Raw genomic sequence first — 288358 nt, forward strand, 5'->3', positions numbered from 1 at the left:
GAGATAGGAGCTGCGTTTCAAAGATGGCCACCGAGTGAAATGACTTGTGTTAAAGGAACTTTACCTCAAAGGGACAAATCTGCAGAGTCTTCACGCCCATTCGAACTTAGACTTTTTTTGAATGCTACTTCCAAAAGACGTAAAATGCTTGGTTTTGATAATTCACCCTCTGTCTGAAGTTTGATTGACAGGTGATCTTACTAGCTGAATCTGCCATTTTGTCCAACAATCAAACCAGACAGAGTTCATAGATTAACGTCGGTGGACTTGAACTGTTATTCCGTGGTTGAAACAACATACCTTCTGATGTTCATTCATGTTTATTTCGTGCTATAATTAGTAGGATGAGATTGTTTACATACCTTTTGCGAAGGGTCAGTTATGCTCCTGAATTATAACTTGACGATAAAATATGTAATTAGCCTATGTGCCAAGTAGTTTTTGCTTGCGGGTGGTTGGGGGATTCTGTCCAAAATGTTACAAAATATTGTCAACACAACCTAAGGGTTTTAGTATTTATTATTAATATGACAAGTATTATATATCGATTTAAATGTCAACATTTTGTGACAATGACTTGGCGATTCACAAAATGCACTTCCAAACACAGAGATAAAGTGCAGTTTAGCCTTATGGTGTCCAGTAGTGTGGATGGATTAAATTCATTTTGTTCAATAAACTAAAGAATATGTGGAAGACTGAATCAATGCATGGTTTACAATATTAATATTCTGAAATGGGACAACTATAAAGGCCTTAATAATGAATAGGCTCATAATTCAAAAGTATTACAGTAAAAGCTGAAATAAAGCTTTATTTTAAATGTTATTTTTTATCTGGGTTGTTTTTTTTCCCCGTGAAATATAGTGTTCAACTGCAGGGCTGAGTCTACAGGAGCTTCAGAAGTATATTAATCCTAATTTTGGGCAATATATTGTTTTATAACTTAAACCTATGAAACATATTTCTGCAAAAAGTGACTGTCAAATTGGTTTGGTGTTTTGTGTAATTATATTCATACATTTTAAGCTTAGGCTTACATGGCCACAGACTTTTTAAGGACTCTGTATATCCTTGACTTGTCATTCAGTATTTGCATTTTGCGACTGTAAATCCGTTGTTGGTGAGTGGATGTGTCTGCACATGTCTGCCTGCAGCAGCAGCTGCTGAGGGCCTGCAGTCAACACTGCTTATTTATTACTCAGAGACACAATCCTTTAACCAGCTTGACATCCTTGCGGCAGACCAGACCGGCCAATCACAGAACCGCGTGATATAAGACCAGTGCGTAGATTCACTTTCATGTTTTCACTGTAATGCTTGTAACCCTTTTTAACAAGAAGAAAAGAAAATTGATTATAACAGAGATGATGACCGCTTCACCCACATATGAAAAGAATTTACAAAGGGTCAATTATTTCAAGTAAAGCGTTTCACTAATCTATTTTTGGAAACTTGCTTTTTAGGGTTACGTTTCACACTGCAATGTTCATTTTATGTATTTATAAATGACTGAGTTATATAAATTAACTGCATAATGTTCATATTTTGTGGAACTGCTTATGTTGATCACTGTAAAAAGTACAATTTACAGTATTTGGTGACAACATTTCAGGGATTACAGGATGGCTTCTGGATTGTGTCTTTTACCATTCATAACTGTATATCTTTAATATAATAATATACCAAACTACTTAAATCTGCATAAACTCTAAAATTAGTATATTTCAGATGCAAAAGATTTTTACTGTATTTCACAGTAGTTACAAATATGAAATATATTTACCTTGGCAATAACTTATATTGTAAAATATTGATTTGTTTAAAAAAAGTATTAAAATATATATTACTATACATATACATTTAAATATATATTATACATTTACATACAAGAAAAAAACAAGTACAGTAAAATATGGTGAGAACATAAAGGATTACATGAATTTTAGTTCAGAAATGTGTTATCAGTTCTTCGAATCTTCAAGGAGCCAGTTTTCACTGTAAATTAGTAAAAAAAAAAAAGGCTAAACTTTAAACTAAATAAATATGTATTGTATATTGTAATAAGTATTTTAATGCATTAATTATGCCTTGTAATGCACCTTATAATGCATTGTATGATCTCATGAATAATTGTAACCACAGTTATAATACATAATAGCCTTCATTGAACACACTCCTAGAAAGTATAATGCATTAAAACACATGACAAACAACCAATTTCAGATTTACAAGGAATCTAAATATAATGTCATATATCATTCTCCTATGCTGTTTGTTTTAAACACAGTGCAGGCTTCCAGGTTCTAAGTCAGAACGCCGGCTCATTATTGGCCGACGCTGTTCACGTGAGCAGCACGACGTATGCATGGCGTTCTGACGTAGAACCCGGAAGTGCTGCACTGTCTATACAACGTAAACAGCATAAGAGACTTGCAGGGTAGAGAAGAAATTGTTGAATAATTATAATTTTTTTGTTTTTGTGCACAAAAAGTATTCTCGTCGCTTCATAACATTAAGGTTGAACCAGTGTAGTCACGTTGACTATTTTAACGATGTCTTTACTACTTTTCTGGACCTTGAATGTGGTAGCCTAAAACATTGCTTTCTATGGAGGATAAATTTAAAAAAACCTGTTGGATTTCATCAAAAACATCTTAATACTTGTTCCGACGATGAACGAAGGTCGTTTGGAACGACATGAGGGTGAGTAATTAATTTCTTTTTGGGGTTAAGGTTTACGTTGCAATGTTCATGAATCTTTGTTTTACATTAGTACTGAGTAATAGCCTACTAATGAACTGCGAAGCCTACTTATTTTGTGGAAATTCTTGTTAATTGTAGCGTGTAGCGCGGGCACTCTAATATAACCTATGATTATGAGACTATAGCCTATAATCAGCCTGCATAATAAGTGTGTCACTGTCACTCATCCACTAGAGTTTTTTTTTCCCCATCCCAGGGTTTTCCAGTGCGCGCAGTTCATGTAGTTTACTCATTTCACGCCGCTTTACTCTCCTCCCGTTTCCTCCTCCCGTCCAGTGAGTGTGAGCCTGCAGACCTGAGCGCATCCCTACCGAAACAACACCACCGCGGCACTTCACGCGCTGTTTTTCTTTTAATGTGCAGAACGAGGTTTAAATGCCACATCGGAATATCGAATTGTGATTAGAATCTCCCTCGCGAGTGTTTATGCAAATGGACTAACAGCGTACGTGCGACTCCAATCGCACACTGGCTTGAACCGCGCGGTGTGAGGTGGGTGTTTATTTATGCTATATATATATGTTATGTGTACAAATCAACATCTGTATGCTTTTTCATTTTTCACAGAAAACAAATTAATTAGAAAACAAAGGGTTTCCCCAACCTGGATAGGTAAATTGTTCCTGTGTTATTGGATGGATGAGGACAAAGAAGAGCTTCTAATGTTTAATACATTGTCCATCGTTATTTATTTATCTTTATATTCGTCATTATAGTGTATATATGATCTATGGACTAAATTATATTAACACTCTTGTTTTTTTTTGTTTGTTTTTTTTTAAACTCTCTTTCCCTTTCTCTCTCTCCATCTCTCCATATGTCTTCTATTTTCCCCACGGCTTTGTCTATTTGCCCTCATGTTCTCCACGCATGTATTCTTCAGAGCATCCAGTGATTATTTTCACTAACACCATATGTTCCCACAGTATTTACTGTGATTTTTTTTTTACAATTTCATGACCTATATTTCTAGGTTAAGGGGTTAAAATGAGGTAAACAAGCATGCATGTTAATTAAAATTAACTATTAACTAAACATTATGACTGAGAGGATGAGGAAAACTATATTTTACCAAAGCAAACAAGGCGTTTTTGTGGGGAAAAATAGCACTCGGATGCTGGATTCTGAAGGATGTGATTTGAAGTCAGATGATGTGTGTGTTGATGACACCATGTGCCAGAGTGTGAGTTTGCATCTCATCATGCTTTTCCGTGCCGATGTTAATGAGATTCATCACATAAATCTTGTTTCTCACAATTTTTCTCTGTTTTTAGCCACACCATCTGAACATCAACTCAACACTGGCCACCTTTGCAACCTCAGTTGTCTCTATGGAAACAGAGTACCATCAGGCGTCATTGGGCTCTCTGGTTTGTACCCAAGACGAGGAGGCAATGAGCTGCCAGGTCCCGGGCCCTGTTACATATCAGCCGGGGACCACCGGAGCGGGATCGGACTCCTTCCCATGTCTGCGCCCCCTCTCTCTCCCCCAGCAGTCCAACGAGGAGGCACGATGCTCTGGAGAGGTCATCGTTATGGTCAAGGACAAAACAGAGAGTGGTAATTCATCATTTCATCAATAATATGTCATTTTGGGAGGGTTTTGTGAAGGAGGGGGGATAAGAATAATTGATATGAAAGCATCTGCCTTGTCTCCAGGAAGAACACATTAGGGACTTTCAGGTCCTGCTATGCCAATCAGACTACAGTGATTTGCATACAGCAATCAGTATAATGACTTTAAAAATGGCGTGTAATTAAACAGGCGAACAACTGAGATGAAATGAGTGTTTTCTGAGCTCAAAAACTGCAGGTACAAAAAGACCAAAATAAAGAGGGAAAATGAGAACTACAAAGATTTTTAAAAAAATTCCAATTGAAATAAACATTTGTTTTCTAATCATATATATTCTTTCTACGATACCATTAAAAACAATGACATGTTGTCAGTTATGTCAAGTACTTAAACTGAATGTCTGTACATATAAAGCCAAATCAGTGTTATTTTAGTATTATATACTGTAGCATTTAATCATATTTTTAATTAGCTTTTATTTTAATAATTTTCAGTCTTCATTTCAGTTTTACTAATCACTATCGATACTTCACTAATTGATAATGAATTGTGATTGGATGGTAATTTTGTTCTATGACAAATTGATTGGGCTGTTCTTGCGTGACAGAGCACTACTACTACTACTACTACTTGGTCTATAATCACCCAGTTCTAACAAAATTTTAGTAAAGATGAAATACGGGACAAAACATGATTTTTCATGTCGGGACACTAAAAATAGAGCTGAAATACGGGACTGTCCCTGGGAAAAACGGGACGTCTGGTCACCCTACTTCTAAGCAAAGAACGAAAAAGAACTTGCGCCGTGAGTATATTGGGTCCTTGAATCACGTTCAGTCTCCTGTACGTTACGTGTGTACGAGTGTGAGCAGCAAGTTGCTGGCTGCAGTTCACTTAACAGCCACCGGTGTCGCTAATAACAAGGCTTTCTGAATTCTACACATAGCCCCTTTAAAGGGTTAGTTCACCCAAAAATTAAAATTATCCCATGATTTACTCACCCTTAAGCCATCCTAGGTGTATATGACTATCTTCTTTCAGACGAACACAATCAGTGTTATATTAAATAATGTCCTGGCTCTTCCAAGCTTTATAATGGTAGTGAATGGGACGTTGTATTTTGAAGCCCAAAAAAGCACATCCATCCATCATAAAAGTACTTCCCACGGCTCCAGGGGGTTAATAAAGGCCTTCTGCGATGAGTGATGAGTGAGTGAAGCGATGGGTTTTTGTAAGAAAAATATCCATATTTAAAACTTTATAAACTAAAATAACTAGTTTCCGGCAGACAGCAAGTCGACTTGCACCAAAAGAGTAACTTCTGAAGCGATGTATGACGTAGGATGTAGGAGTGTCGCAAGCTTAGACGCCTCTCGTGGTTCAAACAAATAGGGCTGGGAGACAAACTCAGTCTCCTCTTTTCTTATAATGAAATCCTCTGACATTTTTCTTTAAAAAATCTTGTTTTAGACTTCTAATTCGTGACCGTTTTGTTTTGCTCTCTCCTCTGCGCTTCGGCGTTCATCAATACATCATGCGTCATGTCAGGGGATACTCTTTCGCCGTAACTCGACTTGCGTACAGCCGTTTGCCAGAAGCTAGTTTTATAGTTTATAAAGTTTTAAATATGGATATTTTTCTTACCTAAACCCTTCGATTTACTTCAGAAGGCCTTTATTAACCCCCTGGAGCCGTATGGATTATATTTATGATGGATGGATGGATGGATGGATGGAAAGAAATACAACGCCCCATTTACTACCATTATAAAGCATGGAAGAGCCAGGACATTTATATTATATTATATATATTTCTGTTTAGCTTTTTAATTTCAATTTTGGTAAATAGGACTTCAACTTCAACTTATTTTATTTCAGTTAGTTGCTAAGGCAGTTGCTAAGAAGTTTTTAAAGTTTACATTTTTCATATATGTATATATATATTTTTTTTAATGAACAAAAATGATTTTTAATACTCTTTGTTAACAATAAGAACACTGAACCAGATCAATTTCAAAAACAAAAGTAGCTGTAAATTCAAGATATAACATCCCTGTTTCAGGTCTAGGAGATGTTGGGGTGTGTTTTCTTCACATTCAGTGTTTTTAGAGCTGACTAGTTGTTTCTTTTTAAATCGAAAACCACTTAATTAGCTACGCATTCACAAAAGCTCAATTCTAAGACAGCTAATAGATATATCTGACAGCTACAGGTCACTACAGTCACTGCAGAGGCACTAAAACCATAAATAGACAGGCCTAGAATAGAATATTATACATGTTACATAACCTATCAAAAAGAGCAATTACACTACAGGCATACTTTCTGTCCCCACTCCCCACATTTTAAATCTGGGGCATTTTTATTTATTTTTTTATTTTTAATCATATGTGCTCTAAACCCTGGTTTCTGATCCTGGTTATACAAGAGAAATATATGATGCATAATTTTAGGATTTAATAAGCAAATAGCTTTTTAAAAGCAAAAATAAAAAGTGAAAATGATTAATTCAGAGCACACTTCCCAGCAGCTCTGTTAGAGGAATAGTTTGCTGCGCTGTAAATCCGATCATTGTAAATAATGCACAATCTCTTCTGAGTGCCATTTCTTTGTTGACAGAATGATCAAGGCCGAGAGCTGGCAGTGGTCAAGCACAACTCATCTCCACTGTTTTGATGTTTATTGTGGCCTGGTGATGCTCTGAGGAGTTCATTTGAGGTTAAGACCAACATGGCAAATTTTTTATTTCCCTTCTTTTAACAGTCGCTGAGCCTATCGTAAATACACTTAATTAAATTAAAGTTGTGCATCCTAATTAAAATTGCCAACGGGGCTTCCTGGCAGGAGGGGCTGAAAGGCATGACAGACATTAGTGAATTAATTGCATTGGTGGCCATTTAATTAAAGTTGTTTTCAAGAGCACGGCATCCTGGGTTTCTATCATCATCACATTTGGAGGAAAACATGGGGAGGCAAACAATAATGACAACAGACAGTTACAAAAAAGAGAATGATGGTCTCTCTTAGTGATTGTTTGAATGAATGTGCACATTATATAAAATGATTGTCCTATTATACACTACCAATCAAAAGTTTGGAGTCAATAAGTTTTTTATTAGTGCTCTATAATTATTAATAATGGTTCTTATTATTAACAATGTTAAAAAACAGTGTTTGTTGTTTAATATTTTTGTGGAATCCATGCTACATTTTGTTTCAGGATTCTTTGTTGAATAGAATGTTCAAAAGAACAGCATTTATTTGAAATAGAAATCACTTTTGTTCATTTTAATGCATACTTGCTGAATATTAGTATTACTTCGAATGGTAGTAGATCATGGTTTCCACAAAAAATATTAAGCAGCACAACTGTTTTCAACATTGATAATAATCTGGAATGTTTCTTAAGCAGCAAATCAGCATATTAGAATGATTTTTGAAGGATCATGTGACACTGAAGACTGGAGTAATGATGCTGAAAATTCAGCTTTGCATCACAGGAATAAATTACATTTCATATTACATTTAAACAGAAAATAGTTATTTTAAATTGTAATAATATTTCACAATATTGCTGTTTTTACTGTATTTTTAATCAAATAAATGCAGCGTTGGTGAGCAGAAGAGACACATTTTATTTTTTTAATTTATTTTTTGTCCAGTAGTGTATGTATTCTCTAAAATGGATAGATTAGTTCCTTTGTATCATCATGGGATCAAGTAACAAAATTGCCAGTTTTAGTATTTTTGTTTTCTTACATCCTCTCTTTGTTTTGGCAGTTGATGGGATTTGTTCTTCCCCAAACGATGCCTTTGCATCCAAACCAATTCTCTCCTCTCCTCCTCGCCGGCATCATTCTCTTCCTCATTCGCACCATCCACATGTGGGCCGCACCCGGATGGGCAGCCGCTCCAGCTCCATCGCCTACACAGCGTTCTCCCCGCGGCCCTCTATTTCACGCCATTCTAGTATCGCCACCAACCCCCCTATGGACCGCTCCAAACCCAAAGACTACCTCATCCTCGCTGTCATCGCTTGCTTCTGCCCTGTCTGGCCAATCAACATTGTGGGATTTGTTTACTCCATCATGGTATGTAGAACTGGGGCCTTTTGGTTCATTCTGCAGGATGTCATTTGTGTCCCTCATATACTTAATTTTAACAATGAATAACTGTTAATTTTTTTTAACAAATATTTATTTTTAAATATTTTTAAATAAATATTTTTTAATATTAACATTTTACTAAAAATGTATTTTATTTTATTATTTTATTTCAGGTCTTTCCCCAGCCATATGTTTCCAAAGTCTCCTTATTTATTAGCAAATATACATATTTTAGTAATGATAAAAAAATACAGTATATGGAGCTGCTAGCATTTTGTCTTTATTCATTTTTAGGTTTCAGTTAATTGTTTTATTACAAAGTAGCTGTGTATCAACCCTGTTACCATCATATTTTCCATTTTAAAGTTTGAACTATCCCATAAATAAATTTAAAATATAGATTATGGCGTCAGCATGATTTCAAGTCACTATATTTCATTTTTCAGTATGGAGAAATCTTAAAAATGTCAACCCTGTTACCATGATTTTGTATAGTAAACAACTGACAATTGGAGTATTGTTGATGTATTATTATTGTTATTGGATATTTACTGAAATATAATTTCGTAAAACTTGATCGCAAGACTTGTAATGTCAAACCAGTTACCGTCAACCCTGTTACTTTTCTGGAGGAATAATTATATTCTAATATATATTCAGTTTTAATAATTTTGCTTGAGATGGTATTGACATTTAAACACATTATATGTCCAATAGAAATCTAATCTTACAAGACTTTATCTAAAAATGACTTTATCAGAAAGGTAAAGGCTCCCGCTTCATTACATGATCCCTTTTCTCTATGTAATAATATCAAATGGAGATGCAAAATTATTATTTTTCCCTCAGTATACCAGACTGAATTTTTCATTGCGTGTTTGTTGAATATGTAAGATGATTCAGACTTTAATGGAACCTCAGATCTCACTGTCATGTTCTCTTAGTCCCGGAACAGTCTGGAGCAGGGGAACGTAGACGGAGCGAGACGCTTGGGTCGCGTGGCGAAGCTGCTTTCTGTGGTCTCACTGGTGGGAGGAGCGCTCATCATTGTAGCATGCGCCGTGAATCTGTCAAGTAAGCGATCTCTAACCTCTTCACTCATGCCTCGTGGGACTGTATCCACTTCATAGTCACGCACACTCACTCAACACAAAATATGCTCCTCAATGCTGGAAATACATGCATTCCATCTCAGAACGGATTATCTGAATCGTAACTCTATTCATAGGACATATAAGTAGGTAAAAAACCAGAGAATCCTTTGTGGCTAGAGATTTTTTCTTGTTGTTCTTTTGAAGTGTTTAAATGCTTCTGCTTTTTCCCAGTGGGCAGTTAGCTTTATGCTTTAATGTTGGGAAAATTTCTACAAAGCTGTAGGTGATTAGAAGACCTTTACAGTTAACACTGATTATTTGAAATCACTTGAATAATGAATGATATTAGGTAGACAAGGTAGATGTAAAGAAGTCACTGTTGCAAACACTGATGCAAACAAACAGAATCCAATCGAATCTCTCCCTCATATTTAACGTCAGTGAAACGGCACTCGACACAACCCATTTACTTCCACTATGTGATGTATTTCAAAGTGAACAGGATATTCAGTTAAAAAATAGGACAGGACTGGAGTCAATACAATGAGAATTGATTGGATTATGAAAAGTGAGTGTTACATAGAAAAGACAAGTGACGTCAATGAAAAGTAACAGAAAGAAAGCTCAGGCGATTTTTTTAAAATTATATTTTAGTTTTGTTTATATATATATATATATATATATATATATATTCAGTGCTCAGCGTAAATGAGTACACCCCCTTTGAAAAGTAACATTTTAAACAATATCTCAATGAACACAAAAACAATTTCCAAAATGTTGACAAGACTAAGTTTAATATAACATCTGTTTAACTTATAACATGAAAGTAAGGTTAATTTATATTATTAACCTTACTTTCATGTTATAAGTTAGTTTAGAGAACTACATTTTCAGTTTTACTCAAATTAGGGTTATGCAAAAATGAGTACACCCCACAACAAAAACTACTGCATCTAGTAGTTTGTATGGCCTCCATGATTTTTAATGACAGCACCAAGTCTTCTAGGCATGGAATCAACAAGTTGGCGACATTTTGCAACATCTATCTTTGTCCGTTCTTCAAGAATGACCTCTTTTAGAGACTGGATGCTGGATGGAGAGTGATGCTCAACTTGTCTCTTCGGAATTCCCCATAGGTGTTCGATTGGGTTCAGATGAGGAGCCACTGAATCACTTTCACCCTGTTCTTCTTCAGAAATCCAACAGTGGCCTTAGATGATCATTGTCATGTTGGAAAAGTGCACGACGACCAAGGGCACGGAGTGATGGTAGCATCTTCTCTTTCAGTATAGAGCAGTACATCTGTGAATTCATGATGCCATCAATGAAATGCAGCTCCCCGACACCAGCAGCCCCACATAAGGACACTGCCACCACCATGTTTCACTGTAGGCACCATGCATTTTTCTTTGTATTCCTCACCTTTGCGATGTCATACAGTTTTGAAGCCATCAGTTCCAAAAACATTTATCTTGGTCTCATCACTCCAGAGTACAGAGTCCCAGTAGTCTTAATCTTTGTCAGCATGAGCCCTGGCAAACTCTAGGTGGGCTTTTTTGTGCCTGGGCTTTAGGAAAGGCTTCTTTCGTGGACGGCACCCATGCATGCCATTCCTCTGCCGCATTGTGTCACCCCAGTCACCCCAGTTTGGCTTTCTACTTCTTTAGATATCGGCATGCAAGTTTACTGCAGTTTTTCTTCAACCCTTCTCATCAGAAGATGCTCCTGTCAAGGTGTTAACTTCCGTGGACGACCTGGACGTCTGGTTGCAGAGATGGTTGCAGTTCCATCTTTTTAAATTTTTGTACTACTTTTGCTACAGTATTCTGACTGATAAGTAAAGCTTTGCTGATCTTCTTGTAGCCTTCACCTTTCTGGTGTAAAGAAATTATTTTCCTTCTCAGGTCTTGTGACATTTCTCTTCCATGTGGTGCCATTGCTGACAGCATGAAATGGGAAGGGGTTTTAACACCTTTTTATAGTCATCTGTCTGCTGGACACCTGTGTAATGAAAAATTAGACTCACCTGTGGTTGAATTCTTGTTAAATTAGACATTTGTAGTCTAAAATTTAGCTTTGCTCCAGAGACTTTCAGTGGGGTGTACTCATTTTTGCATCACCCTTATTTGAGTAAAAATGAAAATTTTATTCTCCAAGTTATATTATTAACCTTACTTTCATGTTATAAGTTAAACAGATCTTTTAACTTATCAACATTTTGGAAATAGTATTTGTGTTCATTGAGATATTGTTTAAAATGTTACTTTTCAAAGGGGGTGTACTTATTTACGCTGAGCACTGTATGTATATATATATATATATTTAACATAAAAGTTGTTCTTCTGAACTTTATATTCATCAAAGCATCCAGACAAAAATATATTTCCACAAAAATATGAAGCACAACTTGATAATATTAAGTGGAGCTGGAGTCTAGACAAAAAGCTCTGACAGAAAAGATAACATAATCATTAGAGTGCAGTGTGTTTTGTGTTGTTTTTTTTATATTAACATTAATAACATGATTTATTTGTGATTTTCAGTTAATATAAAATCCTGAGTGCGGTGAGCGTGCCTGGAATTCAGCTTCGCATCAGACCACTGACCCGAACACCACGGCCCATTTGTCTCGCCCCACTGCTGCTGTGACGGCAATCGCTTCTCAGAGAGCAATCGATTATCAAATGCCTTTGCTCTCTGAAAGAACCCTTGGTAATCTGCACCAACATGCCACCCTTCAAACAGACGGAGCGGGATACTTTCACTGAAGTCTCACAGTTAACTGAGATTAGTTCCTTGGCACTTACTCAGAAGTTGTCGGAGCACTTCATGGGTAACAGCTCTCTCACCTAAACTTGAACAAATACTGCTCACATTCTGTAAAGTCTGGCTGTACCACTCACACGCTGTCGTAGAGGAGAATTGCTGGTAAAGCAAAAGTATTTTTCCTTCTCCAGAAGCAGAAAACAAGCCAAATCAATATACAGACGTGGGTTTGTCTGATTATTCCCTTTCAGTATCCAATGAGAGTCACAAGCCAATTGCTCTGAAGATTTTAATGTGGCTCACTTGTGATGAAGTGGACGTCGTCAGTCGTGAGAAAGCTCACGTATAACTGGAGTCGTGATCACATCCTTATATCAGAGACACACTTGATTCACTATGTCGGCAACATTTGTTCTGTTTTCAAAACCTCATTTATGAGAAGATCACCTGTGAGTAAAGAGGAGAGATATCTTAGTAAAAAGAGTTATCTTTATTATATTAATGTCATTTTGTACTGTAAATGAGAACTTTTAAAAAGGTGAGGAAAAATGTTTGATTTATTTTCTGACATCATACATTTAAATCATGATACATTTTAATTATTGTTTAATATTTCATTTCACTTTATCAAATGACAATCAAACCTTTTTTTTTGTCATTTCACCAAGAAACTTTGACTGTTCTTGAACATGACTTGTGTGTAGTCATGCATAGACAAAATGTAGCTAATAATAATGTTTTGGAAAAACCGAAATTATAATTTCCAACATCCTCACCCCCTTTTGATAAAGCAATATGCAAGCACTCACAGGCAGGATAGATTTTCATCACATGGTAAAAGTGTTTCTGGAAATAATAATCTTTATTAAAACACACCAATGTCTGCTGCAAACCTTTGTATTGAACTGTGTTGTTGGGTTATTTACAAACACTGTGTAATCTGAAATATCTGTAGCTAAATGTAGCCGAATCACAACCGAAACTTGCAATATTGTATTAATTAGACGTTGTGTTAATGAACTTTCCTGTAGATCCAAATGGGACATTTGGCTGGTAATACTGAGCTCATGGGTTCTGGAAGCGATTATACTGCTGTAGGTGTTTGAGTTGTACTGTATATAAAAAGGAATGTAAGATGATGAGATTTTGACAAGTTGGGTTTGTAACAATGGCGGTCAATGTCATCATTCTCATGGTTGCGAATGAATGGATGTAGCTCGTGCATTCCCTCTGTTTAGATGCAATGGTATTGCATATGCTGTACTATAGAATTTGTGAAGTGTGAATAATTATATTTATGGTAGGTCCTGTAGGTTCAATCCATGTATTTATTTATATCTTTTTTTTTAAAAATATTTTTATTACAGCCTTTTATTTTTCCTAATAACCTTTTGGCAAATGGAAATACATTCTTGTTTTAGTCTGTCCTGATAGAAAGATGAAGAGCTGAAATGTATGAAATATTTAGCTTTTACAAACATTGTGCACTTATTTTTGCATGCACCTCTTCTTTCTCAAATATTTTGATAGTCTTGTAAGCAGCACTATTTCCCTCTATGTATACTCCTTAGGGAAACAGAATAAAGCATTAAAAAGATGTGAAACAGCTGTGAATTCTCGCCGGTGTCTGACTACGGGAGTGTTCTTTGTCCTCAAATGTTAGTGGGACTAAGTGAGTTTGAATCTTCTGTTGCCAGGGATACCATCTGCCTCTCTTCAGGTGTGCGAGATATGAGAATTAGACTGGACATATTGAAGACAGCATGGAGAAAACAGTGTAAAAATGGAGTTATATATAGGTCTGTCCATTTTTTGTGTGTGTGTGCCGTTACTTGGTCACAGAGACTGGAGAAGATAGATAGACAGATAGATAGATAGATAGATAGATAGATAGACATACTGACAGACAGACAGACAGATACATACACTATATTGCCAAAAGTTTTGGGACGCTTGCCTTTACGTGCACATGAACTTTAATGACATCCCATTCTTAATCCGTAGGGTTTAATACGGAGTTGGCCCACCCTTTGCAGCTATAACAGCCTCAACTCTCCTGGGAAAGCTTTCCACAAGGTTTAGGAGTGTGTTTATGGGAATTTTTGACCATTCTTCTAGAAGCGCATTTGTGAGGTCAGGCAGTGATGTTGGACGAGAAGGCCTGGATCGAAGTCTCCGCTCTAATTCATCCCAAAGGTGTTCTATCGGGTTGAGGTCAGGACTCTGTGCAGGCCAGTCAAGTTCCTCCACACCAAACTCGCTCATCCATGTCTTTATGGACCTTGCTTTGTGCACTGTCATGTTGGAACAGGAAGGGGCCATCCCCAAACTGTTCCCACAAAGTTGAGGGAGCATGAAGTTGTCCAAAATGTCTTGGTATGCTGAAGCATTAAGAGTTCCTTTCACTGGAACTAAAGGGCAAAGCCCAACCCCTGAAAAACAACCCCACACCATAATCCCCCCTCCACCAAACTTTACACTTGGCACAATGCAGTCAGGCAAGTACCGTTCTCCTGGCAACCGCCAAACCCAGACTCGTCCATCGGATTGCCAGACAGAGAAGTGTAATTCGTCACTCCAGAGAACACGTCTCCACTGCTTTAGAGTCCAGTGGCGGTCTGCTTTACACCACTGCATCCGACGCTTTGCATTGCACTTGGTGATGTAAGGCTTGGATGCAGCTGCTCGGCCATGGAAACCCATTCCATGAAGCTCTCTACGCACTGTTCTTGAGCTAATCTGAAGGCCACACGAAGTTTGGAGGTCTGTAGCTATTGACTCTGCAGAAAGTTGGCGACTTCTGTGCACTGTGAGCCTCAGCATGCACTAAACCCGCTCTGTGATTTTACGTGGCCTACCACTTCGTGGCTGAGTTGCTGTTGTTCCCAATTGCTTCCACTTTGTTATGATACCACTAACAGTTGACCGTGGAATATTTAGTAGTGAGGAAATTTCACGAATGGACTTATTGCACAGGTGGCAACCTATCACGGTACCACGCTTGAATTCACTGAGCTCCTGAGAGTGACCCATTCTTTCACAAATGTTTATAGAAGCAGTCTGCATGCCTAGGTGCTTGATTTTATACACCTGTGGCCATGGAAGTGATTGGAACACCTGAATTCAATGATTTGGAGGGGTGTCCCAATACTTTTGACAATATAGTGTAGATAGATAGATAGATAGATAGACAGATAGACATACAGACAGACAGATAGATAGACATACAGACAGATAGATGATAGACATACAGACAGATAGACAGACAGACAGACAGATAGATAGATAGATAGATAGACAGACAGACAGATAGAAAGATAGACAGACAGATAGATGATAGACAGATAGATAGATAGATAGATAGATAGATAGATAGACATACAGACAGATAGACAGATGATAGACATACAGATAGATAGACATACAGATAGACAGACAGACAGATAGACAGATACATAGACAGATAGATAGATATACAGACAGACAGACAGATAGATAGATAGATAGAGAGATAGATAGATAGATGGATGGATGGATAGAAATACACAGATACATACATAGAATTAAAAAAAATAGAATAAAAGAACCAACAGAAGGTCAGAATAAGAGAGTGTGGGAGAAATAAAAGATGGCTGCCATTATCCAGTAAAGCAAACACTGAAGGGGTGGAATGAGAACGTCTCGAGGGAGGAGGAGTAGTAGGCAGCCAGGAGGGAATACAAATTTAATGAGGAACTGCATTCTACCCTTTAAATCTGCTGTGACAATCACAAATATCTAACGCTGCTTGAATGATCTTTACACTGAACTGGAGGATTACCGAGCGCAGGAATGAGATCAGTGTGTGAACTGCAGTTTCACTTCATCCACCAAGATCACAGCTGCGTTTGTGCTAAACACTCTGCGTGTGGACTCCCGTCATTCAATATTTATTAAAGTGGAAATCCTGGCAGACTCATGGGGGAAAAAAGCTTTCTTCTAGCTTTTTCCTTCCTCTCTTACAGAATCCTGGATTAGCTGGATTTCAAAGATGGATGTTGCATTACTAAGCACTGTGCAGCTTTATTCACAAATGAATACTGCCGCAAGAGTGTGGAGGATTTCTGACAATGAAACCCAAGCTGGACGACAGTCTTTCAACACCCAAATCTCAAATAAACCCACAACGGTATACCCAGAGCAATATGAGGCCCATGTTGTACTTTTGGAGGGTGAGGTGTGTGTGTGTGTGTGTGTGCTTGAGTGAGTGATAAACAGCTGCATCAGCCTGCAGTGTCATTAGTGCAGATTATTGCAGCTGAGTGCAGATGCAGCACTAAAACCCAAACATCATCCCCCGCACAGCAGCACCATGACCTTGCCAGAACCAGCCAACAGTAAAGAAACAAACTTTCACACTGTCCTCATTAGGCAGAATCATCAGATATAATGAGACATCTGTTTTCGAAACTGACACTGACAGGCGTATCTGTCAGAGATGAGAGAGGTATTTCAACCCTGCAGAAAGTCGTCAGTGCTCTCAAATAGACTCATTTAGTACAAGAGTAATCAAAAGCATTAATTTTGCAACTAATTTGATGTTTTTAAAATATAAGTAATATACACCACAGTTCAAAAGTTTGGGGTCAGTGATGTTTTTTTTTTTTTTTTTTTAATTTATACTTAAATTAAATAATACATTTATTCAGCAAGGAAGCATTAAATTGATCAAAAGTGACAGTAAAGACATTTATAATGCAGAATTCAAATAAATGTTGTTCTTTTGTGCTTTCTATTCTTCAAAGAATCCTGGAAAATGTTTCAGTTTTCACAAAAATAGCAGCAAATGTTTTCAACATTCAGCAGCAAATTAGCATATAATAATGATTTTTGAAGGATCATGTGACACTGAAGAGTAATGGCGTAATTATGCTGAAAATTCAGCTTTCTATCACAGGAATAAATTACATTTTAAAATATTTTAAAATAGAAAACATTTATTTTTAATTGTACTTATATCTCAAACTTTAACGGTATTGTAAATAAAATGGAAGTGTTCCTTATTTAGTTGCATATGATTATTTTGAACGTTTTTAAACACTACGGATTACATTACAGATTTTTATTTTAGAGACATTAAACGTGTATCAACAGCATATTTATAGAAGTATATTCGTAAAAAAACTGCAAGATATTTGTTCACATACGTTACAGAATCAGGGCGCCATCTGTCTTCACCCGACGACGGCGTGTTCCGGATATGACGCAGGACGCGCCGTATTTAAACTTGTTTTCAGTATCACGGAAGTGAAACAAAACCGTTTCCACAGATTGATGTTGTTATACTGCTATACTTAAATAGTCATTCTTGTGCGTAAGTAAATACTTTGTTTTATTCCGATTGGTTTTTTTAATATATAAATCAGATTGTTTTTTATTAAATCAAGCAGAACTTTCGCTATTATTCGCTGTAACTGCTTTTACAGTTATAGTATATAGGAGGTCTACGAGTCCTCTTCATTTTGATTTTATTATGGTTAGTTTTACACGTATGAAAAAACTCTTTTATGTCCAGACATCACTCCAGACATGGCAGCGAAGGGGGCAAAGGAGACTCTCGTGAATAAACTAGGTTTTAAAAGCAGCAGCTCAAAGTCAATGGAGATGGAGATAGAGAAACTGAAGAGAGAGAATCAGCAGCTGAAGAAAAGTCTAGAGGACATAAAGAAGGCTGGAAAACATCAACACAATCATTCAGACTCTGACAAAGCCAAACTTCTGGAGGTGAATTTATTCCTTTATACCTGAAATCAGATGGAACTCTGTTTAAAATGACAAAAAGAAAACCAAGATGTCTATAGATGTCATATTTACAGAGCTGTGTATATGTAGAGAGAGAGATGTAATGTTCTCTACATTTTCTCATTATTATTTCATGAAGTGAAAGATTATCACTACTAACATATTTTCACGTTTTGAAACTCCATTGTGTCACAGAGGATTCTGGCCCTGGAGACGCTGAGGGAGAGAAACTCCCAGCAGCTGCTGGGGAAGGAGCAGGAGATCTGCGGCCTCAAACAGCAGCTGCGCGCCGCTCACAGGGAGGTGGTGTCTTCACTGCAGAGCCAGCTCGAGCAGAAACAACAGGAGGCCGAACAGAGAGAGAAACAGTTCCAGGCTCTCTCAAAGGAGACCGAAGACCTGAAAAACAAGTATTGTGCAGTTTCTGAGAGGTGTGACACACTTGAGAAACAAAAGGTAGGGGATTTGACTTTAGACCCTTCGTATGGCATTAGGGCTTTCTTTAATTTAAGTTTTATTTTAAGCGTACTGTTAAGAATTTTGAGCTTGAAATGCACAGTTTCTACTTTCTGTCATGAACTACTGTCATGACTATGGTTAAATAAGATGAATAAATAAATGTATATGGGTCGACGACATAACGGGTCATTTTTTTGTCCAAAGGCCTTAATAATAATAAAAAAACAAAGATATGACATTCAAAGTATGTAAGGTAGTACAACTAGATCTGTTCTATTGAATCCAAAAGGTTTTAATTATATTTTGCTACATATAAAGTTATTTTAAAGAAATTGAAGTGTCAAAAGGTCATTCGGTTTAACTGTCCAAAGGCCAATACAGCCATTTCATTTGTGATTAAACTATCTTAAATCTATATATTTTTTATTCTGGCGTGATTTTATAACATCATATATCAACATAGTGTGAAATGGTATTAAAATTATGTGTAGGAGTTGTTGCTTTGTTATGAGAAAGAATGTCCGGAAAAATTAATTTCATTGATGTCATTTGGAGTAACCAATATAAAGGGACCGTTTTGGATCAAGCCATGGGCACGCTCAAACCGGTGCGCGGCGTTTTGCTACGGTTTCCTGGTTGAGCAACATGTTTCCTGGAAACGGTTTGCAACGGGGTTTGAGATACGTTTTCTCTTGTTTGGTGGGTGTGTCAAAAATCTCAGCCCAATCAGCAGCAACATAAACCACGCGGTATTAAAGAGACAGCTCGCACAATGGGTCCAAGTAAAGTCGTTTACAAATGTGTCCGCTGCAGCTCGGTATATGCAACAATTTAAGATATTAGAAGACATGTTTGTCGTAAGAGTTTTATAGTAAAAATATAGCATATCAATTCTTTGAAAAGAACACAAAGAATGGCCTTCTCAGCTGCCATAGTTGCAACTCTTGCGTCATCAGAACAGGGAGTTCAACGCACCACCGTTTCCGTTTAAAAAACGTTTCGCAACGTTTTGTCGGGGCTGACCTCTGTGTTCAATATCATGTGACAGGATGTGACATCATTCAGACACCTGCAAAGAACCACATGGTCGTGAAGCAAAGTAACTAATTCTCTCTTACCTATATGAAAAATTCATGTTTTCACTTGCTCATATGCATGTCCCGAAACATCAGGTCATTCGGTACAACTGCTATAAAACATGGAAAATGTTGTAATATTTTAAAAACTTGTACTAAATATAAAATGTTTGATTTTCATTTTGCTAGCTAGCTAGATATCAGCCTGTTAGCATTCTTTGAAAATATCATTCGGTATAACCAAAAGTGTCATTTGGTTAAACCGAATGACTTTTTTAGGGACAAATTTTGTCCATCTTGTAAAAAATGACAAAAGCAGTGTTAATTGATTATAAAAAAAAAAAAACAGATAATCTCATTGTTAACACTTAATAAAACTTCAAAATTAATTCTCCATTATGTTTTTTTACACTTTTAAAAACCTTATTCGTCAATGACCCATATATATTTATAATGTATAATATTAATATACATACATACACTGCTGGGTAGATTAGTTACAAAATTGTAGTCAGTTACTGATTCCAAATTACATGACAAATTATTAGTTATTGTAAAAAATTAGTTAATGTAATCTAGATTACTAATTTTAGGGATTACTTTTTAGATTACTTTTAACCTAACTCGTTTATCACATTGACTTGAAAAGGATAATTTTGTACCATATCAATGTAAAAATGCAAAGAGAAAGATAGACAGGGTTTCTTATAATGAGGTTTGTGATGAAACTGCAGGGGGTTTTAAATTTAATGGAAAGCTATTAATTAATTAAATCATAAAAATTAAAATAAAAAACAAAATAAAATATTTACTATTTTTTACCTGCATGTCATGTGACCATTAACTGACATCAGAGAACCATGAACTTTGTTTTATTATTATTTATTTTTATTATTGACCTAACTTATTAATTTAAAATTTATTAGGGTAAAGATGTTCACCTGACAAAATCTTATTTAACCATAGTCATGAGTGATGACAGTAGTTTCCTGTCATTTAGCGTCAAGGCATTTCCAGGCAAATGAGTGCATGATGAGGTTCATACACTAGATGGCAGCATTTCATCAAACACAACTATTTTCTTACCCTGAGAAGTCGACCTAACTAGTGCTGAAGGAGTGACGTTAGTAGACCACAACTAATTCTTTTATTTATGATGACATAATAAAAAATATAATTATATATTATATATTTGAATCTAAATTGTTTTATTGAGCCGATATCATTGGTCAACTCAATCACACAGACTTCTGTTCTGTCAAGAAGAGTTCAGACTTCATTGATTCAGTTCAGAGTTCAGGAAAATCATGTGCTACCAACACTATTCTAAGGTTAATGTTCAGGTTAGGGGTTTGTATTTGTGAAGGAAATCAGCACAATGTAACCTTCACAAATTATGCTAGCATTTCATCTTTTTAAGAGATCGTCAGCCTGTTGACAAGTTAAAGTTCCTGTTCTAATCAGTTTGACAGGTCTCAGCAGGTTATTGGTCAAAAATGTGCTCGGTTTGCACTATACAAGATTGGTGTTGTAGCTTGTAGGGGTGTAAATCTTACAATTCATCACCATACCAACTGATATTGATTCTCTTAGCCAGCGCTACGATATTTGCTGATGCCTCAAAGCATGCTGTGATAACATTCAATATATCGATACTACAGTATTATGTGCCTATTTTCCCACAACCAGTTACTTTTTTTATTAACTCACAAATGCAAGCAAAATATAACATGAACATTTAATGGAACACTATGAAAATTTCAAATCCTGTATCTCAACTGGAACATCCACAACAAAAAATGTCTTTTAAATAATATAGAAAAGTAATCAAAAGTTGCACATGACATTATCAACGTTTGATGACAGCTCTGTGCCAGTTTGACCTCGTTTATACTTGGACATCTTTTTGCACATTGCATCTATGCATCATTTTGTTTGTTAATCATTTAATGGATGCAATGATCCATATGGATGTGTCAATGTTTAGGGCTTGTTCACACACAAAGAGTTTTTGCTTTGAAAAACACGCAACACAAGCAGTGAAATGGGGAAAAAACGCATGGTCTTGAGGTGCATTTTTTAAAAAGTTGAACTGATTTAAACTTGAGCGCCGCGTTTTTAGAATGCCGTGTGATGCGTGAAAAGCTGCAAAAGATGCAAGACGCTGAGAGCAACGGTTATGAAAGGCCAAAAGGTTCAAAAACGTGAATTTTAACACATTAACAATATGTAAAATACATGTATTTAACGCGTATGCGTGAAATGCGCGTTAAATACATGTATTTTATGTGTTGTTGATGGGTTAAAATTCACGTGTTTTTGAACCGTTTAGCCTTCCATATAAACGGTCATACACATCCATCTAGCAAGTGTAACATAGAAAAACAATGAGCGTATTGGAATGAAAAAATGCATTTGGTGTGAACGGCCCCTTAAAGATCAGGGCTAGTATCCCATAAACTGGTTATCACTGAAGTAATTTGTCTAAGATGTGAAAGGTTTCATCTTCTTTTATAATATGAGATGCATTTAGCTTCTTTGCACTTTCATTTTTAATCATCATAACACATTTGTCTAGTGTTTATTTTAAGACATTTTTGTGTCATTGGTCTCCCGACAGGTTCCATCTGGTGAGCTTGCGTCAGTGCAGGAGCAGTTGCGAGATGTGAGTTCGCAACCTAAGAGTTCAGATAATAGCTTCCTGGTGCTGTCTGCTAGACTCATGTGTTGTTGTTGTTGTTCCTCTCTCTGTTTTTGAGTACAGGCTCTGGAGAAGAACCATAACTGGCTTGTTTATGACCAGCAGCGTGAGGCCTATGTTCAGGGCGTCTTAGCCAGGACCAAGGAGTTAGAGACGCAGTTAAATGAAGCAAATCAAGCACTCCAACAACAGCTCAAAGAAGCCAGTTCAGATGGTAAATACTCTTTAAAGACACTCAAAGTGGCCTGAATAAAATATCACCATTCATTGTCTCTTCTTGCCCCACAGGCCAGTCTGGGCAGGAGGCTCAGCGTGAGCTGGAGGCCGAACGGGCCCGGGTCAGCCGGATCCAGGCAGAACTTGAGGATCTGAGAGGGAGGTATGAGGAGAAGAGCAGGGAAGCAGCTCAGGCCCGAGAGCAGCTTCTGGAGGAGAGGAAAAGAGACCGGGAGGCTCTGCAGGAGGAGAGGAGGTGTTCATCAGAGCGAACTGCTCGACTGCAGGGTGAGCTGGAGGATGAGAGGAAGAGGGTGGCTGAACTACTGATGCAGGTACGTATGCAGATTTTTCTGCACTATTAATTAATAATACGTAAAATATACTTATTTTATTTATTAATCGACAGTTTTTAGAAAAATTACTTAAACTTTTTGACTTATTTGACTTAATAAACTTAATGACTACCACAGTTTGCTATGGGAGAGTACTAAACCAGAAGAACATCATTTATCTGAAATATAAAGCTTTTGTAACATTAGAAATGTCTTTACTGTCACTTTTGATTAATTTAATGCATCCTTGCTAAATAAAAGTATTAATTTCTTTCAAAAAAATAAAAATTACTGACCCTAAACTTTTGAACAGTAGTGTATAATGTTACAAAAGCTTTCTATTTCAGATAAATGTTGTTCTTTTGAACTTTGTATCCATCATGAATCCTGAAAAAAGGAAAATGTACACAACTGTTTTCAATATTAATAATAAATGTTTCTTGAGAAGCAAATCATCATATTTGAATGATTTCTGAAGGATCATGTGACACTGAAGACTGGAGTAATGATGCTGAAAATTCAGCTTTGATCACAGGAATAAATTACATTTTACAATATATTCAAATAGAAAACGGTTAATTGTAAAAGTATTTCACAACATTACTGTTTTTACTGTATTCTGTATCAAATAATCGCAGTCTTGGTGAGCAGAAGAGGCTTCTTTTAAAAAATTAAAAAATCTTACCAATCTGAAACTTTTGAATGGTAGTCTATAGCCAAATGAATCGATATTGAATTGAATTAAATCGAAATCGGAATTGAATCAAATCGCAAGCTTGTGAATCAAAATAGAAGTGTGAAATTTGTGTCACTGCCCAGCTCCAGGCGGCATTTCCCAGAAGCATTGTGAGCCTAATTTGTTTATAGAGGCTATTGGTTCAAGTGGTTTCTACTGTCTATTTTGGCTTACAGTGCTTTTGGGAAATACATCCTTGTATTGGTATCTACTCATTTCTTTTGACAGTGTAGGGGAATTTACAGTTAAAGACCCAAAGACCAGATGTGATGAATAAAGACCCAGAGTCAGAGTTTAAAAAAATAAATTGAAGAAAATTTTACTGAAAAATAGCAGAAGCCAGCTTCAAGACTCACAAGGAGTTCGTAGGCCATTCTGCGCACATTCATGTTTCCACAACAATTATACTCTAACAGAGTCTACTAACTACGTCATTACTTCAGGTTGAATGATTCTGATTGATTAAAGGATTAGTTCACTTTCAAATGAAAATTACCCCAAGCTTTACTCCCCCTCAAGCCATCCTAGGTGTATATGACTTTCTGACGAACACAATCAGAGATATATTAATAAATATCCTTACGCATCCGAGCTTTATAATGTCAGTGAGCAGGATCAATGAGTATGAGCTGAAGAAAGTGTCTCCATCCACATCCATCCATTATAAACATACTCCACACGGCACCGGAAGGTTAATAAAGGCTTTCTGAAGCGAAGCGATGCATTTAACAAGTTATGAAGTAAAATATCTAGCTTCCGCCAGACCACCTTCCGTATTCAACTTATGAAGGAAGTGTAAAACTCTTGCAGTTCAAAAAGCTTACACTACGTCCTATGCCTTCCCTAATCAACTTACGGAAAAAGTTTAACTGATGTGACACCAGTTTACACTTTCTTCGTAACTTGAATACGCCAGGATATATAATATATATATTGAAGCAGCAGTGGATTCCAGAATCCACCCCCCGTTAACAGACATACTATTTTCTAGATAAAAATAGCAAATTTTTTCTTTTTTGAAAGGTGAACCTATTACAGAAATCCCTGATGAATCGGCAGGAGGAGCAGAAAAGAATTGCTATACTGGAACAACAGGTATTCAGATCACCCTTCAACACTAGCTTTCATTGATGAATGAAATTCCTGGGTCAGTAACATAATACTTTTTATTTTATTGTATTTAATTTTTTGTCTTGCTCATGTTTGACATGTAAAATGACATTGAAAAATGCTGAAAAGTACAATCCCCCTAAACAAACACACCCCTCCCTTCATTGCTCCGCCCCCAATATGCACTTACACGCAATACAAGAGTCTCTTTATCATATCTGAAGCGATGCAAAATAATGCTTTGTGAAAAATAAAGCAAAAATGATGAAACGACAACCTCACCGTCAGTTTTCAGGCCTCTCCAGCTCTGGAAAGCTTTTCTAATATTAACGCGGATCCTAAAGCTCTTTACCCTTCTTTTTCCAGTGATATTCCTCTCTGACCTTTTCTCTTTTGTAATGTCTCTCAGCCATTACACTTTCTACAGTCTTTCTTCAAATCTCCCTCTTGCTCACTCTCTCTCCTCCCCCATCATGAGTGGACACACCCCCTACTGCTGATTGGCTACAAGTGTGTTGTTTTGTTCGTACCAATCCACTTTCAAAAATCGCTTACTGCACCTTTAATGGTTACACCACATGACATATTTTTAAACCATATGAAGCCAATATGAATTTCTAAGACATGCATTTTAAACTAGACGTTTTTTTATACCCTTATTTGTCATTGACCATCCTACAGATCCATTTGTCAGCCAAAGAATCTGAAAATGAAAAACTAGACCGTCAAAGTTTACAGCACCAACTGCACAAAGTTTTGAAAGAGCTGCGGAAGGCCAGAGACCAGATTACACGCCTGGAGTCTTCCGTAAGTTTTTCCTTGATGCGTCCCGACATGATCATTGATATTTTTATCATATTATTGTGTAATAATGTGCCTGTATTGACCTTGTGCCTCAGAAACAGCAGAGAGAGTCTCGTTTCTCTGAGCCCAGCTCATGTAACAGGATGGATTTTGAAAGATTGACTATTCAAGATCGAACCACGTCTCCATCTAAAGTTCATAACATACTAGATGAGAGTGTCCTGGAGTGTCCGAACTGTGGCGCTTCGTACCCCACCAGCCAGCACAGAGAGCTGCTCGCCCACCTCGACTACTGCTTCAGCTAAACCTGCTTCACATCACATGCTTCTTTCCACTGTGTATATAAACGTCATTATTTAGAGTGATTTTGTCTTGGTTGATTGTAGTCACCATTCCAAAGAAATGTTTCAGCATTTTATATGAGCTTTTTTTTTTTTTTTTTTTTAAGAACAGTCATTCTTGAATTTGAAAAGTTTGAAGGGACTTTTCTTTTATTCATAAAAGTATTTGTTTATATGGGGCATATTTAAAATATTTTAATTTATGAATTCAAATATATGTTATTTTCTTAGTTCGCTTTTGGTGACCAGGTTGCTCTTTGACATGCAGTTTGCATACATGCAATAAGTAATAATCAATATTCAACATTTAAATCAGTGTTGTACCTAAAAAAAAAAAAAAAAAAAATACCATTTTTCACACAGTCCTTCACTGAATTGTTTACTTGAATAAAAGGAAAAAGACAAAAAAACAGTTTGGCTTGTTTCCTAGTTTTCCCTTGTATCCTCGTGGTACCTCTGAAGTGTTACTTGTCTAGGAACGATTCCAATCCATCAGTCCTGACTTTGCAAACCAAATCTGTCTTAAATTAGACTGCATGTGTAAATCCTGCATTAAACTATTTAAAGATGGGATTAGGTGAAGGCACAGTAGCCGAAGGAGAACAAGTTTATTAATGGTTCGCTTCCAGGAAGTGCCATGTACAATTTCACTGCCAGGTAAGCAATAAGTATAATTGGCAACAAGAAATACAAATTATAGAATCCTTCTGAAAAGAAAAAAAAAAAGCATATGCTTCAGACATTGTCTATATGTAATCTAGATTAAATCAATAGATCCCTGGCTGTCTGTGAAGACACAGGACATACAAAATATATATAGGCTAAATACACAGGGCTTGACATTGGCTAATGGTTTTCCAAAGTTACTAGCCGCTCAGCATTTTCACTGGCCACAAGTTTGTTTTGGGGAAATTACCTTTTATTAAGGGTTTGACAATATCTTATGAGACAATATATAATACTGGGTTCACAAGATGAGACTATTTTAAAACTATTTTTAAGAAATCTTCATTGACAAAATATATGACTGGAAAAAGTCTTTTATTCGTCACTAAATACAGAATAATGTATGTGTGTTTTGAAATGTTTTAACTATCTTAGCTGTCACTATTATTTTGGTAATCAAGTAATCAGTCGATTACTTTGACAATTAATCGAGTAATCAAAATAAAAATAGAATTTTTTACTGAACAACACTGATACATATTATGTATCATTAACTTATATAGCCTACATTATGTATTATAACAAATGCCGGCAGAGCGAGTTGGTGACTGTGGTTGTTACACTTTACAGCACAATCAAATGCTTGATTGTGCATGTGTGGAACACGTCCGCCGTGCGGACCCCAGCATACACTTTCAGTAGTATAAAGACAAGTAATCCGCGTCCGTGTACGGAGTATTACTGGAGTAATAACCGAGGATTAAAGCCCAAAGTAGACTTACAGTAATTAGTTTATCCACAAGGTGGCAACTGTGCCCTGGGGGCTTCGATTCACAAGGTAGTCAAAGAAAAACTGCATAAACAGAACAGACCGGAATGCTACAGAAAACAGACGATGGAGGCCTACATAGACGAGAGATTGTGCGGAGGTTAGAAAGTTCCCTCATTTGTACAACTCTAGCATGAAAGAATACAAATATATTTACTTGGTTTGTAACTCGTGGCGAGAGATTGCTCAAAACTGCGCATGCGTCGAACTCTTGCGTATGCCTACAAGTCAAATGAAGTATACTTTGCAAGGCTGTGCGTTTGACTGTGCGTGTACACTATCGTACGCGTAAAAAAGCGAAGTATACCTAGGGCTTGAGGGTAAATACATTTTTATTTTGAAATTGCGATGAACAACAGTTTGCATATTTATATACCACTTCTGACCACACACACACATACACACACACACACACACACATATATATATATGTGTGTGTGTGTGTGTGTGTGTGTGTGTTGCAATTTTCTAGGCCGATATGGCTAGGAACTATACTCTCATTCCGGCGTAATAATCAAGGAAATTTGCTGCCGTACCATGGGTGCAGCAGGCGCAATAATATTACGCAGCGCCTGTGACCCCCTGTTTGCACAGGGAGTGTGCCTTGCAACCATGGAGACATTTGTGAGAGACACTGCGTAATATAATTGCGCCTGCTGCAGCCATGGTAAGACAGCAAATTTCCTTGATTATTACGCCGGAATGAGAGTATAGTTCCTAGCCATATTGGCCTAGAAAATCGCAACTTTTCATTTTCCGTTGGTCTTAGTACACTATGTAACTACAGAAGAGTCAAGTTTTAAATAGGAAAAATATCAAAACTCTTTGGTCATTTTTGAGCGAGATGCTAACGGTCTAATCAGATTCAATGAACTATGCTAAGCTATGCTAAAAGTGGTACCGCCAGACCCGGAGATCGGCTGAATGGATTCGAAAATGGTAAAACTCAACTGTTTAACTCTAGGGGAGTTGGAAAATGAGCCTATTTTCAAAAAAAGTGGAGTGTTCCTTTAATCTTTCTTTAATCATATACATTAATGTTCTTATTATGCATTTCTTCATACTGGCTTATAATATGTGTGCTGACACCTGCTGCTCTGTATCATGGTTCAAGTTGCACAACATTTTGCAAGTAAAAGGCATTGATTTTCCACAGTGCTGTTTGTATTGTTGGTTCATGAGTTCAAGACAACCTTTGATAAAACTTTGGTGATAGCGAGTTTACTAGATCGATCACTGAAATCAATAATTAATTCATACTTGGTTTTTTTCAAAGTTTATTTGAAAAAAAGAAAGAAAGAAAAAAAAACCTTACACCATGCACTTAATTGTGCATTAAAAATGATTATTACACATTTTCACTTTTGCTTTGTGCAAAATTATTATGCATTCTCTTTTATTAAGTAATATGCTTATTTTTGGTATTTACATATCAGCTAGAAATATAAAACTTGACAGATTACATCCTCAGAAGCTCTTTCGTGCAGTGGTCATTTAGGCAGCGTCACAGAAACCTGCACAATTAAAAAAGAAAAACACATCAGATCTTTTGCATACTGAACAATGTCTGATCATGAGTGCATGTACGTGATAATAACACATCTTACCAGTGTGTGCGACACGTCTGTATTTGCCCAGGAAGCAGATCTCCTGTTTCTTCTCTGTCACAATCTTCTGGTCTTCAGGCCTGAGGCCTTCAGGGTGTCTGGAGAATATGAAGGAATAACCGTCCAAGCAGGTTCCGTTCTCATCAAGCTCTCTGCAGGAGTAGTGGATGGCATAGTTTTCATAGTCGGTGTCAATGATCCAGTGGTCATCATCTGCGGAACGGTCACAAACAGGTCATGAGCAGATGATCTAACATGTGATTTGCACATGATAAATTGACACTCACATCCAGTCTGGAGATATGCAGCAGCTCCCCAGTATTTCATCTTGAACCTGGCGGGGTCTTCGGTATCTTCAAACGTGCCAAACATGTTGGCGCACACCTCCCAGTTGCTGAAGAGTGAAACGGCATGCAAGAATTGAATCGTTTTTATTGCGCAAGTGCACGACATTAACATAAAATCCCATTTAAACTCACTTGAGAATGATGACTCTGCCAACAGCGGTGGCTGTCATGGTTCCATCTTCCTCCACTTTGAAATGGGCAACAATATTATCAAGAAGGAAAAGACCAACGGGGTCTTTCTTGGCCACGGCATACCATGTTCCTTGATACTGCAAGGTCAGTGGAAAAGTATGAGGAACAGAAGCTCAAAAACAACATGTGGTTGAAGCAAAACACTGGTTGACTTACCCTCGTCCTGTCAAATTCCTGTTTGACGGTGATGTTGCTCACCAGACAGTCCTGCGCCCAGCATGTGGCCAGGACACAGAGAACTATGCAGAACCTGAGCATGGTGCCTCTGTGCTCGAGCTGTGAAAAATCAGTAGAACAGTTAGAAAAACACCAACAAATGCACCGCTTAGTCGTCCGTCAAACAAATCCTAATGTGCGTACCTTGATCACGGTATCTGAAATTACTATTGGACTGCTGCAGCTGCATTTATATAGGGTCAAGATTCTGGGACCCTATATTCATAGTCCCACCCAACCACCCAAAATTCAGTCTCCACCATCCCTGTCATTGGACAAAAGTTTTTACATAACAGCCGTGTTTCAGATCTCCATGTGAAGCGCGGCAGCGTTGACCTCTGCTCCCCTGAATGTGTTTTTCTTCAGGTTGCAGCTGGATTGTGTAAGAGCATGAGCTGAAGCTAAAATAAACATATGGAATTCTTCAGCACATGCATTTCTAAATGATGCCGGTGATTGTGTTCCCTGAAGTCTGTTCAGTAGGGAACATTTCTGATTTCATTAAAGTTTACAGGTTTGTAAAAAAAACCAAATGACTTATATTTGCCAACTTTGAGTATATATATATATATATATATATATAGTGTAGATAGCAAAATAAAGTAAACTGTGACATATTATACCCAAAAATTCTTCATACAGTGGACTACCAGTAAAATTGATAAAAATTTGGGACCAAAAATTATTCAGACACTTTGACCTGACCATGTTTTGCTTAAGTGTTATCTGACTGAATTAAGATAATTTTTTTTCTGACATAGTTTAACTCTGAGATCTTGTCATATTTTATTACCATTTTCTTAAACTATAGTGAATAAACTGAATTAATGAATGAAATGTTCAAGGTGTCTGAATACATTTTGGTTTGACTGTGTATATATATATATATATATATATATATATTCTCTGTTCGAGGCAGGGTTTTGATTCTTTTGAAAGAGACAAAATGAATAAAAATGAACGATATTTTTTTCTTTCTTTTTTTTGCCTTTAAAAGTAACCAAACGGCTTATATTTGCCAACTTATATACAGCATATAGTAGTGGCCAGAAGTGATGTCCGGAAGGGGATATTTGTATTTAATGACCCTACAAGTTTGATTAAAACATCATCATGTTTTAATTTTTTAAATATGTGAGAACAAAAAAACATGTTTTACTTTACTATGCAAAAAAAAAAAAAAGCATTTGTTATTAATATTTTATGGGTTCTCTCTTGTTTCTGCATGTGTTCATGATGTCTTGACAGCCTGACTAAAATTATGTCACAATTTGACATGTTTTATTGTAAAACAACTGACTCCAAGCAAAACTATGCAATATGCTTACAAAATCTTTAACAATTCTTTTAATAATATCTGAATAAAAGGTAAATATGTCAATATATTCACTTACCGGCCACTTTATTAGGTATACTTTATTAGGTATTCATTAACACAAATATCTAATCGAGCAATCACATGTCAGCAACTAAACATGCAGACATGGTCAAGACGATCTGCTGAAGTTCAAACTGAGCGTCAGAATGGGGAAGAAAGGTTGATTTAAGTGACTTTGAACGTGGCACGGTTGTTGGTGCCAGACGGGCTGGTCTGAGTATTTCAGAAACTGCTGATCTACTGGGATTGGCAGTTCTGTGGGTGAAAATGCTTTGTTGATGCCAGAGGTCAGAGGAGAATGGCCAGACTGGTTCAGCTGATAGAAAGGCAACAGTTACTCAAATAACCACTCGTTACAACCGAGGTCTGCAGAAGAGCATCTCTGAACTCACAACATGTCGAACCTTGAAGCAGATGATCTACAGCAGCAGAAGACACACCGGTGACACTCCTGTCAGCTGAGAACAGCAAACTGAGGCTACAATTCACATGGGTTCACCAAAACTGGACAATAGAAGACTGAGTCTCGATTGCTTCATTCAGATGGTAGAGTCAGAATTTGGCATAAACAACATAAAAGCATGGATCTATCCTGCCTTGTATCAATGGTTCAAGCTGCTGGTGCTGTAATGGTGTGGAGGATATTTTCTTGGCACACTTTGTGTCCTTTAGTTCCAATTGAGAATCATTTAAATGTCACAGCCAACCTGAGTATTGTTGCTGACCATGTCCATCCCTTTATGACCACAGTGTTTCCATCTTCTGATCGCTACTTCCAGCAGGACAACCCGCTGTCAAATCATTCTCAAACCGGTGGTGACCTCCAGTCACCAGATCTCATTCCAATAGAACACTTTTGTGATTGTCAGAGATTGTCATCATGGATGTGCAGCCAACAAATCTGCAGCAACTGCGTGATAATATCATGTCAATATGGACCAAAATCTCTGAGGAATGTTTCCAGCATCTTGTTGAATCTATGACATATAGAATTAAAGCAGTTCTGAAGGCAAAATGGGGTCCAAGAAGGTGTACCTAATAAAGTGGCTGGTGAGTGTGTGTGAGTGTGTATATATAGTTCGAGGCTCGGTTTTGAGTCTTTTGAAAATGACAAAATAAATAAAAATGAAATCATTTTTCTTCTCCTTGTTGATAACAGAGAACTAAGCATGCTGTAGAGTATTTCATGACACTTTTTAGTTTCATTGACATAAGTTACGTAGCTGGGTTTGCAATGACCTACAAACCTTGACAAAAAAAAAAGAAAAAAAAAAGGAAGCTTATGTAACTTGTTACAACACCCCTTTTTTTGGATGGCACATACGGCAGCAAAACATTTGTAAAGGTGACGTACAATACCGTTTAAAGGTTTAAGGTCAGCATAGTTTAAATTATTAAAAGTTACAGTAAAGACGTTCATAATGCTTCTGCAGCACAACTGTTTTCACCATTAAGTAATGTTTAAGCAGCAAATCAGCATATTAGGATGATTTCTGTTGGATCATGTGACACTGAAGACTGGAGTAATGATGCTGAAAATTCAGCTTTGATCACAGGAATAAATTACATTTTATATTACATTAAAATAGAAAGGAGTTATTTTAAATTGTAATAATATTTCACAATATTACTATTTTACTGTAGTTTTGATCAAATAAATGCAGACTTAGTGAGTAAATGAGACTATACCGACCACAAACTTCTGAACATTAAAATCTACTAAACATTACTTCATATTACACATGCGCACTGGAATACTGGATTCTGATTGGTCGATTTGTGACTTTCAGATCTGTCTTATGACACACAATCGTGAACACAATAAAATTATTTAAATCAATTGAACATTTCATTTATTTATTTTAGTAAGCATCCATGTAAAAAAGCAGGAGACTTGCTGACTGTACGTTATCTGTTACTTCTATAATGGAAACTAATAACAGAGATATTGTGATAGCATCATATAGATTAATATAAATATTATGGGCAGTTTGAAAACAAATGCTGTTTAATCGTCCAGAGCTTTATTTGCAAAGTTACTAATACAAGTTAAGTAAACCAGATCTGATATCAAGCTAACTAAGACTAATCTCAGCTCATTAGATCTTGCTTTTGTAGGCTGATGATGTGCAGCAGACGATCCTTGGTACACACATGCTGATCCTTTATGGATGTTTGTTTGGGAATAAGGGGGTAAATATAAGACAATGTGTTCCAGCTCAAAGGTGATGCTGATGGACTGCTGACGTTGTCTTGCATATATAAGGGTCAACAAGTCAAGTCTTTACTGTTAGCCTGAGGCCTGATATCTCAAACAAGCTTTCTCCAAGTCCTTCACCGTGCTCCACTGGTCTACTCCAAGCCACTCAATAAATACATGAATGCACTCGTTTGTTTTCCTTTGCAGGTGTATCAGACACTACATACACAGTCGGCTATTTAAAACATTGCCTGTGACATTTTGTCCATCAACATCCAATTAAATTAATTATGAGTGTGTTAAATTTAGCATTGCTGTGTCTGTCGGCTCCTCGCTGTGAACTTAAACGTGCCAAGCCAAGCTCTCTCCCTTCAAGAGAGGATATCCTGATAATCACTTTTACTTAATCCTGGATTTACAAAGCCTGGTACATATGATGCAAGGCTTTTTCTTTTTTACAAACTGAATGCCTGCTGCCTGACACTTCCCTGATATAAAAGAAAAGCTCAGGTGTAATCATATCGGAGGAAACAGACCCTGGGTGTGCAGCATCATTCCTGGGTGCAGAAAGTGCAAAAATACTAATAATAGCCTGATTCTGAGAATTTCTCTTCTTACATGGAGAGCTTGAGAACTATAGATTTAAGAAGGACAATGCTTACAAGACATTTGCATTTGGGTGGTTGACATATTAAACTTTTTTGAATTCAATATCATGATTTTAATGAATTTTAGTGAATATATAAAATATATAAAAGGTAATATATAAAAGCTTAATTTTCAGCAGGAAATCATTAATTCAGTATCCGGTGTCAATACAAAGTACAAAGAAAGTGTAAATCGCCAGTTTACACTTTCTTCGTAACTTGAATACGGAAGGCGGTCTGGCGGAAGCTAGATATTTTAGTTCATGACTTGTTAAATATGGATTTTTTTTACACAAATGCATCACTTCACTTCAGAAGGCCTTTATTAACCTCCCAGAGCTGTGTGGAGTACATGTTTATGATGGATGGATGTGGATGGAGACACTTTCTTCAGCTCATACTCATGACCCCTGTTCACTGCCATTATAAAGCTCGGATGCATCAGGATATTTATTAAAATATCTACCTTTGTGTTCATCAGAAAGAAGAAAGTCATTTAAACCTTGGATAACTTGAGGGTGAGTAAAGCTTGGGGTAATTTTCATTTGAAAGTGAACTAATCCTTTAACTCAATTTTTTTATTTCAATGAACTCAAAATTTTAAGGCAACCAGGTAACTTACTTTTTAAAGTTAAACCAACAGCTGTTTTTTACAGTGTAGTGCTGAAATTACTTGAAATTTCAAATCAACTACCCATTTACCCATTTGGTGAAACATTTTTCCACAAGCTTTTTATTTTAGCACTAATGTGAAGATCTAATGTGAAAACTTCTAGCCCAATGAACACACACACGCTGGGGATGGTAGTGTATTAGATCAGAAACAGCATCAGTCTAATCGACAGACCGATGTGACAAATATTATGTCATGTGCCGACACTTTCTCTGCGGGAGAAAACAGGGCCGTTTGGCTCTGACTGGATTGTCTAACATAAAATGATCAGGGTGGGGATTTGCAGGTTAAGAAAGCTTAGGGGTTTAATGTCATGACGTCACTTTAATTAGCGGCCACTTTGATCCCTTCAGCCTGTAAGCCACTATTCTCTGGCAGCCTGTCGGAGGAGACCAGCACTGATCTCTGCACTGGAGGATGCACCTGTCTGAAGGAGGCCACTGAGAAGCTTCACTTTTCATCTTGACATCCCACAAGTAATGAATCTGTGAGCGGACAAGGAGAGAAGCGCACTTCAAAATGGCAGACAAGGATAGTGTGGAAAAGTACTTGGAGAATAACCCACAGTTCGCCAAAGAGTATTTTGACAAGAATATACGATGCGAGGCCATCGCCGCCGCTTTTGCCGAGAAACTTGACATCAAAGATCCGGCCTCGTTCAAGGATGTCAGCCAAATCCAGGAGGCCAACATCATCTTTGACATGATCACAGAAATGCATTCGCAGCCTATTATGGAAAAGGCCATGCACAAGGTCCTGCAGAGGATATGTATGCTGGTGAACGCCGACCGCTGCAGCTATTTCATATGCCGAGCTAGAAATGGCATCCCTGAGCTCGCTACATCTCTTTTCGATGTCACCCCTACCTCGAAATACGAGGCCAACCTGGTCAACCCTCAGTCTGAAATTGTGTTCCCTACTGACATGGGCATAGTTGGTCAAATAGCAACCACCAAAAAACCAGTTAATATTCCTGATGTCAAACAGGTGAGTAAAAGTAGTAAAGGTGTCTTTCATAGCTCCACCTAGTTATTCTTTTTTAAACCTTTATTACATTCTGCAAATAACAAACAAATGTGTTCAACACAAACATAATAAATCCAAGCAGCATACTTTGAAAGATAAAAAAGTATATATTTTAAAATACAATTACAACAAAATTATAACAAATTAAATTAAATTAAATTCAAATTAAATAAATTAAAATTAAAGGGTTCCCAGCTAATACACTGTAAACCCGAATAAGTTTACAAAACTCAAAATTTTTTGAGTTTTGTAAACTTATTCGGGTAAAATTAGTAATAAAACTCAAAACAATGAAACAGTTCACTTTACTTCAAATATATCAGTTCTGTGAACTTGAAAGTAAAAGAAAGTTCTAAATACTCATAAAAGTTAATTTGACTGAACTAATTTGTTTAATTTTGTCCTACTCAAATCAAGTAATTATTTTGAGTGTAAGGTTTTATGGGAACATTCTCAGAACTTTGGCTAAAGTTCTGACAAAATTTCTCTCACAGTTATGAAACTCTGTTCTGAAACGTTAATAGAATGTTCGTTCAATGTTATCTGGTATTTAATAATGTTTTTAAAAAGTTAGCACAAAATCATTATCTATACATCATTCGTGGAAGTTTGTTTTTTTAATGTTTTAGTTGGATGTTCATCTAAGGTTTTTTTTATGAGTTTCAGAACGTTTAGAGAACATTAAAAAGTAATGTTCCCATTATGTTTGCAAAATGATAAAACGGAACGTTCCCTTAACGTCTGAATAACGGAGAAAAAACGTTTTTAGTACATTTAAAAAACTGGACATTTTGAACGTTCAGAGAACATTCAGAAATAACATTTTCATAACTTAATGAGAACATCATTGCAAAACATTTTGTTGGCTGGGTTAATATATATTGCTGGTAATTCAGAGAGTTTTAAGGCATTCTTTTTTCAGTTACTTTAAGGATTGCAAATTTTAAAATATTTTTTAAATGCCACAAATCATGTAGCAAGAGTTTTTTGTGTGTAAAAACTTGCCTATTAGCAAACTGTTATTAGACAAAAATTCAACCTTTTTCTTTTGCATAAAACATATAGTTATTCTTTATGTTCAGCCACTGTAATTTCCACTGTAAAATCCTAGTGTTTTTTAAATAGCATTTAGCAATGTGTTAAATTTAATTGTGTTCAAAATTGAAGAAAACATATTTTTTAAAAAGCAGTGTTTTTATATTTCTAATAGATGATGATTTATGCAGATAATCCACACTAAACATGTTATTAATGTGGTAACTTCTAAATAAACTGGTTTTATTGTAGTCAAAAATATTATTATACTATTAATATGACTAAATCATCCAGACTACATTAGGATACAGCAGTGAAAGTCATTTTTAGTTCAGGGAGAAAGAGCTTCTCAAGCCACAAATTGGGTTTTCGCTATTTATAGATCTCTAATATGCTTTACACACACAATCGTTTATAAAAAGACACAGTAGGTTGTAGGCAAAACAGCTTCTTAGGCTTCTTAGGAGAGTCTGTTACCTGAACGTCGACCATTAGTTTGACAAAGGATTAAACTTTTTCTGTCCCCTGCTCATTGAGATCAGTCAACCTCCTGCAGAAAAGCAGCTTATTTTCTGTATTCCTGGTAGCATGCTGTATGTTGATATTATTTAGCAACAAATGACTGTCCACATGAAAGTCAGATTTTTTTTTTTTTTTTTTTGTCAAATCAGCACTTATTTACTTATATTTAAGATTCATAATTTATAAAAGGAAAATGTGAAAGTGAACATTACTCTTTATATGCTTTCTAAATAAGTGTGCAGAAAAAAGGTGTTGAATGAAATGTAACACAAAGATTTTCAGTTCCATTTGTAAAGTATTTATATATTAAATCTTTGAGAAAATGTCAAATACTAAAGCTGTTCTTATACTAAATTAAATTGCTTAAACTGAAAATAAAAAAAATCAATAAACTCTACTTCACTAAGGAACATGATACACATTTGACATCATCCAGCATACCCATAAGGTCTTAAAAGTATTATGTGAATAGTATGGTAAAAATTAACATAATTAAAGATACTTTCATATGCTATATATACTAGCATGGTGTTTAATCACGGCACACTGGTGTAACCTAAGCTTAAGTGTCTGAGACAGGGTTAAACGTATTAACCTTCATTACATAATACAGAAGTGTAAATTGAGGCAGAATTAGTCTCAGTGACAAGAGAAAAAATCCAAATGCCTTATTAAAAGAGGTAATTGTAATTAATGACTGTCGCCCTTATTATGGCTGTGTAAAAATTAAGTTGTTACTGTAGTTATTCAAAATGTCTGTATTCAGCAATGCATCAACAACTGGTTTAAAAATAGACTTATGCTATGTATAAGTATAATGTTAATTATTCAAAATACCTTTACTTTATTTTGTTATATAAGCTTTTAAAATGTTACCAAATGATATGAAACAGCTTTATAATGATATTCAATTCTGTGGAAATAAACATTTAATTAACTCTAAATACGAGTCTTCACATGAATGTACTGTCTAAAATGGCGGAGGGATTAATGTAGTCTACATTTTGTAGTAAGTAGTTTTTAACCGATCTATAGGCTATTTAAAACCAATTTGTCATGAAACAGCTGTATTGAACATTAACGAATACAACACTTCCCTGTATTTGTATCTTAGAATCCCAGGTTCAGTGACTTTGTGGACAAGCAGACAGGATACACGACTAAAAACATGCTGGCTGCCCCCCTCATGAGCGGCAAAGACGTACTTGGTGTGGTTATGGCAATAAACAAAGTAGGAGGAAATGAATTCGCCAAAGCAGACGAAGACGTGAGTATGAGTAGCTAAAGTTACTTGAAATATGACATTAATGTGATTTTTTTCTCTCCAAACATCCACAATGAGTATACAGATGTAAAGCAGAAATCATTAAATGTGATACTGACCTCACAATTTGTGCTGAATCGGCATGACCAGATAGTTCGCTATGTTTTCAGGAGCGTCACATTTACCGTTGCTCGGCAAAATTTCGCGGGCGACGCTCTTCCGGTTTGACTGAATGAGCTTTAAAATTTCCTTCATGGTCTATTTTCAAATGTATGAATAATGTAACGCTTGGTGTGACATGGTATTGGCCATAACAAGATTTTTTTCTGATCAAATCCTCACGCCTCTTTCCAGGTTTGTTTTCACAGGGATGTTTTAAAATGTAATTATCTCTCATTTTCGCTTCTCATCCCTATTAGCAGTATTACTGAAACGTTTCTAAAGCGATATGTATTGACCTTTTTGACAGAAATCACTTTGAAATATTATCACTCAATGTTCCAGTTAATAAACATGTTTAAGGCAACTTGTGTTACATAATATACAGCTATATATTACTGCAGTGATATTTAACACATCCATAATATTGCTGCAGAAATAATCTAGCTTATTCATGGTCTGCTGTAGTAATTTGTTAATGCTTTTACACTTTTAAATTTCTTTTTAATGTTCAATGGTTGAAGACTGAGGAGAATAATTTCATTGTACTCTCATTGTACTGAGTTTTTGAAAATGCTTATTATTGAGTTCATAGAGCAAACCTTTCGCTAATTGTTTATCGTTGAATGGATATTAAGTTACTACCATAATTCACACAAAGGGTCATGGGGCATAGGAAAAACGCAGATGCAGATTTCTCAATGCAGATTTCACTTGTATTCAAGTTGGTCGCGCACTGACCAACAGAAAGTTTTTGAAGCAGTTTGAAAGTGACTAATGTGTGAGCATTGCTTCATATCTCTATGCTAACTGACAATGGGCATCCAATTGACCTTTTTCCTCTGAAATAATGCTAACGTGACCATACCAAAAAAGTCACCATGAAGTGTCCATAGTCCTTTCTTCCATATTGTGATCTGAGTGAAACGTACATCTGAGTGAAACGACTTCTCAAACAAGAAAAAATGTAGGGCGGGAGTTGATTTTGTCCATCAATAATTGATTGGATGGCTGTGGTTTGCTATTGCTGTGATGTCATGTGAGTGACAGGTTGTCCCGTCCTCGCGCCATTAAACACATCATCAGAGAAGAGATGTCGCTGCAAGAGATTAATTTATGAACAATAATGATGTGCACAGATAAATCATTTATAACAAACACTGCAATATTCCATAAAAAAAGTGTTATGGAATATTGCAGTTTTCAACTTTGATTTCATGGTGACTAAGTAAATGTGTTTTTTTTTTTTCAGCTCTTCACCAAGTACATCACTTTCGCCACAGTCATCGCCCTACAGCATTACACTGCATACATGTATAATGTGGAGTCTAGAAGAAGCCAGGTAATACTATGGACCACAACACCTAATGATGTTTGACTGTGATTTAAAACTTGATTCTGACTGTAAAGCGCCGCCACAGGTTCTTCTATGGTCTGCGAGCAAAGTGTTTGAAGAGTTGACAGACATTGAGCGACAGTTTCACAAGGCCCTGTACACCGTCAGGACCTACCTCCAGTGTGAGAGGTACTCTGTCGGCCTCCTGGACATGACCAAAGAAAAGGTTTGTGACGTCCCATGAACATCCTCCATTTGGTCATTGATGAGTGGTTCATAAAACGCTCGACTTTGCTTTGATTGTTTAGGAGTTCTACGACGAGTGGCCGATTAAATTGGGAGATGTGGAGCCGTACAAAGGCCCAAAGACACCTGATGGCAGGGTAACAAATTTATTTCTCTTCAGTAAACAAGTCAGTATTGCTGTCTAGGATTATTAATATAACTTTTTGTTTCTTCTAACAGGAAATCATCTTCTACAAGATCATTGATTATCTGCTAGAAAACAAAGAAGAGATCAAAGTCATACCGTAAGCATCTTTTTTATAGATAAAAAGAACATTATTTACTCATACGTCATGTATTCTGCCACACACACACTACATGGGCAAACTATTTGGACACCATTTTCTAACTGGCTTGGCTAATTGAGTAATATCTGTGAGAACAAATCTTGTACAGAATTGTGTACAAGGCCTGAACCCAATGAACACCTTTGGGATGTACATAAGCATTTAACCCAGAGAGTTTAAAAACACAGGTGACAATGAGAGTGCTTATGAGCAGTGTTGGGTGTAATGCATTACTAGGTGATTAATTACTGTAATTTAATTACTTTTCCCTTGAAAAAGAAAAGTAAGGGATTACTCTTAATTTTTCTGTAATTTAATTAGTTACTTCTGATGTAACTGCATTAAATACTGTACACTCTATAAATGCTGGGTTAAAAACAACCCAAGTTGGGTTGAAAATGGACAAACCAAGAAATTGGGTTGTTTTAACCTAGCGGTTGGGTTAAATGTTTGCCCAACCTGCTGGGTAGTTTTATTTTTTAAAAATTACTGTATTGCTTGCTTAAAATGAACCCAAAATATTATGGAAATTAACATTTATTAATATGTCTAATAAATGAACATTTATTAATAAGTTTAATGAATAATAATTAAACAATATACATGTATTAAATTGCTTATTAATAAATGTTCACCCTTTGATTATTATTGTTGCCTCTAGTAATTATGTGTCTGATTTTAATTTCCAACCTATTTTGGGTTTATTTTAAGCCAGACATATAGTAATTTTTAAACAATAGTTGGGTTAAACAAAACTGCCCAGTGTGTTGGACAAACATTTAACCCAACCGCTGGGTTTGTCTATTTTCAACCCAACTAGGGTTGTTTTTAACCCAGCATTTTTAGAGTGTATAGACTACAGAGCAATTCTATATAAAACAATAGTGGATTTAACATCAAAATGTATCGTCTTATGTTAATATGTATGATTTTAAAGTGACCTTCTCTCTTTCAAGAATAATTGCCTGTTGTTAATATTGTTGTTGCTGCTTCTGTTGTTATTAACAAAATGCTGTCTTTATTGTGATATGAAGATGAAATTAAGCAAAAACAGAAGTAAATCATTAAATATTGGTTCTGCATATCAGTTATTGGATAGGCATTGGTTATAAAAAACAAAATCGGTTGATATCTAATGAACTTAAACACCAAAAAGTGCGGCCCAGACAAGCGTGGTCTAGACAAAACTATTCGGAAGGACCAACTCACTATTAATGCCAATAGTTTTGAAGTGAAATACTCTACAGGCACATATGGGTGAAGTGTTTGAGTGTCTACATACTTTTGCCTATAACATACTAGCTTGCCAGTCTCTCTAATTTGAATGTTACTGCTTCCAGGACCCCTCCTGTTGACCACTGGGCACTTGTTAGCGGCCTCCCCACCTACGTGGCTGAAAATGGCTTTGTAAGTTCAAAGCATTTTCTTCAACAAAATCCATAACTATGCAGTTGATAATGTTTGATAATGTTAAGACTAGTGTGGCAAACCAGCTCAGGGTTGGTTTGATTTTTCACCATTGTGCCCTTGAGCAAGCGCTTAGACTAAAGTTGTTTGATAACCAGGTTAAATAACCACTTAACCCAAGTTAAATGAGATACTTAATGGGTTAAACAACTATTTGCCATCTTCTTGCATATGTTAATGGGAGAAATCTTGTGTTATTTCTCTTTCTGTAGATTTGTAACATGATGAATGTTGCTGCTGATGATTACTTCACATTCCAGGTACTGTAAGCCATCCTGGGATAAATCCCACTCAGAGCTCATATTATTCCTAATCCACACCTGAAATAGACACAAACCTGTTACCTTCGAAACAGATTTAAACTGAGCTTTATTTTGGTCATAATTCTGATTAGTTTATTTTCAAGGTGACTGTAAATATTTTTCCAATCATCATACTGTTAACAAACCTGTTTTAATTTGCCTTTTTTTTTGCAACTTTTCAGAAAGAAGCTGTGGACGAGTCGGGTTTCGTCATCAAAAATGTCCTGTCCCTTCCCATTGTGAACAAGAAAGAGGAGATTGTGGGTATTGCCACTTTCTTCAATCGAAAAGACGGAAAGCCGTTTGACGAGCAGGATGAACAAATTACTGAAGTGAGTCAGATGCTCACCATCCTTCTGGCTCCATGAATCTTGTGCAGCAACACTAACGTCTGTTTTTTGGACTTCGTTTCAGGCCCTAACACAGTTTTTAGGATGGTCTGTACTGAATTGTGACACATATGACAAACTGAACCGGATGGAGTGGAAAAAAGAAATTGCACAGGAAATGGTCATGTATCAGACCAAAGCCACTCCAGCTGAAGTCCAACAGATTCTGGTGAGTGAGGCATCATTCTGTAGGAAACTGCAGTCTGTTTTATAGTGTTGACTAAACATTTTTTGTCTTGTCAGAACACCAAGGAGAAGTTTGACCAAAACCCTGAGGACTGCGATCAGAAAGAAATGTACAAACTCTTGGTATGATTTTTCCCCCTCTAAACCAATATATTCATAGTGAACAGACTGATCTGATATGTTCAATGATATGATTGATTTTTAATATATCTACCTGTATTTTAACACACAGAGAGCCAACATTCCAGAAGCCAAAGACGTCGATCTGCTAGAATTTAGTTTTAGTGACTTTCCTCTCTCTGAGGTTGACCTTATCAAGTGTGGCATTCGCTGTTTCTTTGAACTCGGAGTGGTGGAAAAGTTTAAAGTACCAGCAGAGGTGAGACTGGACTTTACAAGCATTTCTACATTTACAAGCATTTCCACATTAACACAGAAGACTTTGAGCTCGCAAAAATTCTTCAGACACTTTAGATTAATATGTCAATGGCGTCATACCCGCGTTACCCTCGGTTTCCGGTTTTATTTTGTAGAATCCATGAAAACACCAAAGACACTTTAACATTTACATGTTTTAATAGACAAGGGAACAACTGTTTTGATATATTTATAGACAGAAAACTAATTATTGTTATATAGCTCAACACATTTAGTCTTTTTGTTTAAATCTAATTTTCTTGATTTTTTGCGAGTACCATGCTTTACCATGCCTCAGAGAAAAACACTATTTTGTCAAGTAGCTAACATAGCATAATCAGATGCAGCTTTATTTTTAGTAACAGTAATACAGAATTTTCTCCATCATACAATATGTTTTAAAATTAATTGCATGCCATTTATCAACACAAGCCATCCAGCATTTAATATGATATTCTAAAATCGATCTATCTTACTGCAGTGTGCAATAAGTGTCTCACAGCAGCCGCCGAGCAAACGCTCAGAGTAACGTTATAACATTTTCAACACACTCAAATGTATCTAATATGATAAACAGAGCTGCATTACCTCATACTCATGACTGGAAAAGCGGAAGCGGTGCCGGCGACTGTGGCATAATAAAAGTTCCACTGCTTGCAGCGTGTGTTGCACAATCGCTCCGGCGGCCTCGTTCAGCTCCCACAACACTCGGTCCTGCTCTGCTTCATACTACAGTAACGTTAATAATCGCATCCATGAACATGATTTTTTCCCGAGTCCTATCCCAATTCTTTTCCACCGGCTGTGAGGTGAAGACCACGTCCCAAGATTCCACGCTCAAACTTCAAGCGTCATCAAGCTACGCCTTTGTTTTGAATAGGCCTCTAGCGACCTCTAGTGGACAGAAAAGCTTACATATTGCACCTTTAACTACGACTTTTGCCTCAAACTCCTAATTGCTGCGTATTAATAGTAAGGTAATTGTTAAGTTTCAGGTATTGGGTAGGATTAAGGGATGTAGAATATGGCCATACAGAATAAGACATTAATATATGCTTTATAAGTACTAATAAACAGCCGGTATCTTAGTAATATGCATGCTAATAAGCAACAAGTTAATAGCAAGAAGTGGACTCTAAACTAAAGTGTTACCAAAGTTTGTGTTCTTTCAATTCAGCTAAGAGGTCATGCCATGACTTACTTATCATTATTCTTTTGGTCACATGTCTTCACATGATACAAATTCTCACCAAACAAAATAAGCATTTCCAGTTTCCAGCATTCACATGCGTGTGAATGGCAGTGAATGGATTGAAAAGAGTAGTGTAAAGCTGATTTTCCAAGTAGCACTCATCTTATTACTAGAGCTTATGTTTATTTGGCAGGTGATTAACAATAACCAGATCTACAAAGAAAGCTCAGCAGATTTCCACAGAAATCAAATGCCCACCATTCACAAAGTTTTACATATTCTCCAGCCATTCCAAAAATATGGACCTGGCTACAACTCAATACATAAATGAATAAAACAGTTGGTGAAATCAATAGAATGTCATCTTTCTTCACTTTTGGGATGAAACTTAAATGCCATCTACACTTTCACCAGGTCCTGACTAGATGGATGTACACCGTACGAAAGGGCTACAGAGATATCACCTACCATAACTGGAGGCATGGGTTTAATGTGGGCCAGACCATGTTCTGTCTTCTGCAAGTGAGTGTTTTTAGTCCACACATCATGTTATTTACCATTAAAGAGTTCAAAATATTGAATAATGTTTGCTTGCCTAACAGACCGGAAAACTGAGAAGGTACTACACAGACCTTGATGCCTTTGCGATGGTAGCGGCTGCATTCTGTCACGATATTGACCACAGGGGTACCAACAATCTCTACCAGACAAAGTAATTTAGTATATATATTACTACTAATATTTTCCAATAAACCAAGAAAGACATTTTGCTCACAATCCATTTCCAATGTAGGAGCGGATCGCCTCTGGCGAAGCTTCATGGATCCTCCATCTTGGAAAGGCACCATCTTGAATACAGCAAGACACTGATGGCAGAAGAGGTTTGTTAGGACACAAAGCGCAAGTGCTCCAGAGTTTAAAGCAATAACCAGGCCAACGTTATTTTTTTTTGCTCTTTTTCAGAATGTTAATATTTTCCAAAGTCTGCAGAAACGCCAGTTTGAGAATGTCCAGCACTTGCATGATGTCTGCATCATTGCGACTGACCTGGCCTTGTATTTCAAGTAAGCGTTCAAGAGCATCTCTTCACCTCAAGTGGAGTCAATTTATGAAAATATCACACTGATGATGGTCTTGTTTTCTTTCCCAAAACAGAAAAAGGACCATGTTCCAGAAGATTGTTGATGCCACCGAACCAATGGCTGATGAGAAGGAAGCGATCGCCTATGTGGCCAACAACCCCATTAGGAAGGAAATCATTATGTAAGCATCACTTCTCAGTAGAACCCTGCTACTTAAAGAAAATACTGAATTGAGCATTTGAAGATGTGTTGTTTGATTCTAAACAGGGCAATGATGATGACCGGTTGCGACTTGTCTGCCATTACCAAACCATGGGAAGTCCAGAGCAAAGTATGTGCAGCTGTGGTTATTCATGGTCAGGATTATCCAGTCCATGGGTTATTGTGAACTAATGGTGCTTTTTTCTGAAGGTGGCTCTCATGGTGGCAGCTGAATTCTGGGAGCAGGGAGATCTGGAAAGGACTGTGCTAGATCAACAACCCATTGTGAGTTTGTGGAGATCAATTTCATCTAGTTCTGCTTTTGGTTTTAGAAAGGTTGCATTGTAAGAAAACTAGTGCCTGAATGAGAATATATATCTTTTGAATCTCTTCTCAGCCCATGATGGACAGAAACAAGTCGGATGAACTTCCGAAGATGCAGTGTGGTTTCATTGACTTTGTGTGCTCGTTTGTGTACAAGGTAAATCTATCAAACTGTCAAGCTGGAATCAATTTGGTTTTTGCACAGACATCCGTGTAAGCAGAAATTGGGGCGACTGTCCATAATGCCCTTTTCTGGAATGTCAGCACAACATTGCTAAAATGTTCTGACAGGGAATGATGGATTGGCAATTACTGGTGGGCTTGCGAATGCTTGCAATAACAGGCCTCTTTTCTCATACAGGAATTTTCAAGGTTCCACAAAGAGATCACTCCCATGTTTGATGGCCTGAACAACAACAGGGTCCACTGGAAGGAACTGGCTGATATTTACCAAGCAAAAGTAGACGCTTTGGAGAACGAACGGAAGCGACTAGAAGAGGAGCAGGCTAAAAAAGGTACCGTTGTTGTCCTTTTTGGCACTTTTATAGACAAGGATAGTGGATAAAGGAAAGGAAATGATGAAGGAACTGGATATGAAAATGGCAAGAATTGCCTGCTAGGGTAAAGCTAGCTGTGTGTGTGACTTTTATACCACGCATGCTTTTTCAAAGCCTGAAAGTCTATCTATCACAGCCTCGTTTTAATCTGCATAAACTATTTGTCTAACCTGACTATGTTGAAAGCATGTGTATATGGGATATCTTATGCTAATCCTCATAGCCTTGGGGACCAAACGTACATGACATAACCTGTTACATCAACTACAGGAATTTTCTCTTACACTGTTTTTTTGCTTTTCTTCACTCATGCAGCTGGTGAGGATGGAGGCGGAGAGGGAGGAAAATCCAAAACCTGCACCATATTTTAAACATCATCCACCAGAAATTCAGAGCCACAGAGAAGTCTGGGCCAGCTGGCAAACATGTAGAGGGAGGTGAAATGTGCTCCTAGGATCACTACATTTTCACCAGCTTCCTCCATTTTCTGTCTCATTTCCTCGGATGTACCTTCTCCAAGTGAACACGTAGGCATTCACCAGAAATGGAAGAACTGAACCTGTCAGATTGTCTTTCTGATGGGGTGCCAGCCTAGAGCACCAGCTAATTTTCACCATATAGACAATTTCATGCTTGTTCCTAATCGTTGATTTCACCTTGACTGTACCTTTTCACATATAAAACTACGTTGGAGGAAGTAATGCATATGCAACTACTACATTTGCCACACAATGGTGGCCGAAACACAACTCTATACAAATGTTCGATGTGCTATAGTTCAAAGAGCTGACTTTGAGTATGGCTTTTGAGTCCATAACAGTTCTGGCATTATGAATTAGAGCAATAAGTATTAATAACTTTTTTTTGACAGTAACTAATTTATCAAAATAGCATAATTCTGAAATGATTCCTGAATCATGTTGTGTTTAGCGTCTCTGTAAAATGATTTCCCATTTAAAGGTGAAGTGTGTATTTTCTGTGCGACCAAATGGGAACTGCAAAAATACTGACTGTTTTTAACAAGTTTCCTGAACACACCCCCAATCTGTAATTGGTTAAACAAACAGATAGCCCCACCCCCAAACAAACTCCATTGATGTTGCTGTTGCTAGGCTGTTTATTGTTTTGATGCCGCCTTTTTGGGTTAAATTAACTTACAAATGGCTAGCTTATAGCTTTCTCTGTATATTTAACAGGGCAGAAATTATTTTAAACATCCCATAAAACTATACACTTCACCTTTAAACTACTGAAAAACATTTTAATAAGTATCAGTTGCTTTGTTTAGAGTTGAAGGACCAACTCATTTGAATAAGCTTTTAGAAAATGGCTGATGGCTTATTAGCAAAAGCTTTGTAAAAAGCACAAAGATCTCATGCTACAAGTCTTTTACACTGACGCTGAGTTGCTCAAAGTGGCGATGGCACTGCTAATGCTAAACATCTCTTGATTTGCAGCGTTAAGCACTTTGCGTTTGCTTGTCGCAGTTGTGTTTGGATGGATACGATACAGGACGTTTGAATACTTGAAAGATGCAAACACTTTTCTACTTTTTTGTTCTTTAAGGAAGATGAAGCTGAGAAGGTGAAACGGCTAATTCTGTGTCATTGGATTATGTATTTGGGAACGTTTCAGCTGTGGAGAAACATTTATAACCAGAACTTTGATGTCTGTTCTTTAATCATTTAATGATACCTATAAGCATTGCACATAGTTTTTAACCATAATGTATTATCGAAAGTATAACATTGAGTGTATTACATAGAATATCAATTGATAACATAGAGATTTTTGTTTATACCAAACATATTCTAAGTTGTATTCTGTGGAGACACGAGGCACAAGATGTCAGGGAATATTTAAAGAAACTACATCATATGCTGTAACAAGGCAAGAGGGAACGGCCAGTTCTTGAACCTATAAGGGGATTTGAAGTGAGTTTGATGGGGGAGCAGCTCCTGAGATTCACTCAGTTTTAATCTTTAAATACCATGCTTATTTAAAGCAGACTGCTGAAGCCTCTAGATATCTCCTCTGGCAGAAGGCACTAACCCAATTCGTAAGGTCAAAGTCTCCTTTTTCTGATCTTTTGAGAATTTGATGACAGCGGTAACATTTGTGAACAAACTGTTTATTTCAGGTAGCTGCACGCTGATATCAAAAACAGGTCATTATGCTCTGCTTTAGGAAAAGTACTAGGCCCCGATTTGACCAACCAAACAAATGTATATAGCCTTTATAAAATGACCACTGAAGAGATGTAGTAAATGTACTAACAAAAAAATTCTTAAGCAACATCCGCTTGTTAGAAAAATCAGTTAAGGCCTTTAATCCAATAACAGGGGCCACGGCGGTCTAAATAACTTCACTGGAACTACTGACTGCACTTAAATGTCAAACCCTCTAAATCCAGATCAGACAGAAGAGGCCAAAAGTGAGTAAATCTCATCTCAGGTTTATGGTTTGTACACTTTGTTAGGCTTGTGTATAAAATCTTTTGGAGTGAGCATGGAACTGATAACCGATCCTCTTATTTACTGAATACTACTGCACATATAAGATACTGTAAATTATGAACAAATAAACACATTATTCAGAGCTTCTGGAGTTTCGAGTAGTCTTTGACCTCATCTAGTTAGTCTGAGGTCTCTGTGAACGCACAGTTCTGTCAGGTTGCTTAGAGGGCATGTCAGGAAGCTCTCATGACTTTTTTATCATGCAGTGGATTACCTAATAAAGCTGGATCATCCCCAGGTAAAGAGGCTCAGGTAATTGGCTGACAGCCGAGACAAACGACTTTTCTCTCTCAATGGACCTTTCAATATCGAGCAAAACGCTTCATATTCAACTTTTATAACTACACCTCATTTGTCATTTTGTGGAAATACAGAAATGCACCAGAAGTGCAATCACATGGGCATCTGTCTATATGTAGGAGTAATAGACACAGACCAGATTGAACAAAAGGTTTTCTGACCCCACCTGACTGATTCTTCACATTGATTGGCTGGCCGCCACCGTCGGGAAATCTGAGGCCCTGGACAGTGTGATAGTCTACTGTGACCATGTGAGTTGGACGTGAGAGGTATCAAATAGAAAGTCTTTCTATTTCAGAAATCCAATAGTTGGTGCTAATGCGCTGGTGATTCCCAGGAAAAAGTGACAGTGAAAACAGCACATCAGTCATTCTGTCAACATTTAATGATTCAGATGATACAAACACTTCATAGTGTCTGATTGTAAACTCAATAAATAGTTAAGTTGCTATGGATTCCTACAATGTTTTTATTGACATTGCTGCAAAAGTAAAATCTTTTACTGTACTTAGTGGAAATCCAAATATCTCTCAATGATAAATATCTGAGAGGTAAACATTATAGGCCTCATGTAAAAGTATTGTTATGTAAATTGTTGCATTGTGTGCATATATATTCTAGTAATATTTTATGAATAGATTCTTCATATGCAATTATTTCTACTTGAATGAGGACCAGTAAAAATTATATATAAAAAACAATTATTATAACAATCACCAAACTGTAATCAAACCATACTTCTCCAAAAAAAAAAAAAAAAAGTGTATATAAAAAGAAAACCGTAGGAAGGAGATTCTTTTGGATCCTCCTTTCCTAGACTCAGAGAAACATGTCTTCAAAATACTCATCGAATTCTTCCTCCCTGAAAGAGAATCAGACACATCAGGTTTGTCAGTGCACTATTTCAGAAAGATTTACAGACACATTCACCATATTTGTGTTTCTATATACTCCACATTGTAGTAAAATACATCATAATGATGATACACTCACCGGGATTTCTCCTCCACAGTGGGAGCTGGACCTCTCCAGTGGTCTGATTCTGAAGGACCTTCTTCTTCTTCATCCTCACTCTCTGCATCTGAAACATACACCACGTTAGACACATATCAGGATTTTTGGCTGATGAAAGCATTGTAGTAAAAGAACTTCCAAGTATGGGGAGAGTTACATGCCTAAGTATAATATTTAAAGTAATAGTTCACCCAAAAAATGAAAATGATCCTATAATTTACTCACCCTCAAGCCATCCTAGGTGTATATATGACTTTCTTCTTTTGGCACACAATCTGAGTTATATTCAAAAATATTTTTACAATGGGAGTGAATGGTAACTGAAATTTTGAAGCCCCAAAAGCACATCCATCCATTATAAAAGTAATCCATACAGCTCCAGTAGGGTTGATAAAAGCCTTCTGAAGCGAAACGATGCGTTTTTGTAAGAAACAAATCCATATTTGTAACTTTATAAACTAGAATCAATGGCTTCTGTACGGCGGAAGAGTGAACTTTGACCTGATGCATGACGTATTGAAGTCTAAAACAAGAATTTTTAAAGACAAATGTCAGAGGAGCTTGAGTTTGTTGCACAGCCCTATTCGTTTAAACCATGAGTGGCGTCTCCTCTCACCTAAGCTTACGCTACTCCTACATCCTACGTCATACACCAGAACTCAACTCTCTCGTGAACGCGCGGACAGACGTTATCGGAAGTTAGTGATTATAGTCTATAAAGATATATGGATATTTTTTCTTACAAAAACGCATCGCTTCGCTCCAGAAGGCCTTTATTAACCCCCTGGAGCCGTATGGATTACTTTATGATGGATGGATGTGCTTTTTTTGGGCTTCAAAATCTCAGTTACTATTCACTCCCATTATAAAGCTTGGAAGAGCCAGAATATTTTTTAATATAACTCTGATTGACTGAAAGAAGATTGGCTTGAGGGTGAGTAAATTATGGGATAATTTCATTTTCATAATTTCATTATGGGATAAATTCATTTTTGGGTGAACTATCCCTTTAAGGTCAGGGATTTAAATGATCCCATCCAACATCTTCTGTAATGGGATTTATGTGAATATAGGAGTTGTTTTAGATGTCTGAACATGTTTATTAGGGTATACAGAGCACATTCTCTGCCTGAGGGTACTAGATGAGGGCCATTCGTCATTATTGAGGGAAAGAGGGGGAAAAGGTGTGTGCATACCTTTATCTGACCCCTGAGACTCCTCTGAACTTGAAGATGAGTATTCTGTACAGATAAAAATGTTTTTTTTTTTAATAAACAGCTTTTGTCAATATAAAACCTAGAATTTAAACCAAGTGTTAAGTTGGGGGCAACAAAAATTAGTTGGCAAATGTGCTTAATCTGCCTTAGGAAAGATACTCTTTTGTCTCAAAATACTTTAAATCATTATCCATGACATGTTCTCTTTTAAAGACTTTAACTAGACTACAAAACACCACCACAAAAGTTAAGCATAGACATGCAGTGGAATGCTGTTCAAACAAGCCACATCTTGGAAATGTTTGGAGGCTTGATTTGCAGTGAAAATGTGCTTGCCTTTGCGCCTCTTTTTGTGTTTGCGTTTGTCTTTGCGCTTGTGCTTTCTGGATTGGGATGATTTGGATTTCTTAATGAGTGACTTGTCCACGTTCTCTTTCGATCGCCGTCTCTTCTTCACCGTTACTTCCTTTCTCCTAGAGCAGAGTTTACATATCAAGGTTTCCAGCCAGTTTAAAGATATCTGAACATTCAATTGTGTTTGTAATGTTTGAATGCTCTTACTTGTGATGATAGTTAAGTTTGTAGGAGCACTCTGGACACAGACCTTGAAAATAATGTGATATATCAATATTTATAAGGGTTGAAACAAATTCAGTTGATTTGATCTCAATTAAAAATGCTTTAGGTCAAATTTAACAGTGAATGCAACATTAGAAATGTCTTAATAATATTGGTTGGGCAAAAACTAGCTGGGTAAACCATTTACAGTGGGGTCTATTTTTTTCTAATTTTTTCAGTTTTTTAATGTTAAATGTCACATGACCGTTTTGAGCATAGATCTGTACTTAAAGGGATATTTCACCCAAAATTGAAAATCCTGTCATTTACTCACCCTCACGTTGTTACAAACCTGTATGAATTTTCATTTTTTGGTGAACTATCCCTTTAAGTCTTCAGGTTTTTTTTTGTTTGTTTTTTTTTAAATCAGAATGCTAAAAGCTTTTTCCAGGTTTAAATTAGACCCCAATTTAGTACACTATACTTAGTATATAATATTCAAAAAGGCATTTTAATGCACTGTAGACAGTTGAAGTAAAGTAGCGTCCTTACTTCATCAACAGTAAGCATGCTATATTAACAGTAAAATCTCACAAACACAGACATGGGCTTCCCTAAATCCACGCTGATTAGATTTAGCTCTACCCCTGTGTCCTGTGAGCGGAGGGGATTACAGCATGCAAGGTTTAGATGGCCACATGGTCGGCGCAGCTCTGGCACTTACGCAGTTTCACCAGGGCGTTCCTCTTCTCCCCATGCTCCACATAGGCAAAATTTACCTCCCAGCTCTTCAGACCCTCCTTATTCTCACAGCGCTTGTTACCGCAAAAGAACTGGCCTGTGTAATTCAGGACATTCACATGTGAGTTGCATCGAACATACATGACAGATAGAATATAAAGAAACTGTAGGTCACGATCAAGCCCAGTAAAGCATACTGTATCATTTTTTATTACAAATTTCTAACACTGTGTCTACACCGGATGCAACAGTTGCTGCGTCGCTTCGTGCCGCAACAGCTTGAGGCTGGACGCAACCATCGCTGTGTCCAAAATCGCATACTGTCTGAATAGTAATATATAATATATATATTATCTTATCATTTGGCAGCAGGTAAATTAGGCTGCTGTCACTTTAAGATGATGCACCGACCCATTATACTGTTACACATGCGTTTTCTTTCTCAACTGTTTTACGTTCACTTAAAACATAACTGATGGTGTTTACGTGAATACTCACCCATTCCAGCCTTTTGGCATTATTTTGTGTGTATTTGACTGTTTAAGCGCAATAAGCAGCGAAAAATGACTCAATTTAGTACTGAGAGGCGAATACCAACAATATTCATCTGGAGCAAATAAAACAAGTGAGTGAGGAGAGGTGGGTTTGTGTGTCAACTCGCTGTCAGAGAGCTGAGAGAGTGAGAAAGCACAGCTAGTATCGTGTACCTGTGGAAAATTAGTATTGGAAGTGTTTTAGATACTTCAGTATCGATATGTCAAAAAATCTATATTTTTGACAACACTACATTGCACTTAGTTTATTTCAGATGCCTTTTTAAAAGACTACAATTGAAAAATGTATATATTATATATAAAATTCAACCCGCCAAAGTGGCTAGCAGGAGTGACTGTTGCACGCCACTGCTGAAATCCACCTGCATTTGGCGTTAAGCATTTTAAAGGTGCAGTAAGCAATTACTGAGAAACGCTGTTAAAAAGTGGATCGGACCCTGAGCAGCAAAACACACTTGTTTCCAATCAGCAATAAGGGGTGCGTCCACTCATTAGGGGGAGGTGCCTGTGTTGCATAGCGTGTTTGTGAATTTGGAGGCGGAGCTATAAAGATAGGGGTGTGATCCTTTAGGGGTGGGGGTGTGTTTGTTTTGGTGATTTCAAATATCAACAGAATTTCTCAGAAATCACTTACTGCACCTTTAATGTCAAGCCCTTTGTTATTTGTGTCAGAAGTAGTGCAAGGGCTTGAAGTAGGGTGAACTCAGGTTGATTGGGACACTTTTCCTACATCAGAAATAGATCGGGGCATCAGTTTACTGTGGGGAATTCATCATTTTGCACCGCATCCAGTGTAGACAGCATCACTGATTATAATGGATTCAGTCTGCTTTTGTCGCGTCACATCGCGCCGCTCGTGTCTGGTGTGGACACAGTGTAAGGCCTCTAAATTATCAACATGATCAAAACTTTACTGAAAACCTGTTGCACACAATCTACTATATGCCTTCTGATGTTTGATTTATAGTTTAAGCTTTTTTAGAAAGAAAACGCCTTTTAGTATAATTCTAAAATTTGATGTGAAGTATGTGCACAACAAGCCAAACTGAAAACAGGCTTTAACTGCTGCATGTGATTTCACTGCCGTTACCAGGGCCGTAGCTGGGGTATCGCACTCCGGGGGAGTAGGGGGGTAGGTGATCCCCCCGGGTTTAATTAATTGGCCTCTATAAAATCTTCACCACCTTTCACCCCGCTAGCGACGGCCCTGGCTGTTACTGACAGTAAACGGCTAGTGAGACAGACAGAGCAAAAGCCACTCTCCTCCCATGACCTTGGCCTGGCATTTCACCTCAGCTATCAGCAGGCTGACATTAGCTCCAGTAGGCTTACAAGGGGATCCTCCAGATTGGAGCTGAGGGAAAAGTGCGTCATCGGGGAGTTTTTCTGCCAGACTTCCCAAACCTCTGACAGTGTGCCGTCTGGATTGGCTTTGGCCAATCGCCATGAGCCTGACCACACTTCTGTTTGAAAGTGAACTGCTTAAAGTTTACAACACTCTCATTTCTGAGATTGATATTATTAGGTCCTCCAGGTATGTTCTGTATGGAAAAGCTTCTCTGGGAATGAGTTTCTTGGAAAATGCTTTTTCAGTAGCTTGTTAGGAAAGAAAAACTCTTGTCCTGGAAGTGAAACAGTCCACGTTGAAACAGGAAGCAAATTTTTGCTATTTAAAATGTGCTCAATTTGCACTGTGAAAAAGTAATACAAACTGGTTTTGTTTTGAAGGATTATGTCATGTTGCAACTTTAAGAAAGGCTTGAGCTATGACGTAGATGGCAGATGATCTTGCGGCAGAGAGAGTGACTGAGGTATCAACCTCACGTTGCACATGCAGATTAACTCCTTAACTGATGTCTCAACCGTATGGTAGACCTTACTTTGAGTGGGAAAAAAATTGCTAAAAGGAGGAGATCTTCCTACAGGTCTAATATGCCTGACTGAAGTTGCTGATTGGCCATCAAATAATAGTGTCAAACAAGAAATCAATAATGTATGGAATCAAATCATAATGTTGCAACTTTTGCCTTCAGAACTGCCTTAATACTTTGTAGCATAGATTCAGCAAGGTGCTGGAAACATTGCTCAAAGGATTTAGGTCCATATTGACTTGATAGCATCACACAAAGGTGTTGAAAGAGCTGGTGGCTGTGAGATCTAGTGACTGTGGAGGCCATCTGAGTATCGTAAACTCACTGCCATGTTCAAGAAACCAGTTTGAGATGATTTGAGCTTTGTGACATGGTGTGTTATCCTGCTGGAAGTAGCCATCAGAAGATGGGTAAACCGTGGTCATAAAGGGATGGACGTGGTCAGCAACAATACTTAGGCAGCTGTGGCATTTAAATGATGCTTAATTAAAGTGTGCCAAGAAAATGTCCATCACACCATTACACCACCAGCAGCTTGAACCGTTGATACAAAGCAGGATGGATCCATGCTTTCATGTTGTTTAAGCCAAATTCTGAACCGGTGTGTCTTCTGCTGCTGTAGCGAATCTGCTTCAAGGTTTGATGTGTTGTGAGTTCAGAGATGCTCTTCTGCAGACCTCGGTTGTAATGAGTGTTTATTTGAGTTACTGTTGCCTTTCTATCAGCTCGATCCAGTCTGGCATCAACAAGGCATTTTCACACCCAGAACTGCCGCTCACTGGATATTTTCTCTTTTTCAGACAATTCTCTGTAAACCCTAGAGACGGTTGTACGTGAAAATCGCAGTAGATCAGCAGTTTCTGAAACACTCATACCAGCCTGTCTGGCACCAACAACCGTGCCACATTCAAAGTCACTTAAATCAACATTTCTTCCCCATTCTGATGCTCAGTTTGAACTTCAGCAGATCGTCTTGACCATGTCTACATGCCTAAATGCATTGAGTTGCTGCCACATGATTGGCTGATTAGATATTTGTGTTAATGAGCACATGGCAATGCCAACATAGTGGACACAGCATGTCTGGATCGTATTCATACTATATAGAACATACTTTTTATTGGTCGCCAAGTAAGTTCTTCAAATGTAGTACCTACTTTGACAGTATGCGGTTTCGCAACTAGTAAGAAAAAACTGACGTAGAAGTTAACTATTAAGGTAGCAGCTATGTCTTTTTAGAAACACTGAGAATGCAGACACATTCCACAAAAAGGTCTAAATTAAGCTTGTTTTACTAGTATTAGTTACATAGTGTATGCTATAGGTCAAAATGAGTGCTAGCTTATACAGTTACATGTATTTCTGTTGTGAAAAATGTACCTGTTGTGTAAAATGCTTTAAAATGCTGAATTAACTGAAATTTGCTAGGTTTATTGAAAACGTTATGAATTCAAATCACTGAAAATGGCCTTGATATTATATTGACCCCAATATACAGATATATTATTCCTAAACACTCTTTTTGAATAAATTTTATTTTATGTGGACCCTGATAATTATGCAAGGTATCTAAGACTTACTAACATGTTTATTATTTAAAAAAAATAGCTCTTGAAAGAGTATTGCACATGTAAAGCATCATAAATGCATATTTATCATAAACAGACATCTCAGCTGTACAGTATAACTTTATACCTTCTAGATAAAAATGCATTTTTCATTGGCTCCTTTAAAGTTTAAGTTAAAGGGTTAATGTGATGCCCAATTACCCGGTCTCTCTGATGACGTACATGCGACGCCGACCTCTGCAACTAAGCTCGCGTGAGCAGCACTGAAGCTGTTAAAGCCAGTGAAGCTGACAAACAGCGTCTTTGGAGAAATGACAAAACGCATCAGGGTTAGCCCTCATTAGGAGTCTCAGGGATGCCCTCATTATACTACACATTGAAATAATGCCCAGCAGATGGGAACTCCTCATGACGAACTCCTAAAGGGACCTGTTAGAATGTCCCTCAGCAGCAGAGAAAAGTTGTTGGTAGAGCTGTTAATGAAATGTGCATTGACCTATATGATTTTCATATTCTCTAAAGAAAATGTGAGTGGCTTTTATGATGCAAGGATGTTGTTAAAGTGAAATCTTCAATAAACTCTTCTCGTTAAGCTGCACGATTTGAGGTATCATTCATATCCGTAGACAAAATGGTGTGGGACGAGTTACAATTTAATGTTAAATGTGAGTAATATTAATAGTTACTAATAGTGCAGTGCAGCATTTTTGACTCCAAGGCTCTTCTGCTGACAAAGCTGCTTGTTTTTTAGACTTGACAGAAGTCTAGGAATGGTAGTATATTAAAAACAATTAAATAATTATTTTTAACAACAATAATAATAATAATAATTAAACTCTGTGATAGTTGATGATTACATGATTTTCCACTTTTTCAGAAATTTCCACCTGATAAAATATATTAGAGCTGGGAATATCTAGAACATATTATTATTTTATTAATTTCACTTGCACTTGCAGGTCTAAAAAATACACTTTTAAAATGTGTCCAAGTTTTCCAATACTGTAGAAACCCTGATTCTTAAATTAAAGTTGTTGAGCTAATTAAGTAAAATAAGAAGTATTTTAAGAAATAAACATTTTAGCTGTTTTACCTTATTTTAAAACATATTTTGTCTTATTGTAAATCATTTTAAGCCATCTTGTGGCTTAGGCCCCCTAGTGGGTCCCGGACCCCTGGTTATTATATATATATATTTTTTTTTTTACTCACAAATAGCAATTTCTCAGCAATTTCCACCTGATATAATATTTTTAGAGATTGACATTAATTTCAATGGCACTCACTCTAAAAAAAAATAATGTGTTGGCTCAAAAAAAAAAAAAAAAAAAAAAAAAATATATATATATATATATATATAAAACACAACCATTTGCATCATTAAATTATGTTCAACCAACAAAATATACTGAGTTAGAGGAACTTAATCATTTGTATCAAACACAAATTTTTAAGCTGATTACTCAAAAAAATGAAGTTGCTCCAACTACTTGATTTGTTGCCCTGGAACCAATTAATCTTGTTTATTTCAGTTCAAATCCATGTAACTTATTTAGCATGTATATTTAAAGAATAAGTAAGATATTATTTGTTCACTGGCATTAGCGCAGTCATTGCTTATAGAGTCATGTATCTACTCTTCAGCACAATGAAAATTTCAACATTACAGAAACTCATTTAAATGTCAAACATAACAGCATCAAACTTTAGGAAATTTAGAAATTTAGGTTTTATTTACACACAATATTATGTTAATGTAATGATCAATATGTTTGTAATGATCAATTTAAAAGGTTTAATTAAATAAATAAATTCGTTTTTTTTGTTTTTTTTACTTGCAGCCATGAATTTATTTGAGTTGTGGTAACATGTGTCCTGAATTACTTTTTAAGAGTGCTTGCAGGCCTAAACATGACACACTTTTTAAATTCCCTCAAGGTTTTCAAAGACTGTGGGAACTCGGATTCTTAAATAAAAGTTGATTAGGTAACAAATTAAAATAAAAAATATTTCAGCTGTTTTAATATATTTTTTTTTTAAAAAATTGTCTTATTTTAAATAATTGTAAGCCATCTTGCAGCCCTCTTGAAATTGTGCTGAGGCCCCCTACTGGGTCCCGGACCCCTGCTTGAGTACTGTATATACATAAATAATAGTAAAATAGCATTTGTCCAGAATAAGTGTTTTGATTCCTTTGACACTAGTGTGTGTGTGTGTGTGTGTGTGTGTGTGTGTGTGTGTGTGTGTGTGTGTGTGTTGCAGTGGTTAAGCTGTGGCTCAGGGTGTGAGTGATGCCTGATGGCAGATGGTCCATGACTCAGTCACAGAAAAAGCACTTTGCTAGTCTCTCTCACACAAGCGTAACAGCATGTGACCAGATCAGTTGTTTAAGGGCCTCTTCATGGATCTGCCTATTTGTTTGTGTAATTTTGATGATTGTTACACGCTCTTCACCCTTGTTTACCTACTTAGATAACATAACCGTGAACCATGACCCAGAGAAAACAAAATCATTGATTTGTGTTATGACACAGACAAACCCTCACTTCACTACCTTACAATTAGGTCACTGTAAATAATAATCTGAAATTAAAATACTCTGGAAAGACATTTGAATAAATAAATAAAACAAGCTAAATCATGCAACATATTCAATGTATACTTTGGAGAAAATTTGCTCAAATGAAATAAAAATGTAACCAAATGTGCCACCACATCTGTTTTAAAGGGAAAAATAAGTGTATTTAGCTGTGATTTGAACACAGGATTCTTTGTTAGCCTTCACCATCTGATCAGTTTACTTAAATGTTAAATATTTTATTATGTAAATGAACTGTGCTTTTTTTTTTCAATTCAGAAACATTTAATTATCAGTGTGGTGACAAATCAGGTCCTCCCTCGAAATCGGGTCTCTGTTAGGACCCCAAGTGATCCCATTAGCTCAAATTTGAATAGATTATCTCTTTAGTGCCTGATTACAATTCCTACAAAATCATGTTATCACAAAATCATGTTATGAGCTACATTATAATGACCATTAATGTCCGTATAGAGTACCTCAGAGATGACGTGTTTTTGTATGCAAAACCCGGAAGCAAGTTAGCATTTTTTCGGACTTCCGGTTCCATCGCCTAAAGTCTATGGGTTTTTTGAATGGGTTTTTGCTAAATCGCCTGAAATAAGGTCTGTGGTTAAAAAAGCCTCTAAATATTTTCACATTTTGATCTATGACATAAAACACACCAGTTATAACCCGCTTGTGATTTTTTAAACCTTTATTGTGTCTTAAAAACAGTGGTTGCTAACAAGTTGCTAAAAGGGACTACTTCCTTTGGCGGGGACTTTAGACGTCATCATGACAAACAGGACATCTGGACAGCATTTCTCATGAAAAAAAAAAAGGGGATAAGTATTCATACACAGCGCAGATCATAATCAGCGAGCATGTTTTTAAATAAAGTTGTTTTTTAAATAAAGCTTGAGGAAGCTTGGTGGTGGTGACGTTGATCCTCGACCATGGTGTGCTGTAGTCCGTTTATAGCCTACTGTTAGCTTTTTATATCTGACCACTTTATTTAGGCTTCAAAATGTATAAATGTTGTGTCAACTTGTAAAGATTATCTTGATAGACAAAACGTGTAAGTGTCATAACCCTTTGTTAAACACAGAGCTTATTTTTTGCGATTTTCCAAAAGTCTATGGGAAAAATGCATAGGCTTTCGATTGAGGGAACCCGTGCGCCGCTAACTTCTGGGTTGGCCTACAAAAACACGTCATCTCTGAGGTACTCTATTAGTTAGCTTTGGTACTAGCATAGCATACAGATACCCAATTAGCCTGATAGCTTAGTTTATACACGCATTTGCACTTAGCCTACATGCATTCACAATCATTTTTAATGTAATTACAGGTTAAATTACGTGCTAAATGTACAAATATTTCAGTTACAAAAAGAATGTAAATGTATGTACTTAGTATAATTATTAACTAATAGTTGATAGAGACCCAATTTCAAGGGAGGACCCGATTTGTCATGTCACCTGTAAAGCTGTTTTTTCAGTCCCAGTCCATCCCTGGTTTGGACAAAATGAAGATGTTCTTTAACACAAGATAAAACTGCATCACCACCTAGTGGTTGTTTTGATACTGCTCTGAATTTCAGACCTGTTTTGTTCATTATACAACCAGAATACTTAAATATGTGAACATTAAAAGTTTAATATATAAGTACAGAAGTAGAAAAAATGTTTTACCTTTTCCAGAAACTACTTCATTTTCAATGCGCCACCGAAATCCAAACTAGTAACAGAAAAGTTGTAATTCAGTAAATACAGAAATTAAACAGCATGTAAGATACTAAAAAATAACATGCCCAGAAAAGTATTTAAAATAAGAAACATTGAGCCCTGTAGTATCATATTTGATATGTGAATTTCTAATGCCTCTAAATTATCAGCATGATCAAAATTTGTCTAAGCTGAAAAATCTGATGTACACAATCTACTTCTGTCATCTGATTTATACATTTTTTTAGCAAGTAAAAGGCTTTTTAGTATAATTGTAATAATGTCCACCTTCAGCTCTTGGTTCATGTGTCTTTTTACTCTGAAATCTTTACAGATTTTTATAAAGTAAATGTAAGAATAACTTTTATATTGTTAGTAATATTTCAAGATGAACATTGACTGGACTGAAGCAACTTAGGTTTACTTGATTATCCATACATCATGTTAAAATCTGAGTATCCAATATAGGCTTTTGAGGAATGTTTATTTGTTCATCTCTCAATCATTATAGTATTGTATTATATGTTTTGCCTCCACAATTAAAACTACAGAGATCATTAAACTAAGCATTTAAATGTCACATATCATTTGGAGACAACTGATATTTATATGCATTTTATGTAAGTAGTCTGCTATACTGTTAAAAAAAATCTAATAGATTCACATTACAAGCTATCAGAATTTCATATTTTTCAATTTTTGGCTATATAAATAACAACTGCACCAAATTGCTTATTTTTGCTCGGTTTGGGCCTCTGAATAAAATTGAGGTGTTTTTCCTCCTCAAGTGTGAGCTCCATATTCTCACTATATCATATTATATGAGCACATTACATTAATGCAAACTTCTTTTAATATTTTTTGACTTTTATGTCACACATTAGGCTTTGCAGTGTTAAAAAAGAAAAGGCAAACCTTATTTTCTTTGTATCTGCTAAGGTCAGCGATACAGTACTCTTTGAAGAGCTTATCGTGGTACTTCTTTGCGAGCTCTTGCTCCCTAAACAGTTCAGAAACATTATCTTAGGGTGGACTGTGCAGAGGTCAAGATTAAAATTAAAAGAGATAAGCAGACATTACCATGTCATATCCTCCTCATCCTCCTCTCTCCACAGGAAACGGTGGTTCTCTTTCACCACATCTAGATCGGTCTTATCTTTAGACCTGCGTATGGAAACACACGCAGAAAGTGTGTAATTTCTGCACCACTTAACTGTACTCATCATATATTTCATATCAGAAAAATTGCACATTATCCTTTAAATCTTCATTAGTTTTAATGAGAGTGAGAGTGTTTCAGATAAAGTAAATTGCTCACGTGGATCGTCTGAGGTGTTCAACGCTCCCTCCATAATACAGAATGTAGTCGCTGATAAACTTCTTGTGACGTTCAAACTCACAAAATACTGTTAAGGATTTTTTGCCACTCAGAAGAAAAACTTATTTACACTTTGTTTACTATGGTCAAACTTTCTGAAAAATACACTTTCAGCACTCTTAAGGCTCGTTCACACACCAACAACGATAACTATAACAATAAAGATACAGTTCTAGATGCCACAACTATAATGATAACAGCAACTATTTAGAACTATTTTTCCCAGCTGATGAACGATGCAAACACTGACAGCCAATCAGAATTCATCCTGCTTTAAAGAGCTTGAGCATTTAAAGCAGCAGACGACAAAACTGCAGTGCGTGTTTATAATAAACAGAACAATATCGTCCGCTGGTGTGGACGCTGATATAGTTATCTTTATAGTTACTGGTCTTGGTGTGAACGGGCCTTTATACGATGCATTTTAATCAAAACTTTATTACATAGTCTCATTCTGTCTCTCGGTCTAACGAGTTGAAATCATAGAATGCAAAATAAGCCACAAAGAAATACAGAGCTTTTCAAAAGCTACAAATCTGCCACTGTCACACAATTTTGTGAAAAATGCCTATTGACAGGATACAGCGTTCATTGATATCAGGTGTTGCCGTCGGTTTCTGGCTTCCTCTCTGTCAGGAAAAAAACAAAAACAAATTTTTATTTCAGCATACATATACTGGACTTTGCTATTTTGATGGACGTGAGCAGTACCTGTCCCATTCATGGGCAGCAACATTTTTATGGGCCACCTTGGTATGTCGACCTTTCTGGAATGGCTTCTGTAACAGCTCATCTTCACCTGCCCTACAACCAACAACACACAAGAGGACCAGCTCTTATTTATGCTAATTAAATACATTCTTTCTAATTATATTCTGTTATTTGCTGTTGCTTATATGTGCATAAATTCACCAAGGCTGAATTTATTTGATCAAAATACAGTAAAAACAGTAATATTGTGAAATATTATTACATTTTAAAATAACTGTATTCTACTTGAATATATTATAAAATGTAATTTATTCCTGTGATCAAAGCTGAATTTTCAGCATCATTACTCCAGTCTTCATGTTCACATGATCCTTCAGAAATCATTACAATATGATGATTTGATTATCAATGTTGGAAACAGCTGTGCTGCTTAATATTTTTTTTGGAACCTGTGATACTTTTTTAAGGATTTATGGATGAATAAAAAGTTAAAAAGAACAGCATTTATTCAAAATAGAAACCTTTCTAACAATATAAGTGTTTACTATCACTTTTTATCAATTTAACACATCCATGCTTAAGTATTTATTTAAAAAAAAAAAAAAAAAAAAAAAAAAAAGATTAAAAATTATTGACCCCAAACTTTTGAACAGTAGTGTATACTGTTGCAAAAAGATTTTTATTTTAAATAAATGCTGTTCTTTTTAACTTTTTATTCATGAAAGAATTCTGAAAAAGTATCACAGGTTATAAAAAAAATATTAAGCAGCAAAACTGTTTCCAACAATAATATTAAATCAGCATATTAGAATGATTTCTGAAGGATCATGTGATACTGAAGACTGGAGTAATGATGCTGATGAAAATTCAGCTTTGCATCACAGAAATAATTGTATTTTAAAGTATATTAAAGTAGAAAACCATTATTTTAAATTGTAATAATATTTCACAATATTACTGTTTTTTCTGTAATATTTTTAATATTATAAATGCAGGCTTGATAAGCATAAGAGATGTCTTTCAAAAACATTAAATATAGTAACGTGTCCAAACTTTTGTCTGGTACTGTGTGTATATATATCACAGATGATCAAAAATATTATATGTAGCATATGTATTATAAGTAGCATCAAATTTAATGTAGCATGATACTACATGTACTTACTTACCATGATGCTATGATACCCAAAACCAGATATTTTTTTGTTAGTGATATAAAACAAAATCTCACCTTTTCTCATCATATTTGGACTGCCCTCCACCACCATCATCATCACTAAAATCAGAGTCATACCCTCCACCTCCATGGACCTAAAACATGATCATAGTACAAAACAAATTGACATTGATTACACACAATGCATAGAATCACCAGCAACAGTGTGCAGGTTACTGGTACCAAAGCACAACATTTAAACATATTTGTTAATCTGTGAAATGCCAGCATGGTGATTTATGGCAGGTGATTTACTAAACAAGTACAGGAGGAAAAGGAAAATGAGAGAGAGCTGACCACAGCAGAGGTGAAAAGTACTTTTGTTTGATACACTGAGTCAGCTGCCATGATGCCACTTCAGCACAGCACAGGAAATACAACACCCAGAGTCAACAACATGTGAAGGTCAGTTCTGACACTGGCTTTATTATTTGAGTCATAATTCACACTTGCTATTATCAGAAATTGGTAATGATTCAGTGACAAGAAATCTAGAACAATTGGTCTTTCATTCCGAAAAATGGTAAAAATGAAAGCACTGAAAGCGTTGCAGTGATCAGGACAGGCACTTTACTGTTCCTAAATGACTGAAAAATCAGAAGAAAAAAACAGAGAAACATCCTTATGGGCTTTCCAACAAGGAAAATCATTACATAAAACTATGTTGAATATGATGAATTACAATAACAATAATAGTGAAAATGCTTATGAGCAGCATATCACAATAAAAATATGCAGTGACATTTAACACAATTTTCTTAATATAGCATATTTTATTTAATATCGAATTTTATTTAAATTATAATAACACTTTCAGTCAGTTCAGTTCTGAAGTCTTATGAAACCTTTAATTGTTAATCTCTCCGTCATCACTGTATTGCATTGTATTATATGTTTTCCCCCACAGTTAAAACTACAGAGCTTTGATCTATAAATTTTATTTTCATAAAACATATTATTGGGAGATATAGAGTTTATGCTAATAACTGATATTTATATGCATTTTATGTAAGTACTGTGCTATACTGTTATGAAAACCATTTAATGAATAATAATCATTGATTTCAATTATATGCAAGAATTTCATTTTACTTTTTGGCCAGGTAAATAACAATATCTGCATCAAATTGCATATTTTTGTCCTTTGAGTTAAACTGAGGTGTTTTTCCTCGAGTATGAGCTCCATATTCTCACTATATCAGACTATATGAGCCATACAAGCTTGTTTTCTCAAATATTAATCAATAGATAGATAGATAGATAGATATTGTATAAAAGTTTCAATATCGTTTCTGGCTATTATTTCATGTGTTTTTCTTCAAGGTAACAAACTACATGTAACACTTATTATTGGTTGTCATTTTACAGCACGAGTAGATCTGTACAATTAATACAGAGAAAAATAATGTGCCATGGATCATCAGTGTGCGATTTGAGACAGATATAATCTTTACTTTGATGTCACGCAAGCCGTCACAACACTACAATGCACATAAATTAAATCAAATCTTCTTATTCCTGTGCATAACTTGTGCTTTATAACTACCTTAACAAGGTCTAGAGCTGTTTTGTCCATGTCGCTCATCTGTGTTTACATGCCGCTGAATCTCAGACGGGCGCGAAATGATGACGTATATACCACGTGGTAAAAACAAAGGTAGACCCGTCCTCCCGTGTGCACAATGCCTGGTCAAGTTGTGCTGCATTTGATGGGAAATATTAAGGCTAATCCTTTTGTCTCAGTTTGTTTGAATATCATATTACATTGCAGTCTGAAGAATTGTTATTTATGTATTTTAGCAATAAAATAATCGAAATGTGAATGTGTTATAGATAAAGCAGACTATAAAAGTGACAGGACTTGTGTATTATGTTATTTGCCGATGTCCTTTGTTTCAAAAAGACTTTATTATTCGCTTCATAATTTACAATTGTTTTCATCAGAAATTGGTAAAGATTCGGTGACTGGAAATTAGAGGGGTAAGGGGGCGAAGTGCCATTTTCTCACATGTAGAACAACTGGTCTTTTATTCCGAAAAAATGTTAAAAATGAAAGCACTGGAAGAGTTGGAGTGATCAGGACAGGCACTTTACTGTTCTCAAATGGCTATGTGAAAAATTCATAGAATGTAACAAAGAAACATTGATCTATTTTATATAGATCAATAGTTCTATTTTATATTATATTATATAATTACTTAAAGATAGATAAATAGATGTTTCTTTGTTACATTATATGGATTTGTATACACACAAACAAACAAACACTTTTAATAAAGGCTTAAACTAAATAGATATGTAACCTTATTGTAAATTTATATATATTTATATAAATATATATATATATTATGATATATAATATGATAATGATATATATGTGACCCTGGACCACAAAACCAGTCATAAGTCGCACAGGTATATTTGTAGCAATAGCCAACAATACATTGTATGGGTCAAGATTATCGATTTGTAAGTATTAAGTAATATTAAGTAAAGATCATGTTCCATGAAGATATTTTGTAAATTTCCTACTGTAAATATATCAAAAATGTATTTTTGTGAGTGGATATGCATTGCTAAGGACTTCATTTGTGTCACTCGATCCTTCAGAAATCATAATATATTCAAATAGAAAACAGTTGTTTTTCAATTCTAATAATATTTCACAATATTTCTGTTTTTACTATATTTTGGATCAAATAAATGCAGCCTTGGTGTGTCTAAGAGACTTCTTATATATATAAGAAGTCTCTTAGGCTCACCAAGGCTGCATTTCTACACACACACACACATTTATATATATAAATGTGTGTGTGTGTGTGTGTGTGTGTGTGTAGAAATATATATTTGTAACAATATAGAGTGGGTATATTTGTAGAAATAGCCAACAATATTGTGCCAAAAATCATTATGATATTAAGTAAAATCTTGTTCCATGAAGATATTTTGTAAATTTCCTACCATAAATATATCAAAAAATTTATTTTTGTGAGTGGATATACTAAGGACTTCGTTTGGACAACTTTAAAGGCGATTTTCTCAATATTTAGATTTTTTTTTTTTTTTTGCACCCCCAGATTTCAGATTTCCAAATAGTTGTATCTCGGCCAAATATTCTATCCTAACAAACCATACATCAATGGAAAGCGTATTTATTCAGCTTTCAGATGATGTATAAATCTCAATTGCAAAAAATATGACTGGTTTTGTGGTCCAGGGTCTCTATATTTCATATATACATACATAAATTACATTTAATGGATAATAACATATAGGATTCTATTATAATGCACAATCTATAGGCTAAATGTAAGGTGCTTGAATAATGCTGTAATTAAAGTAGTATATTTTATTAAAAGTAACACTATGAGAAAGTAATAAAAAATGCTTAATGAAAGCATATAACGGCACAGCATTTCTTGCTCTGATTGCTTGAGGGGCGCAGGTGCATCTCTCTAAAACCTCATGAATATTCTCACTATCACTTATTCATGGATTTGGTTCATGCGCATTCACAGTAATAACACCATTGGATAGCAGCTGGTACAACATGATGCAAAAGAGGGATTCTCCAAGGATCTGAAGGAACCCGCGTCGCCAAGGAAATGTTTTTTTTTTTTTTTCACTTTCATTTTTTACTGTTGATTTTTAATTAGACAAAAAATGGCTTAATTTCCAAATCCGCATGTAACTAAGAGGAAATTTGAGCCCGCTTGGATATTTTCAGTATAGCAGAACGAATCGCTTGGATGAGCGCCTGACACGCTGAGACTAGACATTCATCACACGGACACAACTGAAGGGAGTCGACCAGCAGACCAGCACTTATCACCAGCCGAAAACACCACAGCAGCCCACGGCACTCAGGAACACAGCGGGACAGAATGGGATATGCAAACAGAAGCATAAGAGGATACACTTTTCTGCTGTGGGTTGCCACTGCACTGCTGTTAGTGGAGAGCAGAAGAGGCAAACAGCCTAGATGCCCCTCTGGATGCACGTGCACCAAAGATAACGCCTTGTGTGAAAATGTGAGATCTGTGCCACACAGCTTCCCTCCTGATGTCGTCTCACTGTAAGTTCAAGTGCAGTACTGATTCATTTACTAACACAATGCAAATACAAATCGTGTGCATGAATAAGATAAGTCTTTGAATATGCATTTGAACCTTTGTATGTGTTGTATAATCTTTACTTCTAGATTATACTGATTCTTTTCCTAACAGATCATTTGTGAAGTCTGGATTCACTGAGATTGCAGGGGGAAGCTTTCTCCACACGCCATCCCTTCAGCTTCTGTGAGTTTCTGTTAGTGTTATCTGTTTTGTTGTTGTTGTGTGGATTCTTTATTAGGATGGGGTGATCACCATGTTAAGTGGTTCAATGTTTGTTCTAGGCAATTACAGCCCGCCCCTTGTTTTGGGGACATTCTTCAGCGTGTCTAATTTCTCAAAGCCTTTAAATTGCTGTGAATATTATGCAATGCAGCTGCTCTGTGAGGGACATGGCCCTGTCCTCGTGATAAGCTTCAATATTGCTTTTATAATATCACACCATCTCGGTCCTCGTTTATAAAACACGAAACCTTAGAAATGAACGTCGGTAAGGCTTGAAGGCAGAAACTAATGCGTTTCTATGCAAATGTAAACTCACACAAAAGAAAATGCAAATCTGACGGCTGGATTTGGCACTATTATGCAAAACAAAACCAGTCTTTTATCTTTAACACTCTGTGTTAGGTCTAATTGTGCAATAACTTGCCAATGCACAAATATGGAAAGAATTTATGAGAAGATTATGTGAAAATATTTTTTCATTTCATATGCTGGGCTAAAGATAACTACATGTGACAGGGGTCTTTCAGCAATATGATTAAAAACAGAAAGGTATGCGGGGAGAACAGGAATGCTATTGTTATTTTGTCTTCATCGTGATGAAGCTGATTGTCATGTACACATTTAATTATGTGTCTGGGCTAAACACTAGCCTCATATGAAAATGTTTGTGTTTTGTGGTTATATTTGTGAAACATTGCTTAATATCCAGCGATGCAAACTCTGAAGCCACTTGAATTTGTTTTGTTTGTTCCATGACTTCCTAGATTGTTTACAGCCAATTCTTTTGACTCCATCGACGAAGATGCTTTCCAAGGCCTGCCACATCTGGAATATCTGTGAGTTTGATTTATTGTGTCTGAAACTCTCATCATTCAGTCTTTTTAGATTATCACTCCATTTTAATATAAATGCAACACTCTCTTTCAGATTTATTGAAAACAACAAAATTGAGTCCATTTCGCCCCATGCCTTTAGAAGTTTGAAATCTCTCATACACCTGTGAGTATATCAAAGTTTTAGAACTATTAAAATACAAGTATTTTAATATATATATATATATATATATGTGTGACCCCGGACCAGAAAACCAGTCATAAGGGTCAATTTTTTGAAATTGAGATTTATACACCATCTGAAAGCTGAATAAATGATCTTTCCATTGATGTATGTATGTAAATATTGAGAAAATTGCCTTTAAAGTTGTCTTAATTAAGTCCTTAGCAATGCATATCCACTCACAAAAATACATTTTTTGACATATTTATGGTAGGAAATTTACAAAATATCTTCATGGAACATGATCTTTACTTAATATCCTAATGATTTTTGGCATAAAAGAAAAATCGATAATTTTGACCCATACAATGTATTGTTGGCTATTGCTACAAATATACCTGTGTGACTTATGACTGGTTTTGTGATCCAGGGTCTCACACACACACACACACACATATATATATATATATATATATATATATATATATATATATATACATACATACATACAGTCAAACCAAAATTTATTCAGACACCTTGATCATTTCATTCATTAATACAGTTTATTCACTATAGTTTAAAAAAATGCTAATAAAATATGACAAGATCTTAATTATGTCAGATAACACTTAAGCAAAACATGGTCAGGTCAAAGTGTCTGAATAATTTTTGGTCCCAAATTTTTTTTTTTTTTATCAATTTTACTGGTAGTCCACTGTATGAAGAATTTCTGGGTATAATATGTGACAGTTTACTTTATTTTGCTATCCTCACTTACATAAATGAACTATAGTGTCCTGACCCACTAGTGAAAATATATCAAAAATGTCTGAATAATTTTTGGTTTGACTGTATATATAAAAGAAGTCTCTTATGCTCAAAAAGGCTGCATTTATTTGATCCAAAATACAGTAAAAACAGTAATATTCTGAAATATTATTACAATTGAAAAACAACTGTTTTCTATTTGAATATATTATGATTTCTGAAGGATCATGTGACACTGAAGACTGTAGTAATGATGCTGAAAAAAATCAGCTTTGCATCACAGGAATAAATTACATTTTAAAATATATTCAAATAGAAAACTGTTCTTTTAAACTGAAATAGTGTTTCACAATATTACTATTTTTACTGTATTTTGGATCAAATAAATGCAGCCTTGGTGAGCAGAAGAGACTTATTTAAAAAAAACTTACCAATCCCAAATGTTTGAATGGTATATTATTGTTTTATTTAAATATATGTCATTATGCTAGAGTTTGTAAAACTTTACAATATGGTCTCATTTGTTAACATTAATTAATGCATCAATTAACATAATAATGTTCATGTTATAGTTCACAGTGCATTAACTAATGTTAACAGATACAACTTTTGATCTTAAAAATGTAGCAGTAAATGTTGAAATGAAAAATTAAAACATTAATAAGTGCTGTAGAAGTATTTTTCATTCTTAGTCGATGTTAACAAATGTTTTTGTTTGGTAGGAGTCTTGCCTACAATAATCTTGAGACGTTGCCCAAAGATATTTTCAAAGGAATGGATGCCTTAACAAAAGTGTATGTATTTTACCACTCAAGTCCATCATTCTTGTAATATAATATACCAGAAAAAAGTGATTTAAAATGTCATATCTGTAAATCCACTGAGCAGGGATCTCAGAGGAAACATGTTCAGTTGTGACTGTAAGTTGAAGTGGCTGGTGGAATGGATGTACAACACGAATGCAACGGTGGATCAGTTATACTGCAGTGGGCCTCCAGCCTATCAAGGCAGGAAGATCAATGACCTAGTGCCTCAGTCGTTTGACTGCATTACAGCAGGTAATTGTGCACTGGATTCTCCTGAGTACATTCTGGCAAATAAGCTGATGAAATGCTTAGAAATGCATTAGGTATAAATAAAAGGCATTCACAGCAAAAGGATTACGTATTCACCCTAAAAATTGGTTTATGCCCCAGTGCACAAGATTCATCAATATTTATGGTTAGCTTTCCCGAAAGACATGTAAAGCTGCGGATCTGTAAAACCCTTTGGGAGTACAAGGAATGTATAGATCTCGAAAGCTTCAAATAGTGGCTGATTATGATGGAGGGGTAGGATGGGGGAAGATGCCCCCCTTAAGAACAATGTGGATTTACTTTTAGATTGTAACATATTTAGATTTAAGTTTAGAATGTGCAGGATGATGATGCATCAGCCAATGTGTTATTTTAGGAAATAAATAGAAACATTTTCTAATTACGTTGTTATCGTACAAAATATGACTAGCATAATAGCAACACTGTGAATGCAAATTGAATAATTTCACTCCACTAACCTATAGGTTTTAATAAGAGCAAAGATGTCTGAAATGTACATCTAATTCATGGAAATACTGAATAATAACCCCATTAATTACAATAATTATTACATTTTTAAAAATAATAACACTAGTAACAACATGCTACTTGAGGCCTTCTGTGCCAATTATGGAGGGTCATCTTACACCAGTGGTCTAATTTGATCTTTTTTACTTTAAAATAAAAACTGTCATTTTTACTCCACAAATAAAAAAACATTAATGTGTCCACAAATCCCTCAATAACAAATATACACAAAAACACATTGATATTCAACATAATACAATGCCACAGAACACTATTTTCCACAGACACAAAATTAGATCGGTTAACCTCAAAACTGTCTAAATCTCACATATGTTGATATTCAGATTTCAGATGAAATGACAAAAACAAAAATAGTGTAGACATTCATCAAAAGTGCTGAGATGAAGATTTTGTGTCATCTATTGTCAGGAGAAAAATTAAGGTGGGGGTCATCTTGTCCCGGGGGGCATCTTATCCCAACCTACCCTATCTAGAGAGCAGGGTGGCTGATTTATGTAGTGCAATTTAATGAAAACAAGTAAAATGTATGCTAGACTGTTAAATGGAAATTGCAAATAATTAGTGCACAAAAAAATTGAATGCCAATAATCCCAAAATGACCACATGTCATGTGATTAATTGGCCTGGCTAATATATCGTCCATTAGTATTTAATATTTATTGCTTTATGTCAGTGCACTGTATGTATGAGGATAGCACTGCATATATTAATAGTATATTGCAAGTTGGAGTTATTAATACATTTTTGGTGACATGGATATCTAAAAGAAAGGCTGGGAAACATGACCTAAAAGCCACAAAACTGACTGCCAAAGCTAGTTTTATTTGTATAGTGCTTTTCATAATAGCCATTGTTTTGAAGCAGCTTTATGGAAAATCATGATTATAATACCTAAATGCCCACATTTAGCAGTTTAGAGCTTGGAGACAGGATGGTTTACATATGGCAACAATATAATCAATCAAGCAGTTTATATTGGAGTCATTAAAGGGTTAGTTCACCCAAAAAATGAAATTTCTGTCATTGAGTACTCACCCTCATGTCGTTCCAAACCCGTAAGACCTTCGTTCATCTTCAGAACACAAATTAAGATATTTTTGATTAAATCCGAGGGTATCTGAATCACACATAGGCAGCAATGTCATTGCACCTTTTGAGGTCCAGAAAAGTAGTAAAGACATCATTAAAATAGTCCAAGTGACTGCAGTGGTTCAACCGTAATGTTATGAAGCGACGAGAATACTTTTTGTGCGCAAAAACAAAACAAAAATAACGACTTTATTCAACAATTTCTTCTTCTACTAAGGTTAAACCACTGTAGTCACATGGAGCATTTTAATGAAGTCTTTACTACCTTTCTGGGCCTCGAAAGGTGCAATGATGTTGCTGCCTATGTGTGGTTCAGAAACCCTCAGATTTCATCAAAAAATATCTTAATTTGTGTTCCGAAGATGAACGAAGGTCTTACGGGTTTGGAACGACATGAGGGTGAGTATTGAATGACAGAAATTAAATTTTTGGGTGAACTAACCCTTTAATACATTTTTCAGTGATAGAAATGTGTAAGAAAGGCTTGAAAACATGACCTAAAAGCCCCCAAAAATGACCATCATATCAACTAATCAGTGTTTGTTTGTTGCAGAGTTTGCTTTAAAGAAAACCCTTGTTTTTGAGTCCATGTCTGTGGAGTCCTTTACGTTTGGGAATGATCAGTATGTCGTATATGCCCAGCCTTTCTCTGGAAAATGCAGCTTTTTGGAATGGGACCACGTCAACATGGAGTTCAGAGCTTATGACACCATAGAGAGTGAGCATCACACATCACACCTCCTACCCAGAGTGCAATGCTGTTCTGGCCCTACAAAAAGTAGCTAAAAAGGACCACTTTAATGCCGAGACTGATTGAATGAATTGAATTTGAATGCTTTTTTGTCATTACAGGCACTTCCACAGTGGTGTGCAAGCCGATGGTCATCGATAACCACCTTTTCATCATAGTCGCTCAACTTTTCGGCGGCTCTCACATTTACAAAAGGGACAACTCTGCCAATAAGTTCATCAAAATCCAGGACATCGACATCCTGAAAATCAGGAAGCCCAACGACATTGAGACTTTCCGAGCGGACGGCGAGTTCTTCTTCGTGATAGCGGACAGCTCGAAGGCCGGCTCCACCACGGTGTACAAGTGGAACGGCAATGGCTTCTACTCGCACCAGTCTCTCCATCCTTGGTATCGTGACACGGACGTCGAGTACCTTGATATCGCCGGCAAGCCCCATCTTATTTTGTCTAGCAGCTCACAGCGGCCCGTTATCTACCAGTGGAGCAGAAGCCAGAAGCAGTTCGACAGGCGGACGGACATTCCAGAGATGGAGGACGTCTATGCCGTCAAACACTTTAAGGTGAAGGGGGAGCTGTTTGTCTGTCTGACGCGCTTCATTGGCGACTCCAAGGTGATGAAGTGGGACGGCGCTATGTTCACAGAGATACAGACAATGCCCTCCCGGGGCTCCATGGTCTTCCAGCCCGTCTCCATCGGCAACTGGCAGTACGCCATCCTAGGCAGCGACTACTCGCTAACCCAGGTCTATCAGTGGGACACCAAGAAGAGCCAGTTCGTGCACTTCCAGGAGCTCAACGTCCAGGCGCCGAGGGCATTCTCACTGGTGTCCATTGACAACAGAGAGTTCCTGCTGGCTTCCAGCTTTAAAGGGAAGACACAGATTTACGAGCACTTGATGATCGACCTAAGCAGTTAGGGTGCCAATTGAAAGCGCAGAGAACCAGACCCTGGCTATTGTGAAAACACATGCATGATCTAGCCTAGCGCTAATAATAATAATTCCAGATGAATGCCTCTCTAGAAACGCCCTTTGTGTCTTTCTCTGTTGTCACCATCTGTTCTGCACTTTTCATTTTTCCTGTTTTTTTTGTCCCTTTCAACAAAAGCTATTGTTAACGTATTCTCATGCTTGCCGTGTAGTCACTAAAGAGGTATAATAAGGAAACAACAAAGGTCAAATCAGTTAGCTGTTGACGTGATAACAATCTGCCAAATAAACTGTTTACATTTTTACAGTGATGTAAAAAGCCATTTTTAACTTTTTTAAACAAAAGCGAGCAGTTTAACCACATTGGATGTGATAGATTTGAAACTTGTCTTGACTCAACTTCTTTTAATTATCAGAATGCAATAAACTTAGATTTAGCTCAACTCTTGAGGAAAAGTAACTGTGGGAAGGAAGGTTAGTTGTTTACTAGTACTTGTTTTTTTTCTTTTTTGTTAGAACTAATAAAACTTTGAAAAATATCAGCCTGTTTTGTCGTGATGCATGAATTTTGTGAGGGTGAAGCGCATGCTTGAAACCTGTCAGAAATAGGTCCATGTCCATATTTTTCCTTAAAGGGTTAGTTCACCCAAAAATGAAAATTCTGTCATTAATTACTCACCCTCATGTCGTTCGACACCCGTAAGAACTTCGTTCATCTTCGGAACACAAATTAAGATATTTTTGATAAAATCCGATGGCTCAGTGAGGCAAGATCATTTCCTTTTTCAGTGCACAGAAAGGTACTAAAAACATTTAAAACAGTTCATGTGACTACAGTGGTTCAATCTTAATATTATAAAGCGACGAGAATACTTTTTGTGCGCCAAAAAACAAAATAGTGACTTTTTAGTGATTTCAAAACACTGCTTCATGAAGCTTCAAAGCTTTACAAATGTTTTGTTTCGAATCAGTGGTTCAGAGCGCCAAAATCATAGGATTTCAGTAAACGAGGCTTCGTTACGTCATAAGAGTTTTGAAATTTGAATGGTTCACGTGACTTTGGCAGTTTGATACACGCTCCGAACCACTGATTCGAAACAAAAGATTCGTAAAGCTTCAAAGCTTCATGAAGCAGTGTTTTTAAATCGCACATCACTAGATATTGTTGAATAAAGTTGTTATTTTGTTATTTTTGGCGAACAAAAAGTATTCTCATGGCTTTATAATATGAAGGTTGAACCACTGTACTCACATGAACTATTTTAAATATGTTTTTAGTACCTTTCTGGGCATTGAAGAAGGAAATGATCTTGCTGGCAATGCAGTCCACTGAGTCATCGGATTTTATCAAAAATATCTTAATTTGTGTTCTGAACATGAACGAAGGTCTTACGGGTTTGGGACGACATGAGGGTGAGTAATAAATGACAGAATTTTCATTTTTGGCTGAACTAACCCTTTAAGATGAAAGAAGAAAAGGTCCTAAAATACTTCGTTTTCATTAAACAGTTTTACTTGGCAAAATATGACCTAAACATCAAGAACCAAGCATACAAGAGCATACAAGTAAAAGTGTGTCATTATTTATTCTCTGAATTCAAAAATGATTTCTACTCTGTAGAATAAACTCTTTGAAACGTCATTGTTGTCCAACCACAAATACGTTTTGTCTTCCTCTAGCGGCAGAGTCACGCAATCACCTCTTTCTTTGTACAAGGTTAATAATTTAACTTGTTGCTCGGTACCATTTCTACCCCAAGGCAACCGTGTGTCAAGACGCGTGGTTAAGGTATGCCCAGCAGCTGTTCTCTTCTGTCATGGGTGATATTAGACAGCGCAATGGCTCTGTGAGTAATAATGACACAGATTTATCTGTTGTCCCTTATACAGCGGACGACATCAGAGTGCTTTGTCATAAAGTTGACGATGGGGTCGTTGGGGAAGAAATTGAGATGCAAACTCGTTCAGAAGTGCCAGATGCGGATGCTGACGCAGAGGACTGCCGACGGGTCAACGGCGACGCTTTTTACCGGGTTTGTGTGCCGGTTTGCTGCAAGAGAAACGACACTGTCCGCGATGATGAGGAGGAGGAGGATGATGGTGAGGAGGACACGGGGGCAAAAACAGTTGAAAAAGGTAAACTTATGTAAACTCTAACACGATCAGAAGATATTCATTACAGACTTACGGATCCTGAAATTGTTCTACGATCAGTCTATTTCTGTTTCTGTTTCTGTTCTACACCTGTGTGACCTCTGTGACTCTTTAAGTATTACAGCTTATATCGAGATCAGTTACAAGTCCCTTACATTCACCATAGTAACTGTCGTTTCTGCCTGTAACATACCACAGTTACTATAATTACTGATACTACTACAATAAATCATTAATAAATTAATAGAAATTAAAAACAGGTCAGAAAGATTCTGATAGTTTCTTACACTGTTTTAACGGAACCCCATATCAATTTACCATGACTTTACAATTTAAATAATAATAGCTGTAGTTATCTATGATAAATGGCAGGGTTGGCATGGTAACTTTTTATGTTTACTTTGTAAAATCTGAGAGTTGTAGTTACGTTACAGTTACGTTGTAACAAACGTACATTCACCATGATAGCCGTAGTTTCTTCTTTAAAATACCATCGATACTACAGTAAAACTGTGGTAACTTTGTATTAGCCACATGCCATCAAAAAATTAAACAAGCAAATAAATAAATAAATAAATAAAATTAAACAACACGATAGATTTCTGAATGTTTCTTGAGCTGTTTGAAGGAGAACTCTATTCATTAATTATTAACTGTAGTAACTGGAATAAATGGCATCAACCATGTTACATTCACCATAATAACTGCAGTATCTTTTTTAAAATACCATTGATACTACAGTAAAACTGTGGTAACTTTGTATTAGCCACATGCCATCAAAAAATTAAACAAGCAAATAAATAAATAAATAAATTAAACAACACGAGATAGATTTCTGAATGTTTCTTGAGATGTTTGAAGGAGAACTGTATTCATTAATTATTAACCGTAGTAACTGGAATAAATGGCATCAACCATGTTACATTCACCATAATAACTGCAGTATCTTTTTTAAAATACCATTGATACTACAGTAAATCTGTAGCAACTTTATATTAGCCATATGCCATCAAAAATTAAGCAAATAAAAATGAAACAATGAATGAAATGAGTGTTTCTTAATCTGTTTAAAGGAGATCTCATAAATTTTTCATGGTTTTACAGTAAGCTATTATTAACTGTAGCAATTGTGGCATAAATGGTAGGGTTACCATGGTAGCTTCTTTTTATAGCTGACGAGAACAGTTACATTGTATCAAGTCCCTTACATACAGTTACCATTGTAACCATTGTTTCCGCTTTTAAAATAAACCACGATTTCTTGGTTATAGCCACCTGTCATCCAAAAAAGTTTATATTGTTGAATTCTTATAAATTAATATGGGATTTATTAACGTATTTTTGATTACAGTGGTGGCTAATTCCAAGTTACTACAGTTTTGTGTACTGTAGTACAATAAAGTGCACTTTTTCAGCGGCGCTGGTTCCAGAAGGATTTTTCCAGTTCGTTTTTCTTATAGGGATTTTATAAAAGCCTTCGTTAATGCGTTAGATAAGCCATGAACCAAACTAACTTGTTACAAGGTGGATCACAACATTACAAACTTTGATTTGAAGCAAAAAAGTATTTGAAAATTGGACAAAAATACAAATTAAACTGTTGATTTTGTTCAGTTGTTCAAAAACAAGTTCCTCTGTGGAGGAAATGAATGGGGTTTTTACTTCAGACTGTAGCAGTCTATTGTATGTTGTTGGAAACCGTGGTTGCCATGGTAACTTTTGTAAGGGGACACTGTACACTGTTACATTGTATCTAATTTTCCTGCTTTTCATATTCTATTTTTAAATGAGATTCTGTGTGACCAGGCAAGTACATCCTTACAGAACATTGGGAACCTATTTTGTTTCAAAGTACCTTTGAAATTTGAAGTTGTCATCTTGTCTTTTACATAAAGGATATAAAGGAATAAAATATTTTATCAGATAAGAAGAAATGCTTTGTCATTATGAGCAGTACTGGCTTTGTGGGAAAAAACTATGTTTGCATCACACCAGGAAACAGCGTCCTTTTTTTCCAGCCTGTTCTCTCTAAAAGCTCTGGTGAAGTTGTTTATTTTAAACCAAACCTGTATTTTGGGTATGTGTTATGTTCCAGGGCCCATGATCTTTGACTCAGCCCAGGTTCTCATGGGACATTTGATACAATTTGGCGTTTGTCCAATGTTGGCAACCACACATCCTGATTGAGCATGGGCTCAGCTCACCGACAGGTAGTAAAGTTGCATTTGGTTGCATAAGCATTGCCGTCACATTTGAGTCATCGTTTCAGTGTCAAAGTTAAACAGAATCACCAACAGTGTGTTGAGATTCATGCTGTTTTTGCTCCCTCCATCTCATTCCACTCCAAGATCAAAATTCAGATCACACCCCACAAAGCCAAATCACGCTGAGTGTACTTCTCATGTCTCGTTTCCATCATTTGTGCAAATGGTTTGTCTACAAAGACTGTGGTAATAAAGTGCTTTCATATGGTGCTCCAATGAATAAAATATTGTGGGAAAGAGAAAAATGTAATATGAGGAACAATTTAAGCTTAGAAGTGAAGATTTTGGTAAATTCTGCTGTCAGTAAAAAAATAGAGGTTTGGAAGTTTATAGGTCTTACGGATGGATGGATAGAAAGAAAGAAAGACAGAAAGAAATTAAAATTCCAGTTCAGTTTCCTGTGGTTTGTGGTCAAGTCAATTAATTTTTTAATTGATTTGTGCCCAACCCTAGTCACAAGGGTATTGCATTTGAATTGTCTTCATTTAGGGGTTTTTCTCAACAAATATTTATTTATGCAGATAAAACAGTTACCCCCGGTTTCACAGACAAGGCTTAAGCCTAGTCTCAGACTGAAATGCATGTTTGAGCTGTTTTAACTGAAAGCAACTTGCACTGACATATCTTAAAATATGTCAGTGCCATTGTTTTGTCTGAAGATGCACACCAGTAATGTTTTTAAAGCTACTTAAATGTCCTATTCAAACTAAGGCCTAATCCTGGCTTAGTCTAAGCTCTGTCTGTGAAACCAGGCCATAATTAATCAATCAATCCGCACACCATTTAATTAATTCACTCAAAATGATGTTAAGCTGTTTTGTTGTATTCATCCACAGAAAAGAAACCAGCTTGTCCGGGGCTGGGCCTCATGTACAGCTTGTTAGCATCTGTCTTCTTCTCCGCTGCGGCTCTTCTTGTGAAGAAAATCGAGGGGATGCACGCCATCCAAATCAGTGCAGTTCGGTGCTTCTTCCAGATGCTGTTTGTCATGCCGGCCATGATATATTACAAGTATGAATCTATGATACATTACAAGAATGAATCAGATATATTACAAGTATAAATCTATAATACAAGTATAAATCTGATATATTACAAGTAAGAATCTATGATACAAGTATGAATCTATGATGCATTTCTTGTATGAATCTATAATATAAGTGTAAATATTACAAGTATGAATCTATAATATAAGTATGAATCTATAATACAAGTATGAATACATGATAAAAGTATGAATCTGATATATTTCTAATATGAATCTATAATACAAGCATAAATGTGATTTATTACAAGTATGAATCTGATATATTATAAGAATCTAATACAATTATGGATCTGATGCTACAAGTATGAATCTAATACAAGTATGATTCTAATATATAACAAGAGTATGAATCTCTGATATATCTTGTATGAATTATATTACAAGTGTAAATCTGATATATTACAAATACGAATCTGATATATTTCTACAATGAATCTATAATACAAACATAAATCTGATTCATTACAAGTATGAATCTGATATATTACAAGTAAGAATCTATAAAACAAGTATGAATCTATGCTACATTTTGAGTATAAATCTATAATACAAGTAAAAATCTTATATATTACAAGAATCTATAAAACAAGTATGAATCTGATATATTTCTAATATGAATCTATAATACAAGAATAAATATGATATATTACAAGTATGAATCTGATATATTACAAGAATCTATAAAACAAGTATGAATCTGATATATTTCTAACATGAATCTATAATACAAGCATAAATATGATTTATTACAAGTATGAATCTGATATTACAAGTAAGAATCTGTAAAACAAGTATGAATCTATATAATACAAGTATGAATCTATACAAGTATAAATCTGATATATTACAAGTATGAATGTATAATACAAGTATAAATCTATGATATATTGTATGAATCTATAATACAATTTTGAATCTGATATATTACAAATATGAATCTGCAATACAACTATTAATATTTAATAATTACAAGTATGAATCTACATTTTATTAAAGTATGACTCTCTTGACCCTGTAATTGGATCCAATATAATTTTCAATGTGGGAATAGCCTATAACCTTTTCATTTTTCAGAACTGGCTTTTTGGGACCAAGAGGTATGCGAATCTACCTGTTCCTCAGAGGGTTCCTGGGGTCCAACGCCATGATCTTGTTGTATTATGCAGTTCTGCAGATGCCCCTAGCCGACGCCACGGTTATAATGTTCAGTAATCCAGTTTTCACATCCTTGCTGGCTTGGATTTTCCTCAAAGAGAGGTGCACAATATGGGACGTCGTTTTTACCGTGTTTACGCTTACCGGTGTCATACTGATAGCCAGACCTCCATTCCTCTTTGGTGGTGAGTTGTCTGGGATCGAAGGAGACTACACCAATCACATCAAAGGCACGGTGGCTGCCTTCGCAGGGGCAGTCGGAGCTGCTTGCACTATGGTCATTCTGAGAAAAATAGGTAAAAGTGTTCATTACTACCTCTCCGTCTGGTACTATGCAGTCATTGGACTCATCGAGTGCATCATTGTTTTGTTCATCTTGGATGAATGGACCATTCCGTCCTGCGGCTGGGACAGATGGACTCTCATGGCCATCGGGTTGCTCGGTATAGCCGGGCAGGCGTTCCTCACCAAAGCACTGCAGATTGAGAAAGCAGGACCTGTTGCACTGATGAGGACGATGGATGTGGTTCTGGCCTTCATCCTGCAGTTCCTGTTCCTCAACCGCAAACCCACATGGTGGAGTCTGGGAGGGGCGCTGTGTGTGATCTGCAGCACTAGTGGGGTGGCCATAAGGAAGTGGCATAACAGCACAAAACACAAGAGCTGATCTCACTTTCTAGTGACATGAGAAGAGATTTTTAATGTTTCCTACAAATAACTGCTGCATTAGATACCAAAGAAGCTGTTTTACTGTAATAATATACATCGAAAGTCTGAATTTTTTTCTTAGGACCTTACTGTATGCAGTATGTACAGTATACTACAGTATTTTCAGTAGTTTTGTAGTTTCTTAAAGTAGATATTCTTACCTCAGCTGAGGGCTGTTAGTCAAGATGCTACAGGTATTTTTTAATCAAGATAATATTGTTGAGACAATACTGCTTTATCATATAGAGGTTATGGTAAACTACATAATAATAGACTGCTGGTCAGAGCTTGGTGAGTGTAAAAATCACCAAAAATGTAATTTCAATCATCCTTTACTCACTCTCATGCCATTGCAAACCTGCATGATTTTTCTTTTCCATGGAACTTAAAAGGAGATGTTTTGTCAAAGTTGATCTTTTCCATACAAGTTATGTGTTCATTTAATTAGTTTAATGATTTGACTATTCAGCCGATACCGATTATTGGCCGATATATCGGTGCATCTCTAGTATATACTGTAAGAATAATGATTCATTTAGTTTTTCAATGCTATATATACAGTAGTCAACATTTGAAGTGGATCAAAAAAGTTAATCAAAGTTGTCCTAAGAAGAAGGTTTTAGGACAACTTTGATGAAAGGTTTTGATCAACTTCAAATGTTGACTACTATAGATGCAGGTAGTGGTCAGTGAAGTGTCCTTAACCATTTATAAGATATAAGCTGTCAATCCTAAATGACTGGAATGAAAAAAAAAATGGAAAAACACCATAAAATGAGTACACATGGTATACGTACTGTATTCCAAGCCACACTGTAAATTTGTTTGAGGACAGTACTAAAATTTAAGTTATTTGCTGAATTTACCCAGTTTGTCATCATCCACATGATGTGAATGATGTCAAACGTCAGTGGTTGTTGTGCCCCTTTCACTTTTATTGTATGTAAAAGAGCAGCGTGAACATTCTGCCCAATATCTCAATTTTTCTTCCATGGAAGTAAGTTCGGAAAAACATGAGGATGAGTAAATGATGACAGGATTTTATTTTTGGAGCGAAATATGCCTTTAAAATCCTTTGCACTTTGTCACTGACAATGTACTGTAACTGGCATTACTTTTAAGAGGAAGACACAGGGTGAACAGTTTGTCTGAATATTTATTTTTGAAAAATCTGAATTATATGTGCTTAAAGCTGAATATGCAATCAGTGATAGATGTGTTCTGAACCGTGATGTACCACTGATTTAAACTCTGTCCTTGTGTACCTTAGATATACACACAGATCTACTGCACAAATATTAGCCTGATATAAAATGAGTCACTCATATTTATATATCGGACATGTGTTTTGGCACAAAGATGAGTTAGTTGTGAGTTGTAACAAGAGGCCGTGACTATCAGTAATGGCTGTTCTTCTGTAGTTCAGTCACTCTGAAATGGGGCTCTTCAGTTAACTGAACTGCATCTCATTTTTTTCCCCTTTTATATTTATTTCAATTTGACTGTTTTATTAAAAACCGTTTGTGTAAACTGACCTGAAAGCACTTTACACTGACTTGTGTCAGTTTATCTTTATTAAAGGCACTATTAAAGGGTTAGCTCACCCAAAAATGAAATTTCTGTCATTAATTACTCACCCTCATGTCATCCCAAACCTGTAAGTCCTTTGTTCATCTTCAGAACACAAATTAAGATATTTTTGATGAAATCCAAGGGTTTATGAACCACACATTTGAGGTCCAGAAAGGTAATGATGTCTTTACTACCTTTCTGGGTCTTGACAGTGATAATTAAATTGCTGTCTATGGAGTCAGACAGCTCTCGGATTTCATCAAAAATATCTTAATTTGTGTTCCGAAGATAAACGAAGTTCTTACAGGTTTGGGACAACATGAGGGTGAGTAATTAATGACAGAAATTTCATTTTTGGGTGAACTAACCCTTTAATGGTTTACTGATACTGCACCAGCGATTAAAGACATGCTGCCTTAAATTTATTCTTTTTTTTTTTATCTGATGACATATCCGTTAAATATCCGTTTATGTAAGAGCAGATCCCTCCATATTATTTATTGAATAAGGTTGTTGATTTGAATACTGCCTGCTGTAGATTTCAACTTGCATATTTATACGACTTTTGAACTTAGCCGTTTAAATAAACGAAAGATTCTTACCTCGTTGAGTGCGGTGTCTTTTTTTCTGGAAGTACTAACCGAGATTTAAACTTTGTAGGCTACAACCATGTGATTCTCATCCCTGCCCAGTGGTTAAGAAGGATTACAGCTGCATTCTTGTGGATTTTCTGTTCTTTCTCTCATTATTTTGTCATCATTTTAATTACACTTCATGCTTTGTGTATATATTTAGGGATGCTCTGTAAAATGCTATACACAGCATAATTTAAGATTTATTGTGTGTAGTTTTCCGCCAGTCTTCTAGGGCTGTTTGCCTTCTACCTTCTAACAAGAACAAGCTGTTTTGCCCTTTATCCTCAAACAAAAGGCCCCACACTGTTTGGTAAGTAACTGTAGACATGAACAGCCTGTTCCAATGCAGTACTTTTCCATTATCAACCGATAACAGCAGCAGGCGTTAATGATAGATCAACAGAGATTCAATAAACACACACACACACACACACACTACATGGTCCAAATTGTGGGATGTCCCCTGCTAAATAAAGGCTTTGGGTATTTCAGTTACACCCTTTAATCTCCTCAAACAAGCATTTTCAGTAGAATGGGTTGTACCAAACTCCTTAGGTATTGTCATAGGATGTCACCAGTACAAATGATTTAGTGAGTCTGGTGCAAAAGATCATGACTGGCCTATGCAAAACTCAGAATGACATATAATTTGTTTGAGCACACAACCTTTGATATCATCAACAAAAGATATGGGAAGCAGTTTCCATTTTATAAGTTTACACACCTTTTAAAGATAGATAGTCTTGCCTAAAACACATTTAATATTCATTCTGAAACTTTCATAGCATATCGAATGAATCGATGTCAATCGTCTATGAAAAACCATATTAATTCAAATCATTTAATATTGTTATAATAGTGCTGGGTCTGTGATTAATTGCTTATAATTTTGGATAAAACTGTGCTAAAGGAATAAAAAAATGTTAAATGTAAATTCATATACTGTAGAAACTCTTTAGATGTGCTGTAATCAAAAGAAAGAACATGATCAGCAGAATAATGACAGCATTCTACAACGAAAAAAAAGAAGAAAAAAAATCACAGCCACTTATGTTGGGTATAATGAAGGCTTTGTTAAAATAGGGCTATTACTTTAAAAACCACAATGGGCATGTTGCGGCTAGAGCGGCATGGATCGTAGTTAACCAACACAACAAATGGGTTAGGATTATCCATTTTTGGATGTGGCCAAAATATGCCATGTTGCCACAGTTGTGCTCCACTCAGAATTGAATTAAGGATGCCTTTAAAACCCCTAAATCTGAGCTGTAGCAAATGGGACCCGGACACAGGATTGTAATTTGAATTAGGGTATAATTCAATGAATTTACTGTAACATGTAAAAAGTTGTCTGATCTTGCCAAATATGTTAAAATATAAGCTTATGAGTCCCAACAATGTGTTGTTTGTTATATTTTATATGGTCATTTTTCTAATTTTCATGATCATTATCAGTACAGAATGAATGGACTGTGAATTTTTTAAATGTTTATAATTAGTACTATGGAGCCCCTAAAAGGACATGATGAAGAAAAAAAAATTAGATGGGAGGAAAAAGGATTAGTTAGTTTTGTATTGTTGTAGCTATTGACACATTATGACATTTTTTAATCTTGATCATTTTAACAGTATGTAATTATTTGAGAAAATACAGGCTATCATAATGTATCAGAATATTTACATTTTGTCTAAATTTATAAAATATTTATTTTGTTTGAATTTTGCACAACACTGATGTTTGTCGCATGTCAAGCATGCATTAAAAATTAGTCTATCGGTGAATTAAGACATTCTGCCACTTAGCAACTGTGAGCCTATATATATATATATATATATATATATATATATATATATATATATATATATATATACAGTCAAACCAAAAATTATTCAGACATTTTTGATATATTTTTACTAGCGGTCGCAGGACACTATAGTTCATTTATGTAAGTGAGGATAACAAAATAAAGTAAACTGTGACATATTATACCCAAAAATTCTTCATACAGTGCACTACCAGTAAAATTGATAAAAATTTGGAACCAAAAATTATTCAGACACTTTGACTTGACCATGTTTTGCTTAAGTGTTATCTGACATAATTAAGATTATTTTTTTCTGAGACAGTTTAACTCTGAGATCTTGTCATATTTTATTACCATTTTTTAAACTATAGTGAATAAACTGTATTAATGAATGAAATGTTCAAGGTGTCTGAATACATTTTGGTTTGACTATATATATATAGGAAATCATAAGTTGCAAAGGCACATATAACACAGATGTTACAGAGATTAATAAATAAATAGAAAGTGAATAACAAACATGCTTACTGCTTAGATTTGATTTCATTACTTAAAAGTGCTTAGTCACTTTGAGTGAGCATATTCAAAATTGATTTGTCAGCATCTATTTATTATTTAAGTGATCAGTTGACGTTACAATCCAGTAGAGGGCAGCAGTGTAACACGGATAATTGGCCAGTTGCATGTTGAGTTTCAATCAGTCTGACCAACAATTAGTCAGGGCTAATCAGTTCTACTTTTTAGATTCAAATTTGACCAATCTACCTTTTTATGTAACTGACTTAAAAAAGTAATGGGCTAGTCATGAAGAAAAAAGTTAGATGACTAATTTGTAAGACAAGTCTAAGCAGTTTATGCAGCTGGCTACATGAGGTAACAATGACTGTAGATCAGCAAGCAACACATTTAATTGTTGAGACTTCAGTTAATGAAAACCTTCACTTGCAGGTGTTTAGAATGGAAAGACATTGTAAAAGCTGAGTAGCATGTTCCCACAAAAAAAAAAAAAAAAAGGTCCACAGAGGGACAGATTATGAAGTACAATCACTTTTGTACAAATCTGTGCCAGCCTCATTTGAATCTTTACAATTGCATGAAGCCTTATTTAATAATCTGTTCCTAAACATCATCAGATACATGAGATAAAAACACAAAATTACACCTTCATAGCCATGCGATTACAATGAATGATCAGAAATCATTGCACAAAATCCAAATATAAATCAAAAAGTGCTTTGGGTGCATCATAAAAGCACATAAAAGGCTGTCACACTGAACTGCAACATACAAAAGCTTACTTGTGTGGTTTTTTTAAATGAATTGCAATCGGAAAGCAATAGTTCCACATGCTGTAGGATTACATGTGACAGATTGACTGGGAGTGGAAGAATTGCACATTCTTTCTGGATGGCATAAGAGTTCCCTCCTTGTGGACTGAGAATTGGAAAAATCATTGCTATTCCGCCAAGAACACAAACACATGGTTAAAATAAAATGAATATGCATTGGCATATGTCTATATGAGCCTCTGCCTAATAGCCCATTTTATATTCCCTGAGGTTATTTTTTAAAGAGTAGTAAGTGGTGGGAGGGACTGGATACAAACCCCCTCTGTCTGGACTGTTTAAAGGTGTGGGTTACCACTGCATGCATACACAAAAGCATTACAAACATCAAGAAAATGAATAAACTATATAATTAAAAAAAATCTGCATATAAACAGCTCACATCATCTTCCAATAAAGCAACTGTACAATAAATCTAGTTTGGCACAACAGGAAATCAAACAATGTTATCAATTGAGCCAAAGGAAGTAACCTTCAGATGTAGCCAAAACGAGATAATGTCCATGCAGCATTCCTACGAGTGTAATAATACTTCATTAATGATACTCCATGGTGCTTTAAAGAAAGGTATGTTCAAAAACAATGGAATTAGTAAAAATCTTTGCATTGTAAATGTCAAATAATGTGGAATTTAAATGATTGTGTCCAAAAACTTTTATATTGCTTTATATTAAGTAACTTGCATATAATTGCCAGTTACTTTGTCTGTTTTTGCTCCACCAATGAAAATAGTTCCAAACGTCGAGGTAAAATCAAACGTTGCGCGTCTCTGAGCAAAAGTGGCATTACTGAATGAATCAGTGGAATGACTCAATGACTCACTCATAATACAGGCCATTGTCGCCACCTGTCGTAACGTTGTAGAAATGATCACTGAAAATCCCCACCACTTCATATCAGAACTTTTGGAAAACCACTCAAAACTAAGTGTTGTGTAAATATTTAAATTTTATTTGACATCTAATACACATAACTACCATATTATGCACTATAATATGTCTGTTTTTGCTCCACCAATGAAAATAGTCACCAAAGTCGAGTAGCCATTGCATGTCACTGATCAAAATAGCGGCGTTACTGAACAAATCAGTGTTTTGAATGAATCGAAAGAGTGAATGATTCAATGACTCACTCATAAATACAGTCACTTTCGCCACCAGCTGGTGTAACATTGTAACCTGCAGAAAGGATGAATGATCACTGACAGTACCCACCACCAGTGTTAGGGGTAACACATTACAAGTAACGCAAGTTACGTAATCAGATTACCTTTTTAAAGTAACTAACGCATTACTTTTAAATTTACAACAAAATATCTGAGTTACTTTTTCAAATAAGTAACGCAAGTTACTTTGTTTTCCCATTTATTGACTGACACTTCTCCTGACCCCATACTGAGAGAAATCGGGAGTAACTGCAAAGGCGTTGTGTGCGCTGTATAAATATGATGGTTATAGACTAGTTCTACACTAACGGTGCATTCCATATGGGATATATCACCCTCCGAAGGGCACTTCGGAGTGAAAACAGGGCTCTTCAGAATGAAGGATTTCGAAGGGTACATCTGATGGACACTTTGGGCCCCCATGATCCTTTGCACAGGGAAGTTGTTTGGCGTCACAGAATGGGTACAGGAGGCTCGGAGTTTGATTTTACCTATAAATGTATGTATAGTATTTTTCTATACTACTGTAGTATTTATACGAGTTAGATTTAGTACATTATTATGGTCAAAACAACATTGTACTTCAACAAAAATACTTTACAGCTACCTTTATCAGTCCATTTAAATGTACCAAATACATAGACACAATATACATTATATTTAACGTAAAAGACCGGCAGTAGCTGATAATGTTACTCCAGTAAATGAATGCGTAAGTTCTTTGTGCGTGATACAATGTGCAAACAAAAAGAGTTTTTTTGACCCCTACATCCCTTCGAAGCTCTCACTCCGGAGGGTAAACCCTTTGAAGGGATTAGGGCATCCTTCCGAATGGAACGCAGGGTAAATGTGAGTATACATTTACTCATTTACTTCTTCACCTGCATCCCATTCTTCTGTATTCCAGAATTGCAGCACAGCTGAAAGGTTTATTTGAGCTGCGCCCTCTACTGTACAGGCGTTCATTTTCATTTCTTTCAGCCTAAGGCTTATTCATTTCACTTCTGTTGTGAAGGGGCCTTTACATTTGCCAAAAACAGAACTTTTTTGTTCTTATAAAAACAAACAAACGGCCCAGCCCAGATGAGAAAAAGTAACGCAAAAGTAACGTAAATTACTTTCCATAAAAAGTAACTAACGCAATTAGTTACTTTTTTAGGGAGTAACTCAATATTGTAATGCATTACTTTTAAAAGTAACTTTCCCCTACACTGCCCACCACTACAAATCAAAACTTTTGGAAAACCACTCGGCCAGTCGAATTCGAGGACGGAACTGCTGTTCATTTTTATATTTATATTTTATGTGATATGCCTATTAGACACATGACTACCATATCACGTAGCGTATAGTATTTACAAAGCATTTCAGTAAATACAAAGACTGCACCATGGTACGTGGCGTAAAAAGAAACAGTACGGTATCAGGTCAGGTAACTTCTGAAAGTGAAAATTAAGTAGGCTGTTTATGAAGGCGTGTATGCGTTTGGCTGTTGACAGTAATGAAGTGTGTCAGTCTCTTGAGCGGTACCGTGAGTTAAAGTCCTCAGACATTCCTATGCAGTGACACCTCAGTAGATCAACTATTGTGCTCGTGAGCTGCTCTGCTGCAGTGTCTGTCTGCTGTTGCTGACTGAATGAGTTTCCCGCCTCCACCAGCTTAAACTCAACGCTGTTTTTAATACGGTTGCTGCTGCGGGGCTCTGCAAATTTAACAGTCATTTTCTGAAACCAGGATGAAGTTTCACCCTCTCTCGCGTGAGAGACGGTTTTCTAGTGTGACTTTCTGCAGAGGTAAGTTATTTCTCCTGTCGTTGGCACGTGTTTATGTTATGTTTGTTGTGTTAAATCCTGAGTTTATGTTATCATCTAGCTGCAGTTGGGCGTCAAACAACATTTGATGTTAGTTGATAGATTGTGTTTTAGGATTATTACAGTTGGAAATGAAAGAAAGACAGTTTGCCTTGCGACTCGCGTGTTTTCATTCACCTCAGTTGTTTTATTTCGTATTTAAATACTTTGGTATAATATTTACACGGTACTCCAACGTACTTCAAAGAATTCCAGAGTGTTAGCATGGCAAAAACGCATGATACCATGGTAATACCATGTTTTGGACATGGTATTACTATGGTACTTTATTACTTTTTTTGTTAGTGAAATGTGCTTCTCAATGAGCTCAGGCAGGTGTCTAAAGTTTGACTGTGACAGAGAGGATGCTTCTGTAAAAGACGTGATGATGTTTTTAAATCGCGTGTGACGATTATGGTAAATTGAGGAAATATTTTAGTAAAAGGTACATTTACCCAAAAGCACAGTGAGACATGTTTCTGTCCCCCCTTTCTGCCTCTACAGGCTCCCCCAAGTCTAGTTTGGTGAAATCATCCTCTAATGGAAATCTTATGTTGCTCTAGTAAAGTCTGTACTGTGACTGAGTTGACCAGCTCTGTAACCTGATCTGGCACGAGTGATCCTGGGGTTTGGGCTCTTTATACTCAAACTCACACAATCCATTTTCATTTACCAGCCTGGAAAATGTGAATAGATGGAAAACTCGTCTGCTTTAGTTTACTTGCCACATTGCTTTTATGAGAACTCAACTGAGAAAGACCTGGAGGCAAATAGTACTTGGTTACTGTCCTGTGATCAGATGGGATCTTTTACTTTGCATTAAACAAGCCTGTAATCATAGACCTTTGATCAGTTATGACACAATACTCAGTACATGAAACAGTACTCAGTATTTGAACATTTTTACATGAACTGAATTACTGAATGTCATGTACACTTTCTGTGTTGTGAAATTGAATGATGACACACCTGAGTTTCATGTAGCAAAACAAGAATGCCTGTGCTAGAAGACATGATGACACACCCACAAATGGTCAAAGATTGTCAAACTGTACATTTATGACAGCAAACACTGATTTAGCATCAACGACTGTCTCTTCCAAGCAGCCTATATAATGTTTGGACATGACATACCCATAGTGATATAGTGATTTCATTATAATTTTTACAAATTGTCAGCTTAAAGTTGCAGTCTGTACCTTTTTTTTGATTAAAAATAATCCAAAATCAATTTTTGAGCAAGTACATAACCAGCCAGTGTTTAAAACTATCTCCTTATCTTAGCCCAATTCACAACGGTAAGCTTGTAATAATGTTTTTTTTTTTTTTTTTTTTTTTTTAATTAGAGTAATACTGGTAGGTTTTCGCGGGAAACACAAGTTTGCCTTTGCGTCATTACGTGACGTCTGTATACATTAAGAAGAAGTCCCAGGCGCTGCAGGTGATGGATCATTTATAGCCTTTTTTCACAGCAGCTGCTATAATTAAACTTGTCATTTTGGTGGCGGATTGTAATCCAGAAATGTCCAAACGACAATCATAAGTGACAACTGGAGATTCACCCGTAGTCAAAAGCAAAAGACTTCGGACGCTAATACACACTAAAAACACATAGTCACTCAATGCTGATATTGTTAACATTAACAATTTGAGAGCAAAGTATAACAATAATAATAATTAGCACAGTTTGATATGATAGGAGCTAAGCGGTCGTTAATCACCATTGGTAGCGTGTATTGTGATTGCTTATTGGTATTGTAACTTTTTTTCTTAGTTGGTCAGAACAAAAGTGGCAGACATGTTGCTTGCTTGTTCAGATGAGATTTTCCGGTGAACATTCTTATACTTCCAAGACTACAATATGTGATTCCGAAGTACAGTATCCACACCGATGCGGTGACTGACAGCAAATATTAGATTCATCCGCGCTGAGGAGCCATGCCGATGCACAACCCACATAAAGATGATAATTCCCCAAATAACTGCAATTGCAGGTTTCAAACAGAGATGGCGACAAAGAGGCAAAACTTACAGACTGCAGCTTTAAAGAAGATAATAAAATAAAGCTGAGAGATTTCTTTAATAAAACTGTATAAAATAGATAAATAAATATATTTAGGCCCCCAGACTGAGACTTAAGTTGTTGTAATTTTCATTTTGCAATTGTTTTTGTTTTGTTTTGTTTTAGTATTTTTAGTACATTAATAAAAACTTGTTTATTGCAGTTAGTTGCCAAGACAAATTTTTTAATTTTAAGTTGTTCATCTAATATTTATATTTTCTTTTATTTCAATTAATTAAAACAATTTTTAAATGTTAATAGTTTTAAAGTCTGGAATACACTACACAACCTTTGCTCTGGTTTTTGCTGTGATTTGCAGTCTGGCTGAGTTGACGCTAGTTGCCAAAAGTCAAATCCAGTCTGCAGGTATTGGGTAGTCAGAGTTGATTTTTTTTTTTTTTTTTCCCCCATGAAAATCATGTAATGTACAAGGGGAACAGACTGATTTTTTTTATTTTTTTTTATTAAAGGGTTAGTTCACCCAAAAACGAAAATTATGTCATTAGTTACTCACCCTCATGTCGTTCCACACCCGTACGACATTCATTCATCTTCGGAACACAAATTCAGATATTTTTTGATGAAATCCAAGAGCTCTCTGACCCCTCCATAGACAGCAATTTTAATTACCACTTTGAAGACCCAGAAAGGTGGTAAAGACATTGTTAAAATAGTCCATGTGTCTACAGTGGTTCAACCTTAATGTTATGAAGAAGAGAATACTTTCTGTGCGCAAAAACAAAACAAAAATAATGACTTTATTCAACAATTTCTTCTCTTTCCTGTCAGTATCCTACGCTGTTTACGTTGTATAGAGAGTGCAGCGCTTCCATGTTTCTGCGTAGGTTTGTTGTTTTCAGAACTATGTAAATGTTGGCAGTGTGTGATCCTCAGTCCTTTAGTGTATGATGCCCAGTTTTTCTCTGTAACCATTTAGAAAGTTGGCAAGTATATGATGCCTATAGTGCATTTAAAATCTGTTCATATTTTAAAAGTCGTTTAGTGTATTCCAGCCTTAACTCTAATAACACTGGTCAGAGATCAACAGCAGTTGACCTAGTTCCATTTATGATGGGCTGTTAGCCTATATTGTCGTAATCTCGGTTGAACCTGCATGTATGTGTCATTGATGCCATTGTTTACCCATACATAAACTTGGTTATATTAAGATGAACTGTTCCACGTCTGAATGAGGCTTTGCTCCAGTAGCCGTCTGTTGCACAGGAACAGAATCAAACTAGCACAGATAATTAGTTTGTGCTGGCTTCAGAAAAGAAGGGGAGAAGGAGGGGTGCGGAGGTGGATTTGGGGAGGTGGGAATTCCCGTAATTTCCAAGCATTACAATGGCCTCATGCCTCAGCAGACACTCATACCCACCCACCGTTCTGGAGGCACGACCGCCTCTTTACTGCTACAGCTCATAGTTTAGATAAGTGAGAGGTGTCTTTGACAAGTTCAGGTTTTTAGGGCACAAATGCCTGTAACACCTACTGCAGGCATGCTGATACATTGCTTGTTTGTACATGACCATGAGATCAGTAAGGATCACCTTGATGGATTGGATACAATCTCTCATAATGTAATATATACAAATAAAGGCTAGCAATACTTCTGGGCTTCCACAACTTTTAGAAGTTTAATTAGTGGCTTTTGCTAAGACAAGCATCACTATTACTGTTGCTTAGGCCTGGGACAATAAATAGTTGCATCGCGAATCGAGAACTGATTCTGTATCGATTCTGAGATTTTCTGAATGCATTGCCATTCTCTCTCTCGAATCGATTCTGAGCTTAGTTTTTAACAGCAGATGGCACTGCATGCTTTAGAAACAGCCGTACTTTAACTCGATACATACACCACTTGAACCTTCTATAAAATAATCATTCATAAAGTTCGAAAAGGTTGAAGCGAATTACAAGGGTCTTCACAGTGGGCTGTTTACATTAATCTCAATGTGTCATAAAAGCATTCTGAGGTGCATGTTGGGGTTGAACGACTTAAGATTTTATTAAGTCGACATTTACGTGATTAAAGTCAAGTCGATGTCGACTAGTCACTGATGACTTTATTAATGAGCAAATATGGGGCCGTTCACACAAAATGCGTTTTTCCATTCCGATGCGCTACTTTTCCATTGTTTTCTACATAAATATGCGCTAGACAGGCGTGTATTACTGTCGAGTTCGCGTCTTGCGTCTTTTGCAGCATCGCGCGCATGACACGCTGTTCTAAAAACGTGGCGCTCAAGTTCAAATCAGTTAAACTTTTAAAAAACGCATCTCAAGACCTTGCATTTATTTTCCCTATTCCACTGCCCGCGTTTCGCACTTTTGAAAGCAAAATGCGTTCTGTGTGTGTAACTAGTCGATTAGTCGGTACAACCCCTAGTGCAAGTACATTCTCAGACTCAGCCGAACACACGAGTGCTCTTCTTTTGAGCATGCAGTTAAAAACTAGCCTAGAGCGCCATCTGCTGTTAAAAACTAAGCTCAGAATCGATCCACGAATCGAGACGAATCGATTTATTGTCCCAGCCCTACTGTTCCTCGTATTACCTTAAAAAAACATCAGATGCACAATTAAAACAGCCATATAGACTGAGGGTAGTTTTTCCTTTTCTTTTTTTTGCATAAAGACAACAACATTGTCAAAATGATCTCCGTTCGCACAGATCCACGAAAATGGCTGCAAAAAGCTGTATTCTGCTGCCAGGCCAGTAGTTGGCGATGTCACTTTGTAAAGAAACCCTACACTATAAACTGAACACATAATACGCATGCGCATGACAAGTTTGAGTTTTGGTTGTTTACATGGGGATGATAACAGTAAAAACATCAAAAACTTGCGCTTTTAAACCTGTTATCCAAAGCTTGCCTTTTCAGGCCCCCAAAACTCCGATGACGTGTAAATGAACGGCCAAAACGCATAAAAAGTTTTTTTTAGTTGAAAATGGTGTTGTGTAAATGGCCCCTCACATTGATGATCGAACCTGATTTTACAGACCAGCAGTTCATAGAGACATGGGAATGGACTTTTTAACCAGTATGCAACCACTCAGAACATCCATCAGCCGCTTAACAACAGCCTAACAGCCGGCCAGAATGAGAGTGAAATGAAAGAAACAATATTTTCTTATCACTTAATGATCAGACCACCTCATGAAGTCATGTGGACACATGACAGTTGATCATAAGAAGAACGAGGGTGTGTCTGGAATATCTGTCTGGTGATCTCATACTATAGCAGGAATGCATTTGTTATGTGCTTCTGGGAGCAGATTAGGACAAAACTTGTTTAGTTGCTTCTGATACTAACAGCAATGCTCTTTCTGTATCATAAACACAGGAAATGGTGGGCTTATTTACCGTATTCAAAGACTTCTGAGGTCATAAAGTAGTTTTAAGTGGCAAACAGAAAAAATTGATGACATTATTCACTGATAAAATTTAAAAAAGTTCTAAAATCACATTTGTTTTCAGATTTAAAAGTGAATGTGTCATGCCAGATTTGATGTCTGTGATGGCAAACGCTATTAGTTATTGTTTGTCTCATGAACACGTAATGACAGCATTTTTAATTTGGGTGAAAATGTTCTATTAATGTTAGGTCAGGTGTGTAAATCTATGGACATTAATGATACCTTAAATCTTGTTTAGGAGAGTGTGCTGTTACTTTTTTAAATGATTTAGCTTATGATTTTCCCCCAGCTGATGATAAAATCACAGAAATCCCATAAACTTGCATCAAAGGAGGGACCAGAGCCAGAACACTCTAGCAACACCCTAGCAACCACCCAGAACACCTTTATCTTACAACTGCTTAAAACACTTTAGCAACTGCATGGATCCACCAACAACATCTCTAACTTACTTAGCAATGTCCTTGCAAATGTATAGTAACATATCTAATAATTGCTCAGTTTTGCACCACTCACACATTTTCTTTAGAAAATATAAAAATGTAGTGTTTGTAGACAGTCGTCACTGATTGTTTTATTCAGCCTGAGAAGTAGATTGCCCCTGCGCACTATTAGCAGTATTCCAGTGTCTTTTACACCCTTTCTCTTTCACCAAGTCCATGTCTGATTACAAGCACTCAAGTGCTGAGTTGAAAGAAATGAAAGAAATAGTCCTCACTGTGTTAGTGATTTATTGTCAACTGTGTGGGTGTGAGAACTGAGCCATGTTTGAACACTCTGACTGACTGTATTCATCCAGAATCAATGCAGCGAATACCCCCTTTAATTGCATTCGGACTACCCCCTCCAAGCGAAGCTTTACATTCCAGAGACCCGTGCGTTTTTATTGGAATGGTGGGCTGCTGACTGTAGTGAGATTTTGGACAGCTGTGTGATTTCCTGAGAGGGAGATATTTTTTGAGTGGATGTGAATTTTCATTTCATGCTGTCAGAATGTGCATCCTGTCCTTGTAATATTTCTTAAGTGTTTTAAACAACATTTCAGTTGTGGTGAAGTGCACTTTTAACAACTTCACCACATAGCACCTAGCAAGACACAAAACAGCTTGGCTTTGATAAGGATTGAGAAACTTTTTCTTGCCTTGCCCATGCCAAGTAAAACCAGTGTATTGAGTTACAGTATGCTTATGTTTCCACTTGCATTGTCATATTTTCTTCATTCATCCAGGGAACATTTGCAGGTTATTAAAAATGCTATGTGGCAAGAGAAGTTGTTTATTGAAATTTGTTTTTCTTGTTCCCCTCTCATCTAGTGTTCTGAGCCTCGAGGTCTTGGGAGAAGAGGTTAAAGTCGGGAGGGGCGACTAAATTGAGAAGACGCAGCCGTCGCTTTCTGCTGTAGTCATCCTAAAGCTTCCACTTCAGACAGACCCACAGAGATACTCTCTCTGATCTCAAGGCCATTGTCTCTAGGGGTAGTTTGCCAGAAGCTTGTGCTTGTGTAAATTGAGCAAGGAGAATCTGTCATCAGGTGCCTAGTGAAATGAGGGTTCGTGTGGAAAGACAGGCGCATATTGACCTCATGAGCTCCATGGCCTCCGAGGGGGCTTCTACTGTGCTGGGAGTGAAGAGTCTTGGTAAGGAGACTTCAGCAAGTAATGGAGATGCTCTCATAACCGGGATCTACGGCTTGCCTGAGAGTGAATCCCCTCAGACACCTGTCAATTGTCCATTTGACCCTTTTGAAGGGGACTCACCGGGCACAGAGTGCAGAATACGAAAGTCTTTGGATACTAGGTCTAAGAGTTTGGATTGCTTGGACAATACCTACAGGTCCAAATACTGCAGCTGTGGGGCTGCAAGGCACGGGGAAGAAGGGTTGTACGTTTGCCAGATGTGTGGGTTTTGCGATCCAGTGGAAAGCGAAGAAGGCTGCCCGGAGAATAGCTTTCCTCCTAGAAGCTGGGGAACGGTGCCCCAGCAGAGGAAAGCAGAAGAGATTTCTTCTGATGTTCCTTTTCTTGCTGGAGGACAGCCAGCATTGAGTGGTTCAGATGGTGAACTGTGCCAGATGGAATTAGTCATCAGCCAAAACACGGAGAGCCTGCCGTTCTGTGGGCTGGATTTGAGGCGAAGCAGCGTGCCAGTATCCTCGCCACAAGGCCCTCAATGCGCCAATGGCTGCGGCACTGCTGCGAATAACAAAATGCGTGACAGAATAGACTTTGTATGTGCAGTGTGTCATAAAAATGGATTCTCTAGTCTGGAAAGGCTTAACCGGAAAACCAAACCCATGTGCTCTCAGGACAGGTGCCTTAAGAGGTCCACACCCTTCAGGTTGTCTGCAAGTCAGAACTGTAGTGACAGTGAGGGCACCGTGTCCGACAGCGAGTTTGTGCGAAACAAGAAAGAGCGCTCTACTGTCCTGGTCAGGAGGTATTTCAAGAACAACCAGAAAATTAAAAAGACCGTGTGCACAGGCACCAGAGCTATAGTGAGGACTCTACCCACTGGCTGCATCTCCGACAGAGTCTGGGAGTCTGTTTGTGGGAAAACATGCCACCTCGGTGAGAAGCGCACGCATGAGGCGAGAGGATACAGCAGAGTGCTTCAGGCCATCCAGCTGCAGGTTTCCAGGGCCCTTCTCATCTACCCAGGGGTCAAGTATGCAGAGGTAAGGTCAATTTCTCTTTTCAATAAAGCTCTACTTGGTATGAATGCTTCCTTTATGAACTGATGGTTATTCAGGTGTTATGTTAACGCTCTGTGAATGTGCCTCTCTCACAGTTGGTGCCAGAGTTTCTGCACTGAATGTTTGGGTTGTAGCTCATGTTTTGAAATAAGCATGACAGTGAATTTCTTTGCTGTTTTATCAAGTGTGTTAATCACTGAACAAATAATTACGATTGAACCCTGCATTCTTAGATTGGTCCTTGGGTGTGTAATTAGTGGTTCTTTCTTTTTCAAAACTCTTAACTATTAAACCATTTGTGCTACAGGCATGAATGATACCTCAAATCATGCAGCTTGTTAAGGAGAATTAATGTAATACTTTTCTTATGAAATCAGACTTGAGTTTTTTTCCACATAATAAAGCACTAAAACACCTTAGCAAACTGCCTCCCCAAAGCCCTGGTGCTACATCCATCATTTCCTACATAAAGTTAATAGAAAAGCTCATCTTTAGTGGGGAAAGATGTACGTTTAGAAAAATATTAAGCCTAAACTAAGTCTAAAACAGGAAATTACTGTCGATTTTTGACATGTCTTTATCATCATCGTCTTTATTATCTGTCAGCATTGTGTTCATAATATTCCTCTGGTTGTATGTTACTTAACTTGTTGGCTGTCTTGGCTTTGCTGTTTGCATTTTTTCCAATGCGTTCAACTAGACCTTCATGGTCTGGTTGAATTCATTGAAGAATCTTTGGTAACACTTTATTTTTATGGTCCCCTTTAGACATTTTGTTGACTATAAGTAACATTGCACCTACATGTCAACTAACTCTCATTAGAGTATTACTAGACTCTCTGCTTAATATCTGCTAACACTTTATTTTGATGCTCCCAAACAGACATTTTACTGACCATAAATAACTTTGCAACTACATGTCAACTTATTCTACTAACCCTACCCCTAACAGTCTACTAATACTGAACTAATACTCTTGAGAGTTAGTTGACATGTAGTTACAATGTTACTTATAGTCAACAAAATGTCTAAAGGGGACCATCAAAATAAAGTGTAACCAAATTGGTAATATAATGTTTTTTTTTTTTATTCATTTAGCAAGATGATTTTATACACAGTAACTTACAAATGAGAAAAATCACAAGCAATTTATTGTATGAGACTAAATGATATGCAGTGCCAGTGCAGGAGTAAACCACAGTGATGCTTTTTTTCATGGTAATTTTCAGTGGTAATTGTAATAGTTCCAGTCTATTTAACAAATGGACACTGGCCAGCACTTAATTTTGCCTGTAATTTGATGAATTGCCAATAGGAGGAAATCTTTCTTGCCAAGGAAATTCCTTTTCCTGGAGCTCACAAAGCTTAAGTCGGTGTATGATACACACAAAACCATTCAGCTTGAGGTTTTTCTGACAGATGATTTAGTGGGCGACGGCTGTCTGTTTCAGCAGAACTTCAGATCTATTATGCAGCGTATTATATCTGAGCTAAGGCAGACGTTTTACTAGTAGGCTTGTAAAAACCACTGCTTGTTGTGTTAAGGGTCATTCCAGCGCTGTCTGGTTTCTCCTGCTGGCTGGGACAGTGGAGCCCTCTGTTTCAGAGCATAGCGTACAGTGGTTCTCGCTACACTAGCTTAAGACATTAAGACTTTATTGCCCCTTTGAGGCACTAAACCCCTGCCTCCTTCACCTTTTCATTCATTTCTTATAGGTGAAAAATGGGTTGGTGAGTCAATGCATGTAGAAATAAATGTGTTGTTGTAGTCATTGCTACTCTTGAGACCAAAACATTTTTTCTTCACATTTTTAAGTTTAGTGTTCCACTGATTTGTTATTGGGGTTTTGTTTTGGACCCAGATACTCTGTGTCAACATCAGTGTGGTTCTGGACTAAACCACGCTGGACAGCGGCCCAGCGTTACCTCATATTGGAAATAAGGAAGGGTTAAAAAGGGATTAGTGAATAGAGAAAAAAAGAAGTGTGGTTCAATACTATTGAATCAAAATAAGTCTAATATAGAAAGTGCATATCACATCCCAGAGGGCTTATGTTAGTGACATGGAGTATGTCCTTTGATTTCGTTAAGCCATTATGATTTGCATAATTTAAGGACTGCTTTATTAGGCTAGTCTTTCCATGACACAGTCTTTAGTGTTAGTGAGGTTATTTATTGTCCAAATTTGAATATGAACCAGCATTTAAAGTCCTTTGAAACTCGTATATTGACGTAATATGGTATATTCATGTAAATAACTTTTTAGGTGTGAACTCATTTAACAGAACTTTATTGTAGCAGTTGTTCAAAGTGTAATTTCTTAGAACTTTTTATTAAACTTGTGTTTAGGGTTACACAATGCTTTGTGAAATGTGTATACGTACAGTATATATTGCTTGCTTGCCCAATTTAAAAGCGCAAACATGCAAGTCTCTATGACATTCTGGTTTCAAGCAGGGTCGTAAACACCATAGACATTAAGGGGGACAAGTCTCCCCCAATAATTAGAAATGGCCAAATCGTCCCCCCCAATATTTGATAATATTGATGCTGCTCTGCTGTACTCCATTATGCACCACTCTGTTTTTTGTTAGGATGACATTTAAATTTTTAGGCTGGTCTTCCTCAGCGGTCTAAGAGTGCCCATCACTGTCAGAACAAGTGAGCTGGCCAATCTAATCAAAGAAGGCGGGGCTTACTGTTAACAGAAGATGAGTGTGAATTGTAATGCGACACTGTCATTTAGCAGTGAAAGAATATGTGGCGAGTAAACATTTAATATTTGACAAGTGTTTTAGGATTGAAATATTCAGCGACTGACAGTAATATCCATGAATGCAAACTACTCAATATTTTTATGAAATTTCACTGTTTTGAATAGAAAACATGCTATTATTTGATTAATATGACATGATTAATGTATTTCATAACTGAATGTGAAGAGACAAAAAACGTTTTGTGTTTTTGTCATATTAGACATTAATAGTGAATATTTTTATTTGCAAATAGTTTAAATTAATTACTTAACTTCAGTAGACTTTTTGAACTTTTTCCTTTCTTATTTCTTTTTCATTATTCCCTTAAATTCCTGTAATTCCTTTTAATAAAATAAATGGTTAATAAAAAAAATAAAAAAAAGTAATTTTGCCGTTGTCCTGCTTAGAAAGTTCGGTAACACTTTATTTTAGGGTCTTTTAACTAGTCGCTTATTAGCATGCATATTACTAGAATATTGGCTGTTTATTAGTACTTATAAAGCACATATTAATGCCTTATTATGCATGACCTTATTCTACATTCTTAATCCTACCCAATACCTAAACTTAACAACTACCTTACTAACTAACTATTAATAAACAGTAAATTAGGAGTTTATTAGGGGAAAAGTCGTAGTTAATTGTTTATATGTGTTCCCTATACTACAGTGTTACCGAAAGTTAATATTTCAGACAACATAATGATGAAAAATGACATGTTGGGCAATAGATGCTTTATTTGTGCCTTTTTCCATTCTCTGGCTGCCAAGTAGACTGCCAGGAAGTTTACTTTTATTGCACAAGCTTGTCGCTTCATAAACAGGTTTAATGAGTAGTATTTTCTGGCAAGCTTCAAAACTGTATATCAACAGTGCATAAAATGAAAAATCACTATGAACACTGAATTTTGACCTGTACCTGTTTGCCTCTGTCATGAGTCTTTAATTGAGACGGCCCAATTTGTAAAAGCTGTAACCCTTCGGATTCAGATGTGAGACTGCTGGGGTCAACAGCTGGTGAGCACGTAATTCAGAAAGTTTCCCATGGCATATTTGCCTGTCCATCTGGACTTTAAATGAAATGACAGACTGCTCCTTTTAATTAAGCTGAGCTTGTTCTTTTAATGTGTTCTTAAGCTTTTACTGGTGTTTGCTCACAGCCTCAGATGTTGACACTCAGAGCAAAGAGCTTCCCACTCAACAGTGTGTTTTAAAGGCAAGCCCTTACATGGCATCCAAGAGGCATCTGTTAATCGTCTCCGTTGTGATTATAGCAGCAGTAGGGAGGAAGTTCAGAGTTGAAATGCTGACCTCCCCCGGCCTTGACCCCTGGTTTTGTTGTCTCAGTGGACACCGCAGAGGAGTCAAAGGAGCTTATGAGATTGCAAGTAGGGGACATCAAGCACAGTACTGTTTGTGGTTCATACAAACAGCCATGAGATTGTACATGACTTGTTCTCCTATAAATTATTATCATAATTTTAAAAGTAAAAATCATATTCGGTGAACAACTGTAATAGATCTATTTGGACATTTTATGTAATTTTTATAGTTAGATAGTTATTTATAGTTATAATACTGTGAAATGTACAGTTTTTGGAAGTGAAAAATAACAAGTCATCTCATCATTTTCAGTGAAAAAACATTCCCAGAATTCTCTTTGTGAGAATCACATTTGATGTTTGTTTTTTTTCATTGAAATAACATTTCTTTTTTTCTTTAAAAAAAAAAAAAAAAAAAATTAGGCTTTTATGTTACGTCTTATGTTGTTAAATTAACGTTTATTGCATTATTTTAGTGTTGTGTGTTATCATGATGGTATTTTGTAGAAGGACACTGTGCACCTTCTATATGTTAGTATTTACTTCAGCTTGTGGAAAAGCTGCTTGTGATGAATTTTGATTCATCATGTGGTTTTCTCTTTACCGTCTGTGTTTTAAAGTGGATGTCAGTATATTATAAAGGTAAGAAACAGATTTTAGTAATTTGGTATATTAACATTATTTCAGTTAATGAAATGTACAGGAATATACAGTAAAGATGCACCAATACTAAATTTTCCCTGATATTAAAAGCCGATTATTCAGGATGATACAGTATCTGCCGATACCAATCATTTAACTAATGCTGCAAACTGCAGGGAACCCTCTCATTTGGTACATTTCTATAATATTAGAGGTTTAAATTAACAACAGAGCTATTGTATTCAACTGCTATTTATTTTCAGATATATTAATAGGTAGTTATCATAAACGTTTGTCTTCATGTCAGATTTATCCAAACATACAATTAACAGTAAATTAAATCCTCTCTAGTGTTTTTTCTATAGGTAACTAACCAACAGTGAACACTGGATAACTTTCCTGAGGTAAATACAACATTAAGTGACACAAGCTAATTTATTGACGTCTTTCTGCGGTTGAAACACTGAGTGCTGAATAGTAACTGATTACATGTAATCTGGATTACATAATCGGATTCCAAAAATTAAGTACTTGTAATTAGATTATATTACATTTTAAAATACTCAATCATAGTTACTTTTTTTATTGATTACATGATTACGTTATTCTCATAATGGAATTAAATTATTCATAATTAATTGATTTTTCCATACTACTACTTTTTCATCTTTTAAATTTTCCTTCTTAAAAAAAGTCTACTGCTTATATACGTTCAGAAGGTCTTCCAGGTTTGTGGAGATGACAAACTCACACACAGCCCCTGACTAAAGATTTTTCTAGTCGACTAGTAGTCGTTCATTCAAGCCATTATAGTTGACTAATCACATGTTTAAATTAATTTAATTACTTAAATATATACATTGGGAGGGGCGGTGGTGGTACTAAACAATTATAGATATCAATCGATATAATTTTCACAATAAATGTCAAATCGTTTTTCTTTCTACAACTTTCACTCAGGATTTTTCTTCTAAAGCAAAAATCAAATCAACTCCAGTCACATTTATTTATATAGTGCTTTATACAGTACAGTTAACTTTACAGTGATGTATAGGAAAATAAAGATTCAGTGATGCAAATAGAATTCAATTCTGCTGAAGCAGCTCTAAAAAGACAATAGTAAACAGTCATTATTTTGGTAAAATCAGTTCAGTGTTTATTCAGTTTGGTTCAATAACTGTGTGAAGTTTATCAGTTAGGCCTATAGAACGAGTTCATTTCATCTTTAAAGAAGCTCTGGAGAAAGCGGTGATGTCATCATCCAGCTCAATTCAGTTTTCTTCCAATAGTGTCAGTGCATTCAAGTCAGTAATATTGATGAATATTAAGTGTCCCAAACTAAGCAAACCAAAAGGCAACAGTGGCAAGGAACCCAAACTCCATCAGTGACAGAAATGGAGAATCCAGGGTCAGTCAGGGGACTAATTCTGGCCAAACGAACGAACATGGTGTGGTTTAATTCAGTCAGATTGTGGATTGATCAATGAAATCAAAATGGACAATTTTTTTTTTTTTTTTATATCTTTTTTTTATTCATATTTTACAGAATGTTGCAGTGTTTATTATAAATGATTTATCTGTGCACATCTATTTTTTTTTTTTTTTTTACTCCATGTGCTCTTAAAATTTAATCAAAAACATTAATCTCCCCCTTCCAAACGATGTCTGTTCTCTTCATGACGTGTGTTTCGGTGGAGGGTGGGACTAAGGGTACATTTACAACGATGTACTAAAAATGGAAATTTTCCTTTGTATTTTTCTGCGTACAGATGACAATGTTGTCAAAACAATCCCTGTTCACACAGATCTGCGAAAACTACTAAAAACGCTGTATTATACTGCCAGGCCAGTAGTTGGCGATGTCACTTTGTAAAGAAACACTACGTTCCTATAGACTGAACATGTCACGTTTTTGAGACACCTGTGCAACACCGTTGTCATGTAAATGAATGGCCAAAATGCACAAGTTTTCCATTTTTAGTTGAAAGCGATGTCGCATAAGCGGCCCCTAAATATCCCCCACAACTGATTGCAAACCGGCATTCAGATCTGCCTCCATTTAGTTAGCAACTCCCAAGTTCCTATGATCCAATCAGTTCCCAAGGATGAAATCCCATCCTGTCCTACATTTTTTTTTTTTTTTTTTTTTTCTTATTTCACTTGGATATGTCAGTAAGATAAGAAAGGACTATCGCAACTTCACTTTCATGCTGACTTCAAAAATGTTGTCTGGGTTGTTATGAAAAGAGAGACTATGTTGAAAATGGAATTTACTACAGCCCTCTGTGGTATTAAAGGAAACGAGCCTAATAGCTGTTGCCTGCCACACCACGGGAATAGATAAACACTGCCTTGTGATTGGCTGATTAGCACCTGATAGACTGAATAACAGGGCCAGAGATCTAACAGGTAATGACTAACTGATAAAAGCTCTGTCAGAAAAGAATGAAGAAGGAAAACATGTTAGAAAGTAACAGCATGGATTGGAGTTTGCTTAGATTTTAACCCTGTTTGTAAAGTACATAAACTTACAGGAGAGTAAGTAAAAATAATAATATATACGATAAAAGGAATCATCTTTTTCTTATTTTTTTTTTTATTTGATTAATATATAAATAATAATAAATTATAATTTATATAATAAATGTATAATTCAATATGTATAAATATAAAAGACTAAAATATGTCAAATGGTTTGCAGGGATTCAACTGAATTGGTTAATAATTTTTTTTTAACCACTAACAGCACTAAAATTCACACAAATCCGCCAGGCTTCCCAGTGCTTCATAACAGTGAGAGAGGACATTTTATGAAAGCATATTTCCTTATTGCTTCACTCAGCTTGCTTGGCTGTAAAGCTGTGTATGCAGTACAGGGTCACAAAAGAAAAAAACAGTACTACTACTATTGGAAAAAGTAGCTTATTACTGGAAAAAAGTTGTAGTTAAGATTGATACTTTTAGTTTTCCAAATATCCAAAAAAAAAAGAAAAAAAAAGAAAAAAAGGTGGAGTGACACCTCAACACATTCCTCTCATTCTCCCAAAGTAAACCAGCCTCATAGTTATTTCCCTTACGGACGGAGACCACCTATATAGAGCCTCACAATCAACAGCCCAAACCACATCATATCCTGATTCAGACCTTGAAGAGACTGGCAGGTACTGATAAGACCAGTCTAACTCTCACTAGCACACTGCTGTCAGTGAGCAGAGCGTCCATCTACAGGCCAAACAAAACACAGGACGAGGCTGGGGGGAGGGACACTGTGGCCATGATACTGCACACAAAGTATGCCTTGTGTTTCTGAGAATTCAAGACACAATGAGCCATTTAGAGGAGTTTCTTCCTCACTTCATTCTCATCAGCAAAACTCAAGGGTGCGTAGGGGCGTTCGTGAGCACACTTCTAAAACCTTAAATGACAGATTAGACACACACACTTAGAAAAAAGGTATAAAAGATGTCACTGGGGCTGTACCTTTTTGAAAGGTACATGTATGTAAGTACTGATATGTACTAATATGGCACCCTTTAGGGGTATCACACCACTGACAGATTTTTTGCCTTTTTTCTGAGCTCGTAGTAAGGCCGCAAGTTCAGATGGGGTCATTATTTGATACAGGCCAATATATATTCAAAATTCTCAAAAACTTCTGCTAATCGCCCAGTTGGAACCGTTATCAGCAAATGCAGGTAATCAGCCAATTATCGATTATAGGTCTGGCAGAACCTTGAACTGTATCAGTGAAGCAGCTGGGAAGTCAAAGTGGTTTTGTGTTTGATAGGCTAAAGTTCCCGAGTGTAATAACACTTCTAGTTAAATCTAGTCTACTGAATCTGAAATGGACAGAACAGTCAACAGAGAAAGCAGGTGCTTTTGAGAAGAGCTCTCAGAAACATCCTGTTTGTGGGCTCTGCTCAAACTGTGACCTCATTCTCAATGTTTGATTAGCTCTTATAGAAGTGGAATGGATTTCAGACACAAAAAACACCTGGACATGGACTGGATTATACTGTCTGTGTTTATAAATGTGTGGCTGAAAAGCTGCAGATGTTGACATGAAGTAAAATCCCTTAAGTTTGTTTCTACTGTCTGAATCCATTCCATGATTATTTATGGCTGTACTCAAACAACATTAGATCTTTTCAGAAAGTAAATAGTGACCTCTTTATCACACATAATAATAATAATTTATAATGCATTATTAATGCTCATCCCTAATTCCAACAGGATTTGAATATGAAAAAGCTATCAAAACAAGTCTTAAACCAAGCAAAGAAGAAAAAACAAAGGAAAAGGCAGATAATTTTAGTCACATCCATTTTTTTGCCAATCCGTAATTCAAGTTAGTTATTTAGTCTGGTAACTTAGATTTCTTTGAAATACCTGAAGGCAAATGAGTCACACACCTATGACTTTTGATTCACTCTAAACTAGAAGTAAACCACCTTTTTATCACACTTGAGGAGTTTCCCTATTTATGGTGTTCAGACTGAAACGCTCTGTCCTTGATTTATTGAGGTCATCCTGTCTTATCCTCCTGGGTGTTTTGTCTTAACCTGTCATTCGTATTGTCCTCAGAGGGCTGCTGGCAGTTGAGGGTGTTACTCTGGGAAGGTGTGGACTGCCGCTCTCTCTGATTCAGAGGAGCGAGGAATGTGCATGACAGGCTGCTTTCAGTCCCAGCTGGACCAACAGCTCAGATTTTAGGCTGCTGATACAGACTGTTGCTCCACTGAAAGACAATAGCGTGTCTTTTCAAGCTTTTGTCATGCTGCATGCATAAATGGGATGCTGTCAAATCCGTTTTTTACGTTTATTTGCTTGAAGGGTGGTTGAATGTACCAAACATTAGCTGTGTTTACATGGACATCGATTGATGAACGAGTGTTTAACGCTAAATAAAGTGATCGGGTTGACGTGTGCGTTTATGTCACAAGCTTAAAATCTGAATAGATTTTTTGACGCGCCTATTGCATGAATACACAGTTTCCCGCTATTTGCGCGTTCTCATACCATAGCTTCTTTTCTTTCGGGTCCCAATTAGGAGATGACGAGCACATGAAGATTTGTGCTGGGCTGCTTTGTTTATATGTCAAAAATCAAAAATCGGCACACTGCCACTGCTGCTCTCAAAATTTATTAAAAAGACAACGTTTCGACCACAAAGGTGTTTGTCAGGTCAGACAAACAGTAAATAATCAAAAGATGACAATTTCTTATCATTTTATCAACATGATCAATCACACCTGATACAATTCATTAAACTAATAACCCAATCAACACGAGTAACAAATAGAATCAAGTATATACAAAAAAACTCACAAATCACAAAAAAAGGTTTCAAATCAAATTCCAAATTTAAACCTTTTGGAGAAAGAGTATTTAATGTGTAAATATAAAAAGCTTCCCTCTGTAATAAAATTTTATTAATACCACCCCTTCTAGGTACTTTTATTTGTTCAATGCCTAAATAGCGAGAGTCGACAAATTACACGGCTATGGGATTTTTTTTTGGTCCTTCAACCGTATATTACTTCTGTGTTCGGCTATACACATTTTTAAACAATGCTTTGTTTTACCTATATAAGCCAAATCGTATATATATTTGATCATATAGATTACATTTTTGGCGTTACACGAAATTATTCCCTTAATCTTAAACTGTTTCCCTGAGTGAAGATGACTAAAAATGTGACATTTTGTTGTAAAATTACATTGTCCACATCTATAATTGCCCTCAGGGACTGAAAAGGGATTTCTAGATCGTTCCGACCCTTGGTCAGCTCTCACCACCATTTGCCGTATATTGGGGGCTCGTTTATAGACAATTCGTGGAGGATCTTTACAACACTGACTCAATAAAGGGTCAGAGCTTAAAATATGCCAGTGTTTATGTACTATGTTTGCAAACTCATTACTTAAAGCAGAATATTGGATAATACAAGACAACCTATTGTTGGTTGATTTTGACACTGTTCGAGCAAGGCACTCTTTCTGATCAGTATTTTCAAATTGTGCCGCAGCTTCTTTAATCCAAGCGTTTTCATAATCTCTCTCAAAAACCTCTGTCATAAATCTTTACATTGCATTTCGTACCTTTCATTATACGTACAAATCCTACGAATCCTCTTAAACTGACTATTCGGACTCTTCTTTAAATTGGTAGGATGAAAGCTCTGACCATGTAAAATAGTATTTTTATCTGTAGGCTTTCTATACAAATCTGTCACCAATTGATTATCATCTCTTATTATAAGTAAATCAAGAAAGCTAACCTGAGAAGCATTATAATCAATGGTGAATTTAAGATGTTCACTACTACGATTTAGACATTTTTTGAAAATCAAGTAATTCATTCTCTGAGCCGCACCATAAAAGAAAAATATCATCAATGTATCGACGCCACAAAAAAATGTTAGGTAAGAAAGAGTTGCTTTATATATCAAGCAGTAAAAACGTCCCCTTCCCATGCCTAAAACATGGTGTCTGTGGACCAAAGTCTGAGAAGCAAGGACTGATGAGACGTTATCCTGGACCAATCAACAGAACGATGAGGGGAAGGAGAATTTTAGAATGACACGAGTCACGACAGTCATTTATGACACTTTATTCGTGCGTCATATGTCATCAGGCCTAGCGTCAAGGGGGGGCTTGTGGTGGCTTAGACCACCCCCACCCCCCATGATGATCTCAAGACCCCCCCCCCGATATGATCTGAATGATTATTATTATTATTATTATTATTAGGCAACTTTTATTATTAAATTAATATTACAATTCATTTGCCCCGCAATAATTTTTTAACACATCACTGCATAACCGATGCTTGCGATGATAAGAAAAGTACGGGCCACAAGAGAAATATTAAGAAAATAAATTAAAGACAGTTTAAATAAATTAAGTAGATTCAGCTCTCAATATGCGCCGTTAATGCAGCTTCAGATGTCAAAAGCTCGGTCAGTTTTAGACTTCTTCATCTGCATAACTCTAGCTCATAGTTTGCACATTGCTTGTGATATCCACTGGCTCGCCTTCATGGTTTAAAACGGAAATATTTCCAAAATTGCAACGTGACTTTTATTTATCAACAATTGCTCGCAAAATGATGGACAACGATGGACATTCATATTCCATGATAATAAAACCAACCATTACATTCAATACGTTATGGCAGAACGATATATTTGCTTAGTGTTTGACATGTAATTTACTTGAAGTCTAGGATTTATGATCTTCTCTATCAGGCTGGGAAAATGGATGGAAATCAAGTTTATCATGTTTGTTGTCATGTTCTCTGGAGGGTAAGGAATCCCAGTGGTGAACTCTGTGTGTGTGTCATGAAAAACAAACACTCAGAAAGGCCAAAGGCGCATGCTTTCCACTGCTCGGGAGAGTTCATTCCCTTTCACCAAACCTTACTGTATGTAAGGAATACACATTTGTATTTCTTCTGATTCTGTCTCTGTTGAGTGACAGCATATATTGCCATATTGCCACATAAAAATATTGTATAAAATAATAATTGTTTATATTCCATTAGGAATAAGATTGTTTGTGTCGTTAAAAATAAGTTATCATCGCCATTTGCTCTGTAATGTTAAAAAAATACTAAAAACATCACATCTTTTTTGTTATTTTGACCAAGTGCTTTAAAAGTTAGTTTAATTGTCATGAAAACAATGTATTGATGCAAAAAAAATATCTTAATGGTAAAAAATTAGGTTTAGTTTTCTTTCAAAATACAATACTCCTGGCTTTAGTGTAAAATAAACTTTCATGGCCCTAATCATTTAAAATATAAGGTAATGTTTTATTTGTCAGTGAATCTACTGTAAGTGCTGTATCACTGTTGATCACCTCTGCTCTATTGCATTCAATAGACTGAATCTTTCTAATGTAGTTGCTGATTTCTGCCCCCTGGTGTGCATCTCTGGTAACATGCTTCCTAAAAAGCTCAATCATGTGTGGTATTTGAAAAAAAAAAAAAAAAAAAAAAAAAAAAAAAATTGTAACATCTAATCTCTGTACTCGGATGTATCCGGTAGTGTCACACCAGTGTTGTTTCTCAGCATTCCTATCATGTACATGACAACATGACATGTGACGCACATTTCTGTTTGCAGGTAAGTCAGTGTGTTCTGAAACATGTTCTTTGTACCTTTCACACACTGGCTGCGTTCAGCCCAAACAAAACGTTGCAAAACGTTTTTTAAACGGAAACGGTGGTGCGTTGAACTCCCTGTTCTGATGACGCAAGAGTTGCAACTATGGCAGCTGAGAAGGCCATTCTTTGTGTTCTTTGTGAAGAATTTTCGGAGCCTGATGAAATCGGTATAAATACGTGTTTAATACTGCAAAATACGCTCGATGTTACAGTCACTGCCCTTGCTGTCCAAAATAAAAGAGAACATCCCAATCGAGTGAAGGAATTTGTGGAAACTGTGGTTCCTAATTATTGTGATCCGACATTTCGCATTTCAGGATAAAAAGACAAACATTGAAGGATAATCCACTTCTTACCTCCGAGACTGTGTTACGATCTATATGACCTTATTATTTTTATTGTGAGTATTAGGCTTATCATTATTGATTATCACTATTGTTGTGCTATGATATTGTAATATTTACCATTATATAATCAGATGAGAATAGAAAAGTTTATGAAAGTGTCACTCCAAAATACAATAGCAAAATATATAAATATGTATAGTACTTTTATGTTACATTCATACCCATTGTGCGAGCTGTCTCTTTAATACCGCGTGGTTTATGTACATGTTGTTGCTGATTGGGCTGACATTTTTGACACTCCCACCAAACAAGAGAAAATGTATATCTCAAACCCGTTGCACACCGTTTCCAGGAAACATGTCGTTCAACCCGGAAACCGTAGCAAAACGTTGCGCACCGGTTTGAGCTTGAACGTGCCCACTATCAGTAAAAAGTCTGGACGCACCTACTCATTCTTTATTATTATACTTTACTACAATTAATATAGTGAAGTTATCAAAAATATGAAACAACAGTGAAAGCATGGGAATGTAACAAGTAAAAATGATTAAATCAAAATGATCTAGCCTAATATTTTAACCCTCGTGTTGTTTTCCGGTCATTTTGACCCGGAGAGGATTTTCTTTTTAGGTAATGCTAGTTAATGTTATCGTATTGGACTAAAACTTACTGACTATACTCACATGGGGTATAATAATCCCCCTGCCCCCACACCCAAACATCAACTTGTTTTCTTTCAATTAGGACAGGTTTTGTATTTCTTTTGGGAGCTTGTTGATTATAGACGTCATTGATCTGAGCTTATGCACCTCAGTTTTTTTTTAACTGAATAAGCTTGAGTGAACTTTTTTTCACTCAAAAACTGAGGTGCATAAGCTCAGATAAATGAGGTATATGATCAATCAGTTCCGAAAAAAAAAATTACAAAACCTGTGCTAATTGAAAGAAAACAAGTTGACAAGAAGATTGAATCCAATATTTAGTGATAATATAGCTTAATGAGAGCTTTACAAGCAATTTAAAAGGCTGTTCATTTTTGAGATTTGGGAACACCAAATTAGGAAAAGGATTTTCACAGCACAAGAGTTAAAGGGTTAGTTCAAACAAAAATGAAAATTCTTTCATTAATTACTCACCTTCATGTCGTTCCAAACCTGTAAGACTTTTGTTTTTCTTCATAACACAAATGAAGATATTTTAATGAAGTCTAAAAGCTTTCTGTCCCTCCATTGACAGCTACACAACTACCACTTTCAAGCCCCAGAAAGGTAGTAAAGACATCATTATCCATGTGACTCCAGTGGTTAAACCTCAAATTTATGAAGAGACGCAAGTGCTTTGTTTGCGCAAAAACACAATTTACCTCTTAATTTACAAAATATTAATGTCCAACACGCGTTCACGAGAGCACCACAAGGCATGCGTGTTGAGGCGAGAGCAGACGTTGTATTGTAGTTTACATGTATGCTGGACATTCAACAGCTGCTCCAACATAAACAACTTGCTTTTTTGTAGTTTTGGGAAAAAAAAACAAAAAACATCATTACTAGAATAATTCAGTCCACTGTGTTCAGATATGCTGAAGGTTGTAGATCATCAGGCTCAATGTGTTTGGCCTTGCAGTGAACCATGCCACTTGGAGGCAGTGTTATACAACTTCAGTAACTGGCAGTGCTCTGAACCTCTATAGAGGGAATGGAGAGAATATTCCAGTTCTTTTTGCTCTGTTCATGTATTGTGAAACAACTACTACTCTTGTCAAAATAAACTCTTGTCATTTAGGAAATCATGGTTGCTATAGTTTGACTTTCATTTAATTTTTGTCCCCCTGAAGGACTTCAGAGTGCTACTTGATGTCCTTTGCTGATGCAATGTTAACTAATCACACATTCATTAAGAACATCATCTCAAAGGTCATGTAGGCCATTTTTAAATCTGTATTAATGCCATGCATTCAGCAGAAATGTAGGGTTCGGTGTGTCATTTCTGTCTCTCTTCATCTCTGCTCAGGGTGTGTTTGTAACCTGCTGTCTTGCAAGGAAATTCACTTGAGATCTCTGCTTATAAGGTTGATATAGCAACAGCAAGGAGCTTTTGTTAATGACAGGTTTCAGGCAAGAATCCCTAGATGAAACACACACAGGTTCTGCTGTTGTACTGCCTAATTAGATAATTGCAGAAACAAGAATTGTAGTCTGTAGAATGAATGGTTGAGCTGCCCGATAATTCGCAGACACATAAGAGATAAGATAAAGTGATGTTGTCATGCACACATCGATTATTGAACAAGGTCAAATAAATATTATTTAAAAGTTAAAAATTATTATGAATATTACCTGATTATTATAATATTGTAATAAACAAAATAATTATTCAAATAAATGTAACTGCAAAAGTAACATTTCTAGTTTCAACATATTCTTCAGACATTCCCCTTTAAATTCAGTAAGTATCAGCTGTGTCCAAAGTGAACCACATTTGGTTTTTGACTATAGAAAATGGGTAAAATACAACAAATTGGACATGGAGCTGCATTGAGATCCCCATATGTGTGGGACTGAACTATATAGGGCCTTGAAAACTGAAGATTTCAAAAGAAAGGTTTAAGAACCTAAAATTATATTGAGATATATTTAATACTTTTTGAGTGACAGGAACGCAAACGTTGGAAAAAGAATATTTATGGCAGTCAGGTATATTCTATGCAATTGTGATAATAGAAAAAAAACGATACATTTCTATTTTCAACATTATTTGTTGTTCAGATATTCCTCTTCAAAAGAAAAAAGTATCAGCTGTATGCAAAGTGACCCACATTTGTTTTTTGGCCACTGAAAATGTGTACAATTGACCAGTTTACCCATGGAGCTGCATTAAGATCTCCATATCTCTGGCATTGTACCATATAGGGCCTTTAAAATGAACATATCAAAAGAAATGTTTGTTAAAAACCAAACTATACAGTAAAAGGGTATTAAGATATCTTTAATACTTCTTGAGTTAATGCAAACTTGGGGCAAAAAACACAAGAAGTGCTTTTCCCCATTTTGAACTGTCACCACTGGCACGTAATGCAACAAAGATTGCTAAAGTCAACAGATTTTACTAATAGACCTACCAATCTCTGTGTAAAAATAAAATAATGATGCTGCCATCTTTCTAAAGTCATTTTTACCCTCCTGTAATGTGGCTCCAAATCTCAGGTGAAAATTGTAATTTTGATAGTGGATTACTCAGTAAATATAAATCTGTGACATTTAATATTTTGGCTTTCTTCTTCATTTTTGTATTTCTTTCACCAGAAAAGAAAAAAAAGAAGAAGATCAGAATCTAAATTTTTAGAGTTGACATGGAATGACCCATTGGTCTGTCTAATTGAATGCCCTGTATTTGTCCTTAGTTTTGTATTTGTTGTTAGTTTATTAGTAATAGTTTTGTACAGAAATCAATTTCATTTATACCTATATTTTCATCACAGCTGGCTTAAATGCTTGTTGTGTTGAATTGTGTCAGTATAGCTATGCTGTAGAAACACTGCTTTCATCACTTTTTTTCTTTATTTTTGAGCCCATCGCCTCCTTAGTTATAAGAGTACTGTGAGTTTATGTGGGCAGTTGCTAATTTGCATGCTCTCTGATTATATTCAGTCATCATCTTTGTTTAATTGCCCTTACTCAGAGTGTTCTGAAGTGCATCGTTATGTTTCACAACTTCTTATTTGGCCGCTGTGTTTGTAGGCAAGATCTGATTATATGCTACAAAATATGCCTTAAGCTTAGAAGGCACTTCAGCAAGAGGTGTCTGCCAAGCAAATAAACAGGAATGTAAATATGAAGGCAGTGCAGTTGTCATTTGTCATCGGGACACAGTCTGCATGAAGACGTTTCTTTTGTGTAAGATTGTATCTGCTTCATTACCTCCATTACCGCGGCCCATTTGCCTTATATCCAAATAAGGGGAGCCGGACCCGACCCAAGACATGATCCCTTCGGTCTTACTTAAACTGCTACTGGCTCGCTCTCTGTCCCACTCTCTCTCTCTCTCTCTCTCTCGCTCTTCCTTTGGCATCTGTAGTCCATCAGGAAGAATGTAAAGACACTACCCATTATTTGGGAACATGGTTGACGATGGATCATCTGGCATGAATGGGAATTTTTGCACACAGTAAGTTGGTCAATGTTTTTTTTTTTTCTTGAATATTAAAACATTTTCTTGCATGGACTTTTGTTTTAACTGTCTACAGTTTAGTAGTTAAGCATTGCTCTTAGTTCTGCTTGCGTTTTGTTGTAATTGATGTTAGTAACATGATCTTTCTGTCGTGAGGCTGCAGAACAGGGTTTGGAGTGAAAGTTTCAGTGTGACATCATGAGAAACAGGATGAGATAACAGCATCCCGCAGAGAACCTAATTTCTCCCTAATAAGTTCCAGCTTTGCTCTGTCACATTGCGCTTGTAGCTTTACAGTACTGGAGGAAATTCAGATATCCACAGCTCTTAACCCTTCTGTTTTAACCCAAAGCCCTTTTAAAATCTCAAACAACATACGTAACATTTGAAGCATCAGGATGATGTGACATGACTTTTCCTAATCTTATGAGAACGGCTTATAATCCAAATGTCAAGTTGATAACATTAATCACACATGCGTGAAAAATGTTACATTACTTAGTGTCTCAGAGATCCCAGTTTTAAAACAAATATAACCTTTCACTCCTTATTGAATTTGATTCATTTTGTTTTGTTTTGTTTTGTTTTCTTCATACAGTGTGTTCTAGTATTGTATAACATTCTGTATGCATGTGTATGACTAATTTGTGGTAAACCAGAGGCATGAAACTGTAATGATATCTTTCGTCAGGGTTTTGAATGGGTCAGAGGATCATACTAATAGAATTGAAAGGGAAAATTAGAGGTTAATTTAAAAATTGCGGTCATTATTTAATTTAAAGGGATAGTTCACCCAAAAAAGAAGTTTCTGTCATTATTTACTCACCCTCATGATGTTCCAAGCTTGTACGACTTTTTCTTCTGTTGAACATTAAAAAAAATTGAGAAATAGGTCAGTGTTTTTTAAAGTCAGTGGGCCCTGATGTTTTGATGTTCAAAATAGTTTTCAAGATTAAAGATTTTTATCAATTGTCACATTTTATTATTTATTAATCATTTTATTTATGTACAGGCAGGGCTTGACATTAACTCTTTTGCTCACCAGACACTGTGGCTTGTGGTTTTCCAAAGATACTAGCCACTCAGCATTTTCACTGGCCACAATTTTGACATTGATACCATGGGGAAAAATAATATTTTAATATTATCTCCTAATTTGGCAGCAAGTATATTAGGCTGCTGTCACTTTAAGACCTGACGCACTGATCCATTATACTGTTACACATGCGTTTTCTTTCTCAACTGTTTACATTCACTTAAAACATAACTGACTGTTTAGTACTGAGAGGCGGCTTTATGTGCGCGTACTTTGTGTATGAGTAAAATGAATGAGTAAAATTATGCGCAATCCCATGGGAAAATTCAAGCCCTTTAACACCAACAATATTCATCTGGAGCAAATGAAACGAGTGAGTGAGGGGAGGCGGGTTTGTGTGTCGACTCGATGTCAGAGAGATGAGAGAGCAAGAAAGCGCAGCTGGTATTGTGTATCTATTTTGCGGAAAATGAGTATTGAAAGCGTTTCAGATATTTCCGTATCGATATGTATATCGAAAAATCGATATTTTTCACAATACTACATTGCACTTAGTTTATTATTTCAGATGCCTTTTTAAAAGACTACAGTTAAAAAATTTATATATTATAAAATTCATCCCGCCAAAGTGGCTAGTAGGAGTGACTGCGTTACACGCAACTGCTGAAATCCACCCGCATTTGGCAGGTTGGCCGGTGTTAAAGGGATAGTTCACCCAAAAATTTAAATTCTGTCATCATATACTCAAAAATAGCAAATAACGCCCCCCATTGACTATTATAGTATGAAAAAAATATACTATGTTTGTCAATAGGGGGTAAAGATCTGCTTGGTTACAAACATTCTTCCAAATATCTTCCTTTGTGCACTGAAGAACAAAGAAATGTATACAGGTTTGGAACAACTTGAGGGTGAAAAAATTATGACAGAATTTTCATTTTTGGGTGACTACAGTAACCCTTTAATGTCAAGCCCTGTGTACAGGAAACAACTTTAAATGTAAGTTACATTTCAAGTCAGAGAAATGTTAAACTGGTCAGCTACTTGGATGCATTTGCATTTGTGCGTTAAATATAAATAATAGTAGGTAAAAATGATCAAATTAAATGAACATAAGAAATAATAAAATAGCAATAAGGCAGCAGGTAGTCAAATGCACAGAGATTGGCAAGAGTAGGAGTACAAAAAAAAACACTGTATGTTACAAGGCAGTAACAGATTATTAACACATTTTTATGTTCCGCCGAAGAAAGTCAGTCATACAGGTATGAAACAACTTTAGGGTGAGTAAATGATGACCAAATCATCATTTTAGGGTGAACAATCCCTTCAGTCTCAACAGACTTGGGCTGGAGTATAAACATACTGTACAAATAGTGTGTGATCTCTGGCTCTCTCTTTCAACGTTCACCTCATGCACAGATTTTGCGTACACGTGCTGCAAGCACAAAGCCAAACACACAAATGCACAGGCCAGGGAATTGTGATAAGCGATCGTGGAGTGCGTCCTGGGGTTTGTTGAGACGGTCCCATGTGAAATTCAACAGTAGATTATGAAGCGGTTGGCCCCACCTCTCTTTGCCGTGTGCCAGAACAGCACCAAGTCCTCCAAAGACATCAGGGTCACTGAACGCTCTTTAACGGCCTGAACCTGTGTCCAGGCTTACAGCAGCCCTGCGGCCACATCCACGCTAAACCTCACATGTGACTCTTACACAAGAAAAGCTGCTGTGAACCTAGTTTTTAGGGGCCCAAGGATCAATTGAAGGTTCTGAGGTGGATTAGCAGGGAGTTCAGTGAGTAACATGAAGGTTTTTTCCTTTTTCTGCTTGATATTAAATGTTAAACTTTGCATATTTTGTCAGAAAATGCAGCTTTAAAATGTCTGCAGTGCTTTTTTTCTGTCTGTCAGAGTTTATTATTAACTGTAGGCTGAATCTGAATGCGACATGGATTGTTTAAGGATCGCTATTGAAATGTGAAAATCAGTTAACAAATCTGCAAGATTTTCACTTTCTACGTCATTTCCATTTAATTGAGTCTTGAGTTCCCAAAGAAGTGTGAGATTTGAATAGGTTCACGCTATCAGCAATCATTGTTAAGTGTGCAGTTTGCTGAGCAGATTTAGGGTCCCACTGTGGTTTAGTTGAATTGTGGGAACTGGTCTCTGTATTGTCACGCAGTGGTGCTGGTCATAGCCGTTCACTTTATGTGCGTGTCTGTGACAATAACGGAGCATTTTTTGGTGTCTTATGCGTGTCAGACATAAGCAGCTCTTGTATGGTGGCCATTGTTTCTCAGTGTGGCGACAGCAGTGAAGTGATGGACGGTTCATTCCCAGCATTCCTCATCAAAGGTTAAGAACTGAAGATCAAAATTTTTTATTGCTCATATCAGATGGGTTTAACAAATGTAACATTCTTATTTTCAAGGCTTTTTAAAAAAAAAAAAAAAAAAAAGCATTAGGTGCACAAATCCAACATGTTTGTTTTGAGACGTATTCTAAATTAAATTAAAAATTAAACTGGCATGAAAAGTAGCTAGCTTTACCTTCTTGACTGTAACAATTAAAATCATATCAATAATATTGGCATAATTACATTTTGATTGATGAATATAATTAACTGTTTCATTTATGTATGACTGACAAATATGCATTACATTTATTAGTTTGTTAAAACTGTAATAAAAAAGATAGAAAATAGAAATTTTAAATGCAGTTCAAAAGCATATATCTAAAATTTAGGCATGCATATTTGTTTGAGTGTATTTGTCTTAATTTGCTAACCTGATACCCGTTCTTTATTCCATTTTTTTCCTTTTTCTTTTTCTAAAAAAAGATATTTAAAAAAATTAAATACAATTAATAAAATATAAAATAGCTCATATTATTTAGTTTGACATTTTGAGGTAAAAGACCAACGTGTTCTGAAGGTTAAGCACCTCCACTCACCATTTGTTGAAAAAGCGTTTCAGGCTATATACTGTACCTTTTTTTTGTTGTAGAAATAGATTAGCATTAAAGGGGTCATGAACTGCGTTGTTTTATTGTTTTATAATGTTTCCTGGGTTGCACTTATAATGTTAGTATGCTCTTTACATCAAAAATTGTTATAATTTAGAATTAAAAGGCATTTTTCCCTTAGCCCTCTTATTTGATCGTTCTGTTTCCCTTAGCCCTCTTATTTCAACATGTCTGCTGTGAGACTTGTGTATACGCCCATTGCTGTGATTGGCTAACATCTTTGCATATGAAATAGCTAAGTTTTACTCTCTCGAAAACTTTTAGCACGCTTTTACTATTACAGCTCTCAAGGTTAACTAATCGTGAAAAGTGTTGAATATAGCATTATATTTAAATCTATGGCATTATATTTAAATAGTGGCATGAAAGGTTGCAGTGATGAACATTGTATCCAATCACAGACATGTTGTAGAGTGCATGAAAGCCGTGATCTCGTCATTGCAAATCAATTTCTGCACACTAACGAATGCTTTCATCGTAATTAACAGTGCAAACGCAATGTAATTAAGAGAATTGTTGAATGAAACGGGAGTATTGCCGCAAGTCCAGAACTCAGTCACTGATAAACTCGTGCTGTGTGATTGACAGCTCCAGCGATTGTAAAGTGAGCGTTCTTTGATCGTTTTCTATATATAATTTAATCACCGTTTAAATGATAACAGATTATTTTCATCCTACTAGGAGAAACAATGTGAAGTTGACGTTTTAGTCACTGGTTTGATTTACTGACACATAGATATAGAACATCTGACTGTACATGAATCAATACATATCAGATCAGACATTAGAATTAACACAGTTACTTACATGTTGTTGAAAACCGTCAAGTCCATATCGTAAAAGTCTGTTTGCAAAGCCTATGCCGAAATGCGATTGATTTACCAAAGAATACACAGTGAAATGTACCGAATAGGCCTACGAATAAATGAAGCTCAACTGAGACATTCACATTGTTGAAAGTAAATAACCATATTCATAGCATTAGGATCTTTTGAAAGGTAATGTTATTTTTAGTCCTGTATCGTTCTTCTCTCTTAGTCATCTCACTAACACACCAGTGGGTGGGGCTAATGTTGCAATGATGAAGTAGGCGTTAATTTCTTCTGCGGAGGCGGGGTTTCACCTATCTATGTCATAGATATGCATATTCCAGGATCAATCGTTCAGTGGGCCTGGTGTCAATAAAAGCTTTTATTGGACTAACAAGGAAGATTTCAATTATGAAACTTACAGGATATTCTTATAGTACGATGACCTCTTATATATCAAAAGCTCAAGGAAAAGTTTATTTTCTCAATTCATGACCACTTTAAGGGACAAAAAAACCCTCACCTAAATAACAACAAAAAGCCAATGTTTGCCAAAAACAGGATTGCATAGATTTGACAACAGGATTGCATAGGGTTCCTCTGATGTTGCACGTACAGTAGCTTCTCTCAGAATTAGCCGTCAAGTGTATAGCGCTCAGACAGGATCGTCGAGTTTGACAGCTGGTATCTCGTGAATGAGACTGGACCATAAACAGTCACGTTTACAACAGCAGAAATTGCTAAAACTGGAACTCTGCCACAAGCTCTTGAACCCGCGTATCGGTCCAGTCGTGTTGCCATAAGTGATTTTCCTCATAAGAAAACATTATTCTCCTCATGCTTTCTGAGGCTGCTTTATTAGTAGGATATTAGATAGGGGGATATAATATTCCCACTTTCGAGTGCTTGATAAATGCCATGGTGCTTATGCAAAAAATACTTTATGTAACAGTGGCTCTCTCACAATAAGAAAATCTATATCAGCAATGATATTTGTGTTTCAGGCTATCCAAACAGAATTAATTGATGTGTGATTGGCCGAAGCCAGCATTGTCTGGAAAAGAAGGCAACACTGGCGTAGATGCAAAATATTTAGTCAGTTCTGAAGAAGGCCAGACATCCATCCAGTGAGAGGGAGAGGGGGGTCATTTAAGACTTCAGATCAGGACGAGATTTGGGATGGCTCTCTGCCTGGATGAAAGACCTGTCATGATGAAGAAATTTAAAGCCGTTTGTTCGCTGGTCAGTCCTGCTTTTAAAAGCTTGCTTTCAGTCTTACAAACAATAAAAAAGAACAACATAATCTGTGCAACAACCAAACAAAAAGACAAAGTATAAACAGTTTAACAGACCTGTATGAAATATAATGCCTCATTAGCGTGACCAGATGATTTGCACACTGGACGTACATATATTTTGGAGAGAGTTCTGTCTTTCTCATTGTCATTATTACTGTGCAGTGGAATGATTAGAAGTCCTGTACAGTTTTCCATACTGTGGCCTGTTCTTGTGGAAACCTTATCAAAGAGGTGCTGGCACGATTCTAACCTCAACAGTTGATTGTTCTTGGCAGAATGTGGGTCACACATGATTAATGCATTGAGGAAGTTATTTGTATGTCCCTCAGGAATAAGGCGAAGGCTGCTGCTGTATAGTCTGCTTTTAACACAATGAAGGCTGTCGGTGGGGGGTGGGGGGGGGGGGAATGCGAGGTTTTAGCATAAACACAATTACTGGGATTTATTGGCAAGTTCACAAGTTCACCTTTCAAACGATGTCACTTTATAGTAAGCTTTCACTGCAGAGGCAAATTAAAGACCTTGATATACTCAAAGCAATGTTCTTTTTCATTCTTCGCTTAGGGGTAAAAATAAGTTCAAAATACCTTTGCAGCGGTATGCTGACACTGCCCACACTGCTGAGAGCAATGTTTAGACGAATATTTAAATATGTGCTGCACACTTTCCTCTCAATAATAAAATAAACACGCAACAAAAATGACAGCGGTGAGAAAACAGCAGTTAAGAAAGCATCTGATCATAGTGACATGGATGTGTTCGCACCTCTGCAATTCAGCACTCCAGTCAAGTCATGTGACCTTTATTAATAGCACTTTACACAATATATTGATTTAAAACAAGCAGCTTTACAATATTGAACATGAAAAACAGTATCAGTAGCCAGGTTTCCATCCAAGGATTTTTTTGCGAGGAAGAAAGGTTTAGCGCTTCAAAATGTTTAGGGATATAGCTGATGGAAACGCCATTTGAGGGCTTTAACGCAAATAAATGTGGTGTCACATGACAGAATTAGCCTATACATGCAGCGTTCGCATTTGTGCTTGCTCCCGTAAAAGCACAGTTTCTCTGTAGTTCAAAGGTGCATCACAAAATAGTGTCTTGTAAATCTCTGCAGCTCAACAAAAATAAGTGGGATGTCTGTCAAATTAAGGAAGACTGGAGTTTGCAACGCTGACAAAAAGAAAGGTAAAATAAAATACAGAAATGTTACTTCTGTATTTGAATAAATAAAAGTAGCCTATACTGTTATAAAATCAGTATGAAAAATGTAATCGATATGTTTCGATATCATGATCAGAAGCAGTTCTAGGCTACATGACAAATGAAAATCACAAACTTGTGAATTAAATAATTTTATAAGTGCACTAATATAGAATTTTATCTCAAATAAATTAGGAAAATAAAGTGGTTGACTCCGAATGCTGTACCAGTCGTCTTTTTGCATACTAGACAAATGGGCTGCTCTGTGTCCAAACCTGCACTTCGTCAAATAAAGGCAGTTAAGTCCTGTTGGATGAGCTGTTCCACTTCACCGTCGTCGTCTTATATTTCCTATTTAATAAGCAGTACTGACAAATTTCAATTGTTTCGTTACTCTGTACATTTTACAAATGGGATACAAAAGATATGAATTTGCGATATACGCAAAATTATGTATGAAAACGGCTCAAGGGTCGTTTTTTTAGCAATACAACAAAATTTATGCGACAATGCATTTTTTAAGGGATGACGTCATTACGCACACCATTTTATCGGTAAAAGGCCAACTGGATGGAAACATCCTGGAGACAGCAAATTTCACAAATATTTTTTTTGCGCATATTTGCTTTGTCGATAACAAAACAGCGCAAAAACTGGATGGAAACTTGGCTAGTGTTGCTTTCAATTAGAATTACAACTTCTATTTCTATTATAAAGCAGCTCTCAGGTGTGCATGTTTTTACTCATGGCTCGACGGACTGAACAGAATACATTAACACTGGCCAACCCACCAAATGCGGGTGGATTTCAGCAGTTGCGTGTAATGCAGTAACTACTACTAGCCACCAGTTTTGAAGAATTTTATATATAATATACACATTTTTTCAATTGTAGTCTCTGACATAATAAGGCATCTGACATAATAAACTAAGTGCAAGGTAGTGTTGTCAGAAATATCGATCTGTAGATATATATCTATACTCTTCCAATACTCATTTTCCACAGAATAGATGCATGATACCAGCTGCACTTTCTCACTCTCTCATCTCTCCGACAGCGAGTTGACACACAAACCCGTCTTCCCTCACTCACTCGTTTCATTTGCCGTGGATGAATATTGTTGGTGTTACAGGGCTTGAATTTCGGTGTGGGATTGCGTGTATTGTTAATAATTTTACTCATTTCCGCAGATTTTGTGCTCACATCCAAAGTGTACGAACATAAAGTCACCTCTCAGTATTAAATTGAGTTATTTTTCACTGCTTATTGTGCTTAAACAGTCAAATACACCCAAAATAATGTCAAAATGCTGCTCTTGACAAGTATTCACATAAACACAGTCAGTTATGTTTTAAGTGAATGTAAAAAGTTGAGAAAGGAAACGCATATGTAGCAGTATAATGGATCCATGCATCAGGTCTTAAAGTGACAGCAGCCTAATATACCTGCTGCCAAATTATGAGAAATATCTATATTTTCCCCATGGCATCAATGTCAAAATTGTGGCCAGTGAAAATGTTGAGTGGCTAGTAATGTTGGTAAACTACTAGCCACAGTAGCTGGTGAGCAAAAAAAGTTATGTCAAGTCCTGTAAGAATTTTTCATGGAGTTATCAGTAAAAAGTTTTTCTGTTTTTTTTTTTTTTTTTTTTTCTGGCTTAAAATTAGTCTGTTTTGACTTCTTGGATACAGTTATGTTTTAATTTAAAAAAAATAATTGGAAATTCCTACATAGATCAACCAGATTGAGAGATTGTCTTAGATAACAGTATCAGCATCTGTAACTGAAAAGCTTGTACTTGCGAGTCAATAGACACTCCCATACGACACTGAACTGTGGTCCCGATTTGGCCCCTCTTCACTGTAACCCTAGACCACCCTGCATGTGCCGCTTTCCTACATACTCACTCCATTGAACCTCTCCACCTAGCCTGTCTGTGACAGCTGCAGCCATTGGGTCACATGAGACCTTGCTCTCAGTGTGCTAGAAGGATCCTCAGGTCACCCCGTATCAACCCTGAGGATCCGTGCTGAGTCATTATGCCCGAGTGCATCTCTGACAGCAAGCGCTCTGGGTGAATAAATCAAACCCAATTCCAGTCAATAGCAATGCTGACATTTTGCGGTTCATTAGTGGTAGATTAATACACAGCTTTACAGTTGAGGCGAGATACGGGATATGACAAGCTGCGGAGTAAATCCACTGATTAGATGCGTGTCAGGTGGGCTGTGTCACTGTTGTCATGGACTTTTTACAGAGCGGGTACAGAACAAATGAAAAGAGGGCTTGATTAATGTGCATATTCAGCTTTATCATGCAAATTAAATGTTCAGTCAGCTAAATTAGATTTTAGATGGGGTGAAAGGAGACATCTTGTCCTCAAATACTTGTAGTCCTTATTTTATGCCACAACGATAAAAAATTAAAGGGATAGTTCATGCAAAAAATGTATTGTTTAGTTCATGCTTTATGATGTCTGGTGTAACTATGGAAACCTGTTTGTGATTTAAAAAAATAAATAAAAATACTATTTGTGAAATAACATAAGAAATAGTCACAATTGTAGCAAGCAAGCAAATTTTATTTATATAGCACTTTTCCAAACAAATCAATGCAGTTCAAAGTGCTTTACAAGCAAGAAAGAAACAATAGATACAATAGTTAGTATAAAAATTAAATAAAAATAGTCCCATTAAAATACAAAGACAACCGTTTTGCTACTTGGCTCGGGTTTAATCCCAGTATATTTAGTTTAGGGGTCAATTTCTCTCACTGCGCGAAATATCAAGTCACTGTTTAAGATATACAGCTGAAAATGAGATGTATAAAGTCATATTGTAATATATAGTTACAATTGTGAGATATTCATTAAGGTTGAAAAGGAGTGATATTGTCATATTGCGATATATACAGTTGAAATGAGATAAAAAGTCACAATTACCCTTATTTCTTTACGTAACCGATTAAAAATGAGAACATTATACAATTATATTTTGCATCGTTGTTGTAAACACTTTAGTTCAGGCATGTGTTTGAAGGCAGCAGGGACTGGACGTGCTGAGTACTGTATTCAGCTGCTGTGTGTCAGTCATTCTCAAGGTATTCCGGCCGTTCCTGCGTGTCTGCGGCCTCAGAGCCGGACTGAGACACACTGACCCTCCCAGCTAGAGTTTCATTCCCTGTGCTGGATGATCAACCAGTGACTCTCTGCAAAGCACCTGCTGGATTAGTGGCTATAGAGAGCTCAGGACATCAAGACAGGGTCAACGCTGAAGCTTTTACAGGCCGAGAACTGAGAGGCCCAAAAGATACAAAAGTGATGCCATGGAAGTCTGTATAATGAATACTTTTTCAGTGGAATCTGATTTAGATAATCATGTCATAATGACTTCAAACATTAAAGTGATTTCATTTAGGTAATTATAGTAAATAGAGTTAACTGAAACTAAAACCATAAAAGACATTTCCGTTACTTGAAATAAAGTAAAATAAACAACATTAAAATGTTCACCCAAAAATGAAAATGATCCCATAATTTACTCGCCCTCAAGCCATCCTAGGTGTATATGGCTTTCTTCTTTCAGACGAACACAATCGAAGTTATATTAAAAAATATCCTGGCTCTTCCAAGCTTTATAATGGGAGTAAATGGTACCCGAGATTTTGAAGCTCAAAAAAGCACATCCATCCATCATAAAAGTAATCCACACGGCTCCAGGGTGTTAATAAATGCTTTCTGAAACGAAGTGATGCTTTTTTGTAAGAAAAATATCCATATTTCTAACCTTATAAACTATAATCACCGGCTTCCGGTAATGGCCGTATACGAGTGTAGTGCCGCATGGCGTATTATATTATCCTATGATGTAGGATAGAGAAAAACAAAACACCGGTCACGAATTAGAAGTCTAAAATGAGAATTTGAATTTAAAGAGAAATATCAGAGGATTTCGATATGAAAGAGGAGCTTGAGTTTGTTGTCCAGCCCTATTTGTTTGAACCTTGAGATGCGTCTGCTCTCACCTAAGCTTATGCTACTCCTACATCAAACGTCGGGTCAGGGGTCACTCTTCCGCCAGAACCAGACTTGCATACAGCAGTTACCGGAAGCCAGTTATTATAGTTTATAAAGTTTTAAATATGGATATTTTCTTACAAAAACCCATTGCTTCGCTTCAGAAGGCCTTTATTAACCCCTTGAGCCATATGGATTACTTTTATGATGGATGGATGTGCTTTTTTTGGCTTCAAAATCGCGGTTACTAATCATTCCCATTAAAAAGCTTGGAAGAGCCAGAATATTTTTTTAATATAACTCCAATTGTGTTCGTCTGAAGTCATATACACTTAGGATGGTTTGAGGGTGAGTAAATTATGGGATAATTTTCATATTTGGGTGAACTAACCCTTTAACTGAAATAAAATGTATAAAAAACAATTTATTTCATCTAGTTTTGTCAACTTTTGCCTTTTTTTATTTTTTTTAATTTTTTAGTTAGTTTAACTTGATGTACTAAAATAACTAAAACTGAATAAAACAAAAAAACTATATACATATTAAAAATATATATATAAAATTAAACCATTACTACTAAAATTTAAATGAAAAATGGAAAATATAAAAATAAAAACTGATATTAATAAACTAATATTATTAATAACATTAGTAGTACTAATAATATTAATAAAAAACAATACTAAAAATCTCAATTGTACTAAACTACCACTGCGTCCTGGTTAACATGATGATGAAGATAATACAACTGAATCTGACACATCAATGGTTTGTTTGTAACCGGTGTTATATTACGCAACGAATGTTACGAAAACCGAAAGCCATGTTCTGCCCAGAGACTGTCACCACCTCCATCTTCACAGGGCAGTTAGAGGTGACTCACACACATGCTAGTGCTGTGGTTAGCTGGTGAAATGCCAGTGAGAGAGTCAACGCTTGATCATTTATTTCAGTGAAAAGAGTGAGAAATATGTCATACATTAAAAGGATTTCTAGAACCAGACATGTTCTGCAGTACTGTGGCACTTGGCATCACTGAAGCATGCCAGGTGATTACTTTCCTAAGCTGATGGTTTTGACATGGACCAGCTCGCAACCATTTAGAAATGTTCTAGTAACCACCCAGATTGCCTAAAAACAAAAAACCTCTAAAAACAACCTGCACTCTTAGAGGCTATTCACACAGAACTTGTTTTTCCATTCCAATGCGCTACTTTTCCTTTGTTTTTCTATGTAAACACGCTCTAGACGGATGTGTATGACCGCTGCGCTCGCATCTTGTGTCTTTTGCAGCATCTCGCACATGAATGCAGCGTTTTTAAGATGTGTGTCAAGTTAAAAGAATTTCAACTTACACATGCAGCACTGCTCATCAATGTCAGTTCTAGAAGAGTGAACCAATCAGATGCCCCCTGAGGTGGGGCAAGCGTTGTGAGCTTTTGTTTACAGTAGCAGTTTGGCATGGCAACTGTTTTATTTGAAAGCCATTTTATTTGTAATATGAGATATTAATATTTGGCATAAAAAAGGACATTTACAAACAATATGACAAATACAATAGAGATACAAATTAAATTTGTTTTTCAGATACAGTAGTTTTTGTTGTTGTTGTTGTTGTTGTTGTTTTTTAAACCATGTATACATTTATTTAAAATATTTTGTTATTTGATTAACATTAATGACAGACAAATATTTAATTAGGCTATTGTTGCGTAACACATGAGAATGAACCTGATTGGTTCTCGCACGTCAAGCAAACATGCTTGAGCTTAATGGAACCTCTCCATTCCACAAAAGGTTCTTTATAGTTTTAAGAACTGCTCACTGAAAGGTTCTTTGGGTAACCAAAAATTGTTGTTCTATGGCATCACTGGAAAAAAAAAAAAAAACACTATATTTTTAAGACTGTGGCCGCTACAACCAGCCATATTTTCTTCTGAAAATATGAGTATCTTGTTAGCATTTGTGCTGCTGATTTTGAAACCAAAAAGAATGAGTGTCGGCTGGTAAACGTGCAGATTTTAGTCCCTGTGGTCCAGTTTAAGATCTAACAAATGCAGACTTAGCTTTTATCATGAGCAGAGCAGGAAACCCATCCCATTAAAGAGTAATTATAAAGGACCACGGCTCTACGGCTCAGGGAGGGGATCTGAGGACTGCCAATTCTGCAAAATCATTTTTCAGATAAGGAGACAGTTTGCTTAGTGCTGTAGTTTAACATTCAGAAACAATGGGGCCCATTTTACAGGTGCTGTACTTGAAGTCCTGCATGTTTGCACAGTTTCTACATCAGTAAGTGATGGATGACAGCCTTACTACAGTATTATTTTATCCACATTATACAGCTTGCAATGCAAATTACAGTACATAAAAGAAAAATGATGTCTGATCTTTGAAGTATTGTAAATGAATGCAGACCCCCTGCATTTATAGAGGTGCACCAAAAGTTTATAAATGTGTCTTAAAGAATGTGGTGAAGTAATGTGCAACGGATGGAGTCAAAATACATAGACATACAGTTACAGCAATGAATAGACTGTCTTTGAACCAGTCAGATTCAACATTGCAACCAAACAATGCCAAGTTATAATTTATGATAATGTACTGTGAACATGCAAGTCCATTGGTTATCTGGGCTCTAAATAAGGTTAACTCATGTAATGACTAATCTCAAAGTGACATGAAATATTTAGAGATCAAGTGCAGTAATTGGTCGGCAGCAACTCAAAAATGTTTTTGCCTTTGCCTTTCAAGCTTACCATGATGATGTTCTTTTCGTGAGTATAAGAAACCAGGCTTTCTTTTCTTGGTTAAAACCCCATAAACACGTTCCTGGTGGTTTCAAAGGAGCATTACCACATTATGCAAGTCCCTGTCTTGATTGAGTTTTTTTTTCTTGTTGTTGTTGTCATGTCTTTTGTTTGAAGTGAGAAAAATGAGAAACAGAGCAATTGACTTGCTAAGCACTATCAAGAATCTTTCATCCTGGTTGCTGTGGCAATAAGCTCCTTTATCCTCAGTGGAGAGCCAAACGCTCTTTGTGTCCAATTAGAGACGTTACCCACCTCACCCTTGAAATAAGCATCTGCTGATTATTTTTCTAGAGCTCAACATAGATCCAAAGGTGTTTAGTTGAATATTCTATGCGTTAAAGAATCCTGAAACAAAAAGTATCATTGTTTCCACAAAATATTAAGCAACACAACTGTTTTCAAAATTTTTTTATATATATATATATATATATATTATGGCATTGTAGGAGCTGATTAATGTGGTTATTGACACAAGCTTTTTGTTTTTACATTAAAAACACACTTTAAGCGAAGTAACCTCAAGGTCCTGTGATGTCCCTCGTAGTAAAGCTGCTTCGCTTTATCTCAGAGCATCCGGTAGTCGTCTATATAATGCAGCACTGCCGCTGAATCCATTTATCCAATGAGAGTGGTTTAATACTCATCAGAGCCAGTGCCGTTTGGGGAGAGAGGTGGCAAAGAAGCTGGGTCAATCGTTTCAGAGGAAGGGCACAGACAACAGCTGTAATGACTTTCCTGGAAGCAGCAGGCAGAAATGCTGTCTGCGAGCAGTAATTGTGAAATAATGGCCGCTCACTGCAGAGCGAGGATATGTGCGCTACGTCAAAGATAGAAGTAAAATGACCAAATCACAAAAAATGACTCTCACACAATCAGGATAATTTTGATGGGAAGATATTGGGATTGTTGCTCTCCATTTCTGCTTTTATAGGGCAGGCCATCTAGCAATTACTAGTTCAGAAGAGATTTTGAGATGTTTTTTTTTTAAACTTCCTGTTATCATCATCATTAAGGAACCTGCTATTGGTTCCTTGGGTTGTTCACACTTACAGCAATTAAATCATTAGAGGGCACAAAGTCAGAGATTAATAAAGAGGCTATATGGCAACCTCAATTTCTTTTATAGGCTGTATTGACTAGTCAGCCTGTTGATTAGTTCTGCCACTAGTTGACACATTAAGCTTATTTGATTAGACCTGGTTCTCAATCTGGGGGCCGAGGCCAACTATGAACCCTCAGCAAACTTCCAGGGACCCCATATTAAAATGATTTAAATGTAATTATAATAATTTATTATTTAAAGGGGAACTATTATGCCCCTTTCCACAAGATATAATATAAGTCTCTGGTGTCCCCAGAATGTGTCGGAAGTTTCAGCTCAAAATACCCCACAGATCATTTATTATAGCTTGTCAAATTTGCCCCGATTTGAGTGTGAGCAAAAACACACCATTTTTGTGTGTGACCCTTTAAATGGAAATGAGCTGCAGCTCCCGGCCCACTTTCCAGAAGAGGGTGGAGTTTAACAGCTCGTGCTTTGGTTGCTCAACAACAACAAAGCTGGAGAATCTCACACAGCCGAAATGAGGATTGTCAGTAATGGTGTTCAGCCTTACATTGTTCAAACCAGAGTCGACACTGATGGAGAGACTCAGGAAGAAGTTACAACTTTTAGAATGGAACTGAACGTTTCTGAATGGTTAGTGGGTAAATTTATGTAGTTGCTGTGGAGTTGATTCAACTCATCGACTAGCATGTGCCGTCATGTTAATCTTTTGTGCAAATCCAGCGTTGAATTGACCCTAGTTTGTGAAGCAGTCCAGCGTAAAATGACGGCATGGTAACAACACTCTACTACAGCAACTCTTCCTCTTCTCTAAAGCAGCCCAACATGGCCTCACCCCCTTTGTTGCGTGTTCCCGTGGGCAGGATTTATGAAAATTTTGGGGTTTGTGATCAACCCAAGAAGCTCGTTGTAGTCCCTACCAGCCATTTGTTTGTAGTTCTTAAAAAGTGATTTCTATAAAAGAAAATATCTCACTTTGCATTGAACTTTGAGCGTTGTAACTTTGCAGATGTTGTTTATGCTCTAACAGCAACATTACACACTAACTAAAGTTAAAAAAGTGAAATCATAATCAAGGACCCCTTAAATAAAATGCTAAAAAAAAGATTTTAAACAAAACACTAAATATTAAGATGTACAACAAAATGACATCCATATTTTTGAGTTTATTACAACAGAAGTGCCGGAGGTAAATATCAGCTCTGATTATAGGGACTTTGTTATATTGTCTTGGACAAAAGTGAATAGAGTCTAAAAGGTTGAGAACCACTATGTTAGAACCAACTTCAGACAGCATGTCTCTCTGCCTAACTGTACAAAATCAAACATTAACATGGATTCTCATTGACTCTCTTTTCTGCAGATTGGCCATGTTATTCCTACGCTGAGTCCTGAGGTCCATCTCCTGAACCCATCCAGGAAGCTGCTTGCCCAAGCGGTGTCATGGCCGCCAGTCTCCACGTTGCAGATTAGATTTCGGGTTTGTCCTCCTAGAACCAGCATTGCAGCTCATCTGAGCGGGGCCCTGCTGGAGGCGACAGCTGCTCTCGGGGCCCGAAGTTCTCTTCCCAGCTTCACTGTTGGTTCCACAGGTCGACCAATGCTTAAAGGTAAAGAAACCCACCGATTTTCTGTTTTATTGAAGCTTCACGCTGGTGTTTTTACAATTAAAGGGGGAATTCTTTTTTTTTTTTTTTTTTAATTGGTGCTACATGACTAGAGAAAATGGAAAAAAGGGTGTTCTCTTAAAAAAAATTCAATACCAATAATTCATTTTTAATTTGGAGCACTTCCCCTATGTCAAACCAACTGCTGGTGTGTGGGACTATAAAAATGTTGAACTTCGATCTGTAGTTTTAACAAAAGCCCTAAAGCTGTCAAAAGTCTGCTGGATGACGCAAAATGACTAATAAACTGGGATATCTAGGTGCAGGTAACATTTACATATACTTCCGACATTGTAACAATACGAAGCTGGTTAAAAATTCACCAGCTTATCCTTCAAAGTTATGCAGGATGTTAATGTGTAATAATTAGTTGTCATTTTTAAATTGATGTTCTGTCTGGTTATAATGATATAAACAAAATGAAACTGATTTCCATCTCATTTCCATTTCCATCTTCAATGGCTTTTCACTGCTGTTATAAATATTGTAGCAAGATGAATGGATATTTATTGAAAATGAATGAAACTGGCACTTTTTTTTTAATGGATGTTAATTCAAATCTTAGCCGCAATAATAGATTCACATGCATCAAAGTGGCAGCTAATGGCAAAAAGCGTATAGACACAACCACATAAATTAGCATGAAATATGCCTAGACAGAATTTGTGTCTATCCCAATGTACTGTATAATGTATATATTAATGTAATGACTCTGTAGATACACAGAATATACAGTTGCTCATGGATACTGTATTTGCATGCTATGTGGTACCTCATCAAAACGCTTGAGTATCGACAATAACCTGACAATTCTAGCAGCTTGTTCTTCTTTTTCAGAAGTGCTTGTTGCATCTGTCTGAGGCTGACACTAATTTCTGCATGCTAAACAACCACAGCCAATATAAACAATACTTTCTATGCAGGTTGAACAGATAAAATAGAAACAACTTTGAGGGTATTTTTACTCCCTTGTGGATGTTTTATTTCTATAGATCAAAGGCTGTTTTTTTTCTCTGTGTATATCTTTGGTCTTTGAGGTTCCTCTGGACAGAATTATCAAAGATTTGGTTTGATTGGAATGTGAGGATCATTCCCAAGAGATCACTAACTTGGTTTTCTCAGATCAAGCCCACCAGTGTTGCCTTGCGACACTAGAAGAAGCCTTGGTTTCCAACATATTTCAAATTTTTACAATAATTTTCTAATCATTCACAAGCTGCTTCATCTTTTTAAAGAAATGTTCTGCATTCAAAGTAATGCATTTGTGCGTTTTGTATTTATAATCATTCAGGAAAGATTTTCAGCATTGATTGTAGAAGCTAGTCTTAGTTGAAAACTTGGTCACAACCACAATAATAGTGAGATAATATTTTCTGCACGAGAATAATTCTTTCTTTTAAGATAATTCATATAATCTTTGCTTTATTGTTGTGTGGTTTCAGAGTGTTAGTCTTTTATTCGGAAGAGAACACAGCAGTCCTGCTTGCTGAAAGATGATTTATGAGGAGGCCTCTTACAGGCGCCGCAGAAGCAGGTTATGAACTAATGAAAATCATCTCTTCTCCATCGAGGACTGTGTAACGTGACCGACGCGGGGGAGAAGGGCGTCTGTCTCTGACTTCCTCAACCCTCGCCTCTTTCACTCTGGCTCGCCAACCAATTCAAACAGCACACTTCAAACGCCTGCTTTGATTTGCAAAAAGTCAGACAGTGCTCTCCCTTTAATTCGATTCTGGCCGCATTAGCTTATCAACTGGCGCTCATCCATTTGCAGTGTAACCTTCAAGCCCTTTGTGAGACATGTCGGTGTAAAACGATCCTCAATGATTTGAACGCGCTGGCGCTCTGGACTAATTCCAGGTGACATGACGTCTGTGTGGGATCATGAGTCAGTGACCCTGGTATTCATGGCCTTATAATTAAATACACAAGCATTATTTTTCTCTCGCGAGCTATGGGAAGTTCAGGCATCTGGGCCAAAATGCAATCTGGCCCCTCTCAATGGACATTCTCACCATTTTTGGGCTTTTAAAACATAGTGAGAGGTAAAGATGTTCTGCAAATTAAGTGACACCAAAAATCTCATTGTGTGCTGAGCTTTATTAGCTGTTTTGGGCAGCAAAGTTGGTTACAATCTGTAGTTGTAGACCATTTTGTTGGGTCGGGCAGTGAAATGTTTTTGTTTTTGGGGAATGAACCAATGAGGCCATGGTGCAGGTGGTTAATTTTTTTACCCCATACAGATGTCTCATGTTTATTTTAGGAGATGGCAACATTGTGCACCTGAAATCTGTTTTACATATTGTCCTTTTTTCCTTTTAAAATGTTTTTTTTGCCATTCAAATGCAAACAGCTAGTAAAGATTGAGCTTGATGATGAAAAAGATATTCAAATCTTGCTTAACATAAACAAGCTTGTGGAGCTCTTGCTCTCAATGTATTGCATCTTACTGACCCCAAATTTTTGAGCTGTTTTGTACATACAAATACATATTTCTAGAACACATTAAAGTCATTAATTTCCTTGGTCTTTTGGCATATAAGAGGTCTTTGTGTCATTGTTACATCCTGCAAGTTCCATAACTTAAAACATCCTATAATCATATAATCAAGCTGTAAAAAAGCTTGTGATGTCATGGGCACAATCATTTACAAACGACTGCCTCTGGAGCTAGACAACAACACCTACTTTAACATCGTCACATCATTAGCCCCGCCCACTGATGTTCAGTTGATGAGCATCGAGTGGATCTAAAGTAGGCCTAATTGTTTACAATAAGATTGTGATAATAACAAGATTGGGATGCCACGCAGATGTTGTGCTGTCCCTGGCTGTGGAAAAACATCATGTTTGCATAAGCTGCCAAAGGATCCCGATGTCAGAGAAAAATATATTTAGTTTATTTTTAACGAACGTCCTAGTCATGTCAGTGCTGTCTTGCGTATTTGTACTGCACATTTTACCAGCGACTGTTTTGAGAACAAGTCGCAATACAATACTGGCTTTGCTCAAAAACTTTTGCTCCAAGATCAGGAATCAACTGTTCTGCAATCAGCAAGGACCCTGCAAACTGTAAGTTAGATATTTCTTTTTTTTTTAAACCGGTAATGACAATAATCCTAGTAATAATCCTAGTATTTTTACTTCAGAAAACACTCTCTTTATAATGGCTGAATCTGTTGATCACGCAGCATGAATTTATCTGGACACTTGCCAAATCTCCTGTTATATATGATCACTGATGTCTGTCATCTGCTCAATGCTCATCACTGCAACCTTCATTGTGATAGGAATAGATCTAAATATGATGCAATTATCAGCACTTTTCACGATTTGTTAATCTCAAAAGCTGTAATAGCAAAAATGTGGTAAAAGTATTCGAAAGGATTCCACCATGTAATACTTATTTCAATTGCAAGATGTCAACCAATCACAGAAGTCTCACAGCAGACACGCCCCTTCAAACAGAGCGTTCCAATCAGAGGGATAAAATCAGGGTAGGAAAAATGCCTTTTATTTCTAAATTATGGCCATTTTTGATGTAAAAATCATATTAACATTGTAAGTGCACCCCAGGAAACATTATAAAATAATACAAAAATCCATTTCATGACCCCTTTAAAATGCATTTCTAAAAATAAAATCACTACTGGCATGAGTAGCCAACAAAAAAAGTCATTATCAAGCCTGAGCTTTTTGAGGAGTTATTTTCTTTTACTTACAGCGAGAAAATTTACAGACAATTTTAGCCTGATGGACGATAAAATGGGTTAAATAAATCCCTTAAATTTACATTGGACGGTCCCAAGGGATCTGAATATCTCTACACCAGGATCTAACAAACATTAAAGATTTGGGGAGACAGAAGGTAAATTTATAAGAATAGTTTAGTTTAGTTTCTTATAAAGCACATTTGTATTGCCACGAGTGCAACCCAAAGTGCTGTACAAAGCAATCAAGAAAACTGGACACTAGGTCTGGCTATCGAAAAAAAGGCACAATCGCCTTTTTCCTTGACTTAAGACTGCGGTACCTGAAGCAAAAGTTCATTGGCCAAGTGTACTGGCTGGTGAAGAATAACAAGATCTGACAGATGAGAGGGAGCGAGACCAGTTCAAATTTTTAAAAATATTAATAGGGCCTTAAAGTCAATCCTATATCTGATAGGTAACCATTGAAAGGGATACTGAAATCGGAGTGATTCTGCCCCTCTTTCTCGTATCGGTCAATAATCTAGTAGTGACATTTTTTAACCAGCTGCAATCGATTCATCAATGACTGGATCATTCATACTGATTGAAAACTAATCTGAAAATATAGTGGTTATGTCCCTTATCCACCAAAATGGTGCTTCCTGCAGTTTTCAGTGGAGTCATTGGGTTTGGTTCTATTTGAAGAGTAAGGCTTTTGTGTCATTGCAAAGGATCCATCTCTATGATTCATCTCTCATTTATGCTGCAGCAAAGGTTTTTATTAACTGCATCCACAGGGGGTCAGGTTCACTCCAGAACGTCTTTTGTATGGGAGCAACAGGTGGTTTTCTCCATTTCCAGTTGTGTTTGCAGGTTTTTATTATAGAGGGACACTCATTTTAGGAGAAATATAAAATAAAGAGTGGTGTGGTAGAATTTGGATACTCAGAAACAATACAGAAGCACGCAAACAGAGTTTCAGTGGTGATAAATGGAGGTGGACAGGAATAGTGCCGGCCAGGTCAGGTCAGGAGAACACAGTCACTCACAAATGTGCTGAATGAGAGGCGGCTCTGTGCTCACAGGAAAAATGCAAACTCTGAGACCTTTACCACTGGAGGTGAGGCATTGCGCACAGCCCAGGTTCTGTAAGACAGTCGGGGTGTGTTTAAATAGCACTGAGATTTCGAGCAGTTTGCTGATGACGTGTGTTGTTATGAATTCATGTGCAGGAAACAGAAGATCTTCTTCTATGTCAAATGAGACTTATTTTACTTTACCATCTTTTGTATATTGCAGTATTTAAAATAATATATAGCAAACTTATATATGAAATAAATGAAAATGGCCATTATTTCTCTCTCATTTAATTTCAAACCTCTATGGGTTTTTTTTTTTTTTTTTTTCTGTAGAATTTTGTAGAACTGAGAATATTATTAAGAAGTATTTTACAGAATTTTCATGCTGATTACATAATGCAATTAGATGGATACAAAGGGCTTTCAGAATCCAAAAACCACCATAAAAATTCAATAAAAAATGCTGGGTTAAAAACAAACCAAGTTGAGTTGAAAATGGACAAACCCAGCGATTGGGTTGTTTTAAACCAGCGGTTGGGTTAAATGTTTGCCCAACATGCTGGGCAGTTTTATTTAACCCAACTATTGTTAAAAAATTACTATATAGCTGGCTTAAAATGAACCCAAAATAGGTAGAAAAGTTTGTGTGCAACTTTTATGGCACTTTAATTGTACTTTTTGTCCATTTTGGAGCCTTGCTTCCCCAGTTCACTGTTTGCTTTCATTGTATAGGAAAGCATTGCATGAACATTCTTCAAAATTTCTCATTTTGTGTCCCGGTCATACGAGTTTGGAAAGACATGAGAGGCCAAATTAACTGTGTTGATATTGAAGTTGTGTAAGAGGTTTTTTCTATATTCAGAAAGTATGGACTGAACTATGACTGTCACGTCTTAAGGGATAAAATTGATTTCAGTTGTTAATGACCTTGAGTTTATAAATGCGATCCCTGGATCTACCGGAAAGCTTTTATCTGTGCTTAATGGAGCTTGCATGTGGACGATAAAACCATATGAGTTCTTGTTCTTCGATCAGTCTCTCTCAGTATGTGCTGGGAAGGTTAATGATGGAAACAATCACATTCAAGCACATCCCTAAAGTCCCATACCAAAATTTATGACTCAAATGCCTATAAAGTCATTGTTTGCCTATCAAATTCTCACTGGACTCTTACCCAAGTAAACCCGCTCTTTACTGGTGATCAGAGCATGTTGGGTGCTCAATTTCCCTGCCCTCCACTTAACACTATGTGTTGCTTTCATCTATGAGTAACATGACCTGCCAGGAAGGAGCAGCCAATGGAGAGAGTAAGTGCATGAGCTTGAGTGAATGTGAGAGAGAGAGAACAAGAGTGAGAGGGAGGGGAGTAAGAGTGGCCAAACTGTGTGTGTGTGTGTATGTGTGTGTATGTGAACAACTGAGATATGCAGCGAGTCAGATTTGTGGTAGTGGAGGGCTGGCAGCTGCAGTCAGGCTGAGTTGAAATGTGGCTAAACACCTCTCGCCGTTGTGGCGTGAAGCAGGGAGTCAGCGAGCCGCCTGCCGCTGCGACTACAACCATGAAACACTCCCACTCGCAGAGGATGGACTACAGGATACTCAGTAAGTGACACTTCAACTCTACCATACACACAACAACAGGCAGTGCTGTCACTTGTGGAGTTATTTTCAATATTGTATCAATGGTGCTGTTCTGGTGGCCAGTGCCTGGTGTCAAGGACTAAAGTGTTGGGGTTTGTTTTCAGTGCGTCGAGTGTTAACTATGTACTGTACCTTTAGCAGACCAAGGGTTTTTGGTTCAAGAAGACTTGCCAAAAACATCCCTAGAAACAATGTTGTGGCATTGATTTTTGGTAGTATTTTATGTCAGACAGGTATACAGTAATCAATATTTAATTTTATTTAATTTTATTTTAATATGCTTTTTTTTTTTTTTTTTTTTTCTTCTGTACAGTCCTTCTCTTGATGAATGCAATTTTAACTGCATTGAACCTAAATTAAAATACTAAACCAAGCTTAATACTAAACTGAGTGATAGATGAATTAAAATGAGTGTGTAGTTTGATGGTACATCCACAGGTGGTTATGAAAGAGATTTCTATTTTGCAAGGTTATGATGTTCTGGAGGCTTTTATCATTTGTTACATAAAAATGAAACGTACAGTAGTGCTCAAGGTTATTCTGAATTCTTTTTTTATTGTGTCTTCGTTTGAAGCACAATTCTGGAGGCTGTAGAAGAGTCTAGAAGGCATTGCTTTCATAACTCATTGAATAATGCAAATCTACCCGTTACCATTTGGTGTATAGGAAGCATTTACAGTATATATATCTATAATGCAACTGTAGCATTAATAATAGACCAGATTACCTTAATGCATGTGATTCAAGTGAATCAATCCAAATTTTTTTCAGGCAGAGAGAGAACTCTACTAAGCATCTAAGTGAGTGTCATCACTCTAACTGTTTTGTGATTGAACATATTTAGTTTGTTACGGTTGCCTTTGGACAGTTACCTACATATTCAAGACAGCAAATGTATGTAATAATGATTGTATGGTTTATATAGGACTTCTGTCCACCTATTCAGTTACAGGTTAGTTATTTTGCAGAAGCACTGTCTATTAATGATTTATTTTCCTTAGGAGATGGGATGCTAGGGATGTTATTGTAAGTCAAACTCACTGGACATAAATTAAACATGCATAAGCCAGACTGTTTCTGTCCAAGGCTCCTTTCTCCTAAAGCTCTTGACTGATCTTTGAATGGTTAAAGGGTTAGTTCATCCAAAAATGAAATTTCTGTCATTAAGTACTCACCCTCATGTCGTTCCACACCTGTAAGACCTTCGTTCATCTTCGGAACACAAATTAAGATATTTTTTATGAAACCCGAGGGTATCTGATCCGCACATAGGCAGCAACGTCATTGCACCTTTTGACGTCCAGAAAGGTAGTGGGAAACATGGTTAAAATAGTCAACGTGACTACAGTGGTTCAACCTTAATATTATGAAGTGACGAGAATATTTTTTGTGCGCAAAAACAAAACAAAATTAACGCCTTTATTCAACAGTTGTCATACGTAGTGAACTCAGTGCAGGCTTCCTTCTTTACGTCCGAACGCCAACTCAGTTTTGGTCGAAGCTGAACACGTGAGCAGCGCAACGCATGCATGTGATGCTGACACAGGATCCGGCCAATAATAAGTCGGCATTCTGACGTAAACAAGGAAGCCTGCACTGAGTTCGCTACGTATGACAACGGTTCAAATTGTTGAATAAAGTTTTTTTTTTTTTTTTCCCCCGCACAAAAAGTATTCTTGTCGCTTCATAACATTAAGGTTGAACCACTGTAGTCACGTTGACTATTTTAACCATGTTTTTAACTACCTTTCTGGACGTCAAAAGGTGCAATGACGTTGCTGCTTATGTGTGGATCAGATACCCTCGGATTTCATCAAAAATATCTTAATTTGTGTTCTGAAGATGAGCGAAGGTCTTACAGGTGTGGAACGACATGAGGGCGACAGAAATTTCATTTTTGGGTGAACTAACCCTTTAATGTGTTGTATCAGCATCACGTCTAAATAAATTCTTAGATATCTGCTTTTCCATTTAATTGCATAACACAGAGTGTGTTTGCATATGCCTTGAATCATAAACATGAGTTATAGGCCTGGATAATTATGACAAAAATGGGACTGCACATAAATGCAATGCTTTAATCAACACTTTTCACTATTTGTTTATTGCAGTAGCTGTAAATGCAATCACAATTATTTTTTATAATTTATTGTGCAGTTCTAGCATATGTATGATCAATAAGGATGATTTCAGCAGGACGTGTACCTCAGCATGTCCCAATAGCAGGATCACAAAATGAGCGCTGCTTCCTGTTTGCTTTGAGACCTGCATCATGAGTGGCCCATGCATAAAGATCAGGGCAGCTAATTCACAGCCTAATGCGGTGTATTCATTTCCCTCTATTTTGCTTCAAAAGATACCATGTGCGGGGAGAAACGGACACAAGGCAGATGCATGTGATGGCTAATGAAATGTGAATGGATGTGAGACAACAGCATGATGCTGCGATGTACTTAAAACTCACCTCAGAAGAGCTCTTAGCATGATTGGCCATTGGCCTATTTTATGCGACATAAAGGACGTTACAAAACAGCTCAGGTTTATTCAAACCTTTTTTTTCCCCAAGTAGTTTGATTCTCTTCATAATTGCATTTTTGAACTCAACTGCAAAGGCTTTGACTGCGTTTGTATGTGTATGCTAGTTAGCGGCTTACCTAGACAGCATACTGTCTTGATACTTATATTCCGTTTTGATAAAAGTTTCATAATTTTTGCTTATTATTTGTTGTACTAGGTTTTTTCTGTTTAGAGTATTGTCATTAGCGTAGCAACATGCTAACACCAAAATGTATATCGTTCCAAACAGCTTATGTGGTTTTGATATGATGCTGCATTTGAGTCTCAGTGCGTACTAGAAACATGTTCTATCAGAAGGCTTTAGACTGGATACACAAATCAAACGGCACTCTCACTCTGCCCCTCCTGTTCCGACGGTCGCCATGGTGGCGCGTCGAGCCAAAGGAGTCTGCAAACACTGCTTTTGACAGCTGATGCTATCCAGACAAGCATGATTCACAGTATTTATATTATTTTTGCTTGACCTGCCCTTAAGCACCATACCAGCATAACCGTTTTTTGATCACAATCTCAGGCAAGAGTGGAGGAAACAGTGGAGATATGTAAATATACTGAGGCTTAATGAAGGATGACTGTGCCTGGTGATGTTAAGAAATGGTCCATCAGTGTCACAGTTATATGGGTTATTGTGGATATTTACAACTCTGGCATATATGGCATCTTCGACTTTTACTAGACTGCACTGATGAGGCCACAGTGTCACACAGTATACATTATCAAAGTTATTTATTTTGTCTTTTGCGGGTACTCTCCTCTTCTCTTTAATTACTGTGTAAATACTGCGCTTTATTGTATTATGATTGGTTTATCTATGTCTGTGTTTATCTTCCTCCTTTGCACTGTGCTGTACTGAACTGAACCGTCAACCCTGTTGTGCGGAAATAAAGGATATTGATTTGTGTGTGTTGATGTGAAAATGGTTGATTGAATTTATAAAAGTAAGAAATGTCCCATTTAATGGCTCTGTTCCAAAACCTACTGACCACTCTCTACAAATGCAACTTTGTGTGTTGTATAAATAGCTCTAACTAGTCTGTTTTAATTACATTTTAGCTAAACTTTCCAGTACATAATGAATTTGATTTTATAATCAATGTTTCTCCTACATTGTTCTCCATCTTGGATTTATTTTTAAAGGATACATGTAATGCTACCTTAGAATATAGCCTAATACATGTATCTTAGACTACATCTTATGTAGCATAAGTTTTCTTTCTACTTTTTGAAACAAGATTTGAATTAAGACACTCCAATGATGCCTTAAAATGTTGCCTGTGGAGTGAGCTATAGATATTTTGGAGTGGGTGTGTCTTTAAAATGACAAACTAAACCAGTCCCATTAGGCAAATCCCATTTGAATGGCCATGTTTACACAGCAGAAGAATCTGGTTGTTCGTCCTGTACTGTTCGTACACAGTTTGGTTATAAAAGAGAGTGATTCTGCGTTCTGTAACTAGTGATGGACCGATCATGGTTTTTCCGATTTTTTTTTTATTTTTTTATTTTTTTAAGTAAATTTATTTGTTGTTTATTTGTTCTATAACAGGCAAACTGGCCTTAAAAAATATATATCTGTAGCCATTTGAAATTAGAGGCAACCACAGCATTTTAATCATGATCCAAACAAAGATGCTACACACACGTACCATGAGCAGTTGTTTTTGATTTGAATTAGATCATTTCAAGATTTAAAACAAAACAGAATGGTCTGACTTTAGATTTGTGAAATTATGCTATATAAGACACCTGCACAAAACAAAAATAGCAGATGGACTGAATGAAAATGCAAATTCACTCCCTGACAGTAGGTGGCGCTTATGAAACAGCAGCGTTTTCGTTGGGCACTTATAAATACTACTTTATACGGAACTAAGATAAAAGGAAAAGAAAATTCCATCGAAACTTGTCTGAAGACGGTTAGTTCCCTTCAGAGATACATTCATATAAACCCCCTCCTCCATTTCAATATTTATGTTTTTCTTCCTATATTTTGAGTGAACAGCAAGCTTGCTCTGCCTGGTACAGAATTTGCTCTGCTGGTGCATCTGTGCTCTCTTCTTTGCATTTGTCTTTAGCGAGTCCCGTCTCTGGCCTGTGTTAACGCCCTGTTTACAGACATTGTAATATTTCCACACAAATTATATTTTGGGAAGTGATTGCATTGCAGTTTGTGTGCAAGTTGTATAAATAGCTCTAACTAGTCTGTTTTAATTACATTTTAGCTAAACTTTCCAGTACATAATGAATTTGATTTTATAATCAATGTTTCTCCTACATTGTTCTCCATCTTGGATTTATTTTTAAAGGATACATGTAATGCTACCTTAGAATATAGCCTAATACATGTATCTTAGACTACATCTTATGTAGCATAAGTTTTCTTTCTACTTTTTGAAACAAGATTTGAATTAAGACACTCCAATGATGCCTTAAAATGTTGCCTGTGGAGTGAGCTATAGATATTTTGGAGTGGGTGTATCTTTAAAATGACAAACTAAACCAGTCCCATTAGGCAAATCCCATTTGAATGGCCATGTTTAATTACAATAGAGATCGGCCAAAATAAAACTAAAAACCGGTCATTCGACCGGTGGATCTCTATCTGTAACCAACATTACTCCATTAGATATCCAAAACCACAACTGAATTTTGAGTGCAAGACTGGTTCATATGTTCTTGTTATTCTTTACTGTCAATCAAAATGTTAGAGATTGCAAATCTCTCTCATGTTAAGAAAATTTAAAGTAGTGGTACAGTGTGATTTTAAAGTTAGAGAAAGGAATTGACTGTTACCTGTCCATAAAAATATTATTCAGTAAACTCCACTGTCTCCGTCTCTCTCAGAACGGCAGCTGTGCAGCTCCATGGCCAACTCCAACATCCTCCCGTCTGCTGTGACAGGCATCAGTAAGGAACTAGCTGATCTGCGGCACCTCATCCAGTTTCCAGAGGAGATCGCCACCATCCTGACAGAACAGGAGCAGCAGCTGTACCGTCGCGTCTTCCCCCTTGACTACCTCAGCTTTCTCACCCGAGACCTGGGCAGCCCAGAGTGCCACAAACGCCACCCGCACCTAAAAGCCTCCCTGTCCGCCCCCATCATGCCCACTCAGAACGACCATCACAACACAGTAGAAGATCTCGTCACAAGATTCAACGAGGTGAGCATTCATTAATGGTGCCGATTCATACCAAAGGAAGTGGAAATGGAAGGGCAGAAAAGTAGCTTTGGCTTTTTAACGAAAAATTTAGTTAGACACCGAATGACATTTGTCATAGTTGGAAGGGTTAGTTGCCATCTCAAGTGTCTGTTCTATTGCCTGTTTTACTTGGAACTTTTCACGTTCACAAGGAGTACCTACTTATTCTAACAGATGTGAGTTTATTGCAGTTGTCTTAAATATTTGATACTAAGAGTGCCAGAGGAAAATTGTGTTTCTCCTTTTGAATGAGGTTCGAAGAAAGTGATGTCATCTCTAAGGTACACGCTTGTCTTTAGATCAGCTGGTTTTGATTTTGAGAAACAAAATGGACGTGAAATGTGTTTTTGCCATTTTGGCTGAACTCTAAGTCTTAAAACATGAAAATGTCAAATGTTGAAGCTTCAAAGCTGGTTATGTTTCATGTAAGAGCAGGAATCTAGACAGGTTATGACTGGGAATAACATGTGAAATAAAGGTTTGCAGATGCTTACAGCCATGACAGCAATGCTCGTTATGTAAGACTCACAACTCAGTAAAGTGACCTTCACATTGTGACAGACTTTGAAATCAGTCTTACATCTTGTCAAGTAGCGTAATGCTCTAAGGAATCATCTTTCATCGTTGAGTGCAGTTCCTTGAAATTTTTTATCCACTGCCTTGTTGATCAGAAGAAGCGTTCCTGGTAGAAGGGAGTTCACTAGATCACAGGCTTCAATGTGATGTAATACTATCACAGCATAAAGTCAATGGATCACATAACAGGACTATGCTTCATCCCTCCAAGCATTAATCCTAGTGTCCTTTGTGAACAAGTCACAGATTCCTACTTTAGATGGATTTGGTTCGCTCTTTGACCTTAATGCTTCCTGTGGACTAATTAATGCCCCAGCAATGTGTTGTGTTATTTTGGTTGTGCTGTAACCCACATCATACATCCCTGAAGTGTTGCCACTGGGTGTCCATACACAATCTAGGATTTGTTGTCTTTGTTGTGGTCTTACACAAACACTTTATCGACGGCCACCTTTGAAGCCTCTTCCAGGGTGCAGTGTCTCTGGCAACACTTACGTAAGTTTTTAATGTGTCAAGTCTGCTGTCCGTTCGCTGCTGGCTGGTTGGCCTGCACGGTAACTCAAGAGCAGCAGTCTGTCCGGTGGAAAGCTGGCAAAATGACATGAGCTCCAGTGTACCGGTCCCCTCATATTAAACGTTCCTGGCCATCCGGACCCCAGCACAACTGTTTATGTAACTGACTGACTTTCTGTGAGGTGTTTTTAGCTACAACACGCCATGGCATAAATATTTGTTCTCAAACTGATTGCTGTTATGAGCGCTCAGGACTAGAGATGGTCATTTTCTGTGACTGTGTTTAAAGAAAATGTGAGTGGTGACTGACTGTACAGGACTCGCCACCACAAGGCTGGGGTGTTCTAGGTGGTTGCCAGGGCGTTACTATGCAGTTGGTAAGGATGCATGTTGTGGTGCAATTGGTCAGGATGTTCAAACAAACAGAACAATGTTTTGATTTCAATCACACAGTGTTCAATTCAATTTTATTTATAAAGCACATTTAAAATCAACCTGAGCTGGCCAAAGTGCTGTACATAAAGTTAAAAAGAAAAAGAAAAAAGAAGAACATAAATAAAAAAGAACACGTACAAATTACCAAGAATTAAAAGCACAGGAAAAAATGTGTTTTTAACATAGATTTAAATTTGTCAAACGTAGAAGCAGTTCTGACTGGTAGTGGCAAGCTATTCCACAGCTTAGGGCCCGCTACTGCCCGCTACTGCGTTGCAGGCGAGATCGTGGTACCAGCAAAAGATGACCATTTTGGGATCTAAGTGATCTGGAAGGATTGTACATAACAATCAAATCAGATAGATATTTGGGAGCTAACTATTGAGAGCTTTGTAAACGAATAACAAAATCTTGTAGTCGATACGGTATCGGACTGGCAGCCAGCGCAAAGAACGTAAAATTGGTGTAATATGGTCTCGTGTGCAGCTACCTGTGAATAGACGGACAGAGATGGAAGAGAGAGGTAACCCAGAATACAAAGAATTACAGTAATCAAGTCGAGTTGAGATAAAAGCATGAATAACAGTTTCCAAACTTTTCCTGCTTAAGAAAGGTTTGACTTTAGCTACCCGGCGAATATGATAAAAACTGGTACTAACTATGGTGTTGATTTGTTTGTCTAATTTAAGACCATTATCTAGGTGAAATCCTAGATCTTTAACATCAGAAGTAAGATAAGGAGTAAGAGTGCCGAAGTTGGTTGAGTGTTCATCTGGGTGCTCTTTTGGGCCAAATTGAATGATTTGGGTTTTATCATCGTTAAGTATCATGAAATTATTTGTAAGCCATGAGTGTTAGTGTTAGTCTTTTTAAGGGAAACAACCCACAAATGACTTCGTTCTCTGCATATTACAGGGTTAGTTCACCCAAAAATGAAAATTATCCCATGATTTACTCACCCTCAAGCCATCATGAGCGCCATTCACTACCATTATAAAGCTTGGAAGAGCCAGGATATATTTTAATATAACTCTGATTGTGTTCGTCTTAGAGAAGATAGTCGTATACACCTAGGATGACTTGAGGGTGAGTAAATCCCCCCACCCCCATTGTATGAATTCAGAAGACTTTGAATATAGCCCAGCAGTTGTATGGATCACTGTCATAATCTACTTTTACTATTTAGAAAAGGGTGGCAAGGATATTCTTCAAAAATACAGTTTGGTACAGGGTAATATAGGATTTGGAACAAAATGTGTGTTAGTAAATACATGATGTCAGAACTATTTCTTTAACTATGAGGGGGGGTATAAAGTCTAGAGACCAGGGGTGCAAAACTCAATTCCTGGAAACGCACCTGATCCAGCTAATCAAGTCCTTCAGGATTATTTGGCTGCATCCAAAATCTTAAATATGCTGCCGTCAGAGTCTGTAAGATTACAAAAATACCTTTGTTCAGCAGTTCATCAAAATTGACAGTAAAGACAGAATTGTTATAAAATAATTCTATTTGAATTGAATGCTGTTTTTTTTTTTTTTTTTTTTTTTTTTTTTTTGTTAATTTATCCAAAAACAAATAATCAATATAGGGAAATACAAACATTATCAATGTAAAACACTTAAATATTCACAAAAATAATTTTATTTATTACATTAAAGTATTAAATCACTTGAAACAAAATATTCTTATACACTTGACATGGATAAATTCTACACACTCCCTATATGAAAATAATAATAAAGCAAAAAATAAACAAACAAACAAAAAATATTAAAGAACACCCAACCAACACCAAAACCAACTCACTGCAAAACATTATTTACCCAATTTTTGCGAAATGTCTGCCCTAAGACACCTAATAGTGACTGTCTTTATTTTATTCTGTTAAACAAAATCTGATCGTATAGGGTTATATATATATATATATATATATATATATATATATATATATATATATATATATATATATATATATATATATAGGACATATATATAGATATATATATATATATATATATATATATATATATATATATATATATATATAGGACATATATATATAGATATATAGATATATATATATATATATATATATATATATATATATATATAGGACATATATATATGTATATATATATATATATATATATAGGACATATATATATATATATAGGACATATATATATATATATATATATATATATATATATATATATATATATATATATATATATATACATATAATATATAGGACATATATGTAGTAATTAAATATTCGCCTAGTTTTCACCAAAGCTCGCTCTATTTTGCTGTAGATCATTAAACCGTTACGCTGCCTCAGACGTCTGACCGAAATCAGTTTTGTAAGGTACCTTTGTGCGAAAAAACGCTGCCTACAAAGTCATTGTCTGATAAGGTAGCGAGGGAACAAGTCAGCTGCCTAAGCTTTCGGACGCAGCCTTTGAAAACTACAGTGTGTTGGAGCAGGGTTTGAAGTAAACTCTCCATTACTGTGGCCCTCCAGGGACTGAGGTTTGCACCCCTGGTCTAGACCCAATCAATGACTCCTGTTATCTGTGTTAGTGTTACACGATCCAGTGGGCTCAAATCTACATGTGTACTCAAATCTTCATTTTTCTTGGAAATGTAAATTAAATCATGTTTGAACTCTAGATTTAGTTTAAAGCTAGAGATTTATGTTATACAATCTGCAGTATTTCTTCCAAATATATGTGATGATGATGATTATACAGTAATAAAGTGAGAGAGTGAAAAAAGTAAGTAGGATATGGTATATCAGCACTTTCTCAAGACTGTTGTAGTTGTTCGTCTGTCAGTAGGGCCTTATAATAAGGTGTGTGTTGTGTGTTTAGGTGAGCTCATGGGTGACCTGGCTTATCCTGACTGCTGGGTCCATGGAGGAGAAGAGAGAAGTCTTCTCATACCTTGTCCATGTGGCGAAGTGCTCCTGGAACATGGGCAATTACAATGCGGTCATGGAGTTCTTGGCAGGTCTCAGGTATGGCATGATGCCTTGAAGTACTTGGTTAAAAAAGAAATGGCCCTGTATAAATAAATGGTCCTCTTTGTTTGTATTTCACGATGCTTAACAAAGTGAGGAACATTCCTGAGTCATTGATTTGTTTTTGACAGCACATTTGTAACATGCGAAAAGATGAGCCTCACTGTTTGTATTCCTATTAATCTGCAACCCAATTCTAACCCAACCCAAAGTTATTCTATGGATGTTCTACAAAGCTCTCTCTCATCCAGCTTTGCTTTTCTTTCTACTTCCGAGGGATGTTTTTGTTTTTTGTCTTAGTGCTGAGATTTTAGTCACCTATCAGATGTTTTATGCTTACCATAAAGATATTAAAATTAATTAATAATGTTCTACAGTGCAATTTTCCCTATTGAAAAAAGATGTAACAACTAGGGGTGTGACGAGACAGTTAGCTCACAAGAATGAGACAAGAAAAATTCTCAATGACAATATAGGCAATGTTTTAACTAATCGTCTTGTATTGAATGTCATTTCAGTTCTTTCTGAGTATGAATTATCATATGCAGTAAAAGACAACAAACTCAATTGATTGGCTTCTCTCCTGTATGATTTCATATGAGCCTCTTCAGACCTTAGAACTGTACATGATTTATGCGCTTCTATAACTTTTGACCTCCTAACTGAACTCCTTTCCACAAATTGATCATAGAAATAAAAACAGTATATAAAAAAAAATATTAACAGTGTTCTCTTAGTCTTATTAAGTGCAAACAATAAGTGCAACCGTAATCAAAGTACTCTCTCAATATTGCAACAACAAGTGTAAATAGAGAGCAAATCTTTCTTCAAGCATGATACAGAACTAAGAGATGGTTACAACTGCACAGCCCAGCCTAAGATAGCTTTTATATTGGGAGATATTTGCATGCATCAGGGAGCCATTTTCAAAAACGTGGTATTGAAATCAATTTTGAATGCGCGCTCGCGTTTTACAATCGATTTCTACAAGAAAAGACATTTATCAGACGCTTTGGCTCTGTTGGGTAACGAATCCTCCACCATGGTCGTGTCAATCATCTGCTGCACAAGTCCTGCTGCACTACGTACAACTCTGCAGCTTGTGTTGGATGAGCTAGATGGGATTGAAGCGACCATTATCTAACTGAATTAAATGGTTTTTATTTCTATATAAAGCAAAATGACAGTGGAGGCGTAATGTAAACGTAGCGGTGGCATATTCTATCCTAATTTCACCGTCACACTCCGTCATGGCAATATCGCGAGACAGCTTTTCACTTCTACGAGAAATCTCATCACATATTACTCTTGCGAGATCTTGTGGCACGAGATCTCGTCACAAACCTAGTAGAAACCTCTTTGAGTTTGCGTTTGAGCCAGTTTTTTTTCCCATTTGTGTTGGTATGAAAGAGAAACACTGAAATGATATGAGTCATGGACAATGGTTTAAAATACAGATTGTATGACTTAAACCAGAATATAACTCAGGTTGTACTTAAGCATCTGTGGTGTCAGGCATGTACACAAAAATGTTAAGAGGCCTTGAACAATATACAGTCAGGACACACAAAATGACGCCCCTACGGCCCTGCTCACCACTTATTCTTCCCCAGGTCTCGCAAAGTGCTGAAGATGTGGCAGTTCATGGACCAGGCAGATATTGAGACCATGCGTGGTCTAAAGGACGCCATGGCCCAGCACGAATCATCATCTGAGTATAAGAAAGTGGTCAACCGTGCCCTCAACATCCCAGGATGCAAAGTGGTGCCCTTCTGTGGTGTGTTCCTTAAGGAACTTAGTGAGGCTCTGGATGGTGCAGCCAGCATTATTGCACTACGTCCCTCTTTTGATTCTCAAGAAGATCCTGTTGAGGTGAGGATTATGTGCTTTCAAAGAGTGATGATGACTAACACAGGAAATTGTATTACCACAGTCAAATTTAATTGTCTTTTACAGTTACAATAATAGTCTTAAAGCCATTTTGGCTAGCTGGAGCAATTACCTTTTCATCAAACATTTAATATCCCTGCTGAATTGCTTCCTGGCTTTACAAAAAACACATTAGAATGATTCAGTCGGGAAAAAGACATTTTGTCACTCTGGTGACTATTGAATCACCCACGAAAGCTTTTAAAATCCCACAAATCTACTCGTATTGTCCATAATTGTGGTTATTTTCTTTTGTGTGGAATCTCTTGTGGTGAAGTGCTCTTTACCTTCCACAGTTTGTCACCGAATACAACGGCCAGCAGCACTTCCTGCAGAGGGTTGGGAGCGATGGGCTCCACAGCTCAGACAAGGAGGCGACAGTCAGTAACATTCTGCAGACAATTCGCAGTTGCAACCGAAGCTTGGAGGCCGAGGAGCCTGAGGAGAAAGCACGAGAGATCACAGTTTCCCCCAAAAATTCCTTCAAAGACAAGAGCAGAAACCAGTGAGTTAATTTTGGACCTTGTTTGCAAATATATGATGTGTTTAGTCTAATCCTTATATGCTGAGGCATTCACAGTTTGTTTTAATACCTTTAACATGCACTCTGCATAGAGGTTTGGGTTATTTCTTTACACTTATCTGTGTAAACCAATGAGATCTTTAATGAATAGCATTCCCATGAATTTAATATCCCTGAATTTAATATTTATTATTCCTTTAATATAATATATTAACTCTCAATGGGAGTTGCTTGACCGGACGAGGAATTGCTAAATGCATGTGATTTGACATCTGCGATTATTGCTCATGGACACATTTATATTTAAAGGTTTAATTGAGTCAATCATCTGAACTGTAAAATGGAACTTCAGGAAAATTTGTAGCAACTCTAATATTGTTGTCACCACAAGAACACACAGAATCCCAAACCCAAAAGCAGCAGAAAGAGGAAAAAGTCCTTTTCATATTTTTCAAAACCCTAATTTTAAAGGAAAATTATCCCATGATGTACTCACCCTCAAGCCATCCTAGGTGTAAATGACTGAGACTATAAAATGCATCCATCCATAAAAAAATGAATCCATATGACTCCAGGGGGTTAATAAAGGCCTTCTGACGTGAATCGATGTTTTTGTGTAAGACAAATATCCTTATTATGTTTGTCTGAAAGAAGATAGTCATATACACCTAGGATGGCTTGAGTGTGAGTAAATCATGGAATAATTTTGGAAAAATGTTTTGATGAAGGTTATGGCTGGATTGCTGTAAAATTCTATTCACACCATAAAACACATCATTCAGTGTCTACGGTTTACAACTAAATCACCTCCCTTGACAACCTTGAGATAATTTTTAAAAGAGAGTGAAGGAACTACTGTAAATGCTTGGGGTTTATTCTGAGCCTTTAAACATCTTGTCAAGTTATAAGTTGACTCCAAAACTTGCCATTTGGCTGAAATGTTTCTCTGTGGAACATGTTGTTGTCATGAAAGTGTTTATGCATATGGACCAATGTAAAGAGCAGCATTACAGATCCCAAATTTCTTTAGAAGATAGAAAGCAGTGAGATTTTGGTTCTGTTTGTCTTCAACGCTGAAGCAGTTTTGTCATCTGGAGGAAGGTGCACATATCGGTTGTTAATACTGTGTCTCTGGAGAATCTCATTGCCTTTTTTTGTAGACTCTAGTGTTTTCATCTTTCAAGAGACTGAATCTTGAGCAATCAGTCTTTGATATACTTCTTTATTATTTTTTACGTCTCTCCCAAGAACTGTTCCAGTCGCAGGACTGACTTTGTACCACAAATGTATCAAAGTTGAGCATGTTGTGTTTGGGTATGGGTACAGATCCACCCCTATATTTGCCAGTGTGAAGCCATGCACTTTATCAAACTTCTTCCTTCTTTTTCTTTCTTCCATTCTCCTTACTATCCACTCTCAAGGAAAGTACCTGGGTCAGAGCGTGTCCTGTAAGTTGCCAGATAGTTGTGTTTCAATGATTGCACTAACTGGATTGGTCTCTAAGTGACATGTACTGTTTCAGATGTATGGGTTTGGTGTGTTTGCACTTAGAAATGCATGCATTTCCTGCCTCTGAAACCACAATGCAGAGTTGAAATCAAGACCATCTTCTCCAAGACCAAGACCAATCCCCAATCACCTAAGGCACAGACCAAAACCACAATTCTTAGGTCCAGACCAATAACACAACCCACTAAGACCCAGACCAATGCCAACCTCAGAAAACCCAGAGTAATACAAAAGTCCTAGATCCAAATCAAGACTAGACTCCTCAAGGCCCAGATCCAGTCCTAGATCCAAATTAAGACTAGACTCCTCAACGCCCAGATCCAGACCAAGACCTTATCCCAAGACCCAAGCCAAAAACTGTTGGTCCAAGATCCAGACTGTCCAGTTTAATTATAAAGAATATACTGCAGCATTCATTTAGAACACACAGGCTAAGTAGCCATTAAAAGCCATGGGATTATTGTGAATCATCTGTAATGGTGCAGATACAAGTACAAACCTGTGGTTGAGGTAATTATCACCTTTAAAGGTTCCTTTAATACTCTTTAGAATTAGACTGCAGTCTTGCCTGAGACCACAAACCAAAACCCATATCCAGACCAAGACAGAGTAAATAAGACCCAAACCACAACCACCTTTAAGATCAAGATGCCAGCTCTGCCACAGTGCACAAATTAAAGCAGTTTAACTTGTAGCATTGCATTATATTACATAACGGCCCCTAAATTTGTGTGTCATAGGAAGACAGTGCTCAATATTGTATGCTCCTGTAAACTCCTTTTTACAAGACTAATATGGCATGACCTCTTCCAAGAAAGTGAGAAGTTTTCCAGGCAGAGTTCTGTTTATTCAGTCACTTGATCCTTTATGTCTGCTTCACCTGCTTCATGTCATTTTTATTTCAGGTTTTTAGTAGGGGACCTCTCAGACTCTGAAGGGGACCCATTTGAGCTGGCTAAGGACATAGACCTCCAGACCACAGAAGAGGTGAATGGACCCTTTAGCCATGGTACGGAGCTCATTCCTTGGTACGTGCTCTCACTTCAGCCGGATATCCACCAGTTCCTGCTCCAGGGAGCAACCGTCATCCACTACGACCCCGAGACCCATCTCACCGCCCGTTGCGTCCTTCGCCTACAGCCCGATAACTGCTTCCTCACCTGGTCCAAGCCCCACAGTAGCTGCGGCCCAGGTGGAAGAGCCAGAGGCTTCATGGGACATCCACCATCCCCAGACCACTTACCCCTGGGCCAACCTGTGCACTGTGGACTGTCCGACGGACTCCTGGACCTTAATGTGGTGAAGGCTGTGTTTATGGGTCACCCTGGAGTGGATGTTAACTATGTGTGCCTGCAGCACAAACTGTGTAACATGAACCCTGGCGAAAATGGTGTCACGCTGCTATATGGACTTCACACCACAGACAACAGGCTCCTGCACTTTGTGGCCCCCAAGCACACGGCACGCATGCTGCACAAGGGCCTCCAGGAGCTGCTCAGTGCCATCAGGAAGATCAGGAAATTTCCTGACCAGAGACTGCAGTGGCTGCGAAAGCAGTATGTTAGTTTGTACCAGGTACATCTACATCTATTCATTTATCAGATGCAATTAATCCAAGTGAGAACACAATACAAATAGACCGATCATTCCAAGTTTCCGTTTAGAATTGAAATAGTTCAACACTATGGAAGATTTTTTTATAGTAAGGATTTTGCTAATGTTTTAAAAATGGGTAGCACTTTATTTTACAGTCCTGTTCCCCATGTACATACAATGTAGTTATTACACTAATTACAATAACTGGGTAATAACTACTTACTAACTCTGAACCTACCCCTAAACCTAACCTTAACCCCTTTAGTTACCTTATATTACCCAGTATGTTCTTAGGTAAGTACACTGTAAGTACACATTCTGTAAAATAAAGTGCAATCTTAAAATGATTGAATGTAATTAAAAACATTAAAGCTAACAGAATGAATGTTTCATGTTATGCTCACTCATTATGCTATAAAAAAGCCTGCTGGTCTTACACCAAGCTGTTTTCCACTGGTCATGCTGGTCTGGTTTGATAGTTTTAGAAGGGTTTAAGGCACTCGTCAGCTGATCAGGGTGGCAGATCAACTTATTGACCAGCTAAACCAGCTGAACACCAGGCCATGCTAATGGATCAGCCGAACCAGCTTAAACTGCCGTAGACTGCCTTTAGATAAAGATTTTTGCACATATGTTGTGTCGTCCTCAGTGTTGAATTACTCTTTATTGAAGTTCCCACAACACCAAACACATTCCACTTTTGACTATGATTGCCCTCCACTGTTTCCTTTTAACATAACTCTGCTAACCTTGGGTCAGCTAAGGCACAGCTTTCTTTTTTTGAAAGCTAAATTCCATTCATTGTTGTTATCCTTTTTTATTGACGATGGCTTTTACATTGCTGTAAAACTCCTTTTTCTAGGAGGACGGTAGATTTGAGGGACCCACACTGGCCCATGCTATTGAACTGTTTGGTGGGAGACGGTGGAATATGGGCACTAGCGGCCCTGGATCCGCCAGCAAGAGTGCAGAGAAGAACTCAGTTCAGAAAAATAGTCCGCTGGGCATCAACTCAAATGTAAAAAAGAAGAAGAAAACCTTAGTCAGGGTAAGAAGAGGAAGACCGTGAGCCTGCAAAGGCTGTCTTGGCTTGACTATGTCACTTGGCTAATGCACCGTCTTGTTCATAGGGGGACAGTGGCGATGGAACAGATGATGAGATGATCTCACGCAAGACCAGGAGCTGTAAGGAGACTTTAGGGAGGAGAGAGTCTGACCCTTTGGAAAGTGTCGAGCAGGAAGAGGCTGGTAAGGGTTACTGAACATTTTGTTGACCGCTAATTGGACTCTGGTAAAACACAATTGTAGAAGAATGTTGAGGATGGTATTTCAACTGTTTTAGATACTTGAGAGTATAAATAATTGGTTTTGTGTTGTGAATATCTTCAGAGATCAGGTACATTGTTGCATGTTTAAATGTTTCCATAGAGGACTGCAGTACCTCTGGCCACCCTGGACCCTTTTCCTTATCCAACAGCAAAGGCCAGTCTCCTGGATCCTCCTTGTCCTCTTCCTCATCTTCCTCTGGCTCCTTTAGCACAAACATCTCCACCCCTACACGCCCCCATTCCTCCCCCATTCTCCCCAGCAACTCCAAAAGTCAGCCAGGGTAAGGCAGAAAATACAAATTCAGTGCATTCCCAGAAAGAACACAGGCTTCACAAGATCCTGTTCTTTTTAAGATACTTTCAGATGTAACTATACAAGATCTCATTGGTTCTCACGTCATACGCATGCATGTTTAAGCTTACGTTAAAGTGATGCAGTCTTTCACAGATGATTCAGTGACATGAGTACATCTGTGCATGGTGAAGAATAAATTGGATTACTTGTAGTAAAGGCTGTTTTGCTTCAGAACTGACTGTGTTTGGTGGTCTCAGGGCCTGGAGCAGTCGGAGCTGGCATGGACGAGGGAAAGGTTGCTTCAGGGGCTTCCAGGAACTCATGATCTCTGACAGCATCATGAGCTTTGTTGAATTTGTGGAGCTCTTCAAGTCTTTTAGGTAGAACACACCTTTCCTTCTAACCAAATACACAGCTTGTGTTTTGAATCTGGATGATTGTTGAAAGTTTCCCGTTTGTCTGTTGTGTGTCCAGCATCCGCAGTCGCAAGGATCTGAAGGAACTGTTCGACACCTACGCCGTGCCATGTAGTCGCTCGGGTCCTGATTCTGTTCCTCTATACACTACACTGAGGATTGACGACAAACTTACGGGACTGCAACCAGATCTTGGTGGGCATGTGTGAATAATAGTCATTTTTAAACCTGATTTTGTAACTGATGAGGTAGGATGGTTTTACAAAGCTGATCTCTTCACAGATCTCCTAACTCGCAACGGCTCTGATCTGGGCCTTTTTATCCGCACGCGGCAGCAAATGTCTGAAAACCAGAAGCAAATTTCAGATGCCATTGCAGCTGCAAGCATTGTGACCAATGGCACTGGAGTGGAGAATTCGTCGCTGGGTGTGCTGGGATTGGCCATCTCTCAGCTCAATGACTTCTTGGTCAACTGTCAGGGAGAACATCTGAGCTATGATGAGATCCTCAGCATCATACAGGTGTGTAGAAGAACTCCCTGAAAGCCAGAGTTTTATAAACTTTACTGATCACACCTATTGAAATTGAAAAAGGTCATTCTTGTTATGAAGCACATTAATATGGTTGTGTTGTGATTTATAGATTTTAAGAAATGCATTTTGAGTAAATCCGGCACTTAAACTTTGAATTTGGATTGAAATAAAGATCTAAAGTTTACTTTTTTTTTTTTTTTTTACAATCTTTTGAAATTTTTATATCCTTGTACTTGTTTATGTAATTGTATATAACAGCACTGAATGTTTTAAAGTGATGCAAACCAGCTAATACCATAAAACATCACTGGATTCGTCAAAGCCACTGTTAATGCTTGTTCATTTGTGCTGGTGTTTTATCACAAAAAAGGTCACTTTCTGGATGTCATTAAGAACATGCCTTTTGTTATTTAAAAATAAATAAAACGATTACCGGAAAAATATATAATGATTTTTCTCTTTTCAAGCTATGTGCAGCAAACTTGGCACTGTCAATGTATCTGTCTTGTGTGTCTAACCTTCAAACTTCAAAACTTTTAAGCTGTTTTAAACCTTGAAAAGACATTTTCAAGCCAACATTCAAACTTTGTCTTGACTGATTTTCCTTATTTATGTGAAAACTTATTGTCAAAAAAGAAAATTGTTTCAAACCTCTGTCAGAAGGGTCTGGCAAGGTTTTAAAGTTCTCAGCAGTGGGTCATCATTTAACAACAACATGGACAATTGATTCTTCCTTTATTAAGAATAAGAGTCGTTGACTGACATTTCGAAATTAGCAGCTCACCAGCTCATAAATCACTATGAGACATCTAATGATATGCATGCCAATGTAATAACATTTAATTTGTTTTTTTGTTTCTTTAGAAATTTGAGCCTTCTTCAAACATGCGTCAGATGGGGTGGATGTCGTTTGAAGGATTTGCCAGGTTTGGTTTTATTAAACATATTTGACAAAATAATGTGGACCAGAAGTTTCGGAAACAAAATACTTTGGCAGATTTGGATAATATGCTATAGTCATATAATCTCTGCTACATGACTGAAAATTAATCTGCCTCTCGAAGGTTTCTAATGGACAAGGACAACTTTGCCTCTAAAAACGAGGAGTCTCAAGTGAACCTGGATGAGCTCCAGTATCCGCTCTCGTACTATTACATCGAGTCCTCTCATAACACATACCTCACGGGCCATCAGCTGAAGGGAGAATCTTCAGTGGAGCTTTACAGCCAGGTACATCTTCAGCCGAACTTCTCTGTTTATCCTGAACCTGATCCAAGGTGAAAAACGACTCACAATGCACTCCATAAATATATTTGACGATCGCTGCTTCACATACCGTACTGTAGATGTCACCTGCATGAGAATGTAGCTGTGTAAATAATATAGGAAAAAAACAGCATGTAAATGATGCCTGACTTATAGCTTCTGTCACAGGTTTTGCTGCAGGGCTGTCGTAGCGTTGAGCTGGACTGCTGGGACGGGGACGACGGCATGCCTGTTATTTACCATGGACATACTCTCACTACTAAGATTCCTTTCAAGGTCTGTTTAGAAATCAATGCTTAAAGAGACTTCTGTTGATTTTATGTATGTTTTCTGTTGACTGAACTGCTCTTGTGGTCTGTAGGATGTTGTCGAGGCCATCAATCGTGCAGCGTTTGTGAACTCAGAGATGCCTGTGATTCTGTCCATTGAAAACCATTGCTCTTTACCACAGCAACGCAAAATGGCTGAGATTTTCAAGGTACCTGTCTGCACTATGTCAGAATGCTCTTTAGATTCCTTTAGATGTTCTTGACCTGCTCATTTTATGAGTCTGTGTCCTGTGAAAGGTGAACATTGTTCATGTTTTGCTCTTCAGACGGTGTTTGGAGAGAAGCTGGTGACCAAGTTCCTGTTTGAGAGTGATTTTGCGGATGAGCCTTTGCTTCCAACTCCTCTGCAGCTCCGAGGGAAGATCCTCCTCAAAAATAAGAAGTTGAAAGCTCACCAAGCTCCAGTCGACATTCTCAAACAAAAGGTAGAGGGTGCAACACAGAACTGATCTCAGGACTATTTGATTTATACACAATTTAGACTTCTTGCCAGCTATCCTTCTACAAAATCTCATCTGAATGAATCACAGCAGCCAGACACTCAAATTGGAACTGCCCAGTTTGGCAAGCTCTTGCCATTTTTTTCTTTTGTGCAATATGAATTAGTGATGCACCGAATTGAACTGTGGCAGCTAAAGCGATCTATCATGCCACATTAAAGAGCATCAAAATGGCATTTATTATTTGTATTTCATGATAAAGTTGACAGAATTTAAAAGCTGAGACTTTTTTTCATATCAAAAGTAACAAAGCCCAAAGCTTATTGCAATTATTGGATGGCAGGCATGCTACAAATAATGTTGAGTGAGGCTTTGTTCACGCATTAACTGGAAACAGCATAGACTAAAAGGTTGATCTTGAGATTTAAAGTCCCCCTTTAGTCAATAATTTTATCCCTTAAAACTGTCAACAAAAGGACATATTTAAACATCTTTTCCTGTGAAAATAATTTCTTCATTCCTTAAAATAGCTTGAATGTAACTCTCTACACCCTTGCTTCATTTAGTATACACGGATCTATGAATATGATAATTAGCCCCACCTCCACACACTCACACAAGCTCAGAGATCCACTCGGTGAACTTACTGAGGTAAACGCTGCACAATGGTATCGCGTTTAGAACGTCGGACACATAACGGTTATTAATATGATTAGCCTTTTGCTTGACTACATTATCAAACAGTTAATAATGTGTTGCTACTGTTACACGAACCATGTTCCCGTTCTTCATCTCAGAGTCAGACAGCTGCCTTCTAACAATCAGTATCCTTACAAACGCTTTGAACAACTGAGAAAGGCATATAGTTCATCATAATGTCGTAATATACATCATACACCCGCTATATTGCTAAATCTACCCGATTTTTCATATCAACAGAAAAATATACCGGGATAACCTGGCTTCTCTTGAGACTCCCATATTTCAAAGTGGTTATAGTTAATGATATGCTAAAGCCTGCCCACACGTTGACATGATTGGTTACAAGGTAGTTTGTGACATCACAAACACCAGCAATTTCAAACCGCATTTTTGAAACGGTCTTTAGATCACTGCAGTTTTTAACAGAAAGTACTCAGCAATGGTGTTGACTTATGAATTTGCACATGGTTAGTGTTAAATCATATTAAAAACACCACATATACCACATTTGGCATAAAAGCACTTCTGAAGTGGCATGTAAGTGTCTTTACACAGACTGTTTAATGCTGCTCAGAGATGCATATATGCATTTACACAGCAATTACAACTGTATGATTTGATACTTGGGGTTGAGGTGGGTCAGAGCAGGCATAATTAAGTATGGCTTTAATACGGCATTGCATCTTTACACTGAATTTTGAGCAGGCAGAGAGCAGCCTTAACTTGTCTGTGTAAAGAGAGACATATAAACAACATTAAAAACTTAATTTTCACCGCAGGGGGTCTTTAAGAATCGATCACGGTTCATCAAAATTAAGATCTATATCAAGAGGCCCTCCAAAATCATTTTAGCTGAAACCAAAAATTCATTTTAAAATTTTTTTTTTTAGTTCTTGAAATTTCAGTGCATTACTAATATGAATGAAATGTGATCTGAGACTAGCTTAAGATAAATGTCTTGCCCTAATATTGCTCTATGTTAAGGCATTAAGGCATTATAAACATAACAGTATGGAGTTGCTGTAACAATGCTTTGAAACAATGTATATTGTGAAAAGCGTTATACAAATAAATTTGACTTGAGTCTCTGCACTGATTTTAGAGGAACATCTGCAAAATCCATTTAAACATTTCAAAATGTCCTTAACTGAGCTGAAAGTACTACTACACTTTATTAGAAAGCACAATCAAATTAGCCAAAATATTTACTAAACAAACATGCAAATGGTGGGGAATGTGTGGAATTGTGTAAATAATGGACTTTCTGCAGAAATCTGCACAGCTTTAATGTGGTTTCGACTAACTGTTAGACATTTTTAGTATCAACAAATTTCATTGAGTCCATGAAGCATCCATTTAACAAATCAAGAATGAATATTTGAAAAGTTTCTGAACTTTTCCTCTGTTTCAAAAGGCACATCAACTGGCTCACATGCAGGCCCAGGCCAACAACGGCACAGTCAGCGGAACGTCCCTGGGAAACAATGATGAAGAAGAGGAGGAGGAAGACGAGTATGACTATGATTATGAATCACTGTCTGATGGTAAGCAGACATGCTAACGTGTCCTTTATTTCAACTCGAATCCATTGCGATTATTTGAGTATTGAGCGGAATTTTCTGTTCTGTTCACTAACCCTCTCACAAACTTTTACTGTTCTCACGATGACACCTTCACTCTGTAGCATGCTGACCTTTTTCCATCCCCTCCACCCCCCTCTTTCTTTAATTCCCTTCACTCTTTTTTTCTCCTTTTTCGTAGCTGATGTCCTCAATGCTTCCACAGCCTCTTATGGCCAGGAAGGTAAATGTACTGTGTGTGAGCATATATGGGTGGTTGGCAAACGGACATGGTTTCAAATATTGTTTAAAACTTTAGGATAAAAATGCAAATATGCTTTTATATTAGGAAAGGTGTCTTTTCAGGTGTCAGTGTTTTTTCCCCAAATTATATATCAATTTATTGGTCACTACAGTACAATTTCTACATTTTACTTGCTGAAAACTGTGGACAAAATTTTTTTTTTTTTTTTTTTGTTGACCAGCCAAATAATGAAAGTTTAAGTCAAAATTACTGGCTTTTTTCGTTGAAGACAGTAAAAATGTCATGTCAGCTGCCCATAAATGTGTGCCATGATGTTGTGTGTCGCTTTTACTGCTGCCAGTGTGTTGACTCTGCTGCAATTGCTTGCACTCAGAGCAAATCAAAGCAGAATAATGGTGCTTGTGTCTGAGATCCTTCAGGTGTGTGCTGTCTGCTCTGCCATGAATAAATCAGCTTTTTTTGAGTATAAAGATGGGTGGTACAGTGTATAAACAAAACAACCCAAACTCGCTTCCACGTTTGCTTCTTCCACATCGTTGGTGTTTTGCAAATGGCTCGACCTTGCTTGCGGCACTGGCTCATCGATGGGGGAAAAACAAAGCCATCTGGTTTCTCATGCCCTGCGCTGCTCTCTGTTAAAAGAGACTTTGTTCTTTCCCAAACGGCCTTCCCCAGAGACTCCGCTATGAGTCTGTGCAGTCAGGGGAATGCTGGGCATTTACTCAACCTGCTTTCTTAAGCCGGGTACACCATGATTTTACCATCAGAGTTAAATTTCAAAAATTGTTTCGTCATAAGGTAAAATGCAAATTTTTGATTGCTTTGTGTGACATCAACCAGTGACCAAATAATTGTCATTGTGATGAATCTTGGCCTGAATGAAGATCTGACAGTATCTGTGGGTTGCACATCTGCAGAATGAATGGTCCTGTGATGACCATTTTTCAGTTTTGTCAATCATGACCAAAATCTGAAAGTCACCATAAAATAAAAATTGACAATTCTTCTTTTTGTTATGGAATACTGCAGTGTTTATTATAAATGATTTATCCGTGCACATCATTATTTTTTTTTAATTCATGAATGCCCTCATTCTCTTCTCTGATTATGTTTTTTTTTTTTTTCAAATAATAAATAAATACTTTATTCATCCCTTTTAGGGAAATTCAAGCATCCATTAGCCCACACACCACTTAACAATTACGGACAATAAAACAGACAAACACCCGACTAATAATAAATTAATCACCACAACAGCGAAGATTAAATAGTACATATAATCATAAAAAAACATACATATTTAAAAGGCACATAGTCCCAAAAATAAATTAACTCAAATTAAATAAAGGCTAACAAATTGCACATGGTCCCTAAAATCCATTAATACAAATAATGGGGATGGGACGACCTGTCACTCACATGAGATCACAGCATTTATCAAGCAACAATGATCCAACGATCCAATCAGTTCCCAATGGACAAAATCAAGTCCCGCCCTTCATTTTTTTTCTTGTTTGAGAATCCTTCACACTTGAATATACATTACAATAGAGAAGAAAAAAAATGCAATTTCCATTTCATGCTGATTTAAAAGGGATAGTTAACTCAAAAATGCAAATTCTGTCATCATTTACTCTCATTTGTGTTTTTCCAAATCTGCACGACTTTTAACATATTTTGACGAATGTTTCTGTTTATTTTTTTGTCCATGCAATGGTTTGGTTACCAACATTCTTCAAAAAATATCTTCTATTGTGATCAGCAGAAGAAAGAACGTCATACAGGTTTGAAAGTAAATGACAGAATTTGTATTTTTGGGTGAACTATCTCTTTAAGAAGTATATATATATACTTGCACATCAGGCTACACTATTGATGTCACAGTCTTTTTTAACTTCTTTCAAATATGACGGCTTCGCCCTTATGTGCTTTGCAAAGTTTTTATTTCTTATTCAGACAAAATTATTCTCATTTCTTAGTTTTTTTTTAATCACTTGTTTTGGCTGGAACCAGAAAATTCTCTTTGGCTTTATGTAGAGATGTTTCTTAATCTTTTTCTTTTCTGCAGACAATATTCTGGACGACAAACCCGAAGGCAAGTCATCCACTGAGAAACTTCAGTACGAGTCCAATGATGAGATGCCGAAGCGGTTTAAGAAAGCAGGAAGCAAAGGAAAGGTCAGTACAGAACAGTAACGATGAACCTTTGAGTTTCTTTGAACCTGAATACAAACATGATCTGTGATGGTTGTACTTGTGTGCCCTTGCAGATGTTCGACATGGAACTAGGAGAGGAGTTCTACCTGCCCCAGAATGAGAAGGAGAGCAGACAGATCGCTCAAGAACTCTCTGATCTGGTCATCTACTGTCAGGCTATCAAATTCCCAGGTTTCCATCTCATCTAATTATTACATGACCACATCAAGGAAAGTTTATAGTTCTGTCAGTCTCTGGGAAACTTTAAAAGTATCAGATTAGTGATGCACCAAAGAATTTGTCCGAAAATGAATTTTCAAAACAGTTTTGGAGGGCTGAAATAATTAAGCAAAACTGTGACGTTTAATTAGTGCTTCTTCAGTTGCGTGTTTTGATTGTCAGTGTCTATTTATGTGCTCAATGTGTATAAGCTACAACAGGCAAATAGGGCTAGGGCTGCATTGTCATTTTTAATGAACCTTTATTTAGATGAAGCAAGATCTTTTAGTCTATGCTCTTTTCAGCTGATGCGTGAACAAAACTTCTCTGAAAATTATTTGTAGTGTGCCTCCCATACAATAATTATAATAATTTTTGTGCTACTACTTTTGACATGAAACAAAGTCGGTACAAAGTTATAGCATGAAACATCAGAAGATATGTTGAAAGAAACGTTAGAACTTACTGAAATTTATCATGTCTCATTTAATCGTTTCAACTGTGAAAGATGTCAGTAAAACAGCTTGTAAACAATGTCACATAACGTAACACTGACCTCAGGAAAGCCATTCAGTGTCCATAGCTCGACAGTTAACTAGAAAAAATAACTCTAGAGAGGAGCATTTTGCTAAATATATGCACTATATTACATATTCATTCTATTTTAACTTAACCAGTCGTCTTCATTATTTAATGTATGTTTGAATATGTATGTTTTGAAACATTTTGAATGTTTATATTTCAACAATGATTTGGAGTAGATACATAATTATATCATTCAAAAGTTGATATAAAAATTTCATTTCATTTATTTATTTATTTTTATAAAATGGTTAGTTCCTGTCCTTGATTCTGATTTGTCAAAAGCTGTTTTATTCACGATAAAACACGGCTATGACCGCTTAACCCAACGGTTCTGTGTATCACTACACAACACCCTTAGCAACCACTCTTAGCAGCGTAAACTGTTTGTTCTAAATTTATATTGTTCATTGAAGCTTACTGTATTATGTAGAAGAGTGTTGTAAGAAAGAGATCGAGTTTATTACCTGCATTCAGATTTAGCATTTTCCTTCAGGACAGTTCTATGTTCATAATAAAAAAATCTGTTTAAATGTCTGCTGCAATATTTTGTCCTTTTTTAAGCACTAGTCAAAGCATTTGTCAGTTGCGTCTTGTTCCGTGTTCACAAAAATTCAGTCTTTTCAATATAAAAGTCTTCACTACAGAGTGACTCACTCATAAAGACAGTCTTTGCCGCCATTTTACTTAATGAAAGTTGCATTGATGCATGTGTTTTTTGGCTTTAATATTTGTATTGTGTGCTAAACTGAAACAATGCCCTTAAGTCGTGACTTATTCAAGATACAGCACAGCCTCTCGTACCTTATTGCTTACATCTATCACATTTAATGCAACAGTTGTTGCCCAAAGTGCTTCACAATGACTAAAAAACAGTAACATAAATAATATACAAACACAAAGATAAAAGGAATACAGAGGCATAGACAAGGTAACGATCAAACACCCATCATGAAGAAGAAGTCTTTAAAAGATGCGCTTTTAACATGGCCTTAAATTTCAGTAGTGACTGTACTGACCTTACAGAAAGAGGGAGATCATTCCAAAGTTTGGGTCTGACACGAGAAAAAGCTCTGTAATCGACAGAGCTTTAAATTGCGCAAAAATGGATTTTGCACAATTTAAAGTTTATATACAACTCCGTTTCGGTGAAAAAAAAAAAAATTATTTTGGTGCATCACTACGTAAGATTAATGTGCAGTTCCCTTCTAATGTGTCCACAGCAAACTGTTCACTAGCCGAAGTATATGCAACCTCCTGATGAATGTCTAGTCTGTTTTGGAAAGCTACTTCACAAATCTAGCCTCTCAAGCTTCATTCTGAGTAGCTACAAATTTATACTCCAGTTTGTTTATAATAAATAACACTTCATCTCTTGCATATTTGTGCTACAAGGCTCATGTAAACTGCAGTAGAATTTGCTGAATTTGTGAAAAATGGCGGGTAGATTAGATTCAGGTGTTTGGCTCCGCTGGAAACTGTAATAGTCCCAGAGGCGAGTCTTGAACAAACAAACAGTATCAAGCTCTTGAGTTCTGGAGGAGCGTATACTGTGCAGCCATGACCTTACATATGTGTTTGTTTGTGTTTGTGTGCGTGGGAACTAGGCCTCTCCACCCTCTCCCCATCAGGCTCTGGAAGGGGAAAAGACAGAAAAAGTCGGAAATCCATTTTTGGCAGCGCTCCTGTTCGCGGAAGCCCCGGGGAGCCCGTGACGTTGGTCCGAGCTCCAGGGAAAGGTACGGCTGCCTCGGCTTTGCACGGAACTGTGCACAGGGCACGCAGGAAATAGAACACCCACTTAGAGCACCCATGGGAAAAGGGCTCTCAAGTTTTCCATTATACTGAAGTCCCTCGAAAGCACATAAAAATGCCTTTCTACAGAAAATTTCCGGGGACTGACTGTCTGAGAAAACAAGCATGTACTTTTTGAGTACAAGCACTTTTGGAGGGCAAGTGGTTCTTGAAAATTCAAAGCTTAAATTGATGTGAACTTCCAGCCATTCCATCAGAAGTGCATCTTTTATCATGTTGTTTCAAATCTGTATGAGTTTCTTTCTTCCGTAGAACATGAAAGAAAAATGTAGAAGAATGTGCTGGTCGCTCTTTTCCATGCAATTACAATTAATGGAAAATAACAAGCTTCAGTCGTATAGACCACGTTTATGATACTTTTATGCTGTTTTTTGGAAAATTGGATGATGTTTGAAACTTTGTATTTCTAGCACTTGTTTCTGATGAATTGCTTGTTGTATTCCTCATTTGCGAGTCGCGTCTGCTAAATGAATAAATGTAATGTCCCAGGAACATCACTACATCCTTTTTTACTGTGGCATGAAATACCACTGTGCTCTGGGAAAATATTACTAATAAATCCTTGCCTGACAATGAAAGATTACCGTATGGCACCCTTAGAAACATTTTCTCTGATAATATTTCAGCAATCAAGTCATAAGTCTTCTATCAGCTGTTTAGAATCAGAAATACTGAGGCCAGATTCGCCAAATCAATTGCCAAATATTTGCAAAACAAAAAAAGAGTGCTGGATGAGGTGGATATTTACCTACAATCCATTTTAGTGAACAAAACTTGCAAATATCGTTTGTCAGCGATGAAGCATCTCTTTATTGCACATGCAGCTTGTGAACAACTTACTGCAAAGCAGAAAAAATAAATAAATAAATATATATATATATATATATATATATATATATATAAATACACACACTATTTAGTATTAATAATACTAATAATAATAGTATTAATTATAGTAATAATAATAAATAATAATTCATAATAATAATAATAATAATTATTATAAATATAATGGTATTAATAATATTATATTGAGTGTGTGTGTGTGTGTGTGTGTGTATATATATATATATATATATATATGCACACAGTTTAGTATTAGTATTATTATTACTTCTAAAAGAAAATATAAAAATTACAAAATAAAAACAAAAGAAAAATTACAATTATTATATTTCACTGTAAAATAAAAAATAAATATTTAAAAAATATAATATAAAAGTATTGTTTTATTTTACATTACAACTGTAAAATTACAATACTAATATTTATGGCTGTCTTAAGCTCTTCATTTAATCGAAGGTTAAATCATTAGACTTTTATTTTGTCAGAAAACTCCATAAACCCTTAAATTTTCTCTTTTGTTGATAAGCGCTTCTTATCACAAGTACGGGAAGATGGTTGGTGCATGCCGTGTTCCCAAATGCACGTTAAAGTGACAAACTCAGAGCAGATGCAGAGATGAAGTTCGTGTGGAGCAGCATTTACTGCCAACCAAGAAATAACTCTGCTCACTCACTGTATTGCATGGAAAAGAGCAGTGTAATCATTGTTTAAAGTGTTTGTGGAAGAAAGTAAGTCAGTCATAAAAGTTTGGAACTACAAGCATTCTTTTCATTTTTAAGTGAACTGTTCCTCAAACAAAACCCTAAACCTTGCTGTAATGTTTTCAGGGGTGATAAGGACACATTTGTAGTTTCAGACTTTCCCCTTCTCTAAACTCTCTTTGCTCCGATTTGTCTCTTTTCCAAATTGCGGATGTGACTCAGCCTCGCATAAGATATTTATTTAACTGTCTCATAGTGCTTGGTTTCACTTTTAAACAATTTTTATGAAAGAAAGGTTTAGGTTCTTGCCAGTTGTTTCAACTTAAAGTCAAAATCCAAAACTCAGATCTGGAATGTTATGTTCTTCTGCAGCCAGTCTGGAGGGCATTCGTATGAACTGGGAGGAACAAACATCGCTGACGCTGAGCCCGAGCACCTCTCTTAGCTCCATCATCCGCACACCCAAATGCTACCACATCTCCTCTGTAAACGAGAACGCTGCAAAGCGTTTATGTCGTCGCTACTCCCAGAAACTCATCCAGCACACCAGCTGCCAGCTGCTCCGCACGTACCCTGCGGCCACACGCATCGACTCTGCCAACCCCAATCCTCTCATCTTCTGGCTGCATGGAATTCAGCTGGTCGCCCTCAACTATCAGACTGACGGTAAAGAGCGTAATCTTCTCGGCTGCACCACCCTGAGATTCAACAGCACTGTGTGAATGATAGTGATAGACTGATATATTGACCAGGTCAATCAGGCTATCCATCATATTTTTAATGAAAGATCAGGCACGGCCATTTGTAACTTGATTGTGCGAGGCTTCCGGTGTCATTCGCTTCGCTTTAAATAGATCCGTAATTAAATGTACTATTTTATTTGAAGTAAACCAATAAATAATAATTTAAATATTACCATTTATTTTGTAGTATTCCATGAAAGCAGCAGTATTTATTTTTAATCATTTTTAATCATATTACATTTACTACATAAAATGCATGTATTTTTGTTTTAAAGGGATGGTCCACCTATAAATTAATATTCTGTCATCATTTACTCACCCTCATGTCATTATTGTATGACATTCGTTATTTTGTGGAACGTAAAAAAAATATATATTTTGAAGAATTTTGGTTTTGGTGCCTTAAAGGGATAGTTCACCCAAAAATTTAATTTCGATCATTTACTCACCCTCAAGTTGTTCCAAACCTGTATGAATTTCTTTCTTCTGCTGAACACAAAAATCTTCTTTTGTGTTTTCCACTGAAGAAAGAAGTGCATACAGGTTTAGAATGACATGAAGGTGATTAAATAAATCTTGAATGAACAAATTTTCATTTTTGGTTTATCTATCCTTTAATTTCTTACCGCTACCATTTAATTTAAATATGCTATACCAAATCAGTCAACTATCTATAAATATAATTCAGATATAATGTTGATGAGCATTATTCTAGCAAGATGATTTCAAGAATTCAGTAAATTTAAAAAAAAAATGCTAATTGTATGTGGATGGTTTATTCTCCTCTAGACCTGCCAATGCAGCTGAACGCAGCTCTGTTTGAGGCTAATGGTCACTGTGGTTATGTACTGAAGCCTCCGGTCCTGTGGGAGCGAAGCTGCCCCCTCTATCAGCACTTTTACCCTCTGGACCGAGACTTGGAGAACATGACCCCTACACTCTACACTGTCACTGTAAGAGCCCTGAGTATCCCATATTACTAGTGTTAAAACTGCTTTCGGCTACTCCAGCTAATCTAACAGACATTTATGAATTCATGTGCACACAGATTGTTTCAGGGCAGAACGTGTGTCCGGGTAACTCAAACGGCAGTCCCTGTGTGGAAGTGGAGGTATTGGGTATGCCGGCAGACAACTGCCATTTCCGTACCAAGCCCATACACCGCAACACACTCAATCCCATGTGGAATGAGCACTTCCTGTTCCACGTGCACTTCGAGGATATGGCATTTCTGCGCATTGCTGTAGTGGAGAACAACAGCTCGCAGGTCACAGCTCAGCGGATACTTCCCCTTAAAACCCTCAAACCAGGTATAAAACTCATTACAGGAGCATAGTTTAATCACTGCTGTACTGATTATTTATTGATAACTGTGACTTTCTTCATTTTGATTTTTAGAATGTACATTTTACATACTCTACACTAAAAGATTTTTTTATTGTTTTTGAAATTGATCTTCTGCTCACCAAGGCTGCATTTATTTGATCAAAAATAGTTACAAAAAATTAATCACAATTACAGTAAAAACGGTAATATTGTGAAAATATTATTACAATTTAAAAGAACTGTTTTCTATTTGAATACATTTTAAAATGTAATTTATTCCTGTGATCAAAGCTGAATTACTCCAGTCTTCAGTGTCACATGATCCTTCAGAAATCATTCTTATATGCCGATTTGCTGCTCAAAAAACATTTCTTAATGTTATCGTGTTTAGTGCTGTCAAACAATTATTCGCATCCAAAATAAAAGTTTGTTTACACATAATGTATGTGTGTGCTGTGTATATTTGTTATGTATATATAAATACGCGCACATACATGTATTTAAGAAATATTTACGTTTTTACATATTTAAGAAATATTCACATGTGTATATTGAAGACTTCAGATGCAAAAGCCTCTAAGTGCCGTCTGAAATTTTCTTCTAAAATGAGCATTTATCAAGCTCGTATGTTTAGGTTCAGTAATTTCACTTTAATGGCAATTAATAGGTCATTTTCATAATGAAAAAATTTCAGATGGCACTTAGAGGCTTTTGCATCTGAAGTCTTCATATATAATTTATATTATATACAAGTATAAATATTTTATATATAAACAATATATTTTTGTTAAATATATATAATATATATAAATATATAATCGTTTGACAGCACTAATATTATTATCAATGTTGAAAAAAGTTGCTTAATATATTTATGGAAAACTTTTATTTGTGATACTTTTTTTCAGGATTCATTTTAAAAGAATAGCATTTATCTGAAATAGTCACTTTTGATCAATTTAATGCATCCTTGCTAAAAAAAAAAATATTTCTTTAAAACAATTCTTACTGAGTATATGATACTGTATACATTATACTCTGTGTGTGTGTGTATATATATATACACATGTCTGAATAAATGTTGATATTTTATATATATATATATATATATATATAAAATCAACATTTATTCAGACATTTTCTTAGCATTAATATTAAATTATTACAGTATATAATAAAACATACATTTTTATATTTATTATAATTTTTTTTTTATTGTCTGTCAACAGTTGTTGGACAATCACTTATTGATCACATACTAATAATGGCCTTCACATTACTCCATTTGATCATTTACTGCATTAAATGAAAATTAGTTTTTTGTGTTGTTGTTGTTTCTTAATTCAACTGATAAGTTTCCCTTTGTCCAATATATTTCATTTGGTTTCTGTTGATTATTCCAGGCTACAGACACCTGCAGCTGAGGAACCTGCACAACGAGGCTCTGGAGGTCTCGAGTCTGTTCATCTTCAGCCGCAGAACGGAGGAGAGTCCCACCGGAGGACCGCTGCCGGCGTCTGTGGTGAGACAGCAATCATAAGACGCTTATAAACCACACAGTTGTCAGGATCACAGACACATATTTGTGTTACATGTAGTACCGGTGGAACCGGACAGCAGAAATAAAACAGTTTACATTAATGAATCCTCCATACGTGCCATTCAGTCCCACAGGGGAGTAGACGGTATGTTTGAGAAAACATTGTCAGAATATTTCCAATGTTTTTAAAACTCTGGGATGTGCTGCATTCCTCTCCCTCAGTCCCTGTCATCCGAGTGCAGCCTAGTTTAATTAAAAACAGGAAATCATAAAGACAGGCATGCTAGTGTATACAGAAGTATATATATATACACACACACACACACACATACATGTACTTTTTTTTTCCTCAGTATTTTTCCATATTTTTGCAGTTTGCATGGAACTTCTGTATGTGTGTGTGTGTGTGTGTGTGTGTGTATATATACATACACACACACACACAGTATTTCCGATTTTTCGTAGATTACAGGGGGGACAAAAAGGCTTATATCTATCTGTATATTGATACATTATTATAAACATCATTGGTAAAAAGTGTTTTAAATCTGTGGCAGAAACTGTGTTATACTTGTGTACGGTTATTAAAACGTTTTTCTTTTTGGTCACATCTTTTCTCACCACTGGTGTCGACTCCACAAAATAAAAAAATAAAATACAGTAGGTGCATGACACCCTGGCTGTATACACAATATGACTGAATCATTTTATTTATCTAAACTGTCAGCAGTTGTTTAATAGCTCTGAAATGATATTAAGAATGTGCTCTTTTGTTTAACAGCATGTTACATGTCTTAAGTTTTGGAGTGTGAAGAAAAAAAAAAAAGAAAAAAAAAAGAAAAGTGAACTCTGTTCCCTTTTTCCTGTCAGCTGTTCAGCACGGAGGAAAGACGCGCCGCTCAGCAGCACAAAGTGACAGTGCATGGAGTTCCAGGCCCCGAACCCTTCACTGTAATGTGCGTTGATGAATACACCACGGCCAAACAGCTTCTGGACTCTGTAAGTGTCAACACAACTGAACCGAGCCAGTTTAGGTTAGCACACACCAGAACACTGTTTAGTGCATTGGACAGCCTATCTGAGGGCTCTGTGAGAGGACACGCTCAACTACTGTAGATGAAGTAGTGTCAGCACTCTGTGTGTGGTGCTATCAGGGATTCAGAGTTCTTTTGGAATTTCTGAGAATCGATTTTTATGAGTTCTGAAATTATGTTTCGGATTAATACTGGAAGTACAGCCAGTTGCCGAACTGTCCTCCTTTTGGAGAATGATTGTCATTCATTCTCTCATTAGGAACAAGCAGTGTTCAGTCCAGTGTTTATCGGTCTGGTTCACATTTTCTTCATTCCTCAGCACATAAACGCACACTGAAATAGTCTCTCTCTTGCCAGTTGTTTCCGACTACCTCCTTCAACTACTTCCTGATGGAGGAGCGAATGCCTCTCTCAAAGGAGAAGAGCGAGTCAAAGAGAGCGCCTCAGCAGCGCCCCCTAGCGAATGATGAACGGCTCCTGAAAGTTCTTCACAGCTGGCAGCCGGAGGAAGGATATGTGGGCAGAATATGCCTGAAAACCAGGGAGGAGGTAACAACTCTTTTCCCAGATTGTGCTTGCTTTCATTAATTAGATTTCTAAGGGTCATTCCTGTTATGCAGTACCATTTCAACTTTTGAAAGATGAATAAAGTTTGGGATCGTAAAGATTTTTTTGAAAAACATCAATTATGCTCACCAAGGCTGCATTTGTTTTCTATTTATATATATTTTAAAATGTAAAATGTACTCCAGTCTTCAGTGTCACATGATCCTTCAGAAATCATTCTAATTGTTAGAGATATGACTAACAAGATGGAAAGTAAACAAAAACCTTTTAATTGGTTATCAATATGCAATGCCATAAATACCATATTCCCAAGAAAACATGTTTTGTTTGAAAAAATTTTGAATAAAGAAAGTTTGAAGAAACAAACTGTCACTTTATTAAGAAATATTTTAGGTTTTATGTTAGATGCACTATGACAAGTGTTATTTTTGTTTTGAGATACTATTATAGTTTTTATTCACATATTTTGAATTCATTTTTATTTTTCCATTTTACTTTAAAGTTTAGTAAAAAAATGTATTAGTTTTTAAAAAATCTATATAGTTTTTATTCACTTTTTTATTGCAGTTTTCATTTTATTTTAGTATATCAAGTTAAACTAAAAACTGAGTAATGTTGCCTTAGAAACTGGATGAAAAAATATGTTTAAGTTTTTATTTCAGTTAATGTTTATTTTATTTCAAGAAACGAAAAACCTGGACATGACAGAAATGACAACATTCACTCCGGTTATTCAAAATTCATCTCATGATATTTTGAAAAACAGAACCGAAAGAAAACCATAATTATTTCCAGCTTTGAAAATGTGTAGTTTATTTTTTTATCTAATATATTAGGATAATGGAAATGTAACTCATAATAGGAATGATCTGTACAGACCTCATAAGATCCACACCCATTACTTTCATTTAGATTTAATTCTTGATCTGTTGCTCCTCCTGGTGGCTCATAGCAGAACTTCAATGAAAAGAATCTAGTGACGGAGGGGGTGGAGGAGGTGAGCAGCGGAGAGGAGGACACGTTCTTCGTGCAGGTTCATGATGTTTCTCCTGAGCAGCCGCACACTGTCATCAAAGCCCCCCGTTACAGCACAGCCCAGGACATCATTCAGCAGGTCAGAGAATCACTGTAACCTTACTGGAAGATTTCATCTCTGTCATGTTGATATGAAGTTAGCTAAGCTGCTGTGGTCTATTGTAGACTCTGAGCAAAGCCAAGTACTCTCTGAGCATCCTGAGCAACCCTAACCCATGTGACTACGTCCTGATGGAGGAGGTTACCAAAGACGCGGGCAGTAAGAAATCATCCTCAGCTAAAGCATGCCAGCGTGTGCTGCAGGACCACGAGTGTGTGTTCCAGGCTCAGAGCCGGTGGAAGGGAGCCGGGAAGTTCATCCTCAAGCTCAAAGAGCAGGTAAACACCAGCTTGAAACACAAGCACAACATCTGAAAATAAAATGATGCATTTCTGTTGCTTCTCTATGTCCCTGTTTACACCTGGTATTAAGATGCGTTTTGGTCGATCGGATCACAAGTGAACGAGGGAGACACATCCTCGTTTACATCCATCTCTTTTGTCCACTTTTAACCTCTTCTGTCCTGATTTCTTCGAGGGGAGGGTCTATGGATGGGTAAATGTATGGGTTTTTTCAGACCTTTTGATCTAATGGACAAAATAAGTTTACACAATTAACATATGAACACGACCGCAGACAACGGAAAAACATACGGAGAGCCGCAGCTTTAGTTTCTGCTCTGATAGACGACGGGGAACGCTGTGAGTGTGTGTTAGAAATCAGGAATGGTGAGAGAACAATGTGCTTGGTATGTTTTTCGTCTTCAAACTAAACTTGGGTCTTCAGCCGACAAAGTTTAAATCCGTCTGGCTTGTGCGCTTCCCATAATGTTCATGCGTTAGGTTGTTTTGTGTTTGTTTGAACACATTCGACCACATGAGCATTTCCACTACGAAAGCAATCCGGTCGAATGTGTTTTTGACTACCTCTGGAGGTGGTTGAAAGTGGACAAGCTCAAATTTTACACCCCGTTTACACCTGTATTTAGCGTCGTCCACTTGTGATCCAGTCGACCAAAACACATCTTAATACCAGGTGTAAACAGGGCCTATGAATGTATCTTTATCCCCAAACTAATATTTACATTAACGTTCAAAAGTTTGTGGTCAGATTTTTTTTTAATGTTTTAAAAGAAGTCTCTTCTGCTCACCAAGGCTGCAAAAATACAGTAAAAACAGTAATATTGTGAAATATTATTACAGTTTAAAATAACAGTTTTCTATTTGAATATATTTTAAATTGTAATTTATTTCTGTGATGCAGAGATGAATTTTCAGCATCATTACTCCAGTCTTCAGTGTCACATGATCCTTCAGAAATCATTCTAATATGATGATTTGCTGCTCAAGTAACTTTTCTTATTATTATCAATAGCTATGCTTCTATCAACCTATTTTTACACGCATTTTTGGGAAATTGCGTAAAGAAAACGCTGGATGGAAACATCAAGATGTGCATAACTTATGCACTCAATTGAGGCGGATAAATTTATCTGATGATAAGACATGCGCATAAACTATGATGGAAACACATTTATCAAATAAATCTGTTGATGCGCAACAAAAAACTCAAGTGACTTTGCATCAACAGAGGATGTGATTGAATAACTGGACTAACCTGCGGACCAATCTCATCACAGTAATTTGGTATAATGACCTCCCAGAAGTGCCTCACATTATTGACTTCCCAACTGCTTGTTTTCAAACTTTTTTGTATTAACAGAAGCTGGGAATGTTATATTCATTTAATTATTTTTACTTAGCATTTTAATTTAGATTAGAGTTAAATTATTTCAATAAAAATAGTGTTATTATATTAAAAATAATCTAAGTCACTGGTTAAGAATCACTGCATTAATGAATTGATCTGAACCAATTTTTTGTTTTGTTTTATCGCATGACTGGAAAGGTCTTTGAAAAGTCCTGGAAATTCCTTGGTCACAAAGTGTTGTATATAAATTTCAATAGCTCAAGAAACAGCTTTGGATATCACAATTTTAAAATTCCCTTATATATTGATATTCATATAAATATTCATTATTGGTGCAAAAATTCTGCAATATTTATTTAGACTTTATCACACTGGTGCATGAACAATCTTGCTTAGTAAATAATTAATTAAGTTAACAGCATTTGTTTTTCCATGACCTGTCTTTCAGATCGCCCGCGAGGACAAGCGTAAGGGCGTGTCTTTTGCCAGCGAGCTCCGGAAGCTCACGGGTCGGAGTCGGAGCTTGACTGTGAACACGAGCATGAACGGCCCGGCAGCCCAGGAGCCGGCACACAGTAAGGAGGAGAAGGCTGCATGTCCCAGCATGGTGCCTCTGCCCGAGGCCTCGGAGTGAAGGAACTCTCTGCAGTGTGTGTGTGCAGTGCATGGAGCTCCACCAGGTACTAGACACTAACACACAGCAGCCAACATTAACACTATAACAGTCTGAAATCTGACACACTAATTACTTGGACACATTCAACTGGGCCTGGAGAAAACATTATTGATGGTATGATTTAGGCAAAGTTGTTAGTGATTCCAAGTGCTGAGGTAACTGCTAGTTGAGCAATGCTACCTGAGAGTTTGCTGTTGTTTATTAATGAGCAGTGCACCATGTCTGTACTAGCAGTGAAAAGTGATTAATGGCATGCAAGATTTAATAGACCTCAATCAGGGTCGACACTGTCGCGAATGAATGAGGCGTACAATATCGTCACTGGTGTTTATCACTTAGTCAGAAATTTTTTTGCAAACTTAAGGCTTGTGAAAATTAGACCTTGGAACCTTTTTTTTTTTTTTTTTTTTTTTTCCTCATACAAAAGAGCTCAAAAGAATATCACTGGAATGAAGGTTTATGACTGGGCAAGCGCTATAGGACCCGCGTTAATATTAGAAAAGCTTTACAGTGCTGGAGATAGCTAAGCGGGAAAAACTGAAAACAGATGCGGAGGCTGCCTTGAACCCGCTTTTCATGCGAGTAACACTGGGTTTGAGTGTCATGATTGTCTGGAGCTGCTGTGCTGTTGGCGGTTAACAACAAACTTTTGTTTGTATTTACTCTTGTGTGTTTGTATTTACTCTCTTTTGTGCTTCTTTGTTGTTCGTTCATCAACTGCGTTTTTTTTTTCGTGAAGCATTTTGTTGCGCGTCAGCTGTGATAAACGGACACTATTGACACTCTAGACATTGCGTGTGTAACAGTGACCAGATAGTGAGAGTTGTGCAGGTAAACCACTGCGCACTGATGATCGTTAGAGAATGTGTTTAGCGTCATTGTGGTGCCTCGTCTCGCATGTCAGCAGCGTTCGGGCAGCGGTTCAAGACTGACTCGGAGCAGGGTGGTTAGGATTGGAGGGTGAGTTTTGGAGGCAGAGCAATGAAGAGAGGGGTGGGTTTGTTTGGGTTGATTTCAAATATCAACAATGTCCAACAGCGTTTTTGAAAAAATGGATACCCCACCTTTAAGTACAACATATAGTTACACTTTATTTTAAGGTGTCCTTGTTACAGTGTAATTATACATTTAAGCACTGAGTAATAATAATTAACATGTACTTAGTATAGGGTTAGGGTTAAGATTAGGGTTTGGTTTAGGGTTAGTTGCACGTAATTATGCATAATTTATAGTTATACTGTAGTAACTGCATTTAACGTGTAACAAGGACACTTGAAAGAACACCGCGAGCATCATGTGCTGCAGTATGTGTAACGTTGTACTTGTGGTTTAATATTCATAGACACTAGTCCATATCACCATTTGATTTGTGTACCCACCTACTTTTGATATATTATATAGTAAATTCCATTTTTTATGAATGGATTCCATGATTCCATCCGTGTTTTCTGCATCATGGAAATCATAGTGCCCTTTCATTTATTTTAATTAAAAAAAAAAAAAAAAAAAAAAACTTATATTCAGTAAAGATTCAGTAAGGAATTGATCAAAAGTGACAGTATAGACATTAGGGGTGTCGCGATATACCGGTGTTGACGATATTCAAAACATAGAAAATCAATATCGTGTTAATTAAGGGTGTGACGATATATCGCGATAACCGTAATATTTAAAATGAATAATACACATGATAATATGACACGTAAATAATCCAGCGCCAGTACCTGGTTGACATCCCAAAGAACAATAGGTGGCGGTATTGCACCTTAACGCTGCAATCTGAAATAAAACAGATGCAGCGTGCAAAATCATGTCGTCTGATAAGACGGAGGAGATTCTCTACACAGCAGAGCATGTGAGTGAAAAAGTTTTTAGTTTCATATTTATCTTTAAATATTATAATGTTATTTTTTAATTTCATCTATGTTGATTATGAAAAGTGAACAGCACGAGTAACATAGGATAGCTACATCATAAGATGCGCAATATATCGGGAGACGAGGAGTGGGTCAGACATGATTTTGAACACTTCATTATGTTTTGTTGTGTAGAAAGCCTTTCGTTAAAGTGATTTTCGTTTTTTATAAATTGTATCTTAATTTTAATCAGTGTTTCATCAACCAATTGCCTGGATTTAATAAATAAGAAGCAAATATAGTAGACTATATAATGGAGGCGCTGGCGCGATCACTTGCACATGAACTGGAGCGCGTCTCATAAATGAACCGAAACTCAGCGTATAGGCTACTTGCCTCATAGACATGAGAAATATATCTATAGAAAGCTTGAAATGTCTAGGCCTACTTTTAAATGAAACAATTCGAAATGAAAAGAAATAGGCTACATATGTAATCCATGTGAAATGTGCATTTAAAATGCAGATAGAGACATTTTGACTGATTTAACATGGAGAATTAAGACACCATTTTGACAATATATGGTTTGTCTGTGTTCAAGCCATCTTGGTTATTTTTGTAAGGATAACGTATATTTATAATGCCATGCTAATCTACATGGCCTTTATCACTGTATAGAATACTATAAAAAATAATATAATTCCTGCCTCTAAATAAAATCACATAGCATGGTCTTTAAAATGTACATCAGAAAGTCTTTTCAGTTCTTTGGGATACATTCAGGCAGTGTTTTTTACTCCAGCTTGAAATCAGATAAACTAAATGCATGTCTTCCTTCATAAAAATTTGTTAAAGACAGTATGCAAAAAATTAAAATAATTGTGCCTTGTGCTTATCAGTTGTTTATCAGTATCTGATTACCCTTAAGTGTAGTTGTATGCAATTGTGTGATTCATTGGCTTAAAAAAAAAAATGACCACCTTTTGGCCACGATAACCGTGGTGTGAAAAAAAAAAAAAAAAAAAAAAAATATATATATATATATATATATATATATATATATATATATATATATATATATTAATACGATTCTTTAATCTTTTGAAATAAATTGTATTACTATTTCTACAAAAATATTAAGCAGCACTGTTTTCAACATTGATAATAAGAAATGTTTCTTGAGCAGCAAATCAGCATATTAGAATGATTTCTGAAGGATTACGTGACCCTGAAAATTCAGCTTTTCCATCACAGGAATACATTACATTTTAAAGATAGATAACAGCTCTTTTAAATAGTAATATTTCACAATATTACTGTTTTCACTGTATTTTTGATCAAATTAATGCAGCCTTGGTGAACATTAAAACATCCTACCGACCCCAAACTTTTGAACAGTATAATAACAACAGTTACCACATAATAAAAATATTGAGGACAAATTTATTAATGTAATTTTATTAAGCAAATTCACTGAGTGGCATCCATGAGATGTCAACAGTAAGAGAGCATGTTCTCTGTGAGTGCAGTGATATGCTCAGGTCATCAGCTGTTATATTGTCGTTTAACACAGCTGGAACTTTATATTAACCAATCAGCATCCAGGACTAGAATGATCCACTTTGTATTCAGCATCAGGCTGATGTGTGACGGTTGGCTGTTGAAGATATGCTGTGCAACTGCAACTAACTTGAATCTTCCCACCTGTCTGTCTTTAGAGTCTCTGTCGATGGGGCTGAAGGCCTGGGTGGCCGAGGGACGCTTGGGTTCTCAGAGACTGTGTGCGGGACACCCCGTGTCCCAGTGTGGCGGTCGCGCCCCTGCCCCCTCCGGCTGGTCCCTCCCGCTGCTGTGGAACTGGAAGCTGCATAAATGAGTCCAGAGCCAGAGCAGCACCTCTAGTGTTCACTCCTCTCACACGGCTCAGGCTGCTTCAGGAAGACACAGTACAGCCTGATGGAGAGCGTACAGCTGTTCGTGCTCATCTTTCACAGTCGTGCAGTGGCCTGGGTGTGATTCGGGCTTGCTGATGGGTCGTGGAAGGGTTCAGTCAGTTCAGCAGCCTGTGTTGTTGTAAACGGATGTCAGATGAAGGCAGTTTCGCCTCACTTCTATTCTTCTTCTTCTTGTCCTACTTCAACAGTACTGTAAGTCATGAATGCATTTATATGCATTTCATTTTCTTTGTGGTTTTGCACATTATTATTATTTTAAGTCCAGCTATTTTGAAAGATTAATACTTTATTTACATCCCTGTTTTGGATTGCTGAAATTAAATCGAGCATGAAAATGCCTCCAGCACAGTATCACACTATAGTTTTTTTTTTTTTTTTTAAGCGAATCTTAAGTTTTTATTTGTGTTTGGTGAGATTTATTCAGAGTTCAGAGCAAATGCACACAAGATGTTTCGAAGGATGCGAGGCAGATTTGTTCTGCATATTTTAGCAGCTAAATGAATTTGATGGCTTTCATTGCACATGTCCTGTACCTGTAGATCACACTGCATTTAAATGACCAACAGCAAACAATGCAAGATGTAGAGCGGTACCTTTCTATACACGGCCACAAATCTACTTACAGTATTAGAAAAACAAGCATTTGAAGAAACGCCACTTTAAAAAATTTTTTTGGAAGTATATGTTACTGTATATTAAGATTTCTTTCATTAGAGCTAGGAAATTTTTTTTTTTTTTTTTTTTTTGCACTGCAGTGCAATTTCAAATATTTTTTTCTTGCATTTACAGAGAACCCTCAATATTAAATGGCTCCTTTGACGTCTATCATCGTCACTTTTGAAATATTTTAATTAAAATATCAGTAAAATTGAGGTTTATTATGGAAGCTTGTTTCCACCACTAAAAAAAAATAAAATAAAGGTAATTGCAACTTATCTCACAATTCTGACACTTTTTCTCAGAATTGCGTGATATAAAGTCAGTTATATTTCGCAATTCTGACTTTTTGAATTGTGAGATTTAAACTCACGAGTTATAAAGTCAATTTTTTCTCACAATTGGACATTGTAATCTCACGATTCTGAGGAAAAAAGTTGCAATTGCCTTCTATTTATTTCATGGTGGAAACAAGCTTCCGTAGTTTATATCCCATATGACCTCTGTAATAAATGTTTTATTATTTCCTATTTGTGTTAAATGAAATTTTGCTATAATATATTCATGTGATTTTTAAACACTGCATAGCAGTTGAATCCCCTGTTTAACTTTCTTTATGGTTGAAAAGGTCTTCACCTTTTTAAGTGGTCCATTTTCTTTCTTGAAGTGAAATCTTTCATAAGTAATTGCATGTTATAGCCCAGGTTGGCTGTACGTTTCCAGATACTAGTGTACATATGAATGAGAGTACATAATTATGAAATGTGCATTAATTTATTTTTAAGGGCATGAATGCTCCTCCAGTCTGTTCATACTGTATGAATGTATAATGTTTGTATTTTTGTAATTTAAATTTTTAGAATTGTCTTGAGAGAAATATTTTGACATTTTAAGTGAAGGTAGGCACCATAAAGTGTATTTTATTTGTGTGGTACACTACAGCATCATCTTTTCAATGTATATTTACCATTACTTTGTTTTGAACAAGCAATTGTAAAAACTTTGTAGCGTGACACAATGCTGTTATTTTATTGCATTGATAGTCTCTTTGGAGTTTGAAACATGTTGAACTTTCTACTAGTGATGGTTTTCAGCACACGTAAAACTATAGGAATGTATCGTCAATATTGTGATGTCAATATTGGGTTATTTGTTTACTTGAAACCACCGAATCAACCACTTTCATCAATAAATAGTGTTGAAAAAAACATTTTTGGTGAAACGGCTACTTCTACATCAGTACATATGCTAAATGATGTCAATAAAAAAAATCAAAGATGATATCTTGGAGCATTTATTTTACACAAATGGATAGAAAATAGCATTTCCCAACTTTCAGGCCTTAATGTGCATTCATACATGTTTCCTGTGGTGTATGTTGTGATGTAAAGTCTAGACTCGTCTGCTCGCTCTCGGTTTGAAGAGCAGCATCAATCTGTGTCTTCAGGTCTGGATCTAAAAATGCATGACCGATTGTGAAATGTTCCTGCAACACAAAATTAAAGAACAATTAAGAAAATTACACAACAGAAAAAAATGAAAGCATTGTTAGTTAAATGGAAAAAGACCTTTTTCTTTGAGGGAGGACCTGCAACAGGTGGGTTGAAGGTCATGTCTTTAACACTGTAATCTTCAAACAGCTGCACTGGAGTCCTGCACAGCAGAAATACTATGAAAATCTTCATATTCATCTTAAACACCATCAGCTGATGGAAATGTGTCTCTGTACCTTCTGCTGAGCTCCATGCTGAGAGCGCCTGAACCTTCACTAGGAGCACCTTTCATGAGATGAGCAGCAAACTTCCTCACCACGGGGTGATAGTGTCTCTAAAATAACAGATCACAACAAATAAATCCATGTCATCTGGCTTTTAAAAGAAGCAACTGCCGCCATTTAAATCAGGAATCATGTTCATCCACAACTATTTGTTTGAACAAAATTTTCTAAATTTGCCTTTTAAGTAATATTTAAGACCGTATTCTAATGTTGAATGCAAGCTATTTTTATTTTTTAATCATTAATTTAGATATTTAATTATTATTAACTCTTTCCTGCCAGCTTTTTTAAAATTGTATTTATTCAGAATGATGATGATCAAAGCACAGATGGAGTAGATCGAGTCCAACACCCCTAAAGCTTCACAGTCCTATAAGCTCATCCTGGGTTAACATTTCATTCAGAAACATTAGGAAAGTTTGATTTATATGCTGATGAATGTTTGATCATGTTATTTTACATATACATGCATAAGCAATGCTTATATGTGACCCTGGACCACAAAACCAGCCATAAGTCGCAAAGGTATATTTGTAGCAATAGCCAACAATACATTGTATGGGTCAAAATTATTAATTTTCCTTTTATGCCAAAAATCATTAGGATATTAAGTAAAGATCATGTTCCATTGAGATATTTTGTAAATCTACCATAAATATATCAAAAATGTATTTTTGTGAGTAGATTTGCATTGACTTAATTTGGACAATTTTAAAGGCGATTTTCTCAATATTTAGACTTTTTTGTGGTCCAGGGTCACATATCTCTGCTGCTTCACCGATATTGATCTGGAGATTCTGTACTCTTTCAGAAGATGTGTAAAAGCGCCCTCTACCATATAACAGTGAAAACATGGAATGCCGGAAAACTACGCAATGGAAGGGAAAGAGTTTAACATGTTTCTGAAAGCACCATACACACGTCTACACTAAATAGGGAATCATAATAAATTTAATGATTGTAGATGCGATTCAGAAGGACCAAAACTATTCATGACTCATAATACCACCTGACACCTGCTAACAAGTAGAAAAATCATGGACAGTAATGTAAGTATATAGTTTGCTACTACAATACATTGTTGAAGTATCTGTTCTTTAGCTGAGTAATTTTATTTTGGGAAACTTCTACTTTACTGCATTCCACAGCATAATATCACACTTTTTGCTCCATTACATTTTATAAAAAAAACAATATTGCTACTCATCATTTCAAACTGAAGAAGTCATCACCTGCTCTGATGTGATAGTGATGTCCAATTCTTTTCAATAAACCTTTTGAATTAGTTCACAAACAGCACTAAACGATTCGTTCGCAAGTTGGACTGTTTTCGAATTAACAAATCACTGATTCAACGATCCAGTAAGGACTTAAAATGTGCCAAGCACTGGGAAAATCAAGTACTTTTGTACTTTTACTCATGTAAAACTGAAAAGGATTATTTATATTTTTACTGGAGTAATATTTTATCTGTATTTTGACAAGTACTTGATTTGTGTACTTCGTCTACAACTAATTTATCATATTTTCCAGAATAAGTTTTAATCATCCGAAATGTGCTGCTGCAACTTATATTCCAAACAAAGGAAATAAAGGAAAAGGGAATTTGATTTCCTGCTCTGTTCTTCTCTGTCAGCAATAAACCAATGGGATGAGTGAATGAACATCATTGTGCTTCACCTTCAGTAAGTGAAGCTCCCACAGTGCCGTGTTCTGGGGGTTACAATATTCGGGCATATCCAGCTCTGGGAGATACACACCACTGCCCTGCATTTCATTATCCAGCAGGATGTCACACTTAGGGAAGGTCTACACAAACACAAGAGAGAAATAATTCATACAGTCACCTCAAGCACGAACACCTCCATTAGCTTAATTAAAGAAGGAAGAGCAGAGGCTCACATGCATCAGCGTCCTATTGGCTGCCAGGACGCCCACACAGGAGTCAGGCAGCACGTGCAGGCCGAGCGTGCTCAGTCGTTTCATGAAGGCCTGCGCCCTCTGCAGGGTGACCTGCTTCCTGCGTTTGGTCAGCATCACGTCCAGGCACTGCAGAACGATCGTTGTGTCATCATTCGCACCTCCTGCAGCCAATCCAAGACAATAGATACGTTTGCGAAATTAAACTTGTGTGAAAAATTGGAATATTGCACAAAACATCTGAGAATAAAGCTGCGTTTCCATTCCATGTGTTCAAGAGAGCAAAATATCCACTTCCAGGGAAACTGGTACAAAGTATCAGTAATAAAATAAAAAAAGATGCTGCATGTGCACAGATACACATGGGAGCGTTTGAAAGCAGCGGATCCCTAATATATCCGCTGATAGACAGATCCACTGCTTTCAAACGCTCCCGTGTGTACCTGTGTTCAGTGAAGAGCGTTAAAGATGTCTATTTACAACATGTTTTTGAAGCGTTGATCATTGTAGCCACTCACAGACATATCTGATGAGCATGTGAACACAATGGCCAATCAGAGGTGCTTAAGAATCCACTCGATAGTGCTCAAAATGCTAGGGGGAAATGCTGGTATTGTCACATTTTTAAAATTTCAGTACTGACTTAGTAGGGTTGTCATAAGTACCGACTTCGGTACCATCTAATGGGAATTCTGCATCTAATACTGAAAAATAAATGTTTGGGACACCAAAGTGTGTAAGTGACAGGATGTTCTTGCTCATATTAAATAACCCTGTGTCACTGCACATCGGCAGAACAAAGAGACACTGGAGATCTTACCTGCGTGCAGCGTCAGCAGGGTTTTGTATAAGTGGCTGTAGAATTTCAAAGGGTCGATGTTGAGGACGTCACCTGTTGAAAACACGTATATTAGCTCAGCGAGGGCAGGATGTCTGTGAAACCAGAGCTGTGGCTGTACTGACCTTGTCCTGAGAGGATGTGGAAGGAGGTGAGAATGCAATGAAGGCTCTCACGATACGTCAGATCCTGGGTGAAGGAAAATGCAGAAATGTTAATGCATACATTTTACATTGACAAATCATAAAGCAGCTGATCCTGGTTGAAATACTTACACCTGATATGATGAGGCCGTAGAGCACCGCCAACAAATCATCAAAGAACTCCAAGTTTATAAGATGAGCAAACCTTCAGGAAACAGATTGAACCATGTTATTCACATTAACAAAAACATGTGACCCAAACACTTTATTACAGTGTAATAACACTATAATAAAGCTGTTATACACCATGTGGCTCTTACTTTGCAAGACCTTCTAAAACAGAGGGCAGTAAGATGGACTTCTGAGCTTTCTTCAGTATTCTGAAGTAGATGAGGAACACAATGTTCAGCGTCTCTGTGTGCTGGAAACAAAGATGGACGAAATACAATATGAGATAACATATTCATGCATTAAAAGGAAATGTTCAACACGCTCTCCATCTACTCCAGTCGCACTCACCAATTTAATTTTCTTCTCCTTGCTCTCTGAAGCCTCAGCTTCTAGAAGCTCTTTCTGCAGCTTCTCCTCTGTTTTTTTCCACTGTTGAGGACAAGGAGATCAAGGAAACAAGAGAAAAAAGAATGTTTAAATCAACAATACCAGAAAACAGGTATACCGCTTTTCCAGCGGCTTCGGTTCAGGAAGTATATTTCACATTTCCAATTCTTCAAAAAAGATATAAAGAATTAAGTACCAAACTTACCAACTCTTAAATATTACAATACAAAACTACTGATTAAAAGGTATAGAAGCAAGTATAAAAATAATTAAATTTATTATAAAATATTTAAAAATAGACAAAGGTTTGGCGTCAGTAAGATTCTTTGAAAGAAACTAAAACTTTTATTCAGCAAGGATGCCTTAAATTGATCAAAATAATAGTAATGTTAGAAAAGATTTCTATTTTCAATAAATTGTTCTTTTTAACTTTCTATTTTAACTTTCTTTCTATTTAATAATAATAATCAGAAATGTTTCTTGATCATCAAATCAGCGTATTAGAATGACTTCTGAAGGATCATGTGACACTGAAGACTGGAGTAATGATGCTGAAAATTCAGCTTTGAGCATCACAGGAATAAATTACATTTTAACATTAATGCTGCGTTCCAGGCAGGTTTTTGAGCCCATAAGTCACGACTTCAAACCACGACTCACGACTCCAGGCAAGCGTTCCAGGCAAGTCACGCCAAACTGCCTGAGCGCAAAGAATTGTGGTAGCTACATGTAAACAAACCAGCATGGCGGACCGTACGGGGCTTATGCTCATTTACAATCATTTCACACAGAACATTGTAATATATAATCATGTGTGTATTATTTATCATTATTACATTATTATTAATTTGATTGCAACGTTATATTGTCCTAAAGTCCATTTCTCACCGAATACCACTTAAACACCGCATCCGTAGGGGCTGCCATTGTTGTTTCGCGGGCTATGTGACGTCAGAGCGCAGAACTGGGAGTACATCGATCTAGTACGAGTTCACGGGTGGGAAGTCACGGGTTTGACTGCCGTTCCAGTGCACTTTCACGGGTAGAAGGTTGGAAAAACACGGTTTACGGGTTGCCTGGAACGCGGCAATATTCACATAGAAAACAGTAAAACTATTTCGGAATATTTCTGTTTTTACTGTATTTTTGATCAAATAAATGCAGCCTTGGTGAGCAGAAGAGACTTCTTTCAAAAACATTTTAAAAAAATCCTAAACTTTTGAACAGAAATATCCCATTACCAATTCACTTCTCTGATTGGGTAATCTAGTTGCAGTTAGTGGTTGGTGGGTAGCGTAGCTAAACCATTCAAAAAACTTCAAATCATGACATTTATGTGACAACATTCGGCTCAGTTCAGACCTTCCGCTGCATCCTGGACAAACTTGTCTTCTTCTCCTTGAACGACATGAACTTCTTTTTGGGCGCAGTGGCTTCAGTATCTTTCTTCATGTCCACTTCTTTTATCCTCAGACAGAGGAGAGACTTCAGCACCTGTGCATTCATATCACAAAACATCATTAATAACAACATCAAGATGCCATATGCACATCACATCTTAAAGGGATAGTCCACAAAAAAAATTAAAAAGAAGATATTTTGAAGTATGCTGGAAACCAGTTTCCGTTCCCATTGACTTCCATTTAATGGAGAAAAATAGTATGGAAGTCGATGGGAACCAAAAAAAAAGTGTTTTTATTAGAACATGAACACAGTAAGTACACTGTACCTAACAATTCTTTTTTTTTTGACCCAAGTATATAGTATTCAAAGACACCTAATATAATGTGGGACCCAAGTTTTAAATCTGACCATGTTCTTTAATTGAAAGTAAAGCTAAAACTGTTTACAATTTTTAAGTAAACTGTCCATTTTAATAATTCTCTGCAAGAACTATGTTTATGGCAAGTACAGATGAGGTAAAACTTGTATAGAGGAAACAATGTTCATCAACACAGTTTGATGACTGTACCTCTGGTTTGACGTTATAGTTCCTGCTCTTGACCATGCCTGAGATGACCTTCACCATTGCTAATGAGGCCTGACCAATTTTATCCTGTTTCAGCAGTGTCCTGACTGCTTCACAACACATCTCAGATACCTGAACACAAAATCACAACATCACATCATTACTACCCACATGCAAACCTCCAAATGTTGAGTTTTGTCAAATACTGCTAGCAGACCGACCGTCCTGACGGGGTCGTTCATCAAAGGCACCACCATGACTATAATGTTGTTGTGGAAATTGAAGTGCGGCAGAGCTACCAGGAGATCACAAATGCACTTGATGGCCACTTCAGCAAGACCTTTATAACACTGAAGAGACACGGCTTTACTTCTCTTCTGCTTCTTCTGCTTCCAGTCTGAAACAGCATCAGATCAGTCAGGCAGGATAGTGAGAATGGATGAACGAGAAGTTAAAAGCACAGATCACATGATCTACCTTTGACTGTCTGTTCCAGATCCTCCAAGTAAAACTTATACTGGCTGACGAGACCCTCCTCAAACTCTCTCAGCTGCTGCGTATCTTTTTTCACCTGGAGAAGAAAGGGAGATGCTTAAATGGGTCATAAAAGATATTTAAATCTAGTAATTTAATAATTTCATTTTCTCAGGGGTCCAATTATCCACCTCTTAAACAAAAATGATTAGGTCTAATGAACATTTTTCACTCTCAATGACCCTCAGAGGTAAACATGTCAGTTTTTGCTACTGTGTGTATAAATGCCCTTTTCTCAGATAGAAATGACAAGGAAACTTTTAAAAAATAAACTCCAGTCAAATATTAATACAAAGCCAAAAACACCACAATATCTGGCAGATTTACTCATATTTAATTCTAATAATTAGTGTCTGTCCTGCTTTCTCGTCCAGTTTTATCAAATTTAGGACCCTTTTTAAGGCTTGCACAAATAAATCTTAAAATAAATAATGCATTTCAGAATCTATTACCTAAAACAGGGTAACTGGCAACTGCATGTTATATGTACTGAAGTTGGTTTATATGCCAATATATCAATACATACAAATTCTCATACGATAATGTTTAAATAAAGGCAATAAACAAATTATTTTGCTGATACCAACAAAAGTCTATATACTGAACGTGATAATGGCGTTAAATAATGTCACTCTAGAGAGAAGCTACAAGAGTTTACGTTGAACTAAATGCCAGATACAGTTTATTAAGTAACCAAAAGAAAAAAATTTCAGCATAACGCAGGACTTTTAATTATAAACAAGCCCAAAATACACTAACTCTTATTAAATGTCTATGTTACTACTCCCAGCTGCTTGTTCAAAAAGACAAGGGAGATAAAATATGCACTCTACAACATATTACAATATTAACACCATAAAGTAAACATTGTCATAATTCATCGAAAAAACTGCTTGAAACCATGATTCAGCACCATTTGACTTTGAACGTTCATCGCTCGCATTTATTTAATTAAACCAATGCCTTTTGAAGTTTAATAATTTCCCTTTTTTGTGATTCCTTATTTCCTTCTGCAAATTTAAGACCTCTTAAAATGATAATAAAGACTTTTGTTGTACCATTTCAGATATTTAAGACTTTTTATGACCTTAAATTTGATCAAACCGAATTTAAGACTTTTTAACAGGTTAGTTCAACCCAAGTGTCTCCTACGCTGTTGACATAGTGAACGCAGTGCAGGGCTTCCGTGTTTACATCTGAACGCCGGCTCAGTATTGGCCGACGCTGTACATGTGAGCAGCATGACGCATGCGTGTGATGCTGATGCAGGAGCTGGCCAACAATGAGCCGGCATTCAGACATAAACACCGCGCTGCGTTCACTACTTCAACAGCATAGGCAACTGACATAGAAGAGAAGAAATTGTTGAATAAAGTCGTTATTTTTGTTTTGGTTTTGGGCACCGAAAGTATTCTCATCGCTTCATAACATTAAGGTTGAACCACTGTAGTCACATGGACTATTTTAACTTTCTGGACCTCAAAAGGTGCAATGACGTTGTTGCCTATGTGTGGTTCAGAAACCCTCGGATTTCATCGAAAATATCTTAATTTGTGTTCCGAAGATGAACGAAGGTTTGGAACGACATGAGGGTGAGTAATTAATGACAGAAATTTCATTTTTGGATGAACTAACCCTTTAAGAACCCTGTCGTCGCTACCTGGACCAAGTTTCTAAACACCCACTAAGCATCTAAGTTCAGCTAGTAATGTGACAATATATTCATCTGTCTGCCATCAGACACCTGAGCATTTCCGAATGAGTTGTTTTTGCAGCTCAGTTGCAAGAAATGCCGAAAGAAAAACAAAATTTCTCATAATATGACTCCTTTAAAAGTGAGGCACTGTACCTTCGTGGCTTTCTCATCTTCCGTCAGAGGTCGGATTCGATATGCCGGCACAATGTCCTTAAACACCTCCATGAGGGAGACCATGACTAACTTTCTGACAGTGACGGCGACGCACGGGTCCGTCTCCATCAGCATGGCCCTCAACTCCTTCAGCTTCTTGATCTGAAACACGTGTGAAATATCATCATACATGGAACAACAGTACAGATCATGCAGAAGTTCATTGTGAAGGACTGTCTTACGTTAACATGTGGATCTGCGAGTATCGCTGATGACAAACTTGCGATGCGCAGTTTCTTCTCCATCAGTGTCTGAGTCCGCAGCTCTAGCTGCTCCTGAGGAGTGAGCAATGGACCAATCTCTGGTTCCTCCTCTGATATTAGTTAAAATCATCAAAAATATCATCAAAAAGGTGCACTGAATAATTAAAAAAAATGAAATAAAACAAGTTTTATACCTACAGAAATAAATATAAAATAATGCATATACTTTAAGATTGATTTTTTTATTGTTTTTGAAAATAAGTCTCTTTATATTGAAGTCTCTTTATTTATTTGATCAAAAATACAGTAAAAACAATAATATTGTAAAATATTATTACAATTTAAATTAACTGTTTTCTGTTTGAATATATTTTAAAATGTAATTTATTCCTGTGATCAAAGCTGAATTTTCAGCATCATTACTCCAGGCTTCAGTGTCACATGATCCTTCAGAAATCATTCTAATATGATGATTTGCTGCTCAAGAAACATTTCTGATTATTATCAAGAGTGGTCGACTGACAGTGATTTTTTTTGATGAGGACATCTTAGAGAGCAGTATGGTCAATATTAAACGGATTTATAATAATACACTATTTAGGGGGATATATATATATATATATATATATATATATATATATATATATTTTTTTTTTTAATGTAAATATTTTGCGTCAAAAACACTTAGCCTCTGTGAACTAGACTCGTGTATGGCCAGGATTATCGCTTCACTTCAGAAGGCCTTTATTATCCCCTGGAGCCGTATGGAGTACTTTTATGATGGATGGATGCACTTTTTTGAGCTTCAAAATCCCCCTTCACTCCCATTATAAAGCTTGGAAGAGCCAGGACATTTTAATATAACTCTGATTGTGTTCGTCTGAAAGAAGAAAGTCATATACACCTAGGATGGCTTGAGGGTAGCACTGAGTAAATCATGGGATAATTTTTTAATTTTGGGTGAACTAACTAACCTTTAAGATGAAAGAAATTTCAAGGGGTTGCATTTGAAGAAATGAGAAATGCACACCAACCTATTTCTAATTCATCCTGGTCCTTCGGTTCCTCCTCTTCCTCTGCCTCAGGCACAACTAGAGGACAAAATCAAACAGCACAGTTAATCACAAAACATCCTCTCCAGCACTACAGCATTTACTGTAGAGTCATGTGATGACACACACCGGGTTTCTCCATGGACTGAGGGATCAGGCCGCTCTTGTCTTTGATGGGCAGCAGGTGAATGAGCTCTTTCTCCTCCTTCTGCTGCATCTTCCTGGGCATCTTCTCATACTTCTCCACAGGCTGCTCGGACTTACGCTTTTTGGCATGTACTGGAGCACTATGTGTTTCCACAAAAGAAAAGTGAAGGAAAAAGAGCATACTCATACTCAAATATCAGGTGATCACTCTGTACATAGTCTAAGAAGAAAAAAACATCACATGCTTTGTGGAGGATCAAAGCGCATGTTTTAAAGACTGCTGCCTACCATGATGAGATGTCTCGAGTCAGAAAGGAAGCTTTCTGTGCCATGGCTTTGATCTGTTCAAGGTCATCCTCATCCATCATATCAGTGGGCAGAGTTTCCAGGAACTCCTCCTCCTCTTCTTCATCCTCTGGAATCATACATCAACATTACAACACTGTCTCAACACTGAGCACGAGTTCACGAAAATCATCAGAAAGCAGTTTCCTTCACCTGGTTTCTTCTTGTAGCGCTCCAGGGGTTTGAGGGTCTGATGGGAGACATCAGTAATGGCTTGCCGGAGTTTCCGCTGCTCTTTGCGCTGTTTCTTAGCTGAGCTCTGTTGCTTGAACTGACGATTCTTCAGTTTGTTTTCTAGCTTCAGATTGCTGGTTTTCAGCAATTTTCTGAAGCTAGGCTTCTTTTTCCTGTTCTTTTTGGAAGCCTTGTGTGAAAGATGCATTAAAGTACAGTTAAATAATGTATGCTGGTGTACAATTATACATAAGATTTAAGTTTTTTATACACATGACAGGTGAAGCACAACAGAATTCAGAGGCTGACTTGTATAGTAAAATATGCTAAAAAAGAGTTCTGACTTACATAGTGTATTACAATATAATACAATGTTAACCACTAGTGTATATGCTACAGTATAAAAGAGGTTTACCCTCACATGCTCTTTGGTTGTTTTAGACCAAAAATGTCATGTTTTGATTTTTTAAAATGTTGTACTTAATCAGAATGGTATGAATTTTGGTGACTTTTGTGGCTATGTAAACAAAAAATAATTGTGGACATGGTTTGAAAAGGCCAAGTATGGAAGCTTGTTTCTGCCAATGAATAAAAAATAAAAAAGGTAGGCCTAATTGCAACTTTTTATCTTACAATTCTGACTTTTTTTTCTCAGAATTGTGAGATAAAAAGTCGCAATTATCTTTTAAATTGTTTTATTCCGTGGTGAAAACAAGCTTCCATGGCTAAGTCATCTTAAAAAAAAAAAAGTTACACTTGTGTTTCCATCGGCTAAAACACCAAGGCAAAATAGACACATAAACTGGTGTGACTGTAACAGAGCAAATGTTTGCAAAGTTGCACTTCAAATTAATATTTCGAAGGAAAAAATGTAAACGTTGACAATATGTAATATTTGATTTCTCAATATATCCAAATGGAGAACCTAATAAATGCTGCATGAATCTGCCTTAAATCATTGTATTTAAAATGCTTTTGCTCTATTTTTAAATTAAATGCAGCATTAATTGGAAAAAGAGTATAAAATTTGTTTTTTGTTTTTCTAATATTTGTACTATTTTATATAGAAATAAATGATATGTACAGGCGAATATGTTTAGTACTGTGGAATTCCTTCAAAATATAACACACACACACACCTCTGTCAAAGCTAGAGGTTAACTTTTAGTAACGTTACATAATATAACACATGATACAGTATGGGGTTGAGAAGTATGCTATATATGATCTGATACACCAGGTGTTTACACTAGTACAGTATGATAAAGTAGGAGTAAAACTAGTACAGTATGATGAAAAAATACAGCAGTTGTTGAAAAGTGTAGTTTGACATGATACTGTAGGGACTACACTAGTACAGTACATGATACAGGAGAGGTTATACTAATATTGTATATAGTTTTGTCTAATATAAGATATAAAAAAACAAGGGTTGTTCAATCTGAAGCGTCACTCTCACACGCTGAACTTAATGTAACAGAAGCAGTTCACTGAAGCTCAGAATTATGGCTAACAGCAGCTGGTGATATTAAACTCACTAGCGCTTTAGTTTGTGTTAGAATTACAAAATAACTTACCGGGCCCATTTTGGTGAGTGATTCGCCTCAACTATCAATGACGTTTCAAATGTGTAAATCAATCTAATCCAAAAAAAAAAAAGTGTGCATGTATCCACTCTTCACACATGTACCACATGGACCGGAAGTAAACTAAGGGAGATATTAGATGAATGGAGAGACAAACGTTACGTTATCTTTGAGCGCCACCTGGTGATCTGGAGGAAGGAATACGCTGACAAGACGCTTTTATTAAATTATTTGTAAAACAGCTAAATCTTTCTCTAAATTAGTAGCAATATATATTGATTAATCCCCAGTAAGTTTAATTCAATTTTTAATTTGCTTTTATACATTTCAGTGTTTATCATTTGTAAGTAATTATTTTGTTGTAATTTATGTCTCTTTCAGTGTATGTTGCTTGGATATGTGTTTGTGTTTACAAAGAGAACACATACATTGTATTTGAGTCACACTGAATTAAAAAAAAACACAACAACTACAATTGTAGTTTTAAATTTATTTGCACATTTGAATTTTGTGGTGTCAAATATTTCACCTATTTACAATTTATCTTCACACAAGTATGAAAACTGTACAATAAAACCAGGAGTGTGTAGAAAACAAACCAAGAATTAATGATACAATTTACATTTTTCATCAAGATACATCACCGAATCAAAAAATGTTTAGAGACCCAATATTTACAGATATTAGGGTTAAAATCCATGATAAACAATGCATTTCATCAAATAATTGAACCCGAAATCACACAAAAATGACTCAAATTTTATTATTATACCACACATTCTTATTCTTTAACTGGCAAATGTCAGTTCATTTTAGAAAATGTACATTAAGTACACAAATGCCTGAATGCATTATTCACATATAGAGTTTGTGGGCTCTACTGTCACACATAAGATTTAGTTTTAAAATTAGGCTACATATTAGTGTTTTAAAAGAAGAACAATAGAGTGTCGACAGCGAAAATGCAATAATTCTTCATCAAAATGCTTCTGAATACCTCACACACTAAATGCATTATTCCTGCACTATTAACTGCATCAGACTTATTTTTACAATTTCTATTGCACTTCAGTATGGTCTTGCTCTACATAACAAAACCGTTTAAAAAACATCACATTTTATAAAATCTCAGAACCTCTGTTCTATTCTACTGGTAAAATCTCAAGTGCATTAAAGGGATGGTTCACCCAAAAATGAAAATTTTGTCATTATTTACTCACCCTCATGTCATTTCAAATCTGTATGAGTTTCTTTCTTCTGTTGAACACAAAAGAAGATATTTTAAAGAATGTTCTTAACCAGACAGATGATGGCACCCATTGACATCTATAGTATTTTTTTCCCTACTATTGAAGTCAATGGCTACCGTCAACTGTCTGGATACCAACGTTCTTCAAATTATCTTCATTTGCGTTCAACAGAAGAAAGAAACTCATACAGATTTGGAACGACATGAGAGTGAGTAAATGATGACAGAATTTTCATTTTTTGGTGAACTATCCCTTTAAACAGGCTCTGAATGTATCTCCTTCAAAACAAACTTTAGCATACAAAAAGAGCTAATGGTATGCATGTCAGCACATTTGTTCAAATGCACCACTTGACTCCTCTAAACAAGGAGGAATATTAAAAAAGCCTGATGCTGGTATCTGGTACAGTACATGACTAAGCTGGTGGAATATTTTCTCATGAAAGGCTTATATTTTTAATTCATACAAAGTTTAACTTCAGTAATACTGACGTGGTTACAAAGGAATCAAGTTTAGCTTTTTCTTTACGTTGTATTTGACTTGTTTAAACCGCTGTTTTATACAATCCTCTCTGCTAATGCATTCATTTGAGTAAAATAATAGAAATTGGTGAGAGTTCAAGAATTTTTCACTGAAGGACTGCTGCTTTTTTCCATTTCTTTATCCTTTATGAGGGCATTAAACACCTGATGAAGAGAAAAAAAGATAACGTATGTTATAAGGAACGCCACACAAATCACAAGCAGACTAATAAAACTCCCTGCAGGTGGAGCTATACTCATCATCACAAAGATATGAAAATTCTATCATTTCCTCAAAACAACTTCACACAGATTCATTTTACTAGGTATCTATTGATAGATATTATGCAAAACAATGTTTAAAGAGAGCAAAATGTAGCAGGGAATATATTTGCATTTAATTTCCTGTCCGCATTTCTCTCATAAACAAATTCCACTGGTTGATCGCTGTACCGGCTCAGACAGGAACTGACCTGTGTCCACTTCCTGTTGCAGCTGACCATCTGAGTGTTGGCGATGCAGCTGAAGAGGCGTTCGGGCGGTGTGTCTTCCGGCAGTCTGGTCAGGAACTGAGCGATGTGGATGAAATCCATCTGCAGGAGCACTTCCTCATAGAGCCGCAGGATTCCGAGTCCCGTACGGAACAGGAACTCCTCCCCGTCTCTGCAGAACACATCCCACACCCGACACGCCACATCTAGCGGCAGGGACTTAGTGTAGAGGGTGAAGATCCTGTAAACACAAATTGGAAACAAAAAATGTACATAAAGAAAATGAAAACGACAGTAATGCAATCAGGTGTTCTGTTAAGACTTCATGATCAGAAATCTGACTTTGAATGGAACAGAATCAGACTCTCGTTCTAACGGTTATACGCTCGTATACACTTACTAGGGGTGAGATATGTATCGTCTACAATAATATCCTAATTGTTGTTTTAATGATGTGGAAGCTGACATTATCTAGTATGTTACAAAAAAACAAATGGCTTCATGTTACATCAATGTTTGATGTAGCCTAAGTAGAATACACTTAGAATGTCACCAAAATTCATGAGTTTTTGATTTTATGTCAAATCTTTACTTATAATAAGGTTAGAAAAAAATTGCCCTTATAAAGGCAAAAATGCATCAGGAAATCAATTTAATCAATTTTTCAACATCACACACCCCTAACGCTTACTCGGATATATGCATTTACACATTAAGCTTAGTATTTAGATTTGTTTTATCATATTTAATGTATCGAAAAAGTGTTTTCCTTCATCAGAAGATTCTTCATGGACTCACCAGTCTATCAGATACAGGTCAGGTGTGAGGTTGTAACTCTGGAAGTGACTGAAAAGTCTGGGGAGGTTTTCTTCAAAGAACACCTCAAACGCTGCAAAGTACTTCAGCATCTAATAAAAAACAGACACAAAATTAAAACATCTTTCCAATTTATGTATGTGTGAAAACCATCGAACCAATCCATCCAAAACTAAACTCTATGGACATGAACAAGCTGTTGATTATGATGCAAAATAATTATGTCTTGTCCCTCCTTTAACTTAAAGTCTGTAAAGCAAAAACTCAGCAAAAAAAGATGCTGTCGGCTTGTCTTGTTCTGAACAAGGAACATTCCTTCACAACATCATGTAAATAATCTATTAAACATTGCTGGTGAAGGGACAGTACCAGCTCGTGGTCCACTCTGAAGAAAGCCATCTGACAGGGTTTGTTGAGGAGATTGGCGAAGGCGATGAAAGCGTCGGCCTCCTCCAGGTTGAGGATCAGCACAGCGGCTATGAAGGACATGCCCTGAACCTGCAGCCAAAATAAAGTCATTCCACAGCTGCTCTTTTCATCATCTAATGGCTTTCATAAGGACATATTTAGAAACAACGACTCAATGACAACTCACTTACAGTCATAGTTTTGCCCATCTAAACTAATCAGTTAAAAAAAAAGAATACTTCTATTCAGCAAGGATGAATTACATTGATCAAAAGATTTCTTATGATTTGAAAGGTTTCTTTTTCATCAATGCAGTTCGTTTAAACTTTCCATTGATCAAAGAATCCTTAAAAAATATATCATGGTTCTGCAAAAAAAATATAATATGATAATTAATAAAATCATATATAAGCAGTACAACTATTTTCAGCATTGATAATTAGTGGTCGACCGATATATTGGTATTGATACTTGGCATTTTTTAAATTATTGGGCGTTTTTCAGTTTGGCCAATGTGTCAGATGTGTTTTTTGACTGTTTTTTTTCTATATTTTTCTTTATTTGTTAAAAAATACTATAATAGTATTATAGTATAGTACAATAGTATAATAAATTTTCATTTCAGCGATTGTTATGCATGTGTATTTACTATCTTTAAATTAAATAGTGTCATATCATATAGTACATCAGCTTTATATTGGCCATCCTGCTCTCTAAGATGTCGGCATCAGCCAAAACAAGTCTGAAAAAACTGTCACTGTTGGTCGACCACTGTTGATAATAATCAGAAATGTTTCTTGAGCAGCAAATCAGCACATTAGAATGACTTCTGAAGGATCATGTGACACTGAAGACTGGAGTAATGATGCTGAAAATTCAGCTTTGATCACAGGAAAAAATTACAATTCAAAATATATTCAAATAGAAAAACTGAACCGAAGTGATGCGTTTGTATAAGAAAAATATCCATAACTAGCTTCCGGCCAAACGGCCATACGGATTCTACTTACGTCTAAAGTAAACATGTAAGTAAACTTACATGATGTATAACGTAGGACGAAGCGTAGTACATCATGGCGTAGCGTAATACTAGTAGTACGTAGAGCTGCACGATTCTGGATAAAATGAGAATCACGATTTTTTGGTTTCAAACAGAGATCACGATTCTCCCACGATTCTGAATATACAACCAAACAAAATAACATGTAATTTACTAGAGGTTCTGACAAAATATAAATTGCTGACTCTAATTGCTGGAAAATGTTTGAATGAATTATTTAAAAAATGGTTTTGACTTGTTGACTTGTTTCATTGCTGGATGAATCAGTGTTTTTGAACGAATCTTTTGAATGAACGATTCAATGACAAATACATTTTTTAACAGTCAGTTGTCGCCACCTAGTGGAATTAGATGTAACTGATACAACCGTTATTTGACGTGCCAAGTTCGTTTCAAAAGGTAGTTTGCTCTATTTTGATCGCTATTGTAGACATCGGTGTTTAAATACTAACTTAAAATTTATATCTCAGTACTTCTGTGATAATGTGAATATTTGTAACAGAAATAACCAACGTGTGATTCAAAACGGCTCTCTCTGGCTCTGGCAGCACGAACACAATTTGAATGTTCCGGTATGATTTTGTCAAAGGTTTAATAGACATAATAAAGTAGGATCGCATGGGTGCTTGAATCGTGATCGCGATCTTTTTACGATTAATCGTGCAGCTCTAGTAGTACGTTTGGCCGGAAGCTAGTTATTTTACTTTATAATGTGTTAAATATGGATATTTTTCTTACACAAACGCATCACTTCGCTTCAGAAGGCCTTTATTAACCCCCCGGAGCCATGTGGAGTATGTTAATAATGGATGGATGCACATTCTTGAGCTTCATATTCTTTTTTCCCGTTCACTGCCATTATAAAGCTTGGACGCGTCAGGATATTTATTAATATAACTCCGATTGTGTTCATCAGAAAGAAGAAAGTCATATACACCTTGGATGGCTTGAGGGTGAGTAAATCATGTTCAATAATTTTCATTTTAAAGTGAACTAATCCTTTAAAAAAATCTTACCAACCCCAAACTTTTGAACAATAGCATATATGATGTGTTTAAACAGAGTTGGTGTTTTTAATATGCAGATGAGAAATAGTAGAGGAACACAAAATATCTTCATAAATATTGTGCCAGTGATCACTCACATATCCCACGTCAGGTCTGTAGCAGGTGTAAGCGCCCAACACGCTGTGAAGGAGATCATGGTATGGCCCACCCTAACAGAAGAGAGCCCAACATGAGTCACATTCATTCCTTACAGTATCATGTAGTGCTGACTGTATATTACGGTTACTGTATAGTTACAGTTAAACTGATACTATAACAGCAGTGAGAGGAAGAGTGCAAACAGTACCTTCTGGAAGATGAAGAGCGATGGAAATGTGCGCGAGATGTCCAGTTTGATCACATCCAGACTGGACTCACGGTCGGCACTGTCCACTGTAACAAACACAACCACATAATGATGGCCGACTCCAAAACACCTCTAATAAACTTTAGTTTTACATTTCTCTGAGTTTCCAAATTACGTGAAAATATCATGTTATATCTCAAGAATGTCAATGAGAGATTTTGCTCCATTATTATTGAACTTACACTACCAGTCAAAGGTTTGGAATAATTAAGATTATTTTGAAATGTCTCTTCTGCTCACCAAAGCTGCATTTATTTGATCAAAAAATACAGAAAAAAAACTGTAATATTGTGAAATATTTTTACTATTTAAAGCAACTGATTTCTATTTGAATATATTTTGAATTGTAATTTATTCCTGTGATCAAAGCTGAATTTTCAGCATCATTACTCCAGTCTTCAGTGTCACATGATCCTTCAGAAACCATTCTAACATGCTGAGTTGCTGCCCAAGAAACATTTCTGATTATTATCAATGTTGATTTTTTAAAAGATATTTATACTTTTATTCAGCAAGGATGCAATAAATTGATCAAAAGTGACACTAAAGAAATGTATAATGTTACAAACGATTTCTTTTTCAAATTAATGTTCTTCTGTTTCTATTCATCAAAGAATCCCGGAAAAATCTGTATCAATTTCTGCAAAAATATTAAGAAGCAAAAACTACTTTCAACATTCATAAAAAATAAGAAACATTATTAATAATTGAGCAGCAAATCAGCATATTAAAATGATTTCTGAAGGATCATGTGACAATGAAGACTGGAGTAATGATGATGAAATTTCAGCTTTGCTATCATTTTAAAAATATTTTTAAATAGTTATTTTAAATAGTAATAATAATAATCATATTTTACAACTGTTTTTAAATTTGTTTTTACTGCCTTTGTGACCACAGACTTCTATAAAAAACAAAAAATAAATCGTAATTATTTCAAAGGTTTGACTGGTAGTGTATATCTACAGTACATCACTATCAGGCTGTGATATCCTACAGTTTATTACTGGCATGGAAAAAACGGCCCCGTCTGGTGTTTGTTAGTCCCAGAGGATCTGCTGAAGCGTACTGCTGGAGGGTAAAAGCAGCCAAAACAGTCTGGGTGTTGTGATGAGGGCCAGATGTGAAAGGGAGGATGTGTTTGTGTTCAGACTGTATTAAAAAACAGCTTTATTAACAGATTAATTATGACGCATCAAAGAACGAATCGCTGAGGCTAATAAAACACCATTTTATAGAGTACACAAGCTGAAAGGCGTAGTGGAAAACAAAAACAACATGAATTAATGAGATTAGCAAGTTTGTGCTTGCAGCACAGGAAGGAAATAACCGCTACTTCAATCAATTGAGCAGGAAGGCGACCGGGGAGAACAGACACATACCAGTGTTGCACTTCCTGACAAATGAATTTCCATGACTTTTCCAAGAACTTTCCATTTACAATTACTGAACAGGCACAGTGGATTCAAATTCAGATTGATTGAATTATGAATCATGCAGACAGAGTTGTGAATTGGTTCAACTGATTCACTGAAGAAATTGCTGAGAAAACATTCAAATTCTGACTGATTCACTCACTAATGAATCATTCAGAACGAATTCCAAATTGGTTCAGCTGACTCACTGAATGAATTCAGATTTGGTCAGTTTGCAATTACTATATACTAAGAAATGTGGATTGTTAAAAACCATTCAAATCCAGACTAATTCACTATTGTATCATTTAGACCAAATTATGAAGGGGTTCAACTGATTCAAGATTATGTTAGTTTGTGATTACTACACAAGCATAGTGAATTGGTAAAACCCATTCAAATTCAGACTGATTCACTAATGAATAATTCAGACCGATTGAACTGATTTATTGAACCAATTCAGATTTTGTGAGTTTGCGGATTAATGGATAAGCATAATGGGTTATTAAAAACCATTCAAATACAGAATGATTCGGTAATGAATCATTCAGACCAAATTGCAAATTTGTTCGACAGATTCATTGAACCAATTCAGATTTTGTCAGTTTGAGATTACTGGATGAAACCCATTCAAATTCAATTGATAATCAATTGAATGAATCAAATTTTGTCAGTCTTATTGTACTAGAGTTTTGTGTCTAAAATGCTCCAGTGGGCCGCCTGAGGAAAGAAAGGCGTACCATCTGACTCTATCTCACTGCCTGTCTCTCTGAAGCTCTTCCAGCGCTCCTTAGCCCGTGACAGAAAGATCTCGTACAAATCTGAAAGGAACAAAGCAGATCACAGTTTTAATCATCAAACCTTAAAAAAAAAAGCAGAAGAAATGATTGGTCTATGTTAGATTTAACTACAACTTTCACTTCTGAAAGTCAAAAATGTAGAAATCATTCTCTTTTGGGAGTGTCAGAAGGAAACTAATCCAAACATCTTTTGGATATTTTTTGTTACAAAAAAGGTTAAAAATCACAGCAGGTGAACCTGCACTGTGCAGTCTTGCATTCATTCATGTGAATACTGCATAATGACATACTTCAGAGAAACTGTTTGCCCAAAAGGTTTAGTTAATCCTGGGCTTAACCGCATCTTCAAAGGTGACTCTTCACTGAAACATGAAAAGACAGAGCCAAAATAAAATAAAACCTGAGGTTATGTTCAGCTCATTCCCAATGGCCAGACTCCAGACTTTACCCCTCACGTTGGGCGGAAGACCTTGCCACCACAGATCCCTCACACGCCTTAGGCCACGCCTGAAAGAACATGCACAACACAGAGCAGTGAATACAGCATAATAAAATAGATTTAACTATTTTATCAATATGTTTAGGTATTAATATTTCTTGGAATTCTGTCGGGAGCAAGCAATATGATGCAGCTCTAGTTCTAGCAACAGAGCGAATGTGGTAATCACAGTTATAATTGCAGGTGGTGATTGTGAAGGGCATCTGTCTTACATGCTTTCCCAGTTGGGAAGGATTTCGTTGTTCCAAACCACCATTGCGTTAGCGATGCTTTCCTCCTGTTTAAATCTTTCCTTCATCTGCTTTTTCTTCTTCTGAGCCTCCTTCAGCTCTGTGAACAACAGTTACATGACCTCATATTCAAATCAGGGTTCCTACACATCCCGACTCAAATTTTCCAAACCTCTCTGTAGATTTTCAGACCATATTTAACATAAAGGGTTCATACAGCATTATTTTCAGCATTCTATTTGGTATATAGTACAATCACCTGTAAATATTTGTTTTGTTTTATTTTTACTTGTTTTCCCAAAGTGATAACATGTGCTTAATAACATGCGGTAACATCAGAATTAGGGCTGTCACTAACGATTATTTTGATCGATTGATTATTTTGACGATTAATCGAGTAATCTGGTATTTTTTGTGATAATAATCGGGTATTTTTTGTGGACCTAAGCCTTTAAAATGACTTAAAATACATATATAATAACAATGAAGCAATAATGTTTAGTTCAAATAAAGTATTAAAAGCAAGTAATCATATGGTTTTATAGAATGACACTGTTAAAATACATAATATAAACAATCAACCTACTGTATGTACATTATGTATTATAACACATGCGCACATCAGATGCACGTAACCTAGACACATGTAAATAATTAAAGCGCATACATATATTAAACCCGCAGGGCATATACACTATATTGCCAAAAGTATTGGGACACCCCTCCAAATCACTGAATTCAGGTGTTCCAATCACTTCCATGGCCACAGGTGTATAAAATCAAGCACCTAGGCATGCAGACTGCTTCTACAAACATTTGTGAAAGAATGGGTCACTCTCAGGAGCTCAGTGAATTCAAGCGTGGTACTGTGATAGGTTGCCACCTGTGCAATAAGTCCATTCGTGAAATTTCCTCACTACTAAATATTCCACAGTCAACTGTTAGTGGTATCATAAAGTGGAAGCAATTGGGAACAACAGCAACTCAGCCACGAATAGTAGGCCACGTAAAATCACAGAGCGGGGTCAGCGCATGCTGAGGCTCACAGTGCACAGAAGTCGCCAACTTTCTGCAGAGTCAATAGCTACAGACCTCCAAACTTCATGTGGCCTTCAGATTAGCTCAAGAACAGTGCGTAGAGAGCTTCATGGAATGGGTTTCCATGGCCGAGCAGCTGCATCCAAGTGGAGACGTGTTCTCTGGAGTGACGAATCACGCTTCTCTGTCTGACAATCCGATGGACGAGTCTGGGTTTGGCGGTTGCCAGGAGAACGGTACTTGCCTGACTGCATTGTGCCAAGTGTAAAGTTTGGTGGAGGGGGGATTATGGTGTGGGGTTGTTTTTCAGGGGTTGGGCTTGGCCCCTTAGTTCCAGTGAAAGGAACTCTTACACACCAAGACATTTTGGACAATTTCCTGCTCCCAACTTTGTGGGAACAGTTTGGGGATAGCCCCTTCCTGTTCCAACATGACTGCGCACCAGTGCACAAAGCAAGGTCCATAAAAACATGGATGAGTGAGTTTGGTGTGGAGAAACTTGACTGGCCTGCACAGAGTCCTGATCTCAACCCGATAGAAAACCTTTGGGATGAATTAGAGTGGAGACTGTGAGCCAGGCCTTCTCATCCAACATCACTGCCTGACCTCACAAATGCACTTCTAGAAGAATGGTCAAAAATTCCCATAAACACACTCCTAAACCTTGTGGAAAGCCTTCCCAGAAGAGTTGAGGCTGTTATAGCTGCAAAGGGTGGGCCAACTCCATATTAAACCCTACGAATTAAGAATGGGATATCATTAAAGTTCATGTGCACTTAAAGGCTACTACTGGTATTTTGCCGGTTACTCGAAACAGTTAAATTGCAATCGAGAATTTACTCCAATTTAATTGAGGAAATGTGACAGCCCTAATCAGAATAAACCTAAAACGCTTTATAACCTGCATATATTCATCTCTGACACATCAGTTTGATACTGTAAATGTGGTTTGATGTTGCACGATCACCAAACAGCAAAGTTCAGACTGAATTAAATGATCGTCCAGACCTGGAAATTACTCAAATTTTCATACTTTTCCAAACTGCGTAGGAGCTCTGTAAATTTAAGGCAGACAGTGCCAAAAACATTTCTGACTAAATGAAATCACACATTTCTACATTTAATTTTTGGGACCATTTTGGGAAAGATACACTAGTGTGGCACTGTTTCGTATGCGTGAATCTCTCGAAAACATGTCTGGGTCACATTTCACCCCACATTTCAAAAGCACTTTGTATAAAAAATAAAGGCTATTTTGCATAATTTTTAGCATTATTTTTAGGATAATTAAGCACATTTCCCAAAATTATCATTACCACAATCCCTACAGACGCTTTATGTTACTTTTAGATATTTTTTCTGTAATTCCCATTATTGTCAAACTCTCATTTCTGTAAATTGGTATTTTTTCTATATTTAGATAAAGGTATTTATTATTTAAATCCTATAATGACCATCAAAATGTATAAATATTCATTAATTCCAACTTACTTTCAATATACTCTCTTCTAATTATAGTACTGATTTTTTTTTTTTTTATTACAGTAATGAGACAAACTTCTCAAACTTACTCCTGAAAATTGGCATTGCGTTATTGCAACCATAGTTAACTCTTCTTTGATAAAATACTTGTGATGCTTCTCATTTGGATAAAAGCATCTGGTTTTGGGATGAAATATGATCCAGACATGCTCTTGATACAATATGTTTCATGAGATTCAGATACATTGATTAAACCTGGTAAACTGATGAAAACTGATGTAGAATTTACTTTAAAACAATTTTCACTCAGAAATTGCTAGTAAATTTCTCAAATAAGTACATAGAAAGAGAACTAAACATGAAAGTTTGAAGTAAAATGACTAAAAATAGTATTTTCTTGTAAAACATACTTCAATAATCTTTGTTTTATGTACAACTTTGAAAAATCTTTTTTTTTTTTTTTTATAGTGTACAAATGTACCTCTCTTCTTCGCCTCTGCCACCATTTCATCATACTCCTGACGGTGGCGCTGGGCTTCCTCCTCCGACTTAGCAGGGAGGTTCCTGAGGAAGGAAACCAATGATTTCAGTTGTCACAACAAAAAAGACAATTAAATGTCTCAAATGCACAGTCTAACAACTTGTTAGCATTGACATGTTTCAGAAAAAATTCAATTAGAAGTTTCTGGAAAATGCCTCACCGCTGGTTTATCTCATGGTTTGGCTGACACGCTCACATTTCACTGGTCATTTATTCTTAATAAGGACTTGGGGACTGAAGAGACTTGCGTGGTGAAATACAACCCAGTCTGTGCTAAGTCTTATTTATAGCCCATTGTTTGGGAAAGATGAGCCTCTCAAGGTTTGCTAGGATATATGTAACGCAGGTCAATGTATCCTGAGCACCTAACGAAAGAACGTCACAAGTTGGGAAGGTGACAAATCATCTACCTGGCTTTATTCTACTGTTCAATCAAGGATGGACCTCAAAGACTCCCACAACTTAATCTTACAGCTGAATCAATGTTGTAACATATCTACTTAATTATTGACATTTTTGTTGGAGTGTATTGCCAGAGGAGAACTGTTGTTGCTTCTCAAGGTTTTCTTGTCCATTATCTAGCATCAAATGGAATTTGTTCTCACAGTAGCCTTTGGCTTGCACACTAGATGACTAAAGATATGATGCAATATATACAATGTGTTATAAGTATTATGCCATGACTATCTTTAATTAACCCCTCAATTAAACTGCTTAGGGGTGTAAGTACTGTATATACAACTCCACCCCCGTACATACAGTACACTCACATACTCACATAAAGTGATATATACAATATAGCAAATTGCAACTGCTTTATTGTTTATATCGTCACAAAATGTAAACTATATTATAGCCTAGCGATATATTCAGGGCCTAAAATTAAAACTCGCCAAGCACCGGCGAGTGTTCTAGTAAACATAGTCGATTATGTCTTCAGTTAAGAAGGAAAACGCATGATCTGTGCGCGCATTTGCTCTTAAAGCGAATTTGTTTGTTTATATTGTTTTATATTTATTTGTGCTATAGTTTGTAATTTGATTATTTGTTCTTATTTTATTACTGTTTACTTGTCTTTAAAAATGTAGGCTATTAAAATTATATTAGTTAAGCTAGTAGTTTTAGCCATGGTATCGAAATTGGAATAGAGGATTGTGAATTTTCACTAGTATCTAAAATATTGGTGACATAACTGCCTGTTTTTGTTTTTTGGCTGGTAAATTTTCTTAAGTGACCGGCCATTGGCAGATGTGGCAAAAAGTTAGTTTTTTAAAACTGGATAATGACATATAGTACATCCTACTTTGCCTGCATACATACAGTACACGGATGTAAAGCAATATATAATAGCAAATCTCAACTGCATGATTGTTCATATCATTGCAAAATGCAAACTGTATTACCGCACAGCTCTATATATAAAGTATATAAGCATATCCAACATATGCAATATTGTGAACACAGGTATAGCTAAAGAAATATTTTTCATCTTTTATTGTCAACAGATTATTACAAACTACAGGTGGTTAGGACAAAAACACATCTTAACATGGAAGAAATAGCTTTTATCTTGTGCTTTAATGGTTTTATGGTGATACTCACGCGGGGCGGTCCTCTAATATGAGCGCTGTGGTGGACAGCGGTTCGAATTCCAGGTTCTTCCGTCGGCTCTGGGTGGGCAGGGAGGGACTCTGGCTGGATTTAGACACCTTGGCCTCGTACTCCTGTGAGAAAACCAACAGGTCAAGTTCAAATGCGTGGGGCCGCTGTGAGCTGAATGAAAGGGGAGTGTTTATATGGCATGAATGTGCTTGTGAGAGTTATGGAGGCAGGTGGCAGGCGTGTGAAGATCAAGGCGATGGTGAGGCTGGGGCTGGCATGGTATGAAGCACTGTGTTTACGGCCATGGAGAGAAAGGTCGGGCATGTGTTTGTTCATTTGAGGAAGCGTGAGGACACCAGGATGTTTCATGTTATCAGGAATTGTGTAAAAACCACAGCTAAACCACGGCTTTCCTGACAATGGTCAGTTCAGCTAGTACGGTTTCTCTTCCTGTACCACCTACAGCACAAGCTCAACCCCATTCATCATGACTGACTGAACAGAAGCACAAAGACTCTTCGTCATCTGATTGAGAAGCTTCTACAGATGTCAATGGACGTATTGTAAATGGGGCATTTTTTCTAAGAAATATGAGTGATGAAAGAAACTAGTCAGAGAGGAGAGAATAGAGGATTAACTGGTGTTTATCATGCAAAGTTCAACTGCTTGATAACAGAAGAACATCATTTAGGCTTCATACTAAGAGCTGCATATTTACATGTTCAGACTCAGGGATCAATAGCAAAGATTGTTTTCTGCTGATCTGGTTAATTTGTCATATGCCTCACAAAAAAAAAAAAAAGAAAAATTAAAGTTGATTTTTAGCAAAGTATATTATAAAAATATTTATATTTGCATTAAATGTTAAGTTTATCACATTGTTTTAATCACAAAAATAAAATGTACCAAAATTTATTTTCAAAAAAATAAAAAATTCTTTACATTTTTCCCTCACGTTTTATTTTAGAAAATGTACAAAAGATGATTTAATTTTGCATTCTAACACATTCATACTGATTCTTCCACAACTTGAATTTTCTACCTTCTGGTTTAATCAAAACGTCAAAATCAAAATGAGTAGGTTCAAGGATTAGTTCACTTCAGAATAAAAGTGTTAATCATTTACTCACCCCCATGTCATCCAAGATGTTCATGTCTTTCTTTCTTGAGTAAAAAATTAAGAAATTATCGGTCATTTTCTAAAATAAACAAAAATGTATATACTTTTTAACCACAAATGCTCTTCTTGCACTAGCTCTGCGATGCGCCACGCATGACATAATCACATTGGAAAGGTCACGAGTGACATAGGCGAAAGTACCAATCCAGTGTCTACAAAGCGAACGTGCAAAGACTAAGTCAAACGCCCTTTACAAAAAACGATGTCGGACAATTTTGAAGTTGGACGAGAAAATGAGATGGAGTTTTTCGCCCTATCGCGGTACTTCCAACATGATTACGTAATGTGTAGCGCATCACAGGGCTAGTGCAAGATGAGCATTTGTGGTTAAAAAGTATCGATCGTTTCGTTAGATAAGACCTTTATTCCTCATCTGGGATTATGTAGAACCCTTTGAAGCTGCAATGAAACTGCAATTTGGACCTTCAACCCCAGTGAAGTCCCCTATATGGAGAAAAATCCTGGAATGTTTTCCTCAAAAAAACCTTAATTTCTTTTCGACTGAAGAAAGAAAGACATAAACATCTTGGATGACATGGGGGTGAGTAAATTATCAGGAAATTTTAATTCTGAAGTGAACTAATCCTTTAAAAAGGATCATACTTTACAATATGGTTAAATAACATTAGTTAAAGCATTAGATATCATGAACTAACAATAAACACATTTTAGAGCATTTATAAATGTATGTTAATTTATAAATAATATATTAATTTAATACTGTAAACTTATATTTATAATATAAATACTTTTCATTGTTTATTCATAATACATTATTTAATATAACTTGAAATATTACAAATATATTGGTAAATGCAGAATTAATGCTGTAAAAGTGTTGTTCTTTGTTAGTTCATGTTAGCTGTTGCAATAATTCACCCAAAATTTAAATTCTGTCATCATTTGATCACCCTCAAGTTTTCACACAGCTCTTTTCCATACAATAATCAATATTCCAATATTTTTCCACATAATACTGTATTGATATTCTCACGTCAAAAAACAAAAAAAAACAATATTTTAACTATATTTGTCCCATTACACAAAAAAGGAGGCTGACTGCCATTAAGAGCAAGACACATTATGTTGTGTCGAGATGTAGCGTAGAAAAAACATCTTTAGACAAATCACAACGCATCAACTTTGAATAATTGAGAGCTGCATGAACTACAGAAGAATGGTCTGTTCCTTACACAAAGCTATTTTACAACTTCACAAGACACAGAATAGAGCACACGTCTTCTTTTTTTTGTCCTTGACAGGAGGTCTCTGGTCACTGTATGATTTCACTGTATGCAAAAGAGCAGCGTGAATGTTCTTTGAAATATCTTCTTTTGTGTTCGAAAGAAAGAAGAAAAATCATACAGGTTTGGAACGACATGAGGGTCAGTAAATGATTTCATTTTTGGGTGAACAAGTGATTAGTACTAGTCAAGCAGGTGCGTCACGTGACGTGAGAGTGGTTGAAATGACCGATGGGAAGTGAAGGTGTACAGCTCTGTGCACAGAAGAGACAGTGAGAATGAAGGAGAGCTCATTTAGAAACCAAACATCATACCCCTGAACTTAAGAGATTGGGTGTAGATACAGATGTGAGATTGCCTGGGTTACCTTCCTGAAGAGAAAGCAAAATGACAGAAATACAGTAACATAAACCAGAAACACCCCACATACACTCCTTTTTTTTTTTATAATCCCCATAAATCATAAACAGTCTGTCCAAACGAGCGGTTCGAGACTGTGAAGCCCTGCCCATGACTGGCTACAGAATCTGCCCTATTAGCTTAGCTCCTCCCCTGAGTGACAGTCCGCCATGTTTATCTTCTTGCCAGAGCATTTAACAGCAGCATTCAAGTAAGAAATGTATTCTTATTAAAGCTACTAAAGTTATTTCAATCAAGAGCAGTGAGTGATTTTCTATTTTTCTTTTGTTGTTTGGTTCATATTAACAGCACATACAGCAGTAGGTACTATTATGCTGCTGTCCCTTTAATACACAGATCTAATATACACATGCGATTTCTTTCCCTGCTGTTTATGTTCACAGACATAACCGACTGTGTTTGTGAACTTTGTGTGTTTTTGACATAGCTGTGTGTATATGACAGTTTAAGTGCAATAAGACAGTTTAATACTCACAGAACGCGTCGTTTGACAGTCAGCTTTCTGTGCGTGTGCTTCGGAACATATATCAGAAGTTTAAACTGTTATGGCTTTAAAACGCATGCAAATAATGAACTTTCATGATGACGAACAACTGCAATATCACGTCAGCGATAGAGATGATAATCGAAACCAAACAGATGTTTTGTGAGTTTTTGGCAGAGTATCCCAGGCACAAGTTGTACAGGCTCCGCCCTCTTCTGGAAAGTGGGGTGGGGAGCAGCAGCTCATTTGCATTTAAAGATACATACACGAAAACAGCGTGTTTTTCCTTTCACTCAAAAATGGTATAATAAATGATCTGTGGGGTATTTTGAGCTGAAACTTCACAAACACATTTTGGGGACACCTGAGACTTATATTAGATCTTGTAAAAAGGGGCATAGATGGTCCCCTTTAACTCAATAAACAGAAGGAAATGAGTTTGGCTGTTAGTAATCTAACAGAACGTGTAGAGAACTGTGTGTGCGTAAGAGAAGATAAGCAGGGCAGAGATAGCGTGAGGCTGTGCATTAAATAAAAACACGACATACAAATATTGGTTGTGTGTTTGTACTCCCTAAAAACATGAGCTGACCTCTAAATGACCTTCACAGTCACTAAAAACACAGACACTAAAAGGTTTTGTGCCAAGCCAGCTGGACTCACAGCTGCAGACAGGCCTCTAGGCCAAACTCAATCCAGCTCGGTTCCTACTCTACCTTCCGCCCAAACATATGATCAGGCAACAACACACAGACTAACATACTGTCTCTTAGAGAACTTAGAGGTAGCACAGCTTGTACTGTTTGCCTAAACAACAGAAGTGAAACCAGCACAAAGAGGTCTGGTGAGATGAACCGAATTGTTTCTGGTTAGACATGCATGGCTAGCAGAGTCTTCTTTTGCCTGCTTGAAAAACAGCAGCAAAAAAGCAGAACTCCAATTTAGCAAAAGCTTCACAAGTTTATGCTTGTTTAAAAACAGCTTCTTTCACAGTCCAAAATTAACTTTTTTCCCCACAACTTTCAAATGTGAGAAAATTTACCAGCCATACAGTATATTTCTTATTATTCTTAAAAATTAATGTGTAAATTGTTTTTCTTAAATATATATATAAATATATATATTTTTTGTCTCACTGACAAATAGAATTTGAATCTGATTCTCAGTAAAACTACACGTCACACGTTTTTTCCCATATGTATGTTTGTTTAGGTGCAAGGAATATTCCCTCAATGTCACCTAATGGAGTTTTAGAAAAGAAAAAAAAATGATAAACTTCAGATGAAAATGTTCCACTAAGCTAAAATTTGTTCACAAGACGTAAAAGATGCAACAAATGTTTTCTTTAGTATGCGGTTTGAATCATGGATGTCTCATGGTTTAAGTGATATAGCAAGGATCAGACTATTCTTTGTACACTGTGATTTAAACCAATGTAATGTTTCACTTCCTCGCCAACAAATGCTTAACTGTTTTTGGATCATGCTCTTCTTATTAAAGTCTTCCATTATATATTACTGTGAACAATATTTAACAGGAAATAAAGCATGGCAGCCATTGTGAAAAAGAATTGCATTGAATGTGCGCTTCAAACCTTAAAAGCATATTTAAAAAAAAAAAAAAAAAAAAAAAACTGCACTTGAAAACAATATAATATTAATGAAATAAAAGACCGCTTAAGTGTACTACTTTCCTGACTATGTTTCTGAACACTTAAGTACACATTCAAAAATTGCACTGTCAAATTAAAAGTTTTACATTTTAATAATTATGTTTTAATAATCTTTTGTTGTGCACTTATTTTGATGTGTTGACTATCATACTGATCATAATTTTAAGTGTGTTATTTGATATTACATTTAAAGTTACTATATTTTAAATGTCGTAAAATATTGCTTTAGCATTACAAATATATTTAAATACATAACACAGAAATTTTATGACATTAAAGTATTTTTTAGTTTCCCGTAAATGCTTGTCACTACATTTGGCAGTACATTTTAACCATGTTTCAAAGACAATAGAAGTAATTATGAAATTATATATATATATTTAAGTCCTACTTAAGTGATTTGATTGGATGATCAATAATCATTGGAGTTGAAAGCTATTAAATTTTGATGAAAGATTGTGATTTTTTAATACTGATAAATCGTGCACATTAAGACAAGAGGAAATTATCAAATAGATACATTTTGATTTCATGTTCACTTAGCATAAAAAACAAGAAAATAAACAATAATAAACAGCTATTTAAAATATCTGATTACATTCTGTCTCATGTTGCTTGATCTAGATTTACATCCACTTTCAATATAAATGAGGTGTGAACAGACCTGCTGTATGGTTTTGGAGTCTTTGGGGGGACTCTCTCTCAGCGGGACCTTTCCAAAGAGTTTCCATCCTGGTACACTCTGGGCCTCCCTCTGCTTTCTGGAGAACAGACTTCTGCCAAAGACATCATCAGAGAGCATCTGTCAAAACCTGAAGACAATACACTGAAAACAAGTGCAAGTGCCCAAGCGAGTTCTGAATGTAGTTTTTGGCTTCACAGCATGAAGATAACCCTGATAGTACTAGTCACTGACTGTGTGGCACATGACTTGAGAGGAATGCCACTACAGCCTGTGAACTGAGATAAAGCACAAGCTTATTCATAAAGGATTATGCAAACACAAAGCATGAATTTTTAAAAGAACGTTCCTCTTTTGCAGACGTTGCCAGAAGCAAAGCTGCTGAGACTGAGATCAGATCTACGACAGCTGTAACATGCGTCATAAAATATGAGGAAATTCATAGTTTAAGCTTCCAGTCGTCTCAGTAACCGGAAGATAGAATCCTTGTCTTTTTAGAAACCTGTTGAACAAAGGCATTCCTTTCTTGAAAAGACTTGACTTTAAGAATGACAGTTTAAAGGGAAAGTCAAGCTAAAAATAAAATTTTATAATCATTATGTCATATTATTTTCTTTGTTCCATGAAACACGAAAGAAAATGTTTTACAGAATGTCCTAGCTGCACTTTTCCATGCAGTGAAAGTGGAAATGAATGCTTCGAAGCTTTACGAATCTTTTGTTTCGAATCAGTGGTTCGGAGCGTGTATCAAACAATCTCAAACTGCCAAAGTCACGTGATTTCAGTTAACAAGGCTTCGTTACGTCTTAAGTGTTTCGAAATTGTAATGGTTCACGTGACTTTGGCAGTGCTCTGAACCACTGATTCGAAACAAAAGATTCGTAAGGCTTCGAAGCTTCACGAAGCAATGTTTTGTAATTGCCCATCACTAGATATTGTTGAATAAAGTTGTTATTTTGTTTTTTTGGAGCACAAAAAGTATTCTCGTCGCTTTATAACATTAAGGTTGAACCACTGTAGTCACATGAACTGTTTTAAATATGTTTTTAGTACCTTTCTGGGTGTTTGAAAGTGTAAATTAACACTGTCAATGCAGGCCTCACTGAGCCATCGGATTTTGTCAAAAATATCTTCATTTGTGCTCCGAAGATGAACGAAGGTCTTACGAGTGTGGAACGACATGAGGGTTCATTTTTGGGTGAACCAACCCTTTAAGATATGTGTACGTTCAGATGTACAGAAGGTGTAAAAAAAAAAAAATGTTATTTTTTTACTTGATGACATTTACTGAAAGTCAACTTTATCTAAAATATTAGTATAAAAATTGTTAAAACCATATAAACGACATGAATATACATGTCTAGATTTTTTGTTTCATGATCATGAACAGTCTTATTTCTCATTAATTCATACATCATCTTTAAAACAATCTAATTATCCTTCTGATAAGCTCAATTGTAGAGCATGACAATACCTGCTAAAGATCTCCGAGATGCCGTGTTTCCTCTGGCTGAGAGTCAGATCTGCGGCAGCAACACTCAACACATCAGGGATGTTGTCTGGGGCGCTCTGACGACGGCTGATTTCATAAGTGTTCCTGGAATTCAGACTCACGTCCATGAACCTTAAGTCATCAGGTACATCTGATGTGGAAAAGGTCTCGTCATCATCTGGACTGAGAGGAGCAGAGTCAGTGTTGAAGAAAGAGCTAGAGGAAAATGTCCTGAGAGAGTGTTTTAGAGTTGACGGACTGGCTGACGAGCACAGCTCTCCTTCTTCGCCATGCGTTGTCTTGAAAACTGAATCCTGGGTATTTGAACATCTGTCCTCAGCTCCATCTTGAGGTGGTAGAGTTATTTCTGAGTGTGACTGGTTTATCAGAGATGTAGAAGAAACGGCACCGCCTTTGGAGTCTGCCGAAAGTTCACCGTTTCCCATCATATGGTCTTCTTTAGAATTCAAGTAGCTTCCTGTAGGATTAGATGACTTAGGAAAGTCGCCTTCAGTCCCTTCATGTGCATTGAGGCTTGCATGTCCATTTGGGAGCTTAGTGCCACATGGCTGGGTATTGGTCTGATGCTGTACTTTATCACATGACTCTGGCACCTCATGGTCCTGGCTTCTCTGCGATTGGTTTTTCTCTGTCTGCGATGTACCAGAATGGGAGAACATGCCTTGAATTATGTTCTCCTGCCTGTCTGTAGCATCTGAGATGCGGGGAGGTGGTCCGCCTTCCTCAGCACCCCTGCCTCCAGAGGAAGATGACTCCACCATCAGCTTCACAGGTGAATCTACTGAATGCCCACTATGCTCGGAGACGATGACACTGCACTTCTGGACCACACTGGGTGGATAACCTAAAATAAATATGAATTGGTGCTTTCAAAATATACACAGTAAAATACTGGTTCAAGTCCTGCCAAGCAGTCTACCAAGCAGACAGAATTTTAGGATACATGTTTGGAACATTCGATACAGTGTTTTTGGGCATCATAGAAAGTTTAACATTACATTAAATATGCATTTGGAACATCTGATCAAGTATTTTTGAACATCATCAGTGTGTTCGGAACATTTGATTCACTATTTTGGGGCATCAAACTAGAATTCCATTTGGAACATCCAATTCAGTTTTGTTGAACATCATAATCATGTTTAAAAAGTTCAATTTCATTTGATTCATTTCATTTGAATATTTCAAAATGTTGGCAATGTTCTATTCAGCATTTTTGATATCATATCGACGTTGGTAACATTTGGTTCGAGAATTCGATTCAGCAGAATCAAGTTTAGAATGTTCAATTCTGTATTTTTGTTGCATAATTCAATTTGGAACATTGTATTGGTACATCAGATTCAGATTTTTTTTAGAACATCTAACAGCTCGGAATGTGTGAATTCAGCGTCGCTGAACATCATAATAATGTTTAGAAAGTTTGATTCAGTATTTTGGGGCATGATAAAGCATTTCGTTTGAGCATTCGAATCAGTATTTTCAGGCATTGTTGGACTTGAATGTTCAATTCAGATTTTTTTTGAACATCAAAATGTTGGGAATATTCTATTCAGCATTCTGAGTATCATAACCGCGTTTGTAACGTTTGTTTCAGCAGAATCGAGTTTGGAATGTTCGATTCAGTATTTTGTTGCATCATAATTCCATTTGGAACATTGTATTGCTACATCCGATTGATTTTTTTGAACATCATAACAGTTTGGAATGTGTGAATTCAGCCTTGTTGAACATCATAATCATGTTTAGAATGCTCGATATAGTATTTTGCGTCATGATAGAACGTTCCATCCGTGCATTCGATTCAGCATAATCGCGATTGTAACGTCTGATTCGAAGATTCGATTCAGCTTAACGTTAGCTAAGCATCAGAATCAAGTTTTGTTCAATATTTTGTGGCATGACAGGCGCGTCTGGATAAAAACTCAATTCAGAACATGTAAGAAGCCCATACGTGCTGTCTAGGTAGACAGCTCAGTAATGTTTTAAGACACAGCCACTACTGCATTACTGTCAAAACGCACAATATTACAGCAAGAGACTGAACATACATACCCATCGGCCGCAGCCCAATTCCTGATGGTAGCACGAATGACCTCTACAGTAGACCCTTTTAAACCAGCCAATGAGGAATATTTTATCTCAGTTCGCTCTCATATAAATGAAATATATCTGTACTGGTCCATCCTCAGTCTTTTCCATCTCATTCAAAATCCTCTTGTGGATTGACAGCCAAAGCGCTGCAGCTCAGTGTCGGACTCCGCACTTCTTTCCCCATGACACCTATTTAGACTATCCTCCGTCATATTACCAGGGTAAATATTAATAGTATGCAAATAACGTAAGTTAATAGACATGCCCGTTAAAACATAAAAGCTTTCCTGACTCAGACCGGTAGATGTCCGTATCCTGACCGTGATCCGAGGCCATCTTGAAATTCCAGTGACGTCATTTGATGATTTAGTAACAGGAGACTCCACGCGCCCCCTGCTGAACATTCAATAACACGCATTTAGATGACGCAGCCTACATAAACATTATACTGTTCACTGTACACAGTATACACACACAGAGAAATAATGATTGCACAGCTACATAATTATTTGTTGATCCCACATCAAATTGCGCTCATCAACTTTAAATTGCACACAACTGTCAACAGAAGGCTGAAATTAGTCATTTTTCAGTCACCAAAAAACATTTAGGGAAGACTGGGATAATTGTAACCCTTTTTTACTCCAGACACAGATTGTCTGTAACATTAAAATCCTGCATGCAAAAACACAAAATAAATCATGAAACAGCACAACTGTAAAAGATAAAATACATAAATATCAAACAATTATTTTGGCTATAACAAATATCATAATTAATATTTTTATGTTTGAATTATGCAAGTCCAATTTAGTTTTTCTCAATCACTTTGGCTCAATTCTCGAATAAGATTTTTTTTCTCAAAACAATAAGTTCAGATCACTGAATAGTTAGTTTCTTGTTCACATCAGATTTGAGTTTCTTATTGATTTAAGCAAATTGCATGTGTTTTGGCACATGTGTGCAAAAGAGTACAATAGTCTACAATATGCACAATAACTAAATGCACATGGCTTGTTGATCAAAACTGATGAGCTGATTCTCAGTGAACTTGTCAAACTCTTCACAACTTCTAAACATTCTTTCATCGTGTGAGGCATCACAAGCAAAATGATCCATTCAGTTATCAAAATCTGTCAGACATTCAATAAATTCATGACATGGAATGTTTGTAATGTCTGCTATATTGGCAAATGGCCTGCCATTGTAATGAAATAGGAATCACAATCTTACCAATCAACCAATCAGGTTTGGAAGCAGGCTGGAGTTTGCACAATCACTGCCATTTGTGAACATTTGTGGACGTCTAAATCCATAAACAGCAACAGCAGTTTATTTTTGTAGAAATGTATTAAACATATTAAACTGAAAATACACAGATGCTTGTTGTGGAAGAGCAAGATATGTAAGAATGTGTGGTGTTAGGGGAAGACATAATAGGATATGTAAAAATGAACAAGCAACTGTGAATATTCTATATTCTACAAATATAGTGTAGAAAACAGACACAATAAGTAGGTTTTGAAGCATGAATGAAAAGTTTTGGGTGAGTAACTACATTTTGCAGACATGTGATAGAGACTTACAGTTTAGAGACTGTTAAGACTGATTCGAAAAATGTTCCAAAGAGATTGAGAAAAACTGTAAAACATTTAAAAGCGAGCAAATGGGTAACTGGACATTTAGCTCAAAACATTATGGCTGGCTGGCTGGCTGGCACGATAGAACGATAGATAGATAGATAGATAGATAGATAGATAGATAGATTATATTGGCAAAAGTATTGGGACTCCCCTCCAAATCATTGAATTCAGGTGTCCCAATCACTTCCATGGCCACAGGTGTATAAAATCAAGCACCTAGGCATGCAGACTGCTTCTACAAGTGGTAGGCCACGTAAAATCACAGAGCGGAGTCAGCGCATGCTGAGGCGCACAGTGCGCAGAAGTCGCCAACTTTCTGCAGAGTCAATAGCTACAGACCTCCAAACTTCATGTGGCCTTCAGATTAGCTTAAGAACAGTGTGTAGAGAGCTTCATGGAATGGGTTTCCATGGCTGAGCAGCTGCATCCAAGCCTTACATCACCAAGTGCAATGCAAAGCGTCGGATGCAGTGGTGTAAAGCATGCCGTCACTGGACTCTAGAGCAGTGGAGACGTGTTCTCTGGAGTGACAAATCTCGCTTCTCTGTCTGGCAATCCGATGAACGAGTCTGGGTTTGGCGGTTGCCAGGAGAACGGTACTTGCCTGACTTCATTGTGTAAAATGTAAAGTTTGGTGGAGGGGGGATTATGGTGTGGGGTTGGGCTTGGCCCCTTAGTTCCAGTGAAAGGAACTCTTAATAAGTCCAAGACATACCAAGACATTTTGGACAATTTCATGCTCCCAACTTTGTGGGAACAGTTTGAGGATGGCGCCTTCCTGTTCCAACATGACTGCGCACCAAGTGCACAAAGCAAGATCCATAAAGACATGGATGAGCGAGTTTGGTGTGGAGGAACTTGACTGGCCTGCACAGAGTCCTGACCCAAAACTTTTGGCAATATAGTGTAGATAGATAGATAGATAGATAGATAGATAGATAGGCGGACGGACGGACGGACGGATGGACAGACAGACAGACAGATAGATAGATAGATAGATAGATAGATAGATAGATAGATAGATGAAATGTCAGAGGGAATTCTGGGAATGTCAATTTAGGGCTAACACAATAAATTAGTAAAAAAATTTTCTTCCAAAAAATGTATATTTAACAGTATTTTACTTATTTTTTTGCTTAAACTTACTAATAACCAATTTACAGTTTTTTCCTGTAGCATTTTTACAGTTTTTTTTTTTTTTTTTTTTTTTTTACAGTTACAAACAATTTACAGTTTTACAGCGTACGGTCAGAGAGCCCGTGTTTCCATGTGGAGGTGGAGCTGCTTTCTATCTTATTTATCTCCAACTCAGTGAACGAACTCAGTTATGTCGTACCCTACTGAACCGACCCCTTCTGTCTCTCTCTCTCTCTGTGGCACTGCATATAGCATCAAACTCAATTTTTTTTCCAGAAGCGAGAGTGCATCGTTCCCTTTTATACGCACTATTCAGAGGGAACGCGATGTCAATTTGCAGAAAGAAGATACCGAGAGCTTTTGAAAAAGAGCTTCAGCGGGAAACAGAGAAACTGGTGAGGTGAGGAGCCACCTGAATATGATATATTTGATTTGGGTCCAGAGAAAGCCCCATGGAGAGCGATGGTGCTGAAAGGGACAGCTCCGGCGTGGGTGTCCGCGCGCTGACGGGCTGCGCTCTCTGCGCGCTCATTCTCTCCACACTGCTGGGGAACACGCTCGTGTGCGCCGCCGTCATTAAATTCAGACACCTCAGATCCAAAGTCACTAATTTTTTCGTCATATCCCTGGCGGTTTCGGATCTCTTCGTGGCTGTTCTGGTCATGCCGTGGAAGGCTGTCTCTGAGGTGGCCGGCTGCTGGCTCTTCGGGAGCTTCTGCGACACTTGGATAGCTTTTGATATCATGTGCTCAACGGCGTCTATACTCAACTTGTGCATCATCAGTTTGGACAGATACTGGGCCATCTCGAGCCCCTTCCGTTATGAGCGTAAAATGACCCAAAGGGTGGCGTTTGTAATGATCGGGATGGCGTGGACACTTTCTGTCCTGATCTCTTTCATCCCTGTCAGAATGAACTGGCACAGGGCTGTGGATCATAACGCGCCTTTAAACCTCACCGTTTATTCGGAGGACTGCACTGCGACTTTAAACCGGACGTATGCTATAGCATCTTCACTCATAAGCTTCTACATCCCTGTTATCATCATGATAGGAACATATACACGGATCTATCGGATCGCACAAACGCAGATCCGAAGGATCTCCAGTTTGGAAAGGGCAGCCGGACACATGCAGAACAACCACGACTGCGCGAGCGAACAGTCGCTGAAAAGCACGTTTAAGAAAGAAACTAAGGTGTTAAAAACACTTTCCATCATCGTGGGGGTGTTTGTGTTCTGCTGGCTGCCCTTTTTCGTCCTCAACTGCATCGTGCCATTCTGTGACCTGGACACTCTCGGAGACTCTCTGTGCGTGAGCAGCACCACTTTCAACATCTTCGTGTGGTTCGGATGGGCCAATTCATCGCTCAACCCGGTCATCTACGCGTTCAACGCGGATTTCCGCAAAGCTTTAGCACTATTCTGGGTTGCAACCGACTCTGCGCGTCTTCTGCGGTGGAGACGGTGAACTTCACCAACGAGCTGGTGTCCTACCATCACGACACCACTCTGCTCCACAAGGACGCGCAGGGTGTTTCCAGCCCTCAGCGCCTGGTTCTGGTCCCCGGTCACATGGACTTACCTTTCGACAAGGTCTCGATCGCGTCCGATTCGTCTCGTATCCAAAGGAACGTGCTGCTGCCTGCGCTAGAGCAGCAGGAGGGAGAGATGGAGATTTCCCTGGACATGATGCCCTTCACCTCCACACTCACTGCACTGAGCGACTGCTGTGGGATTCCGGGTCAAATCGAGGAGTGTTGAGTCTGACCTCATTTCACACGAACCTATTTATAGCATCATAAAAAATATAACCTCATTTTATTTTTTTCGTGCACTCATGAAAATACTTAGGGCTAAATAAGAGATATATGCATATGGATTGCATATAAAATTCCGATCATTTTAGATGAGAACAAACTAATACACTTAATGTAATGCATATTTGTCAATCATACATAAATGAAACAGTTTATTAGCTATTTGCATCTAATTGATTTTATTTGAATAATCGTGTTTTCAAAATGCATGTATTCAAACATAAACAGAAGTATCAGAATAAATATGTTTATTGTGAAACCATTTTTTTTTTTTTTTTCCAGTTAAAAAGTATGAACGTTTCAAATATGGCTGTAGCTGTGTGTGGAATAAGCACTATTTAATTAGTTTAATGTCCCCCTGAAATCAAAATTTAAGTTTTTTAGCTTTTAGTATGAATATGTTAGACTTAATGTTATGAATAAGCTGGTGTGTTCCAAAACAATGAAAAAATTTGCATTTTGGAGATATAAGCATTCAAAACTTACAGTCTCTCACTTCCACTAAAATGGAGCATGGATTTTCATGACATCACCACACACTTCAGATTCTCATCAGATCTTCTGTCCAATCAAATGCTCTCTAGAATCTAAAGTGTCCCGCCCCCTACATTATAAATAGATGCTGTAGCTGCGGCTGAAATCAGTCATTTGTTCACACATTTACTATTTTCTACATGGTGAGTGGCACATAGTGCACTGTATAGGGGATAGGGAACAATTAAGACAGTGTAAATATGCTTTCCATTGAGGCGAATGAAGTCTGGTTTCACGTTAGTGTCACGCGAACCGCAGCGCGAGCAGTCTGTTCCGATCCAGAGACATGAAAGCGCAGAGTGGATTATATCCGTGAGTCGGCACAGACTACAAAACATTTTGGACACATTTGAATTCTGCACAGAATACTATATTTTAAAGCGATATGGAGGAGATTATGAGGAGAAACAGTTAGAGATTAGAAGGAACTGAAGTTTTACGAGCTCATTGGCTCTGGCTGAGCTGTGATATGAACGAAACGCTACTGGCTATTTTAAAAAGGGGGAGGAGCTGTTCCATATGTCCTGCCCTGTCTTCCTGTTTCAGTTGAAATTTCCCGCCGGAACACGCTCCCTCAGCCGGACTAAGTGGCAAAAGAGCCTGCTACATGACTGGATTTAATAGGGGAAACTGCAAGTAAAACAAACGATTATTAGTTTAAACTAAAGGTTGGACGCAGTATAGTCAAAGTCCCTTTAAGACAAGTCATTTCACTCGGCGGCCATCTTTGAAACGCCTCTCGGGCATCCTGGGCATCATGCAGCTCTTTGAATGGGGAAACATCAAATTCTCCAAAGCTGTTTGCCAAGCTTTCGATTAAATTTCATATTTGAAATCACCAATTAAATCTGACAACAACTGTCTCATAAATTTTTTTTTTCCAAACGCTCAAATCATGACAAAAAAAACAGTATTTAGGCTGGATCAATGCGCGTCTCTTGTGCCTCATTTCTGAGGCGCGCGTCTGACTGTTTCTATAGAAACCGGTGCTTCTAACGGCCGCTGCAGTGACGCGATGACTTTACAGGTCGGCGATTGGCTCTTATTTTGAAGGCGGGACTTATTCCGCCATATTGAGCGTTACACTTTCTCCCATTCAAAACAATACGAGTGACATGTCTTGTGTTATTCTATAGTCTTTGGAATAGTGTTCCTTAAAACTTGGAATATTGACATGCAGCCAGGAATCGTGTTTCCTGACAATTACATATGTGCCTGATTTCAACGCCAGGGAAATACATAAAGCAAATTTGCCTGTGAACGCTTTATATAAATACACTATAGGTAGGTCTAAATCCGGGTTATCACTTATATCAATGTTATATATATCGTCCAGCCCTAGTTTTTGTCAGCATTTATTTAAAAACATCCAATTATGCAAAATATTAAGATGGTAAATATTTAATTTATGAGTTGTAAATACAATATATAACAATACAATATACAGAGTATGATTTTACCTCAAAATTCAACATATTGACACAAAATGATAACTGCAAATCCAGGTTTCGCGAGTCCAGTTGTTTCTGTGAATTGCAGCGATCCATTTGCTTCTCTTTTCTGTAGCTTTCGGCATTCTGTAAAAATGTACCTCAGATTTCTTGTCAAATCAATTTGTACAGTCAATCGCAAAGCTCTTTCCCATTTTTAATATGTTTTGTGTGTTTTCAATCAATCAATGGGTGTAACCGCAGTCACAACGGCCAGCGGTGACGTCGCGTGCATACCCTCTATAATGCTGCGCGTTAAAGGCACTTCAGTGGGCCTTTAAATGTATGAAATTGTATAACTATAACCATATGGTTACTAAACAGTTTATTAACACTATATTGCTGAAATTTTACCCGTTTTATATGTATGACTGACAAATATGCACCACATTACTTATTAGTTTATGTTAAAACTGTGTAATCCGAATGGATGGGTATTTTATATGCAATTCAAATATATATTTTAAATTTAGGCCTAAATATTTTGTTTGAGCCCTCATCAATTTCAGCACTCCTAAATCTGTCAAAAAAGGGTGAAATTTCCTTTAGAGTAAAACACTTTATTTTATTAAAGTAATATCATTAATCTCATTTCAAAGCTCAAAGAAATTGAAAGCTGGGGTCAAAAAGGGTGAGAAATGCAAAATGATAATTTTATAAGAAATAATATTATCAACAGTTTGAATGAAGAGTTGAATGAAAAAAAAAGAAGAATGTGAGAATCAACATGATTTTTCAAAATCCACATTCTGAAATCGGTTTAGATCACAAAATCTAATCTTGGTTTTGATCTCGATCAAATCGTCAATTTGTGTTGTTTAAACATTTTTTAGTAAGATTGGGATTCCTTTGATAAAAAAATTCAGGATTATCCTGATCCCAACAGAAGGGTGGATTTCAGGAACAAAAATTTAATAAAACTGGCCAAAACATACAACATTTGTATCATGTAATATACACACATTTATATTTTTATTTTGCTCTTGATTAGTTTAACTGTTAAAGTAATAAAGTAGAAATAGACATTAGGCTACCTAGAGTAAAGTGAAAAAAAAAAAAAAAAGAGATTTCGGCACAATAACATAATCCCCCAATTTCAAACAAAAATAATATATTTACGTTTAAGTGTTTTTTTTTTAAATCACTTAAAAACTACTGGTACAATCATCAGAGATGAACCAGTCAAAAATCGTTTCTAACAGTAGCATCCCTTTTTGCAAATATTTGTTTGTTTTTGTTGTGGATCACATGAGGGGCTACGGAAACTCTAAAGAGACATGGTGATGGGGGAAAAAATATGAGATGGGAGGAAAATGAATTTTAATGCTTTTGCGTTCTCTCGTCAAGGTTTTGTTTTCTCCCAAGGAACTTTGCATTCACTCTCAAAACTCAAGTTATTTGCAAATGAACGCAATGTTTCTTGGGGGAACACAAAACTTTTGCGAGAGAACGCAAAAGCATTCAAATATATAATTTTTCTCCGATTTAAATATTTTTTCCCTCACCATGTCCCTTTAGTGCTTCCGTAGGGGTCCGATTGCTTAAAGGAAACTGCAAATAGAAGGGGATGTTTGATTGTTTATGTTGTTTTCTTTCTCTTCAAATAAAACACTTAAAATGACCCACATTGACTCTTTTACCTATTGTTTTTTTCATAGCTAGCAGCCAACATTGTGAATGTAACCCCATTTGGAAAACTGGTAATCCAGATTTGGTCATCCGGAAAAGTGTGTATCTGGATCAGGGTGATCCAGTCCTGTTTTGCTTTGAAAAACTGGCACAAAAGTAAGATGGGTTACCTGATCCTGGATAGCAAAACATGGGTTTTTCCACTCACCAGAAAATACATTTCTGCTATATTAAAGGACTTATGCAGAAAAAAGCTTGGAGTGGGTCTCTGTTGTGTTTAGATGCAAATCTGGAGAGGCTTGTTAAAGATAATTGCTCATTTAATTACCACAGCTATTAAGAGATGAAGTATGCTGTAATAGGAGCCACTTGGGAGCAAAAAAAGAAGATAAAGGAAATTTCAAGCCTCTAATCAATGAAACCTGCAAAGGCGAATGCAAACACACACACACACACACACACACACGCACACACACGCACATGCGCACGCACAAGTAATCTTCATGGAAACTTTAAGGGCACAATGCCCTGTCTTGAACTTAGACAAAAAGCTATTAGTTCAGTGAATTATTCACGGTGCAGTACCATTTTTTTTCTCAAGGTAATGACTGCATGTGACGAAGAAGGATTTGAGAACAAGCACAAGGAGAAATAAAAAGCTGGAACAAAAGTAATTGGTTGCTAAATTTACCTTCACACAGTGTAAGTGAACTGTCTATTTGCTGACAGTGCGTTTCGACCATCTCTTACAGTAAACCTTGAAAATACGAGTAAATACAATGTGAGTGGTCACTCCACAGTCCTTCAGGGCACATTATTTACTTCACATCTAAAAAGTGGTAATTGTTTTATTGATTTCTATAAGTCTAATACATGTATGCAGTTTGATTCCAGACATTGAAATGACACCACACACGCACATGCACGTGTAACCCCTCCTGTTCGAACCGCCTGCTCTAAGTGGGACTCAAACCCCGTCACCTAAAGACCGCAGTCTCTAGCGTCAGTCACTAGAGCACCTCTTGAGATCAGGGGAGTGAGGTTTACACAAACAGCTCTTACTAGCCTATGTCCGTTACACACACACACACACACACACACACACACACACAAACCGCTTTAAAATAACATCTGTTTTGATGTGCACTTCAAGCTGTCTTAAGTGATTTTCTGTAAGACAAACCTGCCACAGAACTTTAGTGTGTCAGCACATACAGCTTTGAAAGCTGTTGTTTGTCCATATGGCAGAAGATATGTCGGCTTCTTTTGGGATGGAATAGGAATAGCTTGAAAGCCTCTGAAATTGCTGTGAACAGCAAAGAAAAGAATTTCGACACAATTTATTTGAAGAAAAGTCTTCTTTTGATTAAAAATCAGGTAAGTATTAAAGCAATGATGGTGGTATTTAAAAGGGGACTTACCTCATACGCAAAATGCGTTTTCAAAAAAAAAAAACATTATTAGATTATAATATTATTAAAAAGGTAGCATTTTACAATAAGGTTTCATTTAACACAAGTTAACAACATTAGTTAGCATGAACTATGAAAAATACTTTTAGCATTTCTTAATCTTAGTTAATGTTAATTTGAACATTCACTACATTATTAAAATAAAAAAATAGCATCATGGGCCAGTTATAAGTAATCTGATCAGATTTCGGCTATCAAATTGGATCAAATCTTGAAAATGGGTTATTCAGAAGGAAAAAAAAGGATTCTGAAATCAGACTAGATCACAAAATCCAATCATGGTTATGATATGGATAAAATCATCAGTTTGTGTTGTTCAAAACTTTTTAGTACGATTGGGATACCTTTGATCCAAAAAATCTGGATTATCCCATCAGAAGGGTGATTTCAGGAACAAAAATGTAATAAAATTTTAAAACTGGTCAAAAAATACAACATTTTTATCATTTTATACATACACATTTTTTATTTTGCTCTTGATTAGTTTAATTGTTAAAGTAATAAATCAGAAGTAGACATTAGGCTAAATATTTAGCCTTTCTACAGCAACCTAATGTAAAGTAAAAAAGAGATTTTGGTGCCATAAAATAATCCCCAAACAGCTGTAAATATCAAACAAAAATATATTTAATGTAAAGTGTTTTTTATCACTGTTTGTAAACTACTTCATAAGAGATGAACCAGTCAAAAGTCCTTTGAATGCGAATGCAAAGTTTCTTGGGTGAACGCTATGAAGAACGCAAAAGCATTGAACTATTTTTTTCCCCCCATCTCATATTCCTTCTATCACCATGTCCCTTTAGAGGCTCTGTAGAGCCCTAGTAATCCAGATTTTCATAATCTGAAAAAGTGTGTATCTGGATCAGGGTGATACAATCAAATTTTGCTTTGAAAAACCAGCCGGAAAGTAAGATGCATTACCTGATCCTGGATAGCAAAACATGGGATTTTCAAATCCAGATCATTCTGATCCAGATTAAACTTTATGAACAACTGGCCCCTGTTAATATTTAATGGAACTGAGCTAGCATGAACTAAAACCAAACAGTTTTATTTTTTATTAACTTTAATAAAGTAACAACTGTATTGTACTGTTAATGCATTAACTTGTGTTAATGGGACCTATTTGTAAAGTGCTACTGTTCAAATTAATTGCAGATTCTAAAATCCCCCTTCTAAAATACTACAGTATTCATATTATAGTAAACAAAAACTATATAATTCATTGAAAAGAATGACTTTAAAATGCACAAACAAGTTCTTTGAAACTGCAGTGCACTGTTTGTGTAAGAATTTTAGGCAACTGAATGGGAGGAAGTAAAGTCAGAGCCCTCTCATCACTCCAACAGCACTGGGTGTGTAATGGATTTGGAAGTGCATGAGCCCCAGTACAGGGGCAAAATTGGAGTTGAAAAGCCCTTGTGAGCGTTGATGCATCTGCTGTCTACAGGCACTTCATATTTACCCAGCACCCTCAAAGTTATTATTCTTAAGAATGGTGTAAACACAATATATAACAGAATATAAAAGCTTATTAAAACCTCATAACACTATAGAGCTCTTTGCCAAATGAGGACGTGCTCAGGGAATTTCAGTAACAGATGCATTCATATTATTCCATCCAGACTCAATGGAAAACACCCCACGGCATGAATCATAGGAAAAAATAAATATTTATGCAGTTATGCAGACATTCACAGTTCCTTTATTCAGAATGTATCGGTTAGGCTGATTTGTTTCATTATAACATCCCTCATGGTGAATTTAGGAATTGTAGCTGAAGAACTATTCATTTTTTTTTACCAATATTTAAAGTGTCTTTTGTACAGTATGTAGCAAATTCAAGTGACATTGTCAGGACAATGCGGCAAGGACATACAGAATAGTTTGATATCTTCAGCAAGTTTGTAAAGTTTTTTTTTTTTCTTCTTCTGGAGAATGGTGTTGAACATCAACAATCCAATGTGCAACTTTTATGTGGCTTGGCTGAATGTGACCTGAGGAAACAAACAAACAAACACACACACACACACACACACACACACACACACACACACACACACACACACACACAAAGAACTGTTGTATATATTTATTTATATTTTAACTAGTTACTTATTAGCATGCATATTACTAGAATATTAGCTGCTTATTAGTAATTAATAAGCACATATTAATGCCTTATTCTGCATGACCTTATTCTACATTCTTAATCCTACCCAATACCTAAACTTAACAACTAACTTACTAACTATTAATAAGCAGTAAATTAGGAGTTTATTGAGGGAAAAGTCATAGTTAATAGTGAATACATGTTCCCTATACTAAAGTGTTACCCACTGCTTTTGTAAGTTTGACTGAATTGTACAATTGTGATTACTTCCTATTGTCATTTATAATGGCTATTGTTAATTTAAATATTGTTTCAATAAATATTATATTTTATATAAATAATATGTTGTATTTGCTATTGAGAAAAAATCCATTAGTGTGTAATAATGGCGGCAAACTTTACGAGTGAATGAGTCAGTCGCAAGAGACTTTTAAATTGAAAGGACTTTTGTAACAAAGGACGTTGTTTAGCGTTATTATGGAAAATTCCCTTAACTGTAAAAAGGACAAATACAAAGATCGCTTTCCTCAGTGGACATTCAAAGGGATTTTTATAATGGATATAATGTTATGGACATGATAAGAATGATTGTTATATCAGACACAGGTAATGCTCGCTCAGGCGATCTCTCTCTCAATAATACTGCACAAAATATGGTGGATTTGCTTGGCCAAATTGACAGTCGCTTCAAGTGGAGTGACACAAATGGTGAAAAGGTACGAGTGCTGTTATCACTAGAATATCGCACGGCTGTCAGCCAATCAGATTCGAGAACCAGAAAGAACAGTTGTATATATACAGTCAAACCAAAAATTAAACCAGACATTTTTGATATTTTTTTACTAGTGGGTGCAGGACACTATAGTTCATTTATGTAAGTGAGGATAGCATAATAAAAGTAAACTGTGACATATTATACCCAAAAATTCTTCATACAGTGGACTACCAGTAAAACTGCTAAAAATTTGGGACCAAAAATTATTTAGACACTTTGACCTGACCATGTTTTGCTTAAGTGTTATCTGACATAATTAAGATTATTTTCTGACACAGTTTAACTCTGAGATCTTGTCATATTTTATTACCATTTTTTTTTAAACTATAGTGAATAAACTGAATTAATGAATAAATGTATAAGGTGTCTGAATAAATTTTGGTTTGACTGTATATATATATATATATATATATATATATATATATAGTATGTCTACAATATATGTAGGAAGTGTTATGACACTTTCAAATTTGTTGATGTGTTACATAAGAGCAATTTGGTACAAACAGTTCTTAATAACTTACATGGTTCAAGATGATCTAACCCAAATTTGGTGAAGATCAGTGAAAAAATGTAGGAAGAGTTTAAGGGAGTAGGAAGTATGTAGTATTTTGAAATATTTTGTTGTGTTTTCAACAAAACCAAACAAAACAGAATGTCAAGTGGAGATAAAAATAAAAAAAAATCCTTGAAATAAACACTCCATTTTGTTTCTGGGTCATTATGTTCAAGTAATATGTACAATTATAATTGTTGGTGCTGCTAGAGGGTTTGGAATATGGAAACGCTCCCCAGTCAGTGTTCTAAACATCTGCCCTACAAATGCAAAATATGCTTTTGTGCTTGAGCAAGTGCAGACTCATTTGAAGCAATACTTATTCATTCCATGTGTGCTTTCATAAAATATGACCAGCATTGAAATATAATTCTGTTAAACAAACATATAATGAAAAAACCTTCTCCTTTTCCTGTATATCAGAATGTCTGCAGTCAAAAGTGCAGTGAAGTGTGCTGTACCTTTAAACACCTGTGCATGTGTGACTTATTTACCCAAAACATGACATCTCCCCGAATAAATGTCAGAAGATATGCAAATGAAAGGGTAAATCAAAGGTAAGGTCAATGGCTGATGTGTGATGTATATGTTAGATTTTAACACTGCAGTAAGAAACGTTTACAAAAGTCACTGCAAATGAATGCAGCAAATTGAGCACCAAGAATATGTTTAAAATTCATTCCCACACTGTACAGAAGGCTATTTATTAAAAATGCCACTTCGTCCTCTTAAAGGTCAAGAAGACCTGGAGCTGTATGCACAGTGCAGAAATCACAGAGAATCTCAAGAACATGTTCACATCATATTTCAAAACAATATATATATATATTGTTTTCTATTTTACTATATATTTTACAATTCTATTTTACTATATATATATATATATATATATATATATATAATAAAATAGAATTGTTGGTTTAACTTAAAGTAAGTTGCCTTAAAATTTTGAGTTCAAATTTGAGTAAATACAATAAAGGCGATTGGTTTACTCAACAGAAACTCAAAATAGTATGTTATCTGAACTACATTAATTATTGAAGTTGATTTGACAAAAGAAAAAATGTGATAAATCATGAAAATAATTTTTTACAGTGTATATGTATATATATATATATTAGAAAATAAACACTATTTTAATGTTTCTAAAGATAAAGATGTTTTGCATTATTTTTCAGCATGCATCACTGCCCCAATGCAAAATGTGTTCTCATTACTGTAAAATAAAAAAAACATTATTTAAATTTTGAAGCATTTGTACATAATGATAGTATTCGTTGTACTGCCTTTTTATTTTTTTAAATAAGGTGACCCTGTTTTCATGCTATTCACCCACGCGCAAACAATCTGATGCTGAACCCTTCCTTTCACAAGAGTAATACTGTATACTAAACACATCTGATGCACACTGGGATGTATTTTGATTTTGATCAGGTCAGGCTCTGTCTTTCTTTCTCTGTCCCCACTGCATTTATTCTCATGCAAATGAACCTCAGGTGCTGCTACCTGAATTCTAATCATCGTTTGATTCAAGTGTATTATTGGAGTTTCTATCAAAAGTTTCTTTCAGACTTGGGAATGACACAGGATGACTTCATCATCTCGTCCTGTGATGAATCTCGGTGAAGAATATCTATTGTTTACTGAAGACATTAATCTTACAGCTGCGGTTCTGTGGTGTTCCTGAAATTTATTATTTATTGTGAGTTTGAGCAAATTATTGTTACTGAAGTTAATACCAATGCATGGATTTGATTAGTGCCTGGTGCTAAATCTTAAATATTCATTTTACATGATAAAATTACTATGAGACAAAGAAGATTTTCTATAAAAATGTTAAAGGGATAGTTCACCCTAAAATGAAAATTAAGTCATCGTTTACTCATCCTGGTGTTGTTCTAATGCCGTATGGCTTTCTTTTTTGGACCACAAAAGAAGAATTTTTAAAAATGTTCCCGCTTGCGCTCGTCCATATAATGCCAGTCAATAGCGACTAGCATCAAGCTTTTAAAAAAAAGATGCAAAAGTATCGCAGATTGATCCCATGGGACACGTGCCGTATGTTCCAAATGTTTTCTGGGGGTATACAATAGGGTTTGGTGAAAAACAAACCAAAATTTTATGTATTATTTAACAAAAATCCTGACCTTGTCCAAAAAGAAGGGCATACGGCATTAGAACAACACCAGGGTGAGTAAATGATGACTTTTTTTTAACTTTAAACCCTGGTTATACTTCGTTTTTTATGCATACGCACTTGACGTACACAGGCGTTCGATGCACAGTTTTGAGCAATCTCTCGCCACGGGTTACAACCCATGTAAATATCTTTGTATTCTTTCATGCTAGAGTTGTACAAATGAGGGTACTTTCTAACCTCTTTGCACAATCTCTCGTCTATATACAGTGGGTACGGAAAGTATTCAGACCCCCTTACATTTTTCACTCTTTGTTATATTGCAGCCATTTGCTAAAATCATTTAAGTTCATTTTTTTTCCCTCATTAATGTACACGCAGCACCCCATATTGACAGAAAAACACAGAGTTGTTGACATTTTTGCAGATTTATTAAAAAAGAAAAACTGAAATATCACATGGTCCTAAGTATTCAGATCCTTTGCTCAGTATTTAGTAGAAGCACCCTTTTGATCTAATACAGCCATGAGTCTTTTTTGGGAAAGATGCAACAAGTTTTTCACACCTGGATTTGGGGATCCTCTGCCATTCCTCCTTGCAGATCCTCTCCAGTTCTGTCAGGTTGGATGGTAAACGTTGGTGGACAGCCATTTTTAGATGCTCAATTGGGTTTAAGTCAGGGCTCTGGCTGGGCCATTCAAGAACAGTCACGGAGTTGTTGTGAAGCCACTCCTTTGTTATTTTAGCCGTGTGCTTAGGGTCATTGTCTTGTTGGAAGGTAAACCTTCGGCCCAGTCTGAGGTCCTGAGCACTCTGGAGAAGGTTTTCGTCCAGGATATCCCTGTACTTGGCCGCATTCATCTTTCCCTCGATTGCAACCAGTCGTCCTGTCCCTGCAGCTGAAAAACACCCCCACAGCATGATGCTGCCACCACCATGCTTCACTGTTGGGACTGTATTGGACAGGTGATGAGCAGTGCCTGGTTTTCTCCACACATACCACTTAGAATTAAGGCCAAAAAGTTCTATCTTGGTCTCATCAGACCAGAGAATCTTATTTCTCACCATCTTGGAGTCCTCCATGCGGGCTTTCATGTGTCTTGCACTGAGGAGAGGCTTCCGTCGGGCCACTCTGCCATAAAGCCCCGACTGGTGGAGGGCTGCAGTGATGGTTGACTTTCTACAACTTTCTCCCATCTCCCGACTGCATCTCTGGAGCTCAGCCACAGTGATCTTTGGGTTCTTCTTTACCTCTCTCACCAAGGCTCTTCTCCCCCGATAGCTCAGTTTGGCCGGACGGCCAGCTCTAGGAAGGGTTCTGGTCGTCCCAAACGTCTTCCATTTAAGGATTATGGAGGCCACTGTGCTCTTAGGAACCTTAAGTGCAGCAGAAATTTTTTTGTAACCTTGGCCAGATCTGTGCCTTGCCACAATTCTGTCTCTGAGCTCTTCAGGCCGTTCCTTTGACCTCATGATTCTCATTTGCTCTGACATGCACTGTGAGCTGTAAGGTCTTATATAGACAGGTGTGTGGCTTTCCTAATCAAGTCCAATCAGTATAATCAAACACAGCTGGACTCAAATGAAGGTGTAGAACCATCTCAAGGATGATCAGAAGAAATGGACAGCACCTGAGTTAAATATATGAGTGTCACAGCAAAGGGTCTGAATACTTAGGACCATGTGATATTTCAGTTTTTCTTTTTTAATAAATCTGCAAAAATGTCAACAATTCTGTGTTTTTCTGTCAATATGGGGTGCTGTGTGTACATTAATGAGGAAAAAAAATGAACTTAAATGATTTTAGCAAATGGCTGCAATATAACAAAGAGTGAAAAAATTAAAGGGGGTCTGAATACTTTCCGTACCCACTGTAAGTATATAGTAATTTGGAATATATATATATATATATATATATATATACACACACACACACACACACACACACACTCTTGACAGCCACCACTATGACTTGAAATTTAAAAAGTGTTGAAAATTCCCTTTTATGTTCCACAGAAGAAAAAAAAAAACAGCATACAGGTTTGGAACAACATGAGCATGAGGTTTAATAAATAATAGTCTATAATGCAAAACATTGTTTTATTATTTACTGTTGTGGCGTGTCACTGACAGAAACCTGCACGTTAATCCATATAACATAAGGTTTTCAAGACAGCAGCAGAGTTCCCTCGTCTCACCAGTAACAGTCAGAGGATTTTATACTTTTATTTCGCTCCTACATTTGCATGTCAACGGGACTTACCCAGAAGCAGTTCACAGAAAGGCGACTCCGGATCCGTTGGGAAGACTGATAACGGTGATGAAACGACACTCACAGATGCTTGCTGATCCCTTGTGGGCCACACGGCAACCCACATCCCAATTAGTTACATCCTCCTACCCAACATCCCTAGAAAAAATGTGATTATATAAGAGTAAAAAACAACATAACAAAACATGAGATGGAAGGGAGGAATTTTAACTTATTGGACCTGTGCTGCAGATTTGAGAAGTTAGATGATGTGTCACAGCATGCATCGAGTCACAGAGAGTACCAGGGTGAATCTCAAGAACACATTCAAATCATATTAAAAATAAATAAAAATAAAGATCTTATATGTTTGTCCATGGACGCTCCATTTCATTTGCATTTTTTTAAGTGACCGCAGACAGGAAGAATGTAAGTCCATTTCACACAATAAATACTTTAATTAAATATTTGGGATTCATATGTTATCTAGGGTGGACACTGCTCAATCCATCTGCACGCAACACAATCAGTAAAATTTAAGTTTATTAATGTGCTTTTCCACTGTAATTTTCCCCCCTAAATATAAACCTGTGCCAACTAGACAGACGCCTTTGACTGTTGCATCGTTTCTGTTTTCAGTGTCTTGTTTTTTTACGTCAGCACTTTAAAGTCAGCATGAAATTATTATTTTTTTTCCCCAAACGCACCCTTTTCACATTTCTGGGGTTTTCAGAAGTGGAATTTGTCAGAATACTTCTATAGCGGTGAATGGGAGATGACAACAAATATAATTTTTGTATTCCCATTTGCTCCAATAGCAAAAGAAAAAAATTCATGATAGAGTTTCCACAAATTTACAAAAGAGGAAATATACAGAGATAGTCAGAAGAGAGAAAGATGTAACATTTTCTGTCACTCCCTCAGCCATTGTATTAGAAACACCCTTGCAGCAGTGTTTTTTTTTTTTTTTTTTTTTTGTCATTTACTGCCAAGGTAATATAGCAAAGTATAGCGTTATAAATGTGTATTAAATTTTAAAAAGAAAAAGAAAAACTTTACTAGATTTGCGATGTTGATAACTGTGGAAATGCATCATCACAGTCTGAAAATGGTCCATTGATCTTATTGTGAACAATTCATCCATGTTTTTTCACCATGAAATCAAAATTGACAGTTTTTTAATGGAGTATTGGAGTATTCATTATAAATGATTTTTCCGTGCACATCATTATTTTTTATAAATTCATGTGCCCTCGTAATCTTTAACCAAAATAACTTCCCCTCCCACTTGCAGCGACATCTCTGCGACCTGTCACTCACATTAGATTGACCAATAGCAAAAAACAACCGTCCAATCAATTCCTGATGGACAAAATCAAGTCCCTCCCTATATTCTTGTTCGAGAAGCCGTTTCACTTGGATATACGTCACAACAAGGAAGAAAAGACTATCGCAGTGTCCGTTTCATGCCGACTTTAATCAAAATTCATATCTGGACCTTCAGACTTCTCTGATCATTTAGTCCACTTAAACCCTTGTCTGACAACAGAGATTACCGTATACTAACTTGAGAATCATTTTCACTGATATATTTCAGCAGTCATGTCATGTGCATTTTCTATCTGCTGTTTAGAATCAGAACTATCAAGGCCACGAATAAATTAATCTAATTGGTCAAAAGGGTTTGCAAAAAGGTCTGAAACTGATGATTCATCAGAATGGTTCACTTATGTTTGAGCTTCTGTTTTCCATATTGAGAGGTCTATATACAGGTATGTGCGCTGATCAATGTTTAGGCTTTATGTGAATAAAACCTTAAATTAAATCTGTTCATAATATAAAGAGTTTGTGTCTCTTCAGAAGACTTGGATTAAAGTGCTTGATTCAAATTGATTACGTTTACAATTTCTTTAAGAACATTTTGAAGCGTTAAAGTCAACGGGATAAGAAAATTCCCGTTTTCTCTTTGAATTAAGTTTCTTTTCCTCAATTTTGATACATTTTTTAGAAAACAAGACTTAAAATCTGAAGTCATTTTGCTTCTCAAGTAAATGTATTTTGATTTTAGAAGGTTTAGATCTAGGTTTAGTTCTTCTCATATTGACTTTAGTTGCCCACCTACATATCCAACTGCCCTGCACCCTGGGACAGCATCTAGTAACTCGAATAAACCAAACCTTTACTCCTTGATTCTTCAGAGCAAAACAAACATGAATTGAACTGTAAGTATATCTAGAGTACTGTATGTTTCAGGCCTAATATTTCTTTGGATCGCCAGTGTGTTCAGATCACCCAAACAAGTGTTTTATTTGTTTTACTAAGTGTTTCCTAGTCAAAAAGCTACGTTTCCTCAGCTCAGCACACAGAGCCCAGATGGGAGTAAATATTGTGATAAGGAAAGAATGTGTCAATTGCAAGGAACAAATTAACTTGTGAATGAAGCTTGCAGACTCATCACCAAACAAAAGAAAGCTCAGGACTGAGAGAAGAAGATAAATACAGAGACAGAGAGAGATGTGACTTCAATAGCCTTCTTTGTATTCATATTGCTATCTGAAGGGGTGAGGACACTAGAGGATGTCATTTGTCTGTGTAACTACCACTCTAATAGCTATAGATCAAAAGCGTAGGCTGATTGTCTGACTAGCATATGCATATATGCACACTGATTACTCCTATAAAGAAATAAATCAAGCTTGCAATATTACATATTTATTTCAGTGAACTGAATAAGTTTCCATTAGCAGTAGAGACGAATCCATCCATCAACAGTCTGAATCTGGTGTGCTGTCAGAAGCATTCGACTGGAATGACAAAGACAGAGAAACACACACACACAAACACACACCTGGAGGTCACGTATGAAATGGCAACGTTCTGCTTCATGGTTCGCCATTCAGTCGAATCACTCTCTATAGTGCATGATGGGAAGGGACAGTAAAAGAATTTCATTGAAGGATCCTCAGTGCCATGTTCATCTTTTTCTTCTGGGCAAATCAATAGACACTTTACAACATATGTTGCCTAGAAAAGAAAAATACATTTTAGTTGCATGAAGCCAGGTCAGTCATCTATCTTGGTTAGCTAGCTTTGGAAAACAAAGGTTTTTATCTGACATTGTGAGAGAAAAAGATATATACAGTATATTATATAGGCCTACACACACACACGTACACACACACACACACACACACACACACACAACCAATTAAAAAATTTGGAATCATTAAGATTTTTTAAAGAAATATGTTATACACAAAAAGGCTGCATTTATTTGATCACAAATACAGTAAAAACATTAATATTGTGAAATATTTTTACAATTTAAAATAGCCGTTTTCTATTTTAATGTATTTTAAAATGTTATTTATTCCTCTGATGGCAAAGATAAAATTTCAGCATCAATACTCCAGTCTTTTTTGGCTTCTCGGTTATTATAAATCATTATATGTATAATTATAATATAATAATGTATAATTAATATAATATAATATAATATAATTAATGTATAATTAATAATATATTAATTATTAATAAGGGTTCTTCTTATTATTATTGTTATGCACTATAAACCCGAATAAGTTGGCAAAACTCAAAAAATTTGAGGTAATCAGTTACACCAATTTTTTAAGTTAAGAAATTCAAAGTTTAAGTAAATAGAACTGGCAGATTTCAATTTCGTACTGATGCACTGACATCTTAATATATATTTTTAGCAGTGTAAATTTAGCTAGCTATAACTAGATAATTCAGCAAATGCTAATTGGTAACATAATGCTCTGATAACATGAGCATAGCATACCAATTGCTGAAAGTGTATGGCAATATAAAACATTTATGAAATACCTGTTCTCAAACTAAGCCCATGTTCCACTCTTTCCATGCTGGTAACCCCCCAAAAACCCCACATAACAGAAACTCTTTTAAATTGGGATAGCAAAGCATTAAACACCACTAAATACCCCACTTAACACTAATCTTGCACAAAAAAGCATTATATAACACTTGATTTTAGCATTTATTCTCCCTTTCGAGTGTCTTTGTAAAGCATACAGGGAAATAGAAATCCCAGCCCAATTTCAGGTAAATTTAAGTTTGTCTAAATTAAAAGAGTTCATAAAACTCAAAACAACGAACAATTCAGATTACTTAAAATGTGTCAGTTTTGTGAACTCAGAAGAAAAAGAAAGTTCTAAATACTAAATGTTAATCTTTAATTTGTTTAATTTGAGTTTGCCCTACTCAAACCAATTAATTATTTTGAGCGTTAGGGTTTACAATGTTTAAAACAGTTTTTTGCTGAATAAAAGTATTAATTTCTTTCTCTTTTTTTTTTGTTTTGCCCCAAACTTTTGAATGGTTGAGAGTATCACGGTTTCCACAAAAACAATTCAGCATCAAAAACTGTTTTCAACATTGATAATAATAAGAAATGTTTCTTGAGCAGCAAATCTGACAATGAAGACTGGAGTAATGATGCTGAAAACTCAGCTTTGCATCACAGGAATACATTTTAAAATACACATATTATTAAATTGTAATAATATTTCTCAATATTACTGTTTTTAGTGCATTTTTGATTAAATAAATGCAGCCTCGGCGAGCATTAAATACCTCTAGTTTCAGTATTTTAGGAGCAATAAAGAATGTGTTTTCAGCAGCAGTAGCACCACTGGCACATTTCAGGCTTACTTACTGTCCTGACAGATGGACAGCTTGGCAGCACTGTTATTCTGTTATATGTCCTTGAGTGAATAACATGAGCATTGTGACAGTCAAGACACCTTCAGAAAACTTCTGGACTGAATACTGTTAACAGCCTGACACATGCCATTGCACACAATGTGCACACATTCAGTTATTAAAGTCCAAAATATTATGAGACAAACAAAAAGGTCAATGTAATAAATGTCACATTCCATAAACAAGTCATATCTTTGTTTGAATTGAGAACTATTAGATAATATCACATATAATAATAACAACAATAAAATCATTTTCTAATATAATTTTAATGTAATTACCTAAAGCATAACATTTAACTGCCCCACCCTCTTTCTTACCACATCATTTTCACCATTAGAAAATAAATAATATTGCTTAAAATTGTGACTTCCAAGATGTCACATGATTTGGAGTCTTTAATTTTACACAAATTCGCCAATCACCAAGCTCAAATCATTAAACCCTGTTACTGAAGTTATTGGGTGAAAATAAAAATAAAAATCTTTCATTTATGGGATATAATTAAACAAAAAAAACAAAAAAAACAATTTGGTCCCAAACTTGCTAATCTCAAGTAAAAGCTTAATTTAAGGTACGTTTGCAACCCGGTTACTAACAACACTGTAATAGTTCTATTTACTTATTTTTATTAACTGTATAATATTTGTCTGTTTAATTCAGACATTTATTTGATTTTTATTTCATCAAACATTTGCAAATCACACAGCTGTCCATAGATGCTCCAAATTTGTGGTCGAAAATGAATAATAAAATTAAATAAATCAGCTCTCGTGACATTGATGATCAACATTTTCTGAGGGTATTGTCATTTATTTTATTTTAAGTTCCCTTATTTTGTACTATATTTGTGAAAAGTGTCAAATACAGCAAATGGTTGTTTATGTGTGCATTAATGGATAAATTCGCATGTTTGGAAAATTCATACTGTTCAGAACCCCATAAACAAAACATTTAGGCAGCATATATAAAGAAATCAAGAAAAGTCAGCTCTCCCAAGTGGTTGACAAATGTTAGTAATTTGGAGGTTGCCTTTCAGTATTATCTTTATGTGTTCGAGAGGTCTAAAGGGTTATTGATTCTTGCACATTGAGCTTTCTTTTACCATATTTGATGAGCTCTCTAAATACTGTATGTGTGCTGATTAATGTTTACATGTGAATAAAAGCCTCAATTAAATCAGTTCATCATACAATCATGTCTTTTCAGAAGACTGTCAGAAGACTTGGATTAAAAGGCTCAGTTCATATGGATTATGTTTACAATGTCTTTATTAACTATAATTTTTTATTAATTTATAATTTATTTATTATTAATTTATTTATTTTAAAAATTTATTAATTTTTGTTGGAATGGACTTTCTATGGATGGACAGAAATCTCTCAGGTTTTATTGAAAATTTCTTCATTTGTGTTTCAAAGATGAACGAAAGTCTCACAGGTTTGGTACGACATGAGGGTGAGTACTTAAATTATGACAGAATTTTCATTTTTGGGTAAACAATCCCTTCAAAAAACTTTTTTTTTTTTTAAATCAGAAATAACCTAGTTCTTTTGTTGTTTGATGTACAATTTACATCCTAAACTTTCTTAAATTGAACTCATACGTGTATCGTTGGCACTTATCGCAGACTTCGGCAATACTTTGAAGTAGTTTTGTTCTGCAGGGCCTGACAGAGTATCTCACGTGGATACGACACCAGTGACTCTCATGTGCTTCAGCCTTACATCTTTATCAAAACTGTTGCAGATATGACCCGAAGTTTGGGTGAGCAGTGAATGGAGACTTACTGAAATCCATGATTATAGCCATTGTGCCTTACAGTTAGTTCACCACACTTGGGAGTGCTTCAGTTAAGTGCAGACAAAGCTTCTTTGCTTTCAAGGGAGGGTTTTGTGTTTGACAGGCTGCTTCTTTCATTACTTTTTTCACGAAAACATCTCCAACACAAACGTAAATATTTTGTATGAATTTGAATGACATATTTTGTCATGTCAAATATATTGCCTATAAAATATCATACAAAGCGTCACAAAGAGGGTTTGAGCGGTCTTACCTGAATGTTTTGAGATATTGACTAAACTGCCATCTTTGTTTTATACTGAATGTAAATTTTTCAAGCAGCTAGCTTGCTAATAGATGCAGATATTCACCGGGATTAGCAACGTGTTTTTCCTGAGCTCAATGTTGGCTAGTTACTGCATTTGCAAAGCGCAATAGGCCTACTTACAGTTTAAAGCAAGGGATTTTAAACAGGTCCGATTTCCGTGATGTTACAGTCTGGAATGGAAGTTGATAGTCTTTTCTGGCTTCTCGGACAGAAAAAAAGCTTGCCGAACAAGAAAAGATGTAGGGCGGGACTTGATTGGTTGTGAGTGACAGGTGGGTTGTCATCAGAGAAGAGCTGTCGCATTTAATATTGTTATTTTATGTGTTGTGGGAAGGATTGTTATGTTTATGTGATCTGTTTAATCGATATTTCCTCTTTTATTTATTTATTTATTATTATTTTTCTCTTTCTCATTTCAAATGTCTCTTTTCTTTTGGCTTATTTCTCACTTCTGTACTCTATAAGTAAATGTTTAATAAAAGAAAAAAGAAAAAAAAAGAGGGAAGGGAAGCTATGATTAAAGATAACAGGGCACATGAATACTGCAATATTCTATAAAAAAAAAACAAGTTATGTTGTTTACTCATTTTTATCATGGGGGGAGAATTAAAAAAGTACCGTGGTAGCTAAAAACCCATTTATGTCATGATAAGTTTCTCTGCACTTCTGTTTCTACGTTGAAGCAGAAGGTTAGCTTGCAGTTAACCCATGCTTTGCACCAAAAAGGCAAACTCTGCCCCTGTAGTATATATTACCATGCTATAAGTATCTTTTTAAATGTCATGTAAATACCATTGTACATAAATATATTACCCCTGATACCATCATAGTCTCTCTGTAAGGTTTTGGCTTCTCAGTTTCACCCAAAGCAAAATAATGCCCCCTGTTGGCCATTTGTTAGTTTCACAAATGACTGCTGCATTGAGATGGAGGAACAGGTTCACTTTGTGTGATATCGACAGAAACAATACCAGAGATTGATAAAAAGCATCTCTTTATTTGATCCTACTGTTGTTGACGCTGTTGTCTGTAGGACAAAGTAACACATCATCAACATGACATTACAAGAGGAATAACTGACATGTTCATGCACAACAGGGTATAAATACTCCTGAACTACTGTGACAGAAAAGCAGCATCTTCATATCAAAACCCAGAAACTATTGGTTCAAGCACCTAATACGTTGCAGACTGAGAATGAAGCAAATATCAAGTTGTCTTGTTCAGCAGTTCAGCAATTAAACACAAGTTTTGCATCATCATGACACATTCTGTGAGTCTTTTTGAAAGTTAAATTCACACTTTTTTGGAGGGCAACAATGCAGACATTGCAAGATAATTTGATATTTGGATTAAGTCTCATCCTGTTCTGCCAAATAATCTTTATCTTGAAAACTGGATGCTTTTCAATTGGTCTGATGCCACCAAATAACCTTCAGAAAAATCCCTGTACTCACACTGTGTAAAACTGCAGGATAGTGGCAAACATTTACATCTCAGGCATAGATTTCTTATGATACAAACATCAATAAATTAATTAGTACAAAATATATACAATTGTCTTTGTAAAATAAATAAGTAAACTTTGGTTGGATAAGGATAAGAAAAGGAAATGCACCTTTTGTAACCAGTGTTAGTGACTGAACGGGTAAGGCCAGTTTGTCTGACATTTCATTAATAAATTGCTGTAAATGAGATAAAAGCAGACAGCTGTAGGAAGAGAATAACATTATACACTGTATAAAAAATTGCATGCAATAAACAAGCAGTTTCTCTCCTCTGAGATGGAAAGACGCGTGTGTTTCAGCTGCTGTGGGTTAATCTGAAGAACCGTCCGGTTTGATGATCTGGTACGTGATCAAATATTCTGGATAAGCCTTGGGATGCAAAATGACAAAAGCAGTGTTAGTTTCCCATGACAGAATGTGTGTGTGTGTGTGTGTGTGTGTATATATATATATATATATATATATATATGAAATTAAGAATAAAAAAAACAATAGCAATTAATTGTATTCAATTAGAAAGCATTAAATTGATAAAAATTGACATTTATAAGGAAACAAAGGATTTCTATTTTAAATAAATGCTGTTCATTTGAACTTTCTGTTCACCAAAGAATCCTATAAAATTGTATCATCATCATCAGTTTTTTAAGCAGAAATACTGCTTAAAGGGGGGGTATTAATGCTATTTCATGTATTCTGACTTATTTACACTGTTAAAGAGTTGGATTCTCATGCTAAACATTGCCAAAGTTTCAAAACACGAGTTGGACGTATGACGGAGTATTTCTGTTCCAAAAATTCTCTTCCAAATCCTCACAGGATTCAGACTTTTTTTTTTCGAGTATCAGCCTGAGTGACGCAAACGGGGGCGGAATTCCTTGTACGGGCACTTCTCCCGGAAGGGCGCGCGCGCACACGTCGACCAGAGCGAGAGAGCAAAAGCACGCCCATCAACGCGCGTTCGGGTTTACGGACGTCATCAGCAGCGCTGCACAGGTCACAGCAGGACTGCACGAAATCAACAATGTCATCAAAGAAGTGTGTTTTTGGTTGTGAGGGAAAGATAACCTTGCTTCCCAAAGAACCCAGTGGAGCTGAGAGATTTGTTCTCACGCATTACATTGATGCGCTCTCGATATTTGTCATTAAAATAACCATAGAAACTGATAGTTGCAATCACGTTTTTATTGGTTAAAATGAATGGAGAATATCTCTTGTTTTTCTGTGGCTGCTCGAGCCCTCAGGATTATGGTTTTATAAACAAGGCCCAGTTCTACGCTGGATTTACAGATTGTTTGAAACTGAAACAGATAGTTTGAAACTGAAAGATGGAGCGGTCACAGTGATAATGATCCCGGTCATGAGTCGGAACCGCAGGTGGTGAGTAAAACTGCATTAAATGTCTGTTTTGTTGACAGTAGGCGCCTAAGTGCATATAATGTAAACAACACGAACGTAGTGAATTCATAAATTCATTATTCATCATTCATATGCTATATTCATTATAGTGATTCAAAAGTTATCCATGGATAATGCGATGGTGTATTGTGTGTTTAAATACAGTTGTTTAGCTGACCATTGATAGCTTGCAGAAGATCGCTACGCAAAAAGCTGCGCGTACTCGTGACTCTAGCTCCGCTCACAGGACACGCCTCCAGGCGCTCGGCTGTTTTCGGAAATACTCGGTACAGCATATGTATCTTTTATAAATGTGATTAAACTAAAGACTTTTTGGAGATATGAAGGATGCTATACTACTCTATAGGTACTCAAAATTAACATGAGATGGCAGAAACTGTGTGTGATACCCCCCCTTTAAAAACTGTTTTCAACATTGATAATAATAAGAAATGTTTCTTGAGCAGCAAATCAACATATTAGAATGATTTCTGAAGGATCATGTGACACTGAATACTGGAGTAATGATGCTGAAAAATCAGCATTGACATCACAGGAATAAATTACATTTAAAATATATTCAAATAGAAAACAGGTATTTTAAATTGAAAAAAAATATACATTTCACAATATTACTGTTTTTACTGTATTTTTGATCAAATAAATGCAGCTTTGGTGATCAGAAGAAAAAAAATCTTACCAACTCAAACTTTTGAACGGAAGTGTATATATTGCCAAATAACAAAATTATGGGAAAATTTTGTTTATTTTTGTAAAATTACTTGCAACGTTATTTAGAATACTAGACTTTTACATTCTATGAAGAAATTGTGAATGGTACTTGCTTTATTCTAGGTATGAAACACTCACTTTCTCAATCCAGTAAACTGCAAAAAAATCTGGCCTACTCTTTTTATCTCATTAACCCATTAAAATGGGCTGAGAATGCCAATTCTGGAGCCTGTTGCTGTACTACCTGCTCTCCTCTGTAGATGACGTACTCAGCCAGAGCAAGACCGTTCACACTGGGCCGGCCAGTGACTGAGTGGTGGCCTGGTGGCGAGTGGGCCATCTTCATAGCGCTGAACTGAAGGAAGGACTTTCCCAAAGTCACACGGCAGAACAGAAGATGCCTGGGATGGGTAGACAGAGCCAAAATCAAGAGCATGAGAACTTTAGAAAGGAAATAGGAAATCAATTTCTTCTCAAGGTTTTGGAATAGAACACCGCAAGGCAACACTTTGCTGTAAAAACACTTAGATCTGCACATTGTGCTGGGAAACGTGAAGCCACTTAAATGAGAGCCCTGGCCTCCATGCGCTGTAACGGGATCTCATCTCACCTCTGACACACGTAACATGACCTGTCCTTGTGAAGAGGGCACCCTGTTCCTCCTCCTATTCCGTAAACATACTGGTTGCTTTTGGAAGAGTTTTCCGCAAAGTAGATCCCGGCCCCAAACATTCCCCCAATGTACGCATGCCTCTCATCGAAGCCCTTGTGAATGATGGCATTTACAAACGGTGAACCTGGGAAAGCAGAAGCATTTCTTCAAGATTCGATTGATCACAATTAGGCTGCTACTAACAATTATTTTGATAATCAATTAATCTGTCGATTATTTCTTCGAATAATCAAATGAGTAAAATCACAAATCCCCCCAAAAATTCTTTTAATTAAACATAAATTATTTTTAATCCATTATTTACAAAATTGTTATTCCACATCCTGCCCAAACAATGTGCAATTTGAAAGCAATGAAAACAAATAAAGTGAATGTATCTATATATGAGTTAAAAATTAAGTTAAAAATCACTAAAGTTTTTAACTGTTGTAAAGTGACATAACTGGCGGATGTTTTCAGTACAAAGTGGGCATATGAGATTAATCGTTAAGCAAATTCATGTTTGATTATTTTAATTATCAATTCTATCTGTTAGATGTTACAGCCCTAATGAGAATAACAGTGAATGAATGAGTCATTTAAACAAGGCCTTGGATGGACAGACAGATCACACACCATGGAACAGCATGCGTTCATTGGAATGGTTGTGGTTCTCCTCAGAAACCTCCTTCCTGCGATGGGTGTATCTCTCCCACAGCTTCTTGTTGCACACCTTCTGGATCTGGGACCAAAAAGAAAAGATTTCAGTGGCACTTTTTAATTTGATAACATTAGTTAATTAATGCATTAGGCGTGAACGACTTAACTAAACTCATGAACTAGCAACAAAAAATCATATTCTACACATATATTACATACACACATATATATCTACATATTAATCTAGGTTAAATAATCATTTATAAATATACAATTCTTCATTTTTAAATCATGTCTGTTAATAATATTAACTGATACTAATTCATATAACTTGAAATGTTATAAATCTATGTAGAAATTGACATTAACCTGGATAAATGTTGTAAAAGTATTTTCGTTAACATTTAATGTTAACGAAAAGAGAAAATGAAATGTTTTCTTTATTATACCAAGAGTTTCTTGTTAAAGTCTAAAGGTGCAGTCACAATTATTGTTGTTCTATCATAAAAACTCTCAGAGTTTTGTTTGGCATGGTAATGGATATGACAATGTTAATATGTTTGGTCTTGTTGGAATAGATCTGCTATGCTGCTGCAGTTCATTATTACTGATGCAGAGCAAGTACAGGACTTGTTACTGCCAATACATACATGATACGCTGCTGTGAACAAGTAAGACATGCTGCTGCTGTACAATAGCAAAAAAAAAAGATCTATACAGGTGGAGCTGGGGAAGGTGGAGGGTTTCTAAAAGAGCGCTGCAAACTGCTACAGCGGACGCTGTCCAAGTATTTGAAGGTTGAGCAGCAAGCTCTTTGGCTACTGACACAGCAGGAACCAATCAGCTGTGCGCTATAGGGAACAATGTGATTGCAAGCAGATTGAGTTAAAGGGTTAGTTCACCCAAAAATTAAAATTCTGTCATTTATTACTTACCCTCATGCCGTTCCACACCTGTAAGACCTTCGTTCATTTTCGGAACACAAATTAAGATATTTTTGTTGAAATCTGATGGCTCAGTGAGGCCTGTGTAACCAGCAATGACATTTCCTCTCTCAAGATCGATTATTGTACTAAAAACATATTTAAATCGGTTCATGTGAGTACAGTGGTTCAATATTAATATTATAAAGCGACGAGAATATTTTTGGTGCGCCAAAAAAACAAAATAACGACTGCTCATAACACTGCTTCATTAAGCTTCGGAGCGTTATGAATCTTTTGTGTCGAATCATGATTTGGATCGCGTGTCAAACCGCAAAACTGCTGAAATCACGTGACTTTGGCGCTTCGAACCACTGATTCGACACGCTGATTCATAACGCTCCAAAGCTTCATGAAGCAGTGTTTTGAAATCGGCCATCACTATATAAGTCGTTATTTTGTTTTTTTGCCGCACCAAAAATATTCTCGTCGCTTTATAATATTAATATTGAACCACTGTACTCACATGAACTGATTTAAATATGTTTTTAGTACATTAATGGATCTTGAGAGAGGAAATGTCATTGCTGGCTATGGAGGCCTCACTGAGCCATCGGATTTCAACAAAAATATCTTAATTTGCATTCCGAAGGTTAACGAAGGTCTTACGAGTGTGGAACGGCATGAGGGTGAGTAATAAATTACATTATTTTCATTTTTGGATGAACTAACCCCTTAAGGCCTTATCAGCCTGGACCATCTAGAGTTTCATGACAGAACTTTGTATTTCATCAAATTTTTGTGGGTGAAATTCAGCCATTTCAATAGGAATTCAGGCGATCTGGAATTTTGCATGAAGGAGAAACATTTCAAGTTTTTAACAGATTCGCTGTGTTGACCAACAGAAAGCTGCTTTGTTTGAAAGTGATTTTCTGTTTGAATATTGCTTCATGCATCGCCACACTATTGACAATGTAAAACGGACCTTTTTTGCCTGAAAATTTCCCCAAAATTTGTGATGTGACCGCACCTTTCCTCTTTGAACTGTAGTAAGACGAGTATCTTATCAAAGAACCAGAAAAAATGGTCAAGGGCATTGTAACGCCACAGTTTTTGGTATGGAACCAAATCTGTTTGACGTCAGAGTTCGATTCAGTTGGATATAAAAGTATTTGCTGTAATTTTCCTGAAGTGAACCATTAATGATGACATTACTACTTTTACTTCACATGAAAAAAAGAACAATTCAAGGTATATGACATTTTATTAATTTACATGATTTTTCCAGCCAAGGAAAAACAATTCTCTAACAATTCTGGGTTTAACATGACTGTTGGAAATCCTGAAAGTAATACAATGTGAAAAGACACCTGCAGAGGTAGGGGAGCGGTGTGGAAACAAAGCAACCAAAGTGTAAAACAGCCTAATATAAAAAAAGAAAACACTAACTATGAAGACATCCAAATCTCTTACCTTCACAATGTTGTATCTGTTGAAAATCCCACCCGCATGGCCGCCATCCCTGTGTTCCCTTATTGTGCTTTGCATCTATTCAGAGACACAAGAGAACAAAAGTAAACAAAGTACGTCCTTGATGTTTTAATAGTTATTCTACACATTCTGTCCAAGGGTACTTGTTTGTATGGTTTCATAAGCCACTTGAACATGTACATCTAATGGATTCTCCTAGTGCAACTTATGGATAAGTTGCAATTCTGTTAAATATCTCTAAGGGACAGAGGCAGATGCAGATCAAAGAGAGAGATGATAAACAAATGAACAAAATCAGTACAAAACTTCATAAAATTAGAAAATGTACCTCTTCCTCAACAGACTGAAACTCCTTGTCATCTGGAGACAGATCTATCAGTATTGTTCCACTGTTGGTCGTGTTCAGGGTCAAGTAAGGGTTTAAACCTGTGATGGTGATATAAATATTTCAGTGCAAATTAATCTGCAAAACAAAAGCTTCAGCTACAATCTTAAAGGGTCAGACGAGTAATCAAAGCAAAAAGGGGGAAAAAATAAATATTTAAATGAATGTTGGTGCTAATATGTTTTTAACATTATAACACTCTTTAACATTAAAAGCTGACTTCAGGATAAATAAATGTATGTATAATATGTATAATATTATGTATAATATAACACCATTAAAAAAAGCAGCTTGTCCTGAGAAAAAGATCCAACGTTAAGCAGAGTTCTTAGTGGAAACAGATCAAAGTGATCTTTAAACCCAATCTCTAATTAAGTATTCTCTCAAATGAACTGTTGTAGATGAAAGGAGAAAAGGCTCTTACTCTGAGGTCCACTAATAAGTCTCTCCACTCCTTTGATGATCTTATGTCTGTGGCCGTAAGCGTTGATACCGATCTCCTTCAGCTCCTTGTGTCCCATTTCCACCAGGACATCCAGAGTTATCTAACGGCACAAACCAAGCATGTGACTAACGAACTGTCACTCTAGAGTACCTCAACATTTCACACTGTTCTGAAGCTAAAACATGTATTTTGGGGGAAATTAAATAAAGATGAACAGATTACAAATATTTAAGTCTAAGCTTTTGCTATAGGTTGTACTGTACAGTAGTGAATTGGTTCATCCTACAAAGTTTATTGTCATTTTGGAAAGTGATTTATTCTACTGAATCAGTTCATCCTAAATAGTTCTCTCTCACATAAGTGACACTGAAAAGTCTGATTCATTCTAATGAACCAGTTCACTCAAAATGGTTCTGTATCACATATGTGACAGTGGAAAGTACAATTAATTTTAGTGAATCAGTTTATACTACATGGTTCTCTCTCACATATGTCACTTTGGAAAGTCTGATTCATTCTAGTGAATCAGCTCATCCCAAACAGTTCTCTCTCACCTAAGCAGCATTAGAAAGTCTGATTCATTCTAGTGAATCGATTCATCATAAACTGTTCTCTCTCACATATGTAACTTTGAAAAGTCAGCTTCATTCTAGTGAATCAGTTCATCCTAAATGGTTCTCTCTCACATATGTTGCATTGATTCATTCTAGTCTGATTCATTCTAATAAATTGGTTCATCATAACATTTTCTCTTTCCCATATTTTGCACTGTAAAGGCCAATTCATCCTAGTGAACTGGTTTATCCTAAACGGTACTCTCTCGCTTATGTCGCATTGGAAAGTCTGATTCATTCTAGTGAATCGGTTCATCCCAAACAATTCTCTCTCACCTAAGTGGTATTAGAAAGTCTGATTCATTCTAGTGAATTGATTCATCATAAACTCTTACATATGTAGCATTGAAAAGTCAGCTTCATTCTAGTGAATAAGTTCATCCTGTATGGTTCTCTCTCACTTATGTTGCTTTGGAAAGTCTGATTCATTCTAGTAAATTGGTTCATCGTAAAATTGTATCTCTCCCACATGTTGCACTGTAAAGGCCAATTAATTCTAGTGAGTCAGTTCATCCTACATGTCGCATTGGAAAGTCTGATTCATTCTAGTAAACCAGTTCATCCTTAAAACTCACCATGAGGTCTTGTTGTGAACTGTCTTAACTCAAACTACTGAGGTCTCGGCCTGGATTTGGACTCAGATGAGCTGGTTTTGACTACAACACTGTAATGAACATTGAAACAGAAGAAAGTACCTGCTCTCTGTCAAAGATCTCCAGCAAATGTTCCAAGCCCAGGTTATGAAGGAACTGGTTGATACTCAACTCTACAGCGAGACCTGAAAAACCAATGGGTTATTTAAAGAAAGATTTTAGTAGTCACCAGATGTTTGCTACAAGCAAGAATCTTGAATAAACCCACCCTCCTCTTTCGCCTCTATGCCTACGGCCCCTTCGGCTCCAGAAGACGGCAGAAGTGTGGTCATCTCGGGAAAGGTCCCAGACTGGCCGCCCATACCAGAGTTTGAAGACAGTGGCGTGGGACTCGACGGCACGACTCCCACAGATGTCGAGGCGCTGATAACCTGAGGCTTATAGCATGCCGGCAGTGCAGAGGGGGGCATGGCTGCCGTGAGGAGGGCTCGGACATCGTCCGCCTAGAGAGAGAGGCAGCGCGATGTCAGAAAGTCCAAAATTTTGTGAGACAAACAAGACTGCAGGTCTCCCACACTGATTCGCATTTTAGACACAAACTTATGTGAGTGTCAGTCAGATCTCAAGCATGTAGACCATGAGTTCAGGAACAAAAATGCAAATAAGAAAAAATTTGTATACAAGACCAGTGAAAACTAATTTCAGATAAGCAAGCTGTTGGCATGCACCGGGATGGTTCACACAAAAATGAAGATTTTGTCATCATTTACTCACCCCAGTGTTATTTTAATATCACTGATATACTATTTTCCCCTTTTATATCTTTTCTCCCCTTTCTGCGTCAACCTAAAAACTTCGACTTTTCGAAACGTTTTGAAGTATGAAAATAACTCCGTTAAGCCCTTGTGATATGCATATCACAATTTGTACATTTCAGAATATTGTGATATTTTGCTGTATTGTGCAGACCTAGGGTTTACCATGTAACACAAAGAGAAATATTAAAGTATAAATGTTTGTTTACTGGGCTGAATTTATTTTGGATTCATGGTCCACAATTTGTATTAATAATAATGTCTAATGTTAATTAATGTCTTTTAATTCTCTGCACTTTATATTTTATGTTGGGAATTTTTTTTAATGAAGCAAGTATTTTTATGAGAAAATATTGACCTTTTTTTTAATTAATGGCGAAAGATAGTTATTATTTTTTTGGTAAGTTAACCAAAGGATTAATTAACTAATCAGAAAATAATTGATAGATTTATCGGGGGAAAAAGTAATCATAAGACTGATTATTCAAAAATATATTGAAAAAAAAAAAAAAAAAAAAAACATTAGTTGCAGCCTTAAAGGATTAGTTCACTACAGAATTAAAACTTCCTGATAATTTACTCACCCCCATGTCATCCAAGATGTTTAGGTCTTTCTTTCTTCAGTCGAAAATAAAACATGGTTTTTGAGGAAAACGTTCCAGGATTTTTCTCCATGTGACGTATGCGGAAGTACCGCGGTATGGCCAAAAAATGTCCAACTTCAAAATCGTCCGACATTGTTGTTTTACTTTTTTTTTTTGTAAAGGCCGTTCGACTTAGTCTTTGCACGTTCGCTTTGTAAACACTTGCTCTGTACTTCCGTCTACGTTACGCGTAACCTTTCCAACATGATTATGCAATGCGTGGCGCATCGCAGAGCTAGTGTATGATGAGCATTTGTGGTTAAAAAGTATATAATTTTTATTTTTTTTTTAGAAAATGACTGATCGTTTTGCTAGATAATACCCTTATTCCTCAGCTGGGATCGTGTAGAGCCCTTTGAAGCTGCACTGGAACTGCAATTTGGACCTTCAAACCAGTTGAAGTCCACTATATGGAGAAAAATCCTCTTCAAAAACCTTAATTTCTTTTCGACTGAAAAAAGAAAGTCATAAACATCTTGGATGACATGGGGGTGAGTAAATTATCAGGAAATTTTAATTCTGAAGTGAACTAATCCTTTAAGGCTGATTTATATTTCTGTTTTGAACCTATGCCGTAGCTATGTCATAGGCTGTGTGTAGCACGCGTAGCCTGACACGCACCTCTCCAAAAATTTAACAATGCGTCGATTCTACACGGACCACAAGTGCTGTGATTTGTTTGCTAGAACCCCTCTCTCAGGTCAAAAAGAAAAATCGACGCAGACAATGATGCAGAAATATAAATGAAAACCGTACAGCATAAAGGCTACGTCGCAGAAGTATAAATCAGCCTTTAGTTTAAAGAATGTTCAGGCAGCTTGTTTCAAAACTTCTTTTATGTTCTACAGAAAAAAGGTTTGGAATGCCATGAGAGTGCACTAATGATGACAGAATTTTCATTATTGATTGATCTATCCCTTTAAATATCTTCCTCCAGGCATCAGACAGGCATATTTTCCCACTCCAGAGATTACTGCTTGTGCAAATGTGAAGTATTTTCAGGCAATGTTGTATGGAATGATCAGTAAGCCTCCTCAAGCACTGAATAAACGTACCAACCATATAAAACAGACATAATTTTTATGACATAATTAACAAAGAGATAATTCTCCCTGGCCTGATTAAAAGAAGTTTGGCTTGAGAAGGCTTAACCATATCAGAGGTGCAGAAAATGAACAGAATGGTAGATTGGCGTATGGCGACAAGGAGAAAGATCTTCTTTCCCCAATGTGGCTTGTCCAATAAGCACACACAAAGAGTGAATACCGTCACAAGGTCCAGCGGCGACTGGCCTTCCTGGTTGCGGAGCGTGGGGTCAGCCCCGTGCGCTAGAAGTAGCGTGCACAACTGGGTCCTGCCTTTCTGCGCCGCCTCGTGCAAAGGGGTGAACGCCCACTTATCTGTGGCATTGACGCATGCGTTGTACTTGATGAGCAAAGCGGCCACATCCACATGCTGCAATGAAACACATGGAGCAGTTGTGCTCTCGGGTTGGTGTCTCTTTCACTTCCTGGCGAAAATCGCTGCATGAATATGACTACTGTATGCATGGCTGCCAAATGGCACTGCACATTTTTGACTTCCCCAACAGGTTATTATGAAATATGAGGAGGTGAACACAACACCTGCACAACTAAAATAAAACCTAAAAAAAAAAACTGTCGTTCCAAAGCTGTATGACTGACCGTTTTGTGGTGCCAATTTCGAAAATGCTGAAGCAAAATGAGAAGAGGAGAAGACTGTCAGTGAAATTTCAATCGGTTCCTCACACATAACTTGGAATATAGCGCACAGGTCTTAAAGATTACTTTTATGGTGCTTCTTTGTCATTTTTGGAACAAAAAACTGTAAACATTTTTTTAAAAGTCCCTTTCTGAGTTCTATGGAGGAAAGAAAGTCATACAGGTTTGGAAAGACATAATGATGAAAAATGGTGACAGAATGTTGATTTTTGAGTGAACTATTCATTTAAGAAATGTGCAATTTAAGATTGCAGGTATCTGGGAAATGGGAAAAGGTTGATTTTTACAGAAACAAACCAAAAATGTTCAGTTGACTTCCACACTACAGACTTTTGTGATAGAGTGCTGCAATGATGACATATTTTTGTAAGCCAACCCGGAGGTTTACATCACACTGGTTCCCTCGACAAAAACCCAACAGAATTTTTCCTTTGTCTTTTGAACTATTGCAAAAAATAAGCTCTGTGATCAACAAAAGTTTATGATACATGTTTTGTCCATCAAGATAATTATCACAAATGATCAAAACTTTTATGAATTTTGAAGCCTAAATGTAATTGCCAGAAATAAAAAGCTAACCTTAGGCCATAAATGAACTACACCACGGTCACTCGACTTCAACGTCACCACCACCATTAAGCTTCCAACATCTCTTTCAGTTTTTATTAAACAAAAAATCATTTTCCCTGAAAGTGTGAGTTAGAATAGTTTGCAAGAGTGCGATTATAAACAGAACGAGGCTGTGAAATCGACTAGTGAGTAGATGAGTTTACCTGTTCGGCTGATGATGTTTAAAGGATTAGTTCACTTCTGAATGAAAATGTCCTGATAATTTGCTCACCCCCATGTCATCCAAGATGTTTATGTCTTTCTTTCTTCAGTTGAAAAGAAATTAAGGTTCTTGAGGAAAACATTCCAGGATTTTCTCCATATAGTGGACGGGTTGAAGGTCCAAACTGCAGTTTCAGTGCAGCTTCAAAGGGCTCTACATGATCCCAGCCGAGGAATAAGGGTTTTATCGAGTGAAACGATCGGTCATTTTAAAAAAAAAAAAAAAACATTTTCATACTTTTTAACCGCAAATGCTCGTTTTGCACTAGCTCTGTGATGCGCCACAAATTAAGTTAAAAGGTCACGCGTGATAAAGGCGGAAGTACCGCGGTAGGGCAAAAAACTTCATCTAATTTTCTCCTCCAACTTCAAAATCATCCGACATTGTTGTTTTACCTTTTTTTGTAAAGGGCGTTTGGCTTAATCTTTGCTTTGTAGACACTGGATCGGTACTTCCGCCTACATCACGCGTACATGCTGATCGCAGAACTAGTGCAAGATGAGCATTTGTGGTTAAAAAGTATATAATTTTTTTTTTTTTTTTTAGAAAACGACTGATCGTTTTGCTAGACAAGACCCTTATTCCTCGGCTGGGATCGTGTAGAGCCCTTTGAAGCTGCACTGGAACTGACATTTGGACCTTCAACCCATTGTACCCCACTGAAGTCCACTATATGGAGAAAAATCCTGGAATGTTTTCCTCAAAAACCTTAATTTCTTTTCAACTGAAGAAAGAAAAACATAAACATCTTGGCTGTCATGGGGGTGAGTAAATGATCAGGAAATTTTCATTCAGAAGTGAACTAATCCTTTTAATGTTCACGACAACCTATTTTCGTCTTTTTCAAGACATGTAAAAGCTTTAAAAAAAAACATGAGTGGGGTATTACTGGTGTGTTTTATGTCGAAGAATAAAACGTGAATATATCTTGAGCTTGTGTTCACCACAGAAATTATTTTAAGTATTTAAACAAAAACCCATTCAAAAAACCCACTGACTTCAGGATGAACCGGAAGTGCTAAAATGCTAACCTGTTTCCAGGTTTAGGCCTACAGAAATACGTCATCCCTGCAGCACTCTATTTAATGAAAGGAGTAACATGTATACAAATTTGTATTATCAAATGAACAAAAATAATAAACTGTTAATAAACATTCAGAAACCAGAGGGGCATGTTGAAAGTTTTTCTTCATACCAATAAAGACCAAAAGCTTGGAACAAGACTACATTTTTATATATATAAATAACACATGAGAATCTGAATCAAAACATATGACCTAACAATAATTAAGCAATATTTTATTATTATTAATATACTAAATAATAGATTATTAGATAAATTCATGTATGTGTAAAGCATTATACAACTATGAAGTAGTTCCAGGTTTGTTCCACGTCTTTGCCAAATTATTTCGGTTATTTTTGAAATAACTTACAGCCTTCAACAGCAAAAGAACCAAAACCCACAAAGACTCTGACCAAGCAAACAAATACGACAAATGTTGGAATAAAAATGACAAACAATTTCCATGTTTGAACAATGTCTTGAGGTAACTGTGGTATAAGTAGAATAAATGAAAAACAATGAAAACCAGGGGTGTAACTTGCTTTCCATAGTGGCCGCAATACCACCTCGGGTGTGCATTGTTTTTCAAACATTCCATAGCCCATCGTCAATTATTCCCTATGCAACTGACATTTCAGACAATTTTTTTTAATCACAATTTTTGCTTTCAATTACTGCAACAGTTTGGATACAATGTAAACGCTAATTGCTGAACACAGAACTGCAAAATATCAACACTGCCTGACCAATCAAGCAGAGTAGAACTGTTGTATAAAATACATTAACAATGCCCAATTTTGCTTATTTTAAATAAATAATTAAATTATAAATTATTTATTTATAAAAAGAAAAAGATTGTTTTTAGAAAAGAGCCACAATGAAATACAACACAAACCACTACGAAAAAAATGCATCAAATTTTCACATTTTGGTCATGAAAACAATTAATTTTTTTCCTCACATCTTTTTTTGGAAACAATAAGGTTCCAGTTATTAATATTAGTTAACTATACTAATTAACATGAACTGACATTGAAATATACTTCTTATTAATCTCAGACTCTCAGCTGATGTTAATTTTAACATTTATGATACATTATTAAAATCAAAAGTTGTATCTGTTAAAATTATTTAATGGAACTGAGCTAACATGAACTAACAATGAACAGTTGTATTTTTATTAACTAACGTTAACAAAGATGAATAAATACTGTAACAATGGCTCATTATTAGTTATGTTAACTAATGGAACCTTATTGTAAAGTGTTACCCTTTTTTGAGTAGGGGTTGTTGTATGTACAGTATGTAGCTGATCATGTTAATTGACATGTACTGGAGCAGTACTCACCCCGTAAGATGCAGCATTGTGTAGAGGAATGAGACCACCTTTATCCTGAGAGTTCACCTCTGCCCCGTGTTGAAGCAGATATTCAGCCACTTCCAGATTATTATAGCCAGCTAATCATACACATAAAACAAACACCACCAACATGAAAATATACTTTTTCAATTTTTTCATATTTCAGATATTTTATTTATTCATTTAAGCACATGAACCCTAAGACACAACATGTTTTGTAGAGTTTTGTACTGGGTAATATAAGGCAATTACATGAGTTAAGGTTAGGTTTAAGGGTAGGTTTAGGGTTACTACCTAGTTATTACAATATTATAATAAACACATAGTGTGTAGATGGTGAACAGGACTGTAAAATACAGTGCTACTAGTTTTGCAGTTTTGAAAGCATCACTTCATAGACTAAGTCAACTTTTTAATGACTATTTGCACTTAACCCAGCGATAAACTGATTCTAAATGCAAATGTAGCAGGCGTTACAAAGCTAGAGTGTTTAAAAAGGTCTCCAGGTTCTGGTTTTGCCTTTAAATCAACTGTGCATCCTAGATTTCAAACGCCGTTTCTTATTGGCCACTATGTGATGTTCACTATGTGCTGTAAGCATAATTAGTGTTTTGATTTGAGAAAATGCAATGCTCAGTACGCTTGGTAATCTAGTAAGTCTTTGCAGACTGTATTTTTTATCTTTATTATGTTTTTAACATTTTCTTTGTGTATAAATCTGTATTTTAGTGTTTTTTTAACAGATTACTTGTATATTAAAGGGTTAGTTCACCTAAAAATGAAAATTCTGTCATCATTTACTCACCCTCATGTCGTTCCAAACTTTCAGAGACTTTCATTCATCTTGGGAACACAAATGAAGATATTTTTAATGAAATCTGAGAGATTTCTTTCCCTCCATCGACAGCTTTGCAACTACCACTTTGACACTTTGAAAAGTTCATAAAGAGATCGTAAAACTAATCCATATGAATTGAGCGGTTTAGTCTAAATTTTCTGATGAGACTCGATCACTTTATATGATGAACAGATTTAATTTAGGCTTTTATTCACATAAAAATTCATCAACACAAACATCAGATTGGTAAACAGAAGCTCAAGCATGTTTGATGAACCAATGAGGCTCATTCTCGTGTGTTACGCAGGTTCAGTTGAGCTTCTGTTTATGTTTACTGATCAGTGTTTATGTGAAAAAAGCCTAAATTCAATCTGTTCATCATATAAAGCGATCGTGTCTCTTCAGAAAATTAGGATTAAACCACTCAATTCATGTGGATTAGTTTTACGATCTCATTATGAACTTTTTGAAGTGTCAAAGTGGTAGTTGTGTAGCTGAGGGAGAGAAATCTCTCAGACTTCATCAAAAATATCTTAATTTGTGTTCAGAAGATGAACAAAAGTCTTGACATGAGGGTGAGTAATTATTGACAGAATTTTCATTTTTGGGTGAACTAACCCTTTAAGTTGACTTTTTTCAAATTGATACATTTCTAATTATTTTAAAATATTTTAGTAAATATTATATATAATATTTGTTTTATTGCAGAAATGTTGTGCATGTTATTTACGATACATATTTAATGTTTACATCGGCCACCCTGCTGTCTAAGATATCTGTATCAGCATCTGCCATTATAAAAACCCTTATTGGTCGAGCACTAGAAGAGACACGTTCATGTCAAGAGTGAAACTTATGTAAAGTATTATCTGAAAGCATCACACTCTGACCCACACCTACCTGCGAGGTGCAGCGGGGTGGAGTGACGTCCCTGCGTGTCTCGACAGTTCACATTGTCTGGAGTGCAGAGCTTTTTAACGCGAGCTAGGCAGCCTTTCTTAGAGGCATCCAGCAGTGCTGCGTCACCCCTGAGCAGATCCTGAATGTCTGTGTCTTCATCCTTCACCAAGTCCAGAGGGGTGTTTCCATCACGATTCTTCTTGGTCGGGTCGGCACCATGCTGTGTCAAGGAATTACTTTGTAAACACAGTGCTTCCTCTACCACTTTGCTGCCATTGATAATAGAAAGTATTTCAATTCAAAGACTGAGCAATTGATTTCAATCTGAGCTCTTCAATACCTGAAGCAGCAGTTTGCAGATCTCATATTTGCCCTTGGCGGCCGCCTCATGCAGTGGGGTGAACTTCCACAGGTCAGCCACGTTAACCACAGCACCATGAATGACGAGGAGCTCAGCGACCTCATAATGCCCATAGGAACAGGCGTTGTGCAAGGGGACCAGGCCACTATGTAGCACAAAACAGAGACATAAGCGGAAGTCGTCATAGTTGGGTAAACTGCTATAGTGGTGAACAGGAAATGACAATAAATATGATAGCAAAAAAAAAAAAAAAAACGATGATAGCATTTCCACAACTTTCCAAAAGAGGGAAAAATATTGAGATTGATTGCAGCAGTCAGAAGAGAGAATGATGTGAAATTTGTCGTCAATCCCTCAGCCGTTGTATTAGAAACACCCTTGCAGGAGTGTTATTTCAAAACATTTTATGTCTCTTTATATTTGATGTATTTTTTTTAAATTATTTTAATGCTGCAACATTGTAGAGTACAAAAACAATCTGTAAAATGACAATAAAGAGCTTGACTTGACCTGAACTTTAATAAGTTGCCATAAAAATTGAGTTAGACGTTAATTCATTCAGACATAATTTTGACTGATTTATCACAGAGGACCTATTATGCCCTTTTTCAAAGTCTTGATTTTGTTTTTGGGGTCTACTAGAATATGTTCTCATGCTTTAATGTTCAAAAAACACTTTATTTTTTCACATATTTGACATTTTTTGCAGCTTGTCTCATCCTAGTCTGTCAGTAACGCTCTGTTTAGTACCTGTCTCTTTGAAGCCCCTCCTTCCGAAAAGCTCAATGTGTTCTGATTGGTCGGCTGGATCAGTGTGTTGTGATTGGTCAACTGCTTCGAGCGTGTTTCAGAAATGTCATGCCCCTTACACTAACCTCATTAGATCCGGGGTGGAAAAAACAGCGTCTCTTGGACATGGCGACAGCACACTACTAACGCAACTCAACCAGGCCTCGCTCCGCCACCCCCAACTCTTTTTGCATATGCCTTGGGTGGGAATTATTTAAATGAGGAATATTGTGACATGTTCGTTCCCGGAGGAATACTCAAGACTATAATCATGGAGTTTCAGGAAGAGTTCAGAAACAGTGCGCACAGATAGAGAATAACTACGTTTGGAGTGACTTTGTGCTTTGTAACTTTGCAGACCTTTTTCAAGCAACATTACACACTGAAATAGTTGAAAATTAAAGTATAATAGGTCCTCCTTAAAATAACCAAATCAAGATAATGCAGCAAGTGAAATAGTAATTATTTCATAGTAAACAGACTTATCGCATTACATTCAGACTCCAAGCTCATAGTGAATCCTGGAAAAATATCTTTTTTTTTTTTTTTTTTTTTGCTGTGGTGCTGCAGTCAGCAGAGTTCAATCCATAAATGCTTGAAATTCTCTGTTCTGTTGACTCCACATTTTTGACATCTCACCCCTTGTCTTTAGCGTGCACATCGGCTCCGTGCTGCAGCAGATACTCCACCACAGCTACACGGTTGTACCCCGCCGCAAAGTGCAGGGGTGTGGACTGCCTTCCCTCGACGTCTCTACAGTTCACGTTCTGAAGAGTACAGAGCTTCTACACATGGGGAAGGTAAAAAAAAAAAAACACGTCAGTCCAAACATTGGAATCTGGTATAATCATCTTCATTAAAATTTCACAACTACATGGAGAACAAAAATTGATCAGTTCACACTGTTTGGTGTATTTTTTAGTCCTCACCTTCACTACTTCCAGATCTCCTGATTTGGAGGCTTCTAACAGCTGCCTGTCTGTATCTGAGTTGCCTGTAAATGCTCCTTCTAGGAATAAAAAAAAAATCACAATAACAATAAGCAAGGTAAAAAAAGAGAATGTTTTTATGTTTATGTGCTTTGTGTTTATTTTAAAGTGCCCTGATTATGTTTTGGAGGTCTCCTACAATAGGTTTACATGCATTCAAGGTAAAAAAACACTTCAGTTTTCTTAGAATATACATTGCAGCATCACCTCTTTTCTCAGTGTCTGAAACGGTTTGATAAAGAATTTAGTTTCTCTAAATGCCTCCTTTCCGTGAGCCTGCTCTGCTCTGATTAGTCAGATGGCCCAGTCTGTTGTGATTGGTCCACCGCTTACATCACGTGTCAGAAACGAAACGCCTATTACCATATATGAATTCCAGCTCAGTAGGCTGGTATTATGCAAATTTATAACAAACCTACATCGGTTTGTGAAGGAAGTAAAACTGGAGTTACTAACGACTCGTTTCAGGCAGTTCAGAATCGGTTCTTTCTTTCGGGAGGCAATAACTCCATTTGTCATGCACTTTGATCTTTGCAGACCTTTACATTCACAAACAGACATATTACACACTACATGAACAGCAATATCCCAAAAAGCATAATAGGGGCACTTTAAAGGATTATTTTATCCAAAAAAAAATTTTTTTTATCGTTCTCATTCCAATATGACTTTATACCATTGTAAACAAAACAGAAATTCATGTTGATCTTTTCCATACAACAAATGTATAATGATTGAAACAACATTCTGCTAAATTTCTCTTTTTGTGTTCCACAGAAGAAAGTCATGAGGGTGAGTAAATAGTGACTTTGAACTTAAGCATCACCTTGCAGTATCTCCTGAATGCTTTCATTGGCGAGCTGGGAGGGTGAGAAGCCCTGTAGGGAGGTGATGAGCGGGTCACATCCAGCACTCAGGAGCATGCGACAGGTCTGCAGATGGCCGCAGTGAGCCGCGCGGTGCAACGCTGTCTGACCCAGGTTATCTACCGCATTCACCTGCACATCACAACAACACGTTGACGGGAAACCATAGACTACCAATGCATTACTGTGAACACGGCTTTTGTTTGTTTTTACAAACTGAGGGACATATCAAAATAATTTGATGTATTTCAGATTGAAACAAGATATTCAGGATATTCAACAAGACAAAACATGTAGGAGGCGAGACTTGGGAAGTCACTGGATTGTGTATTGATGAAATCTGTATTAGAAAAATTCATTTTGATTTCATGTTCAATCACAAGTTAAGTAAAATTTATTTGTATTGCGCTTTTCACAATACACATTATTTCAAAGCAGCTTTACCAAAAATCTGGATGTTGATTTTTATAATATCTTAATATCTTCATGCCTTATAGTCTCATTTAGCAGATTAGAGCTGGGATAAAATATAGTTTACATTTTATGACGATACAAGCAATCAAGCAGTTGAGATTTGCCTTATATATATATATATATATATATATATATTTAGGGTTAGTATACTGTATGCATGTGGATAAAGTTGGACATACATGAGTATACTGTATGTATGCAAATAAAGTTGGATATAATATATATACAATTTTATATAGAGAGCTCTGCGATAACACAGTTTATATTTTGCGATGATATAAACAATCACGCAGCCGAGATTTGCTATATAGTATATATTGCTTTACGGCAGTGTACTGTATGTATGCAGGTAATGTAGGATGTACTATATATTATCTTTTAATAAATTGCTGGGCAATAATATAGTTTACATTTTTTGATGATATAACAATTAAGGAGTTTAGATTTGCAATATAGTAGAGTATAGTACTATATAGTACAATGTAAATGTGTGTGTACTGTATGTATCTGGGTAAGGTTGGATATACTTGTAGTTGTTGAATCATTCGTTATTAATTGTTAATTTGTTGCTTCATTTGAGTTCTAAATTCGTTAGGTGTTGAATCACATATTTATGTATTTATTATTCCTGATGGCATAACTAAAGGTTGACAGAATAACTGTGATGCTAAAAACATCTGTTGTGCTCATGTATAACTGTGTATGTTTTACGGCAGCTGTAAGATCTCACTTACTTTCGCCTCATGTTTCACCAACACCTCAATGATGTCATTGTGGGACTTCTCAGCAGCAAGATGCAGAGGTGTGAGAAAGCTGTGTGAAACATAGAGATCCAGAAGCCATTACAGGATATGACACACAATCATTAAGACACCCTTTGCAAATACAAACAACGTGACTGACTCACTCTTTATTCTTCTCGTTGACGTTGGCTCCTTTTCTGAGCAGCAATTCACAGATCTGTTTTCTTTTGGGATAAGGTGACGTGGAGGCACAATGCTGTCAAAGACAATCACAGAAACCTCTTTTATTCACTTGTTTAGATGGTTTGTGGTTAATTGTAGCATTCACAGGTGTGTGCATATCAGCTATGTTTTTAACTTTTTAAATCGTGGCTCATCCAATAGGATTTAAGAGTTGGAAATATGCTTTTAGTTATTTTTTGAGCCTTTTAAATAAATTGTGATTATAAATAAGAAAATATTTTTTGCTTAAATTTCAGAAAAAAATACTGTTTGGGGACAGTATGATTTTTTTTTTTACTTTCATTACTTTTATAATACTTTTATAAGTGACAGTTAAGACATATAACGTTACAAAATATTTATATTTTAAATAAATGCTGTTCTTTTGCACTTTTTATTTAATTAAAGAATCCTAAAAAAAAAAAATATTATGGTTTCCACCAAATTATGAATCAGCACAACTGTTTTAAGCATTGATAATAATCAAAAATGTTTCTTGAGCAGCAAATCATCATATTAGAATGATTTCTGAAGGATCATGTGACACTGAAGACTGAAGTAATGATGCTGAAAAATCAGCTTTGATCACAGGAATAAATTACATTTTAAAATACGTTCGAATAGAAGACAGTTCTTTTAAACTGTAATAATATTTTACAATATTACTGTTTTTACTGTATTTATGGTTAACTAAATGCAAGCTAAGCATAAGAGATTTCTTTCGAAAACAAAAAAAAAATCTTACCTTGAAAATGTCATGATAAAATAAAAATTAAAAAAATTATATAAATATAAGAAAGAGAAAGAGAGCCTTACTAGAGCTGTCTCTTGAGTTAGAGGATGTTTGAAGTTGATGGTCTCAAGGGAAAGATGTTTTTTAAAGCGGGCCATGTCCGCCTCACGTGCCGCCTGCAGCAAAGCATGACCTCTGAACTCATCTGCAACAGAGAGCGACACCCCGTTGGTCAATTAGGTACCAAACAAAATGCGAGCTGATCTTAGTAGCAGTCACATGCTTACACGCCAGACGCTCTTTCAGCAGGGTGGTCGGGGCCAGGTCCATCGCACTCTTGTTGTGGCAGTTGAGGAAGGTGGGGTCGGCCCCGTAGCTGAGCAGGAGAGAACAGACCTCCACTCTGTTTTTTGAGGCTGCCTCGTGCAAAGGTGTGAACTGCCACAGGTCCATAGCGTTGACGCAGGCTCCATGCTGCAGAAAAATGAACAGATGGAGTGTAGTTATCACTTCAACTAAAATTAAAGAACTTAGAACAAGAAAGCAGACAAGAAACGTGTGAATACCTTTACGAGCAACTCGGCTACCTCATAGTGACCGTATGAACAAGCATTATGAAGTGGCACCAGATCACTATAAACACAAGGTCAAGTGTAAGATAGTGTAGATAATGAAAGATTTGTTTCTGACTACAGTTTTTATCAATGTTTTGGGTTTAAAGTTAAGTATATGAATTTGACACATTCCTTTGCAAAAACAAATTGCAAAAACAAACAAAAAATGTGTTTACAGCAAAGTCTAGGGGACGAAATATACTGTTCCGAAAGTATAGCCACAATTTACATGTTAAAGCTGCAGTCCGTAAATTTGCCTCTTTGTCGCCATCTCTGTTTGAAACCTGCAATTGCGGTTGTGCTTCGGCATGGCTCCTCAGTGCGGATGAATCTAATGTTTGCTGTCAGTCACCACACCGGTGTGGATACTGTACTTTGGATTCACAGATTCTATGTCTTGGAAGTATGACCAAAATAAGAATTTTCACCGGAAAATGTCATCTGAACAAGTAAGTAAAATGTCTGCCACTTTTGTTTTGACCAACTGAGAAAAAAACATTACAATAAATCGCGCTGCCAATGGTGATTAAATCTAACAATCGCTTAGCTCATAACACATCAAACTGCAAATTATTATTATTGTTATACTTTGTTCTCAAATTGTTAATGTTAACAACAACAGCATTGCGTGACTATGTGTATTTAGTGTGTATTAGCGTTACCTGTAGATTTCAATTTCTGTAGCCACTCCGCAGACCGAAGTCTTTTGCTTTTGACTACGGGTGAATCTCCAGTTGTCACTGATGATTGTCATTTGGACCATTCTGGATTACAATCCACCATCAAAATGATAAGTTTAATTATTGCAGCTGCTGTGAGAAAAGGCTATAAATTATCCATTACCAGCAGCTTTCTTACATGCCATATAGCCTACTAGCTGGGACTCCTTCATGTAAACAGACGTGACGTAATGACGCAAAGATGAATGGCTACATGATTGAATTTCCCGCAGAAACCTACCAGTACCGTTCTTATTAGACAACATTATTACAAGCTTACTGTTGTGAATCGGGCTAAGGTAAGGAGATAGTTTTGAACACTGGCTGGTTATGTACTTGCTCAAAAATTGATTTTGGATAATTTTTAACCAAAAAAAGTTACAGACTGCAGCTTTAATGCGAGACTAGTGTTATAGAATTGAATATTAAAGGGTTTGATCAAAAATAAAAATTCCATCATCATTTACTCACTCTCATGTCGTTCCAAACCTGTCAGACTTTCGTTCATCTTCGGAACACAAATGAAGATATTATTAATGAAATCTGAGCGATTTCTGTCCCTCTGTTGACAGCTGAAATTTTGATGCTTCAAAAAGTTCATAAAGAGTTCGTAAAACTAATCCATATTAATTGAGTGGTTACTCCAAATTTTCTGATGAGACTCGTTTGCTTTTATGAACAGTTTGAATTTAGGCTTTTATTCATATATAAACATTGATCAGCGAACATAAAACAAGAAGCTCAACCGAATCCGCTTGATGCGCGAGAACAAATCTCTTCCGGAAGCTCAAACGTGCTGCATAACACACAAGAATGAATCTCATTGGTTCTTGTATATCAAACGAACATGCTTGAGCTTCCGTTTACCACAACTGATGTGTGCGTTGATGAATGTTTCTAAGCCTAAATTCAATCTGTTCATCATATAAAGCAATCAAGTCTCTTATGAAAATTTGGACTAAATCACTCAATTCATATGGATTAGTTTTACGATCACTTTATGAACTTTTTGAAGTGTCAAAGTGGTAGTTGCGTAGCTGTCAATGGAGGGACAGAAATCTCTCGGATTTCATTAAAAATATCTTAATTTGTGTTCTGACGATGAACGAAAGTCTTACAGGTTTGGAACGACATGAGGGTGAGTAAATGATGACAGAATTTTCATTTTTGGGTGAACTATCCCTTTAAATTTCTCTGTTCAAAGTTACATCCAATTTTTCAACTAGTGATGCACCAATATTAAAATTCTGGATGATATCGGTAGGCTGATAATTTTTGCATGTTATGACCAATATCTAAATAAATGAATATATATTAATATTTATATGTAGTAACATTGTATTTATATGTAGTAATAATCATGACAACTCTTAATCATGTCAAATCATACTCTGTGAGCATTTAAGATTTACTGCTGCTGCATGAATAGGCATACATAAATCCCATAGCAGATCTAGGCAGGTGGTGCTGGGGGAGGTGGAGGGTTTCAGAGGAGCTCTGATGGCGTGCAGCAGAACACTGAACCAGACTATTTACATGTTGAGCAAGCAATCTCATTGGCTGCAGAATCAGTAGAGGCCATTATGGTACTGATATATTGTGCATCTCTGTAAAAGTGGTAAATCCAGCAAAAATAGACTGGAATTATGCCTGTGGAGCATCTTTACCCACAGACGTCCATTTTAAATGCATTACTGTAAACAAAAGTTTTATTTGTTTTTTTAAAACAGAAGGGGATCTATTTCTGTGCTAACTGACAGCATAGAGCTTAACTTATACAGCACTTCAAGTCACACTGGAGACAGACATCGCACCCTTTGTCTTTAGCGTGCACGTCGGCTCCATGCTGCAACAACAGCTGTACTGTCTTCACACGATTATATCCTGCAGCCAGATGCAGAGGGGTGGACTGCAACCAACAAACAATCCATTCAGAAACACATATGCAAAGTATTCATTTAAATTAAGATGCATGTAGAACCTGGACCTATTACACATGAAATGTCTGGCTACCTTATGTGTTTTATTTGAGTGGCTCAGCAATATCGAAAACATTTGAGGATGGTTTTACATAAACAATCCCACTGTCAAACAGATATTAAGGCAACATTAGCTAATATAATTTAATAAATCACCTTCCTTCCATCACTAGCGTGACAGTTCACATTTAATGGTGTGAGGAGGCTCATCAGTTTTTCTTCACTTCCACTTCTGTATAAAAGCATTGAGCGGCAAGTCAATTAAAAGAACAATGTGAGTCACGACAGCAATTTAGCTTAGCAATATTAGTCTCTTCTCAGGCCTCTTGAACAATATTGAGCTTAAATTGTTATTACCTTGCGCTCTCGAGGAGTTCGTCCTTTCTATATTCACCTAGAATTAAGAAAGAATGAAGTGTATTAACATAAATGGAAATCTCATTTGAGACCAAATGAAAAGCGAAGCCACCAGGAGAACATGTCAGCCTTGAGTAAATTGGCAATTACCAGACAGTCTTATAAACAAATGGAGGAAAAACAAATGGAAATTGTGAGAATAATGCTACCTTCAAGTGCTATCGGAATTATTTTAAGTAGGGATGCACCGATACTGATACTAGTATTGGTATCGGGCCCGATACCAAGCTCATGCACTTGTACTCGTACTCGTAAAATTACCCCCGATACCAAAGACCGATACCTCACGTGACATAACTGACAGAATTTTCCGTACACAGAGACACTGACGGTGGCAGCAGAAACAATGTCAGCCTCAGAGGTGTGGAAATACTTCAAAATTAATGATGACACACACATTGCGAACTGCATGCTTTCAATCACAATTCGTTATCGATTAGTGAAGGGGGATAGGCGGAATCACGCTGAATGACACAGACCAGAAGCGCGCGCTCTCTCTCTCTCTCGCACGAGCTCTCTCTCTTTCTTGCGCGCGATCAGTTCTCCTCGCGCCTGAATGGTCAAATGCACACATAGCTGTCAAAATGTCCATCGTGTGGAGTATCTCACGTAAATACAGTCGGTTATGGCTTAAGTGGACGTTAAAATTTGGGTGAAAACAGGATGTGTCAGTATCCATGGATTCGGTCTTAAAGGGACCGTAGCCTATATTTGTCATTAATGTCAATAAAACAACAAAAGATGTTAAATAAATGTATACATGGTAAATAAACCTACTGTATCTGAAAAACAAGTTTATTTAATTTCTTTAAATAAAATCTCTATAGTATTTGTTGTATTGTTTGTAATTTGTTTGTAAATTTCTTTTTATATATATTGGTAATTATGCCCTTTGAAGGTTATTGGACACTGAAATTTTTGTTCTTTAAGTTTGTGACAAGCACATAAAAATTATAACTTTTTTCATTAGAGTAATAATAAAGAAGCTGTCCTACATTCATTAGTCTCACCGTGTTGTGCTTGGAAAACTGCAACATCACCAAAAAAAAAAAAAAAAAGAGAGCGAGAGAGAGAGAAATTAATAAATGTATAGGCATCGGTATCGGCGAGTACTAGAAAAAAAGTATTGGTACTCGTACTCGGTCCTTAAAAAATGGTATCGGTGCATCCCTAATTTTAGGCATTTAACACTGGGAAGCTTGGGGATAATTTTGATACCCAATTTCTCGAGCATCAAGTCTTCCTCTCTGATTACAGAGCTCACTCACCGGTCAGTACAGCTTTGGTGGAGGCTTCAGCCAGGTCAAGCGCTGTCCTTCCATCAGTGTTTCGGATCGTTGGCTCAGCACCATGTTGCAGTAAAACTACCAATGACAAACAGTTGCATTATACATTCAACATGCAAATGAGATCCATGTTAGATGCACTTTTATCATCAAAACAAGTTATTATGAATGTATGGAAATTACACTGCAAACTTTATTACTAGAAGGCCCAAGAGGCACCATGTTTTACCAATGCAGACATCGATCTTGCCCTTGATGGCAGCCTCGTGGAGTGGGGTGTAATTCCAGTTGTCTCTGGAGTTGGCATCGGCCCCGTGTTGCAGAAGCAGGTTGACGACCTCGGCGTGACCAAAAGAACAGGCGTTGTGCAGCGAGATGAGACCACCATCATCGCAGGCGTGCACGTCAGCACCGTTCTGGAGGAGGTAGTCCACCACATCTCTACGTCCAAAACCTGCCACAGAAAAGCGGGCCGTCACAGGACCAACACTTACATTACACTGCAATGCTAGGATTTTTAGGGAACTTCTTCAATTTCAATCAATAAAAACAATTAATACAATTTTTGACTGTCCATTTAACAAATAATGACAATGGAACATACACCGATTAGGCATAACATTATGACCACCTTTCTAACATTATGTTGGTCCCCCTTTTGCTGCCAAAACAGCCTGACCTGTTGAGGCATGGACTCCACTAGACTCCTGAAGGTGTGCTGTGGTATCTGGCACCAAGATGTTAGCAGCAGATCCTTTAAGTCCTGTAAGTTGCGAGGTGGAGCCTCCATGGATCGGACTTGTTTGTTCAGCACATCCCACAGATGCTTGATTGGTTTGAGATCTGGGGAATTTGGAGGCCAAGTCAACACCTCAAACTCGTTGTTGTGCTCCTCAAACCATTCCTGAACCATTTTTGCTTTGTGGCAGGGCGCATTATCCTGCTGAAAGAGGCCACAGGCTCCAGGGAATACCGTTTCCATGAAAGGGTGTACATGGTCTTAGGTAGGTGGTACATGTCAAAGTAACATCCACATGGATGGCAGGACCCAAGGTTCCCAAGCAGAACATTGCCCAAAGCATCACACTGCCTCCGCCAGCTTGCCTTCTTCCCATAGTGCATCCTGGTGCCATGTGTTCCCCAGGTAAGCGACGCACACGCACCCGGCCATCCACGTGATGTAAAAGAAAACATGATTCATCAGACCAAGCCACCTTCTTCCATTGCTCCGTGGTCTAGTTCTGATGCTCACGTGCCCACTGTTGGTGCTTTCGGTGGTGGAAAGGGGTCAGCATGGGCACCCTGACTGGTCTGCGGCTATGCAGCCCCATACACAACAAACTGCGATACACTGTGTATTCTGACACCTTTCTATCAGAACCAGCATTAACTTCTTGAGCAATTTGAGCTAGAGTAGCTCGTCTGTTGGATCGGACCACACGGGCCAGCCTTCGCTCCCCACGTTCATCAATGAGCATTGGCCGCCCATGACCCTGTCGCCGGTTCACCACTGTTCCTTCCTTGGAGCACTTTAGATAGATACTGACCACTGCAGACCGGGAACACCCCACAAGAGCTGCAGTTTTGGAGATGCTCTGACCCAGTTGTCTAGCCATCACAATTTGGCCCTCAATTCCTTACGCTTGCCCATTTTTCCTGCTTCTAACACATCAACTTTGAGGACAAAATGTTCACTTGCTGCCTAATATATCCCACCCACTAACAGGTGCCGTGATGAAGAGATAATCAGTGTTATTCACTTCACCTGTCAGTGGTCATAATGTTATGCCTGATCTGTGTATTTGTGTTGATAATATGTCCAATAGAATAATTACAATTACAGTTATCATAATTATGGGATGTAAGATTTATCTTTATGATAGATGACTCAAAATTTTTTTCCTTTATAATCAACAAAACAGTAGTCAATTTTTCACGTTAGTCATAATAATGTTACTGAATACATAACATGTACACATTTCTGTATAATAAGAGAGCCATAGTCCATTTTATTATTTTGATTTTAAATTAATAATTTAATTTATTTATTAAACATTCTATTTTTTAATAATTAATAAATTAATAAAATTAAATACTTAAATTATTAATTGAAAATAATTAATAATTTTAGTTTTTCATTTTATTAATTATTATGACAAAACATTTGCTTATCATTTTTTTAATTTAAATTCCCCTGCACTTAAACTATAAAAGTTACATGTAAACTATATATAAACCATATAAGTATTTAGGCAACACTTTACAATAAGGTTCCATTTGTTAACTTCAGTTAACTACATTAGTTAACATGAACAGTGAAAACTAACAATGAACTAATGTTAGAAAAGATGAATAAATACTGTAACAAATGTATCGCTCATTGTTAGTTAACCAGTAATGGCCCCTTATTGTAATGTAGTTTAGTGTAAATATAACAGTCTCTGTGATGCATTTTAATGTGAATATAATAAATTTCAATGACAATAACGATAGCAATATGTGATTTCAAAGTGTTCCAGAAATAACTAGTAGCCAACTTAATTATACATTTACACTAACATCAACAAAAAATGTAATTCATTAATCTCAAAAACGCTATATATGATCAAAAATAGGCTAAGAAGCTTTTGTCTTTTGTAGTTGATTAATTATTAATGATATGCAAATCCAATTGTATTTGGGATGTAGTACAAATTGTACAGTAATAAAAGATATTATTGACGATGATACAAATAGCATAGAATCATAGTACAGAACATTAAATAAATTAATAGAATATAATGTAAGAAATAGAAAACAGAATCTTATTTTAGAAAGTAAAATGAATAGAATAGAATAGGAGCCCCAGTCGCACTCACCCGCAGCGAAGTGCAGCGGGGTGGATTTCCTGCCCGCCGTGTCCCTGCTGTTCACATTCTCCGGGCACACAAGCTTCTTCACCCGCTCCAGGTCTCCGCTCCTGCAGGCCTCGAACAACTCCCTGCTCGGCTCGGCAGACCCGGAGCTCTCCATGAGCCCCGAGAAGCGCCGGACCGACATGGACAAGCTAGAGGCAGATAGTGGGAAATGTGGAATACACACTATTCCAAAGGCTCGACATGAAGGCCGGAAAGAGGCGCAGATCTCCACCGTTAAAACCTTTCTATAACATCTATTAGAAGAGAATAAATTATTCAGCTCGGGTGTCTTTGGTTGTTAATGTACAGAGCTGTCAAAATACGTCTGTGTCTCAAAATCACAGAAATGTAAGAAACGGATAGATTGTCAATTCACAAGAACGCGAGTCTTGAAATAGGCGGGGCTTTGTGGTCCGGAACTTGTCTCAGAATAATGACAGAGTGCAACCATAAACATAATAAATCTATTTATATGTGTATGAGTGCAACAGTGCACCCCTTATTTTTTTCAGCGGCCTTCGTTCTTGGGAAATACTTGGAAAAATACACTCCCATTAAATTTTCCCTTTAAGATTTCGAAAAAAAACCTACAAACCTTGATTTGAAGCAAAATGTATTTGAAAATCAGATAAAAAAGACAAAGGTAGGCTACAAGATTAATGAAAGAACTACAATCCCATGAAGCACTGTGAAAGACAATCGAAATGAAAATGACAGTTATAAAATTATTGACTTAAAGTTTGAGAGCTTATAAAAAGATTTTTATTCTCTGTACTTCAGTGGAGTGAGTGGGCGCTGAAGAGTTTTGTTTCTATTCTCTGATTGGTGGAGATTTTTTGCAGAATTATGGGTAATGTAGTTTTTTCCACCAGGAATCTGGTTGTTAAACATGATTATTAAAAAAAAAAACTAAAGTTAAAACTACTTAGTGTATTTTCAAATGAATTCCGCTTAAAGTTTGTCAGTGTTATTATTAAATGATTGTCCAGTCCGCTGCTGAAAGAGCACACAAACGGCGTTATCACAGTGTTACTTTTCTCAGAGCTGTTCACGACGGACAGAACACAGTCGTTTGAGATCACTATATTTGACTAAACACAAACAACTTTCAGAGATTTTAATGCAGCTCAATGTTGTATCTGAGCCGACAGGCGCCCCCTGGAGGAAGCTAAGCTGACTCGTCGCGTATAGGTAATGCCCAAAATATGTCTAGGAAAGCAGCTCACTTGGTTTTACAGTGTAGGTATCTTGTTACGCAATGACAAACAAACTATAGGCTACTATAGATATCAGTTAACCCCATATAGTACTATATAACGCGGTTAACTACATGAACATGAAAAATATGTCATAAATAATTAATAACTTCCATAATAACGAATGCGATCGATGTGAATATAATGCTCTACCTGCACTTAACATTTTGTAGAAACTCGGTGCTGCCACCTTCAGTGCAGTGCATGTTTTGTTTTGTTTCCATAAGATTGTTGAATATTTGGCAACAGCAGCTTTAAAATTAAGTATAAATCCGATAAAGAATAATTTTTGAATATTTAATCACAGAATTAAATAAATTTATTTTTTCCAACAATATATATGAGTAGATATTATAAAAAGAATAAGAAAAAAGTCTAATATTACTCACTTTAATATGCTTAATACAAAACATTGCATTTATTTAATGTTTTACACCATAAGCATTTATATTTATAACATTTATTTATGTAACATTTATAAAGCAAATTTCATAGTATTTAATTAAAAAATTATCCCATCAAATGTTATAGTCTTTTGCATAAAATTAACATTGAAATTCAACATTTAAAATGGAGGCGGTGCAGGAGGAGGTGGTGGAACAAATTTTCCTCCAGTATTAGGAGGAGGCGGAGGAGGTGGTGGTGGCATGGAGGCATTTTGGGGAGGTGGAGGTGGTGGTGGAGGTAGCGAAGACCCAGTGTAGGCAGAGCTAGGAGGAGGTGGAGGAGGAGGTGGAACAGTCGTTTTGCCCTGAAGAGGAGGTGGAGGAGGTGGAATAGGCACATTGCCTGGAGGAGGGGGTGGTGGCGGAGGTGGAACAGCCATGTTACCTGGGGGAGGAGGAGGTGGTGGAGGATTTGCTGATGACATTGAGGTATTTTGACCAGGTGGAGGTGGTGGAGGGGGAACCAAAGAGCCTCCATACACAGAATTAGGTGGAGGTGGAGAGGGAGGAGGGGGTGGGGGTGGAGCGTCTCCCATCTCATCATCTGGGAGAGGTGGAGGAGGCAGCATGGACAGGTCGGGATAGGCATATGGAGGTAGAGACGGGGAGCGGTCAGACTTGAGTGAAGGAGACGGTGAAGCTGGAGTGAGATCAGGACGAGCCGCGAAGCTAGAACCCACCCAGTCAGGCACTGATGGAGGAGGAACTGCGATACCCACAAAAGACCTGAAACCACAGCAAATACATCAGATGTTCTGAAGACAATGGAAAAAACTGAGTTCATTGAAAAAGCCATTTTATTACATAGCCTACCAGTTGAAGGTGCTGGTCAGCTGTGTGCCAAGTTGTTGGGAAGAGTCCTCGTTGTCTGCTTCGGTTTTTGGCTCTTCCTTCGATGTCACAGATCAGAATAATAATTTTAAAAAATATTAATAAATCATCAATAGGGGTTTTAGGCCAAAAATATTGTGCAAATGATTAAATAAAATATTAAAATATTTTAAATTCTATTACAAATATATGATGAAAAACATTAAAAACACATTCCCAAATAGTTTTGTTTCTACTTATTTTAGTTGCATTACACTATTTAAAAAATAGAAATAAAAATAGAATAAATCTAAATGCAGTTAAAACCCCTTTTAAAGAGGTAAGTACATTGAAATATGATTTTAGAAATTAAAAAATATATTTTTCAAAAATCAATAAAAACTATATATTACATACACCACCTTTCAAACGTTTGGGATTGCTGATTTCTGTAATGTTACTGAAAGAAGTCTCTTATGCTCAACAAGGCTACATTTGTTTGATTAAAAATACAGTAAAAACAGTAATATTGTGAAATATTATTACAATTTAAAATAACTGATTTCTATTTTAATATATTTTAAAACACAATTTATTTCTGTGATGCAAAGCTGAATTTTCAGCATCATTACTCCAGTCTTCAGTGTCACATGATCCTTCAGAAATCATTCTTATATGATGAAATGGTTCTCAAAGGGATAGTTCACCCAAAAATGAAAATTCAATTTCTTTGTTCTGCTGAACACAAAGGAAGATATTTGGAAGAATGTTTGTAACCAAGCAGATCTCGCCCCCTTGACTACCACAGTAGGAAAAAAAAATACTATGGTAGTAAATGGGGGGCGAGATCTGTTTGGTTACAAACATTCTTCTAATTATCTTCCTTTGTGTTCAGCAGAACAAAGAAATTAATACAGGTTTGGAACAACTTGAGGGGGAGTAAATGATGACAGAATTTTCATTTTTGGGTGAACCATCCCTTTAAGAAACATTTCTTTTTATCATTGTTAAAACTTTTGTTGAAACTGTGTACATTTTCCCCCCTCAATTCTTTGATGAATAGAAAGTGCAAATGAACAGCATTAAAATATGCCAAATTTTTTTTTTTTTTTGTAATTGAATCACAACCAGCAGTGTAAGTTAAAAAGCATTAAGTTTATATATATGTATTTGCTCACAATTTTGCTGCCTTCCCAGTGGCTGTGGCCCAGTTTGTCCAGGCGGGTGTAAGATATGGGAACACGTCTGTACACACGAAACGGCTCCAGTCCTCCTGCTGGAGGAACCATCTTCTGTGTCCGGGGAACTTTCGACTGTTTGGTCAGCACTCCGATCTCTCTCCGGGCAATTTTCTCCTTGTACATGCTAACTGTCTGAATGTGAATACTGACATTAAGAGGCTATTTTGTCTTTTAATCAGGAGCAAACACTATAGTGTTTAATATTTCTAGCATTGTCCTGACTTGCCCTTAGTAATGACTGGCATTGTATTTCATGAGATTCTGGTGCTTTCTGTTAAGTGATAACCGGAGCTCACCAGAGTCAGCATGTTGACGGAGGACTCCATCTGTTTTAGCTGAACCGTCTGCGCATCTAAAAGCTTCAGCAAAGACGTGGCCAGATTGTTTATCTGGTATGTGACACTGGCCAGGGCCTGCGTGGTGAGAGCTTTGGACTCTTCAATGACACTTCTTGTGTCCTGCACCTAAAGGTAAATAATCATTTTCAATATTCAAATGCTTAAAAGTTTTTATAAACAACAGCAGATTGAAAGAATTTTATAGTTTGAATATATTACAGAACAGTGTGTTGTGTCTGAAAAATGCTAACTTTGCAGACAGTATATATAGAGGTATAAAGTATCAAGGCATGTCTAAATAAATATAATAAATACACACTATACTGTACAAACGTTTGGAGCACCCTCAAACGAAAGCAAAAGCACCCTCAGTTGATGCTGTAATAATATCATATTGATGAAACAGATTTGGCAAGCGCTCCAGTGCGTATTTGTGTTTTCGCTGTGTAGAACGTCAAATGTTTCTATTTACAACGTGTTTTTGCAGTGGTGAACAATGTAGCCAATCACAGGCATGTTTGATGATCTCTTGAATGCAAGGGATCATCAAATAAAGGGATAGTTCCCCAAAAAACTGAAAATTCTGTCATTAATTACTCACTCTCATGTCGTTCCAAACCTGTAAGACTTTCATTCGTCTTCCGAACACAAATGAAGATCTTTGTGATGAAATTTGAGAGCTTTCTGTCCCTCTGTATACAGCTACACAACTGACACTTGACTCATAAAAAGATTGTAAAACTAATCCATATCAATTAAATAGTTTAATCCAAATTTTCTGAAGAGACTCGATCGCTTTATATGATGAACAGACTGAATGTAGGCTTTTATTCACATATAAACATTCATCAACGCACACATCAGTTGTGGTAAACTGAAGCTCAAGCATGTTTGATTGACACATATGAGAACCAATCAGGTTCATTCTAGTGTGTTGAGCTTCTGCAAGAAACAATGAGGTTTGTTCTCGAGCGTCTAGCAGGTTCGGTTGCTGATTAGTGTTTATACAGTATGTGAGTAAAAGCCTAAATTCAATCTGTTTGTCATAAAGCGATTGAGCCTCTTCAAAAAATGTGGACTAAACCGCTCAATTCATATGGATTAGTTTTACGATCTCTTTACGAACTTTTTGTAGAGTCAAAGTGTCAGTTGTGTAGCTGTCTATAGAGGGACAGAAAGCTCTCAGATTTCATCAAAAAGATCTTCATTTGTGTTCCGAAGATGAATGAAAGTCTTATGGGTGTGGAACGACACGAGGGTGAGTAATTAATGACAGAATTTAAATTTTTGGGTCAACTAACCCTTTAATATTAAAGAACTGCAAATGAAATTACAACCCGAATTTCGGAAAAGTTGGGACGTTTTTTAAATTTGAATAAAATGAAAACTAAAAGACTTTCAAATCAGATGAGCCAATATTTTATTCACAATAGAACATAGATAAGATAACAAATGTTTAAACTGAGAAATTTTACAATTTTATGCACAAAATGAGCTTTTTTCAAATTTGATGCCTGCTACAGGTCTCAAAAAAGTTGGCGGGGGGCAACAAATGGCTGAAAAAGCAAGAAATTTTGAAAAGATTCAGCTGGGAGAACATCTAGCAACTAATTAAGTTAATTGATATCAGGTCTGTGACATGATTAGCTATAAAAGGGATGTCTTAGAGAGGCAGAGTCTCTCAGAAGTAAAATGGGCAGAGCTGTGAAAGAATGCATAAAAAGATTGTGGAATACTTTAAAAACAATTTTCCTCAACGTCAAATTTCAAAAGCTTTGCAAATCTCATAATCTACAATGCATAACATCATCAAAAGATTCAGAGAAACTGGAGAAATCTCTGTGCGTAAGGGACAAGGCCGAAGACCTTTATTGGATGCCTGTGGTCTTCGGGCTCTCAGACGACACTGCATCACTTATCGGCAAGATTGTATCAATGACATTACTAAATGAGCCCAAGAATACTTCCAGAAACCACTGTCGGTAAACACAATCCGCCGTGCCATCTGCAGATGCCAACTAAAGCTCTATCATGCAAAAAAGGAAGCCATATGTGAACACGGTCCAGAAGCGCCGTCGTGTCCTGTGGGCCAAGGCTCATTTAAAATGGACTGTTTCAAAGTGGAAAAGTGTTCTATGGTCAGACGAGTCAAAATTTGACATTCTTGTTGGAAATCACGGACGCCGTGTCCTCCGGGCTAAAGAGGAGGGAGACCTTCCGGTGTGTTATCAGCGTTCAGTTCAAAAGCCAGCATCTCTGATGGTATGGGGGTGCATAAGTGCATACGGTATGGGCAGCTTGCATGTTTTGGAAGGCACTATGAATGCTGAAAGGTATATAAAGGTTTTAGAGCAACATTAAATGAAAAATATGTCAAAGACAACCACGAATTCTTCAGCAGCTGGAAACCTATATCAGGCAAAAATAGAACCAAATTCCAGCACCAAAACTCCAGAAACTCATAACCTCAATGCCCAGACATCTTCAAACTGTCTTGAAAAGAAGATGAGATGCTACACCATGGTAAACATGCCCCCGTCCCAACTATTTTGAGACCTGTACCAGGCATCAAATTTGAAATGAGCTCATTTTGTGTATAAAATTTCTCAGTTTAAACATTTGTTATCTTATCTATGTTCTACTGTGAATAAAATATTGGCTCATGTGATTTGAAAGTCTTCTGGTTCTCATTAAAAAAAAAAAAAAAAAAAAAAACGTCCCAACTTTTCCGGAATTCTGGTTGTATATGAATATTTTGCAAACATGCTGCTGCCAATATAACAGACCTCCAGGATACAGAGATGGATTCCTAGATAAACATGTTAAGAACAGTTTTCATGGAGTTCTAGGAATACATACCACAGCCTTGTTTAGGCATGTATGCCCTCAATACAAACAGCACAAAGCTGAAGACTGGAAAAGAGTCCAGCCTGAAGAAAGGTGTTTTCAGTTATTCATGTGAATAATTAATAGAGATGGAGCTTTGAAATGTATTCCACTTTTAGTGTGATACTTGTATATTTTGCAAATAATAATAAAATAAAGTTATTAAATCTACTCAAAACCCTTACAAGAAGTGACATTCACATACATTATAAAAAATACTAGACTACTTACCAGTGAGTGTAGTGTAAATAGGCCTATTTCAGTGCCGTACAGCATTTTTATATCAGTACATACTATATATATTTTAGGCCTAATGTAAACTTAAGATCACATAATATCAAGTAAAATCTCTAAAATACTCTATTTATGAGAATGTAGATTGAAAAAACAAACAAATAAAATCTTATTAATGCAATTTGAAGTATAGAAAAACAATAAAACAATTGGCTCACACTGAAGTATTTGTTCTGGCAGTAATCGGCCACCCTGTGCAGATTGCTGTGGTTGTCTAGAAGAGCTTTTCTTGCCATCGGAGCCTCTTGAAGGATTTTGTCTATGCATTCTTTACAGTTGTTGTCTCTCATTGTGCAGAGCTTCAGTATAATGTATGCTGCTGGTTGTGGCTCCTCTCCACTGACTCTGGTAAGACAAAACTAAGGTGAACTAGTAAGCGACTGAAGTGAAGATGACAGGCACAAACATGTTGGGAGAGTAGGTGTGTTTGTAAAGCAGTTCTGTAAAGCACACTTTCAGATCTCACAATAATCTTTAGTGCAGACCGTTTTTACAGGATATGATGAACTTTCTGTCTGTCTGTCTGTCTGTCTATCTATCTATCTATCTATCTATCTGTCTGTCTGTCTGTCTGTCTGTCTGTCTGCCTATCTAGCTACAGTATCTCACAGAAGTGAGTACACCCTTCACATTTTTGTAAATATTTTTGTAATTTATATCTTTTCATGTGACAACACTGAAGAAATGACACTTTGCTACAATGTAAAGTAGTGAGTGTACAGCTTGTATAACAGTGTAAATTTGCTGTCCACTCAAAATAACTCAACACACAGCCATTAATGTCTAAACCACTGGCCACAAAAGTGAGTACACCCCTAAGTAAAAATGTCCAAATTGGGCCCAATTAGCCATTTTCTCTCCCCGGTGTCATGTGACTTGTTAGTGTTACAAGGTCTCAGGTGTGAATGGGGAGCAGGTGTGTTAAATTTGGTGTTATCGCTCTCACTCTCTCATACTGGTCACTGGAAGTTCAACATGGCACCTCATGGCAAAGAACTCTCTGAGGATCTGAAAAAAAGAATTGTTGCTCTACATATAGATGGCGTAGGCTATAAGAAGATTGCCAAGACCCTGAAACTGAGCTGCAGCACGGTGGCCAAGACCATACAGCGGTTTAACAGGACAGGTTCCACTCAGAACAGGCCTTGCCATGGTCGACCAAAGAAGTTGAGTGCACGTGCTCAGCGTCATATCCAGAGGTTGTGCTTGGGAAATAGACGTATGAGTGCTGCCAGCATTGCTGCAGAAGTTGAAGGGGTGGGGGGTCAGCCTGTCAGTGCTCAGACCATACGCTGCACACTGCATCAAATTGGTCTGCATGGCTGTCATCCCAGAAGGAAGCCTCTTCTAAAGATGATGCACAAAAAAGCCCGCAAACAGTTTGCTGAAGACAAGCAGACTAAGGACATGAATTACTGGAACCATGTCCTGTGGTCTGATGAGACCAAGATAAACTTATTTGGTTCAGATGGTTTCAAGCGTGTGTGGCGGCAACCAGGTGAGGAGTATAAAGACAAGTGTGTCTTGCCTACAGTCAAGCATGGTGGTGGGACTGTCATGGTCTGGGGCTGCATGAGTGCTGCTGGCACTGGGGAGCTACAGTTCATTGAGGGAACCATGAATGCTAACATGTACTGTGACATACTGAAGCAGAGCATGATCCCTTCCCTTCTGAGACTGGGCCGCAGGGCAGTATTCCAACATGATAACGACCCCAAACACACCTCCAAGACGACCACTGCCTTGCTACAGAAGCTGAGGGTAAAGGTAATGGACTGGCCAAGCATGTCTCCAGACCTACACCCTATTGAGCATCTGTGGGACATCCTCAAACGAAAGGTGGAGGAGCGCAAGGTCTCTAACATCCACCAGCTCCGTGATGTCGTCATGGAGGAGTGAAGAGGACTCCAGTGGCAACCTGTGAAGCTCTGGTGAACTCCATACCCAAGAGGGTTAAGGCAGTGCTGGAAAATAATGGTGGCCACACAAAATATTGACACTTTGGGCCCAATTTGGACATTTTCACTTAGGGGTGTACTCACTTTTGTGGCCAGCGGTTTAGACATTAATGGCTGTGTGTTGAGTTATTTTGAGGGGACAGCAAATTTACACTGTTATACAAGCTGTACACTCACTACTTTACATTGTAGCAAAGTGTCATTTCTTCAGTGTTGTCACATGAAAAGATATAATAAAGTATTTACAAAAATGTGAGGGGTGTACTCACTTCTGTGAGATACTCTATCTATCTATCTGTCTATCTATCTATCTATCTATCTATCTATCTATCTATCTATGTGTCTGTCTGTCTGTCTGCCTATCTATCTATCTATCTATCTATCTATCTATCTATCTATGTGTCTGTCTGTCTGTCTGCCTATCTATCTATCTATCTATCTATCTATCTATCTATCTATCTATCTGTCTGTCTGTCTATTTTTACTATGCTTTTTACTTTTGTCCTTTTCAGAGCTTGGCAGCCCCAGGTAACTGTATGCTTTTACTGTATAGGAAAGAACAATCTCAACATTCTTCAGTAAATGATGACAAAATTTAATTATTTTACTCTATCCCTTTACAGTTTTTCTCAGTTGCTTTGGCACATTTCTCGAATCATCCTTAAAATTTGCAAAACAGTATGTTCATTTCTCGAAACAATTTGTACAAACAGCACAACATATTGGATTACCTGCAAAAGCCTGTAACCTGCTCAAAATCCTTAGTTCATCTCTCAAAAGCAAGTATTTATGTCAATGAACATATCAGTGCCATCAGAATGACAAGTCCTTGTGTCATTGTTCTCGAACAAGATAGTCAAAATGCTTAGCCATGTTGTCAATATAACAGTGATGAATATTTCAGATGTAAACTATGGCTACAGTTTTTATGACAGTGATTGAAACTGCACAAGACTGCACTTTGTCTGTATGGCATATATCAATTTTAACAGTACAAATGGACACATTACTGTATATGGGAGATTGCAAAAGACTGGACAGGATTCACAGTTTTGTATTTACTGTTGGTCTGTCAACAAATTAGTGTAAAATGTCCTTGTGATAAATGAAAAAAACAAGACTATATACATACATTGTATATATGTATTCATGTGTATGTGTGTGATATAGTATGTATCTGTATAGTTAATTTAGCCTACTATACTGTAAGTGTAAAGCAAGTGTAATAAGTGTAAAAATGCTACTGTAATATTAAGATTATAGCATGCATACCATATTAGAGTGCAGTGCACATTGCTGAAATACATATGTCTGTTATGTCTATGAAATACTTGAATGATTGAGGAAAAGGTTTTTCTCCAAACATTCAGCTGCACCTTTAGACCCGCATAAGCCATTGTAAGGTCATGATTGAGAACATTGTTTACAATAGTGGTCCTTACTTTGCTTTATCTACCTCTTCCTCTGTTTTGCTTCCCTTACCCTTCTACCACACATCCTTACTCCTCTTCTTCTTTTCAGCTGTTGACCCTTTTTGTTTCCATGATGTTCTTCCATTATCAGAAATTGTAACTCTTGTGTTGTACTCTGCCTATATATGCTTTCCAGTTGAAGATTCATAACATGCGTCTTTGAGCTGTTTTAGAGAACTGGTCAGGTCATTGGTTGATCTAATGCTTTACATTCCCCTGAATACATTAGTGAAATTCAGGATTCGCCTGAAAAATTCATCAATTCAGGACACATTTACAAAAGTCTAATAGAAATGTATAGATAATATACTTGTATATACACATTGTGATAACTAGGTCAACCATATTGCATTTAATGACTTGTGTGATGAACTAATTACTAGATGTTTTGAGGGGTAAGACGATTCAACAGAGAACCATAAAATACATTTTGAGCAACATGATATTAGCAATTAATAATGTAGGAAATAGCAGACAGTTATACATAATTGCCTGAATGTACTAAAGCATTTGCAATTTGTTCAAAAGAATGAGAAACTGCTTTTATGATGTGCACAAGTGACTAGATGATGTGATGGTTGAACAAGTAGTTTTGAGAATTTCAGTTCTGATCTGAGAAATGTGCCAAAAGCGACTGAGAAAAACTGTAAAAGAGAGAGACAAAAATATAATGAATGTCTTGGTGTGGCCACAAGAGGCCACAATACAGCTATCAAAGTGTATTAGGTCCTTTATTTGAGCTCAGTTAGTGTGGAAATCACTATTTCCCTTCTTTCACATGTTAGTGTATTAAAATGCATTTGGGTCTGTTAATAGCTAGTTTGTTCAGAAACCAAATAATAAATATTTAACCATGCTATTAAACAGTGACCTATTCCATAACCATAAAAATCTGGTAATTCCTCAGTAAGCGGCCCTTTCTTGCTGATACAACACAGATAAAACAACTGCCGATCAGATACTTTTAAAGTTATTATATTGCTGTTAATGCCCTGTCATTGTGAGCTGTTTAATGATGCCTCTGATAGGAACGGCTATTGCTATTATGAACTGAGGTCTAACAGATTACCCACCATATTTTGCCCGTGATTGATACTTCATGAGCAAAGTCTGTGTGCAGCTGGGGTTATATGATAATTGGTTATCATTATTGCTTATCTGCATGCCAGTTACGTGCATCACGTTTTTACCACAAGGGCAAATATTGCCATTTTCTATTATGCATGCAAAGCACTTTCATCCAGAATAAAGAGCATATCAGCCTCCTGTCTGCATATTAACTATATACAAAATCATATATTTATATATTATATATTAGATCTTTGTGAATAATATCATTAGTGCTGTTTCTTCCAGGAGAGGGAAAATCCTTTCCACAGGAAGACTGTCCAGCATATAGAGTTATTGGGAGAGTTCAATGAAAAAAAGAAATCCATCCTGAAACAATATTGCCTTTGTTTGGGAAAAGCCCTTCAAGGGTGCTGAAAAATGATCCGTCTGACCTTTAAATGTAATTACTTTTGGTCCTTTTTGGTCCAATTTTGATCTTTCTTCAGTGATAGACATTCAAAAAATGGCCATGAATTCTAACACCATTTTTTTTTTTTTTTGCAAGCAACATATAATCGTAAATATTTCATCTTATATTAAATTAAATATTGGAGGCTCTTAAACGTTTATTGTTCTCTTGCTGTTCAGGATAGTCACTATTGAAAGGGTTGTGTGTTCTCGTGGTGCCTCAGTCAATCACTGTCGTCATTATGTAATTTTCCAGTTGTTTAGTCACATGGCATTTACAGCTCAAGTGATTGGCTCAAAAAGGTTTCAAATCACATACTTTCAGTAGGTCCTCCTCTCCCAGCCGAACATATGCAATTGTGATGAATGGGAATGCTAACGGATAGCGCTCTCTAGATATTAGGCCTCCCTAAAACTGGTCACACTCTGTTTTGATATGGTCATATCAGCTTTTAAAAGGGAGAAGAAAACATTTCCCATAGCTATTACTGTTGACGTCAAAGGCGTCGACCAAACAAGGGTATTTTGGAGAAAATTCATCTGTCATTTGGTTATATGGCTAATGCTAATACAATATTCTTTCAAAGAACGCTCTTTCAGAGTTATCTGGTATTTAATAATGTTTTCAAAACAAAAAAATTTATTTCGTTCATGGAATATCTTGTCCTGAAATGTTTTAGATGGTCGTTCATTTAAAGTTTTTTAAATGTTATATTTGGTACTTTTGAATGTTCTCTTAACATTTGCATAACCAAGAAAAATGTTTGTTTTAAAGGAGACTTACTATGCAAAATTCATTTTTCATGACATTTGAACACGTGTCTGCAGTGTGCACAACAACCCTATAATGGTGAAAATTCACCCATGGCTTATTTATATTCCACATAAATTATAAACAGCGTCTCAAAATGAGTCGATCGCATTTCCTATACATTGTGACATCACAATGTAACAGGCCCCACCCATGACTGCTGACGGAATCTGCCCTGTTAGCTTAGCTCCTCCCCTGAGTGAGCTGTACACCAGGGCTCGTCAACTGGCGGCCCACGGGCCAAATCCGGCCCGCCAATCATCTTCATCCGGTCTGCGGCACCTCAATCTCCCTCCTCTTTTCCTGGTGGTGCGGCTAAATTTGGACAGATACGTGGCCGCAGTGGCGGCTGCAGCTGTACGGCTACATACGCACTGTTCGTACCATGCACGCTCCTCCTACTGACCTGAGAAACGTTTTCCGTGCGAATATTTCAGCAGTTATTATGCGTGTCCCGTATTTCTGTCAACTTTCTTTTCCGTGAATTGGCCAAACGCGCTTGCATAACGATCTGAAATGATTTGGATTCATTCGGACCGCTCTGTCACTGAATCATCTGTAGTTGTTTCTTGGTCAGTAACAACAAATACAGAACAAATAGCGCTGTTTTCATGTGTTTCAATAGTTTACTTTGAACTACGCAGCACGGCCCAGTGGATAACGGAACGAAAGCTTACAGTAGCTGTGCGTTTATTCCCGGTCACCATTATTAAACAGCGTTGCGACATCAAGTGAGATTAGCTTTTCAAATCGACACACACCTCTCGGTTAGAAACCTCAAATCACTCGATGATTAAACTAGTTTTAAATCGGATGAAACAGCCAACATTCCCAACAAGACTGATGAGGAAAACATGAGAAATGTGCCATGAATGAAGATAGAAGACTTTTAAATCCCAAAATCACCACCCTTACAAACATTTACCGTAAATGAACTGTAGTAAATTACCAAGGTTTGTGGAAATGTGGAATATTTATATTGAAAACTATGTTATAGCCATTTATATTGCATTACATTGCATATTTATTAGGTGGGTAGGGGAATATATAATTCATGTCTTTGTTAAGGTGTAGTTTGTACCTGTGTTTAGGCATTTTTATAGGCCTATATAACATTTCATAATATAATATCATTTGACAGTGGTAGTGAGTAGCCATGTATGGTTTTACCTGTGGTTACCAAGTCTCACTGTGAGAATATTTTCATTTAAGCCTAATAATTAATAAAATAATTTTTACCAATAAGTTAGGCTTACAACCAGGGTTAGGTGCTTCTACTTCAGTGTTATTCACCTATCATTTACCTCTGATTTTAGGGATAAGTTATGGGTAGTTTTAGGTTTAGGGGTAGGGATAGGGTTAAGACAAAATTTTTGGACAGGAATGTTGTTCCAGGATCAACAAAACATGTTCAAATATGTTCAATATAATCATGGAGACTGTTGTGCTCGTGCCTTGCATCTTTACAGCATCTTTCACAGTGTTCTAAAAATGCAGCACTCAAGTTAAAAGAAGTTTAACTTTTAAAAAAACGCATCTCGACACCTTGTGTTACAAGACGCGGACAGTGGAAAACGCAAGGTGTCGATTGTGAATGGCCTCGAATGGGAGAAAAAAAAAAAGCAAGGTCCGTCTAGCGCGTTTACATAGAAAATAATGGAAAAGCAGCGCAGTGGAATGCAAAACCGCATTCTGAGGAAACTGCCCTATGCTGTTTCTCCTGTTTTGTTGTTGCTGGAGCATCCAAGGCACGAGCTGTAAAATGCTGCCATTACCATAATTTCGAGATGACAACAGGTGATCTATTCAGGGCTGTTCATGTCGTCGGACTGGGAATTTTGCGTTCTTATGGCAAAACTATCAACAAACTACATGAATCTGCACCAGTCAGGTGGTACAAGGTCACATGGTACAAGTAGGATTTGTTTGTTACAATCATCATCCATCAAAACTACATTAGCGACACTGGTTTTCTTTATCCAACTGAGAGAGTTTGTGTATTTTATA

The 288358-nt window shown here is 36.6% G+C and overlaps 13 protein-coding genes and 1 long non-coding RNA gene across 33 annotated transcripts; 7 read left to right on the top strand and 7 right to left on the bottom strand.

Moving 5' to 3' along the window:
• Positions 1 to 2650: 2650 nt before the first annotated feature.
• prrt2 (proline-rich transmembrane protein 2) lies at positions 2651 to 13924 on the top strand. The gene is made up of 5 exons (XM_051914318.1): positions 2651 to 3258; positions 4041 to 4326; positions 8122 to 8432; positions 9392 to 9521; positions 12088 to 13924. The coding sequence occupies exons 2-5, from the start codon at positions 4098 to 4100 to the stop codon at positions 12102 to 12104; spliced, it is 687 nt and encodes a 228-aa protein (XP_051770278.1). The 5' UTR covers positions 2651 to 3258; positions 4041 to 4097; the 3' UTR covers positions 12105 to 13924.
• Positions 13925 to 17516: 3592 nt separating this feature from the next.
• cep55l (centrosomal protein 55 like) lies at positions 17517 to 26281 on the top strand. 2 transcript variants are annotated; one of them, XM_051914315.1, is made up of 9 exons: positions 17517 to 17663; positions 17865 to 18073; positions 18287 to 18547; positions 22247 to 22291; positions 22391 to 22541; positions 22616 to 22878; positions 24638 to 24709; positions 25406 to 25531; positions 25624 to 26281. In XM_051914315.1, exons 2-9 carry the CDS (start codon positions 17879 to 17881, stop codon positions 25831 to 25833), a joined length of 1323 nt encoding a protein of 440 aa, XP_051770275.1. In that variant the 5' UTR covers positions 17517 to 17663; positions 17865 to 17878; the 3' UTR covers positions 25834 to 26281. The 2 variants fall into 2 exon arrangements, with proteins under 2 accessions (XP_051770275.1, XP_051770276.1); XM_051914316.1 differs by having other exon boundaries at positions 17536 to 17659.
• A 1535-nt stretch (positions 26282 to 27816) lies between these two features.
• Positions 27817 to 49254, top strand: pde6c (phosphodiesterase 6C, cGMP-specific, cone, alpha prime). Of its 4 annotated transcripts, none has more exons than XM_051914309.1 (23): positions 30063 to 34469; positions 34978 to 35611; positions 38322 to 38474; positions 39883 to 39972; positions 40052 to 40192; positions 40275 to 40349; positions 40432 to 40496; positions 41879 to 41945; positions 42218 to 42265; positions 42490 to 42639; positions 42722 to 42865; positions 42940 to 43005; positions 43115 to 43261; positions 44906 to 45013; positions 45094 to 45203; positions 45285 to 45372; positions 45455 to 45555; positions 45647 to 45754; positions 45841 to 45904; positions 45985 to 46059; positions 46172 to 46255; positions 46460 to 46613; positions 46971 to 49254. In XM_051914309.1, the coding sequence occupies exons 2-23, from the start codon at positions 35144 to 35146 to the stop codon at positions 47024 to 47026; spliced, it is 2562 nt and encodes an 853-aa protein (XP_051770269.1). In that variant the 5' UTR covers positions 30063 to 34469; positions 34978 to 35143; the 3' UTR covers positions 47027 to 49254. The 4 variants fall into 4 exon arrangements, with proteins under 4 accessions (XP_051770272.1, XP_051770269.1, XP_051770270.1 ...); XM_051914310.1 differs by having other exon boundaries at positions 30063 to 31736; positions 31855 to 35611; XM_051914311.1 differs by having other exon boundaries at positions 30063 to 31650; positions 31855 to 35611.
• On the bottom strand, positions 28625 to 29933 carry rbp4 (retinol binding protein 4, plasma). Its single transcript, XM_051914319.1, has 6 exons — positions 29871 to 29933; positions 29667 to 29786; positions 29451 to 29587; positions 29259 to 29365; positions 28972 to 29184; positions 28625 to 28878 (listed from the first exon to the last, which is right to left on the bottom strand). Exons 2-6 carry the CDS (start codon positions 29766 to 29768, stop codon positions 28859 to 28861), a joined length of 579 nt encoding a protein of 192 aa, XP_051770279.1. The 5' UTR covers positions 29769 to 29786; positions 29871 to 29933; the 3' UTR covers positions 28625 to 28858.
• Positions 49255 to 49834: 580 nt separating the features above from the next.
• fra10ac1 (FRA10A associated CGG repeat 1) lies at positions 49835 to 66260 on the bottom strand. Its single transcript, XM_051914317.1, has 14 exons — positions 66132 to 66260; positions 64601 to 64680; positions 63370 to 63462; positions 63242 to 63287; positions 62599 to 62675; positions 62361 to 62444; positions 62196 to 62280; positions 61248 to 61293; positions 52985 to 53098; positions 52264 to 52306; positions 52039 to 52175; positions 51682 to 51726; positions 50465 to 50552; positions 49835 to 50333 (listed from the first exon to the last, which is right to left on the bottom strand). The coding sequence occupies exons 1-14, from the start codon at positions 66168 to 66170 to the stop codon at positions 50291 to 50293; spliced, it is 1020 nt and encodes a 339-aa protein (XP_051770277.1). The 5' UTR covers positions 66171 to 66260; the 3' UTR covers positions 49835 to 50290.
• Positions 66261 to 68074: 1814 nt separating this feature from the next.
• On the top strand, positions 68075 to 75621 carry lgi1b (leucine-rich, glioma inactivated 1b). Its single transcript, XM_051914313.1, has 8 exons — positions 68075 to 68660; positions 68812 to 68883; positions 69687 to 69758; positions 69850 to 69921; positions 71409 to 71480; positions 71575 to 71744; positions 73954 to 74118; positions 74253 to 75621. Exons 1-8 carry the CDS (start codon positions 68470 to 68472, stop codon positions 75068 to 75070), a joined length of 1632 nt encoding a protein of 543 aa, XP_051770273.1. The 5' UTR covers positions 68075 to 68469; the 3' UTR covers positions 75071 to 75621.
• Positions 75622 to 76514: 893 nt separating this feature from the next.
• slc35g1 (solute carrier family 35 member G1) lies at positions 76515 to 84584 on the top strand. Of its 2 annotated transcripts, XM_051915063.1 has the most exons (4): positions 76520 to 76871; positions 76973 to 77218; positions 80337 to 80511; positions 81623 to 84584. In XM_051915063.1, exons 2-4 carry the CDS (start codon positions 77035 to 77037, stop codon positions 82368 to 82370), a joined length of 1107 nt encoding a protein of 368 aa, XP_051771023.1. In that variant the 5' UTR covers positions 76520 to 76871; positions 76973 to 77034; the 3' UTR covers positions 82371 to 84584. The 2 variants fall into 2 exon arrangements, with proteins under 2 accessions (XP_051771022.1, XP_051771023.1); XM_051915062.1 differs by having other exon boundaries at positions 76515 to 77218.
• A 5853-nt stretch (positions 84585 to 90437) lies between these two features.
• plce1 (phospholipase C, epsilon 1) lies at positions 90438 to 183497 on the top strand. Of its 10 annotated transcripts, none has more exons than XM_051914100.1 (35): positions 90441 to 90727; positions 97579 to 98939; positions 132989 to 133235; positions 145126 to 145442; positions 149880 to 150025; positions 151642 to 151900; positions 152254 to 152462; positions 153902 to 153928; positions 154895 to 155564; positions 156448 to 156633; positions 156716 to 156833; positions 157014 to 157194; positions 157466 to 157588; positions 157683 to 157819; positions 157907 to 158145; positions 159022 to 159083; positions 159222 to 159387; positions 159592 to 159699; positions 159785 to 159901; positions 160019 to 160177; positions 162309 to 162438; positions 162656 to 162697; positions 164787 to 164896; positions 164989 to 165106; positions 167323 to 167454; positions 169450 to 169743; positions 170610 to 170773; positions 170869 to 171130; positions 172550 to 172668; positions 173557 to 173685; positions 174078 to 174269; positions 175240 to 175401; positions 175488 to 175700; positions 177521 to 177752; positions 181323 to 183497. In XM_051914100.1, exons 2-34 carry the CDS (start codon positions 97809 to 97811, stop codon positions 177704 to 177706), a joined length of 6855 nt encoding a protein of 2284 aa, XP_051770060.1. In that variant the 5' UTR covers positions 90441 to 90727; positions 97579 to 97808; the 3' UTR covers positions 177707 to 177752; positions 181323 to 183497. The 10 variants fall into 10 exon arrangements, with proteins under 10 accessions (XP_051770066.1, XP_051770060.1, XP_051770064.1 ...); XM_051914101.1 differs by having other exon boundaries at positions 90443 to 90727; positions 175243 to 175401; XM_051914104.1 differs by lacking the exon at positions 162656 to 162697.
• noc3l (NOC3-like DNA replication regulator) lies at positions 183495 to 195499 on the bottom strand. Its single transcript, XM_051914111.1, has 21 exons — positions 195363 to 195499; positions 193765 to 193975; positions 193555 to 193681; positions 193249 to 193406; positions 193102 to 193158; positions 192047 to 192177; positions 191805 to 191966; positions 189899 to 189992; positions 189643 to 189818; positions 189425 to 189553; positions 188815 to 188946; positions 187414 to 187494; positions 187215 to 187315; positions 187027 to 187099; positions 186877 to 186940; positions 186734 to 186805; positions 185896 to 186077; positions 185674 to 185802; positions 183946 to 184043; positions 183785 to 183869; positions 183495 to 183702 (listed from the first exon to the last, which is right to left on the bottom strand). Exons 1-21 carry the CDS (start codon positions 195369 to 195371, stop codon positions 183559 to 183561), a joined length of 2415 nt encoding a protein of 804 aa, XP_051770071.1. The 5' UTR covers positions 195372 to 195499; the 3' UTR covers positions 183495 to 183558.
• A 347-nt stretch (positions 195500 to 195846) lies between these two features.
• Positions 195847 to 218600, bottom strand: tbc1d12b (TBC1 domain family, member 12b). Of its 4 annotated transcripts, XM_051914520.1 has the most exons (15): positions 218188 to 218600; positions 216094 to 216976; positions 214602 to 214713; positions 211676 to 211732; positions 208938 to 209059; positions 207276 to 207358; positions 204257 to 204374; positions 203946 to 204052; positions 203486 to 203566; positions 201271 to 201356; positions 201062 to 201133; positions 198819 to 198947; positions 198432 to 198541; positions 197616 to 197874; positions 195847 to 197307 (listed from the first exon to the last, which is right to left on the bottom strand). In XM_051914520.1, the coding sequence occupies exons 1-15, from the start codon at positions 218189 to 218191 to the stop codon at positions 197239 to 197241; spliced, it is 2292 nt and encodes a 763-aa protein (XP_051770480.1). In that variant the 5' UTR covers positions 218192 to 218600; the 3' UTR covers positions 195847 to 197238. The 4 variants fall into 4 exon arrangements, with proteins under 4 accessions (XP_051770480.1, XP_051770481.1, XP_051770482.1 ...); XM_051914521.1 differs by lacking the exon at positions 211676 to 211732 and having other exon boundaries at positions 218188 to 218599; XM_051914522.1 differs by lacking the exons at positions 216094 to 216976; positions 218188 to 218600 and having other exon boundaries at positions 214602 to 214929.
• A 464-nt stretch (positions 218601 to 219064) lies between these two features.
• Positions 219065 to 226400, top strand: drd6b (dopamine receptor D6b). The gene is given in 2 exon segments (XM_051915685.1): positions 219065 to 222413; positions 222416 to 226400. Coding segments are annotated over 2 exon segments (1308 nt in total). The 5' UTR covers positions 219065 to 221458; the 3' UTR covers positions 222769 to 226400.
• A 3283-nt stretch (positions 226401 to 229683) lies between these two features.
• Positions 229684 to 242878, bottom strand: LOC127523789 (uncharacterized). The gene is made up of 4 exons (XR_007932939.1): positions 242755 to 242878; positions 238630 to 238805; positions 235794 to 235940; positions 229684 to 229946 (listed from the first exon to the last, which is right to left on the bottom strand). It is a non-coding gene; the product is annotated as an uncharacterized LOC127523789 (long non-coding RNA).
• A 733-nt stretch (positions 242879 to 243611) lies between these two features.
• Positions 243612 to 273714, bottom strand: LOC127523879 (poly [ADP-ribose] polymerase tankyrase-2). Of its 2 annotated transcripts, XM_051915014.1 has the most exons (27): positions 273283 to 273714; positions 270654 to 270878; positions 270407 to 270502; positions 269079 to 269115; positions 268878 to 268953; positions 268557 to 268651; positions 265976 to 266042; positions 265697 to 265883; positions 265493 to 265614; positions 264619 to 264710; positions 264446 to 264524; positions 263198 to 263369; positions 262312 to 262391; positions 262022 to 262167; positions 260573 to 260738; positions 260233 to 260452; positions 258483 to 258592; positions 254761 to 254949; positions 252304 to 252538; positions 252138 to 252220; positions 250808 to 250928; positions 250327 to 250424; positions 249981 to 250055; positions 247561 to 247666; positions 246883 to 247069; positions 246517 to 246673; positions 243612 to 244511 (listed from the first exon to the last, which is right to left on the bottom strand). In XM_051915014.1, exons 1-27 carry the CDS (start codon positions 273461 to 273463, stop codon positions 244452 to 244454), a joined length of 3462 nt encoding a protein of 1153 aa, XP_051770974.1. In that variant the 5' UTR covers positions 273464 to 273714; the 3' UTR covers positions 243612 to 244451. The 2 variants fall into 2 exon arrangements, with proteins under 2 accessions (XP_051770974.1, XP_051770975.1); XM_051915015.1 differs by lacking the exon at positions 254761 to 254949.
• Positions 273715 to 274955: 1241 nt separating this feature from the next.
• abi3b (ABI family, member 3b) lies at positions 274956 to 281010 on the bottom strand. 2 transcript variants are annotated; one of them, XM_051915016.1, is made up of 5 exons: positions 280751 to 281010; positions 277371 to 277538; positions 277012 to 277206; positions 275837 to 275913; positions 274956 to 275749 (listed from the first exon to the last, which is right to left on the bottom strand). In XM_051915016.1, the coding sequence occupies exons 1-5, from the start codon at positions 280880 to 280882 to the stop codon at positions 275143 to 275145; spliced, it is 1179 nt and encodes a 392-aa protein (XP_051770976.1). In that variant the 5' UTR covers positions 280883 to 281010; the 3' UTR covers positions 274956 to 275142. The 2 variants fall into 2 exon arrangements, with proteins under 2 accessions (XP_051770976.1, XP_051770977.1); XM_051915017.1 differs by lacking the exon at positions 280751 to 281010 and adding an exon at positions 280272 to 280717.
• Positions 281011 to 288358: the final 7348 nt, after the last annotated feature.

This window comes from Ctenopharyngodon idella, chromosome 12, assembly GCF_019924925.1.
Source record: "Ctenopharyngodon idella isolate HZGC_01 chromosome 12, HZGC01, whole genome shotgun sequence".
NCBI classification, from domain to species: Eukaryota; Metazoa; Chordata; class Actinopteri; order Cypriniformes; family Xenocyprididae; genus Ctenopharyngodon; species Ctenopharyngodon idella.

What these genes read in the sequence shown, in the direction of transcription:
- fra10ac1 (XM_051914317.1), bottom strand. Translation starts at nt 66,170, where the DNA reads ATGAGCGACATGGACAAAACAGCTCTAGACCTTGTTAAG. An exon ending in CAGCTCTAGACCTTGTTAAG is followed by an intron (nt 64,681 to 66,131) that starts GTAGTTATAAAG and finishes ATCATGTTTTAG; the next exon opens with GTCCATGGAGGTGGAGGGTA. An exon ending in TCCAAATATGATGAGAAAAG is followed by an intron (nt 63,463 to 64,600) that starts GTGAGATTTTGT and finishes TGTTGGTTGTAG; the next exon opens with GGCAGGTGAAGATGAGCTGT.
- LOC127523879 (XM_051915014.1), bottom strand. Translation starts at nt 273,463, where the DNA reads ATGTCGGTCCGGCGCTTCTCGGGGCTCATGGAGAGCTCCGGGTCTGCC. An exon ending in GTGCACGCTAAAGACAAAGG is followed by an intron (nt 266,043 to 268,556) that starts GTGCGATGTCTG and finishes TTGTGTTTATAG; the next exon opens with TGATCTGGTGCCACTTCATA. An exon ending in ACAGATACAACATTGTGAAG is followed by an intron (nt 247,667 to 249,980) that starts GTAAGAGATTTG and finishes TTTTGGTCCCAG; the next exon opens with ATCCAGAAGGTGTGCAACAA.
- slc35g1 (XM_051915062.1), top strand. Translation starts at nt 76,900, where the DNA reads ATGGGTGATATTAGACAGCGCAATGGCTCTGTGAGTAATAATGACACA. An exon ending in GGCAAAAACAGTTGAAAAAG is followed by an intron (nt 77,219 to 80,336) that starts GTAAACTTATGT and finishes ATTCATCCACAG; the next exon opens with AAAAGAAACCAGCTTGTCCG. An exon ending in CCGGCCATGATATATTACAA is followed by an intron (nt 80,512 to 81,622) that starts GTATGAATCTAT and finishes TTCATTTTTCAG; the next exon opens with AACTGGCTTTTTGGGACCAA.
- prrt2 (XM_051914318.1), top strand. Translation starts at nt 4,098, where the DNA reads ATGGAAACAGAGTACCATCAGGCGTCATTGGGCTCTCTGGTTTGTACC. An exon ending in CAAGGACAAAACAGAGAGTG is followed by an intron (nt 4,327 to 8,121) that starts GTAATTCATCAT and finishes TTGTTTTGGCAG; the next exon opens with TTGATGGGATTTGTTCTTCC. An exon ending in GATTTGTTTACTCCATCATG is followed by an intron (nt 8,433 to 9,391) that starts GTATGTAGAACT and finishes ATGTTCTCTTAG; the next exon opens with TCCCGGAACAGTCTGGAGCA.
- noc3l (XM_051914111.1), bottom strand. An exon ending in GCGCTACAAGAAGAAACCAG is followed by an intron (nt 193,682 to 193,764) that starts GTGAAGGAAACT and finishes GTATGATTCCAG; the next exon opens with AGGATGAAGAAGAGGAGGAG. An exon ending in GTTTTAGAAGGTCTTGCAAA is followed by an intron (nt 187,100 to 187,214) that starts GTAAGAGCCACA and finishes TGTTTCCTGAAG; the next exon opens with GTTTGCTCATCTTATAAACT.
- lgi1b (XM_051914313.1), top strand. Translation starts at nt 68,470, where the DNA reads ATGGGATATGCAAACAGAAGCATAAGAGGATACACTTTTCTGCTGTGG. An exon ending in CCTCCTGATGTCGTCTCACT is followed by an intron (nt 68,661 to 68,811) that starts GTAAGTTCAAGT and finishes TTTTCCTAACAG; the next exon opens with ATCATTTGTGAAGTCTGGAT. An exon ending in ATGGATGCCTTAACAAAAGT is followed by an intron (nt 71,481 to 71,574) that starts GTATGTATTTTA and finishes TCCACTGAGCAG; the next exon opens with GGATCTCAGAGGAAACATGT.
- rbp4 (XM_051914319.1), bottom strand. Translation starts at nt 29,768, where the DNA reads ATGCTCAGGTTCTGCATAGTTCTCTGTGTCCTGGCCACATGCTGGGCG. An exon ending in GGCAGAGTCATCATTCTCAA is followed by an intron (nt 29,366 to 29,450) that starts GTGAGTTTAAAT and finishes TTCACTCTTCAG; the next exon opens with CAACTGGGAGGTGTGCGCCA. An exon ending in CAGACGTGTCGCACACACTG is followed by an intron (nt 28,879 to 28,971) that starts GTAAGATGTGTT and finishes TTAATTGTGCAG; the next exon opens with GTTTCTGTGACGCTGCCTAA.
- tbc1d12b (XM_051914520.1), bottom strand. An exon ending in ATCTCGGAGATCTTTAGCAG is followed by an intron (nt 214,714 to 216,093) that starts GTATTGTCATGC and finishes TGTCTTTGGCAG; the next exon opens with AAGTCTGTTCTCCAGAAAGC. An exon ending in CGCTCTTCATCTTCCAGAAG is followed by an intron (nt 201,134 to 201,270) that starts GTACTGTTTGCA and finishes CTCTTCTGTTAG; the next exon opens with GGTGGGCCATACCATGATCT.
- pde6c (XM_051914309.1), top strand. Translation starts at nt 35,144, where the DNA reads ATGGCAGACAAGGATAGTGTGGAAAAGTACTTGGAGAATAACCCACAG. An exon ending in TGGAGTCTAGAAGAAGCCAG is followed by an intron (nt 39,973 to 40,051) that starts GTAATACTATGG and finishes GCGCCGCCACAG; the next exon opens with GTTCTTCTATGGTCTGCGAG. An exon ending in AGTTTAAAGTACCAGCAGAG is followed by an intron (nt 43,262 to 44,905) that starts GTGAGACTGGAC and finishes CACTTTCACCAG; the next exon opens with GTCCTGACTAGATGGATGTA.
- cep55l (XM_051914315.1), top strand. Translation starts at nt 17,879, where the DNA reads ATGGCAGCGAAGGGGGCAAAGGAGACTCTCGTGAATAAACTAGGTTTT. An exon ending in TGCAGGAGCAGTTGCGAGAT is followed by an intron (nt 22,292 to 22,390) that starts GTGAGTTCGCAA and finishes TTTTGAGTACAG; the next exon opens with GCTCTGGAGAAGAACCATAA. An exon ending in TTGCTATACTGGAACAACAG is followed by an intron (nt 24,710 to 25,405) that starts GTATTCAGATCA and finishes ACCATCCTACAG; the next exon opens with ATCCATTTGTCAGCCAAAGA.
- abi3b (XM_051915016.1), bottom strand. Translation starts at nt 280,882, where the DNA reads ATGAGAGACAACAACTGTAAAGAATGCATAGACAAAATCCTTCAAGAG. An exon ending in GCCAGAACAAATACTTCAGT is followed by an intron (nt 277,539 to 280,750) that starts GTGAGCCAATTG and finishes ATTTACCTTTAG; the next exon opens with GTGCAGGACACAAGAAGTGT. An exon ending in CCGTCAACATGCTGACTCTG is followed by an intron (nt 277,207 to 277,370) that starts GTGAGCTCCGGT and finishes ATTCACATTCAG; the next exon opens with ACAGTTAGCATGTACAAGGA.
- plce1 (XM_051914100.1), top strand. Translation starts at nt 97,809, where the DNA reads ATGAGGGTTCGTGTGGAAAGACAGGCGCATATTGACCTCATGAGCTCC. An exon ending in CTCAAGAAGATCCTGTTGAG is followed by an intron (nt 151,901 to 152,253) that starts GTGAGGATTATG and finishes TACCTTCCACAG; the next exon opens with TTTGTCACCGAATACAACGG. An exon ending in CCTGGGTCAGAGCGTGTCCT is followed by an intron (nt 153,929 to 154,894) that starts GTAAGTTGCCAG and finishes TTTTTATTTCAG; the next exon opens with GTTTTTAGTAGGGGACCTCT.